The sequence below is a fragment of the Phyllostomus hastatus genome, unplaced genomic scaffold (assembly GCF_019186645.2).
Source record: "Phyllostomus hastatus isolate PE091 unplaced genomic scaffold, TTU_PhHast_1.1 phas_contig_150, whole genome shotgun sequence".
Lineage (NCBI taxonomy): Eukaryota > Metazoa > Chordata > Mammalia > Chiroptera > Phyllostomidae > Phyllostomus > Phyllostomus hastatus.
This window is the reverse complement of record NW_025333611.1, coordinates 23,242,666-23,458,442: the sequence shown is the minus strand read 5'-3', so window position 1 is coordinate 23,458,442 and position 215,777 is coordinate 23,242,666. Positions and strand designations below refer to the sequence as shown.

General features: G+C 44.2%; 3 protein-coding genes and 1 pseudogene across 5 annotated transcripts; 2 read left to right on the top strand and 2 right to left on the bottom strand.

Moving 5' to 3' along the window:
- Positions 1-15,823: 15,823 nt before the first annotated feature.
- GRXCR2 (glutaredoxin and cysteine rich domain containing 2) lies at positions 15,824-28,071 on the bottom strand. The gene is made up of 3 exons (XM_045818735.1): positions 27,736-28,071; positions 21,685-21,912; positions 15,824-16,006 (listed from the first exon to the last, which is right to left on the bottom strand). Exons 1-3 carry the CDS (start codon positions 28,069-28,071, stop codon positions 15,824-15,826), a joined length of 747 nt encoding a protein of 248 aa, XP_045674691.1.
- Positions 28,072-54,588: 26,517 nt separating this feature from the next.
- LOC123808333 lies at positions 54,589-69,142 on the top strand (annotated as a pseudogene).
- A 2,350-nt stretch (positions 69,143-71,492) lies between these two features.
- On the top strand, positions 71,493-191,823 carry SH3RF2 (SH3 domain containing ring finger 2). Of its 3 annotated transcripts, XM_045823719.1 has the most exons (11): positions 71,493-71,606; positions 72,645-73,128; positions 118,669-118,938; positions 121,654-121,749; positions 128,967-129,290; positions 159,990-160,081; positions 161,644-161,814; positions 168,207-168,439; positions 172,225-172,574; positions 175,037-175,333; positions 188,253-191,823. In XM_045823719.1, exons 2-10 carry the CDS (start codon positions 72,751-72,753, stop codon positions 175,298-175,300), a joined length of 2,178 nt encoding a protein of 725 aa, XP_045679675.1. In that variant the 5' UTR covers positions 71,493-71,606; positions 72,645-72,750; the 3' UTR covers positions 175,301-175,333; positions 188,253-191,823. The 3 variants fall into 3 exon arrangements, with proteins under 3 accessions (XP_045679675.1, XP_045679669.1, XP_045679684.1); XM_045823713.1 differs by lacking the exon at positions 188,253-191,823 and having other exon boundaries at positions 175,037-175,368; XM_045823728.1 differs by lacking the exons at positions 161,644-161,814; positions 188,253-191,823 and having other exon boundaries at positions 175,037-175,368.
- Positions 191,824-194,862: 3,039 nt separating this feature from the next.
- On the bottom strand, positions 194,863-209,307 carry PLAC8L1 (PLAC8 like 1). Its single transcript, XM_045818878.1, has 4 exons — positions 209,183-209,307; positions 206,656-206,795; positions 196,273-196,409; positions 194,863-195,003 (listed from the first exon to the last, which is right to left on the bottom strand). Exons 1-4 carry the CDS (start codon positions 209,305-209,307, stop codon positions 194,863-194,865), a joined length of 543 nt encoding a protein of 180 aa, XP_045674834.1.
- Positions 209,308-215,777: the final 6,470 nt, after the last annotated feature.

Here is a 215,777-nt window from a genome sequence, read left to right as displayed (position 1 = left end):
CCCATCCCCCCCTTCTCTCTGGTAATCATTATGCTGTTGTCTGTGTCTATGAGTTTTTTTGGAGGGGGATGTTTATTTTTTTTTCCTTAATCCCTTCACCTTATTTCTCCCAGGCCCCTAACCCACTCCCATCTGACAGCTGTCAGTCTATTCTCACTATCTATGAGTCTGTTTCTATTTCATTTGTTTATTTTGTTCATTAGATTCCACATATAAGTGACTTCATATGATACAAGTCTTTCTCTGACTGGCTTATTTCACATAGCCTAATACTCTCCAGGTCCAGCTATGCTGTCCCAAAGGGTAAGATTTCCTTCTTTTTTACAATGGAATAGTATTCCACTGTGTGAATGTACCACAGCTGTTCACCCACTCATCTACTCATGGACACTTGGGCTGCTTCCAGATCTGGGCTATTGTAAATAATGCTGCTATGAACATAGGGTGCATATATTCTTTCAAATTAGTGTTTCAGGTTTCTTTGGATATATTCCCAGAAGTGGAATCGCTGGATCATAGGCAGTGTCACTTTTAATTTTTTGAGGGAAGTCCATACTGCTCTCCACAGCGGCTGCACCAGTCCGCGTTCCCACCAACAGTGTATTAGGGTTCGTTTCCTCCGCATCTTCACCTACACTTGTTACTTGTTGATTTATTGATGAAAGACTGACGAATGTGAGGTGATATCTCACAGTGATTTTAATTTACATTTCTCTGATAATTAGTGACGCTGGCATCTTTTGATATATCTATTGGCCATCTGTATGTTCTCTTTGGAGAACTGTCTATTCAAGACCTTTGCCCATTTTTAAATTGGATTGTTTTGGGGGGTGGGGATTGTTAAGTTGTATAAGTTTTTTATAAATTTTGGATATTAAACCCTTAGCAGATGTAGCATTGGCAAATATGTTCTCCCATTCAGTGGGTTGTCTTTTCATTTTATTGATGGTTTCCCTTGCTGTGCAAAAACCTTTCTAGTTTGATGTAGTCACACTTGTTCATTTTTTGTTTTGTTTCCCTTGTTCAAGGAGATACAACAAAAAAAATATTGCTAAAAAAAGTCTCAGATTTTACTTCCTATAGTTTCTTCTAAATTTTTGTTGTTTCAAGTCTTATATTTAAGTCTTAAACACATTTTGAGTTTATTCTTATGCATCATGTAAGAAGGTGGTCTAGTTGGGGTGGGTTTTTTTGCACATATCTGTCCAATTTTCCCAACACTATTTATTGAATGAACTGTCTCTACCTTATTGTGTGTTCTTGCCTCCTTTGTCAAATAGTAATTGACCATAAAGGCATGGGTTTATTTCTGGGCTCTCTATTCTATTCCATTGACCTATATGTCTATTTTTATGCCAGCAGCAGGCTATTTTGATTACTATAGCCTTGTAGTATAGTTTGATATCAGGTAGCATGATTCTTCTAAATTTGTTCCTCCTTCTCAAGATTGCTGTGGCTATTTTAGGGTCTTTTGTGGTTCCATATAAATTTTTGGAATATTTTTTCTAGTGCTGTGAAATACACCATTGATAACTTGATAGGAATTGTATTGAATCTATAGATTGCCTTGAGTGTTATTATTGGTGTTTTTTAATAGAGTCCTAAACAGATAGTTGCTGGGTAAAAAAACGGGACCATTTTACCCTGTCTAGCCACCAGAATCATGAGGAAATAAATTTCTGCTGTTTAAGCCACCCAGTCTGTGTTCCTTTGTTATGGCATCTCTGGCAAACTAACGTATTATTAACATATTATCTTATGGTGATCAGCTGCTAAAATCCTCTTTCCAAATGAGGTCACGTTCACAGGCACTGGGGTTAGGACCTCAGCATCTTCTGGAGGACAGCACCAGACACAAACGAGCAGGGATGGAAGAGGACGAGTTTGGTGGCCCCAGATCTCCAGTCTCCAAGCTCCATGGGTTGCCCTATTTCCTGCAACACCTTCTTGAATTTTCTGAGCTCCTCCAGGGTCTTTTCATTAATTCCCCTTTTGTGTTTACCTTATTTTGAGTTGAGTTTTCTATCACTTTCTACTGAGACTCCTACCTAATATGATGTGGAAGAAAAATTTAGCTGTTATGAGTTCATGTGCCACAGGAAAAAGAACCATTTATTACCAGGTCTTTTTCCATCTCCAATCAACCACACTTCTGAGAGCTTTGAAAGTTCAGCTGCCTTCCACATTTATATTTTCCACTCTTTGTTTTTTTCTCCTCTTTTCACATTGATTGCTTAGAAATCCAAGAAGAATTTTATTCATTTGGATTTTCTTGGTAAGATTGCATCCTTTAAGGTCATTTCAGCTTACAACATAAGTACAAAGGGGGAAATTTTCTTTTTTTAAATATGTTACATTGATTATGCTATTACAGTTGTCCCATTTTTCCCCCTTCATTCCTCTCTGCCCTGCACACCCCCTCCCACTCACATTCCCCCCTTTAGTTCATGTCCATGTGCCATAAGTTCTTTAGCTTCTACATTTCTCGTACTATTCGTACCCTCCCCCTGTCTACTTTCTACCTACCATCTATGCTACTTATTCTCTGTACCTTTCCCCCCTCTCTCCCCCTCCCACTCCCCTGTTCATAACCCTCCATGTGATCTCCATTTCTGTGGTTCTGTTCCTGTTCTAATTGTTTGCTTAGTTTGTTTTTGGTTTTGTTTTAGGTGTGGTTGTTAATAATTGTGAGTTTGCTGTCATTTTACTATATATGATTTTTATCTTCTTTCTCTTAGATAAGTTCCTTTAACATTTCATATAATAAGGGCTTGGTGATGATGAACTCCTTTAACTTGACCTTATCTGAGAAGCACTTTATCTGCCCTTCCATTCTAAATGAAAGCTTTGCTGGATAGAGCAATCTGGGATGTGGGTCCTTGCCTTTCATGACTTGGAATACTTCCAGCTCCTTCTTGCCTGCAAGGTCTCTTTTGAGAAATCAGCTGACAGTCTGATGAGAACTCCTTCGTAGGTAACTGTCTCCTTATCTCTTGCTGCTTCTAGGATTCTCTCCTTCATTTTAATCTTGGGTAATGTAATTATGATGTGCCTTGGTGTATTCTTCCTTGGGTCCAACTTCTTTGGGACTCTGAGCTTCCTGGACTTCCTGCAAGTCCATTTCCTTTATCAGATTGGGGAAGTTCTCCTTTATTATTTGTTCAAATAACTTTTCCACTTGTTGCTCTTCCTCTTCCCCTTCTGGTACCCCTATAATTCGGATGTTGGAATGTTTAAAGATGTCCTGGAGGTTCCTAAGCCTCTCCTCATTTTTTTTTTGAATTCTTATTTCTTCATTCTTTCCTGTTTGGTTGTTTCTTTCTTCCTTCTGGTCCACTCCATTGATTTGAGTCCCTGTTTCCTTCTCATCACTATCGGTTCCCTATACATTTTCCTGTATTTCACTTAGCATAGCCTTCATTTTTTCATCTAATTTGCAACCAAATTCAACCAATTCTATAAGCATCCTGATTACCAGTGTTTTGAACTATGCATCTGATGGTTGGCTATCTCTTTGTTACTTAGTTATATTTTTTTCTGGAGCTTTGATCTGTCCTTTCATTTAGACCATGTTTTTTTATATTGCCATGCCTATTACATAGTGAGGGGTGGAGCCTTAGTTGTTCACCAGGGCAGGGCAACCCGAGTTGCTGGTTTGTGATGCTGTATGTGAGGAAGGGGTCTGAGAGGGAACAATGGTGCTTGCTCCACTCTCTGCCAGATTTCAGTCCCTTCCACCACTTTCCCCAAGCAACCTGGGCCCTTCTGGTGCTGATTACTGGGTGGGTGGGCCTGTGTACATTCTAGGACTCTGTGGGTATCTCCAGTGAACTCTCCTGTGAGGCTGGGAGTCTTCCCAGAACCTCAACCCCCCAGGTGTTTTCAATCGGTGTTTTGAGACTTTATTTCCATGAGCTGGAGCCCTGGGTTGTGCGGTCTGTCTCACTCCCCAGTTTCGCCTGGTTTATCTGCATACAAATGTGGGACTACCTGTTCTGCAAGCTGCCTTGTACGCCGAGCCCCCCGCACAATCTGCCGCCTCACTCAGTCTGCCTGCTGCTGCCTTGCACACCTGCTGTCCTCCAGCCACCGCTTTTTTTTTTTGCCATGACCCCTCTCTGACAGGCTGCCCAACTCCACCCCTCCTACCAGTCTGGATGAATGTGTCTACTTTAACTCCTTGATTGTCGGACTTCCATGCAGTTCAATTTTCTATCAGTTCTGGTTGTTTTTTTGTTTCTAAATTTTTGTTGTCCTTATTTTGGTTGTGCGAAGAAGCACAATGTGTCTACCTATGCCTCCATCTTGGTTGGAAGTCTGGAAATTTTCTTTATAATAGTAGTAACAATTAATGGCACACATTTTAGAATAACCTATTTAAGATATTTTCCACCTGGGAAGAGTAATTTTAAAAAACTGATCTCATACTAGACCGAAAACCTGAAATGACTGAGGGGCAGTTGTGGCCAAAATGCAAAGACTAATAATAACCAAAGGCACACAGAGAGAATTTCAAATGAAGTGTAACTTAGAAAGCGAAGAGGAGACATATGCAGTTGCAATGTGAATAAGTTTGCCAAGTCGCTTCCATTCCCATGTGATTTTTCTAGGGGAAGGAAGAGGGAGAGAAAGATAACTGGGGGTTGGAATGGGCCCAGGGGAAGCAGGGAGAAGAGAAGGGGGAGGGAAGGAGGCAACCATTAGGGGCACCAGGGCAAAGGAAGGGTGAGGTGAGGGACAAATAGCAAACTTAACAGAACAGAACTTAACCTGGCCTTGAACTAGTTATTACATTATTTTTCTCAAAGGACTCCCCAGTTGATGAGCTCTGACAGAAATGAGAATGTTGCAGTCATTGACTGAATAATCATAGCTATCAAATATTTAGTCCATCCCAATTCCAAAGGGCTTTAAATATTCAATCTCAGCAACAATCTGAAGAAATAGCATTTGTTTTAGACAGGGTTCCCTGGAAACAGACTTTGAGACAAGAAGTTATATACAGAAAGACTGGGGGTGATTTGGGGAGATACAGCCACAGGGAAATGAAGAATCCATGATTGGGCAAAAAAGATCATCTCTGTGTCCCAAAATTTGGTCCCAGCTGAGGCCTCAGCCTATCCTATGGGAAGCTCTGGTACTGGGTGACTCCCACTGAGGTTAGGGAATTGAATGAGGCAATTCCCTTGCAGTGTAAGACAGTTCCCAGTAAATTTGGGGAGTGGGTGGGAAGGGGAGAGCACAGGCGCCTAAGAGGGAATCTGGGTGGGGCACTACCACCCCCATTACCATTATTATCCAGTTTACGGGTGAGTAAACTGAAGCTCCCAAAGAGAGTAGAATCTAGGCTTTCCAAATTTTTAACTGCAAGGATATTAGCTAACAGGTGCAAAGTTACTGGAAAAAAAACAAATAATTTGAACACAGAACACACAAAAGTATCCAGATTAAAACCACCAAAATTTCTACAGAAAGAATAAGCCAATCGAAAAAGGTATGGGTGACTTATGAAACCATGAGAAAATAAAATTCAAGAGGCAAACATAGATACTAGAGAAATTACCCCATAAATAATTTGGGACTTTGAATAATTCTTTCCTCATTGGAAAAAAAATATATTGTTTTCCTAAAATGGTCACATCAAAATTATCCTAAGTCATCAAGTAACTGACAATTCCCATCTTTGCTCATCAGGCAAGCTGATCTTACCAGTACGAGCATTTCTAATTTGTGTGGTAGTGAAGCCTCAAAATATAAGGTGGTTTCTAATTTTGTTTTAGCTTCCCAGTTGCTTAAGTGACTATTGTAGATAATATTACGCACTAGTTTTGTGTACTCGGTTACCCCAAGTCTATCCCTCAGACGTCGACCTTCTCGCAGTTAGAGATAAGATAAAACAGGGGCTAAGCATGCAAGTCAAAGGGTGAATTCCAGGGGTGTAACAAATGTGCCTACGTCACATGCACCCCTAACACTATTCTTACATGTGACCAGGCATAACAGATTTGCTTTTCGTACCGTAGTTATTACTACCAGTGTTACCCATGTGGTGACCAGGAGGCTAGGCCAGCCTGTAGTTTCTGCATGAAATAACATTCCGGTGGTGTTCTCAGACCCTCCCTGGGATGACCGATTGAACAACTGTTAAAGGATGGGGAGATCATCCTTAGTCCTCCTCAGATGCTAATTAGTCCATCAACAGCTGCTTCCCTAACCTCAGACTTGGAATAAAGAAGAAGCTTAAATGCCAATTTCTCTGGGCACAAATCTTAAAAGACTGACTCATCTGCCACAACATATGATGCCAACCAGCCAAAAGATGCCCCGTGACCTGGGAATGAATGATGAACATCACCACTTACATTCATCAGTGAGGGGGCTCCAGCAGAGAGGGCCAGACCTCCCCTCTAGCCCTCCTGGGACTGGACAAAGTCCATGGTCATTTTACTGAGAGAGAAGACAATTAAACAAGGCAAAACTGGTTGAGCTAGTCCCTGGGACAAGCATTTCTAGGACTCTGGAGGCTTAAGTAAGATGAATAAATAATTCTGTCTTGGGCCTATTTACTATCCATTTTTTCTACTAGTATGTGCGAAGCATCCTCTTTGCACCTGGGACAGAATGCATTAGAACGTAAAGAAAAGACAAATATGGTTCCTCTTTCCAAGGGCAGACTGAGTGTTGTTGGCCATTTACACTGCATTCATCCTGCTCTTCTGTCTTCAGAATAGAATCCTGTATTCCTTCAGGTTTTTACCCCACTCCCAGAGGTGGGCCATTTTGGTCTAGGAGTGCTCTCCATTGCCAGTGATTGGCAATAGAAGGGGCACATGACCCAGTCTAGACGTGAAGAGAAGTTTACTGGGGCCTTCTGTTAAATGAGCCCCCGCCCCGGACCTGAACTAGGTGGCAGACCCCTGCGGACAGACAGCCTTGATCTGATGCCATCCCTGTGATGACAGGAATCAACAGATGGGAAAATCCCGGGCCTTCAGTGAGGCCCCTGACCAATCACCCCTAAATACCACACTGTCTATAATGGCCCCATGCATGAGCTAACAAACCCACTTTGTAATTCAAAGCCATTCCAGTTGGATTCTGTTCCTTTCAACCTAGAGATCCTAACCAGCAAAAACCTAACAGTCTAAATGTAGCTCCCCTGAGAGGTAGTCTCTAAAATCAAGCCATAGGATGAAATACTCTGCTGGAACTAGACTGCAAATGTCTCAAAGATGGGACTGAGTCCAATATTTCTTTGTATCTCTGGCACCCTACCAACACTAACTGCTGAATCCTTCATGCGTTCAGATGAGATCACGTATAAATGAGTTCTCTGGTGGAGGAAATCGCTATTCAAATAAAATAATAAAGGAAATAAGGCAATAATACAAGCTCTTCATAATAACAGGTCCCATTTCTTGGGCACTTGAGATGTGCTAGGCACTGTTCCTTGTGTAATTACGGTGAGTAATTCGCAATGTACTGACGCGGTCCATCCTCACCAGGTACTGTTATTACCCACAGTTTACGGGTGAAGAAGCTGAGGCACAACATGTTTGCTCTGATATGGAGAAGAAATTTGCCTGTTTAAGATGACAAGTCTCCATAGTTAAAAAACGAACGATTAATAAAAATGAAACCTTAACGCCTCCATGCTTCAACCAGCAGCACTTATCTAGGCTGGTGCAAAACAGGATCGTGCTTCATCTTCTAGACAGGATGAGGGGTGAAAAATAGAGATTTGCTTAGTTTTCCACCAACACTTTAATATGCTATGTCGATTTAGAGATTCTCAGAAACTTGTCTTTTTTTTTCCTGCAATCTAAAAGTTACTGTAGAAGTATTTGATAATCCATGCTGTTAGTCCCATCTGTTACCTGTACTGTCTTACTATAAAATGTATCTACTTGTTAACATAGACATATTCGCCCATGTAGCTTTAAGCCAAAAATACAAAAATTGTGCTCCATATATTTGTCTGAAAATCAATCAATATTTTGAGGAAAACTGCCACATGCTTGGCAGTGTTCTAGATGCCAAGGAAACACCAATAAACAAAGCAGCTCTAGTTAGGGCCCCCAAGGAGTGCCGTTCCCATCATTCCCTTCCCTTTCTGCACACCTTTTTATAATAACGATTTCCTTGTACTTTGGGGGGTGGGGGTTTCTTATCTCAAATGTGCATCCCTAGACCCTATTGTCTTCCCCATTAAAAAGAGAGATAATATGTCTCTTAAGAGGCGGCTACAATTCAAGCATCAAAAATCACTGTCACCATCATCATCACCACCTCCATCCTCATCATGGTTTATAGGACACAGTGAGTTTTGCGAAAGGCCATAAATTCAAAATGACTAAAAATGTAAAAGTTAATATGAAGTCTTCCGAAAAGGTCTTGTAATAGAAAACACTGAATACAATAGACCATGTATATATTCACTGATTTTAATAATTAGAAGGGTTTCTTCTCTGAATGTCATGTATTATAAAAGCACAATCAGATGCGTACTTCTGTCTGTTTAAGGAGAATAAAATTAGACACTGTAAGCCCCGGCAAAAGTAAATGCTAAGAACCAGAAGGATTATTCAGGTTGAGTTGGGCACCCACAATAGCCAATCAGAGAGAAGGATCCATGGTGTTTGCCAATAAAATGTATTAACTGGTGACCTAAAAGAAACACTAACTACACAGAAAGAGTCTCTCAACTCCTAGGAGATTAACTCTTAAAGCTAATAAGGGAGATGTAAAAATTTAATGCTAACAAACCAAATCAATATTTGATTATAACAGGATAATCAGTTATGTAACAATAGCCAGCCGGATCATTTTAAAAAAACAATTTCAAAGATAGATAGTAGGCTACAAAATTAAGCCCTAGGCCTACGATAAGACCTGAAATAATCTCATTGACATAACAGATATCATTTAACTACAGAAAAGATCGCTACAAAAAGCTGGTTTGGGTTAGAATCACCTTGGGAGACACAAACAAGTCTGACTAAGAATTAATCAATAAACCAAGTCCTGAATCTAGGCTGCGCTGATAAGGTAATCTTTTCTTTGGGACCAGCTAAGAATTTTGTGAGCCAAGGAGAAGAATAAAAAATAATAATACTGACCTAGCTGGGTAATTCAGCTGGTCAGAGCATCATCCTGATACACCATGGTTGCATGTTTGGTCTCCGGTCAGGGCACATACAAGAAGCATCCAATGAATGCCTAAATAAGTTGAATGACAAATCAATGTTCCTTTCTCTCTCCCTCTCCCTCTTTCCTTCCCTGCCTCTCTCTGTGTCTAAAATCAATAAATAAAATTTAAAAAATAATAATATTGAAACCCTGAGGTTATATCAAACAAAGCATAGAAAATCAAGAACAGAAATAAGAAAGGCATTACATTCATGATATTGATGCTTCAGAGTGGATTTAAGTAAAACTATAGCAATAAATTCTGTAATCTTTACTTTACATGTTTATGAATTAAGGTTTTGAAGTACCTAGAAGGACCAGCCATCCTAAATGCATATGGCACATAGTTTAAGTTGTTTAAATGATAGTCTTAATACATTTGTAGTCAATGTTTAAAGGCCCCTAGAAAAATTGGTTTTTAGTTTCGGGTATTTGATTCCTGAGCTTAATAAATTGAGCATTAAACAAAACACTAACGATTGTGAGTATTTCTCTCTGTAGAAAAACCCTTTGGACATAAAAGGATCTATTATTAAAGACACAGAGAGAAGGTAGTCCTACCTTATGTTGGTTATCTATCCCTAGGTAACAAATGACCCCCAAAATTCCTGGCTTACAACAACGTTTATCACCTCACAGTTGATCAGCCCACAAGTGACGGATGCGGGCAGGCTTTCGCGGAGTGGTTCTGGCTCTGGGTCTTTCACGAGGCTGCAATTAAGATGTCAGCCATGGCAGAGTCTCCAGCTCCACCAGGAAAGGAGCTCACCCTTGTAAAGCTCACTGGCATGGTGGTTGGCGGGATTCAGGTGCTTGCACATTGCTGACCCACGGGCCTCAGCTCCTCCCCAACTGCTGGCTGTAAGCCACCCCCTGTTCTGCACCATGGGGCCCTCCCCATAATGCGGCTCACAGCCTGGCAGTCGGTGTCACCAGGAGAACAAGCAAGAAAGGCCAGAGAAAGCCTCAAGGTCTTTTATAAACCAATCTTGGAGGTGACCTCCCATCGTGTTTACCATAGCCTGCTGTTAGAAGCGAGGCCCTAAATCCAGTTCACACTCAAGGGGATGGCACAGGGGCAGAACACCAGGAGGTGGGGATCACCGGAAGCCATTTGAGAAGCTGTCTGCCTGCAAACTTTCCCAAGACCTTAGCCCATAAGACAACAATGCACCAAGGGCTCTGGGTGTGCAACCAAATGTCATGTTTCTGCAAACACCAAATCACCAAATACTGAACACCTATGTGCCAGGCACTGTGGTGGGTACTGGGGATACAGTGGTAACTGAGGCACACTTCCTGCCCTTAGGGAGCTCAGAGCTGAATGAAGGAGACCAACAATGAAAGGAGGTTTAGCCATTCCCTACACTCTCCCCTTCCTGTGGCACCTATCATTTCATTTTGCAAATATCCATTTAAATCCTTGGTTTCTGTGAGACTATAATGTCCCTGAGAGAAGGTACTCTGTCTGTTTCATCCTCTGGCTCCTTACTTCTTGCACATGGCCTGACTCCTAGGAGGCCTTCAAAAATACAACATTCTGAAAAGCAGACATGGTCAATTATCTAGTAGCCATTCACATCTTAGTATGAATTTATGGCCTCAATCTTCTGAGAAATAATCACTAATAGGGGAAGAAATACTTGGGAGCTAGATAAAAGTGAACTAAGGGGACTGTAAAGAGAGGAAGCTCTTTGTGTTGAAAGAGATAAACATTGACTTTAGTTTTATCAAGGTCTGATTTAACTGCCCATTCCTGTCTCCTTCCCCATGTGCCTGCCCCCCCAAGCAATGAAAAAATTCTACTGCATTGTGGTTCTAGGTCTTCTCTGGGTTTTACATATTCTTTAACACAGGCACTAATTATATGCTGTAACTCTGACACTAATGTAACTCCATTTCTCTCCCATAATTGCATGAATGTGAATTCTCTACATTTAATGTGCTTAATTAGAAAATGAGGAGATGCAACAAACGAGGACAGGTGATAAAAACAACAGTGAACATTTCTTTCAAATTTACCTTTATCATAAAATTCACTCTGAGTGAATTTCACTCTAAGCTCTAGTGAACCACAGAAATTTTTTATAAATGTCGCTGGCACCGATCTAAGTGAATTTATTATCAGAGCAATTCATATCTGTGGAAGACTGAGAATAAGAACATTATCTTTCCTACAAACTTAAGCTTCATTGATATCTTTGGCCAGTTTAATTTGCAAAGGGTAATTATGGGTAAACTAAGTGAATGCTTTATGTGGATTTCAAAAATTCAATGTGCAACTTCTTCTTCAAAAGAGATCTTAACCTGGAAGCCAAAATATGAACAGAATAGAGCAGAGTTGTTCTAGGAGCAAAGGCATATGAGATCTGCCCTCCTCAACCCACAAAGTCTCCTAGACAGTCAGGGACAGAAAGATACAGCCTTTCAAACCACAACTGTCTTCCAGGAAGGGTGGGGCTGCAAAAGGAAACCTGGCCCTGCAGATCTTCCCCGTGTAACGGAGTGGATAGGCCTTGGGGTTACACCCCGTGTGGGAACAGGGGCCAGAAAGATAAATGATGCTGCCAGCCAGAGCAGGGAGAGTAGAGGGCAGGCTGGGATGCAAAGGGAGAAAAGAAAGGGGGAACCAGCAGGGTGGTTGAAGTGGCCCACAGAGTCAGCCCAAGTCACGGTCTCATGACTGTAATATACTCTCAAGTCCCCGAGACATCTCCCCCATGTCCAGTACAGTTGGTTACTCTCACAAAGACCTAGTAAGGCAAGAGGTTTGCAAGGATCGCAGAAACGGCCTGCGTGTCTATAGTCTGGGTGCATGTGACGTGGAAAAGAACTGCACATGTGGCACTAAGCGATGATCACTAAACTGAATTAATTCAACTGTTAAGGCAATTCAAGGAGTTAATAAGTGTAAAGTGCTTAGAACAGCATTCTGCACACAGTAAAGCCGATATGTACTTGTTAATGGAAATAAATATATAAATTCTGTATAAATTCTGTAATGCAGCCCCGGGGGCTGGCCCAGCTGACCTGGTCAAGCAGGGGAACTGAAACACACTGCGGTAAGTCATGTATTATGCTGAGTAGAGGCCCAAGGTTATAATCTCATTAATGATACATTCTAAGTGTGTCTCCATCTTTGTATCCTCAGGACCTAGTGCAAATGCCTGGAATCTAGTAGATGTCCAGGGAAAATTTGCTCAATGAATAAACAGATTTCTTTAGAAAACATGTATTCGGTGAAAATTTTTTGAGCTTTCAAAGAATATAGCATTATTTCAATCACAGCATCTCTTTATCTTTTAGCCTTCATACTTGTTTCTAGCTCTGAAGGAATTCCTGTAGTTTTAGGAGTACCAGTTGGCCAGCCTTGCCCTAATCCCACCCTGATACTGGCCTAAACCTCTGACAATGTTGTTAAGATCACGATCAGGAAGTGAGTATTTCAGTGCAAATTTATCTCCACTAGTAGGCAAAGCACTCAGATATGTTTGCAATATTTCTGGGTACAAAGGGCATTCAGAAGACCCCGTGGTTCTACCCTGAAAAGACATCCACAATCCGACCACTTTTACCACTTCAACTAGTACCACACTCGCAGCTGTCACAAGGATTTTTGCAGTGGGCTCTGAACCGGGCGCGGCTTCCACTTCTGCCCATAGTGTCTCCTCTCACCACGGCAGCCAGAAGGGCTTGCTAGAACATAAATCAGATCGTGACCCTGCTCTGCTCCAAGTATTTTTTTCCATTGACATCCAATTGGGAAAACAGAAACCACTCCACATATTTCAAAGAGAGGGAATGTGTACTATAGAGAGTTAATCACAAAGGTTAGTGAGAGCACGAAGCCACTACCACCCTCAGGCAGGAGGAACCAGAGGGAAAAAGGAAAACCTACAATCCGAGCCACTGCGGTTGGAACTGACCTGCCTGGGCCAGCATTTCCAGCGGCTGTTGCCGCTAATGCAGCTGCCACATGGGAAAGGTTGCCAGAAACCTCGTCCTTCAAAAATAAAGACCCTTCCTCCCCGGTCTTCCAGGCCTGCCAGTACCTCCGGGGTGGGGGTTGGGGGGCAGGGTGCGGGTCGGTGGGGAGCTGAACCCAAGAGGAAGGCAGAAGGCAAGGGAGTCTGGGAAATGTAGTTTATTTTCAAGTCTCCTGCCCCAGCGGTAGGAGGAGGGTATAGAAGGAGAAGGGGTGGGGTTGACAGTAAACAGACCCCATGGAGAGCAGCATCTCACTCACAATAAAACCCAGGTTCTTACAATGACTTCCAAGGAAGGCACCCCTCCCCCAGACACATAGGCACCTTCTCTCTGACTTCTTTTCCAGCCACGCTGGATTCTTTCCTCTCTGCGAACACGCCAGGCACCGCCCCCACCCCCCCAGGGTCCAGCATCCGCCGAGTCCTCTGCCCGGGACGATCTCACCCAGACGCGTTCACAACTCGCTCCCGCGTCTCCTTTGGGCCTGTATTGAAAGGATACCTCCTCGGTGACCCCTCCTTGAAAACTAATTTAAAATCTCAACCGTTCCGACCCCCTTTATTGCTTTATTTTTCATCACAGTATTTACCCTTCTCTAACATATTATACATTTCACATATAGTTTTATCATATTGAAATGTATTTTATCTATATTACATATTTTTGGTTTTCCTTCTCTCACTACGTACATTTCTTATATCTTGTATCTTCGTCAATAAATGTGTCTGTATTTCATACTACCTTCTGGACAGACCTTGTATGTTCAGTATTCTCCCCCAACAAAATGTAAGCTCTGTTGGGGGAAAGCTTTTTGCCATTGATATAGCCCCAGTGCTCCATAAATACTTGTTGACTGAATAAATCACTTGTAAATATATTTATTATGGGATGAAACATATTAAACGCTCTTAGGGGCACAGGAGAAGGAAAAGAAACATTGCTGCATCTCTTCCTGTCCTGCCCCCACCCAGGCTACGTCAGGTGTCCCTTCTATGTGCTTGTAACACTCCCTGTAGTCCCCTCATCACAGAACTTGTCCCACTGTGTTGTCATTATGTATTTGCACTTCCGTTTCCTCCACCGAAACTGGCAGTCCCGTGAGAGAGCAGGGGTGGTGCCCATCCAGGTGCCCGTCTGGGTCACGCTGCACGCCACACACTGGGCAGGGTCATCCCTTGCGACTCGAGACAAGGCTCCAACGGTACTTGTTGTCGAATGTTCCCACCAAAAACCAGAAAAACACACTTACAGGTCTCCCAATACTATTCCTGCCTCTGATGTTCTGGAAAGATTTACGAGCCAACAGCTGTGAGGAAACATGAACAGAGTCAGCAAACAGTTAAATGCAGAAGCAGAGAGAGTGGGTTGCAGTTGTGTCGTCTGGCCAAGCAAGGAGAAGCAGCATTATCATGGCTTCGGAGAATATTTTAATCTTTTTATTAGAAGTATTTATATTCCCTGAAAAACATTCCACTGTGAGTTATTTTAAGAGCTGGATATTACCCTATAACAAACAAATCTTGAGAAAATTAAGTTATGAAAATCTAAGTAATTATCACAGAAAAAGCAATGCATCTCAATAGATAACAGATTTTACAGTTTTATTCTCAAGGGGAGTGGGTGTTAGAGTTACAAAGTTCTTTAACAAAAGCAGTTTTCTAATTTTATAACCAACGTCAAGAGGAACGGATTGTCTTTAGTACGGGGAGTCATAGACAGTAGAAAGATAATTGCTAGAGATCAGCCTTGGTTGGTTTTTCTTTTAGAGGTTCCCAGCGGATACCTAGACAATATCCAAAGTCTTTTATGAGGAGACTGTGGCTCTATCTCACACTCAAAATGGATTCATTTATTTGGTAATAATTCAGGACTGGAAGAAGTCATATCACGCACAAGTACTTAAGCACCAAATTTATCATAAAAAGCTTTGACTTGGCTTATATCCTCGATAGTTCAGAGGCACGCAGGCATGTCTTATCTCGTCTCGTCCTAGGAAGGAGGCTTGCCGTCATCTGCACGAGCATCACCCAAGCACGTCACGCAGGAGGGACTGGAGACTTTGCAGGGAAGGCCCCCGCAGCGGGCCTGTCTTCCGCACAGAGCAGCACCAGCATGTAGCTGCTGTTCTGTTTTCGAGGCCTGCCAGGGCGGTCGGGCGTCCAGCATCCCTTCCTTCTTCTGCTTAACTACAAATTCAATTTGACCAATGACGATTTGAAATGCATTATAAGCAACAAGAATTTAGTTCATCAGAAATCTGGTTTGTCTAAGTTTGCAAAATAACTCCCAACCAAAAAACAACGTCAGCCTGCTGCCTGAAGTCAATGTCTATCTGTTCGCTAGCACAAGGAGAACACTGAGCTACGTCAAGGGAGCTACAAGCACACATTCCTGGAAGGGTAATTTTAGAACCAGTTTCAAAGCCGGCTCTAATTCGAAAATGCCTCTGCCCCTTAGGCCCACATGGAGGTGTTACCAGCCTCTGAGATGTCATTGAGTAGTCAAGTGTTTATTTTTTTCTTTTTGCCAGGAGTGGAAGAGATCACAGCTGCTGTGGCTTCCTTGCTGGGAGAGGGAGAGTGGGGGCCAGTTTATTAGAAATAACTCTAGAAAGGATGTGATAAAAGCAGACATACAAAGCCCCAGGCTATTGATTGCAAATCTGGCAAGGCTGCAGGCCATTCTCATTGCAGGCAGGGCACCGCAGAGCCCGGTAGGACTCCTTGAATCTGTTGGCCAGCATCGAGAACTTGCTGCCATGGCACAGAGAGCAGGTGGCACTGCCCGACCCTCGGCAGTGAAAGCAGTTGTCATCTGGAAGCTCCCCTTCCTGCAAGAGATGGGTCAGGGTTTAGTTACAACAGCAGTTCAAGTTCATTGATCGCATGCAGGTCAAAAGAGCACTGGGCTGCTGCAAAGGCTATGGCAAAATAGGAGGAAAATGTTTCCCACAGATGGCAAGGAGGGAACTGGCCAGAGGCTCAGAATAATCACAACAATTTCATCAAAGTGGGTTTCCCTGGTGGACACCTCTAGGAGACCATCCCCTGCTACCATGCCTTTCATTTGTGACTGCACATTCTTCAATGCCCTTGTCGCCATGGGGGCAAAGACTTAGCTTTTCTCATTGCCAATACCAAGAGTGAACACTTGTAGCCTGCCTAGTAGGTGCCAGGCGCTGTTCTAAGAGCTTTCTTTCGTATATCAACCCATCTACTGCCCACTGCATCCCATGAGATAATACAAGGATTATCATCCCTATGCTACAGATGGGAAAATGAGACCCTGAGAAGTTCTGTTACTTGCCAGTTGTCACTCAGTGTGGCAGAAAAAGAGGCAGGTTTGCTCTGAGGCAGTCAAGCACCAGAGTTCATGCTCCTGTGATTTCATACACAGCCCCTCGTTGTAGGTGTCCAAAGTAGGTGCTCAAGAAAGACTGTTTTGTGTGACTGAGAGACCAAATGGATGAATGAGTCAATGCTACAACCTGTGGGAGCTGAGCTCTGAATTCTTGAAATACTTTATCTTTGTTCTCTTTGAGAACTGTGATGAGGCCCCAGGATGATGGACATCATCAGTGTCCTCTGACATCAATTCCGCACCCTGGGCAGTTCCCCTCACCTCTCTAAATCTCCATTTCTTTACCTATAAAATGAGAGCCATGAGGCTTATCTCTGAGTAGCTGCAATAATAGATGGGAGAGTATCTGAAAATATCATATTATCTGGCATAGTAGGGGATCCACATAAGAATTAGTTCACTTTGAAGCCTTGCTAATATGTTTCCAGTCCTCTGCTCCAACCCTCTGAAAAATGCCTTGTCTACTGTCATGCTCTCCCCAAGTCATCTCACGAAAATTGGCCATCTTTGCACTCCTGTGTAGAGACCACGCAGAGACCTGTGACCTTCCAAGAAATAAGGAACGCTACTAGCTCTATACCAGGTGGATCAAGCACCAGGTCTTGTCCATTTCATCTTCAAATCCATCCCTTTTCTCCGCCCCACAGCCACAGCCCTAGCCTGGACACCCACCAACACTGGCAGGAACTGAGTGTGGATGCCTGCCTCTGGTTCTGTGGGCTGTCCTCCCCACCGACACCCATGTCATTAAGTGGCCTGCAGCTGTGATTGCCTCTCAAGAAACCTTTTAATGAACACGTGCCTTCCAGATAAACTTCAGATCAACACCTGGTCCCCTCAGCTGCTTTAAATGTTTAGTCACATCTTTCCTCAGGCTCTTAGCTCTCCCTCCAGCTGGGATCCAGGGACCTTTCCCTCCTCCCCACCCAGCCAAATGCTACGGTTCTCAAGTATTCAGGAGCTTTGCCCACCCACAGGCCTGGACCAGGAGTCCCACCCGCCTGTACTGCCCCCTGCAGGGCTGTCTCTGGCTCTACCGAAAGCTCCTGCTGACTAGACAAGGGAGCTCTTGGAGTTGGCCGGTCTCACAGCCGGTCCCTGGATATCCAGTGCAGTGCCAGGGAAATATTTGCTGTTCACATATTTGCAAAAAGAATAAACAAAGAAAGCAATGATGTCTAGAGAACACTTTCTATTCTTAAATTCTAGGAAATACCAACGCAGCCAGAATCCACTGGGTGGCTCAACCCCGCTAACACCGCTTTCTTTTATAACCTCATAATAAAAATAATCTTCGAAAAGGGAGGCATTAGTTTTGAAAATAGCTCCATTGTGCTGTACAGTGCTTAAAATGGTGTTAAATTTTATTCATTCTAGATTTAGGAAATGGAAGTGATTATCCAACCAGCAAAAACCTAAATCCTGTCTCTGCACCCTTTTGTTAAGATTTTATTGATTGTTGCCATACTCTCATGTATTAACAATGGAGGAATTTGTTTTCTTCTCTTAAAGTATTCAAAAGAAATACATTTGCCAAAATGTTCTTAAAGCAAATTGCCACAGACCATTTATCTGCCAAATCTACGCTTTATACTTGATCCCAGTGAGATTTTAATGCTACAAGTTGATGTTGTCAAAGAAAGTACAGAAGAATCACAACATAATGCTACACATGTGATCTGAAAATTAGTTTGTATAGAATGTTAGGTGAGATATTGAAAGATTAATAAAATGACCAGGTAAACCTGCTATAGAGAATAAAACCAAATCATTAATCAAATTTTACCTGATGTGTTGTTGGAGATTTTGCTAGCGTTTCTGTTCTTACCTTGGGTCACCACCCTTCTCCAACCACTCACCCTCAACATGCTCATTTAATTATTTAATGATTCATTAAATCAAGTATTCACTGAGCCGCCACTCTATACAAGGCATGCAGGATAGAAGCATTGGTCTTCCATTCTCATTACGTTTTAAATTCTTCTCAGAAACCATTCAGTAACAGGACTTAGGACATAGTTGTACAGCATAGCTTAGGTTCTAGAGCCAACAAACCTCCACAAATCACCTCCTACTGGCTCCACCTCCTACTGGTCCCTCGTGAGGGACCTTGGCTTTCATTACAGACCCAAAGGCTGGAGTAGCCCTAAAGATGGTAACCAGCACCAATGTGGAGGCCACTTAGCAAAGTGGTCAGCACCATGAGATGGGCAGTCAGGTGGACCTGAGTTTGACAACTGGCTCTGATGACCTCTGGCAAGTTCCTTAACTTCCCTGAACCTTAGTTTCCCCAGGCACGGAAGGAGACCACTGATAGTGTCCACCTCACAGAGTCTTTGCAAGCATGAAATGGACTATGGCACGGAAAGCATAGGACATGGTGCCTGGCTATTGTGGGCCCTCAGTAGGTGGTAGCCATCATTACCGGTGTTTATTTTTTATTGCTGTTATTTCAAAGGCAAGAGCACATAAAGCATAAAGGAGCCCAGATGATATATGGTCTCAAATCCACTGAACACAGGGGAGGGTCTTGCCCCTTCCACGTTTCACGGGGGCTCGATTCAGTCCTCCCTCTCCTTTTCTTGCATAGTCGTCACAGAGGCTAAGCATGGCCTGGCTCTCAGCCTCACCCCACCTCTTCATCAAGGTCCCTGCTGCGACCCCGTCCCACATAACATATCAGGGAGCCTCCCGGTCAGAAGGGGCTCCTTGGTGTTCTCTGACCCTCTTTTCCAGAAGAAGCTTGCCTGGACATTTACTGCAGGAGGGAGTGGGCAAATAAATAGCAATTTAAAACAGGGTCTAAAGGACAGGCAAGTGAAGTATCACCTTTCACAGGAATTTTCTGCTGCACACCCCTGCCCTGGTTTGTGGCACTACAGCTAAAAAAGAGGGCTCTCTCCAAACGGAATTTAAAGGTGATTGTCCTATCAGGCCCGTTGTTGCTTTTCCATTCAGGGCTGCCGTGCGATCTGTACTTTAGCATTTCTGGCTCTTTTTTGAAAATCAATGCTCCTGCCAGCTATAACGTGCTGAGAAAAGGGACCGAGTGAGTGAACGTTAATGTGGGGAGGGAGCACTTGCAGGACGGTGTTGTCTGCCGGCTGCCGCACTGCGTTCTGGATAGTGCTGTCTAGGGCAGGCAGGGGCGGAACCCTTCCGACCAGCTGGCACTGGGGTCCCAAACTCCTTCTTTCCACAAACACTTAATATTCACTGAGCACCTATTACATGCCAGGATCTGGTTTGGGAGCCAATGGAACTACTGTCTTACACCCAACATAAACATGGCCCCTGCCCTCACGGACACTAAATCTTATGCGGGGAGAACAAACATTGACCAAATAATTGTACAAATAAATACAAGACTACGACTGTGAGGAGGGATGGGGAGTACCCTGAGGGGTCCCTCCTTGGGAATTTTATCCTTGTGTAAGTCGGGGGAAGCTCCTCTGAGGAAGTGACACCTCCTCAGAGACCTAAGAGGCTGAAGGGCAGGAAGCACTGAATCTGCAGGACCTTCCAGGCACAGGGAAGTTGCCTCTGGTGAGAAAGAGCCAAGAGCACGTGAGGGGCAGCTAGACAGGCTGTGCACCTGGGGCCGAGAGACTGAGGAGAGATGTGGAAGAGATGAGGCTGAAGAGGCCAAGAGCGGCAGGCTACACAGTGTTTTCGAGAATAAGTGAGGTGTTTTGGTTTTAGCCCAAGAGAAGAGAGGCCAGTGAAAGATTTTGGTGGGGAGAAGGGAGATGAAGGGATGACACAGATTTGCATTTCAAAAATATCTTATCAAGCGTGAGAGCCAGTCAGAAGGAGATGTGAGTGGCTGGGAGCAGAAATTTTAACAAGAGTCTTTCGTGGGAGTCTGGTCATGACCCTCTTGTTCCTGTCCCCTGAACCCTCCCAGGGTGGGACATCACTCTAGTGCAAGGAAGCCCTTAGCCCAGGTTGTCACATGAAAAAAAGGGAGGTGATGGTGTGCCCCACAGAAAGCTTCAAGTCCCAAAAGATGGAATCTAAAGAGAAAAAAAATCCACTTCTGCTGCTATCCAAGCTTTACTCTTAGTTTAATTTCATCACAATTGCTTTTCCCACCCCCAAACCCGCACTGTGAACTAACAAATATTATCAGTCTCCCCCTCCTCTGAGCATGCCCGAGGAATGGTTTCCAAGGGGGAGAGTGTGTGCAGAGAAAAACATTTGAACTATTTATATTTTTATCTAAAGAAAGCAAGAAATTAAGCTTTAATAATACTTTCAAAAGAAATTGCCATACTAATTTTTAATAAACTAGTTGACACTGGCACCTTCAGTAGGACTGGCAGTCACTAGAAAAATGTAGCCAAGGGACCCTGGAATAAGCATGATGTACCCTGGCTGGTGTGGCTCAGTGGACTGAGTGGCGGCCTGCAAACAAAAAGGTGGCTGGTTCAGTTCCATTCAGGGCACATGCCTGGGTTGTGGGCCAGGTCCCCTAGTCGGGAGCACATGAGAGGCAACCAATGTTTCTCTACCTCTCTTTCTCCCTCCCTTCCCCTCTGTCTGAAAAGAAACAAATAACATCTTTTTTAAAAAAGCATGAAGTAAAGTGACCCCACTTCACGTAAAGCAACAATGGTGTCCTGGCTCATTCATTCATTTTCAGCATGTTGCAACATTTTGCAGTTTACTTGTGCCCGGTCCCCTGGATTTACAAATGATACCGCTTAGTTTAACTAAACTCATCTCTACAAACTCTAAAGACTCACAACTTTACTAGATTTCTTCAAGGAAACTGTGGATTGAGGATAACACCAATACCAGAAGCACCAGCAAAGCCCTAGGAAAGGACAGAGCTATTTTTTCCACCTCTACAGCAGGATGCTCCCATCTCTAAGCCACACTGCAAAGTAAAAACAATAGATACCTAGTTAGATCTCAAAGAAGTCATTTAAAAATTAAAATTAGGAGTGTTTGAAATATGGACTTATAACTATGATAGCTAACAGTGTACCATTAAAATATAATAAAAGCATAGCATCTTGCATATTTAGACATGGTAAGTAGTCACATTGGAAGGTTTTTACGTGAGTAGTGCACAACCAGGACAACCTGGAGGCCACTGCAGCCCGGCCGCTCCAAGTGGGACAGCGCACCACTCGGACGCACCTGTGGGTACTGGTTGAGGGGGAACGCGCTTTCTGTCTCTGCCAGAGGCCCATTGTTCTGGTCGCTGTTTCCATAGATTTCTTCTTTGCTCATCAGAGACTCTTCCTCAACCTCTCCTTCCTTCTGGAGAATCTTCCTCATGAAGTCTCTCTTGTCCATGGGGGTTCGAATGATTTTCAGGTTATTCGTGTAGATGATTATCTTTCCAAAATCTATAATAGGTGGGGACTAGAGAAATGGAGAATGAGCATGGAATCTCCACCAACAATCACCAAATAAATACAGGGCTGCAGAACCTGTTCTCCATCCCAGGAAACGGGAGAGAAAGAACTCCTGCTCCCCGGCCCTTGTGATGCCATTGGGCCCCAACGCGCTACCGTTCATTTCCCGTTTGTTTGCTTCCTCTGAAAACCAGGACAGCCTTCTCCCTCCTCCTGCTGATGGTGACCGAGCAAAGCTGAGCTGGTCATACAACTAGAGTGTGAGGCTCTGCCGGGCAGAGTCCAGAGTGCATATTTCAGCCACGTCCCACAGCAGCTGATGCAGGGCCAGGCACAAGGAGTGCGTAATGAATTCAAAGGAGTGCTCTTCTTAAAACAAATACCAGTCCAGACTTTTTCTGTGTATAAATAATAGCAATACTGGATACAATTTATTGAGTTGTCATTATTATTATTACTATTATTGTCTCAGGCATTATGTTAAGCATTTTATGAGCATTACCTTGCTTCTCCCCTGAACATCCCCATGAGGTAGATGCTATGATTTCCACATTCTACAGATGGAGAGACCAGGTCTCAGTGGGGTGAAGTGCCTCTCGAGGTTACAAAGTTACTCAGAGTCTGTAGCTGGGATTCGAACCCAACTCTGTCTCACTCTGAAGTCCATATTCTTAGCACCCATACTAAACTATTCACAAGCACTCCCTCCAATATAAGATCATTATATTTATTTACATATAAATATATATGATATATTTTGTTAATATATATTATTAACTTGTAACTTGTTTTTGTCATTTATCTATGAAAATCTCATGTCCACAGATATACTTCGGTAGCATCATTGCATAGCTTATGTGCCCTTGCATGGATTTCTCCGCATTCCTTAACCATTTGCTGAGGAATAATTTGGACACCACTGCAATGCAGTAGCGAAGCCTGAGAGTCAATGTTCAGGGATTACTCAACCAAGAAGGCACATCCCTTCCCAGAGCTGGGAGAGCTCACAGGAAAACCACGCGGGATCCCGATTCCCCTGCTCACCAATGGTGAGACATAGGGGAGCCAGTTGGCCTCTCAGAACCTCAGTTTGCTCCCCTGTAAATGGGCTGCCATCTATCTCATATGCATTAACTACCACAAACTAATTATTAAAACACAGAAATACCTCTATACTGGGTGGTAAACAGGTGCCGTCCTGAGACTCCTGGGTGCTCTCCTGGTCCCCCAGCCTGTCTTTAGGGAGCCTCCAACACCCCAAAAACAGTGATGTAAAAGTTAAGACTTAGGGCCCCAGATGTTAGGACCCTGCCCCAACACAGCTGGCTTCTGGGGCAATGGAGCAATTAATATTTTGACTCTCATCCCTGTGGCTCCTTCTATTATATTCCAGGTGTGGAGGTGCTATGAAGAATATATAAAGCCAGGTTTGCAAAAGCTGAAAATACCATGCAAAGGGTAGGCATTGTTACTGCTATTATTATTCAAAACTGGTCTTTTAGTAGTTGGGGCATGCCCCATCAGGCTACACAACCACATGCTTCCACATGAAATATTCTGCCCTGGTTTTATAGACCCGTATCAACCAATCTAGTGAGACCCTGCACGTAAGCAGTCTCAGCCTGGCTGGAGTGGGACTGCAATGCTCCGGTCCCTTTCCTTGAAACATCCATGGAGTTTCAACAATTATTTATGAAGCCACAAGCTTCCTGCCTGGCCCTGGTTTCCCTCCCTCTCTTCTGGGGATCATGTGGCAGCTCCCATTTCCTGCAGTCTGATGCGTGCTGGGTTCCGGTGTCACACTCCGGACTATCAGTTTCTGAGCAGCAGAAGATAAAGATGGTGGCACTTTTGGAAGGTTCCATTTCCACTCCCACAGCTGAAGAGGTTCAGTTACTAGGGAGCTTTTTTTCGCCTCTATAGCTGGTTTCTTTTTTTTTCAAGTCAAAAAATGTCAATAAACTTTAAAAAGTCTGCAGTCATCTCATTCAACCTCCTACCTTTCAGTATCTGAGATGCCCAGGAGAGTACAGTAAATTTATTTTTAATGTATTCCAAAGAGGGATGGTCCCAAATCACCCTTCAGGTGTGTTTAAGTTTCAGTCACCCTGACAGCCAAGTTCTTCCCTGTGTCTAAGGAAACTCTCTGGGTGTAACTAAACTTCACCTTATCTGGTTACAGGCTACTGCCTGAGAGGGACACCCTCTCTTACATTATAGAGGGCCAGGATGGAGCCAGGAATTTTCTGTTTCCTTCCATAGTGCCCGGAATGGTAACCTATGGGATTGAGCTTCATAAATACCCTGAAGTCAGTGGCAACGTGCCAAGATTGCTCTCCAGTCACCCTGACACCCTTCCACTGCTCTGCCTCAAAGCAGAAACACCTTAGTGGGTACTAGAAACTCAGTGGGCTTTGGAAGCAGGCAGACCTGAGCTCAAGTTTTATTCAGATGTTCTTTGACAGTTCTGTGAGATTTGCAAGTTACCGAACCCGTATGAATTTCTGTTTTTCCAATTTGTAAAATTCTTTCTTATAGAAGTATTGTAAAGGTAGATTTACATATTTGGTATAAAGTGGCTGTTCAGTAAATATTACTCTCTTCCTTTCCCTTCCATTTTTCAGAAAACTTATAAACTTCAGTCAGTCCCAACCCATTAAAATATTTTATTGGGAATAACCACTTTCTCTACCCATCGCATAAAAATTTTAAAAGACTCAATATTTCTTTCATAAGAACCTGGTCGTTTTCACAATGGTAGGGGATACTTTCTGAGCATGTGCAAGGTGGCAGACACACTGCTAAGTGCCTCTCGTGTGGTTCCCCTTTCTCATCACCACAACAATCTTTGTTAGCAGGCACTTTGCTGCCCTCACATCACAGACTGTGACATTGTGACAGGGAAGCTCACAGCAAGGCTAAGTGGCTGCGAACGCCCCCACGGTGACTAGGTGGAAGGGACAGAGCCCAGATTTAACTGACATCAGAGCCCTTGTTTTAAAACATGTATATATATATATATATATATATATATATATATATATATATATATATATATAATTTCTAATGAAACAAACTCTTCAGAGAAAGACAAATAGCATATGATCTCACTTACATGTGGAATCGAATGCACAAAACAAACTGATGGACAAAGCAGAAACAGAGGCATGGACACAGGGAACAGACGGCCAGCTGTCAGAGGGGAGGGAGCTGGGGGACTGGATGGAAGAAGGTGAAAGGATGAACCAAAGAATGTACATGCATGACCCATGGACACAGGTGACAGGGTGGTGATGGCCAGAGGGAAGGCGAGGTGGGGGATGGATGGAGGTGGGCAATGGGGTGGGGAGGAAATGCGGACATCCATAATAGTATCAACAATAAAGTAAAAAATATGTATATATTATTTTTAATATGGTAAATATACATTACATAAAATTTACCATTTTAACCATTTCCAAGTATATAGCTCACTGGCATTAAGTACTTCCACATTGTTGTATAACTATCACCATCATTAATCTCCAGAACTTTTTCCTATTCCCAAACTGCAACTCGGTGCCCTTAAACAGTAACACCCCCTTCTCCTCTTTCCCAGCCCCTAGCAACCACCTTCTACTTTCTGTCTCTATAAATCTGACTACTCACATAAGTGAAATGACACAATTGTCCGTTTGTGACTTATTTCACTTAGCATAATGCCTTCTGATTTCATCCATGTTGCAGCATTTGTCAAAAGTTTCTTCCTTTTTAAGACTGAATAACGTTCCATCTTGTGTATATACAACATTGTGTTTGTCCATTCATCCACTGATGGACACTGATGGTCGTTTTCACCTTTGTGCAATTGTGAATAAAGCTGCTATAAACCTAGATATGCAGATATCTGTTCAAGGTCAAAGCCTGTACTTTCAATTGTGCTTAACTGCTATGTGCTGTTGCCTCATAGCCAATATTTACTAGGGGTTATTTTACAGTTGGATTCACTATTGAAAAATCATGACTTCCCAGCTCTCATTTCTTTATTTTTCATGAATACCACATTGATGGCCTATTTCAGTGGGTGCAGGTACGTGAATCCATCCTGACTGGTCTCATATCTAGAGGCTGGCTGGATTGGGACGTGGCATTAGATCGGACAGCAAAGAAAACAAGGATAACTGGACCAGGCAGGAATCTAACCCTGAACGTGGCCTCTAGAGTCTAGTGTTTCAATCAGCTGTGCCATGCTGCCATGAAGACTCAGTTTTCTGTTTGCATAAATCCATGCCTCATCATGCCTTTACATGAATGTCAAGGTTGACATATTCACTGATGAAGGTCTAGCAGTCCTATGTTATCTACTGTAGCCTTGTACAAGGTATTGTATAAACTACAACTTTGTAAATTCTAAATCTACAAATAAGATTTAGGTCAAAAGAGATACTGTAAGAACAAGACGGCTGAGTACCTAGGACATAAAAAGCACTCAGTACATGGTAACTATTACTATTATCATCAATATTATTAGTAGTGATTTTATGCTCTAAAGAGGAATATTCCATAGGGCAAATAGCATGGAGAATCAGAGACCTGGGACCTTATTCTGACTCTGCACCAACGACCCTGCAATAGTGGATGAGTCCCTTAACAACCTGGGTCTCAGTGCTACTCAGCTGCAAAATGGGAATGGCCATACTTGGCCTTTCTCCTCAAGTCCATGGTGAAGACCCAAAGAGACAGTATGTGACAGTGCTTTGCGATGAATAAGCCATTCCAGTAAAGTGAGGGGCTGTTCCTTCCAGCCCCCTTTAATACCAAAAAAACTGACATTATCTTTGATAAATATGGACATGCCCATAATTATACTTTTATCAACGCTAGGGAGTCCAATACATTTGCCTGCTATAAATGTATTATTTGTTGCCTTAGAAAACTACCAGTAAAAATGATCACAGAGTAATTGCCAGAATTTCACACTTTAAAGATGAGTATAAATCCTTGTGTGCTATTCAGGGGTAACCTGGTATGTTACATAATTGTAGTTAATCTTAAAAAAAAATCATGCACAGTCCCACTGACAGAGATTATATACACATCTCCTCTTATATTCTGGAAGTCAGTGACTACTTTTCCAGGTTCTTCCAACTAAAAAAAAAAAATCATGTATGGGCTTTTGATTATTTGTGGTACTGGAAAAGATCATTGAAATTCACAAATAAAATACATGTTTCAAATGAACTCGTGGCTCCAACTTCTTCCCCATCTAACACTTCCTCTGAGTAATTTGCTTTTCACCACCTCTTCCCAGGGCTCCACCTGCCCAGTGTTCATGCTAATGAGCAATGCAAAGGCAAAATAAATAAACTGACAGACATTTATTAAGGCAGGCAGCAAGTGGGAGATTGGGGGTGGGGGGGGGGGAAGACATGGATTAACCACAAGGGGAATAATTGCCGGGGGTACAATGAGCACCTTCGAACACTTAGCTCTTTTGGGAACAAGTCAGCCCATTGCTGCACAAGTTTCTAAAACGGCAGCCGGGTGACCTGAAAACCACTGCACCACTATTTAATTTACTTACTGAGATAACCCCACCAAAGACCCAGTGACAATTTTGCATCCTGGATGGAATTTGAACACTATCTATGCTTATTGCACTTTCCAATAAGTGGTCACCAAGCATGTTATTTTTGTCCCAAGAAATATTATTCTAAGAGTGACTTCCGTGTAGTGCGCCTACAGCCCTCGTGGGTACCGGAACGTGAGCATAATACAAAATTGAAACGTTCAGGTGTTTCTCTAAACGCACTTTAGTCTTTAAAGATTATACACCACGCACAATACCAACCTTATGGTCATTTGCCTTGTAATCGTTGAAGAAAGGCTGGCTGCCGGCCAGAGTGTAGGCATTGCCCTCTCTAAACACGCTGATCCTTTGAGCAGTCAGCTTGGGGGAGTATGGCCGGGGCTTGGGGGCTTCCCCAGACCCGTAAACACCATCCATTGGCTCAAGGGACTCTTGGAGAAAACTGTGAGGATACTCCTCCTTTGGCGATTCTAATTCCTGCCCATCCTCAAAGACCTGCTTCAACACGCGGCCGCTGTAGGAGGAGGAGATCTTAAATCGTACTTTCCGGGGTTTGCCGTCACTCTTCTGGTTCAGCTTCTTCTCGGGGTCCTCCATCAGCAGAAACTTCCCTCTGCGGTTTCCGGGCTCCAGTGCAGCCAGTGCAACCTGGAGCTCTGAGAAAAAGGCGCTTTATTTTCCCTCCTCCTGCATATGATTAATTCAAATTGCTGCTGGGACGTGCTCAGTTTACCGCAACTGACACCCACACGTTAAATATTGATAGACCCGCATGCAAAGGCAAGCCACTGTGGGTTTATGGAGCGCAGTGGCCATGAGACAGAAGTGGGTCCCTTCTGCATCCCAGACTCACCCAGAACTTCACCCCAGCCCCGGATTTTCTTAACCCGAGTAGGTTTACGTACACTGAACAAGTACTAGTTTCAGTAAGGACTGGTTACTCAATCAGTCAGCAAATGTCTTGTTATTCTTACTGAAAACTATGACCTAATAAGCATTTACTAAGAGCCAGAGATTTTTGCACGCATTACCTTACTTTGTCCTCACAATAACCCTACACTGAAAGTCTTATTGACCCTGATTTACAGAATGGAAAGTGAGACCTGGAGCAGTTTTGCCCATTCATCTACTGTAGTGTAGCTAAGGGAGTAACAGGGCAGGGATTCAAACTCATTCTCTGTGACTCCAAAACCCATGACCAACCCACCGGTTTTCAAACTGTGTCCCATGGAATCCTACAAAAGAGGAAGCTGTAGGTCCTAGACTCTGGGCCTTCAGCCCCTGTGTTAACCACAGCAGTTCCATTTGATATCAGTATTATATAGGGAGTTTATTGCATGTCAATTATACTTCAATAAAAATCTTTCTTTGTAAAAGACAAAAAAAAAAGATTCATTTGCAAGCACTGCGCTACACCCCACTGCCTATTATAGACAGCACCTAGGAAATGCCGACACTGTGAGACAGTCCCTGGGATGAATGTCAGAGAAGCATGACACATGGGGCTTGAGAATGACAGTCCTGCAGTCTGGTTTAGGAAACAGCCCTAACACACATGAAATAGCTGAGGAAGCAAAGTGTCCCCCGCCGACTCCCAGAATAGCTATTCTGGGAAGAAAGCTGTCCCTGAGGGGACAAGGATGGAAGAAGAAGGCTTGTAAAGGCAAGGGCCCTTGGCTTGGGTCTTGAAGGATGGGTTGGATGTGAAGAGCTGGGTGAGGGGCTTAAGCTTTTCACCCCGTCTTTGCTAATGACATCATCATCTACTTCATTGCCCCCGCTGACTTCTCTCCTACTCCTGCAGTGCTTCCTAGGAATCCTACCACCACTGCCTTCTCTCATCCGCCCCAGCGCCCTGGCCGAGGTCAAGCCCTCACCACTTACTTCTGTTCCCAGTTGCAGCAGTCTTCCAGTGACTGTCCTACCCATCCACACGTCTGTTCTCCACCTGGGTACCAGAGCGGTGCTCCCAAACGCAAGTCTGGGAATGTCAGTCTCCTGCAGAGAAAGTCCTAACCCTGCCTTTCAGCAGGCAAGGCTCCTCAAAACCAAACCCCACCTCCCTTTCCGACCTCATCCTCTTTGCTCTTGCAGGTGCCGCACAGACCTGGAGTGCCAGGCACACCGATGAGCTCACCTGTTTCTCAAAAACACCAGTTTCTGTCTCTCATCCAGCACTCCGTTTCCAGTTGAAATGTCCAACTCCTCCTCCCCCTTGAAGTCACAGCTCAAATAGCACTGTCTCCGGGAAGCCTTCCTACCTGCCCCAGGGAGAAAGTCGTGGAACTTTGTCCCTCCCACCCTGAAATGCTTGCTGTTTTCTTTACCTCTCCCATGGCCCCCGCCACTAAACTGGGAGCGCCTTAGAGTCAGAAGCTGCCTTGACCAATTCTCTGTTCTCCGTGTTTATCAAAGTGCCTGGTACACAGTAGAACTCAGGTAAGAATCGTTGAAAGAACGACTCCCAGGTGAGAGAAATCACATAAATAAAACTTTTGGAAGAGGAGGTAAGCCTATTTTGTGGACAACAGTGAAGAGATAGAATCAGAAAGTTGTTAAGAAAAATATGTACATTTCTACTAAGGAGGGGTTTCACAGTGATAAGCCCCCCACCGCCATGTAATCAACATAAGAAATACAGCATGTTAACCACACACACACACACACACACACACACACACACACACACAGAAACAGCATCTGTTTCAAAAGAAAGCTATGCTTATCATAACATCAAAAGACACATTCTCCTAGGTTCCCTAGGATGCAGGGCTTGCCTCAAGAAGAGTTTACAGAGGGTAGAACTTGGATCCCTCAGCGCTTACAACAGCCAGCTGGACCCAGGCTTCCCGGCAGTCACCTCCGACCACATCAGCCTTGTTCATTTGCTCCAGTGCACAGGACAAGTATCATTATTTTCAGTGTATGCTGCACCATGGAAGACACTGGGAAGCCCTAAAGAGGAGAATATTTCCTTCTATTCAGACTAGGAAGCAGGTATGAATAAATGACCAACAGCATATCTTAACCTGGAAGGATCAGTGAGCTGACTTCCACAGCTACTTGTCAAATAGGCATTTTCCATCGCCCAAGGGACGAACACCATTAACGACAGTAGCCTCTCAGAAGAGGGGACTCCAACCAGAGCCCATGCACTGATGCGTGTACACAGTCACACCTCTGCTGCCTTGAACATGGTTAAGTTAAAATTAAGTTTGAGATATCAACATAATTGAATGAAATGGGATCCTGTCTGTGGAAAAAGAAGCATTTAATTAGGTGAAGAAATCAGAAGCTGCAAACGAATTTTCTAAGTAACATTTGTTCTGTACTTTTTTAGGGCTTGTTCTATATTCACAACAGATTCTGAGCAAACCGGATCAAAATCCTGAGAAGTTTTGGAAGAATCAGGCTTACTGGATAGTTTCTAGATGTTAGTGTTTTCAGAATAGTGATAACTCAAACATTTCCAAAAGGAGAATAAAACTGAAAAATTGAAAGTGATTTTGGTAGTGCTACGAAAAGCCTTAAAAATGTTCAGATCCTTAAACCTTACTAAGAAAATAACTGCATAAATCAGAAAAAATAATGGCAAACATTAACATTGATTGTCAGTGGGTGAAAGGTTCTGAATGATTTTTTTCTTTCCCAGTTTCATTAAATTATAATTATCTATGATAAGCTTATCTAACTTGGATAATCAGGGGAAAAATAAATGAAAAATCCATTCCTTTCAACCAAATAATTTCTCTTAAGGAGATTTTTTTTCAATTCTAAGAGTTCAATTAAGGAAAAAAATTAATTCAAATTAGGCAGCACCAAACCAGGAGTGGTTAGCTAGGCGTGCTCTGCCAGCAGGAGCATGGGGAGAGACTTCCACAGAGAAAGCCGGGAAGCAAAGTAAGGACATGACTAATTGGCTACAGTTTAAAGCCTAGTTGGCTGCTCGTGGTTGGCTGTCCTTAGTATTTTGATTTTTGTAACCATGAGGCACCTATAGGCCTAGACTTGGGTTTGCCACAATAACAACGTTTAGATTTTGGGAGATCACCATGGCCTAAAAGAGCTGCATCAATGTAATGGCCTCCTTGTTTAATAAACTTAATCATCCACCTTTTGATCATCTCATATGTGAGAGATGGACCCAAATTTTTCGTACTAGTGCCCTTCTCCATCATCATCAGAGTTCAGGTGTTCTTTTCTCTTTGGGAAGCTCAGAGGGCATGATGTCAGGTCCATGGAAAAATTGTTTTTGCTGTTCAACTCATTATTTAACTTGTTGCTGTTTCTCCAAGTACAGTGAGACCCTCTAATGTACTGCTGATGGCTGCAAAATAGAAACTGCACTGAAGACCTCTGGGAGATCGCGGCATACCTGGGAGACTACAGTGATAACTATCGGGAGGATGGTGCCAAGAGACTTAAGGGTACTCCTTAGCCAGGGCCCCCCATGAACCAGGCCAGTTGGTATCAAATAAATCAAAGAATGTGCCTGACAACACATCAATCTGTTTAGCCAAGTGGTTTGTTTGTTCATTTTTGTATTTGCTACAATACCAGAAGCACTGGTCCAAGCACAGCACACAGAATTTGCTATGGCACACACTACTCCTTGTTCAGCCAACCAGCAATCTGAAGCAACTCTCTAATCAATCACTGCGGTAGTAGGAAAATCAAGGGACCTCTGTTGCACAGCTAGGGCCTAGTAGAGTCAGTGACAGTTGCCAGGGTTAAGGAACACTGTCTTCTCACACATTAACAGAGAGAAAAGCAAATAACAAAAAAGCAAAAGAAATGAAGTTTGAATATTGGAAACAAAGGTCTTAATCCATGGTCTTCAGAGAGCTGTCCACCTTGAGATGCCCTCTCCTGGGAAGGACACTCTCCAGTCAAGTTTTAAGTTAGGTCTCCAGCTGGCGTGTAGTTCCAAGAGTCGGGAGGAGCCCCTTTGAACTGGGGGATGGGACACAAGAAGTCTGGCCATCATCTGGATAGTAAGGAGGACCTGATATGGTCCCTTTCCAAGAAGGTTCAAGGCAGTCTTCATTCTTAGTGAATCCAAATCAGAAGGTGGGAGAAAATTGGAAACGTTAGTATGGAGAGTTGTAGCCACATGTTTGAGGAAACCAGGATTCAGGACCCAGTTCGATTTACAGACATAAAACAAAACCCAAAGACGATGAACAGGACTAGAATCTGATATCCACAAGATTGTGGTATAGTTGCCTATGAAACAGTTTTTTTCTCACAATCACCCCCATTTCTATCAAGGATAATCACAGGAAAACTAAATTTGTTTGCAAAATAAGTCTAGTCTCATTAAGCTTGGCTGATTATTTACATACATGCAGCAAGAATAGTGATTGACAATACAGGAGTCTCTGAAATCTGTTTTGCTGGAACTTTTCATAAGGAATCTTAGGTTAGACTTCTAAAAGCCTCTCCAGACTAGGAAACCAAGCCAAGAATTCAACCTAAGACTTCTCCAGGAATACAGATTTGGGTGAATTCCTCTCTTCTTGAGGGTATCCTGAGGTTCCTGGATCTGCCTTCTTTACTGATCTGAAGCTACCAAGACTCTTACAGGCAAGGGGTCAGCTGGTTTATCAAAGGGGCTTTTACCAACTCCATTAGTCAACCTTCATTTCTTAAAACTGTCCTGTCCTGTCATAGTTGATTTTATGGATATCCCCAAATATGACATGCCAGTCAAAGCTTTGGTAATATAACCTGTGTTGTCAACTGCGTCCTATTACAAGGAGAACAAAGTCTTATTGACTCATGCAGTCCACCACATTGTCATGAAAATAAAAATATCCAATATGTTTCTGAATTCTGGAGGGGTCAGTTAGGGAGAAAATGTAAAGGTTTCAATTCTGTTTATAAAGGTATACTTTTAAAAATTACTATAAATTATAGACAGCTTCAATATGGGAAAAAATTCAGGAATTAGCAATGATTCAAAAAAAGTTGTAAAAAGTGTGCAATCATCTCATCCGTTCATTGAATCCCATATTATTTCTTCTTACTCTGCTTGAAACTAGTTTCTCCAACAGTTCTGAAAATTCTCACCCAGTTCACTTTTTTTGATCTTGAAGGCATCAGAAACCTATTTTCTAGAGTATTTGTTGGAGTCCTTCCTATGGATCTCCCTGAAGATGAGACGCCTTTGCAAAAGCATCAGAATAAAATAACAGCCTATAAATGACCAAAAAAACCCTTTTCTTTCCATAAAAAATGGCCATAGTTAAAATATTTGATGACAATTCATTTATAAGGAAATGAAGTTATTTCTGTGGTGTAAATTAATTTAGGATGATAATTGAACAATGAGAGCATTGACAAATTTCTAGAAATGTAAGAAATTTTTTAGATGATCTATATTAGCAGCATACCCACATATCTATAACCTAAGGTTTATCATCACCTATTACTTGGCAATGCTTCCCACATTTTAACATACCAAACAAACCTAATCATTTTAACATCTCCTTTTTACAAGGAGAGAAACACATCCTTTGAGATTTTCCACGAGCTCCCTTAAAATTCTCAAATTTCCTTTGAGGTCAAAAAGGCTACATTTAGAATTTGATTTGGGGAAGTTGTCAAAAATGTCAAAGGGTTTGAACATAAGTGACAAAAGTTTTTAAAGCAAATACAGAAGGTTACACAGTTGTGAGTAAAACTTAGCTCTTTTACTAGTGAGAAGACAGGGCTTTCTTAAGTTATCAAAGACATAATAAAGACAAAGTGAAGTACAGGAAATTACTTTAGTAAGACCCAGAAATCGTTGCTTTCCAAGCAGATTACCCAAAAGATTAAAAACAAAACCAAAAACTGTCACAGTCTCTCACCAAGATGAGAGCAATATTCCAAGAAAACGCTGTCCTTTTGACAGAGAGAAAGTCAAATTCTCATTTTGTAGCAGTATACTTTTGATACGAAAGCTCATTGTTAAAAAACTTAAATAAATCCATTCCTATTTAAGTCACCTTGACCGTGCATGAAATTCCTTTTTCAGTATTCATTTTCCAGAAACTTTCTACAAAGTTTTTTATAGCCATTCAAGTTTCATCCTACATTTTTCTCTCATTCTGGAATAACCCGTCTTTCCACTGGCTTACATTCTTCTTATACATAGCTCTTTCCAAGGAATTTTAATTACATATATGAATTGTAATTCTTAGCCCTAGAATCCTTTATTCCTAGTGCAAGTGAAGAAGTAAGCAGTGGGGAATGCCTATTACACTAGTATTTCAGGGATTGGCAAACTTGTAAATACATTTCATGATTTCTGGAATTATATTCTTCCTCATAGTAAAATTTTTAGTGCGGCACAAAACTCATTTACTAACAGACCTAAATATCTTTAGTTACTCTGTAAAAGGAAGCCAGAAGTAGATAAATCTATGTATAATAATTAATGTTTCAGTATTTTATCTTATTTGGAAATGATCTAGATATTCAATGACCATCCATTATTTAACTTACCTTAGTATAACTTTAAGCTTTCAAGTTACCAAAAAGATTTTGGAAACTATCTTTTTTCAAGGTTTTATTTATTTATTTTTAGAGAAGAAAAGGAAGGGAGAAAAAGTGCAAGAGAAACATCAATGTGTGGTTGCCTCTCATGTGTCCCCTACTGGGGACCTGGCCCACAACCCAGTTATGTGCCCTGACTGGGAATTCAACAAGCGACCCTTTGGTTTGCAGGCCAGGACTCAATCTACTGAGCCACACCAGCCAGGGCTGGATACTATTTTAAGTAGACACACCATAAAACATAATTATTGTTGAAAGTCCATTTATAAAATTTTACTTTCATCTATTTAATTTCTTTGTTCTTAAAAATTATGTTTAGATTACTCATGAAAATTCCATGAGACATTAAACAGCTAACCGTCATTTCAATTTATCCTTCTTGCTGACAAATTCAGTAACAGAGATAAGCTTATATGACTTTTAATAAAACTAGGTAGAATAAAAGTATTATATTTAATGCTATTAACTCTAAACAGATGCCTGTTTTAATTAAACTAACAAGCTTAAACTACCTTTTATTTACCAAAGATTTATCCTAGATCACATGAACTTGAAAAACATTTCAGTTAGCTTCTATATTTCTAAGAGTATATTTGATTTATGTATATTGCTTGTTTGTCTTTAAGCCAATTAAATAGAGCTCTTTACAAATTAATTTTGGCGATATCACCTGGAGGTAGGAAAATATCACATGTCTATAGCATACATACTTAGACGTGCATAAACATGCAGACAGGTGCGGAGATCTTACAGCTTTTGTTTTTAAATTTTAGCCAAGGGACAGGTATGATAATGCAAAACACTACTTTATAAAAGAACAGTTTAATCCAAAGTGTGTTTCTGGTGGATAGAATAAATCCAGATAGCTAAAGCTTTTAGTAACATTTGTGCAAAAGACTTTTAGGATTTTTTATTCTCCTAATTTCCAAATAGCTTCTTGTGATTTTTTTGCTTATCAGAATTATATCCCTGAAGTTTGCATTTCAAGAAATGGCTCTGTGTCCCTGGAGAAGAGCAGGTAGAATGGTTACATCTCAAAGACACAGAGAAAGGATGTAAGTTTCTCTAAAAAGGGCTCCTCCCACCCCTCAAATCCAGGTCTACAATGTTTGCTAGCCTTTTGAGGTGAAGAGAGGAGATTTGGGGATTGGTAAAAAGAATAGATGAGCTCTGGATTGTCTTTAAAGCCTAATTTCTGTTTTTGTAAAGACTTGATTTGTAAGATAACTATAGTTGTTTTTAATTCTTCAAAGAATTGGATTGCAGCCTGAATGACATCAAGAGCTACCCAGCCGTCCAACTACATTATCCTCAGTTTGCTTCCTTCTATCAGGGAGACCTTCAACTGAGATAGAAATCAAAAGGAGGCCAAATACACAACGAAGGAAGGAGACTAGACTGTAGGTGGTGAGCACACCATGCAATACACAGATGATATATTTTAGAGTTATACACTTGAGACATATCCTATGTTATTAACCATTGTCACCCCAATAAATTTAACTTAAAAAAAGATCCCTATCTTTTAGATTTAGACCTGTGCTTCTTTGGAATGTTTTAGTGAATCTCCCATAGTGGCTTCAGAGTGTTTTTCTTTCACTACAGGCACACAGTTTTATTTCAGTTTAGGGAAGAAGGTTTTAAAAGGAAATTCCTATCAGACTCTGCATATCAGCTTCCCATTTGGCCAACTTCTGCCAATAGAGCTACTTTTAAAAAAAAATCCTTTCGACTGTCTTGTCAGGTTTCACCGGGAGAAACAGTTAACATTCCTGGCAGTACTGAACAACCCTTTAGACACAAAAGTCATCCCCAAAAAGGGTGCGAAAGATACTGACTGCCCAAAGTCCAGAGTGACTCCCAAAGGTGACCCCCAAAAGAGAAATACTTAGACAATCCCCGAGAGCTGGCAATAGTCGGTAGGACCCTACCTGCAAATGGAGTGCAGCCCACATTTCTGTCCAGCCACATTTGGGGGGCCCCCAACCAGACAGATGCCAAGCAAAGCACTCAGGACACACAGTGAGACAAACAAGAAGGCAATCACTGTCTCTGGGAGAGAAAGGATTGATAACCAATGTTTTTTCCTGCTAATCTGAATTTGGAAGGGAAGGGACATGAAATTCCACTTTCCTCTCCCAATCAGGCATCCCAAGGATCTGGGCCAGCTGCCCTTGGTAAGAATTCTTAGCCTTCCCTGGCCTCTGCCAGCTTTCCCAGGATCCTGTCTGCAGGCTCAGGAGAGAGTGGGGTGTCCCAGCAGGTTTCACACTAGCCCCCAAGAGCTGAGGCCACACGCTGGGCCCAGTCCTGTTGAAGTTGGAAGCAGGCCAATCCTGGACACAGTCTGGTTTCTAAGCCGGATCCAGTCCGACTCTGGCCGTTTCCAAAAAGAAGTGCTCAAAGCTCATAACTCAAAAGCTGCGGAGCAGAACCCGGGACCCGAGAAGGCTCACTCGCAGCCTCCAGAAGCAGGGAGAAAACCCTGGGCTCAGGGGTTCACCAGGCACCTACTCCAGGTTGCGAGTTGCCCCTGGAGGTTGGTGGAGGTCTCCCTCAGTTCCCTCTGCTGACACCGGAACTGTTAAAAGACAGAGGCATATTAAAAATTTTAAGAGTTTATTTGCTCAAAAATTGATCAAATCAGGCAGTGGCAAACCAGAAGCAGGAGAACTCCCAAGGAAACAAGTTTAAATGGAGAAAGATATTTATATAGATAAATGTGTTCTCCATAACATTATTCATAATAGAAAAAAATTGAAAAATATCTTCAATGTTCAACAGTAGGAATTCTACAGTGTGAAAGATTATGTAGTCTTTTTAAAAAGACAAAGAGTTTGAAATAACATGCAAAATATTTCTGATACAAATTAAGTGGGGAAAGGAATAACACAACTTTTTTTTTGTCATGTGATTCAGAATTCTGTATGTAAAACTGTTCTGGAGAAAAAGACTCAAAGTAAATACATTAAAATGTTAACAGTGTTTCTAAGAAGGTGATTAGTGATTTTTATTTTTTCATACTGTTACATATTTTTCTAAATTTCCCATGAGCTAGTATTGATTTTAATATTAGAAAACACAGTATCTTTTTCAAATAAACTATATCTAACATTTAAAAATACAGATGAATTTATGCAATTTTCTGGAGAAAATTAAATCTTCAATGTTCTGCCATTTGTCCTTTGGTCGAATCCAAATAATAAAAAATCATATTTTATTGTTTAAAATGTATTTTTATACCATTTAAATACAAAAAGAAATGACGTTGACTTAAACCAAACTTAAGGTAGAATCATTGACTCGCCACTGTACCCACTTGCAGAAAATCTTGATGAGTTATTGAAAGTAGAGATGGCTTGTGTAACCAAATCAATCCATCTATAATCTCATTTGGGGCCTCATTCGTTTTCAAAAGCTCTCATGGACATCTAGCCAAGGGATTAAACACAGCGCCCCTGATGGTGAGACAAACTGACATTCTGCGTCACCTAATGTGAGGCCTTATTTACAGATGAGGTGTCCAAACCAGGGCATTCTTGCAATAACAGGCACTCCTTACAGTTATGCTGGGACAGCAGAACAAATAATCAGCCTTGCTGATGAGACCTTCTGGTCCAAAATGTTCAATATCCATCTAATCAAGACTTTAGACCTAACTTTTAGTTTCCAGGAAGCACAGGAGCTAGAAGAATGAACCAAATGACCCTAAGAGGAAACAGCCGGATAGACGGATGAAACTACCGTGGGAGACATCCTACAAGAGAGACAACTGGTCTCACCAAAAAGTCAGTATCCTGGAGGGAAATGCTGGGGTGAGAGGAATGTTTTAGACTTAAAGAGATATAACCAAATATAATATACAAACCTTGGTCAGTTCCTGGGGAAACCTGACTCTAGAGTTAGTATCAGCTGCAACCAAAGAATTGTTGTTAATTTTCTTAGGCAAAATAATGCCATGTGATTATGGGGTAGAATGTCCTTTCTGTGGGGGATAAATGCTGAAATATTTAAGGTAAAGTATCATGAAAAAGTTTATATATGCATGCATATGAAATAAACATGGAAAAATGTTAATAATTCTTGATAGTTATTTACTATTCTAATTTTTTATGTTTAAAATGTTTATAATAAAAATTAGGGGCAAATAATGCTCTTACAAGAATATTCACAGAACCTAGGTTTGCTTCTACGCATTTTGCTTTAGACCCTAGTGTATTCTAAATCTTCTTAAGAGCAAAGTTTTTATCCTATCCTGTCTGATGTCATTTACTGAACTTTATTTTTATGTGTACTTTGAGATTTGGGAGATTATATTAAATATGTGTCTTGATGAAAGAAATGTGCAATTATTGCAAATTGAGTATGAACATTATCCTTTAGTGATCTTTCCACATCTATCATTTCTAATCAGAGTAGGGCTTATAAATTAAACATATCCTTTTAATTTGCTCATGCATCGCTATGCGGAGGGGAAAGTGTGTTGTGTGTATATATTTAAACCCCATCTGACATTTCCTTTTGAAATATTGTTATGGTGGAAAATTATCACTCATTTATAGAGAGTTGTGAGAGTTCATGGGACAATATAAAAAAAGAAAAACAAAATCTAAATTTACAATTGTCCCACCTGCCCCCCCCACCGATCAGAACAGAAATGTTCAAGCCAGTGCTGTAGGAGACTCTCATACCTCATATTTCCCAAGGCGGCTTCATCTCTTCAGGAGTGGGTTTTGCGTTATGGAACTAGGTGACATGGGACATAGTCTGGTGGCTTGTCCCAGTTGTTTCCCCTCATGACAATGTGAGGAGCGGCCAGCCCATTCAAAGTGTGGGATCAAGGGGTTCTGACTAGAGGGTAGGACATTTCCTTCCATGCCGTCATTTCCCAAAGTGTGGCCCACAGAGCTCAAAGTGGGCCATACTTTATACCCTAATATATCCTAATAAAATAAGTTTGGGAAATGCTGGGCTCAGCTAAGTTAAACTGATTTCTTTGTTGCAAGATGCCCCAGATTGTTAAGGATGCTAATGTACTCCGTCAGTCTTGACTTGGGGAAACACGGTTTCCAAAATGTAGGGCCCACAAAACTCTTTTTAGTGTTGGAATTCTACTTCATAAGATCAGTGTTCTGAGAAAAATTGCCTTGGTGATGCTGTCCTAAGATATTTGCCTGCTTAAAAATTCTCCCCACCTCCTACTCTCATCCTCTTCATAGTAAAAAACAGCTACTGCTATTGAGCATTTGCTGTATCTGAGAAAGGTATTTCACAGATGGGAAAACTGGAAACTAAAGCTCAGAGGGTTTCAATTACCTGCGCAGGGTCCCACAGACACGAAATGCTAGTCATCCTCCCCCAGGTCTGACCCCAAAGTTCATGCTCCTCACCATTAGTAATGCTTTGCTCGCATCACCAAATGGACCACCTGGGAGGAAAATAGTCAATTCTTAAAAGTGAGACAAGAAAATGCTTTTAACCAGTCGAGTCAAAATCTAAAACCCATAACATACATCTGAATATACGACGAGTGAGGCCTCTCTGTGGCTGGCAGGTAACTCAGCCACCTGTGCGGCTGGTTCTCTGTGCTCTGCCTCACAGGAGACCCCACAGTTGGCTCTGAAATCTAACCACCTGCATTATCTGTAAATCACCCGAATGGAGAGATAAGCCATCTTCCTTGTCCTTTGAAATGCCTTTTCCTCATTGCCTCTGAGCAGAGCTGGCACAAGCCTTTGTATCACAGGCCAATGGCCGCACGTCAGAATGTAAAGGGATGGATCCCAGAGGACCCAGCAGAGGGGAAGGGTAGTGGAAAAACATCGACCGTGCCAGGTACCACGGGCCAAAATCTGGGACCGAGTTAAATATTAATCATTTGGGATTATTCTACCAACGCAAAGACTCTGGTCTAACCAGACTCTGCCCCTTCGGTCCCTGGTTTGCTGGCTAGAGAATAAGGAACTAATTTTTCTAACTCAACCCTCACTTCTGACTCACTCTGCGTTCCTATCAGACAGAAAGGAAAAGGAAATCTTAGACACTGTAAAACTTTGGTCCTGAGTTTTCTCTACTCCCCCCGCCACACTCTCCAATAGAAAAATAATGTAATCCACATATCCATTTTTAAAGAATGGTGCTACTGAAATTTTTTAAAATTCCAGTAGCAACATTAAAAAAGCAAAAAGAAACAAGTTAAATTCATTTTAAAAGCATTTAATCCCATCCAAAACTTTATCATCTCAACATGTAACCCAACAGAATGACATTCATAACATATTCTGTATTCTTTTTTGCTTACTCAATCTTCAAACTCCTCTATGTATTTTATACTTAGAGCATCTCCATTAGGTCACTTAACTTTCTATTAGAAATATTTGATCTATATTCAGATTTTATGAAATTTATCATTGATGAAGTAGATTCACGTACCCAAGTTGTTCCAATCATACTTAAAAGTTTTCCAGTAACTGTGTTGAGCATCAGTTTTAAAATGTGTAAATTAAATGAAAATTTTAGTTTTTATTCTCAATAGCCACATTCCAAGTCTCAGTAGCCACAAGTCTTTGTGGTTAACCTGAATGCAAAAGTTTTTAATGGGGTCACTAGTGCCCCCTACAGGGCATTCTGCAAATGTGTAGACATATTTATTTTTCAGTACTGAACTCACAATGAATGAACACCATAGATATTTAGTGGGTGAGACACCCAGAGATGTGGACATTCGATGATATAAAGTGTAGTCCTGAACAACAAGAACTTTTCCCACACCTCTGGTTCTCGCCTAGGTAAAATACCTGTTTACAATGATCTGAGCCTAGAACCTCTTGGTTGGTTGGCAGGTTGGTTGGTAAAAGTAGGGCACTTGGCTTTACTCTACAACATATTTAGGGAGACTTAAATTGCCTATAAATTAAGGGAAGTTTGTACTTTGTTTTAATCAGAGGTCTGCCAAGAACTGTCTACCATTCTAGACAGTTACTTCACAAACTGAACTGTTGCTGTTATATTAGACAGCATCTGTAGCTGTAGCATTCACTGTGGAACTAGACATAGGCAGAGCATCTAACTAGTGCCTGGTATCATCTAGTGAAATCACCCCCACGCATTTGCTATTAAAACATGTATTTTATTATCAATTACTCGCCTTTTATTTCTCTTTCTATTAGAGCAAAGGTGTTGTATGATTGTTGAAGTTTTGTTTTTAGGTGGACTATTCAATCTATTGATTTCATTCCAGAATAATAAAGAGGTGTTATGAAATAACTGTTACTAAAAGCATGCATGTGTCAGAGGGGTTGAGAGCCACCGCTGGAGAGAGAAGCAAGGCTAGTGGAAGCCGATGAAGACTGCCACCTGCAGGAAAGAGAGAGAACTGAGGCTGCCTCCCAGAACGAACCACAAATGGGTGCCACTGAGTGACTCCATAGAGGACAGGAAAGAGCTGCCTCAATTAAATACGTACTCCGCACCCCCTCATCCCAAAGTACTGCGCTGGGAGACTGGATATGGCAGTGCTCCCCAAGAGCTCACAGACTAGTGTGGGAAAGTCTGGAACCGGGGAGTGGGGGATCAGTTCAAGTGTGCAAGAAGCATCCGCCAGTCAGAGACGTCAACACTGTGAAGCAGGCAGCTGGTCGAGCCTCTCTGCTAGCGACGTGTCCAGGTTAGTTCATCTAGGAAAATGCAACAAGACTGCTAGGTTTCCTGCACATATATTTAATTATTTCTCAAAATTTATAGCAACTTAGAAAATCTATATAAAAAATTATACAAGTAATATATGAATATAGCCTTTTGTGGGATAGAGTTCTGAAATTACAGAGATATAAAGAATAAAACAAAAAGGTCTCCTTCACCCTTCCTAAAAAACTGACTGTTACTGTAAGTCCAGAATATGGCCTTCCCAACATTTATGCACTTATATACATATGTATGCAGTTTTATTACTTTTAAAACATAAATGAAGTTATAATATGTAAATATGGACATATATTTGCAGATATATGTATATTATAATACATTTATGTTTAAATATGTATACTAATAACTTTATTTTTTAATGTAAAAACAAATCTTAAAGATTATTGCATCAATACATGTAGATCTCCCTCATTGATTTTAAGATGCCATACTAATTCCTTGTACCTAACTTATTCACTCTTCAACAAATACTTATTAAGTAAGTACTATGCTTGAAGGTATTCTAGGTCCTGGGGATTTAACAGTAGACAACAAAAAAAAAGTTTAAAAAAAAGAGGCAAAAATCCATGAAGCATATATTCCAATGGAGGAAAACAGACTATAAGCTTTAAAAACTTAAGCTTAAGCTTAAGCTTTAAGCTTAAGTTAATAACATAAAGTACATGAAAAAGTGAAGATTGTTATTGGAAATACATAGAACAGGGTAAAGGGTTGGGAGTATTAAACTCAGAGTGGGGTGGGTCACACTTAAAAACAGGGTGAATGGAGCGGGTCTTGCTGAGAAGCCGGCTGGGGCTGATGAGGACACCGTGGGAAAGAGTTTTTCAGGCTGCAGGAAGAGCCAGTGCAAAGGCCCTGAGGTAAGCATGTAACTAACAGGTTGAAGAAACAGCAAGGATGCTATTGTTGCTGGAAAGGGTGAGAGTAGAAGCAGGAAGACCAGGTCAAAGGTGATTACAAAAAATCTATTAAAGAGATCCTAGTGGCTTAAGATAGGAGTGGTAGCTGTGCCACCAATGGGGACAGGTCAGATTCTGAATGTAGCATTTAGAAGGCAGAGGCAACAGGTTTTACTGCTGGTGTTCACGTGGGGAGTATGGGGTAGGGGAAGGAATCAAAGGAGATTCCAAGATTCTCTCCTAAGCACCTGGAAGTATTGCGCTGCATTAACTGAGATGTACCGTAGTTGTTCCTTATGAACTGACACTTAGGTTATTTCTGGGTTTTCTATTATAAATGACCCTGCAAAGATTATCCTCATGCATGCACCTTTGCTCACACCCAGTCAGGTCTCCCGCTGAACAGTTTCACACATCTTCCTCCTTTGGAATCGGCCGATCTACCCTAGCCCACGAAGGGGGAGAGGTGTGTGCTCAGGGAGGTGAGGAATCAGTGCAGGAAGCCAGGGGAGTAACAGGCAGTCTTTATCTCTTATTCTTCCCCTTCCCGAGCCATCCCTTTCCCCAATTAATATTGGGCATTATAGCATCAATAACAGCGAACATTTTTAAGCACTTAAGTGCCAGGCCTCACGTTAAGTGATTTACAAGCTCTCTTTTACCCTCATGACAACTGTATGAAGTAAATGTTTGAATTATGTTCACTGTATAGATAAGAAGTAAAAGAAGACCTTGGAGAGGTCAAGTATACCCCAGGTTCACACAGCTGCAAGGGATGGAACTTGGAACTTGAATTTTAAGCTGGACAGTCTGACTGTGGAGCCCACATCCTCAACCAGCTACGCTATGCAGCATTTGAATATAAACAAACCCCTACCTTATCCCTGCGATTTTTTTCCTTGAGACAAAATACTTTTAATTCCACCTCCAGTAGGGACTATGCCTGGCCCACTAAGAGGCAGTGCAATGAAATGCAAAGGGCACACGTTTGGAATCAGCTCCTTCTGACTGTGTGATCTTGGGTAAATTGCTTAACCTCTCTGAACCTCAGAGAAGTGGGTCAAGTCCCTGAGAAAATAAAGCATAGGGTGGCTAATTTTCTATAGGGATTTGTAAGTATAAGAACTTCTTAAAGATTTTAGATCCAAGAGTCCTTTCTGTGGCTGAAAATTGGTAGTGAAGTCCAGACTCTCTACTGGAGGAACCTAGATCATTTTCTTCCCTCCCGGAGGCCCCCACAGGTCGTTAACAAGTTTCCTCTGAAACTCAGCACCCTCTCCCTTCCCCACAAACTGCTCCCTGCCCTAGGTCAGAGCTGCTAATGAAGTCCCCCCAGGGTGCCAGGGGCCATGGAAAGAGGGCCTGCCTCAGAGTCAGAAGAGGAGAGCTCTGATCCCAACACAAGCCATCAGACGACTGTGTGACTGGACAAGTCTTTAGCCCTCACTGGGTTTCTGTTTCCTCATCTCTAAAATCATCAGTCGGCTAAAGAAACTCTGAAGTGCCTCTCAGACATGAGCATCCTACAATTCTGTCTCTAGTAGGGTTGGGGAGGAAGAGGATGATGAATACAGTGAACACGAAGAATCTGGCCTCCTACCTATATTTATTTGACAGAGGCCACAAGTGACTGTCCTTCCCCGGAGCAGACATGTAACTCTTGCTCATGCAGTGAGAGCCTTTTTGCCCAAGGAAACAAAATGTTCTGGGAAATTTCATAAACATTCCTTTTAAATTGTCAGAAGAGCCACAAATTCATATCAAGCAGGGCATTTCATGAAGCCTGAGGTCTCAAATGTTGTCTGTACCTCTCCCCCATGAAAATTTTACAAACCTTCAGAGACGTGTCCCGGCTGCTGGGTGCAGACAACCAGCTCTGTTGACAGAGGCCGAGGAGCGTGAGTGCCTGGAGCTGAGCTAGGGGTGACTGGCTGCAAGTCCAGGCAGTGGATTGCGTGTGGACATGGGTCCATGCCCAGAGGGCCACTAGATGCTGAAAACAGGGCTCAGGGAGGGTGACCTCACTCCCCCGTTCCTGCACAAATTCCCTTCACCCCAGGTCAGACTACAGGAATCACACATGTTCACACACACATACATACGCCGCCTCCCCCTACACCTGAGAACCATCTCTTCTGAAGAAACCATCTCCTCTGAGCCTTAACTGCAGCACACACGATTTCCCCAGCCCCATCTCTGAGGATCTCTGCCCCTGCTGCATGTGGTCCTTGAAGGAGGCCCAAGACCCCATCACCCTGGCCACAGCGATTGGTTCAGTGCTGAGCAGATAACTGAAACAGAATAAATAAAATGCTTCCCTGATGTTTCTGTTACCTATTCCAGGATATCAAGCTGCCCTGAAACCTAATGTCTTCCAGTGACAACCATGCCCTTCTCCCTGGTGGCTCTGTGGCTGGGGTTCCAGTCGTCTAGAGATGAGACTGGCCTGGAGCAGCTGGATGCTCACTCACAGGCCGTTGGTGCTGGTGCTGTGGATGCAGCATCTCGTTTCTTCTCCCCCACGTTCTCCCCACATGGTGTGGGCTTCACGGCGCCTGCCAGCTGGGTTCCAAGAGGGAGCGTTCTAAGCAGGCAAGCTCCAATTTTCCAGCCACGTGTCAAGCCTCTGTTTCCATCCTGCTTGCTAAAATCCCATCAGCCAAATCAAGTCACACAGTCCAGGTCAGAGTCACGGAGGGATGGCTCTATACTACAGCATGAACACCAAAAAGCGTGACTCTTTGCGGGCCACCAACTAGCCAACACATTTTCTTTTGTGCTTTAGCTGGTTGTTGCTTGTTGCCAAACTTCTCATGACAAATATAGAGTCAAAAGATCCGAATTCAATTCTTGTCCTTACTACTGTGCAGCCAAAAGGTACTTGACCTATCTGAGATTCAGTCTCTTCATCCTTAAAAGAGAGATTATATGCAGCTCAGAATTATGAAATTATGCATTGTGAAAAGTCAATAAAATGAAAAGCCCAGAAACATTTTATCAATCCCAACATGCTATATAAATAAATACGTTGTGGTGGCGGTGAAGAAGGGGAAACTGAAAGTTTAAATCAATTCACCTTATTAGACATTAACTTCACAGTTCTTAGTTAACTACTGTGTGTGCAATGCTATCATAACTGGATGGTGTGTAGGGGGTGGAGATGACCAAGCCCTCAAAGAATTTAGAGTCCATATGAGAAAACAGGTGTACACATATATATAACATGAACCCAAAGGCACCCCCCGAAAAAAACTGCAGCCTTAAGAGAAGAATAAATAAAGCACTATGGAAAGAGATAGAGGAATTAATCATTCTGAGCTGCAAGATTATCTTCAAATACACTTAACCCAGGCCATATAGAATATGTTGGCTTTAATATACAAGGAGGAGGCAAGAGGCATTGAGGAGCATGGTTGTTAAATAAACAAAGGTTGGGAAGCAGATAGTATTTGCTTAATAACTTTTATGTATGTATATGGTATACATACGGATGATAAATGAGCAAATGGTCTTGCACATAGTCCGGTGTTTCCGCAACAAAGGGAACATGGGAGGCCGCGGTGAGAGAGAAAACTGGAGTAGGTGGGGCTACGTTTGGATAAGCCTTGAATACCAGCTCAAACACGTTGGTGTTTATTTTAATGGGAAGTCACTGAGGATCCTGGAGAATAATAGCGACGAGATCAGAACCATGTTTCACAAAAATCAGTCTAGAGGTAGTATGGGGTGGACCTGACATTGACACTTACACTTCCCTTTATAGAAGTGTCCTCCCTCTTTCTCAGTCTATGGAGTGTCCATTGGCCTGATAGCCCTACTCTCACTCTACTCTAGTGGTGGTCCAATGATTCACCTTGGCCAATGAGAGCATTTCAGCCCCCTGGATCACAGTGATTGGTTCAGGAAGAGGCACCCAATTCAAGCTAGGCCAATGAGATTGTCTCTTAGGACTTTGGATGGAAGCATTGGAAAAGACATGCCCCCTTACCCCACCCCACTGGTATTACTAATGTGGTATTGTCTAAGCCTGAAGCTTATGGTGACCAGGAAAGCCTATCTGAGAATGAAGCAAACAGAGAACAAAATAGAGACAATCGACAAAGGGAGTCAATGACTAATGGCTTCATTTGAGCTGCTGAAGAGAGCATCCTGAGAGTAATGCACCTCTGAATCTCCAACCACAGCAGAAGTGATCCAATCACATTCCCATTTGATACGGTTTTCAGTTGTTTTGTAATGAAATGATTCCTGACTTAATATAGTCGGGCACTATGTCAATCCCTTAGCCACTCATTCATGTAATAAATATGTTCACGTGCTTGCTGCGTGCCAAGTGCTACTCTAGACACTGGAAATTGAGTGAAAAGACAGACAAGCGTTCCTGCTCACGCAGAACTTACATTGCAGAGTGGACAGGGGGGTAGATTAGATGACATCAGAGTGATAATGGGCGGTGGGTGAGATCCTGGAGGGCTGAATAAGCTGTTTTAAGGATTTACCTTTTGTTCTGAGAAACAGGATGCCAGGGGATGTTTTGAACAAAGGCAGGGCGTGCACCAATGCAGATTTAAAAGGATCGCTCGGGTGGCCACATTGAGCATGAAGAAGGGCGCAAGGAAAAGGAGAAGGCCAATTAGGACACTGGAAATAGCAGAGGATGGTGGCTTATTTCTGTGGTGGCAGCCAAGAAGGCAGTGAGACCTGGTCAGCTTCTGAATCTACTCTGAAGGTGAAGACCAATGGGTGTTGCTGATGAATCAGACATGGAGTTGTATAAGGGGAATAAAAGTGGTGGGGAAAACTCCAACACAAGTGCTGCAAAGGATCAAGTTATTAACAGAGGTGGGAAAGACTGAGAGAGAAACAAGTTTGGGGATGAAGATGAGGCGTGTGTTTTTATCACATTAAATGTGAGTTGCCTGTTGGACTTTTAAGTGGAGAAACAGAGTAGATGGTTAAATATGAGAGTCGCGAGTCCAAAGAAAACATGTGGACCCTAGCTGTAAGTCTGCACCAAGCTCAGAGAAAGATCACAGAGTGCCTCAGGCGCATCGGTCACAAGGGTACGGACGCTCCTGCTGCTGTGTTCGTCCTCCGTCCTGCCCTCCTCCCTTGGCGTTGCAAGGCAGGGAGCTCAGATGTGCTTTCCTGCAGTCTCTGGGGTTGAGTCTGTATTCTAACAATCCTATCCAAGGACTTCATTAAAAGATTTTTTTAATAGAAAGTTTTTCGACTTTAAAGTTTAGCCCCAGAATTCCAAGAGGACAGGAATGACCACAGTCAAAAAACAAAACCTCACTAGGAACCAAGTTTCCTACCTGAAAAGTCTCCAGGAAACCTGGAAATTCCTGGGATAGACACAGGGAGGAGCACAGGCGGGCCCAGAGAGAAAGGCCCGGGCGCCTGGGGGCAGAGTAGGTGTCAGTGCAGAATCCTGGTGGGTTTCTTCCGCTGATGAACACTGAAACGTTCTGACGATTTTCTTCCCCTTAAAATAGGAACAATGAATATGTAGGGATGTTTTAAATGTTAATGGAAGCAGTGTTAAGGAATAAAATTGAACCTATTGTTTTGCACACAGCTGGATCTACTGAAGGAAATGCAATGTGTATTTTTTAGGGTTCCTTTCAAAATGTGCTTGTTTAAAATAAGTAAAACCTCCAGGGCAGCAGACTGTAGGGGAAAGACCTACATTGGCAATGTAGGATTGCACTGAGGGAATTGGCAATGAGAAGGTCTGGCTTCCAGCTCCAGCTCTGTGGCAAAATCGCTGACTTCTAAATGTCACATTCTACAATGCAGATTCGAAGATCACTCACAGTTGGTACAAAGTGGAAGAAAGACAGTGTGTGGTAATGGCAGACCTAGAAGCACCGAGAGACACCTGGGCTAAGGCCTCTGACAGGGCAACGTTCAAGGCTTCTGTGTATGGAAGATGTTGGGGTAAGGTGGAGGGCTTTGGAAGAAGAGTCCTTGGATTCAAGTCCCAACTGTGGGTAAACCGAACAGTTTACTCACCCTCTCTGCACTCAGGTTGCTCATCTGCAGAATGGGGGTTATATGCATCTTGCCTTATTAGGCAGGTTATCAAGGTTGACTACAGCATTACACATGCAGCACTTAGCATGGTGCCCAGTACATAAGTATTCGATAGTTATTAGCATTTATTGCTATCATGTGTAATTCTCACAAGGCTGTGAAGTGTGTAGTCATTATCACTGTTGTGTTATAGCTGTCAAATTAGAGTGACAAGCAAGTTCTCTAACAGCTAGAGTGAATAACTTGTCCAGGGTCACACTGCTGCTACATAATAAACATCACTGGTAAGTAGTAAAGAATGTGGAGATGTTCATAACCTCTATTTTCCTACTTGGAAGGGGTTGTGGGATCTTTTGGTTTGTTCCCGCCCACTCAACTCACCGCAGGTACAGGGCTTCCCTGTGCTATTCCTCGGCCTCAGGTGCTATTAGTGTCCACCTCCGCGCTGCTGTCTCCATCCACAAAGCCGCTGTTCACTCCCATTTCACATTTTTGGAGAAGTCTTCCCTGACCATCACCCTGAAACAGTCCCCACCATCCCCTTCAGAGTAACTGCTTGTAACATTACCCTGTTTCATTTTCTTGGCAGAAGTAACTGATGAATGCACTCATTTGTGGCTGTCTATCTCTTCCCACCAGAACGTAAGCTCCTTGGAAAAGGACTGTGGCTTCTTCACCACTCAATCCCCACTGCCTGGAATAGTGCCTAGCGCATAGTAGATGCTCAATGAATAACAGATGAAAGCCTGACTAATAAACTATCTGACTAAGCCTTCTGACCATGACCTCAATTTACTTCTATAAATCTTCTTCAGTAGTGGTCTGTCTTAGGTCTGTCTGCAAATGCCAAAGGAGCTGGGATAAATACTCTTGCTCCCTTTACTGCTCCCCATCAATTTCCCTCTCCTGGGCATGCACCACGCTAGTGGGCCAGTACGATCAGAAATGATCTTCTCTCCCCAGGTGGGCGCTAAGTGGTGAGGTTAATGAGATCCCCGTGGCTCTCATTCATTCTAAGCGCCACACCGTGGCCAGAGCAATACTGGGACTCCTGCTGTACATCACACTTCATTATGTAGTCACGCTGTTGTACCTGCAGACGGGGTCTCTGTCAAGTTTGTTTTAGTAACAGCATTCCAGAGGGAAAATGCCAACTGAGTTCATTACTAAAATGAACTGAAACTGCACAGAGGCATCCCATTTTATATTCTCAAATTTGGGGGGCTGATCGTCAATTAACAACCATTAAAACCCATGCCATCTCTCGTCGGAAGAGACGAGAGACACTCCACAGCTTGACCTTTGTGAATCTGAATCACCCTCTCCACTAACCTTGTTGCCCAGAGGTTTCCTTTTTACTTTTTTCTAATTTCCCCACTGTCCATAAAATAATTTAAGTATTAAGTATGACATTGCTGTATGAACTCTATACTTGTCAGTGTCGCCACATCTGAGATACAGTGGTAACAAGTAACTATACTTCCTACCTACAGTCTAATGAGGCAGACAACACAAAACACATATAAATCAATATATTATAAATTGTGAAAAGCACTATTAAGGAAACTTAGACAGGGCTGAGGCCAAGTGACCTACTCTAGAGAAAGCAGTTGAGATTTCGGCTAAGTGTGAAAGAATAACGTCAGCTACGTGAAGTATGTGTGTGCACACACATGTTGCATGCACCATCCATCAAAATCCACATCCCTATCCCAAGGATGAGGAAACCAAGGCTCTGGGAGGTTAAATTTCCTGCCCAAGGTTACTTACTCACTTATTATAAGGCAGGGTTGGGAACCCATCCAGTCTAACTGCTAGTTGCACACTCTCCGTGGTACTGTGCTATTTCCTCCTTAAATCAGAGAAGATGAAGGACTGACGCTTAACTGGCAGAAGACAGACATTAAGCTCCTCCCCCTGGGTGTCCTCCCCAGAACGTGGCGGGCACTGCTGAGCGCGGCTGCTGGGGAAGCGGAACCAGCAGCTGTGGGCCTGCAGCTGGGGAAACACCCTGGCTCAGGGAGAGGATGGAAAAGGGAGGTAAGGGAGCCTCACCAACAGGAAAGTGGGAAGGCCAAGAAGAACTCTGCCTGGACAAAGTGTGGCTGACAAGAGGCCCAGAGAAAATGCAGGACAGAATAAAGGGACACCCCACACTCACACCTCCTCTGGTCCCACTCCGTGGGCCAATATTTAGATATTGGCTGAATTTCAAAATCCATTTCTGAATCCCCCTCAGGTACCACAGGCAAACTGCCTTTTCCCACCTGCTCCTTTATTCATTCAAAAACCATGTATTCTGTGTGTTCTAATGCTGGGCACTGATGATGCAAAGATGAAGGAAGTGGTCAGTGACTGGTCTCGTCTAGAATAGGGCTCACCTCTGACTCCCCAAGTCTGCCAGCGAGCGTCCAAGCCCCAGGGAGTCCCGCTGTTGCCGAATGCTGGCACTGTTCCAGTCACCGGACCACATGTAGGAGTGTGAAGGTGAATAACATTTCAGGTCGGAGGTCAGGGCCCAGGGAAGGAGACAGATGCACAGGCAGTTATAACCAGCGGGGCGGGAGCTGTGGGAGGGGAAAGTACAGGGGGCCATCAAATGGCTGAAATGTCCTTTCGTTTGATCATTGAGCGAATAATTACAGAGCCCCTACTGTGTGCCAGACACTGCTCTACATGCTGGGGACAAGGTGATGAGCAGGAAACCCCTGGCCTCATGGAGCTGGCGGAGGGGGAGGCAATAAACAAATAACTACTAAGTAAATAAATCATTTCATTTGATAGTGTGAAGTGTTTTGAAGATCACAAAATAGAAGTGAAGGAGTGACAGGGAAGCAGGGAAGCTACTTCAGGACAGGTAGGCGCGAAGCCATGGCCCTGAGTACCAGAGGAGCCGGCCACGCAAAGACCTGGGCGGAAAGGGCTTGAGGCAGCGGCCTGTGCAGAGGACTGAGGTGGAGACAGTGCAGCCCAGCTGAGAGGCTGTAGGAAGGTCAGTATGACCAGAGTAAAATCATCAGACAAAGGTAGAGAGGGCAGAGCGACCAGAGATCAGGTTTGAGACACAGGCTGGGCCCTTTCACAGCGGCCTGGTAAGGATTTGGGGTTTTATTTATGGTGCAATGGGAAGCCTTTGAAAGATTTCAAGAAAAATGCTGATAGGCTCTGATTGACATTGTCAAAAGGTAGCTGCAATCTAATGGATTGTTGAACTTGAGATTCTGAGCGTTTATCTTTTTTTTTAATAAACCTTTTACTTTGGAATAATTTTAGGTTCATAGAAAAGTTGCAAAAATAGCACAGAGACCTCCTGTACCATTCACTCACTTTCTCCTGCTGTTGACTGTGGCACATTCTGCACCACTGAGACATGGCCGTCGGTGGATGGCCATCAGTTGACGTGCAGGCTGCATTCAGATTTCCCAGTGTTTCCACCAATGTACTTCTTCTGCCCAGGATCCAGCTCAGGACAGCACACTGCCTTTACACCCAACCTCTTTTAAACAGTCTTCCTATGCTTGAGAAAATGCCCACGTCAGTGAGATTCAGCTCCTCTGATTTGTGACTAAAAGTCCCGATAGATAAGGGGGTGGGGGGAATAAAATAAAGTACAAGCCCCGGTCCACAAGGGGGAAAGAATAGGCTCAGGCAGACGACTCCTAGAGGTCTCTTTAGTCATGTAAGCAGGGGAGGAGGAAGCCTACTCAAAGGAATGGGATGGGGACTGACTTAATCAATGTAGCCCCAAATTAGGGAGAACACAGTCTCAGAGCAACCTTTTAACAATAAATTTAGCTTTATGAAAAGCTTAATACATTACCTTCAATTTTCTCATTTTTGTGTGAGAAGAGTGAAACTTTATATGGATTTACACTGGTCCAGCCCACAGAATCTCATTTGGGGACAATACCTCACTGAAAAATTGCAAAATTACGATTACTTACTCAACCCACAGACACTTACTGGGCACTTTCTACATTGCAGTTACTTTGCCGTCCTCTCCAGGCAGACGTGTTTCCTGCCTAGCAGGGTCCGTGTGGACATCAGAGGAGTTGGGATTATAGAAGCATGCTATGGACCAAGGGAAAGTCAAAGAACTAACTGCAGAAAAGACACGTTCAGAGATGTTACCAACCTCACGGAGCCAGTGACTATAGGCAACCTGACACTGACCTGTTGGCTGCAAATGGAGTGTCAAGGCTGAGAGTGTCACACAGGATGAGACGGGATGGGTGACCCCTCCTTGGGGAAAACACAGCCTTCCAGGGCAGGCGAGGCTTCCAGCATCATTTAGTCAGAGGAAAGTTAGTTTGGGGGCAACTGCAGCTGTGTCTGCACCTAAACAAGCAGCGGTCTCTACATCCTGTCCTCGGTGCTGCATCTCGTCCCCACTCTTTCCCGACCATGTCCGTTGGTCTACCTGGGCACTCGGAAGTCAGGGAATCCCTTGGTAGGTCTTACACCAAAACATAAACATCTTGATCCTAGTCAAGAGGAATAAAAAATAATAACAAATATTACTGCACTCCTACCATACACTCAGCAGAGCAAGATGCACAGCTCCTTGGCCGCATCCCCTCAGCAACAGAGGTCAGGGGCGAGGGCGATGGCAGCTGGGTGATGCTCCAGGCACCTGGGAGGGGCTGCCTGAGAGAAAGGCAGCCCTGACCAGCTGATCCTTTTTCTTCCTTGTCCTAATGCCTCAGTCAGAGAAGCAGTGGTTACTTTTTTAAATAGTGCCTTGGAGACTTACTTCCAGGATCTCTGGGGGTGCTTGGTAAAAATTAAAACCCTGGGTCCCTCTTCTGGGCCCTGATTTGGAATTTCCAGCATTTTTATTTTAGATAAGTTTCCTAAGCGATCCTGACCTACCTGACCCCCTGAGCCCTGCTGTCCTGAGGGCGCCCCACCTGCCTCATGAATGTCCACGATGAGAGCAAAGTGTGGGCGAGATGCAAACGACAGGGCGGAGGTCTCGCAGGAGGTGGCAGGTGAGGCGAAGGGCCATTTCTCACCGCCACTCCTGTGCTCTCCTGTGGTTAGAGAACGGTCAGTCTGGGTCATCTAACCGGTCTGTGGATGTTCTGGAACCTGTCTAGGTATCGTTACTGCTTGGCTCGAACTTCCCTGAGGTGATTGTCCACGTTGATTCTCTGAGGCCCATTGGGCTGAGAACTTCTAAAGCCAGAGATTTCTCTTAACTTTCTCCAATTTTCCCATAAAAATCTCCAGAATACTAAAACACTGTATTTTCTTGGACATCTTGTGCCCCCATTTGCTCATCCATACGATGGGTTGACCGCCAGGATCTGTCTTACCTGGGTGTGGTAAGGAGCAAACGAGACCATCTGTCCCAAACTCTCAGCACATGCCCAGAACAGAGCTCATGCATGACAGATGTTCGCTCAGACAGACAATCAGTCAGAAATACTGGTCCCCCCACGCAGAAGTGCCTGCAGCACACCCGGCTGACACAAGAGTCACCGTGGAGGGGTGGGGGTAAAAAAGAAAGACAAACTTATTCACGGAGAAGCAGATGATGCTCTGCGGAGAACTCAAAGAGCTGAGCATGGCTGTGTGGGAGGAGAGGAGGTGGAGGAAAAGGGGGAGTCTGCTCAGGGCCCCTGCTCCCACTGGGGTGGGAACCATGAGTGACAGGACAGGAAGAGAAAAGAAGGGAAGGAACAAAGTCACAGTGCACCTGTCTGTCATCCTGGATGAGCAATAGAGATGGTAAGAATCCTCAAGACCAGGCTGCGTCATGAGATGAAGAATTAAAAAGCCTATTATTAGGAGAAATGGATGCTGTGTGAAACCAGAGCTTTTAGAACAAAGAGAATCAAACTGACATCTTGTGAGGCTGAGAAAGCATGTTTCTTTCATGATCAGTTACAGCCTTTGGGGTCTTTTGTTTTCTTTTCTTTTATTGTTTTCTTGTCACATTTTCATGCCCAGACCCCAGGTTGAACCCTGGGCAGAGTCTATGAAACGTCTTCGCAGGGAGGTGCTGTGGAGGGGGAGGACTCCTCGTCACAGGCATACGCACGATCTGTATTTGAAGTGCTTTATTTGAACTGCTTAGAAAATTCTTCAGAGCAGGGCTGCATAATCGCATCTGAAACTCTATTTTCTTTTTTTCAATGGAGGTGATCCAGGGGTGGAAAATGGATGTAGCTCTTGGTGTGGGTTCAAACACGGTTCACATTAAGGTGACTGACGGTGTTACCTTGGGCAAATCACTTACACCCTCTGTACCTCAGTTTCTTCACCTGCAAAATGGGGTCGAACTTGTAACCACCCTTATAGAATTCTGAAAGATAAGACAAAGCACACATGGGGTGGCACTAGAGCAAGCGCACAGTGAAAGGACACTGTCCCATCGATGTCATTGTCATCACCATTCCTAAGAGGTTATGGGAGCAACAAGAGAAACCAACATAAAACCAAGAAGTTCCCTGGCTTAGTTCCACAGTCGCATTCAGCAAACACACAGATCGCCTATCTCAACCCTAACAATTACGGAAGCCATCACCAGATTTATTTTGTAGTAAGTTCCCTGTCCTATTTGAAAAAGCAATTATTCCCAGGACTGGAAGTACCAAGGGTTCACATCTCCTTTAAGACCAACAGTATTGTTGTGTCGAGACTGACAAATTCTCCGCCACATTTGCCCATTGCCCTGACCCCACTCCACCGCACCAACAGCAGCCAGTTTCCAAGTCTCCTTTCTTCCCCAAAGTGGATACACAGCACATATGGCTCAGAAAGGAAAGCAATTCTTGTTTTCTCAGGTTTTCCTGTTTTCTAGGCCTGCAGATTTGTGCTTCCATTTTCCAGTCTCCCCAGAGCTGTGGATTCCTCTAAGGACATTTTAGAAAAGAGAGGTGAGCATGAGAGAGAGTAAGTGTGCCGTATATAAACAAAGACCATTATCCCCTACCCCCCAAAAAAACCAAAACCCCATACATTCTTCTACTCACTCTGAAAACTTCCATAAACCCTGACAGAATCTCCACTGTGTGGCTGCCCCCTGACAGAATCTCCACTGTGTGGCTGCCCCATGCTGGGGGCTGGATAGCAAAGAGAAGATAACACGGTCCTTGAGCTAGAAGTTCATGGTCTGGATGGTAGGCAGACCTGAACGGCCACAGCAGTGCAGGGAGGAGGGGCACCTGTCATAACCTCAGATTTGGCTCGATATCTCCTTCTAATCGGACTACTGGGCTCAGGTCTGTGGACCTCAGGCGTAGGTTGTGAACTGCCAGGGATATCCCCAAATACCTCCTCACCCTTCCCCCGTCTTCATTTCGGAATAAAGGACCATCCCCTGGTTGAATGCTGGTAACCCTAGGAGACGTCATCATCAGCCACACCAAAAGCACTTTCCTTAATTCCTTTAACAGAACTTTACAGTTTATAGAACATGTTTCTGCTTGTTTTCTGGTGGTAGGGCAGGTAGTTAGGAATTTAAATAAATCCTCTGTGGCCTCAAAGCGCAAAGGTCACAGGGCTGGCACCTGAATCCAGGTCTTCGGAGTCCAAGTCCAGTTTTCATTGAAACCAGCCAGCATCGTCACTATTTTGCAGCACCTAAGGCATGAGTTACTTTCTTCTCAAAAGTAAGTACTTTGTGGTTCTGTTGCAGAAAATAGACTTTGGTATAGAGCTAACATCCCACCCTGCTGTCTTCAAAGAATCTCACGGAAGGAGAGGCTGAGAGGTCTCGTGTCCTTCAATATGCAAAGCAGAGAATGCCCAATCCCACAGGCACAGGGGAAGGTCAGTGTCAGGAAACAGCTGGTACTGACGGCCAGTTCCTGGCTGCTCACCACGTGCCCAGCACCCAGCGGCAGTCCTTAGCTGTGTCACCCACGTGCCCCCAGGCCTCACCAGCTCCCCCCTGTGTAACTGCAGTCCCTCCGACCCCCATTACTCCGTGTTTCTCCCCACACAGAGGGACAGCCTTAGAAGCAAACCCTCTCCTGTTCTTCATTGCAATGTACTCCCCATGCATGAGGTCTGCTCCATGGATGCTGTGGCCTATATGAAAACACTGCTGCCCTGACCAGGGGGCTGCTCCTGGGACCTCAAACCCGGATGCCGTGGGTCAGCCCTTCCCCAGCTCTGCTCTTATTTGGTCGGTCGCCTTGGCCTCTGAGCCACTGAGTGTCCCAGATCACCTGGGGAGAACAGGGCTGCCAGCTTGTGGCTCTGACCTCCACCTCACAGGGGCTGAGAGTCAGTTTTTGGGATCCAACAGGGTCAGACTCCTCACACACCTTGCACTGTCTCTGGGTCCCCACTTCGCTCCCCAGGCCCCAAGCAAAAGGCTCATCCCTTCTCTTTCAGTCCAAAATCATAAGGACAAATTGAGGGAAGGAGAGAACCTAGGCCCCACAAACCAAAGAACACTGCTGGATAATTCTAGAACAGTGGCAGCTCAGAGAAAGCGTGCAGGAGTCAGTTCCAACCCTAGAGTCTGAAAGAGCCCCCCACAGTAACAATAGCTGTGACTTACTGAGTCCTAACTTGCTTACATAATTAAGCCTGACAAGAATCCTTTGGAATAAGTGCTATTACTGCCCTCAGTTTAGATGAAAGAATGGGGATGTAGAAGATCATTTCTGAGGTCGCGCTCTCCAAGCTAGGAAGTGAGGAGATGGGCCGCATCTTCCTGCCCTCAAGACCTAAACTCTTAATCCTAAGGCAACACCGAGTCCCAGCCCTGGCTCTGTTTGAAGGCTTACATCTCCTGTGGCTCAGTTCCTCGGAGAAGCAATGACAAAGGACAGTTTAAGTGTTGGGTGGGTGGGTGGATGGGTGGGTAGATGGGTAGGTTGGTAGGAGGGAGGAGAAGCTGTTAATTTTTCATCTGCAATTTAGATGGCTCATTACGTGGCGGAGGTGTGACCGTGCCCCTTATCTTTGTCAGCCACCTTCTAAAATGAAAGAGTCGGGGCCTATGATTTCCTCAGTGGCGAGAGCCATCCTGTACACACTTAAAACCCCTGGGTACGATGGGGCTTTCTATAAGCCAAAAAGGAGACTCCTGTCATTTTCTCCAATTTCCCCAAAACATGCCCTTAACACCTGGTAGTGGGCATTGTGTGACAGAAGAATGTTACAGAACTTGTTTTTTAATCCAGGAATTCTTCAAGGGGGCCAGGCTGATACAACCTGGTCAGCCTAGGCCCCCCATTCCTGTGTCTGGGTCACCGATGTCCTCAGCAGCAATGACTTGTGGATTCTAACCACCTAGAACATTGAGTTCCTCCTTGGTGCTTGTATTAGCTCTACATAAATTGCAAATTGAGTCATTATTTGACATAGACAAAATAAGAACCATAAAGTTGGAATTATAGCCAGGTAGTGGGACCTATAACAGCATCCCTGCCCCAAAGGGCAAAGGGTACTAGTAGCTCACATCCACCCAGTGGCCACTGCATACCAGGCACTGGGACCACCGCAGCAGTATCACCAGGAACTGGTCAGATATGCAAATTCTCAGGCCCCACCCCAGACTCTCTGAATAGAACCCCCGAGGACAGAGTCCAGCGATCTGTCTGAACAAGCTGCCTGGGTGATACTGAGGCATTCTGAAGGGTGAGAACCTGCCTAACTTCATTGAATCCTCACAATGCCCGTGGGAGGTGCAGGGACTATTGGGCAATACTGCTCCCATTTTACAGAGAAGGAACCTAAGTCTCAAAGGTACTGAGTCACCTTCCCAGAGTAAGTGGTAACACCAGGATTGGAATGCAGGTCATTCTGCTACCCAAGTTTGCTCACGTTTCCCTAAACATGTGCTTCTTCACAGGCGAAAAGGGAGCATGAGAGTCAGGGAGACAAATGGTTATTCCACTGGAAGCCAATTACAGGTAGGTTCAGTCCTAGGTCAAGAAAGAAATTAATACCTATTGAACATCAGTTCTGTGCAAGTCACTATACATAAATATCTCATTTAATTCCCACCAAAGTCCACACCAAGTAGGCACCTTAAATCAGATCACTTAGGATAAGCAACGTTTCCAGGCTCTCACTGCTAAGTATGCTGCAGAGGAAAATTTGAACCCTGCTTATTCTGTCTCTAAACTCCTCACAGCAACATGCATGTCGTCGTGGCAAAACGACCAGAAAACCAGGGATGGATGCATTTGCAGCAGCAAATGACCTCACCCTGCTGCAGGGGTGAAAAACCACCTAGACAGCAACTGTGGGGCTTTCACAACACCACCAGTCACCCCATTCTGCTCCTCCCTCCCCACCCTTCATTCCCTCTCCAAAACGACCAACTTCCCCCTTTCCCCTTGTGAGGTGGCGAAGTCAAGTTCTTACCAAATTGAACATGTTTAGTCTCTTCCTCGTAATTGAGAGTTAACCTACCTTTTCAGGGAAGCAAGGCTCTTACTGGGCAATGATGCCAGGAATGGGATGAACTGCCAGTTGGAACCCTGGCGATATTCATTGAGGATTACCATAATGTTATGGATTCCTTTTACCAACTCCCCACACAGAGCACATACACACCCTCGAAACTGGTTCAGCCTTTGCCAGCAACCTTCCCAGTGGATGGCTTACTTAACTTGCCAGCTGTGTACAACATGTCATGAAATGTCTCTGAAATCAAGCAGCACAGGAAGGTATAAAATGTAAATGTATTTTAATATTAGCTACAGTTCCTCGGACACGGTTTTGTAAAGGATTTTTAATAAGTTGTTCTTTATCTTCACTTAAAAATACAGTATTTCCCCCCTTTGTTCAATGAAATAAAAAGTGGACATTTCGGATGAAAGTATTTGTTTACGTAAATATATAAAACAGCCCTCGAATTCCCTAGCTGAAAACCTGTTGTTGACTCTCGGGTGCTTTGAGGATGGAGCCCAGGTGTCCTGACTGCTCTGCCAAGCACTTGTGATCAGGCGGCTGCCCACACTGCGGCCCCAAAGCCTGGCACTCCCTGCCACACACACTCAGCACTCAGGCTGTGCAGAGTGCAGACGGCTCCCAGGAAGCCCCAGGTCCTCTCCTGTCCTCAGACATTTCCTCCCACCTGTGTGTCCCTCTGCCTGCAATGTTCCCTCCATTCCTTTACCAAACTACCCCCGCCCCCACCGTTCATCCCTCAAAACAGCCCAGGTGCATCTCTTCAGGGGAGACTTCCAAGGTGGGGTCTCCCAAGGCAACGCCTGCAGGCCCTCATCACATGACTTTTCACACTTTTGTGGTAGCTGCTCACTTTGGGTCACCTCCAAAGCCGGGAGCTCCACGAGAGCATCGCAGCGTCGTCAGGGTCCAACACAAGACCAGGCACTGAATAAGCACTCACAACACCTTTATGCGTGAATGAGCAAGTAACTGAATGACAATTGATTATTCCTTTCCCCACAAATTATTCCATGGGAATGAGATATATGATTGCTGTCTCCCAATATCCTTAAAATGCTGCTTCTACCGCCAGGGACTCACATGGTCCAGCAGGCTGCAGAAATCCTGGTGCCGGACATTATCTACCTGAGCCCCACAGGGGCCACCAAACTCATTTGGTGGAGATCAGGAACCAAACCAAACCAGAGCCAGGCCAAAATCCTGAGAGTGGTTCCAGTCCAAATGGTCTGGAGACTCATTTCAGTTCAGACCTTCCTAGCATAAGGCCAGGATAAGTATGTTTTGTGTATTTTTTTATTATAAAAATAGCAGATAGAAAAGAAAGCCCCACCACTCCAAAGCTCAGCTGAGAGGAGGTGTGTTGGGGGTAGGAGGATATAGCATTAGTTCTAGAGTTATCTGAACCCAAAAGACAGGGGTGGGCCCAGCACCCTGCGTGCTCACGTCGTCAACGTGGGACCATAGAACCCCAACGCTGCAGAACACGTCCTGGCTAGTGTCACAGCTGGACCCAGAACAGCAGGACTGGCGGGACCAGAGCACATACAGTTCCACATCCCTTGGCGGGAGGGTCTGTGCGGAGGGACATCGGCATTTCCCAGGCCTGGGCCCGGCCCGCGGTGCCCACACTGCTAAGAGGGTAAGTCCGATGTGCCAACGTGGGAGAGGAGTTTCCAGTCCACTCTGAACTGGAAGGAAGTGTTGTGTATGGCCGGAGGCTGGAGCAAGGACCCCCAGGACCAACACAATATCTATGAGTTTGTGACCTCAGAATCTGGGGATTTTCCTACTCTGAACACCTCTCCAGGCAGCAGTTTCAGATGCAGAACCTGAGATTCCCAGGAAAAAATTCTGGAGGAGCTACTGAGTGCCATGGTCTTGGCCTTATTCCCAGATGGAAGGTGCCCTGAGCCTGGCTGTGGCCCCTGAGTACCCCCTCAGCTATTTCTGTGCCCTGTCTTAGACATCCCTGCTTTCTGTACAAACCAGGAACCCTCTGAAAACCCCCTGAGGTGGTTGTTGGTGCCTGCAGAAGGTTAAGTGCCAACTGTGGGGTGGGAGATGCAGGGCTGGGGCTACGGGTCCCCTTACATCTCTCAACCTCTCCCCCTTCACGCCGTTGCTGCAGCTGCACAGAGTAGGGGGTCGAGGTGACGGCCTTCTACCAGAGCCACCAAGTCTTTCAGCAGTGTCTGCCTGACGAGTCTGCAGCTAGTGGGGTCAGAATCAAGGCACAGGACTGTACCCAGGGACTTGACAGTGACAGGCTAGTAAGGCATGGGCTGAGCTTCCTGGGGTGTAAGGGGAGGGGGACAGGTGTCAGACTAGCTCTGTGGGGGGAGGGGCAGTGGCTCTGGGCCCAGAGATTAGGACACTGCCACACTTACTGGGCTGGGTGAGGAGCTCTTCCCTGACAGAGGTCATGGGCTAGACCACTCACCAGGTCCCTCAGGACAAGAAAGCAAGGTGTATTCCACCTGGGGCCCTTGGTGGCAAATCTGATCATCTTCATGGAAGGAAGTGGTCATTGCCATGCTACACCCTCTGGGGAGATGTGGCCCCAGGACAACAGTGGTGAATCAAGTGGCTCTTGAAATCAAGGTTCCCATGTGCCTCAGGGCCCTGCTAGACATGGCCCAGTTAGGGGGTGCCTTCTCACTGGAGAACAGTGTGGACCTGTGCATTTCCAACAGCCACCCACTCCCCCTCACCTTGGACCAGTGAAAGGCCTGCCTCTGTGATCTGGTCCAGGATGTGGGGACCCTCATCCTCACCCTCACTCCTCATGGGTATAGTTCCTTTGTCTCTCACCTCACCTCGACCAATAAACTGGTTCTTGCCATGGAAAAGAAGAGAAGAGAAGAGAAGAGAAGAGAAGAGAAGAGAAGAGAAGAGAAGAGAAGAGAAGAGAAGAGAAGAGAAGAGAAGAGAAGAGAAGAGAAGAGAAGAGAAGAAACAGGGAGGGGAGGGGAGGGGAGGGAGAAAAGAAGAGAAAAGAGAAAAGAAAAGAAGAAAGGAAAGGAAAGGGAAGGGAAGGGAAGGGAAGGGAAGGGAAGGGAAGGGAAGGGAAGGGAAGGGAAGGGAAGGGAAGGGAAGGGAAGGGAAGGGAAGGGAAGGGAAGGGAAGGGAAGGGAAAAGAAAAAGAAGCCATTCAAGCATAAACCAATACACAGAACAGTCACTGGAAGACCATTCACTGATATTGGCCATAATCTGATTCTCCAGAGATAGCTACTGCTAGCAATATTGATATGCAAGGAGACTGCAAGACAAATCCAGTTCACAGATGACCACACAAAATATATTTTCTTTTTTTTTAAGATTTTATTTATTTATTTTTAGAGAGGGAAGGGAGGGAGAGAGAGAGAGAGAGAGAGAGAGAGAGAGAGAGAGAGAGAGAAACAACAATGTGCAGTTGCTGGGGGTTATGGCCTGCAACCCTGGCATGTACCCTGGCTGGGAATCGAACCTGGGACACTTCGGTTCGCGGCCCACACTCAATCCACTGGCCTATGCCAGCCAGGGCTACAAAATATATTTTCTAAATATTTCTATTAATTACCACAAAATAAAAATCAAGAGGTTTATATAACTGAGATGTCTTCATGGAGCTTTGAAGGTGGCAGTGAAGAAAATAGACTATCACAAAGTAGCACGAAAAGTACTGTGATTTACAGCTTCCTTGGAAAATCCAAAGATCTGCCACCCCAGTAGCAATGATTAACTGAAGCTGAGTGATTGGTGCCAGCTGCTTTCACACAGGGTGTTCTCCCAAGGTTGTCATAGTCCCTACCTGACCCACTTATAAAACCGGTCTGGTCCCCACAAGCATTTGAGTTTGCAATTATGGATGTCAACTCTCACAAAGCCCTTCTATAATATTATGAGTATTCTCAGCACTGCCTACAACACTCTCTTTTTCATTATATTCATGTCAATACATACAACTCACCTAAGTATTCCTCGGTGTGACTACATTATGGCATGTACAGAACCAGTCCCTTCCTGATAGATATTTAGGTTAGCTTCATTTATCTTCTGTTACAAAAAATATAGCAGTGAATGCCCTCGTCTATATTTTATGTGCATTTCTCTTGCATAAACGAAATGTGAAAATATTGAGTAAATGGAAACATACTAATACATATAAATTTCAATAGACAATGCTGGAGTTAGTGTAGAATCCAAGTCATTTTTAGTCCTAACTAAGGGGCAGGAGTGGTTGAGGTTGGAGAGTGGCATGGAGACATGAATTGTCCATAACCTGAGCCCTCCCCTTCAACCACCATGCTCTTCTCCTCCTAGTCCACCCATAGCTGATTGCCACAACGATGACACTGCAGATGGAAGAGCCAGGCATAGCAGGATACATATACTGCACAATTCTAGCTGAAAAACTAACTCATTGTCATAAATTGGGCATGAAGACAAAAATGAAATAACAATTCTGGTTATATTTATGGGATTCTCCATTTGTTATTAAAAACCAAAAGAATTTTTATCCAAATATATTGAGTAGTATTTATTTAGTTTTTTGGCATTTCTCATTATTTTGTACCCCTTCCCTTTCTCTTCTAGGCTTATGTATCTTTCTGGTTCTTGTAGATTAACCAGCTGCTCCTGTGTGAAAGCTGCTTACATTTTTAAGGTTTAGGTTCTACTGAATGGAACTAAAGATGAAAACCTGTGATCAAAATTGCAATAAGGTATTGATTAAAATAGCCTCTTTTATGTGATAAATGTAGCAAATGGGGCAACTTGATGGTGAAGAGTGTAGACTCCTGGGCATAAGTGCTGACATCCCAGGCACTAGCTGGAGCAAAACATCACCTCTCTGAGCCTGTTTCCTCACCTATTAAGATGAGGGTAATAAAAAGGTCATAGTTTTTTGCACAGAATCTGGCACAAAATAAAGTGAATTGTTGTTACTTATTCTAACATACTAGCGAACACCACCCCCACTTAAGGTTCTACAGGATGCTGCAAAGCCCAAGATCATATAAGCTCTGGGCAGCTAGTCTATGAGTTGACAGTTATATATGGCCAAATTAGAATGAACAATTCCTTCAGGAAAAGCAGCCAAGAGTTGGGCTCAGTTTGAAACTACTTTAGTTGTAATACAGTAGGTAATAAAAGGCTTGGTAAGAGGTTCTTGACTCACCTTTACTGAGCACTTATCCTGTGTCACACTCTTCGAAGAATTTTATAAGCTTCTTCTTAGTGTAAGCTCATGATAAGCCTGTGGAGCAAGTGCTATTGTTATCATTCCCATTTTATAGATTAGAAAACCAAGTACCGAGTGTTGAATCAACTTGCTCTAGGTCGCACTCTTATTTAATAAAATAGCACAGGCCTTCTGACTCCAGCGCTTATGCTCTTAACTGCAATAGTAAGTAAGTGACAATGGCAGAAAGAGGTCACTTACAGCTGGGACCAAAAGAGGAATTCAGAGATTGCCAACCCATATCTTTGAAGCAACTTCCATGCACCAGGCCCTGTTCTAAGTGCTGCCAACACACATTAGGAAGTGTGTTCTTTATGTCAAGGTAAGAAGTATATATTACTGATAGCACTTGTATGGGTGGTGCTGGAGCCATCGAACACGCCGGGTCGCAGAGCTGTGAGTGGTAAAGGGGAGTCTGCAGATTCCAAAGATTGTCTGCAGATTCCAAGCCCCAAGCTTTCTCCCCAGGAATGTAGTAAGTATTCCAACATCAATGAGTCATCCTCATCCCTCAGCAAATGCTTATTAAGCACTTACTTGTGTCAGGTACAGATAAACAACACAGACGCAGTTTCTGCGCCATGGAGCAGAGTTTATGTGGAAAGGGGGACAATGCATAAGGACAGGTGAGTAAGTCACATATAATAATATATAACTAATATATAATTAGCAGCATATAGGCCCCCAAAACATTCAATTGATTTGACAAATGTCATCTACAGTTAGTTTTAGGAAAATAATTCCAATTCCTAAAAAAAAAAGAGGAAGACATTTGTTTCTCATGTACTTAATATAGTCCAGGAAGACTGACCTATGAAGGGAGACTCCTAGGACTCATCAGGGCACTTAAGGAATTACTGAGGTCTGCAACTTTCCCACCTGTGATCAAAAGTACAAGATTGTGGTTACCCAACAGCCAAGGCAAATTTTCAGCTTTTGCACAGGCTTGCCCTGAGTTTAAGAAGAATTAAGGTTGTAACCTGCTCCTGGTTTTGAATCAAAACATACTGATTTCATCAGAAGGGAAACAGTAAAGAAAGAGGAAGAAGACGGGTTAGGAGTAAAGTGACTGATCACAGCCCTTTTCTTTTGGAGGAACAGTATCTGTCGTGGATTAACATCTACTTAGAGCAGTTTCGGAGCTTTACAATTTAGTTTTCTTTTTAGTGGCTGCATTATCAACTGTAATGCCTCGGCTATTAATGTTATAGGATTTAACTGCCTCATTGTAAATGTTTTATTGTATCTATAATAATTTAAGCTACTTTTATCTTTGAAAACTTCTTACCCCAGGAACATGTCATTGTCGGTCCAAATACAAATGAGCAAAGTGAAAAAGTTAAAATCAACAAATAAGCCCAGGGGCCAGAAATAACTGCCACTGAAATCTGGGCATACATGTTTCCAGTCTCAATATTATATATCTGTGTGCCATCCCCAAATAACCTGCGCTCCTGTGTCTTCTTAGATTCTGAGTGTATTCACTTAATCGTGGATTTCCTTCATGTCATTAAATGTATATCTTCACTATAATTTTTAAGAATACACATACACACACACAGTGGGGGAAAAGTAGGTTACAGATGTGAGTAGGCAAAACAGTTTGTTCTTGTATAATTTATTATTATATTATTTTCCATATAAACTATAAACCTACTTTTGCCATATATACACACACACACATATGTATAAATTCATCATTTATTTATCCACTCCCCTATTGTTGGACATTAAGAATGTTTTTAAAGTTTTACTATTGTGAGTGATTATATGAGGAACATACTTGGCTATACATCTGTTAATCAGTACAAATTTCCAGAAGTGGCATTTAAAAGTAGGTGTATATTTGTAAGACTTTGGCTATATATATGTTTTTTTTATTTATTTCAAAATAATTATAGACTCACAAGAAGTTGCGAAAATGGTAGAGAAAAGACCCTTGAAGCTTTGACCAATCTTTCCCCAATAGTAACATCTTATATAACTATAATGCATTCTAAAAACCAGGAAATTGACATTGGTACAAAATAATAACTAGACTACAAGCGTTACTTGGGTTCAACTAGCGGAATCATGTTTTAATATTAATAGAATGCTGAGATGCATTCTTCCTCTTCTACTCTGTCCTCTCCCACCGCTGCCTTCAGAACTCCCTTCTAATCTTCCATAGAGGAAAAACTACAACTGTGTTTCTCAGACTACTGCCTTTTATTGAAAATCAAAAGGAAGAAATGCAAGTGAGACTCTCTCATCAGAGGCAGAGGTGGTGAACCACCGCTTAGGGAACAGAAAGTGAGTCGGCTCTCCCCTCTTTCTGGCTCCTCCCTGTCACCTCAGCTCCTTATGACACACCTCGACAGTCTCCCGGAGCCTGGGGTGCCCCGACTAAAAACGAGGAACACAGAATCGCACCAGGGGAAAGTTATGCATTTCTCCTTCACTCCTCTGGTTATACCAAGCCTCAGCTAAGGGCTAGTCTTGAATGCCCCTCTAACCTTTGCTAATCCCCCCTTTCTACCCATCGCTCAGGCCTCAAGTTCAGATCTAGACAGGCTACAGGTTGAACTGAATTTCAATGACATTTTATTGCCTTAATTAAATGTGTATTTACTTTTGCCTTCAAATTACAGCAAATGAAACTGATTTTCCATTTTCAGAGGTACATCTGCCCAGACACAATTTTTTAAGAACACAGTTTACTCACTTCTAAAACAATTTGCAACAATTAATGAAGCATCGGCCACATACCAGCCGTTGTGTCAGACATGGGGGATAGAGCAGCGATAAGACACACAGACACCTTGCTTCCTTGGAGCTTACAGTCTACTTGGGGGAATCGGTCATTAAATAAATTATTATAACATAATTAGTGACTTACAATTGTGATACCTGGTATGAAGGAGAAGGGCAGGATGATCAGCCTTCTAGTCACGAGAATCAAGGAAGGCTTCCCTGAGGAAGTGGCATTTAAGCAAAAACTTACAGAGGAGGGGGTGAAGAAGACAAAGGCATGGTGAGGGGAGAGAGTGGGAAGAGTGGAAGAGTGTAGCTAGAAAGTGTATTGCACACAGAAAGAAGAGCATGAACAAATAAATACCCTGCGACAGAAAAACTTAAACTGTCCTGAGTACAGAAAGCAATCCGGTGGGACTGGAGGGGAGGCGCGAGGGGAGGAGCGGGGTAAGTCGAGGCAGGAGAGACGGGCAGGAGCCAGGTCATGCCAGACCTGTTAGTTGAGAGCAGGATTACATCCTGTGCTCAGTGGGAACCTACCGTAGGGTTCTGAACAGGAAAACAATATGATCAGATTTTCTTTTCTTTTCTTTCTTTTTTGGTAACATAAATCAAGATATACTTGTAAATACAAGCGGCAGAAGCTCATAAATGTCACACGGGTATTTTTTAAAAGTACAGTGTGTAATCACTATGGAACAGTGCAAATATAAACAGGAGAGTTGATGGGGTGGGAGCGGCGGGGCGGGGGGCTGAGCCTGGAGCTTTGGAAGGTGTGCATAAGTCACCTTTGTGTTTGTGTTTGAGGACTAGAGGTTCATCTGATTTGACGCCAAGGCAGCATTTGGGTAAGCCAGGATAAGCCCCCATTTAAAACTCGGCCCCTTCTTCAGAAGCTTCAAAAGAAAATTTTCTCCTCCAGTTTCCACCAAGATTAACCTTGTACGTGGGTGGGGTTGGGGACCACCTACAAGGTGTGATTTGAGAAGTGCTAAAAGACCACTCCTGTTCAGTGTAAACTGTCTCTATCCTTCACTAGTGCCTAAGGTTCTGCCACCACGGTTCTGTTCTGCTGGATCTTCCTGCGATCGCCAAGCGTGCCAGCACAGAGCAGCCCACTGAATCTATCCCACCGTCCTGAGGCAGAAATGGATTTTTGTTTCGTATTTTCTTAGGGAGGAGAGGGTTTGAAGCTTTCCGAGACTGCTAACCACATAGGGCATGGAGGGGCCGTGAGACTGGGCAGGTTACAGAGAGTGAGAGTCAGAGCGGCCCAAGCTCCTTCAACTTCATCACTTTGTTTCGGGCCGGCCCTGGGAGCAGCTGGTGTATACAGTGTGGACAGAGGTATAAATGCATGTGGATTTATATAGCAAAGGTATATGGATAGACTCATGATGTGTACATAGCTTTATAACATGAGAAGCAATCATGGGAAGGAACACAGGCCCTGGGACTGGACCAACCTGGGCTCAGATCACAAGATGTGTGACCCTAGTAAAGGTACAGCACCTATCTTATGGGCTGGTTAGGAGGATTTAGGGATAATCTGTTTCAAGTCTAGGCACTGGTCCACGGCATACAGTAAGTGTTCCATAAATGTTACTAATAAGATTACACGTGTGTGTTTGCCCTTATGCAAGCATATGTGTGCATGTATGTGCATGTAGGTGCAGATTTGGACATCTAAGGGTGTGTGTTTAAGAATGAGAGGGAAGCCCTGGCTGGTGTGGCTCAGCGGATTGAGCACAGGCCTGCAAAGTAAAGGGTTGCTGGTTCAATTCCCAGTCAGGCCACATGTCTGGGTTGCAGGCCAGGTCCCCAGTAAGGGGTGTGTGAGAGGCAACCACACATTGATGTTTCTGTCCCTCTCTTTCTTCCTCCCGTCCTCGTCTTTAACAAAAAATAAATAAAATCTTAAAAAAAAGAACAAGAGGGGAGAGGAGGGAAGCTGTTGCCCACCCAAGTAAGGGACAGCCAAGGGCCTCAGACTGCAAGAAGCTTCCTGAGGAGCACGGAATCTAAAAAAGTGAAGGAGACGGGAAACATAATGGGATGTGATATTGTTAAAGCTCAAACACCCTCCACACAAGGGAGGTTTAAAAAACAAAGAGTTGAAAATCGTCTCCAGAGTTGACAAGTTCCCAACCGAGGCCTCTGACTCGCTCCATCCTAAAGCGTTCCCCTGTCTTGAGCTCCAGCGTGTTTCCTTTTTCAGAGCTGATACGGAAGAACTCAGAAACATGCGAACCATCACAAACTTTTCTCAGGCCTCTTATTCTCCTCTATAGATTTGCCAAGGAGGTATACCTGAGTGCTTTCCACCTAATGAAGATACGCCACCCTTATGTTGAGAGGGAAGATACAGTTTTAAAAAAAAACAACACCACAACAGCCAGTTTCTAGTCCCAGTTCTGCCCTTAATTCACTGGGCAACTTCAGAATCTCTTGATCTCTCTGGGCACAAGTGCCTCCTCTATAAAAGTTGACTGGCCAATTTGGGTCATATCTTTTGACTTCCTGCCATATCAGAGGAGGTTTAGCTCCCTTCAGATAGCTCTCCTCCCCTTAAAGCGATATCACCACCAGACATAGTAGTTAGGAGCAGGTCCACCTGCCTCCCACTCGCTGTGACTCCTGGGATGAGTTATTGAATCTTAGTATTGAATCTTAGTTCCTCCTTTGTAAAATGAGGGTAAAGAAGAGAGTAGTGTATCATCAGGTTGTTAAAAGGATGAAATGAGTTACTAGAGGTGAAGTAATTAGGACAGTGCTTGGCACAGATAGGGCCAATAATAAATATTGTTATAATTTATTAAATCATCTTTGTGACTTTCCATGAAATATATTATTGACAAATCAAGAAATAGAAGTATAAGCATTAGATGGGGCTATGAAAAGTCTCCAGGCAGGAGGCAGCGGGCAGGGGGAGAACTGGGTTTGTTGCTTTTTCTTTTATTTTTAAAGCCCTTTTGTGAGTTTTCAAGGATGTGTATGTATTACCATGACACTTTTCTTAGTTGAAAAAGATTGAACAAAAAGGTCCCTAAAGTCCCTCTCAGATCTCTAAATTCTAGGACTGACTATTATTTTTAAAGAGCAGTACTTTATTGGTGACCAGCTTGTCTGTGTTATCATAGCCACCGTGAATGTGGCTGACCTTTTCAAGAAATCCTTACAAAGGTTTAAAATAAACAGTCTCCTTCACATGTTTACAGCTGAACGTGTTTCAACCTGTTAGATGGGAGAGAAATTGAGAAAGGTGAAAATATAAACTGTAAATACTTGGCCTGCGGGGCTGACTTATATTTTGCTCTTTAGAATCTTTTCCGAGAAATCAACTCAGTTACATACAGGAAACATCAGTCGCAGAGGGTAAACCCAAAGAAAACCTCCTGCGAAAAGCTGCTGGCCTCCCAGTGGCGAAAGGGTTAACAGGGCTGGGTAAGGCGATCCCTTGAAATGAGTAAGACTCCCTCGGAGTTGTTAAAGTTTTCAAAGCAGCCGCAGCGCCGCGGCAGTGCCGCTCTGAGAAGGAAGCAAGGCAGAGGGAGCCCGGCCGAGCAGAGCAGAGGGTCGTGCTGAGCCAGGGTTACAAGCTCAAGGTTAGTGGCCCACCCCACGCCTCCCCAGCGCTGACACCTTGGCAGAGTTGTGTCAGGAAAGCGAGGCGCCATCTCTCACCCTGGTGTGCCAGGAGTGCTTGGCTTCCCAGTGGGGCCATCCACCCTCCTGCCGAACCTCCCCAGCTGCTGCCTTCACCCAAGCCTCGGCAGGTGTAGGGGACAGTTGACCTATTCCCAGGAGACTTTTCTAAACTGGAGACTTCTTTTCAGACATCCAAAAGGAAACTTTCTGGAACAGGACTGCCCCCACCCCCCCCAACACACACACACACACACCACACACCACACACACACACACACACACACACACACACCTGTCTACTGCCTCCGTCTTGGTATTTGCACAATCTAGAATTCCTATCTGCTTCAGTTGAAACTGAAAACAATTGTCAACGTAACTAAACAGGCTGCTTGACTTTATCTTGTGGGAGGAAGATTGTCTCTGAGGCTATTGTCTCTGTCTTTGCAAATGGGTTTCTAGTAGGAGCTCTCCTTCTATCTTGCTAGAACAAAATGAAGGGGGGGAGGTGCGTGGTGAAGGAAATATTTCCACATCTGCAGGAGATTCAGATAAACTTACCCAGGTAAACTCATGCGGCATGTGCTGCAGATGATAAACCTGGGGTGGGAGGGAGAGAGATCAGCATTCTGAGGACACTTTGATTTAGGAATTGAGACTGGCCATCTGGAGGGGTAAAGGACCCCTTTGGAGCCCTGGCTGGGAGCCGGAGGGGGTATGCCACCTCAACAGGCTCGTTTGGCCTCCCTGCTCTTGCCTTGCTCCTGGAGAGGTAATGAATAATAAGTCGTGGCAGTGCTGACTGCTCCGTCGGATCCTCCCGCAGGCAGGAGTCAGGACTTCTACCTGCTAGCACTGAATCAGAATGAGTCATCTGAAACTCGAGTGCTGGCACAAAGTCCTTGTGAACTGCTTTATGAGGCACTGCCTCCCCGTAGGTGGATATCTCTCAGAGCAGTCACATTTTGTCCCCCTCTCTGCCTTTCTCCTTCAAACAGGCAGGAATTTTGACACTCTCAAGAGAACGGCTCTGCCTCCGCAGCTCAGCTGACTCTACCATGCGGACTCTGCCCCTCTGGGTCAGGACCTGGGTTTTAAAATAAGATGGATGACCTGACGTTACTTGATCTTCTGGAGTGCCCCGTGTGCTTTGAAAAGCTCGACGTCACAGCTAAGGTCCTCCCTTGCCAGCACACCTTCTGCAAACCATGTCTCCAGAGGATTTTCAAGGCCCGCAAGGAGCTGAGGTGCCCCGAGTGCAGGACCCCGGTGTTTTGCAGCATCGAGGCGCTGCCGGCCAACCTGCTGCTCGTGCGCCTCCTGGATGGCGTGCGTTCCGGGCAGAGCTCCGTGAGAGGGGGCTCCTTCCGCAGGCCCGGCCTGCTGACCTTGCAGGACGGCAGGAAAAGCAGGACTAACCCCAGAGCTCTGCAGTCCGGCTCTTTCCGGCTCGTGCCTAATATCAGAATCCACATGGATGGGGTAAGAAAGATCTCATTTGTTCATCTCATGTACACTTGGAGGTGGGATTTGTGTATGCCAGCGGTTCGGATTTATCTCTTTCAGTTTCAGTTGCAAAGAGGTGTTGCCAGGGCTCCCCGAAGACAGATTTCTGCGGTGGAGCCCTAAGCCTATCTAACCCTTCCTGGGATTACTGGGATTGCTAAAGCACCCCCGTTTCTTGTGCAAAAGGTGGTTGGATAAGGAAGCCTGCTTGGTTATATTTTTGGTCTTTCACTTCTGTTGCTCTGAGGCCATCCCAGTACACAGAACATGCATGAAGGAGGGGAACGAGAGAGAAAACAAATTCAACTGCTTGTTGCTTTGGGGGTCTCTGAGAAATTCCCAAACGTCCAGTTTTGTTTGCATTTTACCCGAATCCATTTTCCCACCCCTGCGCCGACCCTAGTCATAAAGGGCTATTATGACAATGTTCGTTCACAATCCATTCTAAGCTATCAAGAGACTTGACCCCCAGAGGTCAAGCAGGAGGGAAGCATATATGTGGGTGGACTGATGGGAAAGGTTGGGCTGCAAAGTACAGCACATGTGTCTTACCTTGCAAAGTGAGTAAAACACACAAAACGCACCTCAGCAGCTGCAATAGCAAAATGAACATACCCAGTAGAGCCATATAGGACGCTACCCAGCAGTGCTTTTGGTGTTCAGGACAGTGCGGACCACTCTGCCTAGCCGTGCAAGTGTACCCTGAGGACTGTGTCCAACCTGGCCATGAGTCTTGTTGGGAGAAACTGTGTAAGGCCACATCTCTCGGTAAGGAAGTGGTCCTTGAGAGTCCAGCGGGATTATTTGCACTGTCACCCCAGGAGTCAGTGTGCCAAAGTGAACATGGCAAGCTGTGGCCTGAGCCATTGGCATACTTAGACAGTCAAACTGCATTCTGTGAATAACGTGGGCTCTAATACTGGCAAGCAGTGTCCTGGGACTCTCTGCCCATGAAGAGTGACAGTGGGTGGGAGGGTCTGTTGGATTTCTTCCCAACGGAGGAGAATAGGCTTATGATGTGTGTTCATTCAGGACAATTTTCTAAAATATTTCTTGCAAGAGCCCACCCCTCCTTTGCTTCTCTGCACCTTCAAGCTGGCCGTGCAATATGGGGGCATGAAAACGTTCAAAAACAAGGGCAGGAAGAAATGGGCATTGGTGATTTTGTCACTGCAGACTTTATTGCCATTGTGCTGGTGTGTGTGAAACACATTCCAGGAAAGGGCTTGGAGCCCTTCTTCAAGTCTCCCTATTAGGTCTAGCCAACAGTCAGAATCCACAGGCTTGGAAAAGGCAGGTGGGGAGCAAGCCTCTCTCAGATGCGTCTTGTTTGTAAAGAATCTTGTAGAGAATGGGCTCTGTGTCCTGCCAGCAAATCTCCCTTTGAATTCCTAAGACCCAGCAACCTCTCCCCTCCCCAACTCTGCAGAGTCTGACTTGCCTCTTGGTAGAGTATCATTCCTCACTGAGAAAGGGTTGCCAGACTGGGAGGAGGCAAGTCCCTTACCGCTTTTGAATGTTTTTGTTCACGTTTTCATCTTTTTCTATGTGGCTAAGAGAAGGTAGCTATAATGGATCCATAGCAACCAAGTCTTTGAACCCTAGAGGATTCCAGGCCGCTCCTGGCAGAGGAAGGTGTGGGGATATGTGAGCGACTGCTGTTAAGATACTGCATGTCCCTGGAACTCTTTCACAGGGACTTGTAACATCAGACCCAGGTGCCAGGGGTGGCCCATCCCCCGAGGCTCACTGGACTACGTCCTGCCCATGAGGCTGGAACACAGAACCAAGCTGCTGAGGGCTCCTGCTTTCCTAAAGATGTAAGAAAGCAGAGCTGGTGGCCACCCCTGCCCACCCCCGTTTCCTTCGTTTGCTGAGCCTCCCTTTCTTGAAGTGCCTCATCTCATCCCTTTAGCCTCTCTCAATGGGAACATGAACAAACTCTTCCTGGATCTATGTAAACATGGCTGACATTCCGCAACCTGTTCTACTCCCAAAATATAGCTATCTTTGCTGTAAGTGCAAAAGCATTCATGCAGTGTAGAAATTGAGAGTGGTCCCAGTTGTCACCCTCTGTTCTGAGAGTCAGCAGAGAGGATTTGCATCCTGAGTCAAATTCACTGGCCCTCTTAGCCTCAGTTTACCCAATCTAGTCAACAGTGAATAATAGTCACTACCCACCTTCCTGGAGACTGTGAAAATTATCTCTGCAATGTGCTTGTATCACCTTAGAAAACATTTGCTATGTAATGCATATGCATTACAGGAAATGCAATGCATCATCATTATCATTAATTTAAACTTGCTGTATGACTTCGGGCAAGCCACTTAAGTTTGCTGGGTCTCAATTTAAATTTCTGTAAAATGGGAAAATGTAAAATCAGAGAGTCCCCACGAGGCTTAACTAATTAGTGTTTGCAAGGCACTCTGCCCGATCCATAGATGAAAGGCATTTGGAAGATCATTATCATTGTAAACATTATTATTGACTGTTTATTTGCCCTGCTGTGCATGAGGCATTCTACAAAATGCAGAAGGAGTGATAGTCCTTGCTGGAGAATATAATAGGTATTTATCATTGGACTTGAGTCTATGATGAGCCCAGGCCAGGGTAATACTAAGTACCAAGTACTCCTCTAAGGAAACGTTAAATAACCTGTTGTCGCAGGGTACCATTTTGTAAAACACCTCCCTCAGAGGACTTGATGTGAACCTGGCAGTCTGAGAGAGTTCATTTAACTTCCCGTCCATGAGCTGTTTAAGTCAAAAGTCTGTCTTGCTCCCAGAGGCTCCTCTAATGAACAAGCTTATCGAGGTCTTTCTGTTGGCTCAAAGAGGCCTGGTGCTCCCTGTGCCAACCAGCATGCTGGGGTGGAACCAGTAGTCACACTTCACGATGCCAGCCCAACAGAGAAAAAAAAAGCCCATTGTGCCTACCTGCCTAAAACTCTCCCAAGCCTATTGTGTAAAAAGAAAACTTGAGAAATGGCTGTAGGTTTCTACAGCATGCGATTATTTCAAACCAGCAATAAGATCAACAAACTCCTGGGGGCCCCTGACTGTACATCCCACCACTTTTTACTCCCTCCCAGACTGTCAGCAAGCCAAAGGAGCTTTGCAAGCTTTTGAGAAAATGATGGGCTCCTGAGTAAGGAAAAAAGGGTCTCCTTTCCTCCTCGTTGTTACCCTTTCATAGTATTTCTGAATTAAGATGGGCAGCAAAGCAACACAGCTAAGTACTTGAGAACTTTGGTTCAAAAAACATCAGTATTCAAACCTTGCTGCTGCTCCTCAGTGGTTGTATACTTTGAGTGAGTTGCTTAAACCTCGGGGCCGCCAATTCTCCGTCTGTAAACTGGAGGTAATTGTAATGCCTGCTTCAGAAGGTTGTTGTGAGAAATAAGTGAGATGATTCATATCAATTAGCTCTTAGCACAGTGATTGGCTCAGATTAAGTACTCAATAAATGTTACCTGTTATTGTTATTGAAGTGACTCAACACTTTCCACTCTAAATTACATGCCCTCTTTCACCCCCCCCTTAATTGTTAATTAGGTGTCTTCCAGAGATGGTCCTTGGTACCCTAATTTCTGGCTTGTTTTGTCTCCAAATGATCCATGGCCATGATTCAGATGCGTGATTCTTCCTGGCAGTTGATTCTAGGAGGAAACTTGCTAGCCAACTACACTTCCCCAAAGAGCAAGCTCAAAGGAACAGCATATGCAGGGCAAGAACCTGGTCCCCTTCCCAGCATCCCTCACTGTTCATTAACTTTTATCGTTCCCTTCCTTTGTTTCACACTGTCCCCAACACAATCGTTGCCGCCCTGGGTCTTGCAGGGCCAGACTTTCTCCCTTCTTTGCCAACCACACACATTCCTATCTCACTTGCCCTATCTCAGCGAGAACACACCTGCCACCTCCAGCACACAGACCAGGTGGCTGTGTCCCAGAACCTTTTAAGCTGGTGTTGCAAGCAACCAAGGGGGAAAAATGAGGTCAGACAGCACTTGGGGGAATTGAGGCTGGGCAGAAACCAGAAGGCATCCAGCCCCATTTCTGAGTCTCAGCTGCTGTGTCCTGTGACAGAGCTGTGACACCAGCGGTGGTTTTTGCTACACTTGTAAGGGGACTGAAACCACCCAAAGCACCTGGAAACAGCAGGCAGGTGCCACCTGGGTCAGGCAAGGACTACACGAGGCAGGTGGAGGAAGACCTAAAGGCAGGCACTGGGGTGGAGAAGTCAGGCAGTACAGATGGTTCTCCAGCTTCACACACATTTGCAAACCTTTTTAAAAACCACATGGCCCCAAATTGGCCCTGCCCAGTGTCTCATGATGTACTTCCTTCCGAGTTACAATTATCTCCTGTTTATTCCTTACTATGATGTTTAAGGATTGTGGTCAAATAGAGCTGGGTTTGTGCTGGGATTCAATTAATTGTTAGCTGTGAGGCCTTAGGCAAGTCACTTAAGCTCACCGACCTTCACTTTCCACATTTGTATAATGGAAATAACAATGGCGTACATATCTTATCAGGCTATAATGAGACAATGTCTGTAAAAAGCTTAGTACAAGTGCCTGGTACATAATGGATGCCAATAAGCATCAACAACAGCAAATAACAAAGCAATAACAATAGAGGAGAAAGTCAGCTGCCATTGGGTCTAGAGTTCATGGCACTCACTTATAAACATGCAGAGACCTCCATTTCAAAATTAAGGAAAGAGGATAGCAAAAGTAAAGGCAATTCTCAAAAAGACCAAAGTACAGTGATGGAAAACAGTGGTTTCCGTGGTTGCCAGGAGTTATGAGTTGGGAGAAGACGTAATACAAAGGGATAACTTAAGGGAGATTTATAGGGTGATGGAACTATTCTGTACCTTAATTGTGGTGGCAGTTAAGTGAATCTATATGTGTGTTAAAATTTATAGAAATGTATACCAGAGGGCAAAAGTCAATTTTGATGTATGATGGATAATGTCTAAACTATTTTGTAAAAGGAAGCTCTTGTACCTTTCGCATCATCTCTGCCTGAGTTTCACCCAGCCCACTGATGTCCTTTCATCTCTGTGGGTGTTGGGTCAATGCGTTTTCTGGAAGGACTCGGCCATCATTGAAGTGATTGGGGTAATCCCTGCACACGGGCTCCTCTCTGTTTTAGCAAGCCATTCTGTTCCCTGCTTCAGCATTCTCATCAGTCAAAGGTGTCTGGCCAAAGAGTGGACAAACACTAAAGATTATACCTCGTGGGATGGACCAGTCAGATGGGTAGGGCAGACGGTTCTCCTTACTCAACCTCAATTATCTTATTCCCACGTACACTGGGGGCAGGTCACCTAAGGAAGTAGACAATGCATATTTTTGTATCCTTTTCAATTCCTCTTATAAAAGGTTGTCCTGCCACATGTCCCTTCATACTCTAAAGCTACTATAGAATAAGAAAAAGTGCTTGTTTAGCCCTTGACTCGAGAAGAGCATCCTCATCTTCCCCTTCCAGATGCCATTACCTAGCTTTGGGCTCAGCTGGGACCAGCTCAAATACAGTGCTCTTCGATGTCTGTACCTTCCCCCTTTCTTACTTTTAACTCATGCTTATATATTAGACCAGTCTTTCACAAAGTGTATACTATAAGCCATTAATGAATATTTCATAGCGCTTCATGACTGAGTAAACCTGAGATTAAAACAGAGCTAAATTTCTTTTTTTCTGCTGCTGCAGGACTTTTCAGAACTGTTAGCACAGATTGTGAATGTCTGGGCGATATAGTATAAGAAGGGAAGTTTCCCAAATTTCCACGACAGTCATATCCCCTTCCCCCTTTTAGTAGCATGTTTAGTGATATTAGATATTAGTTTTCCATGGAACAAATTTTGAGAAATGCTGTCTTGTACTAATGCAGAGATAGCTGAGTGCCCAAAGAGAACCCCTGTTCTAGTTACAACTGGGTTGTATTGGCTATTACAATAGTCAATTGACTCATTCCAAGAAGAGTTTTAAGCGAGTGCTTGCTATTAGAAGATACTTTTGGAAAACTGTTTGAAACTCCTATCAGCACGTTTTGATAGGTATTTATTTAGCTCCTATCAGTAGTATCCAGCCATGGCCCTGCGGGAATCTACACAGCAAGGTCAAGATTCTCACCTTGCCAGTGCTTCTGTCTAATGGCAAAACAGCCAGTCCATGTACATCTTTGTATGTATACATATATGCATGTACACACACATGCGTAATATATATATATATCCCCGAGTTAAAGATATAGTCCATTGTAACACGTATTATTTAGTTATAGCTCTTATGGGGAAAAAAACACTGCCATGTTAGAATTCACTGTGAGATATATCCAAGTTTAGAGGCATTAACATGAAAAAAGGAGTGCCTTACTAAGGAGTACATATTGTCTGATTCCATTTATACAAAATTCCAGAAATGGCAAAACTCTGTAGTTTTGAGGGGGATAATGCAAATATTTTATGTGATGGTACATGCGCTTGTTTAAATTCATCGAACTGTACACTTAAGAAGAGTGCATTTTTGTATGTACTAACTAATTGCAACTAACTAAAGTTCATTAATACAAAGAAGTCTTAGGCTAAAGAAATGATGGTTTATGAACATGTCAGGCATTAAGGTAGTTCAGTTTGAGAGAATGAAGCTTAGCCAATAAAAAGAAGCTTCCTAAAGACCTACAGGTTTTAATGGCCAGGAAGGACATGGCCAGAGGGTGAGAAGGCGGGGTCTATTCTGGACACATGGGTGCTAGGAAAGGCAAGATAGGATACCTCAAATGGAATGAAAGTTGGGGGAGAGGGAGAAACACAGATGGAGAAGAGACTGGTGACTGGATACTTGCTTCAAAACCACCAATAGGAAGGCCCATGTCAGTTACTCTGTAGTAAAGTCTTTCCACAGCCAACCTGGTTACATGTCATCACATGGCTGGTGACTATATCTCTCTGATGGATTCAATGCAGCCACGCAAGGTATCTCTGCTCCAAGCGGATGATGGCTGAGCTCACCAGGTCACTGAGGAGCGGTCTCTGCTTCACTGGCAGGCAGTCATTGTTTTCCATTAAAATGGCTGGTTTTCTGATAACCCTAACACACAGGAACACCAGCCAGTCATTCCAAAGTAAGTGGTAAGACACAGGCAAGGAAAGACGAGTCCATTCTGCATGAGCAGCTTCTTGCCACCAGGGTCTGGGTCAGCCCCCAGGGTCACACAACTACAGATCCCCAGCCCAGAAGTCAGGGCACTCAATGGCTGCTCGTAAGTACTTACTCTGTGCTAGGTTCTGACCTGAAAGCTCACACCATTGAAAGCTCATACCAGGGATGCTCTTGGGCCCAGACAGAGTCCAGGACTGAATGAGTAGCTGAGTTCATTCACCCCAGAGCTCTCTCATTCCTCTGATCTTTTTCTCAAGCACAAGGGGAGCAAGACAACTTGTGTTATCTCTTAATAACTATGCTCAGAGCACCCAGCCTATATCTTGGCTCATATTTGGAACCTCAGATATGTTTGGAATAGGTGAATAAATAAATGGTGCATTTCATGGAACGGTAGAGTGACTCTGTGTGATACAGAAATAATCTCTCCCTGGGTCAGGCCATTACAGAGCCAGGGGAGGAAAGAGCCACACATTATATGAGGCATAAAGTCATATGTTGACTGAAATATTCTAGATGTGGTTTACTCTATTAAATACCTTTAACTTTCGTGACAAGTAGTACTCTCCTGGAGACACAGTGGGCCAGGTGCAAAACCACTTAGCTCATGAGTTGCTAGCTCTCAGAAGGCAAGAAATGCCACTCTGTATGTGGCTAATCTCCTGCGTCACACACCACAGACGTCACGTTCTCCTTTTATCTTGGGGAAATATTTTATACTGAGTTACTTGACACTTAATCACAGGGATACCAGTGACAAAAAGGAAGAGTCTCTAAAAGATTTTGCTGCTGAATTAGGAGGTAAATTGACCTGGCCTCCTCTGTGAAGGGAAGGTAGGAGCATTTCAGGTAGGAGCGTGGTCCTGGACCTCTCATGCTGTCAAACCTACATCACATACACACGAAATACCCATAACGCTTGCCACTTTAGTCATTTCTATGTGTACAGTTCAGTAGCATTAAGTGCATTTACACTGTTGTGCAATCATCACCACTATCCATCTCCAGACCTTTTTCATCCTCCCATACTGGTTCTCTGCACCCATTAAACAGTACCTTCCCCCCACTGACCCCTGGTACCAAACTTCTTTCTGAATAACAAGAATAGTGTTCTGGTATCATATTTAAAATACATGTTCCAGTTTTCTGCTGCTTCTGACCTTAGCCTTCCAATGATATAAGTAAACAAGGCAATGCTGTGATTCAGAATAAAAGCTGTCCATTCATGTGTCCTGGCTGTGTGCTTTCGGGAAGTTATGTCGAAACTGTGGACATCATTGCTATAAAATGGAAATAGTAATGTCACCTGATAGGGGCACTGGGAGGATTTAATGAGGCGATACCTGCAAAGTGCTTAACACAGGGCCCAGGCAAAGCAAGCCCCTGGTAAAGGTTCGCTGGCTGCTTGCGCTCACCCAGGTGGGCTCACCTTATACAGTCATTGAACGCTGACTGCCGCTGGACTGCATTTCACTGCACTGTGAACACGGGGCTGACAGTGATCATGGCATTGTGGGGCGGAAAAATCAAAGTAACTCTTGTGAAGTTCCCAGCACAGGGCATGACATTACAGACTCAGTAACAATAAATGTGGGGCATTGTTATTTTAAATTCCGCATCTCATTCATTCATCGGACATGTGCAGGATACGTTTTATGGGTAAGGCCCTTTGCTGAGTTCCAGTGAAGAACAGAAGCAAGTAATATATGGTCCTTGCCCTCAAAGCACTAATGGTCTTTGGGGAGACAGCCATGGAAACTAGCAATTATGATGCACTCCATAAATCTTCAACAAAGGACTTACTGTGTGTCGAGCACTAGGTAAAACATTTTTAGCTGCAGAATCTCACTTAACTCCTTCCACAGCCCACCGAGATGGATGCTACTTTCTTTTTTACACAGAAGAGGTTTGTGCTCAATAATGTGCATATAAGAAAATGGTTACAGATCAAAATTTGACATTCCTGTATTTGTGCTTGGGAAAGTTATGGAGGTTGTAGTTATTAAAAATGCAGGTAGTCTGAGTCCTCATCACCCGGGCATTCACAGAAACCCACGACTCAGAGGACTGCAGACTTGGTGCACGGAGAGGCACGTACACTGGGTGGGGTGGGGGGTTCCTGGCATCCTGGTCCCGAGGCTGCTCGTTTTGGAAAATGTGTCTGTCAGCTGCCATTCCCACACACAACACGGAAAGCCGAGAGAAGAGGCGAGAGAACTTGAATCATTCACCGTTACCCTTCCCTGAAAGGCTAGCAGGAAAACTTGAGCCTGGAGACAGGAGAAATAAGGCAAACAGCCCCAGGGGTGCCCGCAGCAAAGGGCCCCAGTGGAGGGTGTCAGCCAAACTGCCCGAGTTAGAGAAGGCACGAATGAAACCATCCACCTAATTGGGAAACCAGCCCACGCGGCTGATGTCAGCCCGTCCTCAGGTCTCAATGTAGCCTTCAGTCCTCCAGGAAGTCAGCCCTCTGTCCCAAATCCCAAGCTGGGGCCCATAGTTCCTCTTCTGGGCCCCAGAGTCCCCGTCCTACTGGGTGACCTCCACAGCACACACAAGCTCCACGAGGTAAAGGAGGTGTCTTTTCTCCTCTGTACCTGTCACAGTCCCTGAAATGCAACCAGCAGTCAATAAATATTTAATTACTGAATGCATAATGTTTACTCTATCATAAGAAACTGTAGTTAGATTCCTCAGCTTCATGGCTGAGGAGCTCCTGGTGTCTTTCCTGAGGCTAGAGGAAAGGAAACATACCAGCCATTTTGTCCCCAGGATCCCTTCCAGCCCCTGTCCTATTGACAAAGGTGTTTCTTGACTTAATGCCAGGTGTGTCGGGAATGGCATGTAGGTGCTCGCAGGGGATTCAGAGGTAATTGGGAGGTGAGAAAAAGAAGTCAAACCAGAATGCAGAACACCAACTGACTGGCAGGCTGCAGCCCTCCGAGCAGGTTGCCCTGGTTTTGCAGAATTCAGGATGATATCGCCACACACAAAGAAGTATTTTAATTGGTTGCCAAGGCAATGCAGCAGAGTCAGCGGCCACGGAGCAGGAGTAGAACCCTGCAGAGCTGTCTTCAGGAAGGGTGTGCGGCTGTGATGTTAACAGGCTGCCTGGATAGGGGGAAGACGAGGCTGCAGTAAATCTTGCTTGGGACTTCTGCTTAATGAGCAGGGCTGGTAGAGCGATGTGGAGGGGCGGAAGAGAACGCTTGCCTTCCTAGCTGCCTGGAGAAGCAGGAGAGATGATCTTCCGGACCTCGGATTTCTCCTTGGAGTGGTGAATTCCCGTGGATGAGGGAGTCTAAGTAGATCAGCTCCGTGCCTGAAGGAAAGAGGAACAGGATGACTGAAGAATAGAAGAAGTCAGCACTCTCTTCCTCCTAGGAGATTATAAAAAGGATCCAGAACGCAGGAGCCTGCATTTTAAGAAAAAGAACATTTCCCATCTCCTTCTTTTATTTCCCTTTATTGGGAAAGAATTTGTAATTAAACGTTTTTATTGTTTTGTTTTTGTTTCCTGAAGTTTTGAAACACTAGGATTTTCCCCCATAATCCTTTGTGGTTAAGACGTGTCCTGAATTTCCTAACTTCACTATTCCACTTGCTATCCCAAGAATCAAACAAACTTCATCACATGGTGTGCTTGTCCTGATTGCTTGGGCAAGGAGGGTGGGGCCAGGAAAGAGGGGAGCCAGAGAGGAGAGGAAGTGGACACAGTGATTAATCAACACCCTAATAACTACGAGTGTCACATAGCACACACCAAGTTCCAGACACTGAGTGAAGTAAGCCAGGTCTCCTTGAATCTTCCCAACAAACCCTTTGCTTCACAGGCCAGCGATCAGTCCACTGAGCCACACCAGCCAGGGCCCAACAAACCTTGGAGGTATTATTTCACTTTGCAGATGAGGAAACTCCTAGGAAGTAGCAGAGCTAGGATTTGAACCCAGTCTGTCTGCATCCAAAGTCTGGGCTCTTAACCAGATCAGTCAGGGTTAAGATAAACACATTGTTCCCTTGGAGCCTCGTGGAGTCCTGCACTATCTGCCACTACTGGTCAGTTCCCATTGGCACCAACACCACTATTCTAATGCTATTGATAAACTTCCAGGGTATGATGTAATCTGTAGCCAGTCCAATTCTGTGCAATGATAATGCTGTCTTAGCTGGGTGCCACTTGGTCAGATACTTCAGGATTTAAGTAGTACAAGTGAGTCTAGGTGACTAAAGAGGGGGAAATGGAGTCAGAGTAAAAAGGAGGGCAGGGCAGGAGAAAAGCAGAAAAGACCCATTAAAATCTAGACAGGGCAACCAAACCCAAGAAGGAAGGAGGGGGGAAGGAAGGTAAGCTGATGGAAGAAGCAACGTGCCAGAGAGGAGTACCTGGAGAGGGGGACATGACCAGCTCTGAACCAGAACTTGCCTGCTTTTCCTGAAACGTAAACAGAGTCAGAGCAAAATATCAATGCCCCATTTCTTTCAGAAACCTGTCATCTGGATAGGCAAAATGGCCCATTAAGGGTGGGGAAAATAGAGCCTGAAATTCAGGAAAGTCAGCTTCTAATCCTGTCTTAGCTGAGAAGCAACCGTGTGACATGAAAGACACCTGGGTGGTTAACAAACGTTAGCAGTGACTGTGGTTATAGGAAAAGTCTCAGCATCTCCAAGTCTCCAGATCCCATCGTCTCAACTGTAACGTTTGTCCTTTTCCCATTTTGCAGAAATGCAAACGATACAGAAGTGCTTGCATATGTTTTTTAAGAAAAATATATGTACATTTAAAGGTTTTCTAAAGAATAGCTACCACAGTTATAGTCTTCAAGGGGCTGTGCTAAACATTTTCCCTGCAAAGCTTATTTAATCCACAGAGCAGTGCAGACTCATCTTCAATCTTTTGCAGATAAGGAAACTGAGGTTCAGGTGGACTGAGTAGCTTACCCAAAGTCTCTGTGTAGACTGACTCCAAGCCCACGTTCCTGACCATCATGTGGTGCTGGTTCATGTTGAAGCACAGTGGCTCTGCCTCACTTATGCAAAGAGGATAGAGAGCACATGCCTTTCTTAATCTATTAGCGTGGCATTATTGAAATAAACTCTTCTCCAGTCATGTTACCTGTGTAAATCTCATCCCTCCAGAATTACATGGTACCCACTACACATGCACAGCTGAGCAGACTCTCTGATTCCTTTGCATTCTAGAATCTCACCCCTCAAAAAGCAGTTTCCAGACTCAGGGGAAAGGAAAAGGGACAAGCTACACAGAGAGATATAGAATAAAACTAAGGGGGTTATAAAAGAAAAATCCTTCAAGTATAAAGCAAAAGGCACGAAACATTTGAGCGTGGAATTGGAAGAAGGTGGCTCCAACTTCATGACTATTGTTTTCTAGAAGCACTTTCTTATGCAGCCCTTTGCTCAATCCCAACCACCATTTTAGTTTAGTTTTTTTAACATGTCAAATTATTTCCAAAGAGTAGAAAAGCAGTTACTAATTCAAGGGGATGAATCTTTTTGAGATTCCTGGTATATAATATTAATTCATTCTCATTGTGTTTGCCAGATGTTTAGTCACAAGTGACAGAAACCCACCTCAGACTAGCTCAGACCAAAGGGGAGTGTGTTGGTTCATGGAACGAGAAGTTCAGAGTTCAAGCTGCCCTCGGGGCCTCTGAGAACTCAGACTGTCCTGTCAGATGGCTCCCCTCTGCCCTAACTCCACCCTTCCCATATATAGGTGTTGTAAGCTCCAATTGCAAATGACATTCTCCACGAATCTGATTGAAGAAGGTGCATCCCCCACATTTCTTAGTCACACACAATAGAACCTACTGCATAAAAAGGTTTAAGAAGAAGCAGGATTAATAAAAAAAGGATATTAGGTAGTTCACGGAATTTCTGGGAGGGATACAAAGCTAGACTTGAGACCACCTGGTCAGGATCAATGCCTCAAATGACCAAGTGCTGGCCAGGCACACTGAGGCCTCCCTGGGGTCCCCTCTTGTGGCTGCAGTGGGAGGTAACACTTGGTGTCAGCCCCCACCACCTTCCCACAGAGGTTGAAACAAGTCTTCCCTGCCCCCTCTTTGTGTCACCACTGCCACTATGAAGTTCAAGTCAGGTCCCTGTAATGGACAATGCCTCAGTCCCTGGCTGAAAGCAATATTGATAAAGCTGGCATTTACAACTTCTTGAGGCAGTTTCTGCCACCCACCAAGGTCCACAAGGTAGGTGAGTTCCCAGACACATAGAGGGGGTTCAGATGCAGGGCATCCAGTTCCCAAATGCGCACCACAAGAAGCCGTGCAATGGACAGCTAGCTCAAATTCTCATCCTTGCAGCTCTATCACCCCAGAAAACCAAAGGAAATTCTCTTTCAACACAAAGTTCAGTGCCTCACCCTCAGTAAACACATGTTGGGCTGAATCCAAAAGCTTTAACAAATGAGGCCTGGTTTCATATCCTGACTTCTGTGTAGTACTAACAGAATATTTACCATGTTTTTAATTTTTAATAAACACTTGAGCTTTTTCATGAAAAAAAAGACATTAAAGTGCTATGTGCCCCTAGTTTCCTTATGTTTAAAATATTTGTTCCCTGAACTCATTTAAAGATGGACAGGCTGGCTCATCTCACTTGTGTTTAACCTTTGTGGCTGTCTAATTCCTTTTTGTGTGTGTGGGAGGGATGTAATATTTCTGATCAATGGAAAGCTGGCATTTTTACCAATGGAAGTCTACTGAAATATGAAGTGAGATTCTTATGTAGGAAGAATAGTAACAGGGTATGAAATTGCTGTTGGCATTTAAAGACCCACGTTAGCAGGGTCAAAAGTGGGATCAAGAAGAGCCCAACAGACAATGAAGGTGGCAAATAGAATCCTTAGTTTCAGCAAAAGACAGTGCAGGAAGTTAAAATGCAGCCTGTCAAAGAGCGTGCACAGGTGGTATGATATCCAGCAGCAGGCATGGATGGGAGTTTTTACACAGATGCTGGAATTTGCTTTGCTAACACATGCTCCTACAGCAAGCACCACCCGGCTTGACTCGCAAAGTTGCCCAGAGAGATAAAATGAAGAGAGCCAACTGATTCATTTTTGAAGACAGTAGGATTCTTCAGGGGCCACTGCATTCCTGCACCATTGTTTGTGCCTCGTGGTGGTTCAGAGGAGTTTGTAGTGGGGAAAAGTCCTGAGGGGCATGTCATCGTTTCATGTCACTTGTGACAGTCTCCCTCATTTGGTGGTAGAAATACAGACATGTTCCCTCATTAGAAGTTTCTTATTTCTCAAGAAAGCACATTTTTTGACTCCTCTAGACTATCACTGCCTCTTTCTGGCCTGGCGGGAGGGGGCTGGGGAGGGAGAAAGCCAAGGAGAGAGAACACTTCAGATGTGCATGAAGTAACACTCACAGAATTCTAGGTGCAGATAAGAAACTATTTCAGGATTCCAAAGAATGAAAGGACTCAAATTCCTAAAATATAAGAAAAAATCAGGGTGAATAGTTAAAGGAATTTGAAGGCTTTGCTCTAAAAAAACAGTAGTCTGGACATGCACTCGGCCGCATGTGATAACCACAGCGGTTGTATCATTTTAACTGAAGTCGCTGATTGAGGCCGTCAGTTCAGCAAGAAAGAAAAGTTGGTTAAGCCGATGTTAGCCTGAAGCATCAATCTGTATTAATACTTAATTCCAACTGATCCAAGAAAATTCCCCTTATGTTAACACAGTTTATCAATTCTATAAATGAGGACTTTTTAGTGGTACTTTGTAGAATTCCTCATCAAATTGACTTAAGCACCCCCCCCCAAAAGTAGGCAGGGGAAAGAAGGTGACTAGAGAATTGGTAATTTCGTGGGGATTTGAAGAGTAGATCTGAGACATGGCAAAATCTATGGGTTCACAGTCACCTGGATTCTGTATCTCTGTCTCTTAGCTCAGCCTGCTGTTGTGGGCTTCATTCTCAGGAAGGTTCTGTCTTGGAGAAAAATACTGGCAGCCAAGCCTACATCACTCTTAAAGCTCCTGGTCTTAGAGAAACGGAGGGTATCTTCCATGATGGCTCTGCCAAGGAGACTCCAACTAGCTTGTCTTAGGTCCTGTGTGCATCTCTAAGCACTGCTGTGGTTGGGATACAAGGACTATTCTGATTGGTCAGGGCTGAGTCACGTGGCCACCCCTAAAGGCAGAGGGCAGGGCAGAGGTGAAGGCAAACCCCATCCCCATCACCAAGACTGAGCAGAATTACCGTATTTTTTGTACTATAAGATGCACCCCACCACCACCATAATTTGGGAGGAATAATGGTTGTTAATGCTGCTGTTGAGCTCTGTTTACATTTACATTGGTGAAGTATTATGTTATTTATGTTATTAAATATTTTACCACATTTTTTGCTTCAAAATTTTTTCCCGATTTTCCTTCTCTAAAACCTAGGTGTGTCTTATGGTCTGAAAAAAAATATGGTAGTAGGGACTAAAGGACAGATGGTTCACAAAAGAAGAGATTCTGTGTAGACAAATGTCTTATTAAGATTGCATTTAAATCATGGGTTTATTTGTGGAATTTTAAACTTTTTTTATGCATGACAGTTAAAAGCAAATAGGCCCCAAAATTCAAAGAACTTCCCAATGCCTTATTATTTCTCTGAATCCTCTGACTTTCCACTTCTTTATTCAACCTCTTTATCACTCCACAAAATTTTCTATCAGATATTTTCTCACAATTTTTAAGGCCCTGTTCAAATGCCGCCTCTTTAAAAAACCTGTTAGTGTCCCTCTGAGATTCTGTCTCCCTCTTCAGCTCTTGCAGCAAAACTCACCTGGCCCTTACCTTGTTCTGCCTTCATATGTCTTAGTCTTACACACCCACGGTTTTGCCTGATGCCTGTATCACTACCACCACCACCAGATTAAATCTCAGAAAATATCATAAAAGAAAAACAATAAGAAGTCAAGAAAAGAAGGAAGAGAGGCTGTCTAAGACAGGAAGCCCCTTGGCCCATACTTCATCATAACTCTTATCTCCTTCTATTGGCACGTTTGTCTTACGTGTTTCCACTGCTGGACTCAGTTCCATTAGAACAACGACCCTGTGTTGATCAGTCATTTGTTTTTTTTTATATCTTGCACAAAATAAATACTGTATGCATTGATGGATGGGTAAATGAAGGACTTTATAGGGCTGGTTATATGTGGCATAGACCTTCCCCCTCATCCCAGTACAAAAGAGTGCCAAAGAAGGAAAGGACGGAGACCGGCTAAGTGAGCAACCAAAACCTTTGCACTGGGAGGTATTATAACCACTCTGAAAACAAGTGGAACACAATACATTTAAACATGGCACAAGAGAATTTGTTTTAATAAATGAAAAACTACTCCATGACAGGCCGATGAAACACCAAACCCCCTCCTACCATCACCTGTCCCCTGAGGACAGGGGGCTGGATGAAATGACATCCAGTGACTTCCTGCAACCCGATTCCCTCACCCCCAGCTCTGATTCCTTGGAGTTCCCTTAAGTGTTTTGGGTATTTTAGTGTTGCACCTCCCTATCACCAGGAAATCCAAAAACCACAGTTCCAGTTAGGTTCCATTTGCAGCCAAAACGAGAGGTGAGCACGTTGTAGAGGCTCGCCCTTGTCGGTTTTGACTGGATCCTTCTCAGCCATCCCCCTCAGGGCTCCAGGTGATTCCCACAAAAAAAAAATGCTCCAAGAGAAAGACATTTTTGTATATGTTCTGCAAATAATTAAATGAAGGGGCAAACTCATTTTTGAGGCTTTTGTTATTTTTGACAAGACTGTTCAAAATGCAAAAACTCGAAAAACCCTATTTTATTCCATCTCAATTTTTCTCTTTTCCTCCCAGAAATGGCACTGCCCTGTTTTGTCAGTGGTGCTGACCCTCAGATTGTGTCCGGTTCTGGAAGTAGCCATCAAGGAAAGAGTGCTTGAGTTCACATGTTTATGTGGCGCTACATCATCAGCCCCAGAGTTGATTGACACACTGGGTTAAAACTTATCCTAAAACTACTCTCGGTAATCATTATTTTGCTATCTAGAGCTATCACCATATTGGACTAGGGCTATGGCAGTCTAAACTGTTAAACTCTTGTTAAACTAAGAGAAGGAAAAAGAAAGTGGGAGTTCAATTATATTCATTTCAGCCAACAATGCCTTTTGCACAGAGAGCATTCAACTGGGCATTATGGGGTTTTCAAAGTTGAAAAGAACTAACTAAGATCATTGGTGTTTACATGAACCGCTCTAAGCATCATTTACCCGTTCAACAGAGATGTTAAGTAGTGAAACACACAAAGCAGTATATTATTTTAAAGAGTGATTGGAAATTAGAAGGAAAAAGGCCTTAAAGCTCTGGCCTATTCTTGAGGAGGGAGACATAATTAAAATAAGAAATCAAAAAATGTACTTCCCTGAGGAGGGGAAGTATAAGTCACAGTGAGCCAGCTAAAGAGTCAGGCAAGAGTATTTGAGACAAAAGAAATACCTTGTGCAAAAGTCCTGGGGTGAAGAGGAGGAACTACCAGAGGATGGGACTTCAGGCCTTGTAAAGAATGGGGGAGGAGTCACAGGGAGAAGTAAGGGGGGCAGGGACCTAATCAGCTTTTAAGGACAATGGGAAGCCACCAAAACATTTTAAATTGGAATGGTATGACCCAGTTTATATTTTCTAAAGATCATTCTGGCTGCCTTGGTGAGAAGGGTTAGGTAGGGCGAAGTGGACTTGGGGAGACCTAACAGGAGAGGACAGCAAAGAGATATTATGATGGTGGCAGTGGCCATATTTGAGATCTATTTTGGAGGTGTCAACAGTAAAGTGGAAGCAGTAACACTTATATCATGGGGATGTGAACAGAAAGGAAGGCAATGTGTGTAATGAGTTTATAATAATGCTTGACACACTGCAAATGCTCAGTACATGTTAGCTATTGTTTTCATTGTTTTCGGACCAGTGGAAATGACTTGAATGAAAACTCTTCTCTATTGGGAACCCTCTAGACAGAGGTTCTAGTTCATGAGAATTAAAATACATGTTCTACATTCACACTGTGTCAAATGCTGGGGCTAGAGGGACACGAAAGGAAGATGGGATATAGTTAAGGCACTCAGAACAATCCGAAGTTTGTGGGTGGAAAGGAAGAGATGACAAGTGGATACTCATGGAACAAATAGGAGTAATAACTATAAACAGGGACCCAAAGACCCTTCAAAGGAAAAAGGATGCTTCACCTTTTATACTTTAGGTGAAAATCTGCCATTTGGAACAATGATGTTGAGACAGAAGTCTTGGTTTGTGCTGAATACTGTTTAAGATTCCTGTGCAGGCAACCGGCTCAAAACAAAATGAAAAAGTTGCAGAGCATATCTGCATGTACTAGATATATATTTTTTTGTTAAAAATTGTTTATATGTGTGTTCGTGTGTATGTGGGTTTGTTTCTGCATAGAAAAAAATAGCACATTTTTCCAATAGAAATATAGTACGGGCCACATATCTAACTTAAAATTTGAGTAGCCACATTAAACAAAGAGAAAGCTGAAGTTAATTTTTAAAATATTGAGATTTAATCCAATATAGCAAAGTATTATTTCAACATGTAATCCATATAAAAATATTAATGATATGTTTTACATTCTATTTTCATACTAAGTCTTTGAAATCCAGTGTGTGTTATCTTATTTAGAGCGCATTATAATTTGACTTGCCACACTCTAAATGCTCAACAGTCATGGGTAGCTGGTGGCTACAGTGTGGGGTAGTATAACTCCAGGAGCACAGACATCAAGCTGCAGACGGAGATTGTCCTGACCAGGAAGTGCGAGAGAAGAGAGAGCAAATGAGGGGGTCATTTTTCTTTTTACATTTCATAATGCCTAGAATTTTTAATAAAGAAGATATATTTCTCTTTCACTTTCTAATTACAAACATTTTAAAGAACTGTCACAGGCAACGTACAGGTCCTTGAATTTGCTTCTCAGGTCTAGCCAGATAACCCATCCACATTAGAACACACTTTGTATCAAGGGTTCATGACCAAAGGTATGTAAATATATACATGCTGTTGCCAAGCAGATAAATTAAGCTATCAAGCGTTTGTTAAAAATTTACAGTGTGAACAATCACAGTGAGAACAAGACTTCATGGACGTTGTGAAGAAGCAGGAAGCACAATTTTTGCCCTTGAATTTAGAATTTTACTGAAAGAAAAGACCTACTTATGGAAAAAAAAAATGGAGAAAAACACTCAAGGCTTTAATGCCCAGTATCACAGGCAGTGTAGGGCTGACAGTGCAATGGGAATTCAAGGAAAAGGGCGTTGGTGGGAAGTAGAGGGCAAGGAATGAAAGGAGAGAGGGGAGAAACAAAAGATGCCTACTGTGGGCATGTTAGAGCAGGTGGACTCCAGGTTTCCCTTTGTCACCGGCTGGTGATGGGAAAGAGGTAGGGGATAGAGGCCAACACCCCCTGGTTCTCTACCTGGTTTATGTAGCTACAGAGGGAAGAGGGCAAAGCAGGTTAGAGTAAAGGGGGATCCAAGTCATGAGTTGGCAAAGAATGCCAGGTAAAGTGGGATGGAGTGGTCACTCTACCTTGGGTGTGTGTCCCCAGGATTTCAGATGCCCAGGATCATACAGGAGCACTGCAGATCGTGAGCACATTCCTCCACAACTCCACATTATTCCCTCCCCATTTCCTTAATCTGAAAATTCTCTACTTGACCAAGGAAGAAGAAATTCAGGTGCAAAAGAAATCTACTCATATTGCCTAATAATAATAATGGCTAATTATGACCAAGCCCTCACTCACATTGGCTTTATCTGCACCAACTTACTTAATCCACACAAAAACCTTCAGCAGATTTACCATCATCATCCCGTTTTAAACACTGGAAACCAAGACTCAGGAACTCAAGTGGCTTGCTTGCCCAGATTTCCATGCCAGAAAGGGCTGCAGCTAGAATTTGATATAATCTGAACGCAAGCCAGAACCCTTGACTACTATGCTATATCTGATTTCCTTCCTATTGGGTTTTGCCTGGGCCCCATATTATCCTAGTACGCTGAAGAGATAGTCAGTATGAAAAATATATTCTTTCAGTTTTCCCACCCCTCTAGAAACTACATGAGTTCAGAGCTTGGAGAATTCTTTTAAAGAAGGAAGTGAACTATAAAGACTTGGTGTATATCAGGAGACATTCTGATAATTAGCGAACATGTGATTTGATCTCCCCATTATTCTCAGTTTGATCTCCACATTATTCTCAGAGCATTTGAAAAGAAGGGAGGGGGGAAGAAAGCAATCTCTTTATAAAGCTTTGAGTCATTTTTGAGTCATAAGGAATATTAATGGGAACTTTTGGTTCTAAGGACTTCCAAACTTAGTCTCTAATCTTGAAATTTCTATTGCATTGGGCTGGTTCTCCTTGATCAGGGCTCCAATCTCTTGTAAGAGCTTGGAAGTCCAGCCCAAAATAACCTATGACTATTACCTGCATGGCTGTGTCTGAACTTGAGAACTCTGCAAGAAGCCCTATTTCTTTTATGTACAAACTAAGCCCTTGGGCTTGGAAATTTTCCTACTCACTTAAAGCTGATAAGCAGGCTTTATTGGTTTGTAAATAAGTGAAACAACAAGCCAGTAAATGGTCTGCCTCTCTCCTTCTCTCCAAGTCCAGGCATTGGAAAGTGACCGTTTTAGTTATAGGAGCTAATTGGGGAAAGAGAAGAAGGGGCTGCCATGTACAGGGCTCCTCACCTGTGCTATTTCACCTTCACAGTGATGGTGCAAGAGCTTACAACAGGTAGCCTATTTTTCCAAAATCTCCTAGCTGGCAAATGTCTCCAAAGCATGTGTTTATTCCTCAGTACTATACTGTTTTCTGGGATTGGGGAGGCCAAGCAGAAATACAAAGCATCTAGGCCAAGATAAGAATGAATGAAGCTAGATCATTCTGGCACACTACAGGGGTTGACTCAGATGCCTTCTGTGGCCAGCCATGTGCTAGGTGTTAGGGTGAAGAAGAAGAAAATTGTGTAGTCCTAGCTGACTCTTGCAGAGTGTTGATAAATGAGGCTATCACTTCTGGGATGGCCAAACTTTGATCAATCCTCAAGGTTAAGACATAAGACAAAGTATGAGGTTTGGAACAATCAAGAAGTAATAATAATGATAATGATAATGGCTCACAATTTTGAGCATTTACCAAGCTCTGAGCATTGTATATGGGCTATCACATTGAGTCCCACAACAACTGTGTGAGGTTGGTGTTATTATTACCCCCACTTTAACGAGGAGACGGAGCCGAGGTGACCCAGCTAGAAGTAGAAAAGCTGGTGTGTGAAAAGCTTTCTTGCTTCCAAGAATATACTTCTTGGGATTTAGAACTGGATAGATTTAGAGTCCTTACTATACAACTCATTGTCTGATAACCTTCAGCATGTTATTTAACTCATCTTATGTCAGTTCATCTGGAAAATAAACAAATAAATCTAGTAATATCAACAGAGGAAGAGAGAGGAAAAGAGTGGGAGAGGGAGGGGAAGAGAGAGAGAGAGAGAAGGGAAAAGAAATGTTATGCTTTTAATTATAGTGAGTGGAGAGGACAGAGAATATTTCAACATCCCATCAGAATGGTAAAGGCTCCATTTCTCCTCTTCAGGAAAAATTGGTTTGCCGTCTCCTAGGGAGTGAGTGCAGAAGCAAAGGCATAGAAGAGTGTGGCCCACACCACCACTACCAACACTCCTCATCTACAATGTTGACCTGCTCCCTATAGATCAGGCTCCAAGGTGCCATTCACATGGTAATTGGTGGTGATTGGCTGGGGACCATAGGAGGGGCAATGGGCGCAATGTGAAGTCCTTCGCCAACGTAAACACTGCCTCAAGGGCTGAATGCCCCAGGAAGCCCAAGTATCTTCTGGTCCTCATCACCCCAGAGGCAGGCCTCTGCTCTGCAATTGCTTCTATATCTTTTGCGCTGTTGCAAAAGATACAGAGGCTACATGGCATCATGGAAAGTCACTTGGCCTAGTTGGTAGAGGGATTTTAAGGGTAACTGGAGCCAAAGTGGAGCTGGGGCTGGCAATGTACTTATTACCCTAACCTTAGTTTGAGCTCCATGGGGGTGAGACTTTGCCCTTAAGGAACCCTGACCTTAAGGAACTCATGGTCTGGTGGAGTGAGACAGGTAATTAAAATGCATTGTAATCAGAGCTGTGATCTGAGATGTAAAGGGTCCCCTGGAGAGAATACCTGACATGTTTAGGAGTCAAGAAAGGCTTTCTGGTGTGAATGCCATCTCAACTCGGACTTGAGAGATGGGTTAGTTCACTAGTTAAAGAGTATGACAAAGAAAGTTCAGAGCAGAGGGACAGCATGTACAAAGGTTCTGAAACAAGAGAAAACTTGGAACTTCAGAGGAAGGAAGGGGAACAGTGAAGCTGAAGAAGCTGGCAGTGGCCTTTAAGCCATGTTAGGAGTCAGGACTTTATCTGTGGGCAATAGGGACACTGTGGAAGAGCTCCAAGCAAAAAAGTGATACAGTCATTTAGGACCCGGGGATTTTCCACAGTATCTTCCACACCATCCAAGAAAGACAATGGATCTGAGAGCAATTGAGCTTCTCCTCAAAATAAGTCTTTTGAGTCTCTTTCACTCTTCCAAATTATTTGTCACATACATGGTAGTTTTTGAGATGTCCAAAAATAGACTCATCTTTTTAAGAAGGATGAAAAGTTGCTGAAATCTCTATAGACCCCTGTAGGAGGGAAGGCATGCTGCTTTTATTCTGCCATAAAAATAACTGTAGTCTCCTAGGTCTTTCTGCAAGGATACTTGAGCCCAGTCAACCCAACTCATTTTGTTCTTTGTTTTTTTTTTTGTTGTGGTTTGTTTAAAGATTTTATGCATTTATTTTTAGAGAGAGAAAGGGAAGGGGAAAGAAAGGGAGAGAAACACTGATTAATTGCCTCTCACATACACACATCTGAGGACCTGGCCTGCAACCCAGGCATGGGCCCTGACCAGGAATCAAACCAGTGACCTTTTGGTTTGAGGGATGACGACCAACCCATTGAGCCATACCAGTCAGGTCTTGTTTGTTTGTTTTTGACCTCAACACAAAATTGTCTTCTAAATATTTCAGCAAGGGAAATAGGGATGGGTTCTACTGCATTTTTTACTTGAGACATATACAAAGCAGTTATGAAAATCATGAGCAGTGAAAGGTGGAAACCATTGAAAAAAGAAGGTGTATTCATCTTCTACACTGTGAAACAAATTCCCACAAATTCAGAATCATAAAGCAACACAGACTTATCTCACCATTTCAGCGAGCCAGCAGTCCACGCACAGGTGTGCACAACCAGCTGGCTGCCCTACACTCAAGGGCTCGGCCAGGGCTGGGTTCTCATCTGGAGGTTCGGCTGAGGAAGGGTCCCTCCACTTCCAGGTTCCCTGAGGTGGTTGTCAGAATGCATTTCTGTACCTATAAGACTGAGGGCTCAGGTTTCTTGCTGGCTGTTAGCTAAAAGTCGCCTTCAGCTCCTAGAGATGGCCATTGGCTCCTTGTCACATGGGCCTCCTCACATAGTAACTCACTACTACAAAGCCAGCAAGTGAGAGAATCTCTAGCAAGACAAAGTCTTGCATAACGGAAAGTAGTCACCATAATGACATCTCATCCCCTTTGCCATGTTCTTTTGGTCACAAACAAGTCCAGGTCCTGCCTTCACTGGATGGGAGGGGATTACGCAAAGGTGTGAATACCTTTGTTCAGGTGGGGAATCACTGGACTCACCTTAGAGTCTGTCTGCCACAGATGGATAGGGAAGGGAAGAAAAGGAAAAGAGCAAGAAGGAAAGAAAAATAAGGAGAGAAGGAAAATGTACCTATGTATATATAATATTAATTAACCACGTAGTATATGCAGGGTGATATGCCAGTTATCTTTATACATGTTTTATCATTTAATCTTTTCCAAACCCTGAGTGGTAGTTGTTACTATTATTCCCACTTTAGAAAAGAGAAAACTAGGATTCAGAGAACTTACGTAAATTTCTCAAGTTCACATAGTGAAAAAGTAAAACCAGAATTCATGCTCATTTGTATCAGATTCCATAGCCCAAGTTTATAACTACGATGCTGTATTTTAAGAAAGCAGAGAAGGGCAGAGAAAAGGAGAATAAAAGAACAGACAACAGTGTGGTGGTTGCAAGTGGGGAGAAGGCGGGGGGGGGGGAGATGGAAGAGGGTATAAAGGGTAAGTGGTAATGAAGAAAAATACAATTTTTCTCCATTTTTTCTCCAAAAAGAAAAAAAATAATGAAGCCCCTGAGCCCCTGGCTCAGTTGGTTGGAGTGTCATCCCATAAACCAAAAGGTTGTGGGTTCAGTCCTCAGTTGGGGTGCTTATAGGAGGCAACCAACTGATATTTTGCTCTCTCTCTCTCTCAAAATCAATAAACATAACTTTGGGTGAGGATAAAAAAAAGAAGAAAAAAGTCGAGAGAAGAGAAGAGAAGAGGAGAGAAGAGAAGAGAAATGAGAGAAAACAGTTTCCAAAAGAATGCAAATTTGTCCCTAATATTGTTGGCATTCCATAAGGAAACCTGTAGGTCTGCAATATATTGGATTGATTTCAGCAGGAAGCAGCCAATTAGAAAAACCTGATCTTGAACTGAAGCCAGGGGAACCATAGATGAGTCTCATTTTCTGAACCCTTTTCTGTCCCACCTGAGTTTTTCAGAACCTAGAGCTAAATTCTGCAGCCAAGCTGCAACCAGGACCTTGGAGCACCCAGCTCAGCCAGGCGGCGTCCTACACCCATGTTCTGCCAAATGTCTGCAGGGGTGCATCTGGGCCCAAGCGGCTGGGCCAAGGCCTGGGCTTGTTTTTCACGGCTCATTTGCAATGTCCTGTTCTATTCCTGGACACTCATTCCTTCCCAACTGACACTGGAGCTCAGTTTCCCAATAGCCACTTTCACAAGATGGCGCCGAAAGTGCTGCTCAGCCCCAGTCCTGAAAAATGAGCACTTTCCGACACTGGTTCTAAGAGGGATGACTGAACATGGCACATCCCTCACTCCCCTCCTGGTGTCTGAACAGGGCAGCTGCAGACACCGTGGGAAGCCTCCTCATGCAGACACGAGATGACTCACAGAAGCGTGGAGGAAAGGAAGGGTTTAGAAGTTGGGTCCCTCTTGCACTGTTCAGGCCAGGAAGGTTGGCTAGTCCCTGGGCCCACCCCAGCTGCCCACACTGTTTGACTTGACAATGCCCCCACTGGTTCTTGCCTTCCCAGAGGGAGAAATGAGTAAAACCATTGATCCTACAGTTCAGAGTCAGCCCTGCTGGAGTGCAGCCAAGCAATAAGCTTGTATTGAGGTTAGACTTTATGCAGGGGAATGGACCCTGAGTGGAGAGTCAAAGAAAACAGAAGACACTGTGTTCTCACACCTGGCCGTGCCATTTGGGAGGCATAGGGCTGTCGAAAAATCTCTGCTCTGTACCTCACATTCCTATCTGAAGATGGGGATGACAAGAGGACCTACTTCCTGGGCTGTTGTGAGTCTTAGATGAGATACTGCATGAGGACATAGTGGTAACTGGCCCGTTAAGTGTAACTTATAGTAGGCATTCAATAAAGAATGAGTGGCGTTGACTTCCAAAAAGTTCAAAGTCTGCAGGGAAGAGTATATGCAGATACATAACTGTGCAGCTCGAATAAGATAGTGACAGTTCACACACATGTCAATAAAGAATCTTCCTTTGCATGTGGTGGATTTTTAGCAAATATTTGTAAAACATTAATTGGCCTGGAATATTGAGCAACTACGGCAGAGAAGCTAACCACATAATGCATCATAGAGAGGCATCATTAGTAAGTGCAGGGTGCTGCAGAGAAAAGAGCCAGACTTTATCCTCAGACTCTACCACTTACCTACAGTGTGTTCTCAGGTAGGTTACTTATCTTCTCTGCACTTCAAATTTCTTTGCCTGTAAAATAAAGTAATCCCTGCTTCATAGGCTAGTTGTAAGGATTGAATGAGATATTGCACCTACATGCACTTTTAGTCCAGTTCTTAAACCACAGCACACCCTCAAAAGGTGGTGACTTATATTATGTTATAAACTAATGGACTCAAGAAGAGAAAACAAAAACAGACTTTCTGAAATGCACTCGCCTACAGGCTAAAATCACCAACTGCATAGAAACCATTCTGCAATAGTTTCACTCCCCAAATGGAGAGAAAGAATGCCTCAGTCATGGGCCTGACTGGGAATTTGAATGGTCTTGTTCTAACTGGAAAAGTCAATGAGAAGTGGAAGATATTAGTCACTGACTTACAGAATATCTGAGTTGGATAGAAGCTTAGACTAAATTAACCAGAAGTGGTTGAGCCTCTGTCACCCAGTCAGCCCACCCAAGCCTGAAATGTGAAACAGACTCTCACATGCCTAAACCATCTAGCTGACAGCCAAGCTCTCTAGGCAGTTTTCTCCATGGTACTCTAAGTTCAAGGTCATTTGAAACCCTCTAGAGTGACCTAGTCACCGTGTGAAGTTGGGCAAGTCCTGTCATCTCCATCAGTGCTTTATAATCAAGCTTGTTGGAACAATTGTCTCCCTAAGACTCCTTCACCCACTCACCACTTTCCTGAGGTGGTCTCATACTTGTGTGTATCTGCAGACACACTAGGCAAAGGAAGAACTTGCTACAGTGAAATGCATTTATGTCATAATACCAACACATGACCTGGGCCAACTCACACTCTCACGTCATCGGCAGATGAGAAAACTGAGTCTTGGTGAAGGTCACCTGGGCAATTAGAGGCAAGCAATGGGTGACCCAAATCTTCTGATTGTTAGCCCAGGGCTCTACTTCTTAGGCCAAACTATCTCCTGAACATTCTATAACAAAAGAAAAGGCAATGGAGCTAATAGCTGCTCATCACCTATACTTTATTGTGACGTGTACATTTACTATTTTTTCACATACTAAGAGAATGGAAACTAATACTTATTGAATATCAGCTGTATACCATTGATGCCTTACTTGCATTAAATTCTTATCACACACCTGCAACAATAAAAGCCAGCACTTATTGAGTACTTACTATATGCCAAGTACTGCCGTCGGGGCTTTACATGTGTTTCCACAAGGTATCCAGCCAAAGAGGTATACTGGAGGCAGAATCCAGCCTCTGCTTACCAAGCCCTGAAATGGGACCACATCAGCTCAGCTGTAGGAGTGTCTCTGTGTGTAAGCCATCTTCCCCAAGAAATGCCTATTGAATGCATACATGAAGGCAAGGATGGATGTGTTCTGGAAGTCTTGACAGCATTTTAACATGGTTGGTCCTACCACCATTCACTTGCTGAGATGTCACAGCTAGATCGTGTTGGAGGTGGGATAGATTAGGCACTCTGACCCTTGTCCTCTGTATGGCCTTCCTGAGGAGCAGCCTGAGATAGGCTGTGATGTGACATACACCTTGAGGACAGAAATTCTGACCGCCCTGTTTGCTGGTCTATCCCGTGTCTGGAACAGTGTCAGCACAAACAGTCATTCAGTCAGTTTCCCTGAGGGATTGACTCCTGTTTTACAGATCAGTGTCAGAAAGGGAGATACAGTTGGGATTTGAAAGCAGATTGTTCTGACTCTAAAGCCCTTGTTCTTTCCATAGTAACATTCTGTCATTCTCGAGCATTTGTTGAGTTTATTGAACTCTAATTATGTGCTCAGGAATGTGGGGCTACAAAGATGATATTCATCAAAGATTTACTTTCTGCTCCCAAGAAACTAGGATTCCCATTGTCTGCAAGAATTCTTATTCCCGGAATTATATTTCCTGATTTCCTCAATCAAAGCAAGTCAAAGTGGTATAAACCCATTGTACCTTTGAAGCCAAGAATGCATGTCTTGTCTCCCAAACCCAGGGATCCAAAAGTGGGCCACCAAGATCCACTAGCCTGGCCTGTTTCCTTCTACACACCTTTGGCTGGGTGCATTCACAGAACACTACTGGAGAGAGAATAAACTAAATCTGAGCAAAAGGTATGTCCACAAGTGAGGTTTTATATTTCCCTCCATGCTCTATTGCTTTCTCCCCTAAGAGTTCACAAAAAATGAGACGTTAGAAAACTGGGCCGGGAAATCTGTGTGTCTAAAGTAGCAGTCATGTTCAGATCAAGAACATTAATTCGGGGCTCACCTCACTTTCTTTTGTGGTTTTGTTATGTATAATACTGAGGAGGCCAGAGGTGGTTAGAAGAGAGAGGTGCTTTAAAAAAGAAATCTCTACGTCCATTAATGAATTCCACAGAACTGTGTGAGCAATCTCTCAATAATCCTACATCAATACAAGAGAAGTTATAACTAGTTCACTTAGTATAATTATAGGGCAGCTTCCTGCCAGGTTTTAAAGATAGACTGAAATGTTTTGTTTTGTTGTTCATTTGCCTCCTGCTGTGTGTGAGGAGTGGCTCCGGCTCCCAGGATACTGGCCAGAGCCAGATGGGGGCCACCTGGAGAGAGGCACCAAGATTTGGTTCTCGCTTTCCTGTGCTCAGACTGCCGGAAGCACGAATGTCTCACCCGAAACGGCCTCCTGTAGAAAGCTCAGGGCCTAGAATCACTGTCCGAATCCTCCCACCTTTAGTTGAGAGAACGGATAAAGCCCTGGCCCTAGTGGGACTGCCAAGATATACAACACAAAACTTCAGCTTTTGCCCTAGAAAATAGTTCCCAAAGTATGGTCCCCAAACCAGTAGTACCAGTGTCACTGCAAACTGGTTAGAACTGCAAATTATTGAACCGTTTGCAAAAACTGAATAATAAATTCTGGAAGTCAAAAACCTGTGACTCCCCTGCCCCCCAAAAATCTGATGTACCCTAAAATTTGAGAATCACTTCTCTGGTGACATGATGTTGAAAAGCATTACCCTCCTAGCTTTGTCCAGGAGATGAGAGTTCTAATTTTTAAAGAGAGATTCATATATTTATATATAAACAGCTCACACAGCAACTCAAATTCATTTTAGCAGATGTATAAGTTCCTCCCCTCCCCAGATCAATTTGATATGTTTTTTCCCAGCTTTATCTGTGCTTGTATACCAAATTGTGTATGTATACCTATATGTAGCTTTTAGTGGGTCCTACTACACATACTTTTGGAAACTTGCTTTTTTTTTAACCTAAGAATATATCATGGACATCTTTCTGATGGCAGTTCGCATTGATCTATCTCATTCTCTTTAAATCTGCTTATCATTCCCCAGTGGTTGTGTACTACCATCTATCCAACCAATCCATGACCGAAGGACATGTAGGCTATTTCCATTTCTTCACTATTAGAAACAACCCTGCACTTCAGAATCTTTTACATAGATTTCTGCATATATCTGAAGGAGAAATTCCTAAAACCAGGACCCCTGGGTCAAAAGGAAAACATAGTTTAAATCCTGATCAAGGTACCCAACTTGCCTTCCCAACATGAAATCTTAAGCTCCTGACATTTAGGAAGAAAAGTGCCTGTTCGCTCATCTCTCACCAACATTGGCATCTCTCTGATGATTTTTAAAACGTTTTATTGTCTAAATCTCTAAGTGTAAAAACAGATGATATACTAATGATGACCTCTATGTACTGATCACTTGGATTCCACAGTTACCAACCCAAGGCCACTCTTCTTCCTCCTACAGCCCACTCACTCTCCCCCCTACTAGGGGAGGCTGAGAAAAGGCCTACATCAACCTCTTTCCTCTGTAAACAATTCCACAGTTACCTTTAAAAGGACTACATATTTTTTAACATAGCCTCAATACCATTATCACATCTAAAAACTCCTTGATATCATCAAATATCCAGTCAATGTTCAAATCTCCCCAATGGTTTCATCATTTTTTAATAATTTTCTTTAATCAAGCTCCACCAAGTTCCACACATTGCATTTGGTTGATATGTCTCTTCTCTTTTAATCTCTAGATTTCAAACATATACACACTTCCTTTTCTTTTCTTCCTTGCTATTATACTTGTCTTATAGTTTCCCATTCTCTGAATTTTTTTATTATATCCCTGTGGTTTCGTTTATTGTATTCTTCAGTCCTTTGTTTGTTTATTTATTTATTTTTAGACAGAGGGGAAGGGAGGGAGAAAGAGAGGGAGAGAAGCATCAATGTGTGGTTGCCTCTTGTGTGCCCCCTACTGGGGACCTGGCCGGCAACCCAGGCATGTGCCCTGACTAGGAATCGAACCGGTCACCTTTGGTTCGCAGGCCAGCATTCAATCCACTGAGCCATGCCAGCCAGGGCAAGTCCTTTGTAACTCCTGTGCCTAATAATTAGATCTAGAGCTCTGCTCTCCAATATAGTAGCTACAAGCTACATGTGGCTATTTAACTTCAAATTTAAATTAATTAAAAGTAAATGAAAGTTAAAATACGGTTCCTCAGTTGCCCTAGCCACATGACAAAGGCTCAGTAACCACATGGCTAGTGGCTGTTGTATTAGATAACATGGAATAGCACATTTCATCATCACGCAGTTCTATTGAACTGAGTGTTTCTGGAGGCAAAGCGGATCCTCTGATGATTGGTAGGTTGAATTTTTCTCATATACACTCCAGAGCAAAGATGAACACCCTGAGGTTTGTATTACTAGGCAGGCTCAAGTAAAATAAAGGAAGTAGCTAGCATGTGCCAGACTCTACTCCTGCCTGCTTTCTGTGGCAGCCGCCTGTGCTTACAGAAGATGATTAGATGTTTATAATAAATGCCTCAGGTATGTATGAGAGTCTGCGGTGCCAAAAGGTCAGCAGATCCCTGGCACATAAGCAGCCCTGATCCTTTCTGCCTCCTCAGAGGGAAATTGAGGGAATCAAGGCTAATCCATAAGGCTTAGTTTTGCAATTATTATAGGACATGCTAGTTCCAGAATATCCCTAAACATTCTCCTTTCCCAAAGATTCAGGTGCTTCTGGATGGAGCCCTTTTCCTGTGTCTTTGTCTTGGCATGTGTATAATGAGCACATTTCATAGCACACCAAACAGGTTTCTCAGCTTGCTTCTGACACTTTGCAAAGCCCAGAGGGGCCATGGTAAGAGTGGAAGCAAGCAGCTGCTGCTGACAAGGGAGTAGTCTGCCTGGCTGAGACTTGTAGCAGGAGCCTCCCCAGGTTCCTGAGAAAACCTCAACCAGTCTACGAGGGAATGGACTCTTTCAGGTCCTCATAGGAGATAGTATTTAAAAAAAAAAAAAAAAAGCATTTGGTGAATGTGAGGCTAGAGGCCATCCATCGGGAATTCATTCATTCTAAAAATACTTAGACACTGTGTCTGGCACTAGGCTCTGTGGTAAGCTGGATACAAGTTTCTGCCCTTGCCAAGTTTACAGTCTGGTAGAGAAGGCAGGTCAATGAACAAGCCACTTCAACTCCATTTGACAAATAACCATCATGGGGCTGCGAGAGAGCATCCGAAGAGTGCACGGGAGGGATCCCTGACCTTGGTGTGGACACTCAGGGACATAATATTAAGCTGAGGCCTAAAAGACACATAGCAGTTGGGCAGGAGATGGGGAGGGTGGAATTCAGAAAGAGGATCCTGGGAAGACCTTGAGGAGTGCGTGTGTTTGAGCCTTTGGTAGTACTGAATGATGTTCGGTATGGCTGCAGTGGGCAGTGTGTGAGGAGAATGGCCAGAGTCAGGAGTGGAGAGGTAAAGAACCCAGTCAACCCCAGTCACGTGAGCTGAGGCAAGTCACAGCTTCCTGTGCCTCAGTTTCTTCCCCTACCACACAGACATCACAATTCTTACCATGCAGTGTTGTGGGCAGAGCTGAGTGACATAAGAGATGCAAAAGGATTTTTACCAACCCTATGCTCAAATCCCAGTTGTAGAGACAAAAGTGCTAGTGTAGAGCAGTCTTTCACCTCTGGAGCAAGAGGTGAGTTAGACAGCAAGCTATCCAGTGGTGTTGGATCAGGCTGCTGCTGACGCATGAAAGGCAGTATCACACGTGTCTTATGCCCTCCCAACTCCAGATTCAGTCAAAGTAGTATTTATAAACATGGCAACTGGCACAAATCAGAGTGCCCACCCCCAGCGGGTTTACCAGCACACCCCTGAGTGATTGGAGGAGGAGCACCCCGGGGCAGAAGCTGCCAAGGAATGTCCACCCACAACAAAAAATGGTTTTTTGAAAGAGTGGCTCTATCACTTTTCCTGGCCATCTGAAACAGGCCCGCCAAGGCCAGCCTTGAGGAGGGAGAACAGGAGGACCACTCCTTCAGGCAGACATTCCCAGACGTGCCTGAGGAGTGTGACACCCAGGTCATGGACATGAGACTGGAGCCTCGCAGATCAACAGCTGCTGAGGGCTGCTGCTTTGGCTCGCGTGGCCAGCGATAAATTGGATTTCAATGTTCTGAATAGGCGGAAAAAGATATCTCCTTGCTCCCTTCTGCTCCCTTTCCTGGAGCTACCAGCTGGCATTTTCTGTCACTCAGCATGGCTGCCTGCGGTAGGGATTATACACTTGATGAGGAAGACATGTGGGAGAGAAAAAGTCGGCAACAGTAGGCGTCTCCTGGCAGGTACCTTTGGAAACACTGGGATATGGACCTAGCTCAAAGCACATTTTAAATAGTGGGGTCTGTTTTTTTAAAGGATGGTCTAGAAAAATACTGTTGGTACCTGTGGTTAGCATCCCTGCATACTCCCCAACCCTGGAAAAAATAACTAGTTGGGCACGTTGGAATCTCATGTCAGGAGCAGAAATGGCAAAATATCAAAGATGAAACTGGGTTTAAGTGGCATGGTGAGATTTAATATTCGTTCATTTGTTCATTCATTCAACAAATTTGTTTTGAGTGTTCACCAGGTGCAGCTATATTGTAAGTCCTAATAAGGCAGACATAGTGTCTGTCTGTCTGTCTTACTGTAGGCATTGGTACATGTTTGTTGAATGAATGCATGGGTGGCATCACTTTGCCGGGTGCTAGGAATATAAAGATGAACAATCACATAGATCGTGCAGGACTCAGATCTGACGGGCAGGCAGACCACTAAACCAGCAATTACAATACAAGGAGATGAGTCCTGTGATAGAGGAAGTGTGGGGTCCGATGGCTCACAAGGACGAGATCCAGCTCAGCCTTGGGGGATAGTAAAGGCTTTCTGAAGACAAAGATGAAGACATAGAGGCAAAGTGAAGGATATTGGCTTCTATTTGGATGTGAACTTATGAGAAAAAAGAACTGTTCACATATTCTGTGATATCTCATATTCCTAGGAGGGCTGTTGGCTCTGTCTCAGAGTGGAAAATGATTGCAAATAACTGCTGCAACCCTTCTATAGCTTCATCATAGGAGACGTTTTCCATTTCTCAGGGACTTTCAGAGGGTTTCCCTAGATGCAGGCTTTCTACTTGAAAGATATGACCCTATGGGACAGATGACATATGTGTCTTTAGCATCTTTCTGATACACAGTCGCTCACTCCTAACAGGGGGTCCAGCTCTCTGGGCAGGTAAGGTCTTTTTCTCCAAGGTTATATTGATTCCATTTACTGTCATTGAGAAGAATGCTCAGAATTTTGATTTGATAAATTGCAATTTGTAGAAGGTCCTGGGGTGAACATCTTGGCTTTGAGGACAGCTGAACTGAGAGGAAAGAGTTCTAACTTCCCAGGTTTGCTGCTTTCCACAAGGGTCAGGTAGGCTTTTTCCTATGGTATCACTGCATTCAAGTGTAAATAGTGGGAACATGCATGCCCACACACACACAAGTCTTAAAGGACTAAGGCAAATTAAGAAGTAATCCATTTGAAATCAAGATGTAGCTTTAAAAAAAAGATTTTATTTTTATTTCTTTTTAGAGAGAGAGAGGGAAGAAGAAAGAGAGGGAGACAAACATTAATATGTGGTTGCCTCCCCACACCCCCTAATGGGGACCTGGCCTGCAATCCAGGCATGTGCCCTGACTGGGAATCAAACTGGCGACCCTTTGGTTCGCAGGCCAGCACTCAATTCACTGAGCTACACCAGCCAAGGCAAGATGTAGCTTTCTTGACAACAGAGGACAAGCCTAGCACTTTAGCTCTCTTCTTCGAAGTCATTTTTCCCAGGGTCCTGGGAGCATTCAGTCACTTTCATTCCTTCCTGCTGCAGGTTGTTGGCCTGCTGGTGGCCCCTGCACCTCACCAGCAATTCTGAGGATGACCACCACGTGCACAAAAGTAGGCAGAACAGTCCAATTAATTGCCTTCTTCCCATGACTCAAATCTCCACAGTTATCTACATTTTACCACTTTGGTTCCATTTCAAATCCATCACCTTTGTTTCTGCAGTAAAGATACTCCTGGAGTACTGATCATTCATTCACCTTAACATCCTGTTATCTTTAGAGTTGGAAGGAATGCTAAAAAAAAAATCACCTCTTCTCTTTGCAGTTGAGTAAACTGAGGCCCAGGGAGGTTCAGTGCCTCACTCAAGGACACAAGGTTCTAGCTGAGTATCCCATCTGGGGCCAACTGCAGCCCCCAGACCAGATCGCCGCATTACCAGAAACATTCTGCTGCTTGCCTGGGTCATGTTGTCCCTAGTCATTCCTCCTTTAGCTCCAGAAACTGTCACGTGGAGGTGGAAGAGAGAAACAACTCAGGGGAGAAAGCCAGTGACCGTGGAACCAAAGCTTTACTCGCCTAAGCCAGAGGAGGAGGTAGGGGGTGGGTCATGTGACTCATCTTTCCTCCCTCTGCACAGTGGATTTGGCTCAATTTCCCAGACCATATGGAAGAGACTGGGTCACCAGAAGCCGCACCTTTAGGAAAGCTCCCTCTGGAAATGCCAGAAGGGAGCAGAATCGCCTCCCAGGATGAGTGAGACAGCCCTCCCCACACCCCGCCACGTCCTCCAGGCCACCACGCACCTCTGGCCCTTCCCCATCCATGCCCTGTGCCCTCCTGGCGCAAGATGGCAACAGAAGTGCTTTGGTTCCCTGATAAGTCAGTGCTTGCCCCACTGAATGTGGCTGGGGCCTGGCACCCAGCCCATTTCAAAAGCAATCCCAAGCTATTTATGAAGAGCCAGCTTATGTTAGGAGTCAGGGATATGGCGATGAACATGTCTGGGATTACCTGCTACAATGGGGGAATGGCTCACCCCAAAGCAATCTCAGAGAGAGGTTTGGAGGGAAAAATGAAAGCATGCTAAAGGGTCTGACAATTGTGAGTTGTTTTTTTCTCTGCCCACCGGTGTAAACTCCTGCTCCCTTCACCTTTTTCCTGCTATAAGATCCTAGATGGGAGACAGGAAGAACCAAGGGAAAGAAGTCTGGCATATCATGGGTCTAAGGGAAAAAAGTACTTAATTGATATTTTATTAAGAGAGGGAGGGGGGACTTCCAGCCAAGATGGAGGCGTAGGTAGACACACTGTGCCTCCTCGCACAACCAAAAGAAGAACAACAACAATGAAAAAAAAAAACCAAACAGAACTGACAGAAAATCGAACTGTATGGAAGTCCAACAACTAAAGAGTTAAAGAAGACACATTTATCCAGACCTGTAGGAGGGGCGGAGTCGGGCAGCTGGGCCTAGAGGACTCGCAGCAAGGTGGTGGAGGATGAACTCAGCAAAGCACAGATTGTGGAGCGGGGCACTCAAGGCTGCAACTAGCCAGCAAGGCAGTGGTGGACTGGGCGGTCCCACATTTGCATGCAGATAAACCAATTGAAACAAAGCGGGAGCAGGAACTCCCAGCCTCACAGGAGAGTTCGTTGGAGAGACCCACAGGGTTCTTGAATGTACACAAACCCACCCACCCGGGAATGAGCACCAGAGGGCCCAGTTTGCTTGTGGGAAGTGGCGGAGGGGACTGAAATCCAGCAGAGAGCAGAGCAAGTGCCATTGATCCCTCTCAGACCCCTCCCCAGATTCAGCGTCACAACCCAGCAGTGCGGGTTGCCCCACCCTGGTGAACACCTAAGGCTCCATCCCTCATATGTAACAGGCACACAGAGACAAAAAAAAAAAAAGGTCAAAATGAAAGAACAGATCAAACCTCTAGAAAAAATACAACTAAGCAATGAAAAGATAGCCAACTATCAGATGCACAGTTCAAAACACTGGTAATCAGGATGCTCACAGAATTCGTTGAATTTGGTCGCAAATTAGGTGAACAAATGAAGGCTACACTAAGTGAAATGAAGGAAAATGCACAGGGAATCAATCGTGATGGGAAGGAAACTGGGACTCAAATTAATGGTGTGGACCAGAAGGAAGAAAGAAACATCCAATCAGAAAAAAATGAAGAAACAAGAATTCAAAAATATGAGCAGAGGCTTAGGAACCTCCAGGACATCTTTAAATGTTCCAACATCCGAATTATAGGGGTACCAGAAAGAGAAGAGGAAGAGCAACAAGTGGAAAAGTTATTTGAACAAATAATAAAGGAGAACTTCCCCATTCTGGCAAAGGAAATAGACTTCCAGGAAGTCCAGGAAGCTCAGAGAGTCCTAAAGAAGCTGGACCCAAGGAGGAACATACCAAAGCACATCAGAATTCCATTACCCAAGATTAAAATGAAGGAGAAAATCCTAGAAGCAGCAAGAGAAAAGGAGACAGTTACCTATGAAGGAGTGCCCATAAGACTGTCAGCTGATTTCTCAAAAGAGACCTTACAGGCAAGAAGGGGCTTGAAAGAAGTATTCCAAGTCATGAAAGGCAAGGACCTACATCCAAGATTGTTCTATCCAGCAAAGCTTTCATTTAGAATGGAAGGGCAGATAAAGTGCTTCTCAGATAAGGTCAAGTTAAAGGAGTTCATCATCACCAAGCCCTTATTATATGAAATGTTAAAGGGACTCATCTAAGAAAAAGATTAAAAAAATGTGTCCAGTAAAATGACGGCAAAATCACAATTATTAACAACCACACCTAAAACAAAAACAAAAGCAAACTAAGCAAACAACTAGAACAGGAACAGAACCACAGAAATGGAGATCACATGGAGGGTTAGCAACAGGGGAGTGGGAGGAGGAGAGGGGGAAAACGTACAGAGAATAAGTAGCATAGATGGTAGGTAGAAAATAGACAGGGGGAGGGTAAGAATAGTATAGAAAAAGTAGAAGCCAAAGAACTTATATGTATGACACATGGACGTGAACTAAAGGCGGGGAATGTAGGTGGGAGGAGATGTACAGGGTGGAGGGGAATGAAAGGGGGGGAAATGGGACAGCTGTAATAGCATAATCAGTAAAACATATTTTTTTAAAAAAGGAGGAGAAAAGAATGCCATGCCACCAACTCATCATAGCAAGAAACAAGTAAAGAAGGAAAACGGAGAGCCGTGAGGACCCCGCTCCCTACTTGGGACTTGAGGGAGGGAGGTGTGAGACAATAAAGACAGAAACACATGACAAAAATTACAGATTAGAGTTTTAGACACAGATGTAGGGTCAATAATAAGAATCTCCCTTATATCCATTGCTTTCCCAACTCTCAGTATCTCTTACCTCCCTATTCTTTTCCTCTATAAAACTCACTCCAACTGGTAATTACATATTTATCTATTGATTTATAAGTTTGAGCTCCCTTTCTCCAACTACACAATGGTTGGCATAGTTGCCACTCAAAAAATTCTTGAAGAATGAGGAACAAGTAGGGTTGGAAAAGTCAGGCCAGAAGGTGTAACCTCAAGTTCATTCTTCTCCTGTCTTCCCTTGGGCAAAATCTCTAAGAATCCTTGTTTGTTGGATACTCATTATTTGCTAAGCACTCTACTAAGTACTTCATGTAATTCATCACATTAGTCATCTCAGCAAACCCCCAAGGAAGTGTGTCCAGAGGTCCCCCAGGCCCTCCTGGGATTCAACGATTCACTAGAAGGGCTCACAGAACCCAGCAAAGCTGTTGTACTTGTGGTTACAATGGATTACAGTGAACGAACACAGATTAACGTCAGAAATGGGGAATACTGCACAGGGCAGAGTCCAGGAAAGACCAGGCCAAGCTATCAGTTGTCCTCTCCAGAGGAGCTGTGCAGAGAGCGCTTATTTCTCCCAGCAGCAGTGCGTGACAACACACACAAAATACTGCCAACCGAGGAAGCTCACCAGAGACTGGACATCCCGGGACTTTTATTGGGTTTTGGTCAGGTAAACATGACTGACTGCCCCCCCACATGGTGGACCTTAGCCTCCAGCCTGCACCCCCCCAGAAGTCAAGATTCTGCTATATGACCCAAGTCAATGCCCATAAATCACATTATTATTTTAGACTCTGTGGTGTGTCCCAAGGCCCCAGGTCATCGAAGTCTCAGTGGATTGAGTGCGGGCTGCAAACCAAAGGGTTGCAGTTGGACTCCCAGTCAGGACACATGCCTGGGTTGCGGGCCAGGTCCCCAGTAGGGGGTGTGGAGAGGCAACCACGCATTGATGTTTCCCTCCCTCTCTTTCTCCCTCCCTTCCCCTCTCTCTAAAAATAAATACATAAATTTTTTTTTAAAAAAAGCTCAGGTTATTTCCCAGGTCAAGGGCCAAAATTTTCACTGAACCATGCACAGTTGTATAACTCAGACTTGCTGAGTTTACTGCACAAAGGAGTATTAGTATAAGCCCCAATCTGTGAGTGATCCAAACTAAGAATCAGGAAGTGATTTGGCCCAAGTTACAAAAGGCAGAATGAAAACCCACCTCCACTTTGACTCTAACATCTGTGTTCTGTTGTGCCCTAGTACCCACCCTGAACAAGGAAAATTCTCTATGAAAGAAGAGAAACTCACAAAACTCACACAGAGTACCTCATAAGCCTGTCCTCCAATTTGAATGCCCACATTCAGGGATTTACACTTAGGAAGACCACAGTCACGTGTGCCTTCTGGTGATCTCAAGCCCCCAGGAAGCAGAAGGTCCGGGCTCTGTCAAGGGCAGCCAGACCTGACCCCATTGAATGGCTGCTGGGAGTTCTCCTTCCTCAGCAGAGAAGGGGGAACATGCACAAGGGCCAGCCAGCACTTTCTAATACACACTCCGCTGCCCCCAAGAAGCTGCCAAAAGGGTTGCCAGAGAGGGAGGGAGGCAGGGTTGCTCCACTGGCTAGACAGAGACTAGGAAGTTAGGATCCGGTTAATTGCCCTTTTGTCTCACAGGCGGAGTGAAATTCTGGGGAAGTCACATTTACCTTAGCCAGCATTCCCAACGCCATTTCTGCTAATCCTGCGAAGTGGTCCAGATGCAAATACAAAATCCCATCAGCAGAGCAAACCTTCTGAGAAGCCAGTCAGCAAAGAGACCTGCCTGACTTTAACTCAGTGTTTCCTGAGCTTATTTGACTATTGAACACTTTAGAGCGTGGGTAGCACCAAATGATGAAAATGCAGGGCAATTTGGAAAATATGACAAACTCTCTTTCTTTATTTTCCAGCTTATGCCAAAAGATCTGATTTCAAATCATCATTATCAGTCATATATATTAACCTTGCATGCATCCTTGCATGCATTCCTGGATGTGTCTTGATTAATTCCCAAACTCATTCAGCCATCAAGCATTTATTAAACACTTGTTTATGTTCAGGGTTCAGAGATGGAGACATAGTGGTGCTTCAGACATAAGTCCTAAATTCTCCAGCAGAAAATTTATAGCCTGGTGAATGATAACTTGAGCCAAAGGCCAAGACACTTTTTTCTTGGCTCCATTCTGCAGCAATGGGTGATCTCATGACCAGCTCAGGGAAGTAAGCAGTTAGCTCAGCATGTTGGTTTTGGCCCCACCTGATGCCAGGAGTAGAGAGAACTAGGCCAACTCCTTTCTAAATGAGTGGGAAGTGTCGCCGGTGCATGATGAAGAGCCAGTCACATAGTAGCAGGTGGAGTTCTCACCTCCAGCTCACTTTTCCCCTTGTGTGCATCACTGTGATGTTTCTGCTCCACTTGGTCTCCTTTTCTGTTACCTTGCTATTACTCCACATGCCTTCTTTATGATTTTCAAATAGAAAATAAACTCAGGACTCATTGGCAGCTAGGCCACCTGCTGTTTCTGAAGTCTGCTATTTGAACATTCCATTGTTATGCAGTTTTGTCATTTCTGGATTTTTAATATGTATTAGTCAGGACTTGTTCAGTTTTAAGTGTCAAAAAACTTCAAGTAGTTCAGTATAAATACTAAATTGAGGATATGATTTCATTTAACTGAGTATCCTTCAGGCACAGCTGGATCTGGGTGTCCAAATTGTATTGTCAAGGTTCCATCTATCCAGTTATCTATTTTTCTCACTATATCCCTGGTTCTGCTGGCTTCTACAGCTTTATTCAGGATGGTGTCTCTATCAGTTAGGAAATACCACCACTGATGGTCCACAGGTTACCACTCAAGGCTCATGATCCAAAAATAAGAGTCTGTCTTTAGCTTCTATATATCAAACTTCAAAGAAGATTCTAATCAGCCCTGTGTGGGGCACATGCCTAACCTGTACCAAGCATTGTGCCAGGGGCATCTGGGCACTCTAACTGGCCAGGCTGGACCACGTAGCCCTGAGTGTGTGGTGTGACCAGAGTGAATGACATGCCTGTCAGGAGAGCAGACAGGTCCTCAGAGAAGGGGTGCGTGCCGTAACTTTGCTTCCTACATCCTTACTGACTCCGATGTATTCTTACTGCTAGTATCCTGCTCCCTTGCTTCTGGGTTCTATGCGTGATCCCTTCATTAGAAGCGTGGTCCTTGTGGCTTTCAGACACTACTGAAAATTACAAGAGCGTAGGAATCTTGAGCCTTTTATAACTCAGAAAAGGAAAGTTTTTCAGGTACACCCCAGCTTCCACTGGATTATCTCACTCTTTGGGAAACACCAGGGAAGAGAGTGTGGTAATGACCTGGCTGTGAGACCTCCACATCTACTTTCCCCCCTGCCCCATCCTGCCTGCACCTGGGAAAACAATTATGGGTGATGAACACTGTTCCCAACAAGACAACGGTGATTGCTGATGTGGCACTTGGTGTCATTTTCCCTTGAGACAACAGTCGAGGACCAGGTAGAATCAACCAGCTGAGCCTCTTCAGGTGCTTAACTTTTATGTGAGGGCTTTGGAGTTCAATAATTCATGCTAATGCAGCCAGCCGGGAGCACATTACACTCACACTCTATTCCGCCTTGATTATACAACAGGGCCCCAGGTGAGTTTTACTCGGGAGAAACGTGTATAGGTGACTTCAGCTGGATGAAAGAATGAGGCTGCTTTGAAGTCAGATGAGTCTGAGTCAGTCTCTGGGCGGCCATACACTAGCTGTGTGACCTTGCGTGGGAACACCAACATCTCAGAACTTCTGCTTCTTCATCGGTAAAACGGAGGGATACCACTTCCTTTGATGGGTTTTGAGATCACATGAATGAGAGGATACATGGAAAGTACAGTTGTGCAATAATGTATGAAAATTTTCTGTGGCTTCCAGACCATAATAAACGTGAATCCTCTTCCCCTGACTTTCTCTCTCTCCCCCCCTTCCCTTCCTCCCTCCCGATGGTGTGGGAGCCAGTGTTCCCTGTAGGTATCAGTGTAGGACCGAGAACCCCAGGGGAGGGGTCACCCAGAATAAAAAGAAGGAAGGTGAAAAGAGTCTGTACGTTGCAAATAGAATTTACAATGAGCTTTCACAGTACTTACCTCTGCTGAGGGGAGAGAGAGACAACATGAAGAGTCTGGGGGGCAGGGTCAATGCGCTTAATGAGACCCATTGTTTATAGTTCAGCAAAGTCATCTATCAGTTTAAAAGCATTTCTCTATTGTATGTCACCGTGGTCCATATAAATCCCCAGCAGTCAGGATCATCCGCAGGAAGCACTGCGAGTCACACTGCGAGCGGCACGGGCCTGAATATACGTATTGCGTGAAACAGTGGCTCTGACACACTCAAGCGGTCCAGTCGCTTTGGAATGTATGACCGCTGCTGGGCATGTGAAGTAAAAATAATGCATAAGTTTAAACCCATGCTAAATGTATCAACTACCAACAAAAAGAAACTGTTATGAATTAACGTCCTAGGGGAAGAAAGTGCCACAGTTGACACTTGGTGCCAGAATACTAGAGACGAAGTAGGTTTAACAACGTGTTGTGATGTTATGTGTTCTCTCCAGCTCCCACCGGGCAGTCTACCAGTGCCCCGGGGTCATTTATGGTCAACAAAACCATTAGTCCTATTTCAGGGTTTCAAAGTTAATGCGTCTTCAAAGAGATTTAAGCATTTACTGCAATTTTAGTTTTATATACATGCTCAGTAGTCATTAAAATACGTAAGCCACTTGCACGGGCTGTCTTCCAGAAAAGAAGGGAAAAAACTGCATAGCCATTTATGAAACCACATCAAAACTTCATTGCTCCCATTTTAGTTAGAATAAGGTATAACTCAGACATGGATGCTGGGGGAGCTTGCTAAAAAGTGCAGATGCTTGAATTGCACTTGAAGAGATTCTGGTCAGGCAGGTCAGGGATGGGACCCAGAAATCTGCATTTTTAATACCTGTCAGGATCCTCATACAGGCGAACCACAGGCTTCCTTTCGAGAAACACTGGCTGACTGGCTAAGAACTTGACTTGAGGGTAGACAGACCTAAGCCCAACTCCAAAGCCTACCACTTTCTAGCTTCACGAATTTGGGCAGCTTCTTAAGCTCTCTGATACTCAGTTTTCTAATCACAGTTTGTTATGAAAATGAAATAACTATATTGTAGAGTGCTTAGCAGGGTGCCTGGCACATAGGAAGTAACAAATATGAGCTATTGATATTATTATTATGCAAAACCAAAGGGTTTTCATTTTTTCCCTTAATTTTAAAATCCTTTCTTTCCTTTTCCTTCTACAAATCCAAAATAACAGTGCATTAAACAAGATGGAAGTTTATTTAGCTTTCAGGAAAAAAGTCTGGAAGTAAAGAAGTTCAGGACTTCAGTAGCAACTCAGCAATCTAGACTACTTCCTTTACTATTTATGTGTACCCTTTAACCTCATTGTACAGGATGGCAGCTAGTGCTCCAGCAATTGTGTCTGTATTCCACATAGCCGAATGGGGGAAAGGAAAAAGAAACTTGGTCTCTCTCAGTAGAAACATTCCCTAAAAGTTACATAGACCCCACTGGCCAGAACTTAGTTGCCAGGGAAGGTGGAAAATGTGACTACTGTTCTAAGTGGTCATGTAACTAGAAAAAAAATGTGATTTATTTCAATGGAAAATTAGGGAGAAGGAATATGGAGGGACAATTATTCCCTGCTAGAGCCAACCCTAGGAGTTTGGCAGATTCAGATCATTCACCACAAATCTTCCCTCTCATCCCATATCTATCTACCTGCTTATTTTTCAGGTGAGGACCATTGGTTGCATGGTTTGCTGACCCTACTTAGCTTGGCTTATTTTCTTCCTAAATTCCCCCATGCCTTCTCCTTCTTATCCCTGAGTTTTACTTATTTATTTATATCCAATTGTATTAGGCAATACAATCATTTCATTGTAGAAAAGTTAGAAAACACAGCTAAGTACTTAGGGAAACAACTTTTTTAACATTAAAAATTTTGCCACTTTGTAAGAACCACTCTTAAAATACTGGTGAATAACCATCTAGCATTTTTCCCCAAGTAAAAAAAAATAATTATATATATATATAATATAAATGCATAATTATATATATAAATGCATATATATATGCATTTATAATGAAAGCCTAGTCTACACAACTGTCTTAACCCATTCTATTTAAAAGTATATTATGAGTAACTCAATGTTATTAATTATAGATCAACATCATCAATTTTAATAACCACAGGGTATGTATGCCATTATACGGGTACATCATAATTTATTCAGCCAATTCCATTTACCCACAATGCTGTACCAAATAAACCTCCTAGTATGCTATCTTTGCTCGCGGTTTCCTGAAAATGAGCTGTGTTCCTGTGGTTTTCTGCCCTCTTGGGCTCTCCATATGGTACCCAGACACTCGCAGAAAAGCGCTGCTCTGCCATCCATCAGCAATATGATGCTGTTCAGGTCTTGTCTCTACCCCGAACTGCTTGAAATTCTTTTTCAAATAAGCATTGCAGACTCAAGGAGTTTTTGAGGAACTGAATTAATGCCTTCTTATACCCCCGTATAAATAGCAAGGTTATCCCTAGGAGAAGGGACTGTTTCACCCCAGTGCTGAGAAAAGCACAAAATCAAAAACAATTTCAGGTGACACTGATGGGTTTTCTATTAAACCTGAGTTATTAGAACTTTCAGTTTGCTCCACTGACTTCAGAAAGACCAGAGTGAGGCCATTTCTGTGTGGAGAAACCCGTTTCTATTAGAAAAAACTTGTATTTGACTGAAATAATTATTTAGACGGACAACAGATTTGACAAATGATGCTTTTTTAGCTATTTTTTTTAAATGAATGATTGGTTTCTGATTAATGATTTCTGTGTGTCAGTTGTTCTCCTAATGATGACAACACTTGTGAGGTTTACAGTTTCTAGAGAAGGCTGAAGACAAATTACATTGCATCACCCTCATACAACACTTTCTATTTGCATAGATTTTTCAGCTCAGTTTCTTCCCATTGATACTGAGGAATGTGTAGAACTGGCATCGTTAGCCCTCCATTACAGGTGAGGATGATAAGAGATGCCATTTATTAAGCACATCCTGGGTCCCAAGCAATATGCTAAAAGCATTATGAATGCTCCTCACAACTACCCCAATGAAGTATTCTATTACTACCCTATTTTATAACTGAATGTGGTTTATGAAAGATTAGATAACTTGACCATGGTCACACAAGGGGAAAGAGGAGGAACCAGGATTCAAAACCAGTGTTCAGGCCCCAGAGAGAGTCGCTGACTCACTCAAGTTCACACAGTGGTTGGGGTTAAGTCCCAAATCCTGTTCCCTGCATAGTGATTAAGAACAGGAGCTCTAAACTCGGGTGGCCTGAGTTCAGATCCCATACCTGCCATTTCCCAACTGTGTCACTTTGGACAAGTTATCAAGCCAATCCATGCCTCCGTCATCCTACTTAGAACTGGGGGTGATTAGAGTGTCCATCTCAGAGACATGACCCACAGACCATGTAACTCTACTATATAATTCTACGTATAACTCATCACCTAATTCTACTCATTCATAACAATCTTACTCTGTTGTAAACATTGCATTCAATGTTTACAGATCCACAAGATGACCCACACTTAGCACTTAGCACATTGGAAGTGCTCAGCAGCTTGTTACGAATGTGATTCATTCTGCCCCCCCAGGCTCTAAGCTAATAAGCACACATTTCATTGGTCTGTGCCGCTGCAGGTGCCTCGAGCAAAGGCCTTGTGCAACTACCGAGGGCAGAATCCCGGCGACCTGAGGTTTAATAAAGGAGATGTCATCCTCCTCCGGAGACAGCTGGATGAGAACTGGTACCAGGGGGAGATCAACGGAGCCCATGGGTTCTTCCCAGCCAGCTCTGTGGAGGTCATCAAACAGCTGCCCCAGCCACCCCCACTTTGCCGGGCTCTCTACAATTTTGACCTACGAAACAAGGACAAGAATGACAACCAGGACTGCCTGACCTTCCTTAAGGTAAGATTCTGGGCTGCCACCAAGGCCACTAGTGAACACGTAGAGACTGTGGCAGAGCCTGGAGCTGTTTGCTTATTTTTCTAAAATTATCTATATTTTATAAGTGTACATGTGTATGCATACACATATGTGCTTACATATGTCATATGTGTATATAATTCAAACTACATAGGCATGAAGTCACTGGAGAAATCTTCTAAGAACAGTTTGATAGAAATCCGTAAGCCATTTCTGTTGCCAATACAGAAATAAGTATTTACACATTTATTCATTCACTCTACAGTCACTTGGAACACCTATTCCTTGCAGGCACTGGGAATACAGCATGAACAAGTAAGTCACAGTCCCTGCCCTCAGAGTAGGGGGAGAAGCAGACATGTGGACAGAAAATTGCAAACACAATTTGACAGTGTGCTTGCAAAACTACTTAAGAGTTCTTACCTCTTTATCATGTATCTATAAGGGTATTCTTGCCGACCAAGTTCTCATCACCTAATTCTTCTCACTTACAACAGTCTGTTTTGTTGTAAACATTGCATTCAAAACACACACCATAACATAATTATGCCTCTATACATAAACAACCCCTGACAAGATAAATTTTCCAAGGACATTAATTACCTGAAAATGTTTTGCCTTCACCCTTCTACTAAAGTCTAGACTATTTTAATTCTCTGTGTTCAGTATTGATTATTCCTTAAACATTCACATTTTCTCTTATAAACCATAGATGGGGTGATTTTTATTCTCCACTGCTCATGACAAATCAAATACATGAAGTGGCACTGTTACAATGGCTCAGGAAAGGCCTTCTGTTTTGTAAAACATTCTTATTCCGCCACTACCAGAAGTGAGACTGACTTAGGATTCTCTCACTCTAGATGACCTCGCTGTCCTCCATATTTTGAAATACTAACCATTATTGTTTTGTCCCCTGGGGAAGGTCATTCTGCAGCCCAAACTGTAAAGTCTATACTTCAACAACACTTAGAGGAAGGCCAGTTCAATTCCACCAGCATTTACTGAGTATTCACTGTGTGCCAGGCATTAGACGCTGGGCTCCGGGGACACCGCTGGCGGGGCACATAGGCAGGAAGCATCATCTGTTTGGGGGGTGTTTCTTTTGCCCCTCTCTGGGAATTTGCAAACCAGGACACTAACTCCACCAGCTCATTCATTCGGGAAGCCCATCCATGTGCCAAGCTGTCCACTGGGGATAAAGTGATGAGTCACTGTCCCTACCTTCGCATAGTCAGCAGTGTAGGGGAAGGCACAGACACAAAGGGGAAATTATGACAAGGAACCAGAAGAGGAATTCGATCTATTCTGGAGGAATACGGGAGGCTGAGACTGCACTAGGAAATCTCGTGGTCTTTCTGAACTCAGCATATCCAAATTAAACACATGATCTTTCCCTGGTGTTTTCTAGCTCATTAAGTTTTACGACTTATCCACACATTCAATTATTCATGCATGCATGCATTCAAAAGTATTGACGACTCCTAAAGGGGAGCCCCTGTATTAGGTGCTGGGGACATGGATGTGAACAAAACAGATGCAGGACCTGCACATGTGGAGTTTATGTTCTGATGGGCAGATAGGCATCAGAGAAATATAGCCTTTAAATTGGTAATTGCAAAGTGTCATAAGGACAGAGGAGTTCAGAAAAGACCCAACGCAGTGAATGAGTTTAGATTAGGATTCATTTAAATTGCTCAGGGGCATGGATCAGAAGGTCAAAAAGATCAGTGGGTGGCTGTTCAGGTTTAGGCTGACAAACAGGGATAGATGCTGACAGGTGTCCCTCGTAGGATGCTTAGTGAGAAAGCCAGTGCATCCTACATTTGTGTGAAGTACAAGGACAAGCAAAATAAACATCCATTCTAGGAGTCAGGAGAGTGGTTAGCTCTCGCTAGGTGATAGAAAAGGGTACGTACAAAGGAGCCTTCTGGACACTGGCAGTGTTCTGTACTCTCCATCGGGGTGGGGGCTCCGTGGGTTTAATCGATGTAAAAATTCATCAAGTTTTATATCTCAAATTTATGTACTTTATCATGTTCATGTGTGTATGTTTTGGAAAAGATTTTTTAAAGTAGTATGGTTATATGTACATGTACATATGTTTTATCCTCATAGAAAAGAATCTGAAGGGAAAAAGTGTTACCCACAGTGTTACCAGTGGTTGTACCTATATTGTGGTAGAATTTTTTCTTTGTTTTGCTCATCTGTATTTTCAAGTGTTTCTACAAATCTACCTGTGACCTTCTGTAATGAGAAAAATTTTAATTAAAAGTCACTTTACATTTGATCCATTAAACACTGATAGGTTCTGAAAAGTCCCCCAAATGAGAATGAAATACATTCCTCCTTTTGCTAAGACATAATAAGTCTTTCTCCCTATGACTTCCACCTTGATTTCCCCATCAGCTTAATTTAAATGAAAAGCCCAGATTCTGCTGGTGACTGAAAATTAGACACACTTTTAAGTTTTCCTGCTGGAGTCCATTGACGCTCCAAATTGTTTCTGTCTCTCTCATGTCTTGGTGATCCTAGTCCTGCCCTTTATGGAGGAAGGTCATTTACCAGGAAAACTTTGTAAATAAGTTACAGAAGAGCTGCCTCTGGAACTCCGTGCTGACGTCCACGGAGAGCTTTCAGCAGACACCACCTGCCAACCGAGGATAAACGCTGACCATGAGACTTTCTCTCTTTCAGGATGACATCATCACTGTCATCAGCCGAGTGGATGAAAACTGGGCAGAAGGAAAGTTAGGGGATAAAATAGGCATCTTCCCCATCTTGTTTGTTGAGGTACGTATCGAGTCTGCGTCTGATTCAAACTTACTCAGAAAGGCACGTGTACCACTGTGATTCCTGAGAGCCGTTTCTATTTAACCTGAGGCTTATTAAGAACTAACTAAAGACTCTAAAGAAAAGATGCCAGATGATAATATCCAGCTTTGGCAAGAGTGTGGGGCAATGGGCCTTTTCATTTTGGTGGTAGGAATATAAAGTGGTGCCATCTGTCATATCCAAACTCAAATTCATATCAAGAATGTTATAAATGTGCATCTCCTTTGAATCAGCAATTCCACACCTGAAAGTTTATGGAAAAGTAATGTTAAAACAAATATGCAGAGATATATATAAAATGTGCAAAAATGTTTGCCATACCATTGTGTATAATGGTAAAAAAAAACTGAAATAATCTAAAAACATAATAATCTAAAAAAAACAACATTTAGGATTTAGTTTTAAAAAATAATGGTGATGGCCCTAGCCAGTATAGCTCAGTTGGTTAGAGCATCATTCTATACACCAAAAGGTTGGGGGTTCGATTCCTGGTCAGGACACACAACTAGGTTGTGGGTTCGATCCCCATTTGGGGTGCGTATGGGAGGCAAACAATCGATGCCTCTCTCTCTCTCTCCCCGCCCCTTCCTCTTTCTCTAAAATCAATAAACATATTTTTAAAAATTTAAAATATATAATGTTGATGGAAAAATATACACATACTAAAAATAATGTTAGAGAATAATGTTCAGTATCATGGAGTATTTGGTATTATGGGAAAATGTTTATGATTTATCGTTAAGTAAAATAAAGTGTAATGGGTATAGAGTTTCAGATTTGGGGGAATAAAAAAGTTCTGGAGAGCTGTCTCACAACAATGTAAATACATTTAACACTGCTGAACTGTATACTGAAAAATGGTTCATAGGATAAATTGTGTTATATGTTTCTTACCATAATAAAAAGAAACAAATTAAACTACATAAAACTAGCTTTATAAATGTGTATGTGTATATATTAATGGATCAAGGACTAATGGGGAATATGCCAAAACATTAACAGTAGTGATCACCAGGTCGTGGGAGTCTAGATGATTTTCATTGTTTCTGCTGGCTTGTATTTTGCAAATCTTCTGACAGGAGCACACATCACATGTAGGCTATTTACCTGGAGTCCCTGACCTCTGTAGCCTTCAGCCTCACTTGAGCTTGAAGCAGGTCCTTACACATTTAAAAGAGAGGGTTCATTAGCTCAACACATTTAGTGGGTGCTTACTGGGCATAATGCATGAAAGGTAAGCACTGGGAAGCTATGAAAGAAATAAAAGGCATGCTCCCTGCCCTCCAGGAGAGCGGGGTGGAAACAGAACAGAGGCGTAATTGGAGAGAAGGAGCCAGTTCTTTCATTCACAAGAGCTAAAGCAGGCTCTGAAGTGAATGGTGTTGTCCAGCTTCCACGGCTCTCTATACCCCCTCCACTCTGTCAGCGCTGAAGGGGTGAGAAGTGGAAGGGAGGGATGGAGAAAGGGTCCAGACAGCTGGGTCTTCTATGGCTAATACATTCTCCTTCCCAATGCTTTTTCTCCTTCCCAATGCTTTTTCTACTGAGGGCCCTGCCAGGTACACCCAACCCAACCCCCTCTACCTGTTCAAATTTCACTATTTCACAAGGCTCAGATAGAAACCCACTTTCTCCATAAAATTTCAGCAACTAGTTAAACATTCATTTATCTCTTCTCTGAACACCTGGTGGGTATATTACTTGGACTTCATGGGCTAGTCTAGGACAGAACAAGTACTCCATAAAAAGTCAAATTGCTAAACAAGTGAATATGGAAAAATATTTCAGAGATTGGTAGAATAACCAGGAAAAAAACTTAGAGAATGGACCATTGTGTGACCCCCATCCTAAACATATATTTAATCATTCAACTAATTTTTCATCGAGTGCCTGCTATGTCAGGTCACTATGCCAAGTTCTCCTATGCCAAGTTCTAAAGACACAAGACAGACATGGGGCCCTACTTTTAGATTGTGAAGTCAGACATTAATCTAGCAGTTATAAGTGTGATGAATGACACAAAGAATAAAGTAGAGAAAGATTTGCAAGGAGGGAGGGTATGATGTGCAATTTTTCAGGTCTGGTGGTCAGCAAATGCCTCTTAAGCCAAGATCTGACTGTTGATCTGCAGCTATGTAGATAAGGACAGAGGGAAGAGTGTTCTAGGGAATGCAGTAACATGTGCACAAGTCCTGCAGGATGAGGAAGCATGATATACCCAAGGGACCAAAAGAATATTAGAGCTAGAGCTTAGCGAGTAAGAGAGTAATGAAAAAAGGAAGCCAGGGAAATAAATGGGAGGGAGATTCAGGAGCTTTGTAAACCATCCTGTCTTAACAAGGATGAGCTAGGTTTTGCTATGGTGATCAACAGCCCCCCAAATCTCAGGGGCTTAACAAAGAAAAAGTTATTTCTCACCCACATTATGTGCTCAACACAGAAGAATGGTAGGCTCTAGCCACACAAGGCACGCAGGAACCCAGACTGATGAGGCTGGGCCATCCTGTGGTCATACCACCTGCAGCACATTCACCCCCTAGTGTGCGGCAGCAGAAGACTGGGGAAGAGTGAGTTGTGTATCAGCAAATGCCTCCGCTCAGAAGTGACACTTGTCACTCCCACTCATAGCCCAAGGGCCTGAACCAGTCACATAGCCCTACCTGTCTGTAGGTCACCTGAGAAGTACAGGGGAGTACATAGAATACTTGGTGAGTACGGCTGTCTTTGACATGAGGTCAAACTTCTGGTTAAGCCAGAAGTCAATAGAAGCTATTGAAAGATTTTAAGAGAGGCAATGATTCCATGAGATCTGGGTTTCTTAAAGACTTCTCTGGCTACAGTGGGAAGAATGATTTGAAGAGAGGAGAGGGGAAAAAAAAAAAACAGAAAGAACTGTCCTGAGCTACTTCATGGCCCAGTGAGAAGGTGACTGTGGCTTGGACCAATAGATTGGAAACAAGCGGACAGATCCAAGGACCTTTTGGAGGTGGATCCACCGGACTTGGAGGCGACAGAGTAGGGCAGGGGAAGTGGCCAAGGACCATGTGGCCTTTCTGATTTGTGTGCCTAGGTTAGTGGTGGAGCCATTTGCTGGGTCAGGCAACCTTGGCTGAAGAGGAACCGTTACATTGACTGGGAGACAGTGGTTAAGATTTTTTTCATGATAACTCATTTATTAATAATTTGAAAAAATACTTTTAAAAAAATGCTGTGTATTTGCATCAGCTGCAATCTCATTATATGAAGTAAAAATGGAAAGCCATCCAAAATTATAATCTCTGATACATATACTCATCTCCATGTTGAAATATTTAATGTAAACAATTTTATAAATCTACCATACAGCATAATTAGCAGCCCAAGCCATGTGTTACTTAATAGTTTTCCCAACAAAAACACTTGAACCTTCAAAGAGAAAACCATTTTTCCATTAATACATGTTCTCCAACACCCATGAGTGTTTCAAAGATCATATGGGCTGTTTTCAGCAAAGGTTCTCAGAGACTTTTAGTCCACCTGTATAATTAATCAGAGAAGGGGACAAGTTATTGGTAAGTTAGCATTCAAGTGGTTAAGATGCTAAGGACACAGGTCAGCTACAACTGACCTGGATTTGGACACACAGGTGGTGCTGATTTGCAGATCAGAGCTCTCGTGGTTCTTCAAGAAGCTTCTTCAGAGTGGGGGGTGGGGGGAGGAGGGAGACATCAATGATTTTATTACCCATTTCTGATACCCTTCATTCCCCAAAACTTCTACATTTATTCATCTGGATACTCTCCTCACCACTTCACCTCTAACATTGGTGTTTAAAAGAATCCTCAAGATTATCACCAAACTGGCCACTGCTTCATTTGTTCTCCTAATCGCTAGGAGGGAAAAGGGTAATCAAGCAGGTGCTCTAATCCAGGAACCTGGTTTTCAAAAATTACGTGGAATCTAAACTGAGCTTTCTAAAGCAGTACTTAAATTTTGACTTCAGGCATTTCATTAAGACTAGCACTTGCTGAAGACTCTTTAAATAAGTTTTGAATTGCCAGTGCCCTGCACAGTAATTAGAAGGAAGGAAGCTTTCTTTTAAGACTGGTGTGGGGTGTTTTTGTTTTGGGGTTTTTTGGGCATAAACAGCATTTGTTTTTTGTCAATGCATCATTTGATTTATTGAATTGCACCTGGATAAAAAGGTGGCAAAACAAATACCAAGCTTATACCCATTCTTGTCAGGACTTCTCTGTCGGGGCCTGCCTGGGTGATAGGAATCTCGCTCAGCCCAGTGAACCTCAAGGATATTGTTTCAAATGAATGTGTGTAAATTTAAGAGATGAGCAGTCCTTCCCCAACTGAGCCATTAGTCACATTGGCAGAGGACAGGGCAAACCAAGAGTCACATGGAGCCCTCTGTCAGTATTGCTGATGGAAACACTGATGGCACTGCTCACCTGGGGACAGGACAATTAGGGAGAAGCAGAAAACATTAACTTCATTGTTGCTGTGAATGACCATGAAGAACTTGACTCATTCAACTCAGAGTGTGGATATCGTCCTCTTCCTGGGGATAGGTGTTCTGGCGAATGAAAGGACACTGTCCCTCACCCAGACAGCCGTCAGAACTTGCCTGAACAATTTAAATACTTCCTACTTAGTCTCCCTCCTTTTAGTCTGGAATAACAGCTTTTTATGCATTTATTTTTATTTCTGTACAGTAAAATACACACTCTTTGGTGTTTGGTTCTACATGTTTTGATAAAGGCATTCAGAATAGTCACACCATCATCAAGGTGAGGAGCAGTTCCAACACTCCCCAAAATATGAGGTGATACTGCCCCTCTGTAGTCCGATCCTTCCCTGACTCCTGGCCCTTGCAAACCACAGATCTGCTTTCCGTTCCTGTAGTTTTCCTTCTCCGGAATATCATAGAAATGGAGTCATACAGAATATAGCCTTTTGAGTCTGGCTTCTTTCACTTAGCATAATGCATTTGAGAGTCATCCATGTTGCTGAATGTAGCAGGTAGTCCATCCCTTCTTATCGTTGAGTCATATTCCACTGCACGGATGTGCCAGAGTCTATTCGTGCCTCAGGTGAAAGACATTGTGGTTGTTTCCAGTTGTGGGTGACTATGATGAAAGCTCCTGTAAACATTTGCATATCATTTTTTGAGTGAGCATAGTTTTCATTTTTCTTGGGTAATTATCTAGGGGTGGGATTGCTGGATTGGATGCTAAGTTTGTGTTTAATGTTCTAAGAAACTACCAAAGCATAGTGTGAACTTTCGAAAGCATAAATCAGATCATGTCACTCTTCTACCTAAATTCTGCCAAAGGCTTCCTTGAACGGAGAAGCCCCTGCCTGTCTCGGTGGTCTCCTGTACAACCTGCTCCTCACCCGCTCTGTGCCAGCCTTCTCTGTTTCTTTCTTGTCTCACTCTCAGACAGGCTGGCCGTGCCCACCCCTCCCTCTTCAAGACCTGCCCAGTAGCTTACAGTCCCTCTGCCTGGATTGTTCCTACCCCCATCTTCGCAGGGCTGGTTCCTCTTGTCATCTGTGTCTCAGCTGAAATGTCACCTTCTCAGCAGGTTTTCCCTGGTTGCCCAATCTAAAGCAGCCACCTCCCCTAGTCATTCTCTGTCACAGCAGAACAAGTACCACTGTTGGATATTTTCTTGTTTGCTTGTTTCATGTCGGCTTTGTCATTTATAAGTCACCCCTTCTGAGCTTTAGCTTTCTTATCTTTAAAGTAGACACGAATCCTGACTGGTGTAGCTCAGTGGATTGAATGCAAGCCTTCAAACCAAAGGGTGGCCAGTTTGATCCCCAGTCAGGGCACATGCCTGTGTTGCAGGCCAGGTCCCCAGTAGGGGATGCATGAGAGACAACTACACATTGATGTTTCTCTCCCTCTCTTTATCCCTCCCTTCCCTTCTCTCTAAAAATAAATAAACAAAACCACTTAAAAAGTAAATAAATAAAGTAGACATGATAATGCCCTCTCTCCTACTTGATGATTTTTTCCCCACAATATTACAAGCTTCTTGAGACAGAAACTTCATCTGCTTTAAAATTTTCTGTCTTGGCTGTTTCGGTCATCTGCACATTGTCATTGAAAAGTTCTGAAGTGGGCACATTCCTTTTTACCCCTATAGTCAAATCTCTAAATTACAACGGGACAGTCCTGGTTTTGGAGGGCATCTGGTGACAACCATCATGATGTAAATATAAGTTTTATTCACACAAACCCACAATTTGTTAACATATTTCAGGTTTCTGAAAGAAATCAACACGCAGGGGGCCTTGATAGGCAGGGTATCCAAAACATAATGCAGTCAGTGGCTGTGCTAGAACTAGTTGGTGCTGGATTAAGAAACCAGGTTGTTATATTTTCAGGAATTTTGCCAGCTGGTTATTAAACCATTGGTAGATATTTACACCACAGAAATTGGTAGACTCTACAAGTCAGGGTTTTGTTTGTTTGTTTTTCTAGTTTATCAGCACACCACTAAGAGGCATAGAGCAAAAGAGAATGGTGATAAGGTGGGAGTATTTGAAGAAACTAGAAAAAGATAGTCTGAGCATAAATACTCAAGATCCTGAATGCATTTTACATTCTGGCTCAAACATTTATCAAATGTATGAACTGAAGCAACTGTATCCATGCATTATTCCACAAGCACTCACAGCATCCTCACTGGGGTACAGCAGAGGAGCTAACAGTCCATTGAGGGGGAAGAAAGTCAGTGATTACAGGATGGGGTGCTGCTGTGACGGAAGAGTACGGGGCTGCAGGGGCACCAAGAAGCACAAGCTGCCAACCCAAGGTGGTTTGACAGGTGGCTGAAGGGGGAGGGGAGGAATCCACTAGGTGGAAAGGGTTGGGATGTGGCGGAGCAGTGGGTAAAGAAGGACTTGCTGCCCAACAGGGAAGAGTATTATGGCTTATTGCTAACTCTTTGGACCTCAGGAAAAGAGGAAAAGAGTAGACCCCTTCACAAGGGAGTGGTAAGAATTTATTGATATAGCAAAGAAACTGGAACTTATTGGTCAAAGCTGGAAGCTGGCCGAGGCATGGCGAGTGAGGTAGTGGCATCTGAACCGGCTTCAGACTAGCCCAGGTGAGACTTCGCTGCTCATGTTAGATCAGGAAGACGAACTTCTCATCCATCCTCTTGTCTTTCCAGCCAAACCTCACAGCAAGACACCTGCTAGAGAAGAACAAAGGCCGTCAGCCGTCCCGCACCAAGAGCCTGTCTCTGGTGTCCACATCCTCCAGAGGCAAAGCCACCAACACACCCACGCTCCGAAGGGGCGCTGGGTCTAGGAGGAAGGGGCCTGGGCAGTTCTCCATCACAACAGCCTTGAACACCCTCAACAGGATGGTCCATTCTCCCTCGGGGCGCCACATGGTGGAGATCAGCACCCCGGTGCTAATCAGCTCCAGCAACCCCTCCGTGACCATGCCGCACGTGGAGAAAGCAGATGTTCTCCCTGGCTCTGCGGGACAGGTAGGCAACAAACCCCTGGGGTCAGGGCATGCTGGAGTGGGACAAGTGAATGACACCGTGTTACAAGCACAACTGGATGGTTAGTACCTGCTAAGCATCCACGATACATAATAGTAATTAATGCCATATGTATTATGTGTATTCACAACCTGTGAATTAGGTATTATTATTGTTATCCCCACTTTACAGATGAGGCTTAGAGGAGTTTAAGCCATTTTCTAGAGAGGGTTCTGGCATCAAAATTTGAAAATTCACTGTTCCATTCTCTGGTAAGGTATTAGGCATCAGATGGAAAAGAAGAAAAAGAAATGATAGGTTACTGGGTGTTTTTAGGACCAGCTATATCATTTGCAGGACCAAGTGAAAATCAAAATGTGGCTCCCCTGCTCAGAAATCATTAAGAATTTCAAGAAGGCAACAGCAGAGCATTAAACCAAGTGGAGGGCACCGCTAAGCACAGAGCCCTGTGTGACCGCACATGGCACACACCCATGCAAGCCAGGCCTGCATGATTTTTCAGATGGAGCATCTAATGAGAGACTGTCTGTGAAGTGCTCAGCACAATGCCAGGCACATACCAAGCACCCTAGCAGCATTAGCTCTTGACACTATTATTAACAAACGTGGTCACTGAGTTGCAGACTGAAGGCAGAAAAAGCAGAGGGTGACTGTGGCACTCCAGAAGCAGAAGTGCTGTCACAGCATGTGGCTATTTAGGGTGAAGGGCCCTCAAGAAGATGAAGGACTGGAGGTGTGTGGCAAAGTGATTAAGAACTGCGCGCTGGGCATTCTGCGGAAAACATGCTCTGGAACCGTGCAGGTGGCAACTCGAGAGGATCAACCTCAACCTGCACTGATGTATTTTTCTTTCAAAGCTATAAATCTTGTTTTTAAACGTGAATCTCTACGTTGGGATTAAATGGCTTAATTGGACTCTAATCCCTTTTTAACAAGAAAAGGGAGGAGGAAAAAGTCAAGGGCTCCTGAAAGACCTGGGTGCTGGTCTTAAAGCAAAACAATCACCTTTTATAACCCTTCCTGTCTTAATCCACTGTCTGGGTCACTGAGATGCTGGCTGTTCATGTAACGCTACCCACCATCTGCACTACGCACACACACACAAATACACTTCCCCCTCCATATACATTCTCCTCACGTTAAAAATAAATAAATAAATAAATAAATAAATAAATAAATATGATGATGATGATGATAGATAAACATAAAACTCCCACTCTATCCACATTCAAAGCACTTTTTTACTAGTACACACACACTTTGCGCCCAGTTCTCCCTCCACCATACAAACACACACTCACACCAAGCCAATTGACTCACAATTAAGCCAAAGAATGACAGAATTTTTCTGAGACTGTTCTTTATAGAGAGACAGGGATATATAAAGTACAGCCCACACTCAGTAGATATAAGCTGGCTCACCCAGCTGTAAGTCAGCTTCTCAAAAGATTTAGCCAAGTCAATTTCCACGTGTCTTTGTCATTCTTCTTCCCACTCATTTATCTCCTGAAGAGAGGCTGTCCAGGAGGGAAGAATCTCGGTAGGATTCAAAACCATTAGTACTGTATTTCTCCCTGGTTTTCACAACCAGTGAGAATTCCACAAGGTGGCCTGTGCACATCCTACCCCCGGGGAAATACTGCATGGTGTTGGTAGCCTTTTCTCCATTCAAATGGCTGTGGATTTCAAGTACTTCTACATGTTCACCAAGGTGTTATCAAAAATGCTTAAAATGTTCCACTTGTGAGCTACATCTAATGATGAAGGCAAAGCTGAACAAATGATCATTTCTCCTGCTTCCTTTTTCTCTAACATCCTAGAGAGCTGTGCTTGGGTCTAGCCCTGCAAGGTCCCCCTACCTACCTCATCCCAGTACCTGCACAGTGCCTGGTCCCTAATGAGTGCTCAATAAAGCAAGGAATCAAGACTTTGACTTAAATATCTGGGCAGACAGTGGTAGCATATACTTAGGGAATATTGAGGAGGAATATTTTCCTATAGAAAGATCACAGGTTACTGTAACTTTTTCAACCAATAAGCATCTGTTGAGTGTTGCAATGTACTAGTAACCATGGTGGGCACTGGAGAGTCTACTACCAAAACAACAAGAACAGCAATAATAATCTCAAACATTTATTGAAACCAATAGGATAGATGGATGGATAGGCAGATGATAGAGATAGATAGATGATAAGATAGATAGATAGATAGATAGATAGATAGATAGATAGATAGACAGATAGATAATAGAGAAAAAGAATAATACCCTCTAATAACGAAGTGTTTTTTTGACTGGGTCCTGACCTCCACCCCAATCTATGGTAAGAGCCTTTGTAGGAATATTATCATCACTTTATAACAAGGTGATTAAGTCCCCAAAGCAAAAATTATTTGGCCCAAGTTCATGTAGTTTGTAAACAATGAGAGTCTGGACTGACCCTCTCATTGTCTGATTTTGGAGCACAAGCTCTGTCACAACACTGTGCCCTCCACAGAGACCTCATCCGACCACATCACTGTGTCAGCGCTGTTTACCTTGGATCTCTGTAGCTTCCCTTTTCTTAGAATCTTCTCTTGATTCCAAGACCTTCCAACATTCTCTTCCCAGCCCATCCCTCAATAAAGGCTTTGCCCTAAGTCATTTGCACCTGGAGAAGGTTTTTGTTTGTTATCACTTTGTTCCTTTATAAACTCCCAACTGTGTCTAAGCACCGTGTATGGTACTGAAGGCACCAGGAGTACGCTCTTGCCCTTAAGGAATTCACCGCCCAGCAGGGATACAGAAAATAAATGACTATAGTGGAGTTAGGCTTCCTAAAGGGAGATGAGGACCCTGACAGCACTCGTGCTGCCTTAGGTAGTGAAGAGCCTTGAAAGTTAACAACACAAAATGTAGACTGAGAAAGTCGATCCCTTTTCACCTTCCCCTGAGCCCCCTGATGACATTCAGAAGGTCTCCGCTGGGTGCTGGTCTGGCTTTAACACCTCTCCAGTGCTTGCTAATCCCCTAGCAGGACGAGAGAGCAAGGCATCAGACTCGGAGCTCTGGGAGAGCTATTGCCCATCTCTGAATTGAATCACACTGTGTGTTTTTTATTATTTATTTGCATATTAGGAATGTTTTTCCTCCAGAGTCACACCCTTCTGTGACAGTGGAGGAAAAAGTCTAGAAAATTGTTTAAGGAAGAGAGTCTCTTGAGAGCATGGCCAGGCCCCACCAACGAGATAGGGGTGGGGAAGGAAGCTTGAAGGAGTAAGGAATCAGTTTTCTGAAAACATCTCTGAAATCATCCCAGCCTAATATCCCCATTCCCCTCTAGGGTAAAGACAAGCCTTGAATTGTCCTTGAAGTTTTAAACACCAAAAGGTAGTGATTGCTACCTTCTCGTAAAGAAAAGCCTGAGCAAGGAACTTCGTCCTCCTGTTGTCATTGTGTCTTCTCACCTGCGGGAGGCACCTGACACATGTGGGTAGAACAGCAGGCCATAGTCTCAAAAATGAACTTTGGACTAAAGACCACTGTACCTTTTCTCCACAGTGACTGAATTTCACCCCAAACTTCACTGCTGCTAGGTATTTCTCCTCTCCTTCTTGTGTCCCACCATTATTGGGAAGGGGAAGGAACAGTGTCACAAAAATAAAAATAAGTAAATAGAAACAACTGTACTTGAAAACAGTTCAGAATTAGACCTGAATGTGCTGAGCAGGTCCCTGGGAAACTGTAGAGGAAGAGGTTAAATAGGAGAATCAGAATGAGGAGGTTGGCTCTGGGGAAGTCCTGGAGATTATCTGTGGCTCTGCCCTTGGAGGAATGAGGAGGAATGCCTTAGAAGGAGGAAGAGTGCCCATCACGTGGGACAGGAGTTAGGCAGAATTCCTCCATCACTGCCTTTTCAGGGGAAGTCCCAATGTCCAGGCCCACCCTGGCAATTCTGAAGTTGACTTGTTCAGGATGTGGAGTCTGCTTACCCCTGTGCCCGACACGCACAGGACAATGAGAATTCATGTTTTCTCTAACACCGGCCTTCGGAGGAGGTTCTGCTCCTTCAGTGTATGCCCCCCACCCAACGCAGGGGCTCAGCCTCTTTCTCCCCTCCTCACCCCACTGGTAATCCTTCCAACCCCCCTCCTTCAGGCTGCCCCTCCCCTTGTATCCCCGATCCAGGTTAGTGGAACTGCTATCTAACTAGAAAGCCCGTCGTCATTCCAGACTGCTCTTTTCCTCACCTCCTATATCCAGTTAGTTAGCAAGCTCATTTTGCCACCCAAATAGTTATTAGTTCTGCCCATGCCATCCTACTGCCTCGGTTTTGGTCCTCCTCTCTTGCCTAGACCATTGCTTCAGCCTCCTCCCTGGTCTCCCAGAGCCTTGTTCAATCACCATACCACACCCACCCACCCCTTCAACCCCATTCATTCTTCTAGTCATGGCCTCCATAAGGATCTCTTGAAAACCCAAATCCATTCAGCTCTTTCCCTCCCCCAAACTTTCAATGATTCCCTATAGCTCTCAAAATCTGGAAACTACAATAGATGACTTACAAACATTACAGCTAGTATACGCATTGGTATGCCCATTTTACCAAAAAGGAAATCTTTGAAACAAAAAGATTAGGTAACTCACCTGTCTCAAAGCCAGAAACATACCCAGAATTTGAGAACAGACCTTTGCTTCCCCTCTAAATAAATTAAGGCATTCTAGTCCCTCCATGATCTGTCTACAGTCCCCCTTCCAGCACCCTCAGAGCCCCCATACACACCACACACACACACACACCATGTGAATATGCATACACACACACACACACAAAAGTGCACTCACACAAAAGTTGCAGTGAGCTACTCTACATTTCTAAACACAGAATATATGAGGCCACGTCTTTGCTTTTTGTCCTTGTACCCAGCATGGTGCCTGCATTATTCTGGGCAAGGAACAAATATTTGTGAAGTAGATAAATGCCATTCCTCCAGAAATTTATTTGTGATGCATTTGCCTAGCATGATCCTATGCATACCCCAAAGCCCCGAATGTACACCATTCATTCAAGGAAGCTCTTGCCTCCCCTCCTCTGCAGAATTAATATCTCTCCCCTGTGTTCACAGAGCACGGGTTACACTCTTGTTCTTTGTACTATAAATATTGTGTAGAATCTTACCACCTTGCACACTAGATTAAAAAGTTAAGGGCAGGGATGGTGTTTTATTCATTTACATTGCTGTTGCCTTTCCAAAACTCCAATAAAGGTTTTTAATAACATATTTTGCCTCAAGAATCAAAAAATGAAACAACAGGCTCTGATTTATTAAATAATTACCAACCCTCTCCCCTCTTCTGATTATCCAGAAAACAAAAGATAACAGAGAAGGAAAGGCAGGTCACAGAAGTCAGTGTAAGGAATGCAATTCCCTGCCCCTCCATGCCACCCGCCCCTCCTCCGTCCCATCCCATGATGATGATGACAAGTCCCAGCATCTTTCCCAGGCTCCTGGGAAGAGGAGCTGCCACGCACCTTGGGGATTTCTGAGGTCTATAAAGCTGACTCTCCTTTCGAGCCTATATTTGAAATATTCTGAATAAAGGAATTTCTTTATTCACTTTATTCAGGTTCAAGGAGCTTGAACTCTAAGTCCAGACCCTCTCCCAGAGTTTCCCTTTGTCTTCATCTTTCATAGGAACTTCCCAACCCACCTTTACAGTACTCAGGAGTGCCACCAGAGATGGTTCTTATTTAGTATTAAGTTTTTTGTTTGAACACACTCTCAGTCTAATTTATGGTTTTTAGCTAGTCCTCCTCCTAAGATAATTTACAGAAATAACTTTGTGTGTAGAAGCGGAATTTGTAGATCATTGGTAACTCTGCGGTGAACTGTTGGAGGAAGGAACTACCAATTACTTCCAAGTGATTGTATCATCCTACATTCCTATCAGCAGCGAATGGATGATTTCAGTTTCTCCAAGTCTTCACCAACGCTTGATTAATTGTCTGTTTTTTATTACGGGCACCCTGGTGGGTATGGAGTGGTATCCATTGTGGTTTTGATTTTCATGTCCTTGATGGCTAATGACATGAAGGAGCTATTCCTGTGTTTATTGGACATGTGTTCTTTGGAGAACTGTCTATTCCTGTCCTTTGTCCATTTCTTAATTAGGTTATTTGCCTTCTTCTTATTAGTTGTAAGTGTCCTTTACATATTCTAAATGCAAGCCTCTTATCAGATATTAGGTGCAAAAACTTCCTCAGTCTGTGGATTGTGCTTTCACATTCTTGGTGGTATCCTTTAAAGCACAAAACTTTTTAACTATGATGAGGTCCAGTGTCTCTACTCTTCTCTTTGTTGCTTGTGCTTTTGGTGTCATGTCTAAGAAAACGCTGCCTAATCCAAGTTCACAATGACTTACCCCTAGGTTTTCTTCTAAGAGTCTTATACTCCTAACACTTATATTTAGTTGGATGTATGTCATGAGATAGAGGTCCAAATGCCATTTTTTACATGTAAAAAATGCCTTTCCTTTGTGTTACACTTGTTTTGGATTCAGGTGTTGTCTGCCTTCTCTGTCCATTATGAAGTTCCCTATTAGCATTCCACCTAATGATTTCAGGTATTATCCATGAATATATTTCATCTGGGATTGAAAATGGTGACATTCCAAATCTATCATTCTTCCCGTAATTCTTCTGTAAGATTGACTACTACTTTCTTAGAGGTGATAATGTGTAAGCTATACTGTGAGTTTTACCTAAATTATCTCATAACAATCTTGAAACCTGCACATCATGGGCCCTCAGCATATACCTGGGAAACCAAAGTTCATGCCTCAACCCCTGTCCTTTCTTTCTCTCTCCGCACCCCTTCGTGTTTGCTCTTGGGCGTTCTCCAGGCTCAAAGACAGGGCTCATTTCTCACCACCTTCTCACCTGACATGTTCGCCATCACTAACTGCTACCCCTTTTTTTCCACTGGCTACTGCCAGCTGGGCTAATCTTACCCTGCCTGCCTGTGCCAGTCTCCTTGTTTACATCCTTATCACTGCCCTCAGGCCAGTCCTTGGGTCTTGACCCCTTCGGCCATGTCTTCACTCTCCCGCCCCTCCTGAGGTCTGGTTCCCACAGCTCAGCCAAGATCAGAGGGAAGAGGTCTAGGTTTGTTCAGCCTGGAGAAGAAAGGGCTTCAACATTGATGTAAGAATGGCCGATGACGTTGTTTTTCCAAACTTGGGTTTATGTACTGGTGTTGTGTTCCTGTGTCTAGAAGAAAAGGGGCATAAATCATAACATGGAGGATGTTGGGAGGTACAAGGAGAAATCTCTCCTATCACAAAGAAATCTCTCCACTCACAAAGTGCTGAAATGGTGAAGCAGCTTGTGGGAACTTTTCTTGTTGGGCTTTGGTTTGCTTTTTATTTTTGCCTATAAAGAAAGGCAGCTTAATATCAATAAAATGCTTTGAGTCAGGCAATGCTTCTTGCCATGGTTTTGCCACCTAATAACTGACATTGAACTACGTATCTTACCCCACTGAGCCTCAGTGTCCTCATCTGCACAATGGGTGGGTTCTTCCAGGCAGGGCCTTTACCAGGATTAACCATGACTCAGTAAACTGTAGCCAGGGCTATTATCTCCTTCCCTCCAAGCAGGGCCTTTGGAGCATATCATCACTGATATGAGTGAAGAAAATCCTGATGTACCTGACTGGCATAGCTCAGTGGATTGAGCACGGGCTGTGAACCAAAGTATCGCAGGTTCAATTCCCAGTCAGGGCACATGCCTGGGTTGCAGGCCACAGCCTCCAGCAACCACACATTGATGTTTCTCTCTCTCTTTCTTTCTCCCTCCCTTCCCTCTCTAAAAATAAATAAATAAAATCTTTAAAAAGAAAGAAAGAAAGAAAGAAAGAAAATCCTGATGTAAGGCAGGGGATGAGCCAAGCATCTTCCAAAATCTAGATGACCCTTCCTATCTGAATTCCCTAAGGTATATTTTTTATAGCTACTAGCAGATATGGAGGTGATCTTGAATCATTTCATAGGAAACTGACAGGAAAAGGTATAACAGATTCAAGGTCTTCCTCCCAAAAATAAATAGGCTAATTGCAATTTAAGATAGAACTACGAGTCCCTATGTCACTTAATGCCTCATCCTTGAGCCACACAGCCCTGCTTGTGGTAGCCATTATTACAAGACAGGAGTTGCCATCAAGTCTCCCAGTTAGACCTTAGAAAATCTGATCCATCTCCTACCCATTACCTGCATGGGCCAGAGCAAGGCACTTTGCCTCTTCAGTTCCCAGCTTTCTTGTTTTCCAGGTGGAATGATAACATTGACCTGGCAGAGTATCCTGTTGCTTAATTAGTCAGCAGTGTACTCTGAAGGTAGACAACACCAGGAAGAGCTGTTCCTGTTGTGTAGTTCATGCTGCCCATTGGTGCGATGCCTCCTTCTGCTCAAGCACACACTCACACAGAGGCCTGGTCCTTGCTGTCCACTGCAGAGCTTTCTCAGCCCCAGCAGGTGTCAGGTCAAGTTCCCTGAGGCAAAGAGCTTTTAGCAAAGAGTTTCTCCACACAGGCAATATAATGAGAAAATAGGAGCTTTGAGGGCTGCCAACTCTGGAGTGAAGCGCTCTCTCTGCCTCTTACTAAGCAGTCAACATCAGGCAAGTTACATAACCTGTCTGGGCCTCAGTTTTTCCACCCATAAAATGGAACTGATGATGATCTTTTTAACTTCGTAAAATTGCTGTGAAGGTAAAACAAGGCAATGCATGCACATTGGATAATGGCCAGGGTTTGGCGGTGGTAAACAGCTCAATAACTGTTCACACTGTTATTAATGTTGGGTCAAGTCAGGAAGCTATAACTATTCCCTATCCCCACCGCCCCAGGGCTGGCATGTGCAAACAGGCCTTTCTGAGAATGACATTCAGCAGCCACACACTTCATAAGGATGACCTGTCGGAGCCTGCCTTAGAGTGAAAAGGCTTCCAAAAGTCCCTGTGCTTCCTTCATAAGCAGTGACAATTCTGGAAGGTGGGAAGGAGTGTGGCTTTTGGCTTATATCTAGGGGGCCCCTGGGACGATGGCTCTTGCTCGGCTCAGACCCCTAGCTGTAATCCCCAGGGAAACCCATGGGAGGCAAGCCAAGAATGACTGCAGGGAAAAGGACATTGAACAAAGGAGGAAACGAGGATGGAGACTGAGGGACTGCCATCTGTCCTCTGTTTTCTGTAGGCACCTTTCAGCTTCTTCTGTGAGCCCATCCTCACCTGGGATACTGGGTCCAGGCTGCCCCAGCTCCTCCCATCCCATCAGTGAGGCAGCCAACAAAGAACTTCAGGCTGCCCCACATGCACCAGGTACTGGTGAGACAGTGGACAAGACAGATAGGGTCCCTATGCTCACGGACCCTCCAGGCCTGCAGGGAAGATAAATACTGAACAAAGTACTATAAATACTTGATGACAAGATTATAAGTGTGCAAAGAGCTGTGAGGTTTAAGGATAGGGGATGCGAAATGGAGCCTGGAAGGGAAGGCCCACCTCATCAGGGATGTCAGGGAAGCCCACCAGGAAAAAGTGATCTTCAGATAGAGACCTGAAGGATAACACATCAGCCAGATGAAAAAAGGAGGTGAGAGGAGGCCCTGCGTGCACCTCTCTTCAGCCCCAGCAGGCCAGTTCCCTTCATTTCAAAGTCACACCAGAAAGCTCCACCTCTTCTAGAGCACAGGGACGCCTGCTGTACCCAGATCCCCAGCCCCACCCAAACTCCCTGCAGTTTTCTGGGGAAAAGATTTTCTGGTTTCTGGTGACCGAAGCAGATTCTGTAATTAATCCTGCTGTTCAGCATGCTTTCTTGATTCAGCATTTCTCCAATGAGAGGTTAAGCTTTACATCATCGTTTTGCCCAATTAATCCTGACAGGTTAGCTGCTCTGGAGACCCAGCCCTGCCCGGGTGAAAGAAGGAGCAGCCCAGCCTGAACCTCAGACATTTCAGCACAGGCTCTATAGCTCTGGGGGCAAGAAGCTGGGATAATTGGTATCCAGGGCCATTGGAGCCACACACACACACACACACACACACACACACATACACACACACACACACACACACACACACACACACACACACACACATTCTCTCTGTCCCACAAAATTCAGCAAGAAGGAAAAACAAGAGGAGCAAAATAAAATAGAAGGACAAGGAAAAGAGAAAAGATATATAGAAGGCAGCAGTTGGGGGCAAGGAGGATGGTGTAGAGAAACATGGGGGGCTCAGGGAACATGGCCCTGTGGCTCAACCTTGCAAGGCCTCAGCTTCCTTGTTTTAAAATGGGAAAATGAGCATCTTGCACAGAGACCTGTTAGGGAACTGAATAAGACATTCATATACAGAAGGATTTCTCAACCTCAGCTCTATTGACATTTTGGGTCAGATAATTCTCTGTTGCAGGGTGTTGCCCCATGCACTGTAGGGTATTTAACAGCAGCCCTGGCCTCTGCCCACTAGATGCCAGTAGCACCCATGGCTGAGTTGTGGTAACAAAAAACGTCTCCAGACATTGTCAAATGTTCCCCTGGGGTCAGAATTGACCCCAGTTGGGAACCACTGATGTGCAGGACATAGCTCAGGGCCTGACGTGCAGTAAGTTGCAGAGTTAATGGCAGCTAACATAAGGCCTGTGTCAGGCAAGTGCCCCTTCTGAATCTCCACGGCATACCCCTTCTTTCCAAATGCATGCCAAGAATATAAGGGCTTTGGAGAAACCTAGAACTTTCCAAAGGTGGAAATATGCAAACAGAGACACATTTGTTCCTGGCTGGAGAAGTTGAAGGTGTCTATATATTGAGTAGATTTTTGGAACAGGTCTACTTTCCACTATGCTCAACTTGAAGCAAAAGGAGCTGATTTCATGTCATGGGTAGCTGGTGCCAGACCCAGTGCCAGGGTCTTACATACACCGGGCATCTATGAGTATGTGAATAGATGTTATCCCCATTTTAAATGGAGAACTTGAGGCTCTGAGAGGCTAACTAACTGGCTCAAAGTTACTCAGCAAGTACATTTCAGGGTTTGAGTCAAAACCTGGGTCTGGCTGTCTTGCAAACCCATGTTCTTTCCCAACCCAAGTGGCAGGGATGGGGCTTTTCACATCTGACTTCATTGTTCACAGTCAGAATTTAGTAGCGATTCTGGGGTGGCAACCAGGCTTAGTAGGAAGAACAATGGGATTAATGAGCAACATCTGTCCTGGGCTCAGCAGTAGGAAATGGAGGCACTTTTGCCATGTACAGGCTCATAATCCAAGACACAGTGATTCTCTGTCATCCTAGCTGGGGCTATACTGAGCTACAGATATACCTGGGTTTGTTCAGCAAATAAGCTACTGTGCTGTATGCTTTCTCATGGCATGAGCTGAAAGCCAGGCCTTGTCCACAGGGCTTCTACAGAGGGCACAAAATTGGCGTGTTCTTAATAGATTGCTCCCATGGAAAAGCACGATGTGGGCCCCTATCACAACCCTTTGTCAATGCTTCAGGAATTTTATTTTGGTTGAGTAACAGTGTTCTCCAAAAGGAAAAGAGAAATTTTTAAGGAAATGGATCATTTTTTTCCATAGGGAAACAGTGTTTATTGTATATCAAAGTACAGGCTTTGGGAGATACAATATTCATCCTTCTCTTCCCACTGCAAAACAATCAAGCCCTGGTGGAAAATTGCACAATGAGATACATAATAAAACTTGCTTACATATGCAAAGAACACTGCAGACACCAGTATGTCTTTTTCCAAACACTTCAGCTAGGAAAGGCATGCTTTCTCACGGCTGAGACTGGGGCAACTGTGAGGACACAGATGGCAGAGTCAGAAATGCAAACAAATCATTTCCACTCACCGGGCCCAGCTCAAGCTTCCCAATCAAGCTCCTGCACCTTTCCCTGCCACCTCAGCCTTGACCTGAGCCAACAGTGATTAGAGAAGCCTCTCTGCCTTTCTGGGGTTGTTCACAAATGTGGTATGCCTTCATCCACTCATTTAATAAAGATTTACTGAGTCCTGAGAGATCCAAGATGGCGGAGGAGTGGGTTGAAGCTACACGAGCCTCCCCCCAGGACCAATCTTGAATTATAACTAAATGGTGAAGAAATCACCCAGTACAAACAACTGAACAATAGTGGGAGAGAAGCCTTATAACCATGGACAGACAAAAGGAACAGCTTTACCACAACGTGACTGGTAGGGAATGTGGAAGAAATGCTAGATGACTGGCTGGGCTCCCATGGGTGGCAGCTGAAGTGATAGAGAAATATTTCAGTGGCCAGGGGGATCCCCCTAAGAATTGTGGGGTCTAGACCCCAAGCTGGGCTCCCTAGCCTACAACAACAGAGCCTGAAAAGTACCCCGATAACATCCAGCTGCAAAAAGTGACAGGGTTTCTCTCTGCCAGGGACAGGCAGCTGGAGATGAAGAGAGCCATTTAAAGGTCCAAGGCATACATTCCCATTTTCAGCCACTTACCTGGGGCTCCAGCAAAGGGAGGTCAAAAAGGACTAGAGATGCTTGAGGAGAGACTGGGACCAGTGGCTTTGGGGAGAGAACTGAGAGAGCAGCTGTCAGGATCCTGGTGCTGAGTCATCCCCCATACTGCAGGAGCCATCTCCCTCAGGCAGACCACTCCCCTCCAAGTGGCATCAGCCTGAAGGGAAGTAATAGCCCCACCCCCAGGAGTTACTCTGACTTACCCTGTGGTACTTAAACCTGACTGCTGAGTGCAGAGTGACTAGATTAACAACAGAAGGAGTCAGCCACAGACACTGGATCCTTGATAGGCTTGAACAAGTTGCATAAGGCCAGACTGGGACACCACCTGACATCACCAGAGGCAGATCCAGAAAGAAAAAAATTGGTAAATACTAGATGCTACCTAGATGAAATTCACCTCAGTCTTCTCTATGATTTGTGATAGTTTCTCTCCTTCATAGCTTTCTAACATTCATTTTTTGTCCTTCAAGCTTGGGCATATTAAGTCACTAGATTTTATATTATAGTTCATTTCAAACCTCATATTTTACTCCTCCCTTCTTTCACCCCATTTCACCTTCTTCTTTCCTCTTATTTTCATTTTAAATTTTGTTTTCTCTCTTGCTACAACTTGTTTCCATTCCATACTTTTACTATTTTTCCCCTCATCAGCCTGTCAAAACCATGTTTCTTGTCATTGGTTATCTCACATTTTTTCCTACTCTTAAAATACTTGTGTTCTCTCTCCACCTTCATCAATCTTTGTTTATTAGTTGTGGCTAGGGTGGTTGTTGTTGCATTTCTTCAGCTTTATCACTAGATCTTCACTACTTTAATATTTCAAATCTCAAATTTTACAGTTTCCCTCTCCTACTCCATTCTGCTTTCCTCATTCCCTTCCTTTTTTTATCTCAAATTTTCATTTTCCCTGTCTTAGCCTGATTTTTTATTCCTCGCTCTTAGCATTCCTTCTCCCTCTATCATCTCAAAATCACTTCCTTTTCCTCTAGACATCTCTTAAGCTTTTCCTTTTTTCTTTTTCTCCTCTTATTGCTATCTTCTATATTAATCTTAGCTCATTTGTTGCTGATAATGCTGTAGTGGATCTTTTTCTCCAATTTGTTTCCTATCTATTTACTTACTTCTTTTTTTCCTTTTTCTTTCTTGCTCTCACTTTATTTTTTTTTTCATTTCTGCTTAAACCTAATACCATACACTTCCCTTCTTTTGCTCCATTCCACCTTCTTCATTCCCTTTTTTATTTACAATGTAAATTTTACTTTGTTCTCTCTTTGTCTTGCTCAAATTCTCTCTTTGTCTTGCTCAAATTCTCTACTCTTATTATTGCTCCTCCCTCTACCTTCTCAAAATCATTTTTCTTTCAGTTAGTCCTCTCATATTCATTTCTACTTTCTTATAGTGGTTTTAATCTATTTACACCCTTACTAATACTGGCTCATTTGCTGTTGATAGTGTGATTGTGGGTAGGGGTTATTTTTGCAGATGTGGGTTTGTTTCCTGGGCTGTGTGGTTTTGTTCTAGCAGCACCTGCACAACAGCATACAAGACATGGTAGGCACAGTGACTCTCAGTCAACCAGCCAGAGGGAAGAGCCCACCAAAGAATGACACAACAATAATGGGGAAGGTAGTATAAGGGGACTAATGGTAATAGGGAAAAAAACAATTACAATCAGAGAGCCAACATAAATGGCATAAAGGTCACCCCAAGAGCATCAAATTCAGGAGATCGAGGAGACTGCACTACTAAATACCACAGGTCTGATACCATAGAAGTTCATGCCACAAAGACAAGGAGTCAAAGCAGATCTTTCTAAAAAGGACAAACAAACAAGAAGAGTTTCCCCTAAAGTGGGGAGATAAAGAAATAACCCCCAATCAAAAGGAAAGGAGGAATCCCCAGAAAGAGTGCTAAATGAAATAGAGGCATGTAAACTATCAGACACTGAGTTCAAAATAATGGTTATAAGGAAGCTCAATGAACTCAGTGAGAACTACAAAGAACTATGGAGAAGCTACAAGGAACTTACTGTGAACTACATCAGCATGAAAAAGGACATAGAAACTATCAACAAGAGCCAGGAGGAAATGAAGAATATAATTTCTGAATTAAAGAACACAGTAAAAGGAATCAAAAGCATTCTAGACGAAGCAGAAGATCAAATCAGCAAGCTGGAGGACAAGGTAGAAAAGAATTCCCAGACTGAACAACAAAATGAAAAAACACTCAAAAAGAATAAAGAACATTTAAGGGAGCTGCAGGACAACATGAAATGTAACTGTATCCATATCATAGGAATACCAGAAGGAGAAAAAGAGAAGCAAGGCATAGAAAACCTGTTTGAAAAAGTAATGACAGAAAAGTTCCCTAACTTGATGAGAGAAAAAAACATACAAGTTCAAGAAGTACAGAGAGTCCCCATCAAGATGAATCCAAAGAGGCCCACTCCAAGATACATCATAATAAAAATGGCAAAATTTAAAGACAAATAGAAAATTATAAAGGCAACAAGGGAGAAACAGCTAGTAACATACTAGGGAGCCCTGATAAGGCTATTAGCTGATTACTCAGCAGGAAAACTACAAGCCAGAAGGGAATGGCAAAAAAACGTTTTAAGTAATGAAAAGCAAAGACCTGCAACCAAGACTACTCTACCCAGCAAGACTCTCATTTAAAACGGAAGACAAAATAAGGTGTTTCTCACACACACACACACACACACACACACACAAGGCTAGAAGAATATAGCTCCACCAAACCAGCATTGCAAGAGATGCTAAAGGAACTGCTTCAAAAAGATGAATAAAAAGAGATAAAGAGAAGAACGCAAGAGCAAAGGGGGAAAATGGCAATGAATAAGTACCTATCAATGATAACTTTAAAAGTAAATGAATTAAATGCTTCAATCAAAAGACATAGGGTAGCTGAATGGATAAGAAAATATGACTCACATATAGGCTGTCTACAAGAGACCCACCTCAGAACAAAAGATCTACACAGACTAAAAGTGAAGGGGTGAAAAAAATATTCCAAGCAAATGGACCGGAAAAAAAATCTGGGTGGCAATACTTATATTAGACAAAATAGATTTCAAAGAAAAAAGGCCATAAAAAGAGACAAAGGAGGACACTATATAATACTTAAGGGAACAATCCATCAAGAAGATATAACCCTTGTAAATATATGTGCACCCAACATAGGAGCACCAAAATATACTAGGAAAATCTTGGTGGACTTCAAGAAATATATTGACAGCAACATACTCATAGTAGGGGATTTTAACACTCCATTGTCAACAATGGATAGATCTTCCAAACAAAGAATCAACAAGGATATTGTGGCAACGAACAACTTTCCAGATCAAATGGACTTAATTGATATACACAGAGGCTTTCACCCTAAAGAAACAAAATATACATTCTTTTCAAATGCACATGGAACATTTTCAGAGGTAGACCACAAGGTAAGTCACAAAACAAGCCTCAACAAACACAAGAGAATTGAAATCATTTCAAGCATCTTCTTGGATCACAATGGCTTAAAACTAGAAACAAACCTCAAGAAAAAAACTCAAAAACATTCAAATTCATGGAAACTGAATAACATGCTTTTAAATAATGAATGCGTTAACAATGAGATCAAGGAAGAAATCAAAAAGTTTCTGGAAACAAATGAAAATGAATACACAACAGCCCAAAACCTATGGGACACAGCAAAGGCAGTCCTGAGAGAGAAGTTCATAGCAACACAGGCCTACTTAAAAAAGACAGAAAATTTTCAAATAAACAACCTAACCCTACATCTACAAGAACTAGAGGAACAACAACAAACAAAGCCCAGAGCAAGTAAAAGGAAGGAAATAATCAAAGTCAGAGCAGAAATAAATGGCATAGAGACTAAAAGAAAAATTCAAAGGATCAATAAATCCAGGAGCTGGTTCTTTGAAAAGATAAGCTGACAAGCCTTTAACCAGGCTCGTCAATTAAAAAAGAGAGAGGTCCCAAATAAATAAAATCAGAAATGAAAGAAGAGAGATTACAACTGATACTACAGAAATACAAAGGATCATAAGAAATTATTACAGACAACTATATACCAAGAAATTTGACAACCTGGGTGAAATGGACAAATTTCTAGAAACATAATCTTCAAAAACTGAATCAAGAAGAAGCAGAAAGCCTGAATAGACCAATAACAATTAATGAAATTGAAGCAGTAATAAAAATGCCCAGCATACAAAAGCCCTGGACTGGATGGCTTCACAGGTGAATTTTACCAAACCTTTAGGGAGGAGCTAACTCTTATCCTTCTCAAACTATTCCAAAAAATTCAAGAAGAGGAAAGACTCCCAAACTCTTTTCATGAGGCCAGTATTATCCTAATCCCAAGACCAGGTAAAGACACAACAAAGAGAGAAAACTACAGGCCAATATTGCGGATGAACACAGACGCTAAAATCCTCAACAAAGTATGTGCAAACTGGATCCAGCAATATATTAAAAAGGTCATACACCACAATCAAGTTGGATTCATCCCAGGGATGAAAAGATGGTATAATATTTGCAAATCAATAAACGTAATACACTGCATAAACAAAAGGAAAGACAAAAATCACATGATCATATCGATAGATGCAGAAAAAGCATTTGATAAGGTACAGCACCCATTTATGATAAAAATGCTCAGCAAAGTGCAAATAGAGGGAACATACCTCAACATAATAAAGGCTGTATACGAGAAACCTACAGCGAATATCATACTCAATGGGCAAAAGCTAAAAGCCTTCTGCTTAAGATCAGGAACAAGACAAAGATGTCCACTTTCACCACTTTTATTCAACATAATATTGGAAGTTCTAGCCATAACTATCAGACAAGAAAATGATACAAAAGCATCCAAGTTGGAAAGGAGGAAGTAAAACTGTCTTTATTTGCCGACTACATGATAGTGTACGTAGAAAACCCTATAGGCTCCACCAAAAAACTACTTGACCTAATAAGTGAATTTGGCAAAACAGTGGGAAACAAAGTAAATATTCAGAAATCAAAGACATTTTTGTAACCAACAATGAAATATCAGAAACTACGAAAAAATCCCATTTACTATACAAACAAGAAAAATAAGGCACCTAGGAATAAACTTAATGAAGGAGGCAAAAGACCCCTATGCAGAAAACTATACAACACTGAAGAAAGAAATTAAGGAAGATACAAACAAATGGAAGCATGTGCCATATTCATGGATTGGAAGAATCAACATCATTAAAATGTCCATACTACCCAAAGCAATCTATAGATTCAATGTAATCCTTATTAAAATACTAATGACATATTTCACAGATTTAGAACAAATATTTCAAAAATTTATATGGAACCAAAATGACCCCAAGTAGCCACAGCAATCTTGAGAAAGAAGAACAAAGTAGGAGGGATCACAATACCTCATATCAAACTGTATTACAAGGCCACTGTAACCAAAACAGTCTGGTACTGGCATAAGAACAGATGCATATACAAATGGAACAGAATAGAGAGCCTAGAAATAAACCCATGTCTCTATGGCCAATTAATATTCAACAAAGGATAAAAAAGCATAAAATGGAGTAAAAATAGCCTCTTCAACAAATGGTGTTGGGAGATCTGGAATAGTACATGTAAAAAAAATTGAAACTCGAACACCAACTTACACCATACACCAAAATAAACTCAGAATGGATGAAAGACTTACACATAAGCCATGACACCATAAAAGTCCTAGAGGAAAACATAGGCAGTAAAATCTCAGATATCCCATGCAGCAATATTTTTTTGCCAATACATCCTCTAAGGCAAGGGAAATAAAGGAAAGAATAAACAAATGGGACTTCATCAAAATAAAAAGCTTCTGCATGGCTAAAGAAAATATCATCAAAATGAAAAGGGAACCAACCATATGGGAAAACATATTTGCCAACAATACCTTAGTCAAGGGTTTGGTCTCCAAAATATATAAAGAACTCATATAACTCAATGCCAGGAAGGCAAACAATCCAATTAAAAAATGGGCAAAGAACCTGAACAGACACTTCTCCAAGGAGGACATACAAAGGGCCCATAGGCATATGAAAGGACACTCAGCATCACTAGCCATCAAAGAGGTACAAATTTAAACCACAATGAGATACCACCTCACACCAGTCTGAATGACCATGATTAATAAATCAACAAATAAATGCTGGCGAGGATGAGGAGAAAAGGGAACTCGAGTGCATTGTTGGTGGGAATGCAGACTGGTGCAGCCACTGTGGAAAACAGCATGGAATTTCCTCAAAAAACTGAAAATGGAACTGCCTTTTGACCCAGCAATTCCACTGCTGGGATTTTATATCCTATGAATCCTGAAACACCAATTCAAAAGAACCTATGCAACACAATGTCCATAGCAGCACTATTTATAATAGTCAGGTGCTAGATGCAGTCTAGGTGCCCATCAGTAAATGAGTGGATCAAAAAACTGTGGTACATTTACACAGTGGGATACTCTGCAGCAGAAAGAGGGATCTCCTACCTTCTGTGACAGAGTGGGATGGAACTGGAGAGTATTATGCTAAGTGAAATAAGCCAGGTGGTGAAAGACAAATACCATATGATCTCACCTATAAGTGGAACATAATGAACAAAACAAACAAATGAGCAAAATAGAAGCAGAGGCATGGAAACAAGAAACAGACGGACAGGGACCAGAGAGGAAGGGGGAGGGGTACAAGGGAGGGAAGAAGAGAAAGGGCCTAGTTAAAGAACAAGTATAAATGACCCATGGACATGGACAACAGGGTGGGGACTGACTGTGGTAGCAGGGGCCTGGGAGATTGGGCAGGGGAGAGCAATGGGGGAAAATTGGGACAACTGTAATGGAACAACAATTTAAAAAAAGATTTAACAATAACAACAACAAAAAGATTTACAGAGTCTCTACAAATATGTACTATCTGGCCCTTTAAGGATAGAGTAACTGGTGTCCCCTGGCCCCTGCAGGGTTAATCCCAGCTGAGTTTGACAGAAGAAATGGTCAGTAAATGTTAGTTGAATGTGTGTGTGAGTGAAGAAGAGAGTCAACCCCAGTAAATGTATATGTACAAATGTATATGCGTCGATAAGCAAAAACAAGAGACTGAATAATGTATGAAGTGATAGAAAGATTTGATGAAAGAAGATATAAGTGAGTATGAATGAGGTAATTCTTATCAGAGTGAGAAATAAAGAATTAAGTATGTATGTGATTGACAGGCAGGGTGAGTAAGCAAGGAAATGCAAGCTATGGGCTCTCTACAAATGTCACATAACAGGGACAAAGGGTGTCACCACTGCACTCAGTTAATCTCATCATTTTACCTTGCTTGCTCAGGCCCTGGCAGCCGTGGGGATTTTGAGCTTAATCAATGCCTGTCTTTGCTGAGCATGCGCCCATGCTTCAGTGCTTTAGCGTCTGAGGCTTCTGTCAGAAGGACAAAACACCTGCACCCCTGGGCTTGAGGCCAGGCAGCCAGCCTCCCAGACTGTGGCCTCCCATATGTGGAAGAAACACGCCTCCAGCTCATGTGTCCTCAACCCCATACCTTGCATGCACTACAGGTGAATAGGACCTATTTTCGAAAGCCCAGGGCCCCACAAAGGCATACTTTCCAGGTGTAAGCGATGGGACATATGTCAGTTGGGGGTGAAGTTCATGTCCAAGTCCACCCTAGCCAGAATCCAAAAGACCTGATCTACGGCAGGTCACGCTAGCTATTGTTTCCTTTGTAGCACATATCTGATTGGTCTGTTTCCTTGCTTTTTGTTTTGTGTGTGATTGTTGTTTTGCTTGCTCCTTCATTAGAATAAAAGCTCCTTGAGGACAGAGTCAGGGAAATCTCAAAAAATACTTGTTGAAAATGAGCGAAACATAGCCTGGAAAACAAGTCAATAAACCATCCATTTGAACTAGCTGCCAAGATGTGATTTCTGCTCCCAATAGTGGACCTGACCTGACTCGGCCACCAGGTCCCACACGTGACCTTCAGCATGCCATTTCCCCTTCTTGAAGTGCAGAGGATTAAAGAAGACTTTCTCCAAGGGCCCTTCAGGTCTTTCAAGATTCATAGAGTAAACACGAACCTGAGTCCCCTGGCTGTTGCGTAAGAGACAGCCTTTTTATCTGGCCTGTGATGGGGTAAAGTAACACTGGTGCAGTGACATTTCTGTTTTGACTACTGGCCCTGGAGCATGATGTGTGACTATCCAAATGCCATCAGACCTCCCCCTTGGGCTTTGCCAAACCTCTGCACAGAACAACACCCACCCTGCTCCCTGTGCCTTGTGACAGCTATCAAGGTGTGCCATAACACCCCATGATGGAAACACACGACTCCTGAGTTTTGAGGACCCTGCAGCCCTTAGAGCCAGCACCACTGAATCCTGCCTCCAAAATGCACATGGGCCCTGCGCCCTGTAGGGGATGGGGCTCTAAGAGGCCTGGCTCTGAAGTCAGGAGGTATAGGTTTCATTACTGTTCTCTGCTTACTTGCTGGTTCTATGGCCTTGGGCAAATTACTATGATTTTGCCTTGACTTTGTGGTCTGTAAAATGGGAATCGTAACAACAGCATTTAGCCCTTTGATTTGTTGTGAAGGTTACAGAAGGTAAAAAAGGAATGGATGGCTCCTAGTAAGTGTTCTCTAAATACGAGTTCTTGTGGTTGTTGTGATTTCCAGAATCTATTGCTTTCCCCCATCCTATCTTGGTGAGTTATATGCTCCTCCAGGGCACAGACTGTGCCTTCTTGTCCATCCCATACTCACATTGCCTCCCCTAGGGCTTGGAACACTCAGAACATCCCCAAGCCATCACTCTCCAAATGTCATAGAAGGTCTGCTTGTCAAAATGCACGGGCACAGGCCCATAGCCTTCTTTTGAGAAAAATGCTACCCACGTTTTGTGGGAAACCATTTGTTCAGAGAAAGGGCCGAGTTAGGGAACATCAAGGAAAGGTAAAGAACAAGAAGTAAAACTTCCACCCCAAATATACCTTGATTGTTTGGTATTAAAATCTTCACACCGTCAGGAGAAAGAAGTGAAAGGACAGTTTCTTTGCATCTGTCTCAGATGGTTTAGACAATGACCTCCTGGAAGCCAACTCAACAAACATTTATTGAATACTTAGGTATTGTTCTGAAGGCTGGGGATACCAATAATAAATTTACAGTTGTCCTAAAAAGGGACCAACATTAGGGACCCCCCTCCTTCTTAAAGCAAGTCCATGGTTTCATTCCTTTTTAGCACAATGAGACGAGACTATCCTGATACCTGGAAACAGACTGTCTGAAGATTTTCCTCTCATTTCCTACCAAATGCAGCGCCCTGAAATGTAGGACATGAACAGCCCAGGGTGCCAAGTTTGTGTGTTTCTCTCCATGAAGGAGAAGTGAGAAAGCAGCAGAGGGCTTGCTTCCAAGGTGGTCAGGCCTCCTCAGCCAGCACAGGCTGGGCCTTGGGGGCAGTGATGGTGGCCAATCAAAACTATTTAAATCTAATTTGAGACAGCAAAGGATAAGATTCTCCTGATTTCTGCAGTATCTGTTAAATCCAGCAAGCCTGCTATTCAGAAAGGGGCTTTAAGCACTGGCTTCGGAAATGTCACATGTTCTTTTCATTCATCTATCCATCCATTCATTCATTCATTCATTCATTCATTCATGTGTAGGTCCCTGAGCCTGTCTCTAGAAAGGACACCTGGATCTTGGTGGGCTTTGCAGCCATGCGCTATCAATCCACGGGAAGGAAAATTTGTTTGATGACCAATCCCATTAGAGGTCTCAGCCTCTGTGTGGGGTGTTTTCCCTGGCTGACCTTGCTGGCAACTCTGCCCAGAAAAGTAAGGCAGAGGCACCAAAAGAAAGGGTATCAGGCAGTGTTCCAGGGCACCTGCCCTGAGGGCTCCAGATCCTTCCGTTTCTGAGGTGTAAGTCCTCCATTTATCTGGGGCGGGGCTTAATGGCTCAAAGGGAAGGAACAAAGACAACAGCTTTGACAATGTGTTGGGATGGTGAGCATTTACCTTTTTTCTCTTTCTAAACATTTCAGTTGTGGTCGCTATGATATCCTTCAAGACATTTCAAAAATAATAAGAAGCAATAAACATATGTCAACATTAACTTTCCAAAGATGCCAAGTGAACTTGACGTTGTCACATAATTTCTGGGCTCACTAAAATCTTCAGAAGGGGGTTTTAAGTTTACTTCCCTTGCAATCCTACTTCAATTTGCTTCTCCAGCTATCTCCCCCTAAGTGAGACCTGTAGGCCTATAAAAATGGATAAATCCTTAGAGGAAAAACGTACTAAGCCTCACTCAAACCAGAGGAAGGAAGTTAGGACCAGGCAGGTTAAATAATTTGCCCTGGGTTGCTTGGTGGAAGAACAGCAGAGCAGAGAGCTATGCCCAGGAGGTCTGAATTCAGAGCCCAGGTTCCTCATGATTATGCGATATTGTCTCTTGACTGGTTTTGGTACTACTTTCCCCATCCTTGTGCATCCACTTTCCTTAGTTCAGAAAATAACAGTCTATCCCACTCTCTCCACCATAAGAAGCTACTTTCTAAGTACATAAGGTCATGTAGTCTATACCAGAGATGGGTAGCACACGGAAATTTCTAGATGTTCAGAGACTGCTCATCTTTGGGATGCTCCTGTCTGGAAAATGAGAGGGAAGGACCCCAGTGTAGCAGGGATGGAAGGTTTCCCACGCAGTCTGCACTGTCCTAGTGAGCAGTGGCCTTTGTCACTGACCCCCAGGACCCAGCAAGGTGCCAGTGCCTAACAGATGTGTAATGAGCATCTTCTTTGAATAAATGTCACGAAGGGACCAACAGCAGACTTAACAGAAACTTCGCCTGTTCAAATTTTGCGGCTTTTAATGAGGCCTGGCAAGAGGATTTAATTATAATTATGGTCAAGAAGTCACTTCTTTATGTGGACTGGTATGATTAGGAGGACATGGCTTATAATTAAGGTTTTGATATGTCAGAGACCACTAATAACCCTCACCCGATCAGACTCTGCTTTGGTGCTAAAATGCTGCCTCAAAGACAGCAGGCCATTTTGGCCTAAGAAAGCTTGAGGCAGAGGACAGAATGGGGAGTGACAGGGCTGAGGACACTTTGTGCCCAACGAACTGAAAGACCCGGCTCGGGGAACAGGATTTGGTCATTGTGGTTTGAGAGGAGGGTTACATTTCTGCCTTTTTCCCAAGAAGCTAGTACGGAGCACGACTATAGAGTTCCAGGCCTTCACTGGAAGCTTCATGTGAATATCCCAATCCAGTGTCAGGAAAGCCAGTCCTGAATACGTGAACCCCACACATGATCAATCTCCCATCATTGGGTCTTACCCAAAGGGAATCTGGACTGGTATAGCTGGCCCTCGTGTCCCCAACGATGAATCTTTCCTTCTTAGATCCAGTCTCCCCGAGGAAGTTCTATCACCTGCCTCTTCTCACGGAGCCGCCTCACATGCCTCCCATCTCACGGTGCTAACAGTGGTAACTGTTTATTGGGTACTTCATAGGAGCCAGGCAGTGTGCAAGGTACTTTGCATGCGTGTTCTGATGCACTGAATTCTCACAAGAATCCTAGGAGGTAGCTACTATTACTGCTCCCTCTTATAGATGAGGAGACTAAGGCTCAGAGGAATTATGCCTGAGTCTCACACAGCAAGTAGGCTAGTGTCAAAACTCAAACCCAGTTCAGATGGCCCTAAAAGTCCATTCTCTTAGCAATGGCTGGATAGGGTCTCAAGGAGTTAAAGAAATCCACCTGGTCAGTGAGTGTCCCCATGAGGTTCTCAGAGGACATGAACTGACAGTATTGGGGTGCACACCAGCCGGAGTTTTCCAAGCCTCTGTGCAGATAATCCATGCACCACCTTTTCTCCCCAGCAGAGGCCATCAGGCAAGTAAATAAATCATGAATTTATCTTCAGAAAACAGGATTTATGAAAAAAAATTTTATATCTGGTAAATAGCTCTTGGCAACCCTTCAGAACGGTATTATACCATTAAAGAACTTGAATCAATAATTTAAGATCTTCCCACAAAGAAAACCCCAAACCCAGACAGTTATATGAGTGAGTTTTTTCACACTTTCCAGGAGTGGGTACTTTGACTTTTTACAAACTCTTCCAAAGAGTGGAAGAAAAGAAAACATTCCACTATTTATTCATGAGGCTAAGATATTATTAATGTCAAAACCAGAAAAACAACAACAAAAGAAAGGGCCATTTGAGTTCTGCCTCACTCATAAATATAGATGCAAAAGCATTCATGTGTCTATTAGCAAACCAAACTCAGGAATATATAAAAATAAAATATGTCATAATTAAGTTGGGTTTTTCCCAAGATTAAAAGGTTCATTTAATACTACAAAATTAATTGGTATAATTTATTATATTAATAGATTAAAGGAGAAAAACCAAGTGATCCTTTCAATAGATATAGAAAAATGATAAAAGTCTATAGCCATTCATTATATTCTTAAAATCTTAGCAAACTAGGAATTAAAGGGAACTTTCTCAACACAATAAATGATATCTATATAAAATCAACAGCAAACATCATACTTAATGATGAAATGTTGAAAGCATTCCCTTTAAGAAAAAAAAAACACAATGCCTGTTGTGTTCTGCTCAACACCATCCCTCCCGGGGTGTACAGTAAGTTAACATCAGAACTGTAGCACGTGAGAGTGAAATACCTCTTGAAAATCAAGGCAAGCCTCTCCTGGCATGAGGGCACCCAGAGCACCTTGAACTTCCCCCACCCCAACATGCACCACGCTTATATAACCATGGGTTTAATTGCCTGTCTCGTATACATGGTGAGTTCCACATGGAGAAGGAATCCTGTGGGTTTTATTCGCTGTGTTAACCCCAGTGCTTAGAATCAAATAAAGTTCACACATTGCAATCCCTGTGTGTGACTCTTAAGTTGCTTGATCTAGAGAGAAGAAGGAGTTTTTAACTTTATAAAGACAGATGATCAACCCCGGATTATCCATAGCGGTGGGTATAGAAACTACCAAATGTTACCTCTGTCTCTAAACCTTGTCTCTAAAGTGCAACTCCTCTCCCTCCCCTGGAGGAACACTATGTAAGTCCCAGGCCCTTGTTAGCTCCTGGGAATACTAAGATGTAGGACCACAACGACTCCACTGGAGAAGATCACTCTACTGAGGAAGATAGTCACCCCCATGCCCACCAAGGCATGAGCCCTGAAAGAAATAGCTGTGTGCCACAGCATGGGCCAGGAGGGGGATGGCAAATGCACACTTTGAAAAGCTGGGGACCTTTTCCTCCAGAATAGGGATATAGGGTTGCTTATTCCCATCCCCCACCACACTCTTGGGCCCTGCTTTCAGTCCAAGATCTTGCAGGGCTGTCACATAAAAGGAGGTGCTCCATCCACCCCATCCCCAACCCATGCGGCAGCTAATCACTTTGCAGATCTGAACGGGTAATATTTATTGAGCACTTACAACGTGCCAAACAATTGACATGGGTTGTGCTACTCCATCCTGGTAACAACTCTGTGAGAGAGATACCCTTCTTGCCCCATTGTACAAGTGAGGAAATGGAGGATCCCAGAATTCCTTCACTTGCCCAGGATCACACAACCTGGTAAACACTAGGGCCACAAGCCTGAGCAAAAACTAGACATCCTCTCCAGATCATGAGAGGGAGCTGGGATCTCTGCGCACCCCCAGCCCCCACCCAGAGGCTGCTGGGGAAGGTGCAGGGGCCCTCGGAATGTGCTGACAACTCTGCGCCAGGCTCCAGGCCACCTTCCTCCCTCCTGTAACACCTAGAGACCTGAAAATACCCAGAGGCCACGCAGCTGTGGATTCTTCTGTTTCTGATAAAGACGTCTTTGAAATGAGTCATTTCCTTCGAAAGGAAGAAATATGTTTTTAGATTGTAGCAGAAGTACCCACCCTCAAATACACACCCACTCTCTAATCCCGCTCAGGTTGGCAAACCCTGTGCCAGGAAGTGCCAGGGGCTGAAGGACCTCACATCCGGCCTCCAAGTGGAGACCTGAGGTCACAGTTGACCCCAGGGAGGGACTCTCTGGGGCTCTTCCACTCCAGGGGGCTAGGCCTCTGGCTTCCATCCCAGTGACAGGAAAAGACTTGCCTCCTCAGAAGCTGCAGTTGCCTGTATGGTTCTGTCTTGCTCTGTCTTCCTTCTTCCCTACCGGTTTCTTTTTTGTCTGCCTTTATCTATCTTCCTCTCTTTTCCTATCCCTCCAATCATGCATTCATCCATTCATTCATTTATTCAGTTTTGGTTTTGCTTTGTTGAGCTGATCTCTGATCCATAGGTTTCCTCCTATTCAGATAGCCTCCTGACATGAGGGTCACTTGCTAGCTGCCCACTCTTAAACAGAGCCCTCCCTATACTCTTTGCTGACCATTCCAGAGCTTGGGCTGCGCCAAGTTAAGGCTTCTTGGATGCTTCCTACCAATCAGATAATTCATTCACATTTGAATAACTTTATTGAGCTATAGTTACATACAAAAAAGTTCAACCATTTTAAGTACACAGGTCAGTGACTTTTGGCAAATGTATCAAGGTGTGTCATGACCACCAAAACCAAGATATAGAACATTTTCATCAGCCAAAGGGTTTTCTTGCACCCCTTTGCAATCCTTTCTCCCCACCCCTGGCAGGAGCCACCCTTCATCTGTTTTCTGTCACTGTAGTTTGGGTTTTTTCAGGTATGTCATATAAATGGCATCGTAGAACATATAGTCTTGTGTGTTGTCCTGCTTCTTTTACTTAAGATGATGTTAAGAGGCATGTATGTCATTGCATGTATTGCTGAGGCATATGCCACTGTCTTATACTTTAAGTGGTTCATTCCTTTCCCAGTTTGGGCTGAAATGAATAGAGCTGCCATGAGCATTCATGTACAAGTCCTTGTATGGACACACGTTTTCATTTCATTTCTCTTGGATAAATACTGTGAGTAGGATTGCTGAGTAGCCTGGGAAATGTGTATTAACTTAATTTTTTTTTAAATGGCCAAATTGTTTTCCCATGTGGTGGCACCAATTTACATCCCACAAGAGGTACGTGAGTTCTAGTTGCTCCACATTCTCACCAGCACTTGGTACAGTCAGTCCCTATAACTTTAGCTGTTCTTTTAGGTTTATGGTGGTATCTCATGTAGTTTTAATTTGCATATTTTATAACTGTTGATGTTGAGAATCTTTCTCTGCATTAGCCACTCAATATATCTTGTTTTTGCTCATTTCTTATTAGGTTGTTTGTCTACTTCTGAGTGGGTTGTAAGAATTTTTCCAGCCTTTAATCTCCCTCTTCCTCCTTCCTCCCTCAATCCCTCTGAATCTGTCCCTTCTTCCCACGGCGGCTCCGTCTCACTTGCTGACTCTCCCTGCACCCTCAGCCATGATGTCCCCCTCTCCATCCTCTCCCAGACACCTCAGAACCTGAGAACCTGACCTTCCTTCCCATTCCATATTAGAAAGAACTCCATCCCAAGCCCACCAATTTCAGTCCTGGTTCCACGCACCAAAGAGGGGAATGCGCCCTCCCCAGAGAAGGCCTAGAGGAGGAACAGGAGAGAGCCCGTGTCATGGAGAGGCGGCTTTGCATTCTAGCATCTTCGGAGGAAGATGCTAGATCAGTAGTGTTTCTGGATAGAAGGGTGTTCCACTCAAACATAACACTGGAAAGTCATGAGTGTTATGTGAAGTTCACACTGTTTAATCAGTGGTTCCCAAGTCTGTATAAACATAAGATTAGTTGTTCGAGTAACAGGGCTCTCCCTTGGCACAGCTCCTAAGCCCGGCAGGGATTTGCCTTGCCCACTCGCAGAGAAGGAGCTGCCTAGCCTAGAGCCATTTCCTTCTCATCTCTGTCTGAGGGAACCAGTGCAACAATATGTCATTGCAAAGCTCAGAACTCTTTATGCAGGGTTAGAGAACCTCAGATGTGTGACTATGATACACTTTTTTTAAAGAACTTTACTGAGATATAATTCACATGCCATACAGTTCACCCACTCAAGGTATACAACTCAGTGGGTTTTGATACATCCACAGATATGCACAACCATTACTACCACAATTTTACATTTCATCACTGCAAAGAGAAACCCTGTGTCCTATAACTATCCTACCCTTTAACTATCACCCCCATGTCTATCTATGTCCCCAGTCCCTGGAAACCTCTAATCTACTTTCTAATTCTATAGATTTGCCTACTGTGGGCATTTCATGTAAATGGAATCATGTAATGTCGTCTTTTTGCATCTGGCTTCTTTTAGCATAATGTTTTCAAGGTTTATCCATGTCCTAGCATGTGTCGATACTTCATTTTTTAGGGATGAATATTATTCCATTGTATGGATATACCATCTGTTGCATATCCATCAGTCAATGAACATTTGGGTTATTGCCACCTTTTGGCTATTGTGAATAATGCTGCTATAACATTTGTGTGCAAATTTTTATGTGGGACTATGTCTTCATTTCTCTTGGGCATGTACTAGGAGTAGACTTACTGGGTAATATGGTAACTCTAAGTTTAACCATTTGAGGAGCAGGGCTTTCAAAAGGGGCTACACCATTTTATACTTCATCAGCACTGCATAAGGATTTCAGTTTCTCTACATTCTTGCCAACCCTCATTATTATCTCACTGGAATAGTTTTTGATCCTATAAACTGGATTCTCATAACCTCACACATACATTTACATGACCATCAACCCAGATACACACAAAACTATAGTCATACATGCCTGCACACATCTCTAGAGTTCACATACATACAGTCCCAGACAGACATTTACAATTACATAGCCATACATGCATACATATAATTACACATAGCATATGTGCATATCAATTCACAGACCCACATGCATGAGCATAATCAGACATCCAATAGACCAATGCCAGCACAGATCTACATACAGTTGTCATGGGTTCCAAACAAACATGCATCCTTGCACAGACAGCCAGAGACACATGCGCTCAGAGATGCACTCACGCTTGCCCAGCCACTCATACACAACAGTTGTAGCCACCAAAACAGAGTCCTGAAAAGGCACAGATATATAGTTGCCATTTCGTATGGATGGGTAACTGAAGGCAGATGGAACGTATTTACTCTGGATGGCATGGAGAGGGTTGAGGTTTCATCAGTCCAGGTGTACTGGGTAGGAAAACTTTTCATTCATTTGTTCTTTAAGCTGCAACAATATATCGAGCACATAATATGGTGATGGACAAGACATAGTCCCCGCCCTCATGGAACTTAGAGTCTAGTGGGGGATGGTTAGTCAACAAGGAAACAATCATAGTCTGTGATATGCACCAAGAAGGAAATGAGCAATGGAGTAGATTACATAATAGGCAAGGTCCCCGGGTAGGAGAGTTTAGGAGTTTACAGCGTTGGTGCTCCCCCTTCCATCCTGGAAGAGTGAAGAGGATTCAGAGTCACCTTCCTTAAGTCACTGGATAGTGACTGGAGCTGGAGGGTAAGGTAAAGACAGGGAACTGTCGAAAACTCGACTACCTTGTTTTACTTTTTTGTTTCATACTAGTTGAGTGACCTTTCTTTCTCTGTTTTTCACCCCCAAAATGAGGATAATAGTACCTTTAATACAGATTAAATCTACTTGTAAAATGCTTCAAACTTCCTGGCAAGTGTTAAATTCTCAATCAAAATCAGCTAATGTAGCACCTTCCTGAGACTAGGCTTTCATGTACTGGGAGATGGGAGGGGAGGGGCCCAGGGAGTGGATCCAGGGTTCTGGCAGTACCCTGGTGACTGTAAATCCCACTGGTCTTCATCCTCTGCCTTATCTGAGCAGTCTTTTGGAATGCAGCCTTGGCATGCCACACCCAAGCCCCCAGGACACAAACCAATCTATCCCCACCCTGCACTTCCCATAGCGGAAAACCACAGCAAAGACACAGGATGGGTGGCGCTGGGCATGGTTCTTGGTTTCCAGATGCATCAGGCCTTCCTGCAGCAGCTCCGCCAAGGGCCTACCTAGTGATGCTCACTGCTTCAGCTCGGCTGTCTTTTCTGTCTGTGTAGGTCTCCACGTATCACCCCACACCCTCCTCCCCGGGACATTCCACAGCCATCGTCAGTCTGCCTGGCTCCCAGCAGCACCTGTCAGCTAACATGTGAGTAGAAAGCTCAGCCTCCACCCCTGGTCCTGGTGCAGATGGGTCGCCGTTGCCATCCGTCTGCCATCCGCCACTGAGCATCACCACTCCCAAGCCGTCCCACCCAGAGAGAAAACAGCTCCCCGCCCTTCACAACCACCAATGGAAATAATGGTGCAAAGTACAAATTAGCAAAACACATCAGCCTAGCTCATTATTTTACCAAACCAGAAAGAGACTGGAAGGTTATACACCAAGACATTGCTGGGAGATTGTGTATGGAACAATTTCTATTGTCTTCTTTTAGATTCAAAATGTTGGGCTATAAATAGATGTTGCTTTAGTGATCAGTGAAAAATAAATGTAGCATTTTATAGAAGGGGAAAAAACCTTTCAGATGAGAATACTCCGCCCCCCCCCCCCCCGCCCCAGGCCATTTGATAGAACCTTTCACAGTCCTTAGAATCTAGAAGGGCTTCCTAAGGACTGGCCTGAGGGCCATGTACCAGTAACCCCTGAATCTGGCACACCAAGTGGGGTTTTTTTAAAGATTTTATTTATTTATTTTTAGAGAGGGGAAGGGAAGGAGAAAGAGAAACATCAATGTGTGGTTGTCTCTCACACAACCCCTGCTGGGGACCTGGCCCGCAACCTGCAGGCATGTGCCCTGACTGGGAATTGAACTGGCGACCCATGGATTTGCAGGCCTGCACTCAGTTCACTGAGCCACACCAGCCAGGGTGAAGTGGGTTATTTTTTAATGTCTTTAGTCAGCCAAGTATTCTCATCACTTTCACAGCCTCACTATTCCCCTAGTGTCTTCTTCACACACCCACCCCCACCCCCCGACTCATACCTGGATGGAACCTGCTGGACTCCTGCATGGACAGCAGAGTGGAAAGTCGCTGCTCAAAGAGAAGCCATTTTTGCCATATTAAGCCCATTCCCCTCCATCCCACCTTGCAGCCAGCATTCATTCCACTGTGTACCAAAGAACTAAAGTTAACCCAGCCCCCTTCCTAGTACCCACTGTCCTGCCTACGTGGAGCTAGCTCCTTGGCCATGGTGGGGGTGGGGTGGGGGGAGGAAACAGGTCTCTGCTCTCTGGAGAGGGAGTGGATCTGAGGGGCTTCCAGCTGGCCTCTCATTTCCCAGAAGCTTGCTGGCTGCGACTGGTTGCTAAGCAGTGTGAGAAAGCATTCCCTGTAGAGCCGCATGTCTGGGGTTGAGACCCAGTTCCACCACTAATTCCTGCTCACCAGTTCCTTTCTGTATGGTAGGCCAGTTTCCCCATTGTCAACATGCCGATGTGGCCTAACTTAGGGACTGGCAGCTGTGTGACTTGCAGCTGTGTGACACTCCACGGAGGTGGGAGGAGATGGAGTGGGCATCACCCTTCCGTGGGTGTACTGACCAGGCTCTGCCACTTTCCTCTGCCTGACACATTGAGGCTTGTGTTTTAAAGGGTTGTTATTGCTAACCCTGGGCTGCAGCCGCCCTCTCCCTCCACCCTTCGTTGCTTCCCTGCCCTCCCCTAGGTGTGTCCATGCCCATCCCTCACTGGCCCCATGTCTCCCCAGGTTTGTAGCCCTGCACTCCTACTCAGCCCATGGACCTGAGGAGCTGGACCTGCAGAAGGGAGAGGGTGTCAGGGTCCTGGGGAAGTACCAGGACGGCTGGCTCAGGGGCGTCTCCTTGGTCACCGGGCGAGTCGGCATCTTCCCCAACAGCTACGTCAGCCCCATTTTCAGGTGCGTCCCCTCCAATCTCAGGCATCAGGGGGCCGGGTCGTCCAGGCCGGGGCCATCTCTGGGTTGAGTTGCGGAAGGACTCAACGCTCTTTGAGAGTGCAGGCCCAGAAATAGCTTTTGCTCTAGTACCTGCCTAACACTTTAATTTCTTTTTAAATAGCCAAAAGAGTTATCTTTTTTATAGCTCTTCATGGTTTATAAGCGCTTTCAAGGTTTTTTTTTAACTCCTTGGCTAGGCCTTAAAGGATTAAAGTATCCTGTAAGGTAGATATTGTTTTACAGATGAGGAAATTGTGGGAGAGTTAAGCAACCTGCCCAAGAACTAGATTTCTGGTTTTGTGTACAAACCCCCCAAATCCCACTTCACATCCTCCACCTCGGCACTCCATCTAGTGGCGAAACGGAGAACTGTGGGGGTCAGTTCTGACCACCGGGAGTATGTCCACCAACTTCCCAGAATGCTGGGCGGGAGCAGAGTGTCCATGAACTCAGACCACTGCCTATCCATCCGCACCCCAGGTAAAACGTCAGTTACCCTGCAGGTCTTCTTCCCAAACAGCTCCTTCCCAACCTTCTTCATTCTCTGGCATACTTGTGGGTTTCACTGGCCCACAGTTTGTCCAGCCACCTCGTACCGCAACCACATGGCACACAAACCCCCAAACTATCCCCAATTCCGCCTGCCCTCAGCCCCAGCAGCCCAGGCACAGCCAGCCGGTCACAGGCAGTGAGGCCATCAGCACACATCAAATGCTGTCTCTGTGACATACCAGAGAGTCATAATTGCAAGGAAAGTGTTCCTCTTGCTGTCCTCCCCGGGCCCACTCCTGCAGCCATACCTTCTGTTTGGGGGACCTTCATGGAGGCAAGGCGCTGAGTCCAGAGGAGGATAGCAGGGATGGTGAGGAGACTGAAATCCACGTCACAGAAGAAACTGATAAACTGGGGGTATTTTTTTAAGCTGTAGAAAGGCCAGAAGGACCATCATGGACTGGGTAGACCAGGAAATAGATTCATTCCGTGAAGGGGAAATGAGACAATGGCTACAATGTAGAAGGGTTTGGTTCCATAAAGGCTGCACTTTCTAACTCATAGATTTTTCCATCAGCCTAGCTGGTGAGGTGGGGGACCCCCTTTCTAGGAAGAGGACAGGCAAAGTCTACGTTCCCATAGGTCCAGGCTTGTATGAAAAAGGTGGGCAGAAAGTTGGAGCAGAAGATCACAGTTGTTCCCTTCCTGGGAGGTTCTCGGAATTTGTTAGGAAATTGCAACATCTCCAAAAGCAGACTAAGGTGTCTGTGATTGATACTTTAATTCACTGATTCAGCAAATATTTGCTGAGCACTGACACGTGTCAGTCACCCGTCAGTCTCCAGACCGTGGAGAAACACCAGGGAACAAAATGCGCTGCCCCCAGGAGATGACATTCTAGTGAGACGGACAGACAAAAACACAAGATATATAAGTAATGTAGATGGTGTTAGATAAGAGCTAAGAAAAGTCAGGAAAGGGAGATAGAACTCGTGTGGGGGTGACGAAAGCTCTAACAGATTGGTCAGGGAGGTGAACCGTGTGGATCTCCGAAGGGTGTGTATTCCAGGCCAAAGGGACAAGCTCCTGAGCAAAGGCCCCGGGGGTGGAGTGTGCCTGACATGAAGGTCAGTAGGGCTGGATTGAAGCCAGTGAGCAGTAGCTTAGTAGGAGATGAGGTCAGAATGGTAATAAGGGTCAGATCTTAGAGAATTTCCTAGGTCATAATGAGGAATTTGACTTGAACCCTGTAGCAGGGTGTGAGCAGAGGCACAACGTGATCTAACTTCAGTCTGAACCAGAATCCCTCTAGTTGCTGGGCTGAGGATACAATGTTGGGAAGAAACACTAGAGGCAGAGAGATGAGCTAAGGGAACACTGTCATTATCCAGGGCAGAGGTGACGGTGAACTGAGCCAGGGTGTGAGCCACAGAGGGAGGGAGACGTGATTAGGTCCTGCTTGTACCCCGAAGGTAGAGACAACAGGGTTTTCTGGCAGATCCAATATCGAGCGTGAAAGAATAGAGGATTCAAGGGGAGTCCATGTTCTTTGCCCTGAGTCCCTGGAAGCTGGAGTTGCTTTCTACTGGCAATGGAAGTGAAAACCAAAACAGGAACAGGTTTTGGGGAACAGCGAGGAAAGCAAAAATTTGTTGGCAGCAGATTAAGTCTCAGATGCCTGTTAGTAATCCTAGTGAAGGTGCTGGTTAAGTCCAGCATTTAAGAAAGAGGCCCAGGCTCGAGGCAGCACTGAAAACCCTAATGCTAGATGAAATCACCGTGGTGGGGTCAGGTGCAGTGTAAGTGTATATAGAAGGGCAGTGAGCCGGGAGCTAAAATCTTCCAGGAATGTGGGGAGAGACCTAAGGGGAAATGATGCTCGAGTCTGATGATAGGAGTCAAAGCTGACAGGTGTGGGGGAGGTGGGACAATAGTCTACTAAGAGTGATGATGAGGAGCTAGGAGGATGCCTACTCTAACTCATGAACTGTTTCTTTGTGGGGTCCAACATGAATCTCTAGGGCCATGCCTACTATTAGGGCATTTGCTTATTCATCACGCCTTAGCTCAAAGTCCTGGCTATGCCATGAAAGAACCATTAGAATAAAAGGGGCCATATAATTTATTATCCAAACTGGCACACTAGACAAGTGTCCCTAGATAAGAGAGGGAGGCTCAGTACAGCAGGTGTAAACAGTACAGCAGGTGTGACCCCCACCTCTCCTGGGGTCATCAGGACAGGTGGTCACCAGGACTAGAATGCACATGAGATTCCCTTCCAGTGTACTCCAGCTCCAGCTTCCCTTTCTCTCCCCCTGCAGTGGTCTCCAGCACGTCAAGTGTGTAGACGCGCGTCCTCCCCTATGGCTGCCTGTCTGACAGTGGATCGAGTTTCAGCACCATAAACCGCCACTCCCCCACCCCACCCCCAGCTCATAGGAATCTGAACATATGCATAGAGTGAGGTGCAGCTTATGCTGCTGGGTGTTTTTGCTTCTGGAGAACCAGCACTTCCAAGAACAAGTCCCTGTCACAGTACACTCTCCTGAGGGCTCTTAGGTGACAGAGGATCAATGCTTTCTGTATGTGGACGTTTTCCCTGACGGCCTCCCTGATTCAGAGAAAGTTCCTGTCCCCACTAATCTTGGGCGTGGATGACATATGTCCAATCTGTCTATGTGGCGGCAGCTCACCCCTGTTCTTAACCAGCCTTTCCACTTGCGAGGGGTAACTCCTCCCACTGCTTAGGGCTGCATGATGCTGTCTTCTGTCAGTGACTTTGTGTTAGAACTCAGTGGGCTGGACGCATGTTTCTGCTCGTTGGTTCTGTGTGTTGAGTTCCCTCCCCGCACCCCCACCACCCGCCAAGTTTCCTGTGTGCAGCTCTGCACTGGCACCAGCCCCCTTGCTGTACAGCGCAGCCTTTTACAAACAGCCAAGGCTTGAAGGGGTGAGGTGACCCTGGACTTGTGCACCACACTCTCCTTAGCATAGTTCCCTAATGAACTGAGCCAGCCAGACTAACTGGGGGTACTAACTGTGGGTAAACCAGAGCTGATGAAAATGTCAGGGTTTTGGTCTAAGATTCAGCAAGTGAGCCGTTTAATGACCAAGAGAGGACAAGGCTGCGGTGCTGCCCAGAGCCCCAGCCCTCTGTGCTGGATGGTGCTGCCACCTGCGCACCTGTGTGGACACGACCGAATCTCTGCCACTGGGGCGCGTTTCCGCAGTCCCGGGAGGCAGCCATGGGCTCAGGCTGTCCAGAGTGCTTGTCACATTTCCACACAAACCCCTTCGTAACAGCCCAGCATCCCTTTGGACATCCTCCTTCTGCACAGTCTTAGTGGGAGGCAGAAGGTTCCTCCCTTTTCAGAGGTCGAAGAAACCAACTCCTCTTCCCCCTCCTCCTCCTCAACCCATCACCACAACTAAGGGACAGGCTCCCCCAAGCTAAACACTCCCCCTTTAGACGTGGAAACCTGAACAAGGAAGGGAAGAAAGTGGACCAAGTTGAAGACCACTCCTGGTGAGAACACAAACGGTAGCATCTTATCGGACACCTCCCGCCTCAGAGTCCTAAGCAGCCTCCCTTGGACCTGTTTCCGAGCCTTTCCCACCCCTGCAGTCCTCCCCCGTAAAGCCCCTGCCACCCAGTTAGCCAGGATATTTCTCTTTCTTGCAACCTTCACCCGACACATGTGTCCTCCTGGGGACTATGGGCCACCACTCATTTTCCTTGAACTTTCTACACAGAACAACATAAAAATTGTCAAGGGCCAAGCTCCTGCCTTACTGGGTGGCTGCTGCCACCTGAGCAAGTTCTTAAGGACTCATGGCACAGATAGAAAAGGGGACACAGGGGTCTGCACACCCCAAGCAACAAAGCAAATCAGAGCCAACACATGCGCTCCTTGCACTCAAGCCCGAATGTCTTTCAGTCTCTCCGCCTAGAAAACAGGCATCATGATGTCTGTGGGTCTGGGGTGTTGGGGATTAATAACTACATGTGAGCACAGTACTTTGATGTTAGAAGAAAGTGCTAGAGAAGTGCCCAGCTTCCTGCCAGAAGACATAGAGGGACTCTGTGTTAGATGGAGGACTTGGGATTCCCGAGTTTCTGGAATCCAGCCGAGTGTCGGGCTAGAAAAATGAGGTCACACCTCAGCCTGTAAACAGTCGTTCAGACAGGACTGGTGGAATAAAGCTGGCGTGGGCCTGATTAACTGTGTTTTCGTCCTTGCTGCTGCTGGAAACAGCTCTGGAACCCTTCTTTCCTGTTTACAGCCCGCTTTGCCACATTCAGCACCTTAAGGCCTCGATTGAAAAGACAAGCAGGTGCAGACTCTGTTGTGGAAGCCGGTGCTAGGGTCTTTCTTCACCTCCCAGCCCTCCCCTCCATTGTAGTCGGTGCTCCTCCCGGCGGGCAGCCCGCTCCCCTTCACTGACCATGTTCCCAGGGACCAGAGGCAGGTTGGTGGCTGCAGGCAAGGTCCCCTTGCTGCCAAGTCCCCTCAGCTCCTGGCACACCAGGCTGCATACCTGTCTTGGGCAGGGTTGGCCACATTAAATGATGCCTTATTCATCTTTGTACAACACTGGCTGACTGATTATTAAACTGCATGTCAGTCTTCTAAGCAAAAGGAGAGAAAAAGAGAAAAATAAGGGGAAATTACCTAAAGAAACCTGGAGGCATTGGCAGGCAGGAAACCAGGAGGGAGGGCATCTCTGTGCCGGCGGCGGCCGCCAAGGGCAATTGGTTATTCCCAGGTAATTAGCCGAGGTTATTTAATCAACAGAGTGACAAGGTGATTGATGGGCTGCTTCACAGGGGCTCTGATGTTGGGGTAGGATTGCTACAGGGCAAGAAATGCATGCAGAAAGACAGCCATTCCCCATAGGGTTTAGGGACTTGCAGGCTGGGAACAATAAACAAGGGACTGCTTGCTGTTTTGTAAAACTTCAATACTAGTCTTCGAAATCAGATCCCAAGACAGAAGAATGAGTGTCTTATGGAGGCACGTGTAAGGCTTACCCACTATGTTAGTTTCTTTCAAGCAGGATGCAGGGTTTTCCTTGCCACCGAATGATGAATGGTCTAACTAGCCAGAAGGTAGTGTATCTCAGTGGTAAGGGCACAGGTGATGTAGGTCAGTGGTGGAGCAGAGAGCCAGCCTGGACCTGGGCTCAAAAGTCAAGTGGTTGCAAGTAACGGAAAATCTCCATTTTTTTACATCTATAAAATGGTAGCGCTAACGGTAACCTACCTCACAGGGCTGCTGTAAAGAACCCATGAGATAATGTGGGCAAAGCACTTGCCTTTGCCTGGTATGTGGCACCTGCTCATATGTGTTAGCCAGAATGACTCGAATCAGTGCCAAAAGCACTATGGCAGTCATTCGGCAAACATTTATTAATAATTAGACATGCAGAACACCTAAGATAAATCATATAAAATCTATGGCTTCAAACAGTTTGGAATCTAGTGGAAAAGTCACTGGATGAACAAGGACGCGCCCCAGCAAAGCGTGGCAAATACGTAAAAGACCTTGTGCTCTAAACTCAAGGGCTGAAGGGACATGGGTTGAGAGGCAATCAAACTGGAGTGAAAGATGACAAAATTCACGCCTTCCAGTTGGTCCAGGGCCTCAGGATGCGAGCCCCTGCCTCCCCTCCAGCATGTGCCCAGGTGCCGAGGTATGGGAATGAGGCCTGCTAAGGGAAAGCGTTTTCGTGGGTAGGAAGAGGGTTGGAAACAGCCACAGCTGCTGTACGGTTGGGAGCCGGTAGCTTTTCAAAAACCAGGACCCTTCGCTGACCCCTTGCGTTTTCCATTTCTTTTTGAAAACACGTGTCTACAACAGAAGGCCGTCTAGTTTCCCCGATTCCCGGTGCCCTGGTCTCTACACCACATGGATGGTATCGACCTCCTCTGTGTCCTCCCAAGGCAGCTTTGCAGAAGGTGATCCCCGACAGAGCCGTCCCTTCAAGTCCGTCTTTGTACCCACCGCCATCGTCAACCCCGTGAGGAGCACAGCCGGCCTGGGGACGGCGGGGCAGGGCTCTCTTCGGAAGGGGCGGAACAGCATGAGAAAGAGTAAGTGGTGGCAGAGAGGTACGTGCCTAGAGCTCAGTGATGGGGGACCTGACCCCAGGGTAAAGGGTTTGTTACGATTCCCAAGTACTGAGTTGTTTTATTGGATGACACCTGACCCACTCGAGGTCGCTGCCCTCCGGTCACTTGCTACATGCACGTTGATTGACTGGGATGATGGCAGCCCTGAGTGCCAACGTATAATTAGCACACAGCCAGGGTTAGATGCTGGCTCTTATTAAGATGGAACAACCAAAGCACTTGCTGGATCAGTGCTTCTCAAACTATGTTCCAGGGAATCCTTCACGGGGTGCCAAAAGGGTAGTAAAGGGGAAAGGAAGGAAAAGAAGGTTAAAAAGTCAATGCTGAGAGCCCTTGAATCCTACTTTGTCATTTAACTAATGCACACACAGGGGTAAAAAAAAAAAGGGGGGGGGATTATATTGTACAAAAGTAAGTTTATCATATACTTAACTTCCAGTCTCAAGTTCTCTCCATGTACATATATACCTGCTAATGATACTCACTGCACTGTTCTGCACCTTGCTTTTATTTTTACCTATATAGCAGCCATCTGCATACATGGCAGTAATACAGATCTTCCCTCTTAAAAGCTATGTTTTTATCTACATCAGACTTCTTTTTCAGGGATATTTAAAGTGTTTGAAACCCATTGTTCCACCAACAGCAAGGTTTTGTGTTGATTTATGTGTCTCTCGAGAAGACAATGAACCAAGCAAAGTAAACTTGATTCATTCTGCATCCTCTGATTTCAACTGGGCTCTGCTATATTAAAAAAAATGATTCAATGTGAAAATGCACTGTCTAGTCAGAGCAAAAGACTACCATGTTGGACATATGCCGCACAGGAGGATGCCCCTAGGAAATTCGGTGTCTTGGACCCACCCTCTCCCAGTGCTGTCATCTGATCACTGGCTGGACCTTAGGGCTACTACTCTTGCCTCTCAGTTCTATCCAACAGTCCTCCTTCCTTCTCCTTCCAGTACCTTCCTCCACCTTATCCTCACCGCACCCCCCACCTGCCCACAACACACACGCAGAATAACTGATCCCAGCATAACAGCCTTGGGCAAGTTACTGATCTCTACCGTCTTCAGTTTTTATCATTTATGAAATGGAAATAAAAACTGTAACAACCTCATCAGAGTCATTGTATGGATTTCACAAAATAATCCACATAAGACTAATGGCACAGTGCCTAGCCTGTTAATAAGCTCTCGAGAAATATTAGCTGTTTTTATAGTATTATTATTTTATCAGTATTATCACTGCTACTGCCACTAAGCAGATCATCTTATTTTTTTTATCTTCACCCGAGGGCATGCTTATTGATTTTAGAGAGAAGGGAAGGGGAGGAGAGAGAAAGGGAGGGAAAGAAACATTGATGTGAGAAAGAAACATCAGTCGGTTGCCTCCTGTTTGCTCCCTGACCGCAGACCAATCCTGCAACCTTGGCCTGTGCCTTAACCAGGTATCGAACCTGTGACCTTTCAGTTTACTAAATGTTGTTCCATCCAACTAAGCCACACCAGCCAAGGCTAAGCACATCCTGTGCTCCATGCAGGGCATGAGCTCACTTACATCAGCCTAGACCACTTGTGAACGCAAGCACTGCACCCCATTGGCAAGGGCTCACATTTTCTTTTATAGGTTTTCTCCCCACCTTTGCCTACATCTTGATTAGCTTGGAGCTTTGACTATTTGCATTGACATTGAATGCACATGCAATAAGAAAATATTAGCTCTCTTGGAAATTAAGAACCAGCACAATAAATACATAAGGCATAAAACCAATTTTTCACATGTTTCCGGGCGCCTGAGGCCATGTCTGCCCGGTGCTGCTCTGACTTTCCCAGATCTCGAAGGGACCATCTCTCTCTCCCTTTTCCCAAGGTGAGGCTAGTCAAGCTATTAATCTCCCCAACACAGCAAGAAATGACAGCTGAATTGACTGGTTGCACCTCACAGGGCTAACAGTGGAAAAATAAATGTCTACATGGAAAGGTCAGGCTTGTAAATGGCGGCTGGCTGGCTTGCAGCAGCTGAGAGGGCCGGCCGCGTGTAGTGAGCACCTGCTTTTCAGCTCACATCCAGCTGGATGCAGAGTCACAACACAGGACATGGCCTTGGCACGGGCCCTCTGTGCCAGACACAAGTGACTGACTCACACACATATCCAGAGAGTGTTGCAAAGTACTAACCTCTCTGACTGGATGCCCCCTGTGGCTCTCTAATGCTGGGGACCCTTTGGGAACAGTGGCCATGGTGCTTCTCGGGGGCACCTCTCCCACCTTCCCCAGAGTGCAGTGGCCTCCTGATTCTTCCCCAAATACCCACAGGACATATTCCCAACAGATGGGGGCTCTTGTCTGCAGAGGGCCTGAGGGGAAGGAATGGCTTCCTTTTACTGAGACAGTCCTGTCTCAGTAAACAAAACAAAACAAAATTAAAAATAAAGCTTAGGGAAGGAGCAAAACCAAACTCCTGGACCTTGCATTTTTAGAGTGTGCTATTCTTTACCCACAAATAATGATAGTTAACAAACATGGGCCATTTATTAGGTCCCAGGCACTGTCCTAATCCTTTGCATACATAATATGTAATAAAATGTAATCCTCACACCAGCCCTAGGAGGTGCTGTTATTAGCTCCAGTTTGAGAATGACATGATTGAGGTGCAGGGAAGTGAGGTGACTGACTTGTCCCAGACTCCCTGGGAGAAGATCTGATCCCAGAGCCTGTGCCATGGGACTTTGCAAGGCTCATCCACACACAGCCCCAACTCAGGAGTAACCTTTCCAAGCTGGCTTCTACCTGGTGTCACTTCTGCCTAGCACACAATCTCTCTCTCCCTTTCTTTTTTTTAATCTCCACTCAAGGATATGTTTTTTACTGTTTAGAGAGAGAGAGAGAGAGAGAGAAAGAGAGAGAGAGAGAGAGAGAAACGTCAATGTGAGAGAGAAACATCTATTGACTGCCTCCCACATGTACCCTGACCCAGGACTGAACACACAACCTAGGTATGTGCCCTGACCGGGAATCAAACCTGCAACCTTTTGGTTGATGGGATGACGCTCCAACCAATTGAGCCACCTGGCCAGGACACACACACACACACACACACACACACACACACACACACTCAATATCCCATTCCCACTTCCTCCCTGAAGCCCCCAACTAACCCACCACCATATATCTAAAGCTGTTTTTGGAATTTTCTTGAAGTAGCTGGTCAGAGTCCTCTCCTCCCCTCCCTTTCTCCCTCCCTCTCATCCATCTCAGTTAACTCTCTCTCGTGCTTCTCAGTTTCTCTTCTCTGTTTCTTTCATGCTCTGGCTTTTGTGTCCTCTTTGGTCTGCATGTCTATGTCTGCTGCTCACTGTGAAGCTGACTCTAGGTCTGTCTTCTTCATTTTCCTTCTTAAAGGTCTGGAGGGAGAAAGTAGGAATGTGTGTGTGAGAGAGAGAGACAGAGAAAGAGACAGAAAGAGAGAGAGAGAGAGCAAGTGGAAGTAACTTACCTTCCGGCACCTGCCCCCCAACATTCATCTAGCCAGTTACTTGCTGCCAGCATCAGCGAACAGTACTAAAAAAAGAATAAGGTCACCTTTGAAAGACCCTGAGAGAATTCGCGCGCAGTCAGACATAGAAAGCACTTACCAGTGACTATTCTGGGATATCAGGACACACTGCTCATGCAGCCCCACCCCCCAGCCTGCGGCAGGCCCCCACCCTGGTGCTGATAGCTCTGTCATGTGATTCCCAGATGGCTCCCTGCAGAGACCTGTCCAGTCGGGGATCCCCACCCTTGTGGTGGGCTCCCTTAGACGCAGTCCCACCATGGTCGTACGGCCTCAGCAGTTCCAGTTCCATCAGTCACAGATGGTCGCCTCCGCACCTTTGGCGGAGATGGGACCCAAGCCGGTTCCCATGGGGGAGCCCGCCCTCACGTGTGTCAGCAGGGGCAGCGACACCAGGATCCACTCGGCAGCCAGCTCCATCATCATGGAAGGCAAGGAAATCCCCGTCAAGAGTGAGCCTCCACCCAAACCGCCTGCATCCGCGCCACCATCGATCCTGGTGAAACCAGAGAACTCCAGAAATGGCAGTGAAAAGGTAGGAGGGAGGTAACCTTTGGGGGGCATGACCCTTCAGACCCTGCCACCGCGGCCCAGTGTCCCAGCTCCTGAGATTTTTGTTGTAGTGGACGAGGAATCAAAATGACAGCCTCACCAGATCCTCACACACAGCCCCCTCCACATCCTCACGTCTCGCTGGATGCATTGCCCAGTCTCCTCGTACGCTTCCCAAATACTTCATACATTTTTCTTTCGAGGCCCAGGGTGGCTTGGAAGAAACATGGCTTTGCCGTCAGACAAATCTGGATTTGAATTCCAGCTCTGCTGCTTGCTAGCTGATGACTTTGGCCAAAACACTTCACCTTCCTGAGATTTTTTTTTTTTTTGCCTAATCTGTAAAATGATGGTAAGAATACTAACAGTCTCAGAGGGCTACATTGGAGTTTAAGTGAGAAAAGATGTGTACGGCACTTACAGAGGGCTTGGTACATAATTATTCACAGTGTAGAATAATTATGAGACAGAGAGAACTGAAGTGACACAGGAAGGTAACACTGAATTATGACAATTCCAACAACTGTCATTGTGACCTCTGTGCAGAGGTCAGATCTGTTAACTTCTGCTTCAGGCCTTTTCCCGTGAGTAGACATAAGAGATTTTGTAAAATGCTTATGTTCTCGGTAATATCCTTGAGGCAGGAGGGACGGTGGATGGAGGAGATGACATTAACAAATTAGGCAATGCTTATCTTTTAGTTTAGTGAACATCACATCACCACCACGTCCCACTCCGCCTTAAATGGAAAGGCGATGTGGCTTCCTGCTCTCGTGCACACTTGCTGAATGCTAATGACCAGGCTGGCACTGCACTGAGTACTTCCCATGTTCTGTCTCATTTAAGCCTCACAACAACCCTCTGAAGTAGGTGGTCTTTTTGTCATCCTCATTTTAAACGAGGAAGCAGAGGCTTAAAGAGTTAAAGTACATTACCCAAGGCACACAGCTGACACCCAGAGTGTCTAGGGTTGAGTCCAAATCTAAAACAAAACTCATGCTCTTGAGCCTCAGCTGTAAGCTTGTAGCGAAAGGCATTTGGGAAAAGTTAGCACTGACTGATAGAAACATCAGGAGTTTTCTTTTCGTGAATTATAGTTTTCAGATAATTCGAAACTTCTCAGGCCCCAGTTGCTCATTCTCGCAGGCTATTAGAGACAGCCTTCAAGCGGTACACGTTCAGTAAATGCGCAGGCCTCTGCTACACATGGTGAAGGTCAAAAGTATGAAGAAACTTGTAGCCTCCGTGGGGGACATCAGGATCAAATTTCACAGGAAAGAATCATTCCTAAGCAGTACCACTGCACACCTTCTTACGCCTTAAGAGAGAGACTGATGAAAGCTGGTAGCCGTGGACACCAGGGAGGTGGATGACAGGCTGGCAGAGGTGGAAGGGAGGAGTGGTACTTGCACAAACGCAGCCATATCTCCCACTCGGAGAGAGAGAAAGAACGGCTAATCACCTCCAGCCAGCTGTTGCCAAAGTGGGGAGCAGGCCCAGTGTGCCAGATCTCTGATTTTTTTTTAAATCTTCACCCAAAGATATGCTTTTTGTTGGTTTTTTTTAAAAGAGAGCGGAATGGAGAGAGAAATGTTGATGTGAGAGAGAAACATCAATCAGTTGCCTATCATACACACCACGACTGGGATCAAACCTGCAACCTAGGCATGTGCGCTGACTGGGAATTGAACCTGTGACCTTTCAGTTTACAGGATGATGCTCCAACCAAATGAGCCTCCTGACCAGGGCCAGATCTCTGATTTTTTAAGAGATGCATGAAAGATGGATTTTAATATGCAATCTCCCGATTTTTATGTGTTAGCAACTGAAACTCTCCAACATCCCACAGACTAAACTCAGCCAGCAGGTGTCCAGTTTGCGAACTCCGCTCTGAGGACTTGTCAGGCCAGTCTGCAGGCTCCCTGCACGGGCCCCGCAGGGGAGGCCTCAGGGACGGGCAGCCCTGAGACGGGCCTCCGTGGGAGATGGAGAAGAGAGAGGAAAGGTGAACTTATATTCTCTAGACTAGAGCCTACCCTCTTGCCTCAGCCCCTTTCTCAGGTAGGCCTACCAGATTTCTTCTAGATAATTCGTAATTGATCTTCATTTCTCACTTTAAATAGCTCTGCTTCTAGGAAGCCTTCCCTGATTTCCACTCCCCCTTTCAGCTTTAGCTCCATACTGTTCTGCATTTGACATCTGTACTCCCCCCTTCATGGCACTTGTTATTCTAATTGTCTTTTTGTTGAGGACAGTTTTATTCACTCTTGGACTCACAGCTCCTAACAGGGGGCGTGACGCATAGTGACACAAATATTTCCTGAGTGAACATGTGCATGAGGCTTTCAAGTAGGGACCAGTGTGGAGAAACAGCCTGAACCAAGTCCCAGGGGACAGCACATCTGCCACCTCACCTGTGTCCCTTTGCTCTTCTTTCTCTTGCAGCAAGTCAAAACCGTGAGATTTCAGAATTACAGCCCTCCTCCCAGCAAACACAGCACCTCTGGGAAGCCTGACCAGCCAGCCACCCCCAAGGGATCCCCGCCAGAAGCCACCCCGCTGGGCGCAGACATGACCATCCTATTCGCCCACCGAAGCGGCTGCCATTCGGGACAGCAGACGGACTCCCGGCAGAAGTCAGCCTTCGGCAAGACCGTGGCCCCAGCGTCCGCTGCCTCAGCCGCACAGACCGTGTTTCCCAGCAAATGAGTCTACAGGTGGCTCTTCCTAAACCCCAAAGAGGTGAATTGCATTTAAATACAGTCTGCCTCCACTGAGGGTGTGCTGCCATTCTTTGGGTACTGGAGCCTGGGCCCTTGTTCTGCCCATTTTACCCACTTTACCAAAGGAAAGATGGGAGCAGGGGTTCCTGCCCTGGGTGGGAGCAGAGATGGGGACGCTTTCCAAAATAATGACCCGACATGGCAAGGCCCACTGCTCGGACCAAGGAGTGGGAGACCATCCTGCCCACCCTGCTCCTGGCCTGGAGTGCGTGGCCTCTTGTCCTGTGCTCTGCGTACAATTTCTATGGTGTCCTGAACAGGGGCTTCATCCAGGGTGCCCCCGGGGTGCCCCCAGGTTGGGAATGTTGGCATTCCTCCTTGAACCTCATCACCATGTTCTCAACAAGCATTAGAATGGCTCTGTCCCCTTCTGGGGCCTGTGCAATGGCCACAAGTAGCCACTGTAGCTGGTCCCTCCAAAGAGTCCGAATCCTGGTGGCAGAGGGAGACTTTCGGGGAAGGGTGTGAGATGGATGCTTTGAATACTCTGAAACCCTCTAAAACCAGGGGCCTTGCTCCAAACAAGAAGGTCGGAGAGGAAGCTGACTACTGAGTATCCAAAGGCCATCACACTCTAAGCTTTTCAGTCCGTTCTCCCACATTTAATCTTACGTGTGAGGGAAGCAGGAGCCACGCGGCTGTGGTGTGTCCCCCACACAGGGCTTGTAAGGGGGTTGGGTTCAGATAGAGGCCCTGTTTGCTTTGCAATGTTCTTTACTTCCTCTGCTTTCCTCTGGCTTGGGGCAGACTAGCTGTTTCACCAATTGAAGGACAAGACAGCAGTGTCAGTGAGTAGATGCCAGCCCACGGCTGGGCTGGAGGCACTTCCTAGAGGAAAGCTGCCCTCACAGGGACTGGGCAGAGGAGGCTGGAGAGGAAGAGAAGGACAAGGAGGGTGGGGAAAATACTGGAGAGACAGACAGCAGGGAAAGAAGATCAAAGAGGAGAGATTAGCCTTGACATTTCTAACGGGGTGGGAGTAGGGTGGCAAGGAAAAAGGACAGAGCCTGCCAGACTAGGTGACCCCTCCAAGAAAGGGCTGCAGTGAGCGGGACCACCCGGACAGAGCTTTGTAAACAGGGGCAAGAGGGCATCCCAGTGAGCTGAGGCAACGCTGCGAGACAACCCATCCACTCTCATTCAACTTAATCACTGTGATCTCACATTTCCTGCATGTCCATCAATATGGACATTTCAGTGCATAAATGCCATTTGCTGCTAAGGCTGGATACCATTTTAAAAAGGCAGGTCTGATTAGAACTTTCCCCTTCTTGAAGAATGTCCAGTTCTTCAAGACCTCGAGATAAAGACATACGTATTTTACACACCCACCCACACTTGACCAAGAGAATTGTCCACAGATTTTTCCAGGCCTTAATAAGACAGAAACAAAACCACAGTGCTGCCAAGGAACAGTGCACATACGTCAGACCTTTGTCTGACCCGTGTCTGTGCCGCAAAATCTGCATGGCCAACTCCAGATCTCATTGAGCTAAATAATCCACGTGGCAAAATGTGGAAAAGCCACAAGAACACGAGACATGGTATGATTTGTCAAAGTAGGAGTTCCTGTGCCTCATCTTTACCCAGAAAAAGCACCCTTGATGAGTTTAGCAACCTATTCTACACACAGAGTGGCAGGTGTATGACAGTAGCAATGGATACAGTTCATTTTTAAGCATTGGGCCGATGAGCAGGTTGTTTGGTTATGATGAGACGTGATCCATGCCTTCTAAATGAAACAGAATATTCTTCCCGTTGTCCCTCATCTCTGTCGAGTTACCTCTTCGAGAGCTGTAAGCAACCCCAAAGGCTGGCCACCCCCACCCATCCGACCTCTGCACTCACATCCAGCGTCAAACAAAATCCCATCTCTGTGGAGCTTCATGAGGACTCAAAAGGGGAAAGAATGTGTTGTTTCCAAGGAGAAGTTGAACTCACTGGTGCATCCAGTCACGTATCCTACCAACACGTTTCAGACGTTGCCTACGTATCAGGCACCACAATGATTTCCCCCATGACCTTGTAAGGCAGGAATAACTGTCCCCATTACAGAGCCGAGTATACTGAGGCCTGAAGAGTAACCACCAATAGTGGCAGAGCGAGTTTGATCGCTGCCCATACCCCTGAGTTCAAGCCACCTCACTTAAAGCCCACCTTGGGGACTCTGCTGTAGGAACCCAGGATGCTGACATCCGAGTGCACAGAGCCGGCCTGGTGCTGGAGTTACAAATGGAAACTCTGCTGCACACCCACTGGGTGCACGTCCTCATTTACCCCACCCCACCCCCGTAGCCATGTGATGGTGAGCAACTTGCTTAACCGCTCTGAGCCTTCCTTTCTTAAACAGAAAAGATAATAGTGCCAACCTCACTGGGCTCTTGTGAGGATTACCTAAGATGATATATTATGAGGTGACTTAAACCATCCTGGCACAGAGTGAACACCTAGCAAAGGTTAAACTTGAATGTTTCAAGGAAGCAAGCCATTGAAATTCCAGGTGAGAAAGTCTAAAATCAGGGCACACCCAGGGCCATGGGTGTTCAAAGGAGACCAGTGTAGCCTAGTTGTGGAAGTCATAGCACAATCTAAGCCACAGGAGGCGATCACAAGACCCGTGGGCCAAATCTAACCCTCCACCTTGTTTTATCCGCCCAGCACCTTGTTTCTACCTGGCAGCAGTTCTGAGCTTGTTGCCCCTAGTTAAGGAGCAGTTACATTTACACAGTCCTAAAATCACATTTGGCCCTTTAAAGGCAACTGCGAGGCTGGTGTGGCCCCTGGTGAAAATGAGTCTGACGCCCCTGATTCCAAGCTGAGTACTGGAGGACAAATAAGAGTCAAATAGAGAAAGGGATAGCAGAAAGGGTGTCCCAACAAGGGGAGGAACCATTGAGTAATTGGGTTTCAATGGAGAGATCCAGACAAGCTCTCTTAGGAATGTTCCACTCCTTTGTGGAACATTCCGGGGATCCCAGGAAGAACCCTAGCACCTCATGTCTGAAGCCAAATACCCCATCCTGTAGAGTCCGATCCCCACCCAGCTGAGACTCAGAGTCCCAGGCAGGGTGCCCCTTCACCCTGTGACCAGACCTGGCACCTCAGTGCTCGGAAAGCTGCTGAGCATGAGCTCTGATGGGGGCGGGCCGGGGAACGTCTGCAACGTGAAGGAGGGTACAACAGCTGAGGGCAGACTCTGGGGTCCATACTGGAGGAAAAGCATCATGACCCTCACTTAGGGTTTGTCTCCGTCCCTCCTTGTGTGGGACAAAGTACACCCCCTCTACCCTTCACCATTCCATAGACAGGGCCTTTGGAGCCAGAAGAGTTTAAAGCAATGCCCTACCTGTGACTCAGTGAGATGCAAGACACAATACGTGGCTCACTGACTTCTCTTGAACTTCTCCCAACTTCTCTTGAAAATTCAGAAGGTCTGTGCACACTAGGCCTGAGTGACATTGCTCGGCAATCCAGGGGAGGCTAGGTCAGGGTCAAGGCAGCTTCAGTTACATAGATATGCCTGGGCTCCACTCAGTTACACGGCCTGCACCTGAATTGAGCACATTCCCTTAGAGACTTGTGTGCCTGACTTCATCTCTCAGAGTCATCTGAAACACCTTGAAAGGTAGAGCTGGCTCCATAGAGATCAGCTGATCCAGGTCTCAGAAGTGTAGTGGGCCTCACCTGGGCCCTAGAGCATGTGGTTTGTAGTTTTGATGGGGGAACCCGGCATCAGTGTTTTCAACAAGCTCTCAAGTAGTTCTCATATTTCATACCAGAGCTAACATTCGGCAGGAGTACGGCCACGCTGGCTGTTAATATATTAAAACAGGCCCATACTGATAGGTAAATCATGGTTGCTCTGAGCCCCCCAGTGTCTCTCCCCATTTCGATACCCTGGCCCCTCCTCCAGGCCCTTCCCATCACTCTACCAACCTAGAGCTAAGGCCAGGTGCAGCTGAGACCTCGGGTAATAAAGCCCTTCTTCATTCTGATTGGCTAGAGCCTATGCCTTACGGGTTAAATTTCCTGACTGTTACACTATTGTAAAGAATAAGGTCCAGAGAGTCCCTCAGAGGCTGAGAACACTGCCATCAACGTCAGCACTCTTCCCACCCCCCACCCTGCCACCATCCAGCCCTTGACAATTACCTTCATCAGGCCCCCCTTGGCTTAGGAAAGGAGCTGACTTGGAGGGTGGGCAGTTCTCTGTTGGCCTGTGTACCTTTCTCGGCTGATACTTTCGCAGCCATAAACAATGTCCTTCAGCCTCCCAGCTCCTCTGACATCGGTTTGGCAGGTATGGGAGTCATTTGTTGCAATGAGATGAGCAGGCATCCATCCTCGTCCTCTCACCCATCTACGTACACACCCGTGAGCCCCATGGCCTCCGGCCTGGGAAGAACGCAGCTGTGGGCAGGCAGCACGGCCAAGGCCCAGCGAGTATCTCCAGGTGGGAGACAGTGCTTAGCAAGCAGGGCTTTCCTGGGGCCAGCAGCTGCTGCTACTGATAATTCCCCTGTTTATGTCTGAGAATAGAGACCCCCGTTCTTCCGTTGGCTAAGAGAAGGGAGTGTTTGCGCTTCCAACAGCCCCTCAGGTGATCATGAAAGACAGTCACTGCGGGAATATGTTTGGCAGGCGGGACCAGATCAGAGGAGTTAATTCCAAAGATCCTTGCAGCAGGTTGGAGTCATTGAGAATCAATCTTGCCTGGATGTTTGCTTGAAATGCAGCAATGGTAAATGCCCGAGCCATCTGTTTGCCAGGTCACAGTGTTGTGCCCTAGACCAGAACAGAACAAAGTGTTCCCAGGAAGCCCTTCTGCCCACTGGCCTACACTTTGACAAATACAGTGCTGCAGAGGTGGGATCAAAGATGAGATGATGGGGATGGAGGGCGTGAAGGAATGTTACAACTCCACCCAGCATCCACCCACCCACCCATCCACCCACCCCACAACAGTCATGCATCACCCATGCTGGACCAGGCTCTGTGAGAGGCAATGGAGAAACAGTGGCTAACAGGATAGATGAAGTACATGTGGACCTCAACAAGTGCGGTTTCTCATTAATTTTTTCTGCATTCGAGGATCCCTTTCTGCTTTTCACCCTTTTTAACTTAAACATCATATATATTTATATATATAGGATCGTAAAACAACTACACACCTAATACCTCAGCTTTTTAAAAAATAATAGTCATCAATACCATTGAAGCCTACTATGTGCCTCTCACCCTTTCTATCCATCCTCGCCACTTGCCTCCCAACCACTGTCCTAAACTCCATGCTTACCACTCCCTTACAAGTTTCCCCCATGGATGCCATATGGGATCTTCACTGCAGCCCAGAGTGGTACTGGGCACACACTAGTCAAAGCAAGTATTGCCACCCGAGGCCTTAGATACCCCTCCTAAATACCCGAACTCCCATCTGGCTTCCATCACTGGGATTCTGAGCCTTTGATTCATTGCTGGGACTTGAGATTTTGCTGCACCAGCATGTCTGGTTTTGATAAGTTCTAGTTTAGAGGGATTTTTACAAGAATTCTTCCAAGTACAGCTGTTTGGGGAGATCTTGCTGCTCCTGAATAGAGAAAATGCGGGTTGGGGCTGTGCCCAGATAGTTTGAGTACAGGGTGTTCCTGGCAGCTCTCCTCTGAGCCTCGCCTGGCACCTCTGGGTAGCTGATTGCAGAAACCAGAAGCAACTCCCCAGAATCTGCAACTCAAACAGATCTTGCTGTTGGTGCTGCTGCTGCTGCTGCTGCTGCTACTGCAGCCGCTGCTACTGACAAATTCTCATAAGAATGTTGTGAAGTATGCAGGGAAATTTTTTTTGTCTCCGGACAACAGATAAAAAAACTGAGACTGAGAAGGTGTCGATGCCTTGTGTAAGGTCACACGAGTAGTAGGAGATGGAAGGGAGAATTTTTTTAAAAGTACCTCTAACCCTTCATTCAGCAATAATTGCCACCATTGATTGAGCACCTACTATGTGCCAAGCACTTTACACACACATTATTCCATCAAATCCTACCAACCCACCGAGGAGAAGTACTGCTGTAATCCCATTGTAGAATGAGAATTAAGGCTCAGAGGTCAAGTGACCAGTCCAAGGCAACAAGGACTAGAACCCAGGGCTCTAAGCCCAAACTTTAATCTTATTTCAGCATGTCCCTCTTCTTCAATGGCAACTATAAGCATGTAACATAGTTGAGTTGAGAAGATGGACAAGTGGGCGTATAATGCTGAGACCACAGGTGTGAAAATGGAGATGGGGTTGGGAGATGGTTTAACTCAGAGGGTCAAGCCCTCCAGGAAAACTACAAGGGTCTGGAGGCAGGGATGGGAGGGCAGGTAACAGAGTGTTCTATGCAGAGAAATCCAAAAAGCAACTCCACCCCTGCTGCAAGGGCAGCCAGACACAGTGAAGCAAATTGAAAAAAGAACCACAGCTTACAATGTGGTTCTGGATCATTGATGTCAAAACAATGAACATTGTGCATATTTTGCATTCCCTAGATCACTTCCTTTTCATGAGGTCATTTCTGATTTTGCCTGTCCTCACTCTACATGATACAGAGCAGAAGAAGATACAATTTCCAAAATGACCCTGACTTTCATCCTCTCTGTGGAAACAAAAAGGCTCAAGAGCTGACATTTCCCAGTGTTCCATGCTGGTATTTATCCAAAGTTCAAAGGCAATTGCTTTAGGGGGTAAATACATACCCACAAATGTGAGCTAATTATGCAAATAGGGTCACTGCTGGATGGGCAAGAGCTGCAGCCTGATAAAGACTAAAGGGATGCCAGCCAGGACCCAGGGAAAATGGCAAAAGGCATCTGCAAAGGCCATTCTGTGTGTCCTCAGCTAATGGTGTTAGAATCAGTGCTAGCGTGACCAACTGGCTTGATGAAGGCCATTTGCAGTGTCAGAGTTTGCTATCGAGTTTGTGTCCTGGAGGCTAGAGCATCCTAATGTCCTTCCCAGGAAAACAACCCCCCATACCATCCAAGAGGATGGTGAGAGCTATTTTCTTTCCAGAGACCCTCACAAATAAGCAAAAGCAAGCTGGAGTCAAAACACAAGGAGGCAGTGAAAATGCCTGGAGGACCAAAGAGGAATCAAATAAAGATCACCTTCAGAGCACTACACCCAAATGCCTTCCTATGCCCAGGCCCCCAGTTCCTCGGGGAGTGATGTTTCACCTCTCTGTCAAGGAGAGCTAGAGAAGAGCATTGCATGAACAGGACATGGCAGTCACAGCTCGACAGGTAGTGCCAGCTTTCATGACGAGGAACAGAACAGTCCGTCAAGGGGAGATACTGTTTGGAAGGGAAGGCTAATTTTAGATATCAGAACCACATTTCTGAAAACTCCATTTGCACATTCTATTTAGGAGCTGAATTCTTTTTTAAGCTTAAGTTGTTTTTAGAGGTTGGCAAGTTCGAGAGCTTGGTCCTTCATCATGGAGACCTCCAGCCGAGGACTAGATTTGAAAGCATCGGTCAACAAGGATTCGGGTGGTAGCTAAGTTCCCAATCTACCAGAGCTTTACAAGATATGGAGAAGCAACATAAGCTAAGATAATGGGGTTTGGGACCCAGTCATTTGGGGTTTTGTCCCAGCTTTGTCCCTAGCTCTGTTTTCTTTGGCAAATGACTAAAGAAACTTGGAAAAGTCGTAACGCCTCCCTAAACCTGTTTTCTGTCAAATGAAGATCAGAATCTCCACCACATAGTTCTTGGCAGGAATAACTGGGATCATGCATGTACTGTTCTGATTGTGGTACTGGGTGTGTTGCATGTTCAATGAGTGGTAGCTATTACCAATAAATAGATATGGAGGCACAATTCAAAAATAGAGAGTGTAATAAAGAGCTCTATCATGCAGCAGAAGTGAGAGAGTGGAGCCACGAGGAGCTTTTGATTGTCAGGAGAGCTTCACTGAGGAGAAAAAGGTTCTGAAAGATGATAGGTAGCATGGAGAAATGTTATGTGGAAAGAAAAGCACCTGGGTTCTGGAACTCCATGTCCCTGAATTCAAATCCTGGCCCCACCATTTCTTGGCTGTGTGACCTTGGACCAAGTTAACTAACCTCTCTGAGACTTTCTCTCCTCATCTGAAGAATGGAAACAATAGTAGGCACTTCACAGGTGTATTGGAAGATCAAGGGAGATAGGTAGACCAGATGCCCATGAGCAGAAGAGACTCTAGAATTGGTTGGTGTTGAAGGAGTTTGTAGGTATGACAAAGACTTGAATGCAGGTAAGCAAGAGAAATGCTAACTACAAAAACAGAATCTTAGTAACTGCCATTCATTAGATGTATACTAAGTGCCAAGTACTGAGGTAATCCATAGAGGGGCAGTTACAGGGTGGTCAAGAGCCCAGTGAGTCAGGTGACTGAATTCTTTCCCATGTCATCATGGGCAAGTCATTTAACCTCCCCAACCTTTAGTTCCCTTGCTTGTAAAATGCAGGTACTAATTATGTTTTCCTTGAGTGCTTTGGTGGGGATCAAATGAGATCATGTTCATAAAGTCACTAGCACAGTGCTCAGCATATAGAAAATGCACTGTGCCCTGGCTGGTATGGCTCAGGGGATTGAGCACCAGCCTGCAAACCAAAGGGTCGCTGGTTTGACTCCCAGTCAGGGCACATGCCTGGGTTGTGGGCCGGTTGCCTGGTTGGGGGTGTGCAAGAGGCAACCACACATTGAGGTTACTTTCCCTCTTCTTCTACCTCTGTTCCTCTCTCTCTAAAAATAAATAAAATCTTTCTTAAAAAAGAAAATGCTCTGTAAGGTTAGTTATCATTATTATTTTCATGCATTTTCTCCTTTGATCCTCACAACAACCCCATGAGTTAAGTGTTATTGTCCCTGATATAAATAGATCAAGCAGCTGCAGCTCAGAGAACTGATTGCTTCTCTAAGGTCACCGTGAGGAAGCAGTAGGGCCCACTCTGGAATCTCAGCTTCTTTGTGCTCCGCACCTTTCAGATAAGCTGGTGAATGGCACCAGGGTTGAGGCAATGTGACAGTTATTGTTAAATGCAACTTACACCATAACCCTCACTTGTCTTTCCTCTATGGCTGTCGCTGCCATGGCCTCACCTCCTCGCCTGTTGAAGATTTCCAGTTTAGGGCTCTCTGTGACCCTGTGTGCAGCCTATGTGCACACTGGTGCTGCCCCTCTTGGGGACTTGCAGCTTCACAAGGTTGGCGACAGGTTTATGGAATGCCCATTCTGATTTGCAAATTGGTCTGACACACCAGGCTTCCAGCTGGTTTCAGAAACAACCCCTCCTTCTTGGTGACAATTAACAGAAATTAAATGTCCCTGGCACTGTTTGTAATTCAGAAAATGCATGCGCTGATTAGTCAAACCACTGCTGGACATGTCATTATGACCAAGGGCCTCCTGGCCAACATCCTACCTCTCACTTCATCTCCAATTAAAGTAGCAGAATGTTTTCTTCCTGGGTAGAAATCAATGTCACCTCATTCATTTTCATTTCACAAATATTGATTGAGCATCTACTGAGTGCCAGGTTTTGTTCCATGTGGTTGGGGTACCTCAGTGAAAAATGGAAGGAAGGTCCCTGCCTTTGTGAAGGACGACAAATGGTAGAGAATTAAACACACAGAATTATTTCTCTGTGACAGATGCTGCAAAGAAAACAAGGTGGTGGGACCCAGAATGGTGGGAGGTATGAGCTACATTAGGTAGGGTCACCAGGAAAGGGTTCTCCAAGGAGGTGACATTTGAACCAAGATTTGAAAACTAGGAAGGAACCAGACAGCGTGGCAAGGTGAACAGGAAAAAGCTCAACATGTCAAAGAAATTCATTTATTAATCAAACTTTTTTTACCATCGAATAAATACCTGTTGCACGCGTAAGTGGCGGATGTATGAATCCTCTTTTCGCTGCCAGGAAGGGCCTTCTTAAGACGGATGAACGTGTGGGTGATGTCACAAGCATTTTGCTCCAGTCCCATTCCCATCTCTAAAACAAGGGGCCTGGCTCGGGCACCAGCTTTCCAGGGCTGCAGGATCTTAAGAACTCACCTTCTTACAAAGCAACTGGCCCTTACAGCTCTTTAAAGCAATGCCCACACAGCCAGTCAAAAGCAATCTGTCATTCTTTCAGCAGTCAAACTGGTTGTTTGGAACTGCATAGACATGAAATGTCACCTCGTTTGTTATTATTAGGATGTATTTATTTAATTTGCATGCCACTTCTTCATTCGAAAATACTTATTAGTTGCTAGTTAGGAATCTCTCTCCGGTCCTCCTCCTCCCCTTCCTCCTCTTTCTTCCTGCCCTATTCCTCTCCCTCCCTTCCCCCCACCTTTCTTCAGGACAGAAGATTCCAGGCTATAGAATTGGAACACCTCAGTTGTATTTGAAGTGTGACTCACTCTGTGACTTTGGGCAAGTCACTTCACCTCTCTGAGTCTTGATTTTCTCATCTATAAAATGAGATTTAAAAATAAAGGCCATCTATGACAGCCATGTAAATACAGAGACAGCATTATCCTCATTTTGTAGGTTAGGATGTAAAATTTTAAGAACTCAATTCAGAAAACTGAAACTTAGATTTTTAAGACAAAAGAAATTCTAGTAATGGATATGACAGGGAACTACTTCAATAATCTGTATCCACCTAGAGGGTTTTCCATTAAGATAATTAAGAAGCAGGAGCAAAATAATTAGACTTAAAGAGGTCTCTTAATTCATAATAATACCTGTGAGCCAACAATTACAGACCCTTGCTATGTGCCACACACTATTCTATGCTCTTAGCTTACATTGACTGGTTTAAAAACCTCAACCACAACCATACAAAGTCAATGTTGTTACTATCCCCATATTACAGATAGGGAAACTAAGGCCTAGAGCAATTAAATAATTTCCTCAGGGTCACACAGTTAAGAATTAGAGTTTGGGAATAAAATCAGGCAATCTGACTCAAGTCTGCACTGCTAACTACTTGCCACCTCATTTAAGATGGGACGGAGAGCTTTCCTGCAGACATCTGAGTTTTCTATTTCAAATAGACTTGTCTTCTGAGTGCTCAGGAAACAAAGAATTATTACCTGCCTAATCTGAAAGCCCCTGGCCAGTAGACCTGGCACTAACAAGGGCTGCTACTCAGCACTGCGCAATACCAGCCATAACTAAATTCACACACTGATGGGATTTTCAGGGGCCCATTAAAATGTCAGTCGATCTCAGAGTTGAAGTTCTTTCTACATCATTTAGCACAACCTGGAAGGTCAGATTCATGTGCGGCCAGCCTTCCCGTGGCAGTTACTTCCATATTACTTCCCTGCCTCTGCACTCACTCAGAAATGCTACATCACAATAAATGTAGTTAAAAGAGCAAACAAACCGCACGCGACTCCCTTGGGATCCAGCAGTAGTAATCTCAAATAACCTTGCCTTCTGCCTCCAAGGGTCATTATTCCAGCTGCTAAAGCCAGGCCTGATGCACAGTTCAAAGCCGCCACTTCTGGGCCCATTGCAATTTTAATGGGCTGACCCACCTCCAAAGGCCTGTACCCAGCATCAGCACGGGCACCAGCTTAGGCACATCTAACACAGGTGCCTTCCCTTTTAAGGACTCAAAGTCACCAATAGCGGTATGAAACTCCTGTCTGCGTTTGGTGGTGTGCAGTGAAGACAGCATACCTCCAAATCCTGTGTGACTTCTTGATGTGGGGGGACGCGGGAGCCAGCCTAATAATCACAGACTTTGTGTTCAGGCCTGCTTCTCCCACTGAATGTAAAGCAGCCACCTGGTGCCTCTGCCAGCTCTTGCTCGCTGTCATGCTGAGTGGGACACGGCAGCCAATGAGTCAGTTCCACGGGCACTTGCAAGCTCTGAGAGCACGGGGGAGCTCAGTCGTGATTCCAAATGCAGCTGCCTGCTTGACGGCTCAGGGCTCTTGCAGTGCCCCTGTTTCTGGAGCCACGGGTCACAATGCTGCCTTTGGAGACTGGGGGTTCGGGTAAGACTCCCCAAATTGATGTCTCCCGTGGCTGGCAAGATCTGACTGTCCAATGCCGCCCCACCCAGAATGAGGCTGTGATCACCATTCAAGTGTCCCCGAAGATAAAACTGGCCTGCTGAATCAGCAAGAGCCTTTGGTAAGAAAAGAAATCAGGTTTCCCGTGAAAGAAGCTGGGCAGAAGATGGAAAACCCTCTCCTACTCATTTCCTGTTTTACTGGGGTTTCATGGGCACTCACTTGTGGAAAAACCCTCAGGCTGGGTCTTTTAGATGGCAAGACTTCCTAAATGTTATTGGACCAACTTTCCATCATTTTAGGTTTCTCCTGTCCCGCTTCAGCATGGTCAGGTGGGGCTTTATTTACACTCAAAAGGGCCAGGAGCCAAGCACTAGCAGCAAAGTCATAGGGAGCAGCCAACTCCAGCCACTCAAACCACCTGCCCTCACCTGGGCTTGTGCACTCGAGGTGCTGGCTGCATCTCCTGTGACCAGGCTCAGCCTCCGGAAAAGGGGTCAGGGGCTGGACAGGAAGGGAAGGACATTGATTACATTGTCTGAGGGATGCTAGAGATGCAAGTTGAATTTGGTAATCAAAATTTGAGGCCTCAGAGCAATCCTGGGGGCTTGTGGATTTTAACTTTATTATTTTTGAAAGAATGTCAGATTTATGAAAATGTTGCTAAAAATAGTACAAAGAAGTCCTGTATACCCTCCAGCTAGGCTCCCTAGATACGAACATTTTACTGTCTTGATTCTCTCTTTCTTATATAGCTATATAAGAATTTTAAAGAAGTAGAAACTTCTCAGGATGCGTTCACACACAAGAGATTCTGAAATTCTTTTTCCCCTTCACAGACTCTGCCTTGGTAATCTTCCCAGGAGGAGCTAGCAACAACGGGGATATTGACAAGAACAAGTGACCAGATTGGATGGAAACTGCTCGATGGAGAGTTTATGGACCCTGTGATATTGCCTGGACATCAGGGATGGTATAGGGATACCAATAGGCTGGCCTCCAAGACAGAAGGATAATAGGAGAAAGAACTAACACATCTCCACCCACAGTATCAATGGGTGGTAGGCCAGGATAGAGAAACAAAAGTATGTCATGTGTTGTTTCAGGTTACTTCATTCTGTTGTCAAAGCCAAACTGGATCTTGCCAATTTCTCACACCTTGGCACCTAACTGACACGTGAATGACTGGACATCAAATGCCTTTCAGCTCTGTGCCTGGCCTATCTCTCCAGCTCAGAATGAGAGCAGTCCAGGAGAGAGCAGAACGTTCTCTGGCTGTTCAAGCCAGACAGGCCCATGCACCTGCAGTGTCCCTGTCCTTCGCCCCTCCCCTGCCCGACTCCTGACCTAGCATCCCATTCCCTCTGCCACATCCTCATCCTTTTCCATTCCAACTCCACTCTGTCACCTCCCACCCCACAACAACACCTTCAAACCCAGAGGGCTTCTGTTAGAACATCCTGGTCAAGGAAACAGGGACTTGGTACCTAAAGAATCTCAGATAAGAAAAATCCACAGTGTTACAGAGAGATGCCACAGACTACAATGCTTACAGAGAGGCCATTTCAGGTCTAAAGATATAAAAATGCATTCTTTTTTATTCAGAAATAAACTATCTTAAAGGACAAGTCATTAGTAGATAGTCTACCCCTGGTTTTAAAAAAAAAACTGTATAGTTTTAAATTATCCGTGCTAACACAGATAAATGTAATTCACAAGTACCCTGAGACTCTTTGAGCCATACATTTTGATCTTCTCCATGAACTTAAGACATCCAGAAGGATTCCATTTTTATGTGCCCTGATTACCAAAGACAGTGACAAGAATGCAGCATCATTTGGGTCTGCTGGTTGTTTTCAAGTTCAAGATCATAATTTGGCAGTGAAGCATCCTCAGGCTGTCATCAGACCTACATGTAAGCAGGAGCACCATCAGCCAAACCTTGAGCAGAGTAAGGATTCGATTTTGTGGTTACAGAAATGTTTTTCTTCTACGTGAAGCCAGCACCCATCCCTTCATGAGATGAGTAACGTAGACTTCTTAACCACACCCCTTTTTCGGTTAACCTCAGGGGAATGCGATAATAAGCAACAAGAAGCCCCAAAGTATTGGCTTTACCTGCCAAGTGGTCCGTGAGAAAGCAGGAGGTATGAGAAGACCACAGAAAGGATAACTCAGTGATGACATCTTCCCACACATGGTCAGTGACGGTGCTGCCAATTGTCAGTCATCCCTTTTCTCTGAACCCCTGGGACTAAAGTGTTGTTTCCATTTCCTCTGAGATGAATTCAGGTTTGGTTGGCTCCTCAGTAGCCTCAGCAGCAATGAATATAGAGATGCTGCCTTCAGATCCTGGAACCTACTTGTTGCTACCGTGACGCCTTCCAGCGCACTATACATAGGTTTTAATGGCTTCATTTTTTTCCCAGGGTAAAGTCATTGAATGTCACAGTTGGAAGGAGTATTATTTTAATTGATGATATATGGACAGGTTAAGTAAAGGCAAGCCGCCCAAATGAAAGCAAGTTCTAGAAACGGGGAGAAACAATATAACTTCTAATCCCCAGAAACCAGGACACCATCCTAGCTAATCATAGCCCTGTCTTCGAGCCCTCTTGCTCAGGCTTTCTTTTTACACTGACTCCCACCTCATATTTAAAGCAACTGGAAACCACCTCTCTTAGTTTTTTACTTGCTGGTTTTGAAGTGTCTGGGAAATTTCCAGGGTTTATGGTGGAATGTTTCATGGAGACTTAGCTTTTCCTCAGAACCTGCTTAACCAACCAACCAAATATTTTCTTAAAAACACAAAATGAAGACTCTGATTTCTTCCCAACCAAACCCTGAAGGTTAAGAAAAGCTCCCTCGTTTCCTAACGTTTTCATCTCTGGACTGTCAGTTCCAGTATATAGTTTCCAAATGGTCGTGGGTCAAAAGGTGGTGGAGGTGGAGGTGGCAGAGGTGGCGGAGGTGGTGGCGGTGATGTCGGTAATGGAGGTGGTGGGCAGGAGGGCAAAGATAAGTTATAATGATCCGAATGAGGTCAGCCCAGAAGTTTACCCCAGAATAGTGTGCTAACCATGAAGTCTGAGTTTTATCTTCTGGGATTGTTGCTTCTTATGACTATGCTGGGGCAGGGAGGAGAGTGTGTTGTTTAGGGAAAGAAAAAAAAAAGAGGAAAGAGAAAATGAAAGGGGAGAAAAATTCCCTCCTCATTGGAAATATAAGAAAAAAGCTATAGACTCTTCTTGCGTCTCTGCTTGTTTTATTTTTTAAGTACAGTGTTTTTAATAGACCAAAAGAGAATCTTTGTGAGGAAATATTTTTGCGAATACTGCTTATAAAAGAGTATAACATGTCAGTCATTATGGACTATTATATAAATAAATCTTAGATAATATAAAATATATAAACATATAAAAATTCATTTTATAGGGTTGTAGACACTTAAGGACTTCCAGGCTTTTCATATATTTGTTCCAAAAAAATAGAGAGTTCCAGGCCTGGCACCTTATTTCTTAGACTGTGCCCCTGTAGAGCCAAGAATTTTGCTGGGGTTTGTTTGTTGGGTTTCTGGTGTTGCAATTTGTCATGTGTATGAGTTACTTTGCCATGTCTGTTGTTGCATGTGTGTGGGTGTCGTTTGCCCACATGGAATCATCAGAGATCCGTGTCACACACTGCATCTCGGAAAACCAAATGAAACTTTCTAGTGAGAAGAAAAACACACAGAACATTGCCTTCACTCTTGGGTACCTCTCAGAGCTGGGCCGCTGACAGCTCACTGTAAGTCTGAGGAAATGGGAAGTTTAACATCAGAGTTGTCTCTCGCTTCAATATTTGGTGTTGAATATCCTTTCTCCTGGGAAGGAGGCACATACTTTGGTTCAGTGCCTTTTATTCTTGGACTTGACATGTTCTAGAGGCAATCAGGAGTCACGGCCCTAAACCACCTTGCTTTTGGGACTTCTCTCCAGCGTCAGATTCCCAAGAAGTGTATCCCCGTGCTAATTCTCTGTGTTATGTTCCGTGATTCGTGATTCGTGATTCGTGATAGACTCAATGCTTTCAAAGCCCAGAGTTTTCTTTGTCTGGGTGTGTGGCTCTAATGAAGTGTTAAGTGTGCTCTTTACCACCCAGGCTGATCAGAAGGAGGAAAGGGGAAAACAGGCGGGCGGCTCCCCTGCTGGAGAGGTCCATTTGCACCTCGTACATCAGCTGAGACACACGGGCCAGAAACTGGTGCGTAAAATGCCGTCTGTTCTCCACGCAGGAAGTGTCGCTCCTGTGGACGTGGGGAGATTACTCAAGTCTCCTTTGCCAAAAATGCTTGTTGTCCCAGGCTGTAAGCTTGTGAAGCCTGATGTATGCTTTAGTAAGAAACAATAAAACAGGTTTATTTTCACGTAATGGAGCTGTCTCTCGGGCCTGGTTTTTTCAGTCACTGACTTGGAGAGGGGAGTACTTGGTCATAGACTAAACGTCAGCATTGAGCACTTAATTTTTCCAAAGAGCTTTGGTTCCTGGCAGCTGCTCTGGACGTGCAAAAGGGAGGCCTGGGAGGGCAGTCACTGGGTGTCAGAGGGGAACTGCTTAGTTGCGGTGGGGGTGCCTGGGAGGAGGGGTGAGCGACAGACGCCCAGCCGGGCTGAGTCTCCTCCACAGAGCAAACACCGGTCTGCACAACCACGAAGATCCAAGAAGGTCTCCTGGTGAGAAGGCCTCTCTGCCTGCTTAGCGCAGCCGCAGACGTTAGGAGCACAGCCTCAAGACCCAGACCACCTGTCCCTTACCAGCTGTGTGGCCTTGGGCAACTCACTTAACCTCTCTGTGCTTCAGGTTCATTTTCTGGAAAATGAAGATGTAAATAGAAAAAAAAAATAAAGATGTAATAGCACCTACCTGAGGGGCGGATGTTAAGGGTTAAATGTCTTAAAATATGGAGAGTGTTTTGAACAGTGCTCAGCACATGTAAGCATTCAAGAGAATTGGTGTTCATCACTGCAATATTTGCTATATCCACCAACCACCCATATTTTTAAAATTTTTTATTAAATTTATTGGGGTGACATTGGTTAATAAAATTACAGGTTTTAAGTGTACAATTCTATAATACATCCTGTATTACATTTTTATTTACTTAATATTCTTTCTTTAATTGACTTCATTTTCATTGAAACTTTAATTAAAACTTTATGTCTCAACTGTAAATGGAAAACCAGTATAATGTGCTGCAAATACCAGGCAGTGGTAGAATAGCTCATACAGCCTGAGTCCTTGTGATAAGGGACTCAAGAGTTGGAAAATTTTAGTTTAAAGTAAATAGTTATAAGGCTAGTAAGTAGTGCATATGTTAAAGCTTTTGTTTCAGAAACCACAGATAAGGCCCATCGTGGCTCCTGAGAGAAACAGCCAACCTCCTGGAGCACTGCTAGAGATTACCGCCTGGGGACAACTGGAGGCATCTGGGCCATTATATTCCAGGGAAAGACAAGACGACCAACCACTCCTGGGAATAGCTAACTGCCCAGGGTGAGAATACTGCAGTTTTTTAATCTAATTTTCCCTGAATTTCAAAATCCCTCACTGCACCTTATTTATTCCTTGTTATAAAAGCGTTGGCCTGGAAAGAAAATGTAAGATGGTCTGTTAGGGTATGAACCCGCCATATTCTCAGATCACTGGCCATCTGAATAAAGTGCCCATAGAGATTCAATCACTCTCTGCTAACTGGGTTTGGTGGTGACAGGCAGCACGAGCTCCGGTATCTTTTCCAGTTTTGCTTGCTATCTGCCAGGCACTGTTGAGGCAGGAGGTAGTCAGGAAGGAAGCTCCAGAGGCCCCGCAGGGCTGAGGTAGAAAACATCTCTACATGACAAAGACCCCCTAAGACGGGTTGTTCCTGTTTTCTGGGATAACTCTGAATCATAGAATGCGCCACACTACCCCTGATTCATTATAATATCCTTATAATGAAATAACATTGTGGGACTTCCTTCTCCAGTAGCCAATCAAGAAAGTCATGGGAAACCATGCATGCGCAGTAGCTTTGAAATCCAACTCCTTGTACCTGCACAGGAAAAGCCCACCAAAGACTAGCAGGGGGGCTTCTGCCCCTATAAGAATAGAATCCCCCAGCCCACGGTCCCTTTTTCCTCTGCTCAGAGCTGGCTCACTCCCATGTCCTGTGGTATGTACTATCACTTAATAAACCTCCCCTCTTTCTTTATGCTATAAACTTTGTGTGTTCGGTTCAATTCTTTGTCCTCGATCACTAAGAACCTGGTTACCTGTGCACACCTGTGCACACCTGTGACACTGTGTCTTGACTGTTAGAATCCTCACAGCTCTATGAGGTTAGAACTACCATTTCACAGATGAGGAAACGGAGGCACAAAGAGATTAGCAAATATGTCTATAGTTACACCATTAATATATGAACCAGACGGTTCGGCTTCAGAACCCAGGCTCTTCAGCGCTGTCCTGTGGGGTTGCCGTAACAAAAACCAGAGGATTCTACCCACCTGATAGATGGCGGGTGGGTGTATTAGTTTCCTAGGGCTGCTGTAACCATGTACCACAACAGAAACATTCTCTCACGGTTCTGGGGGTTAGAAGTCCAAAATCAACACCTTGGCAGGGCACACTCTCTCCGCAACCTTGCCTCTCCCAGCTTCTGTAGCCCCAGGCCATCCTTGGCTTGTGACAGCCTCACTCCACTGCCTGACACAAGGGTCACACGGCTGCATTGGTGTCTCTGTGTCTCTTTTCTCCTCTTCCTGTAAGGACAGCAGCCCACCCTAATGACCTCATCTTAACTTAATTGTGTCCATGACACCCTATTTCCAAATAAGGTCACATTCACAGATACCAGGAGTTAAGACTTCTCCATATCTTTGGGAAGGGAAGGGGCGGGGAAGAGAAACGATTCAAGTCAACCAGAACTGTTGCCTACAGTTGCCTATTGAAGGTTTTGTTCCTGGGGCGGGAGACTTCCCAGGCGCAGAGAGGCATCCAGATCAACAGGCCCCTGAGGCTCTCTGTCCGTGCAGTCACGACTCTAGGAGTCTACTGCTTCTGTGTTTTGGTGACACTTGGTGCCCAGTCCAGGTACTAACTAATATTAACCACCTCCTGCCCCATGACTGGTGCTTTGGGGAAAGGGGGCTCAGCAGGAGCAAGCGGCATGACAATTCATCCAGCTTCCCACACATCCCTTGGGAAAGGATGGCAGTAGGAAGATGGTGAAAGATGCAGGCTTCCAAAACTCCAGGCACAGCAAATGCAGACAAAGAACAGTCTTCACTGGGGGCATGAGTAAAGAAAGAACAGCAAATACAGTAGGAGCGAGGATCATTTATTTTCATTTATTTCAGTGAAAACCTAATGAGAATGATCTCTCTACTAAGAGGGTTTTGAGATGAGGGCAAGACGGAGTGAGGAGTTCCGTCAAATAGAGGCGTCTTTCACTGAAGGGACTGCAGAGAATTCGTAGAGCTGGGAGGTTCTCATCTTGAGTTCCCGGGCCAGCTGACAGATGGAAAACAACCAACAGCAGTGCACGGCCAGCCAGTCCTCGCACAGCGTGCCCTGCGGGGGAGAGCTGGTGTCTGTCCTGATGAGGTCACACAGGCTCATCTGCTACCCAGGGACCGCACAGGGACACCACTACCTGGTGGCACATCCCCTGTGCAGCTTCCAAGATCCACCAGCACCCCCAGGTCAGCACGCAGGGATGCGCACAGCTCCACTGGCTCACTGAAGTCCCATGTGGCTCAGCGGCTAATCAGTCCTTGCAATTGCAAGGTCCAGGCTTCGTACTTGAAACCACTGCTTTCTCTGGCAACATCTCTTTTTTTTTTTCCTCTTAGGACTTCATATTTATAATTATTTTATTTATTTCTTTGAAATGGGTAATGAGTCCACATGGTCCAAAATTCCAACAACAAGAAGGGACAGGAAGGAAAAGTAAATTCCCCTAGAACAGGTGGCCCCAGCGACTCGGTGACCTGCCCAAGGGCACGTAGTGGTGACAGTTTGTTATCTGCGCTTCCAAATAAATCCTGCCTACACAAGTATATGCACATACAAGCTTTTATGTGAACAATTTCATATTTTTATGTTGCGTTCTCTTTTCACTTAAAAATGTATTTTAGGGACCATTTCACATGAATATTCAGATGCTTTTTTTTTAACTGCCCACATCTTACTATGTGTGCTGTCTGTCCTAGGTGTCTCACTGTAACTCAATCTTGGCTGAGCTGAGAAGTTGAAGGGTCCCCAGGGAGCCCCCAAAGTGAATTCTGCATGTGTCACATAGGCTGCATTTTAGGTCAGACCATCCCAAATATGTCTTCCAAATGTGATACAATTGTACCTGTCATCTTCTCTTGATGCAATGACAGAAACAGAAATGGCCCATTGGCCAGTGATCTGCATTATAACAAGTTCCCCTTGGAAATACCCTTCATAATGTGACATTTTGGTTAATATACATACTTCCTAGGAACAAATGAAATCAGAAATTTCTTCCCTTTCCTTTTCCAGAGTCTTCCACTAAGTGTTTTTTTTTTTTTTAATCCTCACCTGAGGATATGTTTTTATTGATTTGAGACAGAGACAGAGACAGCGAGACAGAGAAACATCAATTGGTTACCTCCTGTATGCACCCTGGACTGGGGGTCAAACCCACAACCTTTTGATGCACAGGACAATGCTTTAACCAACTGAGCCACCCAGCCAGGGCCCTCTAAGTGTGTTTTAAGCATCTTACCCAGACTCTTTTTTTTCTTCTTCTTCTTTTGAAAAGCACAGATTTGAAAGGCATCCAGGCTCACATAAACATTCAAACACACTTACCCATATTTTATATCTCTCTCTGGTGCCAACTCTCAGTGCAAAGGTCGACCCAGGCAGCAATGGCCAACAAAAGCACTCTCCATAATGCCTGGCGATGTCACATTCAAGACACATGGGACAAAACAGACCACAGAAACCTGTCAATAACCACATAAAAGAAAGCCAAAGTTCTCAGATGTGATGGGTGAAACTTCCCTGCTCAAAAAGCATTTACAACCCAATGCCATCAATTTAACTCTGCACTGTCTCCTTACAATCAGGGACTGAGTATGAACAACCAATTCTCAAAACTCAGTGTATAAAAATTGCCATAGCTGAGCCATGGCAAAATTGTCTTTTGTTGAACACTGGCAAAGCTGAACCTGATACAGTTCTGTTGGTGTTCCCTATGGCAATTGTTTTATCCATTGAAGAGAAAGCATTAAATAATTATTTCCAGTTGAATCCCAACCATTGCTTCCATTATGTTTATCTCTCTAATTTCAATATTTAATATAGACACGGTATATGATACTTTTGAATAACAGGTATCTTGTTCTTTAAATGGGGTTGAAAGAGACACTGATTCTGCATGCTATTTTTATCAGGACTTTATCTATTTCTCAGGTAGGAGGCTACTCAAATTTTTGTTAGTTTAACAGAGCCACTGACATATCTGCCCGTTTTAATCTGTAACCTACTGGAAGCTTGGTTCTTTGAACATCACCTGGAAACAGTTTGTCATTTATTCATTTATTCATTCATCGTTAACTACTGATACTGTTTCCTACATATTCTGCATGAACCATCTAACACAGAAGTTGTTTTAAGTGTGTTTTGGGTCAGAGACCTGTTTCAGAATATGTTGATAGCTATGAACTCACTTCTCAAGGGAAAATAGAAATACATGCACACAGACATGCAAAATTGTGCATCCAGTTCCACGGGGATCAGGATCCATTGAAAACTATCCATGGACCTCAGGGTGAGAACCCCTGATATACCGTTAGAGGTTATGTCACCTCCCATTAGAAAAGATGGCAACCTTGATGAATACAAATAATTAGGACTATGAAACAGGGGGGAAAGCTCATCATAACCTTTAAAATGTTTCCAATAAATACATTATTTATATACAAGAACATGCAGAGGTCATAAGCGTCCAGTTAGTTGAGTCTAATGATCATATTCAACCATGTAACCAAACGTGTGGAACGTTGTCCCACCCTGGCGAGTGCCTCTGTGCTCCTTCCCAGGCAAGCCCCGCCTTTCACCCAGCCCAGGGGCATCCGCTCTGCCACTTCCCAATCCCAAAGAGAAGCTTTGCCTCTTCTTGGACTTTGCACAAATGGAACTGTGTTCACTTTTGTAATTTTCTTTTGTTCAACATCGTGTTTCTTGAGAATCATCTATGTTGTTATATGAAGCTGTAGTTTATTCTTTTTATTGTTGAAGAGTACTCCAACATAGGAATAGTCCACCAATAGTTTGTCCATTCTCCCATTGATTATTCCAGTTTTCGCTATTGTGAATAAGTACTACGAATATGCACATGCAAGTCTTTATGTGGGCATGTCACTTAGGTGGATGCCCGGAAGTGGAATTGCCAGGGTCAGGGGACAGTTTGTGTTTAACTTCACGAGAAACTGACAAACAGTTCTCCCAGGTATTTGTACCACTTAACACTCCCACCAGCAACATCTGAGAGTTCGTGGTTCCACATCCTCGCTAACATTTGCTATTGTCAGTCCTTCTTATTTTAACCATTCTAATGAGTGTGAAATGGTAGGGATCGAAGCCTTTTACTGCACCAGGCACAAAGGCTCGAGTGCCATGTCACTGGGGCACTAGAAGAACTTCCTGTCAAAGGCCTGTCATTGCCCGCCTGCCAAGTCCCACTCCCAAGTTGAGTGATCAACAAGCAAAAAGTTAAGAACGCTGCTTTGTCTCAGAACCTCCAAGGGATGTCCCAGGACTCTGGCCTTCTTCGCTGTCACATAGCGGGTGAGGTGGCAGGCACACAAAGAACATGAGGACTGGGGCAGTTAGGGGGTGGTGACAAGGAGCAGCCTATCTTCAAGGAGCATCAATTGCATCCATTCGGACGTTTTAAGATAATCACTAAATCACACACTGCAGGGATCACAAGGCTGAAAACAAACTCTGCAGTCAGCCTTGCCTTAGTCTGGCACGTTTCTCTCCACATTTTTTTTAAATCATTATTCCCAGTGAAACCAGCAAGCCCTGCTGCGCACTGACAACTAGTGGGAACAGTTCAGAGGAAGAAAACAGCCCAGTAAACTTACAGCAAGCTCACAGCGGTCATACAATATGCAACCTTGAATTGGGGACCTTGATATCACAGCACATAAAAATCAATCAAATCTCATTTTATGCATGAGTTACGAAATAGTGTAACAATCCCTGCAAATAAAAAATTAATCAAACACTGCAGCTAAGTGAATAATAAATTGAGTTTACATAATTGCTTGAGCCACACCACTTTAGCAAAGAGAAATGTTCACCATCCTCAATAAGTATATTAAAAGAAATTGTTGTTTTGTGCATTGGAACTCCTGTACCTCATTTCTATGATTTGTATGCCTTTTTAAAAAACACATGTTGTTATTTTTATTTTTCATCCTTTTCAATATATAACCATGTTATCAAAGAATTCATAAAGAGGTGGTACTAGCCCTGACCAGGTAGCTCAGATGGTTAAAGCATCATCCCAATGAACCAAGGTTATGGGTTTGATCCCTGGTCAGGGCACATACAAGAAACAACCAGTGAATGCATGGATAAGTGGAACAAAAACTGATCTCTCTCTCTCTCTCTCTCTCTCTCTCTCTCTCTCTCTCTCTCTCTCTCAAAAATCAATAAATCAATTTTTTTAAAAGAGGTGATACTAGATGCTAAAAGAAACACCCCTAATCCAAGAAACACACCCTAATCCAATAAATTTGGGACAGAAATCAGATACAACAAATACTATGAAAGCTAAACTTTTATAATAGCTAATGTTCATACAAATTTCACCCTGTGCCAAGCCCTGCTAAAAATTCTTTGCATTAACTCATTTAATTCTCACAACAATCCTATAAAATAGATCTTCCTATTATACCCATTTTACAGATGAGCAACCTGATACCCAGAGGATTTAAGTAATTTGCCCAAGTTCATACATTTATTAGGAAGGGGCAGAGGTCAGATGTGAACTCAGGTAGTCTGGCCCCAAAGTATTAATGGCTACAGATAACCCATATGTCCATGCGTCCTCAGGTTTTCTGTGTTTATCTAGTGTGTCACAATGGTTATGGGTTTGTGTGCTCCAAGACACTATTCTCACTACCACTACTCTATACTTATTCCTGTGTGATGGTCTTAAATCAGGCAACTTCTTTAGGGAAGATCTTTGCTGCTCTATATGACATGGGTGTACAATGGTATAAACACAGTCTGCTCACACTGCAAGACAAATGCACAAGAGTAGGATGATGATGTCCTTTGCCTTAAAGAGTCTCTAGAAGAAAATTTTGCTACATATATCACAGGCCAAGACTAAGTATCAAGAATATACAAGGAACTCCTACAAACTGATATATAAAGGATTAAACAAAGAAGAAAATGGGCATAGGACATGAACAGGTAATTCACCAAAGCATACCAATGGCCAATATCAAACATGAAAAATTGCTCAGTGCTGTTAATAACCAGGAAATGCAGATTAAGACCATCAGAAATCATTTTTTAGCCATAAGAATGGCAGAAGTTTTTTAGGATCAGATGCTGTGGGGAACGATGGGGAAAGAGGTCCTCCGTGCACTGATGGAAGCAGGAGTTAGCACAGCCACTCTGGAAGGCGACTTGGCTGAACCCAGTAAACTTTTAAATCTTCTAGGAGCCAGCAATTCCACTTACCAGTATCTACCGGGGAGTAATGCCCACACAGGCTCACAAAGAGGCAGGTACAAGAATATCCACCACAGCATTAAAATTTAAAACAACTTAAATGTACATTAATAGACGAAAGTGTAACTAAACCATGATGGTATAAATCATACCATAATTAAGAATGCAATGAAAGATCAAGTAAGTACAAACAGAGTTAAATCTCTCAGACATATTGAGCTAAATGAAATTGTGTGATGATATTACAGCGTAATACCATTTATGTTTTGTTTAAAGAGTTAAGGTGCTTAGGCTCAAAAGGGATTTGAGCCAGGAATTCAGCCTCTTCCATTCAAAGGCCTGGTGATTACATAAGCTCCCACAGCCTAAATGTTCCTGGGCTGTTCTCTGAGACAAGCTCCACTCTCAGGCATGGGATGTGGTTCATTAGTCACCCTTCCAACTCATCGGGAAGCTGAAATAAAATGAAGCAGCCTACACAAAACCGGAGTGTGGAGCCCAGAGAGCAAACATAGAAAAGGTGGGTAGAAACTGCAGCAGGCACATTTCAGATCAATTGCTACAAAAAGGCAGAACCATCTGACAGTAAGAGTTGCTCCAAATAGGAATGGGGCACACTCATGCACTGTGGGTGGGAGTGGAAATTAGTACAACTTACAAATGCAAAGTCACTTGGCAACATCTAGCAAGATTTTAAATGGTACATTTAAGTGTACAAGTTGCAATAGTTAGCCAACAGATAAAGTCACACACAGGCAAATGGCATCGCTATGAGGATATTCACAGAGCATTGGTTTGAATAGCAAAATGTCTGGAAACCACATATAGGTCCACAATGGGGATTTCTGAATAAATTATGGTGCATTCATACTGTACAGTAGAATCTCTGCAGCAATTTAAAATATTAACTTCAGCAGTGCTGATAGGGCCTGATTACCTAGATGAACATTTATAAAACAAATGTGCAGAACGGTGTGTTTACAATTCTACTATTTGTGTAAATTATACACACACACACACACACACACGTGACATAAAAGAATCTGAAAGGATAAATACCAAAATGCTAACAATGTTGATTTTTGACAGCTGAGATTACAGGATCCTGCTTTTTTCTTATATAGTCTTTTGTATTTTTCTCTTTTTTTTTTCACAATGATTATATGATACTTTTATAATAGGAGATTAATCTATTTTCTTTTGAGCTTTTGTATTCCTTTACAAGCATGTAGATTCCGTCTGGACTCAAGTAAGAGGGGTTGGCTCTGGGGAGAACGGGGTAGAGAGAAGGCAATGATGGAGAAGCTCTTATGCCAAAGGGGTCCTTCTGACTTGTGCATCACATGCATGGTCACCTGTTCAAAATCCTCCCTCTCTGGACAAGTGCAGAAAGCCAAGGCCTGTCAGGTGCTGCCACACGTGCTGCAGAGGGGACTTGGAAAAGCAGCTGAGAGGCCAAGCCAACTGACCCCCATATTCATTCCTTCTAACTCCGAGGCCTTTTGGTTCTTTCAGTGAAGTGTGAGAAGGAAAGAAGCAAGTGAGAACACAGGTTAAAATTCGTGCATGAAATGGAACACCCCCTACGAGTCTCCTGCAGTGGGCCCAGCACTCTGCTGGATGTCAGAGCTGTGAGCCAGACAGTGGTGGTCCCTGCTTTCAGAGACAGCACGATTTACCCAGATTCAGGTGAATCCCAGTCTGAGGCCTTTTCAGGCTTCCCTCCTCTTCCAGAAAACCAAAGAAAATCCTGACCCGCCTCCTCTGCCCACCTGGGCATCCGAGGGTGCCTAGTCCACACCAAGCCCTTTGCTGCCTGCTGCTCACAGTGCCCGCCCTTCCACAGGAAGGCTGAGGGGCTGACTCGTTTCCTCCCATCTTTCAGACAGCAGGTTAAGTTGGTTCCTCAGAGAGCCCATCCTTTACCCCAAACCCTGTAACTGCCTCTCATAACACCCTGTTTATTTCCTTATTTACACTTACCACAATTGCAATTATTTTGTTCATTGATTTGCTTATTGTCTTCCTCCTGTAAGAAAACTCCTCTATCTCATTCACTGTTGTTTCTGTAATGCCTATCACAGGTCTATGCACAGGCAGGAGCTCAGTAAATGTTGGATGAATTGCAAATCAATGTTGACTACACCTTCCACATAAACCTTCTCTGGGGCAACATCACAAACATTCCCAAAGCCTTTTACCCACAGTGCCATGCAGCAGCCACGTATTTCAGCTCGGCTTCATCTTCACATCTGAGCTTTCAGCATCCACATCTTCAAGGGGAGCGGAAGCCTCTGTCTGCTAATCCCAGTGCAGTGCGCATTCAGATAAAAGCGCAGAGGTGGGGAGAGGGAGGCAGTTCAAAAATATAATTATGATAAAATGAAGAAGCAAAATGTCAAAAAGAAATGGGAATCATCTCTGTTCATAACGTGCCCTCCATTTAATGGATGACAAATTATAGCAATAATTCTCAAGATTTAATGGAAAAGTGTCCCAGGGTTGGAAACGGACATGGAACAAAGTCATGGCAAAAAGCTCTCCTTTTGTACCTAAATTTGTCACAACTGTTTTCACGGTGATTGGCTGGACATGAAATTTTGTGGGTGAAGTAGCCCTTTTGAGCAAGGACAGAAAGACAGCCAGGACTCAGGGCACACATGCCGCAGGGGCGTCCTCGGGGGCGCGGCACAGACAACAAGTGGGTAAAGGGAGATGGCCTTCCCATTTCCTGCTGAGACAATTAGCTTGGAGAAACGGGCAGCCAGAAAAGAGGAGCCTATCCAGGGAACAACAATTAGGACACAGAACATTCGAGATCATTGTGCTGTATATCCATGGACTGCCCTTCAGGATCAGGCCCAGTTGTAAAGAATATTGTCCATGTCTCTTCACATGTCCGTCCTCCTCTCCGCGCCCCTAGAAGGGGCTACCAAACAGACCAGCAAGGACTCCCAAGGAAACCGGCGCGGAGGGTTTCCGCAGCACTGATGGGGGTGGGGAGCAGAGCCCAGCAGCGGCACAGAGCGGGTGGGGAGGGGTGGTCCTGTCCTTGCCCGACTCCCTGGATACTCTTGGGATTGAGTAGAACTCACTCTGCAGCTGCCAGTCTGTCTCCTGGCTCTACTCTTTGCTCTCAACGTGCTGGTGAATAATAAAACTGTAAAATAATAATAACAGTAGCACCAAAGATTCACCCAGTGCATTCTTGTATATACACAGTGGGACCTCAGTTCTCAAACTTAATTCATTCTGGAAGGCTGTTCGAGAACCAATTTGTTCAAAAATCGAATCTCCTTTGACTGATCATAGAGGTATCGGCATGAAAGTGTTGCTGGGGAGAGAACAGAACAACTGAGATATTTTTTGCCATGAACAACTTGGTCAATAACTGAATTATTTGAGATGGGAGATGTTTGAGGACCGAGGTTTGACAGCACCCTGACAGAAAAACTTAGGAAATTATCCCTTACAATTGTGGACAATATTGATGGAACTCTCATTCAAAGTGCCCTGGCCTGGCCAAGTAGCAGCATGTGCCTAAGCTAGGCAAATCAGGCTCCATCTGCTGAAACATCGACCCTCAGACAGGAAAGCAAAAATCTGGAGCTGACCAGACTCTCAGCTATAGCACCCGATAATGCTCATACATCTTGCCCCTTCTGAACTTAGTTTCCAGTTGATTGTTTGATTCTGTGAGTTATCCCATAGGCTTCTAATGAAACCCAGCATTTGCCTGGATGTTAGTTTCCTAGGGCCACCAGAGCAAAATACCAGAAACTGGGCATTGCAAAACAAGAGAAATGATCCTGTCACAGGCAAATTCTGGAGAATCCTGCAGGCTGGAAGTCTGAAATCAGCGTGTTGGCAGGGCTGGGTCCTCCGGAAGCTCAGAGGGAAGAGTCTGTTCCACACCTCACTCCAAGACTTTGGTGGTTTCTGGTAACCGTTAGCATTTCTTGGCTTATAGATGCATTGCTCCAGTCTCTGCTTCTACCTTCGCAGGGCCTTCTTTCCTGTTGTTTGTGTCCAGCTGCCCCTCTTCTTAGAAGAACACAAGCCATGGAATTAGGGCCCACCCTAATCCACTATTACCTCTTTTTAACTTGACTGGATTGCAAAACCTCTTTTTCAACCTAAGGTCACGTTCAGAGGTTCCAGGTGGACATGGACTTTGAGGGGACACTGTTCAACCCAGTACAACATGTGACCAGAAGAACTCTGATCCAGTTATGATCCAAACCGCTGAGAAGAGTAGGTTCTATACATTGTCTGCTTTAATCCTGATAACAACCCTTGAGGTGGGTTCCTTCATTGTCCTCATTTTAGAGAATTTGTTTGAGATCAAATGACCAGAAAAAGGCAGTTAAGATTCAAAGCAGGCCCTGGCTGGCGTAGCTCAGTGGATTGAGCGTGGGCTGTGAACCAAAGTGTCGCAGGTTCGATTCCTAGTCAGGGTACATACCTGGGTTGCAGGCCATGACCCCCAGCAACCGTACATTGATGTTTCTCTCTCTCTCTATTTCTCCCTCCCTTCCCCCTCTAAAAAATAAATAAATAAAGCCCTGGCTGGCATAGCTCAGTGGATTGAGCCCGGGCTGTGAACCAAAGTGTCCCAGGTTCGATTCCCAGCTAGGGTACATTACTGGGTTGCAGGCCATAACCCCCAGCAACCGCACATTGATGTCTTTCTCTCTCTCTCTCTCTCCCCCACTCCCTTCCCTCCCTAAAAATAAATAAATAAAAATCTTAAAAATAAATAAATAAATAAATAAATAAGTCTTAAAAAAAGAAGATTCAAAGCAAAGTCTGTATCTGATACAAACGTGTTCTCCCAATCACTGCATTGTATTCCAGGCTATGCCCTACTGGGAAATGCACTGATGGCTCTCCAACCCGCAGCCACAAGTTACAAAAGGAAAATGGTTCATATCCCATCTGGGGCTCAGTCTTCTCATGTCTACATGGCTGTCCTGCCTTCTCTTTACCTCAATACTAGATGATAACCAGAGTCAGAAAGTCTGGATGAAAACCAGGAAGACTCCTGAAAGAATCAGAGAACCGCCTTAATTGTCTGGTCAGACATCCACACAGTTCGCAGTGGCAGGAAGAAACCAGCTGAGCTCTAGGTCAGACGTGCAAAGAGGGGTGGGTGGTGTCTGGGGCTGGGCAGCCTCTTCTCCGGAGGCCCAGGCAGTGAAGGCGTGAAGTTGGGTGGGTCACAGCACCAAAAAGTGTCAGGGCTTTTCCCTGTGCAAGAGTCTTGGTTGAACAAGGACCTAGATCATGTCAATGGTCCAGAGCTCTCTCACTGAGCTACCCTGTAGACTTTGGGACAAATTCAGGTCTTCCCAGAGCCTGCAAAGAGAGGGGAGAGCCATATTCTTCAAAAATATTAGACCCAGGATCTGTTGATTTTGAACTGAAGAGACTGTCCTTCATCTTTCAAAGGGAACCTCCCAATCACTCACACACACACACTCACTCACTCACACACACACACTCCAAGAAAAATTCAGTGATCGAATTGCTCTCCAGGGCAAGAGCATCAGGTCCTGGAAGCAGAGACTGACAGGTGGCACCAGAGGTGGGTCAGAATGTCCTAAGGTAAAAATAGAATCAATGAGCTTTGAACCTTAATCCCAGGGGAAAATCATGTAGCTAGAGGATGGTGTTGTTGGTATCTCTAAACCACTCTCTGCAAAGGTTTCAATCAAGAGGGCTTCTTCTGTTATGTTTCTTACAGTTCTAAGAGCACCACATATTCCTTATAGAACTAATAGAGAGAAAAGTCAAAATTTAAAAAAATTACTCATTAGCCTACCATCTGGAGACACCGGCTGAAAGCATTTGTGTTTGTATCCTTCCAGATACTTTGCTAAGTATTTCCCTTCGAAATGGTGTCTAAGGTACACAGCTTTGCAATCTGTTTCTTTAACTTAAAAATGTATCTGAAATATCTTTCCATCCCATTAAATGTTATTTGATAACATGAGTTTTCAAGGCTGCATGATAACTCACTGTATGAGGCCCTCACTGAATGTTTAGGTTGTCCAGATTGTTGCTATAATAACCAATGCTGTGAAATTTCATGTTGCTGCTAAATCTTTGCATGTGATTTATTTCCTTAGACTCAACATCTGAAAATGTAATTACCAGGTCAACAGCTATGTAACACCTGAGGCTCTTTTTATACGTATTACTAAACCATCCACCAGGAAGGTTTTACTATTTTGTGCATCTTTACCAAAAGTGTACTTTGCCATTTAAAAAATCTTTAAGTCACCACCTGTTCTATAAAAGCATCCACATCTCTGAAAGGCAAGATTTTTTCCTGCCAAGAAGTACATTTGAGTCAGAAGAGGATTAGTTCAGTTATTCTGAAACCATTTAATTTCTGTCCTTGCGCCCAAGGTTGCTTTTCCACCCACTGATGCCTTGGGAAAGAAAATAGTAAAAGAGAACTTCAGTGAATGAATAGGAAAGACGTACAGATTCTCCTGTCTCTGCAGATACTGAAGAGGCCGGTGCTCCAGTCCCCGCAGGTCGCTGGGACAGTCACTGTGATTGCTGCTCTGCCTCCGGCGCCCTGGGCAGGCTGCTTCACCACAGCCTGGGCTGGTGCATGGCCCCTGGAGAGTCAAGGACGGTGATTAATTAGGAAACAAAGAAGATAGTTCAGAGGGGAGCTGATAGCGAAGGCAGAGGCATACACAGGAGGCAGAGACCCGATGATGCCAAGCCCCAGTGGACCTCACTACCTCCCTCCCTCCTCCTTCATACCTTCTCTGTGAGCCCCACCTCTATTAATGGCTTTACTGTTCCAAATCCTGTCCTTCCAACTCAGTGTCCAGTCTACATCTTCAGTGTCTCTTGGTGCTTCGTAATAGTTCACCAATGTGGAAGCAAGAGACCTCTCAGTTCAAACCCAGAATGCCACTTCATGGAGGAGGCAGACTGGGAGGAAAGAGGCTGCTCGCAACTGCAGTGTCTAAAGTGCCAGTGACACAGGGGCTGGGGAGGCAGGTGGGCAAACAGCTGGAGATGCTGCGCCAGAGGAGCTAGGGCCCGGGGCTACCTGCCTGGAAGCTGAAAATGCCGCCGTGGAACACGCTCAGCCCTTTAATTATCCGCTGGGCACTCGAGACTATGCGGAGGGGCCTGACGAGGTTTCTAAGAGTCTACAAAAGTGAGACCTGGAAAAAAGTCTTGGCTCAAAAATAGAAAAACTGCAGAAATATTTTTATTACATTTGGAAACAACTTATAATTCTCTCATAAAAAAAAATCCCAAGCATGAATGTCTGCTGGCAAGCAGATGCCAATCATAAATAACTCAGATAATTTCAAAAGCAAAATTATATAAATCCTTTCACTTATTGTACAGCAAAGAAAACATGTGGATATAATGTACAGTATATTTTAGTATATTTGTTGTAATGTGGGCGAGGACCTACCTCTGTGGACTGAATCGTGTCCCCCAGATCCATGTGCTGAACCTGACCCCCAATGGGACTGTACTGGGGCTGTGTGGGGGTGGTAAGTGAAGACGGAGTGGGGTTCTGGTCCAGTGGGATGAGCACACAATGAGAAGGCTGCAAGCCAGGACGGAGTGCCCCCCAGAGCCCGGCTGTGCTGGCATCCTGATCCTGCACTTCCAGACTCCGGAGCCGTGAGAAAATAAGTTCCCATTCCTCAAGCCATTTCCATTCTATGATATTTTGCTACGGCAGCCCAAGCCAACTAAGAAACCTATCAAACTGGCCCTGAAGAAAACCACCTTTCTACACCTCATATTCCCTCTATTTCCATGTAAGCTCCATGAGGTTGGGGCACAGGCCACTTCTCCCTGGAGCCCCAGAGTCCAGCCACTACCTCGAACCTAGCGGGTGCATGGATTTGCTGAGCTGGATCAAGTTGAATGTACATGTCTCTTCCGTTATATTCGAGTCCTCCTCAATTCTGGCTCTAAGTTACGTGTCTGTCACTGTGTTTCATTCCCTAGGAGAGGCATGACTGTCAGGTATGATTGATGAAATAAAAGCAGAGAACCCTAAAATCTTCCTGCACCCCTGCACACAGTCTGAGGATTTGCGTCTCAACGTGACAGTGCCTACTGGTCGGTGCTCCCGTCATTATATTAAAAGCTTCCAATGATCTCCAATATTTAGTCGAGGAGTTTCTTAGTGCTGAGCCCCTGGACTCACTTCCCCCCTGAAATAAACCATGTCCAGTGTGCAGCCCGAGAAGAGAATGTTCCGCTGGTGGCTCACCCGCATCGTGTGTGTATCGCCTTCTGTTTCGGGGAGGCAGCCTGTCCCCTATCTACCCCAAGTCAAGTAACTGAGAGGGTAGCTTTCCCTCAGTGAAAGGAAAAGTTTTGGGGGCAGTGTTTTACCTAATTTTGAACTCAAGAAGTACATTATTGAGCTTCTTTCCTTTATACCTTGATTCTTTGGTGATTTTTATATTACAGTGTTTGAATTAACAAGATTGGCTAAAACATTTCAGTTCAAGATTACGGCTCACGGGTCATAAAGAAAATAACAAGCACAGCTACCCTTCGCTGAGCACCTTCTATGTACGAGGGACTTGGTAGTGCCTTGAAGAACCGAGTAATTACTCAGGGATCATACTAAAGTAGCTGTTGTAGCTTCCTGCACAGCTTTTAGCTCTATTATCCCAGACAATGTTACACTGCCATTTGATTTCAAAAGGGTAGAAATTACTGGCAGCCATCAGAAATAGGCTCACTTGATCAGGGTTCAACACTTTAAGAATAAAGAGACAGCATTTCACCCAAGCCAGCCCTTCTCTTTTGGTGAGCCAAGGAGGCCAGAAGGAACTAATCAGTTGCCCCCTTTTGAAGTTCACATGGGAAATGATAGCAACTACTTTCTTCCCAAGCCCAGCTATCTTTTCTTGGCTCCTTATAAGAAACTGATTCAATCTTCCAACCAAAAGGCAAAAGCTGGGGGTTGGGCGGGCTGGGGGGGGGGGGTCACCCTACTACTCCCTACCTCATGCTGGAAATAAACTGTCGTTCCTCTTCAGATGCTATGAGTGAGAGCGACAGAGGTGAGTGTATATTGAGTAAGCAGACATCCTCAGGTAACTTCGAGAAGTCATTTCCAAACCAGTTCATAGTGATAGGTTTTCTTGTCACTCGGGCTGTCCTTTTCCCTTTGACTGTAAGCTGACTGATCCCAAGTGGGGGTTCAACGCACACTGAAACAGCTCTCCTCAGGAATGTTGCCTTGATATTCTAGAACCTGAGGTCATAGCAGTGCAAATGACAGGCATCTTATTTCTTTAACGACAGGTGCACACCTGTCCTTCTCACTAATCTGAAGGGAGATGCTGTCGAAGGTATAATTTTTAAGGGTTTTTTTTTTTAACTTACCTTTGGTGGGAAATCCCTTTGCTTTGAGAGATAGCTCAAGTATAAGCATTTATCAAGCCAAGTGCCACTGGACTTTCCTCGGGGGACTCAAAAGGCCACAGGTTTCTGCCACGCGGCACAGCTGAGGAGCAGCAGGGGCTTCTCACCCCGGGACTGCTGGTCCGGGTCAGCAGGACGAGCCCCACAGCCTGGAAGCTGGGACGGGAAGGTCCTTCAGCCCAGGTAGTGCACTGGAATCCCCCTCACAAAAAATGGTCTTCTAAAGTCTGAACTATGCTAGCTTCTCCGAAGCCTATAGGGCTTTTTAGAACTTCTAGAAACCTCTACTTTAGGACTTCACTGAGCATGCCCAGGAAGTGGTGTGCTTGTGGCTTTCCTACCCAGCCCCAAGGGAGTCTAGTGACCAGGAGCAGGGATGGGCGGTGGCTGCCTGCCCACTGCTCTGAGTCTTCAGTGTCTCAGGAGGCTGAGGAATGTGTCTCTAGGACATGCTTTGTGGAGCTGTGAACCCCCAAAACACTTGGAGATGTCCAGGGACCCCAAAAATTAAGATGGAATTGCACATTGAGGGGAGGGGTCTACAGTCATAATTCAATGTTCTATTAAAGGGACAGCAAGAGAAAACTGCCACTATTACTATATAGTCTTGGCATCAGACTCCCAGCGAATGATTGCTTAGGGTTCTGAACTACCTGAGCAGGGCTGTCAACAAAAAACTATACAATTCCTCCCAAGTCAGGTTCTTCAGACATTGCTTCTTAATCACCTTCGCTCACTGGGCTCTAAGCAACTCTTGCCATCTTCTTAACCGTAACGTGTCCTATGTGAAGGCCGCCATGTTTCCTCAGCTTCCCACTCTGGTCCGAGTGCTTAACGGTGTTCAAGACACAGTAAGCACTCAACAGGGTGTCGAATAATGTGGCATACAGGAAAATTCAAGTTTATAAGAACAAAAATTAAGAGGTAATTACTTGCTTGGCAAAAAAGATTTACAATAAGATTCCTTTGAAGAGTGAACAACCGTTGTCCATGACAGCTGATTCCCACATTTTACCATTTCACTTGTGCCCAACTTTTCTAATCAAACATCTATTGTATGAAGTGACTAATCCGCATACCACACAGCTCCTTCACCTAAAAATAAAATTAAAAAAGAAATTCTTTTTTTATAGAAGGGTGACAACTATTTATGAAAAAGAAATGACAGTGTTAGAAACTGACCATTTTGTATAGCCCCCAACATACCTTCTTCGGGAAAGGATCTCCAAAGGGTACCCAAACCGGAAGGTAGAAACTGAGAACAGAACGTTCCCAAGGTGCCAGGTTTCTAGTTTTAAAAGAAATAACGCATCTTACCTCCGGAAATACTTTAAAATGTATCTTTACCATGGAAAGTTCTGAAAGTGTTGTTTTAAAGTATCTTTACAGCCCTGGCTGGTGTGGCTCAGTGGACTGAGTGCCAGCCTGGGAACCAAAGGGTCGCTGGTTCGATTCCCAGTCAGGCCACATGCCTGCAGGCCAGGTTGTCAGTAGGGGACGTGCGAGAAAAGTGTTACTATCCCTCTCTTCCCCTCTAAGAAATAAAATCTTTAAAAAAATAAATAAAGTATCTTTACAACAAAAAGTTTGAAGTGATTTTAAAATATATCTTTATAATGGAAAGTTCTGGAACTGATCAAAAGGTATCTCTAAAGTGGAATATTTGGAAAATTATCAAATTTAGTAACACTACAAGTGGGACAAACTGATACTATACAACACTTGATACAATAGAAAGGTGTTTAAATTTCATTGTTTCTAGACCACACTGTCCCACAGAAATATAATGCCAGCCTCATATGCAACTTTAAATTTTCTAGTTTTAAAAAAGTAAACAGAAATGGTTGAAATTTATTTTAATGCAGTTAATCCAAATTACTCAAAATATTATTTCAACCTGTATTCAGTACAAGGGAAAATTATTATTCAGATATTTTGTATCCTCTTTGTCATGCAAAGTCTTTGAAACTGGAAGTCTCTACACTTTTACAGAAAACCTCAACTCAGACTAGCCACATTCCCAGTGCTCTATAGACACGTGGTCAGTGGCTACATCATTGGACAGCACGGCTCTAGACCCAACTCCAATATAAGGAAAAGGAGTAGAACAAATGACCACCCACTCCCCGCAAGTGAAAGTACAGTACGTACTCCTCTGCCACATTCCTGAAGCCCTTAGGAGCAAGGAGCATGTCCTGTGCTGCTGTTCCGTGTTTGTCTGTTTTTGTGTATGTGGGTTTCCCCCACCTCACAATCGATTAAGCTCTAGGTATAGAGGTGGACAACTAGAAAGCTTGATTGATGCCACAAGACTTTGTTGGCATCTGAGTATTTTCTAATATGGATGTGAAGTTATGTTCAAAGACATTAAGGAGAGAAAACAGTTTAACAAAGTATCTGCTGACACCGAAACCTACCAGAGCCAGGCACATAGATATCTAATAAGTACTACCACAAACGACAGAAGGTATGAAGGCACCCGTCATCTCATTCCCACTTCAAAAATTTGTAGTGATTCTCCAGACAATTAAATCAATGTGGACTTTCATCCTGGAATGCAAGAATTGTTATAAGGTCCCATGTACTTACCTGTCTCTCCTTTTCCTCCCATTCCTCTGAGATAAACACGCCATCCCTGGCATCATTTCCCAAACTACCCATGCATTTGTGTTCCACACCCAGCTCAGGATGTGGCCCCGCTCCCTCAGCAGCTACTCCAGCCCCACGCATCCTTCACGTCCCATGCCATCTGTGAAGCCTCATCTGACTCAGGCCCACAGACACTGCTCCCTCCTCTGACCTAGTGGCCCTGAGAAGGCTGGCCGTGGCCAAACACACTTCTGGGCTCCACGTCTGCCTTCCCCAGTGTGCTGCAGTGGACTAAAAAGGCGGACAGAGGCCAGGGCTCCAATTCAGCTCTGCTGCTGAGGGACAGGACCTGGGGCAGGCCACTTTCCATCCCTAAGCCTGTTGTTTTAGACGTGGCCTCTCTGCTGTTTTCCCAGCACACCAGCCACATGCCCTTTCTTCACAGCCTTTTATCTGCTGAACCTGCAAGCCTACTTTTAGAATTTTACTCTGAACACACACCTCCACAAATATAAAACCACATGTATTCACAAGGTTTCTCACTACCTAATTCTACACAGATCCTATAAAATATCAAAGCTTAGAAGCAACCTGAATGCCCATCCATAGACCAGTTGAATAAACTATGAAACACCTTTATAATTATATTACACAAGGGGGAGAAGAGGAGGGACAGAAGGGAGGGAAGGGGGGAACAGGAGGGGGAAAGAAAAACACCTCTAGGATCTAAGGTGGGAAAGTATCCAGGCTATGTTGTGAACGTAAAAAAGCAAGGTGTAAATATACACAACATGCTACATGCTACTTTTTGAGTGAGAAAGGAGACATCAAAGTACATGTAAATATTTGCTTTATTTTCCAAAGAAGAAACACGAAAAAGAAAATTCAGAAACTAATGGAAATGGCTAGCTATATGGGGTGGGAATGTCATGCAAGAGTAAAAATTCCCTGAATGAATACAGTTTGACTTTTAAAACCATGTATTTTACTTATTCAAAACATAAATTAAAAAGAAAAAAGCCAACTAAAAATTTGAATAAAAGAAAGGACTAAAACCTCAAATAGAGAGTTCATTCAAGTAATATTTGAAAAAATGTACTGACTTTGTTTTAAAGACACAAAGAACTGCAAAAACTTTTTTGTGTGTATGTGTATGTATATGTCATAAGTCATAGTTACAGATTGACTTGTCAAATCTGTATTGTGTTCTTTTATCAGTTTCCTCATTGTTTAGAGGTGTACTAAGATTAAGTGTGTGTGTATATATATATACACATACACACACACTTAATCGGTTTGTCGTTAATAGTAGTATTGATTGGTAACTCTGAAATTATTAACAGAACAAATGAGTAAATATATTGAGGTTCTTGGGAACCAGAGTTCTCACTGTGTGAGAAGATATAAATATTTAAGGAGAGAAGGCAAGAAAGAATTGTGATAGTAGATAAATATTATGATTTAAAATATACATGAGGTCTGTCTGGAAAAAGTCCAGCCACTGTTAATATAACAAGAATGGTTTATATAACATCGATGTGGCCTGGCAGTCAAGGAGAATGGACTAGAATGAACAAAAACTATCTGAACTCGAAGGAAAAATAAGTCAATTTATGGTTGTGAGAGACTTTATCTTAGTACACCTCTAAACAATGAGGAAACTGGTAAGACAAAAGAATATAATACAGATTTGACAAGTCAATCTGTAACCATGACCTAATTTACATCTCTAGAACTCTACGATTGCAGAACCAACATTCTTTTCCAACTCACATGGAACGTGTATAAAACTGGGTCACATACTGGCCATAAGCTTGTCTTATGGGAGGCGGCAGAAGGCAGGCTGCTGAGGTGCTGACGTCAAGGTACTTGCTGTTCCTTGACTGGCTGGTGAGTATCTAGATTTCTGCTTTGCTGATAAATTCTGTCTTGCTGTTGTCCATGTTTTGTGTGTATTTTACATGTTTTATGTGTATCCTATGTATTTCTTGTTTACTTTTTGTGTGGTGCATTTTATTCCACAACTTAAAAATGTGCATTAAAGTCCTTTAGGAAGGAATGAATCTCCTATCAATACGATAAGCCCAGTGCAGCCTGGTTTCCCTCAGCACTTCGACTAATTGCTGTTTTTCCAGTTGAGCACCAGATGAAGTCATGGCTTATGCTTAGAGGCTTCCTTGTACAAAACCTACGTGCCGTCAAACACAAAAAGCTTCTTCAGCCCAGCAAGACGCTCACTCTGAGAGAGCCGCTGGGGACGTGAGGCGGAGGGAACCGAGCAGCCGTGGACCCCACGTGGACCCCGCTCACACAGAATCTGACGCAGCACAGGTTCACAGGCTCGCTTCACAAACAGGCACCATCACCCACATTATTAAAGGTATTTTCCTCTCTCCTTTTTTCCCCAGGCACACAGTCTAATCGGCCTCAGTTCAACATAAGTAGGCTTGTGTTTAGGAACCAGGAAAGAGCACTTTGATTCGGGGAATAACTAAGGTTATGCAGATGGAGGGAGCAGCAAAAGAATGAACCTAAAGGAGGGCCAACACGAAGCAGCTGCCCCAAAGGAACCGATACAAATAACGTGACCATAGCCTATACTAATACTAAGCCAATACACCCTGGCTGGTTGGTTATTATTATTATTATTATATTATTATTATTATTATTATTCACTAACATCTACTGAGGGCTCATCATCCTCATCATCAGGAACATTATAGAAAGCTTACCACTTGCCAGGCACTATACTCTATACATGATTTTTCTAGATGGTTTCATCTCACCATCTCCCAATAAGCCTAGACAAGTAGGCACATTATTGGTTCTATTTTATAGGTGGAGAAAATAGGCTGAGTAAGGGGCCATGATCATCACCCAAGTAGTGAATGGAAGAAATGGAATCCAACCAGCTGGCCTGACCGCAGCACCTGTGATCTGGCCCACTCCACTGCAGTGCCTGCCCCGAACAGTTCAGGCGTGATTTGCACGTGATGATCTCCAAGGGCTCTTTCAACTCCACGTTCTATGATCTGATTTGATGAACCCATGACAAAGCATTCTACTAGGCCCAGAAATCTCAAATTGTACCAAGCAAAATAAAGAAGCTCAACAAAATCTCTTTACATGATCTGAAAGTTAGAATTCAGGCTCCTTAAGGTTATCAGGATTGGTTCTTCCCCATACTGACTCCTCAAGCAATGGAAAAGTTTCTCTCCTCTGCCAGTCAACACCTAATATTGTTTCCTCATTATGAAGACAGATGGCACAGATAATATACACAGACATTCCAGCAAGAATAAAAAAAATTTGCAATATCTGCAATACAGTTGGCATGGTCTTTAAATACAATCAGACTCAAGACAAATTTGATAACTGCAATTTTCTGGGTGGAAAAAGTCCCCTCTTTTTAAAATGCCTAAATTTGGTGTAGATGAAATAAACTGCTTACAAACTATTAATATTAGCCTTGGAAAACATATTGGTGGTTAATTGAATATATCAAAGCTAAAAAAAATCTTCTAAATACAAGACTGTTTTTGTTCTTTATACAAAATACTTAGTGATCAGTCAGGTCAAAATAT

What these genes read in the sequence shown, in the direction of transcription:
- GRXCR2 (XM_045818735.1), bottom strand. Translation starts at nt 28,071, where the DNA reads ATGGAGGACCCCGAGAAGAAGCTGAACCAGAAGAGTGACGGCAAACCC. An exon ending in ACAAGGCAAATGACCATAAG is followed by an intron (nt 21,913 to 27,735) that starts GTTGGTATTGTG and finishes CCATTTCTCTAG; the next exon opens with TCCCCACCTATTATAGATTT. An exon ending in CCCTCAACCAGTACCCACAG is followed by an intron (nt 16,007 to 21,684) that starts GTGCGTCCGAGT and finishes CATCTCTTGCAG; the next exon opens with GAAGGGGAGCTTCCAGATGA.
- SH3RF2 (XM_045823719.1), top strand. Translation starts at nt 72,751, where the DNA reads ATGGATGACCTGACGTTACTTGATCTTCTGGAGTGCCCCGTGTGCTTT. An exon ending in CAGCACCTGTCAGCTAACAT is followed by an intron (nt 160,082 to 161,643) that starts GTGAGTAGAAAG and finishes ATGTCTCCCCAG; the next exon opens with GTTTGTAGCCCTGCACTCCT. An exon ending in GCGGAACAGCATGAGAAAGA is followed by an intron (nt 168,440 to 172,224) that starts GTAAGTGGTGGC and finishes TGTGATTCCCAG; the next exon opens with ATGGCTCCCTGCAGAGACCT.
- PLAC8L1 (XM_045818878.1), bottom strand. Translation starts at nt 209,307, where the DNA reads ATGAACTGGTTTGGAAATGACTTCTCGAAGTTACCTGAGGATGTCTGC. An exon ending in CAGTTTATTTCCAGCATGAG is followed by an intron (nt 206,796 to 209,182) that starts GTAGGGAGTAGT and finishes TTGACTCTCCAG; the next exon opens with GGGCCATGCACCAGCCCAGG. An exon ending in GAGAGAGATATAAAATATGG is followed by an intron (nt 195,004 to 196,272) that starts GTAAGTGTGTTT and finishes TCTCCCCCGCAG; the next exon opens with GGCACGCTGTGCGAGGACTG.